We start from the raw sequence: 281,772 nt of genomic DNA, 5'->3' as shown, positions 1-281,772 counted from the left end.
GACAGCTGTGGCCAGTATCCTACAGGCTGCAGTGATATAAGTGCACCTCTGGTTGGGTTGTGTCAAAAGGTGACTGGCTCTGAGGCGTGCTGGAGGAGCATGTACACAGGCCTCGTTCTTGCCGAGACTAGAGGCAGTGAAGATTTGTTGTGTCACTTTGTGACCCCAAGTTCCAATGTGGAATGAGCATGGTTTTAAAGCTCTGGTGTGTCAGTTGAGCACCAGAGATCTGCCCAATTAAGCAGATTCAAGATGATTCACCATCATCTTCACCCTGAGGGTGAAATGTTGGTCTTTCGCAGATTTATCAGCTGGCCCATGTCCGATCTCGGTTGGTGGTTTCAAGCACTTTAGATTTTAAGAAAAATCCAGCCATGCTGCAAACTGGATACTTTGGCTCAAATGTGGTGCACACAGCTTCAGCTCCCAAAAGGCGTTTCTGCTTCGTGAAACCGAGAACTCCCCGGCCTGTTTGATTGTACAAACCTCTTATCCCAGGCACGAAGTGCATGTGATATTGTTTTATTTCCCTTTCTAGGGAGATTCTGAATAATTTGCTGTCATGGACCATAAGAAATGCATTCCCGATGCAAAAATCCATTGTCTGACATTGTAGGCTTCCCCAGTGTCGCTAGGTGCTCGACTGAGCTCTGACACGGAGGGAGACCTCTGCCGTTTCCCCATTTCTGTTCCCTTTTGTCTCCGGCTGTGCTCAGGTCTTCTGGGGCCTGAAGATCAAGAAGAAGCTGAAGGCCGTTCCGTTCTTGGGGAAGGTCCGACCGGCAGTGGGGCTGTGCTGCCACCAGTGCACCCCTGACAGCCTGGTGAGACTGGGAGGAGGGGGAGGGTGGAGGAAGAGGATCCGAGGGGGAAGGGCAGGGAGGGAGGCAGTTGACTTTCGTGGACAGTTCAGGTCTTGCAATGAGCGTCTAGATTCTTGCTTTTATTTTTCAGACCTGATGATGGAGTTACTCTCTTAAACAGGCATCTCATTTGAGGACGGGTTGATCTTGTCTGTTTAACTGAGAGCATTCTGTACAGCACACATCTCTGCTGTGTTACAGGGCTTGAAGCTCCTGCGGTCATCCCCCTTCCTGGGCTTTAGGAACATCCTCTGCGTGAACGAGACTCTCACCAGGTACGAAGAGTCCCAGTACGGCCCAGTGCAACCAGAACCATTTGCTTTTCTGTGGAGCTCATGGACAGGTATTCGCAGTGCGGCGACCTTCTCCCTCACTCATTTTCTGTCTCTTCTTTCTCCGTCTCCTCCCTCGTTCCTCTTTCCGGACTCTCTCCCCCAGGTACCGGGGCTGGCTGGTGCGGAGGGTGTGCTGTGTGCTGTTCGTGGGGCAGTGCAGGGTGTACCCCAGCCCTAGAGGAGACCGGGCACCCAGAGTGATCAGCAGCAGCAGGTGAGAGAGCGAGGAAGTTCCAGAACTCGCAGAGCGGACTGGAATAAAACCGATGCCTAGAGCTGCATTGATGTTAACGTGACAGGAATGAGAGTAAATCCCCTGACAGAAGCATTTGCATATTGGGAAGTTAATGAATGTCCTAAAATGAAAAGGTTTCAATGTTCTTTCCAAAAGTTTTTTTTTTTTCCTTTGCCCTGATTGCTTTGTACTGTTTCAGGGTACAGAGGGCGTTGTCCCTAGGAGGGCCAGGAGAGGGCGCTGTGGCCAGCGATGGCAGCTCCGCTGGTCTGCTGGAGTGTGGAGAGGCCAGGAGGGGGCAGGCTGAGCACATGCTGGCCATGGTCAACACCTCCATCTGCCCGTGGCTGTTACGGTGTGTGTATCGGGGAATTTGAATTTGTGTATGGGTCTGATGAAGCTGATGATATCGGGGAGTTTGAATTTGTGTGTGGGTCTGATCAAGCTGACGGTATCGGGGAGTTTGAATTTGTGTGTGGGTCTGATCAAGCTGACGGTATCGGGGATATCGGGGAGTTTGAATTTGTGTGTGGGTCTGACGAAGCTGACAATATCGGGGATATTGGGGAGTTTGAATTTGTGTATGGGTCTGATGAAGCCGATGATATCAGGGAGTTTGAATTTGTGTGTGGGTCTGACGAAGCTGACAGTATCGGGGAGTTTGAATCTGTGTGTGGTTCTGATGAAGCTGACACTTTGAGATACGGCTGTCGGGGGAGTCCTGAGCGACTCAGCCTGGAAAGGAGCTTACTACAAGCTCGAGCTGAGGTCCAGAATTTGCAAGTACAGGTCTGGGTCATGTCTCCAGGATCCCTTGAGCAGCGGGACAGGAGTGGCTTAGCGCCTCCGGGATTGGCACAGAGATTAGCCTGCTTTCTCGGCTCCTGGTGAAACCGCAGGCTCGAGTTGAGGACAGTGTATAGTGTGCCAAGAGGTGAAGAGCTCAGTGTGTGGGCGTGGTCAGAGGAGCAGGCCCTCACTTCTTCATCTCTGCAGCTACGGCTGCCGAGATATAAAGACACAGCTGGCAGTTCGAAAATTGGATGGGTATATAATACAAATAGAAAGTGATATTTGACATCTGGGCATACTGTAAATGAGCTGATGGCTGAAGGGTTTCCTCTCTTTGTAGACCTTTCTTGTGTTCTTATCAGACGTGGTCTAAGGTGCGTTTCCAAATACCAAGTGAGCCGTTCTGAGATTGTGTCCTCCCCTGTTCACCAGGGTGAGACCTGCTGATCGTGCCCCAAACGTTGCTACTTCTGCGAGATGATCGCGCACAGGTGTGAGCGTACGTGCCCTGCGGGCAGTGCCTGGGGGCAGGTAATTGGCAGGGCTCATCTGGGTGAAAAGGTTATGTCAGGAGTTGCCAGTCCTGATCCTACAGGACCACACGTTCCTGCCAAACTGTTACACAATCGACCCCCTTAATTGACCTGATAATATTTCTTTGAACTGCTAAGATTGTTTTCAGCTCTTAAACACGTAGGAGGCCTCCTGTGTTTAAAAGCTGGAAGCAGTGGGATTTCATAACCTAAAATTTCGAACTTTTGAGAAGGAAAATAACTTGAACATGTTCAATTAAGTTATTAAGGTCAGCTAGAAAGAAAACCAGCAGGCCTGTGTGCTCCTCCAGGACCAGAATTGGAAACCCCTGGGGTAGGTGAATGCTGCCCTTTGGACTTCTTCAGTAACATTAGTAAATGTGTTTGAGCCCCTGTGGGCTGGGTAGTCTTATAGTGTGTGTGCACTACAGTGTGTGTATGCTGCTAAAGCTCTCTACGTTTTCTCTTTGTCTCTCCCTTTGGGAGGGGGGAAAAAGCTATCCAGCCATGATGTTAAAGTTGATACCCTGGCTTCTTTCAAGAAAAGGCAGGATGAGATCCTTCTTTACCCAAAGGGTGGTGGGAGTATGGAACAAGCTACCCAGCCATGTTATTGAAGTCTATGTCCTAGCTTTTATCGGGAAATGGTTGGATGAGATACTCAGATCTATTTGCGTCTAACGGGCCCGATGAGTCAAAGGGACTCCTCTTTCTCCTTGTTCCCCCCTTCTCCCCGTCTCCCACAGTCAGGTATGGACTGCTCTGCTGAACAGGAGAGCCCTGGGTGGTTGTAAACACGAATTTCCCTGCTGTTCTCTACCTCTCTTCCCCTCTTTTCCTCTCACTCGAACTGCTTTTGCTTCAGTTAAAGAGGACTTAATTGGCATGACAGATCAGTCACTTTACCGCAAAACCATAATGGTTAATTGCAGTCGTGAGTAATTAAGTTACAGCTCAAAAGGCAAAACAAAACCATTAATAAGATTTTTTTTTAATTCAGATGAAAAAAACGACTTTAGCTAATGTTTGGCTGCAAAGAGAAAATTAGAATCAATACATATATACAGTTAACAAAATTAAATGAAAGTAATATTTTCATATGGGGAAATGTAAAATCAATAGAAATGGGTTCTGAACTCCACAAATTACTCTTTTTATTCATCTTTCGTATACTTTTTCTCATTACATGCCTTTTCTCTTTCTGTCTCTGCTTTTTATCACCGTGTTCAATAGCATCTCCGTGTTCGGGACTGTAGCTAAAAATAAATAGGATTTATAAAATAAATGATTTAGAAGTGCTAATTGCAGCTCCAAAAGCAGCAACTTCATTGCTAAATAATAAGCCATTAAAAACAGTGTAAGGTTTGGGTTTTGGCACGACACTCCTGGTTATTATCCAACTGGATTGCTCTTTTATTCATGATGGAGCATTCAGAAAGCCACCTGAATTGGTACATGAGTCCCTTTGCAAACCGTGCTTTATTTTCAAGAAAGTGAGGACTGCTTCTCAGGTAATATCATCAACCTCGTGCAATTTCCAAAATACATATTTATTTTTAAATTAATTCGAGGGCATTAAATGCAGAATCAGACTAGACAGGAAACTACTGTTGAATTCCTGAAGGCCCAGATTTTGTTGTTATTTGTTCCTCACCCCTGCAGACCGGAGAAGAGGGGCAGCAGTGAGACAGGGGAGGCCGAAACAGAGGGGCCCGTTGTGACTTTCACTGCCCGCTCTCCATCTCTCTCAGGTTGGTCGCCTGGCTGCTCCTGAAGCTCCTCGGCAGGGTGTTCTGCAGCGTCCAGGTCAATCTCAACCAGCTGGAGGCTCTCGGCAGGGCTTCAGAACGGGTATGGCAAAGCTGCTTCACTGTGCGTTCTTCACCTTAGTCCACGCTGGGACAGGTCTGCAGTTGTCAAACTCGGATCTGGGGAGCCCTCTCCAGAGACGGTGCACAGGATCCCCGATAATGCTTGTCCACGCATCTTCTAGAGCAGGGGGCTCAATTCAGGATGTTGATGTACTCTTGTTTTGGTTCAGAACAGAGAAGAACTCTGTTGCTCTTGTAGTGGTCAAATGATTTAAATAATATTTGCTAACTGTAACAGTAGCTGGGCTCTGAGGTGTGTATTATAGACAGTTGTCATCTGAATGGAGTAAATGTTTTAACCAGTCTTCTGCAAGAATGCTACAGAAAAATCCTGTGTATGTCTAAGAAAATAATTAATTGTTTGATTGAACTAGAGATTAGATGACGGGTCTGTTGTCCCCTCATCTGCACTCAGTTGTCGCCCTATAAAGAGGGTACCAGCTGATTCAGACTCCCTCAGCTAGGACCGTAGGAGTACTGAGCACGACTCAGTGCTCGGATAAAGAAGTCTTTTCGCAGGGCCCACCTCTAGTGCTGGTCTCAGTCCACTGCTCCAGCCTGGACTATATATTCATACCGCTGGTCCTGTTCTGCCATGGCCTGAGAGTCCCGTATACTATCTGTGAGGAGAGCTTGGAAAGCACCTGGCTCAGGTATTGTATCAGTGCTGGCGCGGGTATAGTACTTTACTGTACATCACCTGGCTGAGGTGTTGTGTCGGTGCTGGCGCGGGATAGTGATATAGTGTACATCAATTAGGTCAGGTATTATATCAGTGCTTTCTTGGGTGTAGTACTTTGCTGTACGTCACCTGGCTCAGGTGTTATGTCAGTGCTGCCTTGGGTATAGTACTTCACTTGCTACAGACTGTGTGTTGCCCCTGTCTTAGGTGCTGTACTTGTCTCAAATATTGTACCTCTCTTGTCTTGCTTGTGATGTACTCTACTTCAGCAGGCTCGGAACTATAGTGTACCTGTGTCACCTCTATTGTCCTTCTCAGAAATTGTACCAAAACCTTTATAGCTGTTGCAGTACTCTGTACCCCAGCCCTATATACTGTCACAAGTACTGCACAAGAGTGTCCTTGTCTGTATCATTTGTCTCAGACTTTCTGATCTTTTTCAATACTGTGCCACCCCATTCCACCTGTGTCTGTGCTGTAATTCATCTCTTACACCTGTCTCGGGTACTGGACCGCACTTCACAGCACCCTGCTCTAGTCTCTTGAACTGTTCCTATCTCAGGTAGTGTCACACCTGTCTCGGTTGAACTCCTCTTTGTTAACCGTCTTGACTGCTGTACCCGTACATACTATGTCTTCAGCTGACTCAGGTGCTGTCTCCCCTGGTGTGTCAGGTGCGCTCTCTCCCCGGTCAGCTTTACATTTAATTTGTACGGATGAGAGGTTAATAGATATTCTCTTAATTGTTTTATTCCTATTAATTCAGATTCTCTGATATCAGGTTATCAGATTATCGGATATCATACTACTACAGTTTATAGTACTGCAATAGCTGTCTACAGTAAAGCCAGTGTTAATGGAAGAGCCATTGAAGTCAACCATAATGCGAAGTGTTACCTACAGCTTCCTGTCCCCTCTCCCTGCAGGGCGGTTCTTCAGAAACTGGGTGTGATCCTCCCTCCCCGCCAGCCGGTCGGCGCTGAGGGATCTGTGACTGACAGCCTGTGCAGAGAGATCATGGCCTCCGTAAGTCCTGGGCTCAGAGCCACACGGAGACAGGTTACGTATTCGGAAGCAGAAGGCCGAAGCAAGGCTGGGACGATAGTTCCAGTTTAAGACGGAGAGCCCTATTGTAACAAAACTGCTATGCTATCCTACGGCATTTGCTAAAATACAAATAGTAAAAAGTATCTTTCTAATATGATGGGGGGGGGGGGTGTTGTTGATGTTGAATGTGATTTAAAATGCCTTTTACAATGCAGTAGTTGGCAAGCTCGAGGACTAAAAACCCGTACAGTCAACTTAGCGGGGCAGTCGGAGCCTTGTGATCTGTGCACAGAGCAGAGGGCTCTGTAGAAGCAGAAAAGCTCTATTGCGTCTCCTCTCTCTCTCTCCCCCCCCCCTCCCAGTATGTCAGTGAGCTGCTGCAGGAGGGCGAGAGCGTGCTGATCTTCCTGGAGGACCCGAGCCCCACGTCGCGCCGCCCCTCGCCCTCCAGCGCGCTGCGCGTGGCCCAGGTCCGCCAGGCCGTGCGGTCCGGCGCCGTGCCCGATGTCATGCTGGTGCCCGTGGGCGTTGCCTACGACTGCGTGGGTCAGGAAACTGGCACCTCCGGCGTGCAGGTACTGGGACGACACAGATGACCTGGTCCCCCGCCGAAACACCATGTTTTTATTTGTATTACTACAGGGGACCCTGATTATCTGTGGGTCCTGGGGGCCAAGGGTCTTAGCCTGTGAGGTCTGGGAAAAAACAGGGTATTGCAGAATAGACTAGACTACATTTCATCAGCACATAAGTGAAATACATTGAAGAATGTTTCGAAACTGCACAGGTTGAGGCTGAAAGCACTGAGCGTGTGAGAGACGTGAAATGAGAGAGGGTAGGTGTGAAATCAGTGGGGAATGGATGGTAGCAGTTTAAACGTTACTGCAGTGTACATTAGTGCAGCGTGAAGCCTGTTATGATTATGGAACATGTAATAGGTTTATTCCATGCTGAAAAGAGAAGAAAGAAAACGGCTGTGGAGCCTTCTTCAGGTGTAAGAAACATGGGGGAGGGGAGGGGGTTGAGACGGGTCACTGTGTCTGTCTGTCCCCAGGCTGGCTAGGGTCAGGGTCGTGCGGTGCTGGGCCCTGCCTCTGTGTCAGGGAGCAGGTGGGGCTGTATGTGTGTGACGGTCACTGTGTCTGTCTGTCCCCAGGCTGGCTAGTGTCAGGGTCCTGCTGTGCTGGGCCCTGCCTCTGTGTCAGGGAGCAGGTGGGGCTGTATGTGTGTGACGGTCACTGTGTCTGTCTGTCCCCAGGCTGGCTAGGGTCAGGGTCCTGCTGTGCTGGGCCCTGCCTCTGTGTCAGGGAGCAGGTGGGGCTGTATGTGTGTGACGGTCACTGTGTCTGTCTGTCCCCAGGCTGGCTAGGGTCAGGGTCCTGCTGTGCTGGGCCCTGCCTCTGTGTCAGGGAGCAGGTGGGGCTGTATGTGTGTGACGGTCACTGTGTCTGTCTGTCCCCAGGCTGGCTAGGGTCAGGGTCCTGCTGTGCTGGGCCCTGCCTCTGTGTCAGGGAGCAGGTGGGGCTGTATGTGTGTGACGGTCACTGTGTCTGTCTGTCCCCAGGCTGGCTAGGGTCAGGGTCGTGCGGTGCTGGGCCCTGCCTCTGTGTCAGGGAGCAGGTGGGGCTGTATGTGTGTGACGGTCACTGTTTCTGTCTGTCTCCAGGCTGCCCAGGGTCAGGGTGTGCTGCGCTGGGCCCTGGCCTCCCTGTGGCGGAGCAGGTGGGGCTGTGTGCGTCTCCATTTTGCCCAGCCTTTCTCTTTAAAGGTAACCTCCCCATCTTCTCCTGTGTCTGTTCATCTCCCTCTGTTTCCGTTTCTCCTTTTGTCTTCCCTCTTATTTCTGTGTTGATTTCTCCTCCTGTCTTTATTCATCTCTGCCTCTCTCTCTCTCTCTCTCTGCTTTGTCCTCATGTTCCTCTCTGTCTCTCTCTCTCAGTCTCTTGCTGTTTACTTCTCTCTCCTTGTGGTTGCTGATGGCTGTATACCACTATAGCCCAGTGCTGTGTGAACACCTCCTTCCCCTACAGGAAATGGAGGAGAGTGGGAGACACAGGGTGGGAGGGCGCCCCCTAGAGGACATCCTGCTCCCAGTGGTGCTAAACAGGAGGTGAGAGAACTGGGAGGAGGGCACAGCGTGTGTGTGGTGCCTGCTACGAGCTGCCTGACTTCAGTTCTTTTAAAGAGAGTGTACAGTGTGTGCGCAGGTCACCTTATCTCCTGCGAACAAGGTGGGGGGGTTACATGTCATCGGCTTTTAAAGTGAAAATCTTTTTTATTCAAGAAACCTTTTTAACCTGAACAAATTTTATTCTTGCTCATGCATGTGGTTTTAAAAACCATGCGTACTTCTTCACAAGACGAGCTCTGAAAGAGTTTTCAGCTCCATTACTCCTCCGGTCTGTCCGCATGCCGGCTGCACTGGACAGGTATCAGTCTAAGACCTGAGGCGACAGGCGATGCTCACAGGCTCCAGGACGCTTTTGGAGTTCTCCTTGATGGGGCCAAAAACGAGGCCCCTGAGGAACGATGCAAAGGAGCCCTTGTGTTCCTCCTGCCCCTGCAGGTTTATTTGAAGGGGGTGGTGAATGTCACAGGGGTAACTTTCATATCCTGTGCACCACTGCTAATTCTCTGAGATGCAGACACATGTGTGCTTGAATAGTCAGATTACTGACTGAGAGAGGTACAGTAGACTTCCGAGTAGTGTGTTCCTGGGAAGTTGCGCGATCGAAGGTAAATTTTCCCATAGCAAATAATAGAAAAGTGAGAGGGATGTGTCCCTTAGGGCTAATGGTTAGCTATCTTCTAAGGTACTAATTAGGGTTCTGGGCTCGTATGCTGAGTAAAAGTACTCTTCATCAGCACATAACTCCTGACTGCTGTAAGTGGCAATGGCTCCTACCAGACAGCAACCAGAGCAAAGAGCATCCGGATGCATAGATGGGGTCAACGGGAATGCCTTACACTGATTGGCGGGAGGAACTGAACCTTTTTAGTCTTGGACGTAGAAGACTACAGGGGAGCTGATTCAAGTTTTCAGATTCCTCAGAGACCCTGACAACTTCAACCCAGCAGACTTCTTTAAAGTCAACACTGAAACACCCACTTGCGTGCAGGCCAGTGAACAGTCTAGTGCCAGGTTGTCCTCTCGGGGCGTATTGTGTGAGTACTGTCCAGCTCTGAACCAGGGATCTGCTGATTCACACCTTCTTCCTCCGCACTAAGGGAGACGGCGTGTTACATCACGTTTTCTCTCGCACCGCTTTTTTCAAATAAGGCTTTTAATGTGTATTTTAGTCTGATTCACTTAGTTGACTTACTGCTTTCATGACCTTGTAGCACTCATAAATATTATTACAGGTGAATGCAATATTTGGCAGAATACAATTCAAATGGTAAATTTTGCTTCCCACCTTAAAATAAATACATTGCTCTTCTCTGGACTGATTCCAATGTAGCAATTGCGTGCATTCCTGAGCTCAGAGGAATACCTTGACAAGCTGAAACTGAGTGTCTTTTATCTTTGACTACAAGGGCTCCCACTGCACAAACGTTATTAAAGACTGATTTAAATTTTGGTGGAGCATTGATGAAGGTGGTAGCAACTACACCAGCACCAAAAATGAAACACAGACTAGTGAAAACGACAGGAAAGTGCACTAGAACAAGTTGGGAACAAACTGCTTCATACTGTTGTTTTGAGCTAATAACCTGCCACCTTTCCAGAACCAGGAACTAGATGAATGAGATCCTCAAATCACATTTTGCTACGGTTATAGAAACTTAGCAGTCTCCTCACTTTTGTAACCTGTCTTATGTTATTAATCAAAAATCCAAACTTGATTAATAGTTTGTGAGTGATGCTTGGTGTGTAGGCAGTGTGCATGATGATATACAAGGGATTTACAGTGTCTCCCTAATCCCTCTCTTTCCAGGTTAACCTGTGTGGTTGAGGAGGTGTATCTTTCCTGGGTCCTGCCCCCTGACTGCTGTCCAGACCTGTCAGAGCCTCAGCGCCATCAAGTGATCAGCCTCACCACACACCTGCTGCACTGTGAGCCAACCCTCTCTCAGTTCAATTCAATTGAATTGGCATGACCAATGAGTAAAGTCTATGTTGCCAAAGCAAAACAAGCACAATTAACATGAAACACAAATCTACAGACATTTACAATAAAGACGCATCATAAAATATTTACATATATTGTAGACATATGGGGCATTATTGGGTGACGGGCTCATTGTTCCTCGGGCTGTGACAGGAGATCACATACTGGGCTGCCAGTTCAACTGAGTTTCCTCCCCCCCTCTCCCAGTAGGAGTGGGAGTTGTTGTGATTCTGGCAGGTGTGGGAATTCTTTCTCTTTCTCTCTCAGCACCCCTCTCTCTCCTCCTCTCTGCTTATCTCTCACATTAATAAGAAAGCTCACCAGCAAGAGGCGGCCATCTAACTTGTTTAGTAGCTCAAGGTGTTTTATTGGCAGGACCAATTGATTACAGTCTTGCCAAAGCAGTAACAATTAGTAAACATTTACAGACATTCAGGACTATGACCCATTATTATTGTTGTTTGAGAGGCTCCCTCTGTGTCCCTCCGGCTGTGATACTGATCTGCAGCTCTTTTGAGCTTCCTGCCCTCCCCCAGTAGGATTGATACTGTTCTGATTCTGGCAGGCCTGGGAGTTCTGGGATTAGATTTGTTATTTTAGGGAAGAAAGGTTGTCTAATCCTGGAATTTTTTTCACCGTGCAGCAGAAAGCGCATCTCTGTCCTCTCTGGGTATCCAGGTCTGCCTGTGTCCAGTTTCTATGGCCAGGCTGTGGTCACTGGGCCTGTCCTCTCTGGGTATCCAGGTCTGCCTGTGTCCAGTTTCTATGGCCAGGCTGTGGTCACTGAGCCTGTCCTCTCTGGGTGTCCAGGTCTGCCTGTGTCCAGTTTCTATGGCCAGGCTGTGGTCACTGAGCCTGTCCTCTCTGGGTATCCAGGTCTGCCTGTGTCCAGTTTCTATGGCCAGGCTGTGGTCACTGGGCCTGTCCTCTCTGGGTATCCAGGTCTGTCTGTGTCCATTTTCTATGGTCAGGCTGTGGTCACTGGGCCTGTCCTCTCTGGGAATCCAGGTCTCCCATTTTGTTTGTTTGTGTCTATTCCACCAGTGATGCAGTGTTGTTTAAAGAAAAGTAACAAGTAATCATATATTTCAGGATTGCTTCTTTTAAAAGAAAAACAGCTCAGGTTTTCATTGTTGTACAACATTTACAGGTCACAGAACTTAGTTGGAAGTCCTGACAGGTGTCTCCGTGCCCGTGTTGAATGTTATGATGTTATTAAGTTGTCAGATGATTATTTTCTGCATGGTGTGCCTATATTCTTTTATTAGATACATTAAATTCTCATTTTATATCCTTTTCATGGGTGATGAGGGGGAGAGTCCTAGAATAATAATTTAGTTACTAACAATGACTCAAGTTCAGTGAATAAAAACATTTAATTTATTTGAGGTGTAACACAAAAAAGCAGTTTTTTTTTCAGTCATGCAAAGGAACACATTGCAGAGCCTGCCCCTTGAATGTGCCCGAGACTGAGCTATTTTAGTGGTGGGCAGCTCACGCCTGCCCGGTGTCCAACTCGATTGCGCAATCTCGAGCCACTGCTCCCTTTCTCCCCTTCCAAGCCCAGATTCAGGGCTCAGAGACCTTTTCTACTCACAGAACTTCTAGGTTACTACAGGCTATAAATGGCTAAACAAGTAGCAGCATTTAATACAATACATCCCAGATCAAAAGCATCAAGTGGGCTGTAGGCAGCCTTGTTGTCTTACTGTTGCCACAGGATAATCAGATAAATTCATCGGACGCTCGAAATGACGTATTCGGGCTGTTAATCAGGGTCTATGAAACTATTCCTTAATACTTTATGGCCTGAAATGTGTGCTTTTGTGTAAAAAAGATGAAAGAAGTGCTTATATATTATAGGCCACTATTCACATGTGGCTCTCTAAGAGGCGAGCTCTGCCCAGAGTCCACCTCGATTCTGCACTCTCTTGCGATTGCTCACTGAAAGGGTTCAAAGTCTGGCCTCCCTCCTGTTTGAAGGCCAGATTCATGGTCCATGAACGTTTTCAAGTTCTTCCGAGCTGCGAAAGGTTAAATATTTAATTGGCTGGTCTTGTTGATGCAGAATGATAAACCAGCGTTTGCCTGTCTAGGGCGCAGTGTCTGAGCTGAGAGCAGTCAGTCTGGTTAACACCAGGCACAGCAGCCCAGGAGCCCACAAGTACTGTGAGTCTCATGGATGCCGGTATGTTTGGAAAATGGAAAAGCAATTGACTGGCCGAGTAAGAATTTGACCAATTTTCTGTCCTCAGCGGCGTCTTCCTGCACAGCTGTGATGTCCACCTCCCTCCTCTCCTGTCTCCTGCTTCACAAGCATCGCAAGGTACAGTCAGCCCTGCAGCCTCACACTCCTGCATGCAGTTTCCAGTGGTGTCCTCTGGCTTGAACATAAGAAGTTCCACTGGGTTGACTTTGTCAGTGTGTTGGGGGATTTTGAATACTTGGATCACACTGTTAGCAAGTCCTGTTATAAAGACCATCACACAAAATGTGCAAACCTCCCAGTATTACAGTATGTTATATATATCACACAAAGAGCAGCAGTCACTTAGATCAGAAACGTTTTCACCGACAGAAACAAAGTAGAGCTCTAAGAAAGCTTTCTTGAGTTTATTCAGGTCGAAAGCATTACGGGGGAAGGACTTTCTAAAATGCTACTGGATTGACTTTCAGTACATAACATACATATGGAGCACTGCAGGGGACAATGCATACAATGGCAGGGCTAAGATGAAAGGAGCACACTGTGGGTTTCAAGCAAGGCTATAGAAGATCGATAAATGTGCTCTATACATTCTCTCGGTGTTTCAAGCAAGGCTATAGAAGATCGATAAACGTGCTCTATACATTCTCTCGGTGTTTCAAGCAAGGCTATAGAAGATCGATAAACGTGCTCTATACATTCTCTCGGTGTTTCAAGCAAGGCTATAGAAGATCGATAAACGTGCTCTATACATTCTCTCGGTGTTTCAAGCAAGGCTATAGAAGATCGATAAACGTGCTCTATACATTCTCTCGGTCTTCTCTGTTCAGTACTAAAAAGGTTCAGTTCTTTCAGCCTGTCAGTGTAAGAAAAAATAAGAACAGTATGGCTTAGTATTACATGCAGGTTTATGGGACATAGTCTGTAACTAAATTAGAGTATCATCTGCATATTAAAAGGAATCTAATTTATAGTCAGTGTGGATTTAGAAAAGGTAGCCCTTAACTAACTTGATGAATGTTATGCAAGCAGGCAGCAAATCAATTTCATATGGCAGGGTTAGATTTTTAGAAGACGTATGATAAAGATCCAGATTTGGGGGGGGGTTTAAATTGAAGGGTGTGCAGGCATCTATGGAAATGTGTGTATGTGAGATGAGATCTGGTCAATGGATAGAGTGCAGATAAAGGATTCTCCAAAGCTCGAACAGGGGTTATGTAATTATTGGAGTCCCACAGGGGTCTGTACTGGGACCAATGTTCTTCCTCATTTAGATCAATGATCTACATTCTGGTATAGTTAGTAAAATAGAAACTGCAAAGGAGATTCAAAGGCCTATAGACACTACAGTGTTTCATGCAGGGAGCAAAACTACTGAAGATTAAGATGATAAAAAACAAGAAAACTGTGATGACGACTTGGGCGTTTATGTTGACACATCATTCTTCCAGATTTTGGAGAGCAACAAGAAAGCAAATGCTGTTAGATAGTTGAAAGTGTGGAATTTAATTGAAGGGATATGATGTTAAAATTGTGCAGTTCACTAGAAAGACCTCGATTAGAACATTGTGTGCAGTTTGGTCATCACATTACAGCACTGATCTAGAATCACAGAAAGAGAAGAGCAACCAAAGGGAATGCCCTATGCTTATTGGCTGGAGGAACTGAAACGTTTTAGTCTTAGATATACAGTAGAAGACTACAAATGGAGCCAATACAAGTATTCAGATTCCTCAAAGGTAGTGAGTACATCAACCCAGCTGACTTTTTCAGAGGCAACACTGAAACACCCACGAGTGGAAACTAAGGAGTGCATTTAAAAATACATTTTTGTTTATGCAACAGCAAGCTACTCAGCTGTTTTGTTGAATCTGATACCCTGACTTCTTTCAAGAAGCAGCTGGATGAGATCCTCAAATCAGTTAGATGCTAATTACCAAACAGGTCAGATGAGCTGGCTGGCTTCCTCTCGTTTATATCCGCTCTTGCGTTTTGACGGTATTGTAATAGATTGAGAGTGTGCCAGTCAGGGGATATTACAGAGCTCTTCGCTGTCTTGAGAGTCCATGGGAAGAGCTTTGTTACCAGTCTCTAACATCTCTTCTCCTTTGGCTTAATTGGTGGATCCCTCCCACCTCGTTACTCTCGTCCCCCTCCTCCCGCAGGGCGTGCGCCTCTCCCAGCTGTGCAGGGATTTCTCCTGGCTGCTCGAGGAGGTCCTGTTTCGGAATCGGGACGTTGGATTTGGGGGTTCCCTGGAGGAGGTGCTGTGCCACGCCCTGTCGCTCCTGCGGGACAGCCTGATCGTGGGGTACCCCCCCTCCCAGAGGAAGGACCCCCTCCTCGCTCCCCGTCCCTGCCCCCGGGCCGTAATGACACTTTCCCGCCACAGTGAGGCGCTGTGCAGTGTCTTCCGCCTAGAGGCAGTGGGAGGTAAGGCAAGGCTCACTTTCCGTTTTTTTTATTTGGATCCCCAGTCTTATTAAGTGCACCCCCAGAATTTCCAGCTGTAAACCAGCTCAGCATTACTGCTCACCCAGAAACCCGTATTCATGTTTGAGCTCTCTGGGGTGAGCCCCTACAGCTCTTACAGCAGAACTGGCATCCAGTGGAGCCCTGACATGGCACTACTGGATAACACTGGCACCCTCTATTGTCCAACAAGCTCTCAGGATCACTTGCCCTGTGGCATGACCCTGCTGGAGGATGGCTCATAGCTGGTTAGTGTCGTAGCCCATACCTGAACCTGAGACATGTGGACCTCAGGTCCCAGCCTGAGCTCTGAGCTGGTGTCTCTGTCTGTTCTTTTACCCTCTGTCTCCCTTTCTCTCTGTTAATGTTTTCCTCTCTGTTTTATCTTTCTTTTTTTCTGTCCGTCTCCCCCTACTGTCTGCGATTGTCTGTTCACATGACCTGTTCAGTAATGTCTGTCTATCTAGCTCTTCGGTGATGCCTGCCTGCACAGCCTTTTGGTTATATCTGTCTGTCCGTCTGTCCAGCCTGTGCCGTGAGTTCCATGCTGTCGGAGGCGGTGCTGTGTGCCAATGAGAGTGAGATGGAGTTTGACGTTTCACTGTGCCAGGAAGAGCTGACTGAGAGGGCCCTGCAGCTCTGCCACCTGCTGCCCGACATCGTCCTACCCGTGAGTCACCTTGGATCACACTGACGTGCTGACAGGGACTGACGCAGTGACGCCCTGACGCGGTCTGTCTCGCACACTGCCGCAGTGAAGCAGTAATGCACTGATGCATTGACACGATGGCGCACTGATGTACCAACACCATTGGCCTAGTGTTCTGTTTCACGTTAACACTGACACATTCATTGTTGCACACATTCACTGCTACTGACAGTGAAACACTGATGCTGTCTGTCAAACATCCTGATAAAAATTGAAATGTCACCTCTGCATGGGCGTAACCACATGCATCCTCTGTGTCCGTTATTCCTTGCTAATTAAATATCCCAGGGGCAATTTGCTCCCGTTCCCTGTTCTGTCTTCTGTGATCTCCAGTAATTCAAGGTCCAGAAGAGCTGGTTAATTCTATCTGCTTGCCTATCGTCTCTCTCCTCAGCCCTGCCAATCCGCACACAGTTTCGCTATGGACGCAGTGGACAGCCTGGTGCACTGTGGGATTCTTGTCATGGAAGAGGTGAGGTGGTCTCTGTGACTGATGGACAGACCAATGCACAGATCTCGGGGTGCCCCTTCCTAGAGGCGCCAAGATGGAACCTGATGGGGGGAGCTCATGCTGGCTGTAGTGTAGACCCACAGACAGACAGAAATCCACAGTGTGGAGATAAGGCATATACACTGATGGCCAGCATGACTCACTGACTCTTTCTGCGTGTCCAGTCGTCCAGAGATCGGCCGGTGTGTGACCTGTGGCAGCAGCGTGACGCACTGCGCTGGAAATCGGTGGACGAGATGGAGTACAGCGACTCGGACTGTGAGGACATGTCCAATCCCCGCTGCTACAAGGTACTGACATCGACTCAGGCTGCCATACCTGACCAGCACGCGTTCAGTCAGAGAGAACCGCACCAAAACGCCTGATCAGCACGCGTTCAGTCAGAGAGAACCGCTAACACACCTGACCAGCATGTGTTGAGTCAGAGAGAACCGCACCCATACGCCTGACCAGCACACGCTCAGTCAGGGAGAAGCGCACCGAAACACCTGATCAGCACGCGTTCAGTCAGAGAGAACCACACTGATGCCTTTTTGATACATTAGAAGTAATACTCTGTCTCGGCATAATAGACTTTCAGTAAAAGTAAAAGTAAAAGTGCTCTGATGCCGTGATGATATGTGTGCGCTCAAAGCCAAATGCCTCGATCCCCGACTGTCACGCGTTCTCTCAGAGCGGAACCAGTTGAGGAAGCAAGTAATGGACGGGCTTGTTCGAGTATTTTCTGACATTTCTGTTCTCTTATGAATCTGTATCGATGTCAGTCTGTCTCCCTGTCTCTCCCCCAGCTCAGTCAACCCAGCCAGTGTCCAGAGCTGCTGTTTTTCCTGTGCAGGTTGCTGAGTGCCCAGCTGAGGGCGCTGTGCTGGGCCACTGAGGCCCTGCCCCAGCTGCACCTCCCACTCCCAGGTTAGCCCACACACAGCTGCACACGTGGAAGAGCTCTCCCGTGTCACAGTGAACGTCTTTGGAGCACACAAATACCCGGGCACAAAGAGGAGCATGCACAATCACTGCAGTTTCTGCTACAGTTCAGACATTATGTGAGGAAATGCTATGTAAGTATAGAGCACGCACTGGACATTGGTTACAGAGATGGCTGGAAAAGATTCTAGAGAGCAGCATCCTGCAGGACTTGTTCTATATAAGTGTCACTTAGTCATGAGATTGTAAAAACCTAAAGCAGTTTTTGATCAGTACAAAAATGAATTATTCCAGTCAGTTTAAGTCCAGGCTGCTGTGATCCCTCACCGCTTGTGTTTACAAAATGACCTGCTGTAATGGGTCATATATAATTACCCATTTAAGTGGTAATATTTTAGTAGTGTTTAGACATTGGTCATTGGTCATTTTTGGGTGGTCTGTAAAATCCCTGCTGCACTGGAGTCACCCAGCAGCAGAACATTTGTGTATCAGGAGTATTAGGGAAAAGGTTGAAGCAAACACTCATATTTTGACCTTCCCCTCCTCTAGGATGCTTGGAAGTGCAGTGTGTTGTTGTTGGTTGAGGTGGGGGTGGAGATTTTAGCACATTTAGGGGGATCAGTTGACCCCGCCCCCCTCCTTGGTTTAGTGCAGTGCCACTGTCGGCGAGTTGTGGTTCCCTGTGGCCAGTTCTGTAACTGGGGCTGTGTGCTCTTCCAGAAGCCCAGTGTATCGAGCAGCTGCACGCAGTCCTGTGCGACAGAGCCCAGACGGCGAGGGAGTACTACGGTAACAGCGCCGGCGCCGCTGCCATTGCAGCCTTTTGACCCCATCAATTCGCAGCGCTCCGTGAATGGCCATTGCGTTTTAGCCTCTGGCCTGCCGAGCAAAATTTGCTCCGGCATTGCTGAATAGTCACTGTGAAGGTAAAAAATGGACACCGGCCCATGTGAGACTGGATAGAGTTGCAGGAAATCCGATTTTCACTTTTGATCTGGAAACTGAAAGCGTGAGAAGCTCTGATCACCTTGCAGAAGCACTGTTGTCAATTGCAGAAAAACTCAGCCCAAGTCGTATAGACCCACAGATCAATCCAGATCAGTAAACCCTGTAAAGAACGTCAGTGTAGCTTAGGTGTAACTTTGGCACATTCTCTCGGCACACCTGTAAAGACGCTCATTGGTGACTTCATATTAACACTCCGTGCTGTTCGTGGACTGTGACCCAAGAGCGATGGCGCAAAGCTGGCTGAGTGGTGCCAGGGCTGGGTGGGTGAGAGCCAGCCTTCCTCCACTGATCGTGCCCCCTAAAGGCAGTCCACCGGTGAACCTGTGCCTGTAGTTCCCTCGGTGCTCTCCTGGGGTACTCTAGTGGACGGACCAGAGCTGTCTTTACTGCTGCACCTCTGTGGGTGGGAACAGTAAGTCCAGAAATGGACAAATGGTCATCGAGTGAAGGCCTTTGCGAATTCTAATTGGATTGTTTTTCCTCTCGTGTGCTCAGAAAGTGCCTCTCTGGAGCTGGATGCAGCTGCAATCCATACCTTCACCGACCTGGGCGTGAGTAACACAGTCTCTAGCTCTCTGTGTGTCTCTCTGACCTGGGCGTCAGGAACGCTCTCTCGCTCTGTCTGCGTGTGTGTCTCTGACCTGGGCGTCAGGAACGCTCTCTCGCTCTGTCTGCGTGTGTGTCTCTGACCTGGGCGTCAGGAACGCTCTCTCTCTGTCTGCGTGTGCGTCTCTGACCTGGGCGTCAGGAACGCTCTCTCGCTCTGTCTGCGTGTGTGTCTCTGACCTGGGCGTCAGGAACGCTCTCTCTCTGTCTGCGTGTGCATCTCTGACCTGGGCGTCAGGAACGCTCTCTCTCTGTCTGCGTGTGTGTCTCTGACCTGGGCGTCAGGAACGCTCTCTCTCTGTCTGCGTGTGCGTCTCTGACCTGGGCGTCAGGAACGCTCTCTCGCTCTGTCTGCGTGTGTGTCTCTGACCTGGGCGTCAGGAACGCTCTCTCTCTGTCTGCGTGTGTGTCTCTGACCTGGGCGTCAGGAACGCTCTCTCTCTGTCTGCGTGTGTGTCTCTGACCTGGGCGTCAGGAACGCTCTCTCTCTGTCTGCGTGTGCGTCTCTGACCTGGGCGTCAGGAACGCTCTCTCGCTCTGTCTGCGTGTGTGTCTCTGACCTGGGCGTCAGGAACGCTCTCTCGCTCTGTCTGCGTGTGTGTCTCTGACCTGGGCGTCAGGAACGCTCTCTCTCTGTCTGCGTGTGTGTCTCTGACCTGGGCGTCAGGAACGCTCTCTCTCTGTCTGCGTGTGCGTCTCTGACCTGGGCGTCAGGAACGCTCTCTCGCTCTGTCTGCGTGTGTGTCTCTGACCTGGGCGTCAGGAACGCTCTCTCTCTGTCTGCGTGTGTGTCTCTGACCTGGGCGTCAGGAACGCTCTCTCGCTCTGTCTGCGTGTGCATCTCTGACCTGGGCGTCAGGAACGCTCTCTCGCTCTGTCTGCGTGTGTGTCTCTGACCTGGGCGTCAGGAACACTCTCTCGCTCTGTCTGCGTGTGCGTCTCTGACCTGGGCGTCAGGAACGCTCTCTCTCTGTCTGCGTGTGTGTCTCTGACCTGGGCGTCAGGAACGCTCTCTCGCTCTGTCTGCGTGTGTGTCTCTGACCTGGGCGTCAGGAACGCTCTCTCGCTCTGTCTGCGTGTGTGTCTCTGACCTGGGCGTCAGGAACGCTCTCTCTCTGTCTGCGTGTGTGTCTCTGACCTGGGCGTCAGGAACGCTCTCTCTGTCTGCGTGTGTGTCTCTGACCTGGGCGTCAGGAACGCTCTCTCTCTGTCTGCGTGTGTGTCTCTGACCTGGGCGTCAGGAACGCTCTCTCTCTCTGTCTGCGTGTGTGTCTCTGACTTCTTCTGGTCCCTACTGATTTGGACTTGCAGAAGGAATTAAGGTAAATACTGGCCGGGGCTCTTGTAAAGATTTCAACTTTTAAAACCTTTTAGAGGCTTTATTTTCAATAAATTTCAGCGGATTGAGCCTTAAGTTTTCAGGGTTTTCAGGTCATGTGTCTGGAGGCTAATTGGCACTGGAGAAACTCCACCCTTCCGACCTGCACTCTCACTCTTTCAATTTCCAGATCGAAAGAACCCCACCGCTGCCTTTTAAATTAAAATCGCGTTTTGCTCAATAATCTGAGGTCAAAAGAACTTTACTTTTCACATTTTTTCAAAAAAAGCACTTTTTTCAGATGGGTGAGTTTCTTTTATTAACTGCGCTGCGATTTTAATTAACTCTAGAGACTGCAAATAGCTTTTCTTGTCTCCAGTTTTCTTCAGCACAATTATATTTCATTTTGGCAAGAGCATTGTTTCAATTTATACATGCAGTTCTGTCTTGCAGCAAAATTGAATATCAACACAACTTCTTATTCTCCTTCCCCTCGTCTTTGAGCTGTCATCTTTATTCTGCTGGGATTTGGTTTGGAACGCTGCTGTAGCAGAGTAGTAAAGTTCACAAAGTGTCACAGGTCAGACCGACAATCTGAAAGCTAAAGAGAGGAGGAGCCAGCTCTCCGTGTGTTTAAGTTCCCCTGCTAAGCAAATAGTAGCTGGTAGTTTCTTACAAAAAGTGAAGATGTTCACTATAGAGCAAAGCTATATTTTTTTGGGGGGGGGGGACATGTTTACGATGTGACGGTATTTAGTTGAAATCTTTTTACAGGTCCTGTGTGTAGAGTCTGGGAAGTGTTTGGGACTCCGTACAGAATTCCAGCAGAAGAAGAATAGGGAGATGCTCCACAGCTTCATCAGCCAGTTCCTGTTCAGCTACCCGCAGTGAGGCCTCCGAATCCCTAGGGGGCAGCCTTACCTGTTTCTGAAGCCCGTGAGCGCCTGCTGTTCTTTCCGGTTGCTCAGACTGGGTTGCTGCTCCGCCCAGATCCAGGTTTAAGACCCGTTCAAACACGGGAAGGTCCCTGTATATCACAGCAAACAGCTGTACAGTACTACAGTGTTTCCAGAGTGAGTGAAGATGTGTTTATTTCAGGGAGTGGGTGGGGATGTTCCTATGTGATTATTTTTAATTGGACTATTCTTCCCATTAACATCCCATCCCGTCCTCTCCATGCTGGAAGCAGTTGTCCGAGATGATGTCCGAGAGGCTCTCGGAGCAGTTCCACAGGTGACCAGAGCAGTATCCGCGGCTGGAGATGCTTGAACGTCGTCCTGTTCGGCCTGGGCCTGCAGCAGACAGCCCGCTCAGTAAGGTTTGACTGAGGGACTCTGAAGGAATAACTGACAGTGACAACGGCAGACAGGAAAGCGACTCCCCAGTTCAGGCTCCCACTTTTAGTTTAGATTTAAGATTCTTCGGCTCTTCGGGTTTCTGTCCTCTGGCATCGTTAACGTCCCTGAAAATGTTTACACAAAAGCTTCAAAGAAGCCTCACCCTGGTTGTTGTTTTTTTTTTTTTTGCCATGATTCTTGTTGAGCTTTGAATATTGAGAATGTTTACAATTATAAAATGTAATTGCAAAATCAGTGACTTAGTATGGGACTCTCTCCCAAATCCAAGACTCCTCGTAGCTAAATCCTCAGGGTACGTCGGTCCCATTTTGGCCGGTGATGGTTACTGCTCAGTGATGCACAGACACGCTCGTTAATTCATCTCATTCGAGCCAGCTCGTTAATTCATTAGCTTGCTAGAACACGCGCACATGTGCTCTTTAATTGGAGAATTAACACACACACACAGAAACACTTGATACACTCGTGGTCTGTGAGGAGTACGTATACCTTGTGCTTGATCTTCATTTGGGGAAGTGGATCTGTGTATAAACAGACAGTGTAGGTTTGAAGTGCACGACCTACAGCTAATGTGTATTGTTGATAACTTTTTGAGGGAGTTTTCCTGACCTTTTTATTTTGCATTTTGTTCCTTTGTTCTTGAACCTGCTTGCTGAAGGGAAATGGCATGCCCATTTCTGTATTGAGAAGTACTCTCGTTTTGAGAGGTTGAAAGATAGTTTGTGGACAAGTGTGGATTAGTGGGCCCATATAATGGTTTTGATTTTCAGTTGTGTTCATACGGTTCACTGTTATTTCAATAAAGGACTCTACTTGCATGATAAACTCAAAACTTCCACCCATGTGTGTCCAGAGTGCTAATCCAGAGGTTCACACGCTGACGAACACAGGGCCCGCTCACTCAGGTACGGGTATATATATCTGACAACTAGAGACAGTCGTTTCCAAACATGACATGGGATATTACCATGTGTGAGAACGCGCATGGGGCCGTTGAGATTCTGACATTTTCTTCATAGGATAGCCCCATTTTCTTTAGGGAAAACAGTGCAGCGCACAAAAATAAAGGATCTCTCCTGCTGTGACTCTCCGTGCAGTCAGTCCCATCCAGAGAGAGTGGTGTTCTCCAGGATTATGTGTGGAAACCTGAGAGTGCATACTTGAGCCTGTAGCATTAGGTGATTCATGGGACACTTGTGTTAACAAAGCTCAGCTTTAATGGATTAAATCCGTGGGGGGGTACAACTCCAGTCCTGGAGGTTTTCCTTCCACCCGAGCCCTTAATCACCTAAATCAGTGGTTCTCAAACTGTGGTACGCGTACCTGCAGTGGTACGTGGCGTGCCGCCAGGTGGTACGCCAAAAGACCCTGGAACTGTGTTGTGTGCGCTGAAAAATCGGGACGGGTTTTCATATTTTGTATTTTTATACGTGTCGAATACGCAGCCTACGTACAACGATACAGTGCGCGCTAATACTTCAGTGGACACAAGAGATACTCTGTAATTCTATACCACTCTATAGGAATGCGTGCTACGGACGCAAGTGACCAATTGTATTTAAAAAAAGCTACTGTATCTCCAGCAAATAGGGAGGTAAGAGAATGTGCGTGATTTTGGAACAATGCCAACGTTGTAAACACAGGAATGCATAGAAATGCGTGCTACGAACGCTGGTAATCTTGTGAGCACAGGAAAGCGTGAAAAATAACAGAAAAATATTTAAGAACTGTTCTAAGTTAATTTGAGAAAAATACACCGAGCGTCTCTGTGTTTCTCTCCCATGTGCATGAAATAAAAACTTAAAATAAACACTGAAATAAAAACGGAAACGTGGAAAAATGCAAGCTTGCGGATTGCTAAAGCAGGTAAGCCCCACACTATTATGTGTGGAGAAAAAGCTGCTGAACAGCTCGACCTGCTGCCCCCCCGAAAGACACAGTAATTCATAGAATTATTGAAATGAAGGATTATATCAAAAGTACGCTGACAGAGCGCGTTAAGATGAGCAGATGTTTTTCACTGCAATTAGATGAGTCTAGTCGATTTGGCCAATTTGCTCGTTTACGTTAGATACGGGTTTGAGGGTACGTCCCGTGAGGACTTTCTGTTCTGTAAGCCGCTACCCACAGGAACTACAGGAGAGCACGTATTTCAGCTTCTGAATGAATTTATCGAAGAGAATGGCATCGACTGGATAAAATGTGTTGGAGTTTGTACAGACGGTGCTAGAGCAATGACAAGCCGACACAGCGGTGTTGTTGCACGAATTAGAGAGGTTGCTCCAGAAATGAATGGATGCATTGCAACATCCACCGCGAGACCTTTGCCGTCAAGAAAATGCCTGACGATTTAAAATCTATTAGACTCTGTTGTGAATTGTATCAAGGCTCGGAAAATTAATTCACATCTGCTTTGCTCGACTAAACAGGCTCACCCCCTCACTGAAATGGTGCTTTTTTATTTTTATTTGTTGTTTTTTTTTCTGTAAAACACTTTGAGAAGCCACATTTTTTTATATCAAACAAAGTTTATTATTATAATATTTATTATATGTATGTGTGAGTGTGTGTGCACACGCGCTCATGTTGGTCATTGAGAATTACTGGGGTTCTTATGAGCTGATGACTTGTAGGTGGTACTTGGATGCTTTGGTTGGATTAGGGGTGGTACTTGGTCCAAAAAGTTTGAGAACCACTGACCTAAATGATAGCTCATTACCTGCTTAAATGAACAAGATGAAGCTTTTTCTCGTTCTGTAAAATCTGGAGTTTTATAGAGACTTGTCACTCCTGCTGAAGAGCAACCCTTGAGGATCAAAATTGGGCTCCCCTGGATCAACCATTGATGGCCAACCTGGTGCTGGAGAAGCAGAGTCCATGTCTCATCGTCCACTCTTAAATCATATGGTTGTAAAGACCTGAAACACCTGTGTTGATCACTGGGAGAAGGCAGCTGGAGTGCTTGAGGGGTTAGACGGTGTTGTTTTCATTTCAGATGGTATCTATGTAAGTCCCCTTCTTCAGCGATTGGAATCATTCCAAGCATTTAAAAATGGATGATTGAATAAAGGCTATTTTTAAATTTCCGGCTGGACTGTGGCTCTGCTGTACCACGGCTGACCAAGACTGGATACTGCTGATTGAATGCAAGACTAAACCAGATCACTGTGGTACTGTAGTACAGTCAGCGCCTCAATTATGTTGATCCCGCCAATTGCCTATTCATGAAAGGAGGGGTGGATTGGAAGGGCTGCAGATTTGAGGTTTGGTTGAGTGTTTTTAATGGCAACAACACAGTTTGCATGTGGTCTGTATATGCACACTGCCGTGCTGTGTGTAAGAAGGTGGTGGGAACCAGCTGTTTCCCTGGGTGTGGAGAAAGCTCAGTTAAAGGCAGTGAGAAATGTAACTTGTTTTACTAGGCTGCCACCTAGTGTCCAACAATTAGAACTGCAAGCTCCGTGAAGCACCCTCAAGGCCTTTTTAATATTGTATTCTTCTTGAAGTTTGAAATGTGCACGTACATTGAAGTTTCCTTCAGACACATCAGTACAATGTAATGCTTTACTCCTGTCCTTGACGCGTGAGCCTGTTCCGTCTTCGGAAACGGGAGACGCATGTTGCATTTAAAATCTACAGCTCTCCCAACCCTGTGCTTTTGCTGCTGCTCTGTGAACATTGTCATAAATAAACCACCAGATTCAAGGACGGCAGGAAACTAAGCTATTTCAGATTAGTCCTCAGTGTCGCTGTTCTATTTCTTATCTTGCTGGCCGGCTGTAAAATAGTGCTTTAAAACCAAAAGCTTTCATTTTTCCCTGAACCTAGACCTTAAGCTTGAGGGTCTTCCTGGAAGAGGCTGGAAGTGAGGATGTGTTTCACCTGCTGCCAGTTTAATTTTAACTGGAAAAACAGACAAAACAACATTTTGACCATGTAGCCTTCTTCACAATACCCGATACTGGTTTAATACTTTCTATGCTTAAGCGAGAAAGTTGCCTCAGCTTCTTCCTATGAAAGGGGGCTGTGGGGCTGAGGGGTGCAGTTCTGAAGCTGCAGGTCCAAGGGCATGGGCCTTCTTTGCTGTAGCTTGCTGTTGGAGCTCGTCTTTGGCTGGCTTCGCGTGTGCATCTCCAGGGGTCTTCATTCCAGCCGCCATCCCTGGCTTCATTACACAGGAGCCAGAAGGAGCCTGTGGCCCTCAGTCTCCTGACTGATGCAGCTCTCAGACTCGAGCGATTGATGGGGGGGGGGCTAGTGCTCCCCAGAATGACAGTGCAGGCCTGCTGTTCCACGTTCTTTAGAACTGGGGCAGTCCAGCATGCAATGTAGGGGACCCCCTGCCCCATGCTGTCTGCCAAGAGAAACATGGGGTAATTTCTATCCCAGGCTGTGCTACGGTAGGGTGCCTGTAGAGGTAGCAGGCCTTTTCAGACCACTGCATGTTGAAAACTGGATGAGCACCGCAGAGGAATGAAATTAGGGCCCACACACCAGAGCAGTCCCAGTACCTGCAGGCCACGTCCTTCCACGGCTGTGTCGAAGGTAACAGACAGCGCCCCCATGGGGACAGTGAGGTCCTGATCAGGGGGACCCACGTTAAAACCGGTAAAATCAGTGGGCGAGTCGCACATTCTGCTCCTGCTCCATGTAATTATTTTATCAAACCAGTGCAGCAGGGTCTCCGAGTGCTGTCGTGAGCTGCCAGTACATGCAGAAAGGAGCTGGTCCAAGGGAGCCCCACCACAACGGGTTTTAATTGTGATCAATTAAGCAAGTCATGTGTAAAATGAAACACAGACCACTTGTTACTAAAATGCAAGAGCTCTTCAGTCCTTAAAGACCACAATTTACTTAATTGAACAAATGCCTTGGTTCATTCATCAGTTAATTACAGGTGTACAAACTGCCCATCTTTAATATAAACAGGTGACCCATGGGGACCAGGGGTGGAGACCCCCACAGATTAGCCGATGTGAGATCCCCTGTTGTAGGACCATTTTCCCTGTGGTTGTATCTCTACGTGCTCCACGGGTCACACTTATCACAGCGTGGCCTGAAAAGAACCTGGACTGCAGCCACTTCGCTGCACATGGCTGGGGTGAAGCCGGGTGATGACTCCAGCCCTCCTCCGCGGTGCTCGGCCCTGTGAAACCTGCACTGCTGTTGCTGGGTCCGCATGCCGACAGACAGTCGGGGCGCTGGTCACTGTCCAGAGAAGGAGGCGTGACACCACATGGCTGTAATCCCCAGGTTTATTTTAATTTCCCTGTGTGTTATTAGCAATCATTCCCGCAGTGAAGATCACAGCCAATAGAAAGGGCACAAGGGGGCGCGCTCTCTCTCTCTCTGTCCCAGAGAACCAAGGGCCAAGGCCGAGAAGAAACAGGAAGGATTCGACACCTCTGGGAGAAACTGCCTTAACACCTGTCTTCGAGCCCTGTTCCCAGCCGTCTGGTATTTAATCACACTAATTTGCATAATTTCTATCTGTAATTATAGCAATCTGGCACTTCTTACCAGCTGGAAGCAATTCTAAAGGTTGAGACAAACTGTCAATTAACCAATTAAGAGCTCAGTTGCAGTGAAAACCCGAAGTGGATCTAATGGATGGGAAGCCCTTGTGAAGAGTGGAGACGTCTCCCCCTGGCCCAGTGTGCTCTGATCGCAGTTAAAGGGACAGACCCACGATCTCCACTCGGCTGCCACTCCCACAGCGGAGACCCGCTGACTGACTCGGGCCTCTTTGGACTTCCACACCTGTGCTCCCGCTGCCGGCAGTCAGGTGCTGGGCCCGGCTGTGCGCGTGGTGGACGAGGGGAGATGGTGTCTCTGTCTGGTGCAGCTGGTGAGCGCTGGGTGATCCCACGACTACCACGCCCCCCCCAGGCTCCTCCCGGCGCGGGTCAGACCACTGTGTTCCGAATGAGCCCGATCTCGTCGATCTCGCACTCCACGACGTCTCCCTTCTGAAACAGAGCGTCAGACCCAGGTCAGTATTTCACTGAGCTGGCCCAGGGGACCTCCATACTTCCCCACGCTTGCCTATATAAGCAGCCCCCCACCCCGTACTCATTCTGGGTCCTGATGTTGCCATCAAGTACTGGGTTTATAACGTGCAGATGACTGGTAGACGGGCCCTTTGTGTATAAAAACAAAATTCTCATCAAGCTTCCCTGCAGTGCCAGTATTTCCCTCCCATTTAATGGACCCAGGAACGCTGGACTTGGAGGGCCCATCTAGACAGTGTTCCTACGCGATACAACAACAGGAAGGCTGCAACGCTACACTTCCTGTCCGCACTGGCCTGTGCCCACCCTGCGGAGCAGCTCGGGGTGGGAGGAACAGAGCACATTCAAGGAGTGGAGAGCAACTAAGCCTGAACTGGCAGCCCCACCACATCCCCCGGGGGTCTCGGAGACGTCACCTTGAGGAAAACGGGGGGTTTCCGGAACACCCCCACTCCGGGAGGCGTGCCTGTCAGGAACACATCCCCTGGGAATAAGGTCACGAACCTGCAACACAGGACAACACGTAACCACCCCAGAGCACCACAGCACTCGGTACTCCGGCACAACTGCGTCATCTGTCGGGCGGACACTGTTTCCCTGCAGAGGGCTCCGCGCTAGGCATGTGGGGCAAGCTGCAGTGCTGCCCTCTGCCTGCAGGGGGCGCTGTGAGACTCACTGCGACACCCAGGCCACCAGCGCCTGGGTCTTGAAGATCATCTGATTGGTGTTGCTGTCCTGGACCACACTGCTGTTGACCCGGCACCTGATGCCCAGGTTGTGCGGATCTGGAAAACAACACGGCCGATCAGAACCGCTGCGAATCACCCCCCTTCCCAGGAAAACAATCAGCGTGCTGCGAGCCGTGATGTATGTTGCCACTCTCCGTGTGCATCTGTGACTGTCGCCCTGTGAGTGTCCATGAGCGCTGACCCAGTGTCACCTCAGGCCTGCACTCCGCTGGGCTGATGTGCGTCAGAAACACTCTGCTCCAGCTCTGGGCTCAGCCTCCCTGGAGCCACAAGCCAGGACTCCCAAGATTCGCTGCTGGATTAAACACCTACTCATTCAGGAATGTTTGGAGATATTTCACTGGGTCACTTAGGCCCAGTTTGATTAGAACGTGATGTCAACGCTTTTACTACAGTTATCACTCATGGGTCCTCCGTTGTAGGCTTCGCCCTGCACGTTTCCGTGGCTACATACCCGACAGCGCCGCCGTGGTAACAAGGGCGGGCCCCAAGGGACAGAATGTGTCGAAAGTTTTTCCCAGCAGCCACTGCTTCCCATTGCGCTTCATCTGCCAGTCGCGGGCGCTGATGTCGTTGGCCACTGTGAAGCCGGCCACATGCGCCAGGGCATCATCCTCCTGCAGGGGGCAGGGCAGGGGCAGAGGGAGAACAGCATTACGTAGGCCTCCCACCTCTACTTCCACTGCCCTCATCAAACCCTCCTGCTGAAGCTGATTGCTTGGTGTCCTATTCAGATTCATTTCCCACCCCCCTCTTCCTCTCTCTCCACCATCGCCTTTCCAAACAGCTGTCTCCTGCGCTCGCCATCCCTCTCTCCATCTGCTCAATCCTCTCTCTTGTTTCAGTCTTCCTGCCCATTCCTCTCCCTCTCACCCCTCCTTCACTTCCTAACGCCACCTCTTCCATGCATGTCTTTACACAAAGGGTGGTGGGAGTGTGGGACAAGCTACCCAGCCATGTTGTTGAAGCAGATCTCCGGGTTTCTTTCAAGAAACGGCTGAATTAGATCCCCAGATCGATCGCTACGCTAGATGGCCAAATGGCGTTCGCTCTTTTGTAACCATTGTTCTGACTAACATGATCCTTGTTCAAGTATTCGTGCAGTCACCACACTTCTGGGCAGCTGCACAAGCACAAGGAACAAATTCAATATGACTGTGACATTTCAAGTGGCACGATGATGGCCAATGTCCTTCATCTTGTACTCATCATTGTCACTTTATTTTCTGTGCATTTCACACTGGCTGGAGCCAAGGACACCCTGCTGGCCTCTGATTCCTGGATATCTAATGAAACTACAAAGATTTAGAGTTCGTACGGATTCACATTAATCATAGCACATAGCGTTTGCATGTAGTTTCAATACTAATAATTCCTGTTCAGTCCTAAAAGCAAAAGTCTTATTCCTGGTTCTCATTCCTTCTGAGCTCTTAGTTAATGAACTATTTTTGGATCTTAATAATTAATTAGAACTATGGCACAGTTTTTGGGCTTCTAAACAGCCACTGACTTAAGTCACCTGTTCGTATTCCAGGTAAATGTTTATCTGACAAACAGTTAAAGGGATGATAAATCCAATACTTAGAAGAATTAGAATCCTGTAAAAGACAAAGCATAAATAAGGAACAGTGCAACCCAGATGACTGGGATTTTATTTGCATGTAATCCCCTTGGATTGTAGGCTCCACAGCAGCACAAGCAACAGTTTGTTTCTTCCCTCGAAAAACGCTTGGTTGTGTAAAAAGTATGTTTTAGACTCATTGCTTTGGGTAAAAGCCCTGACGAGCAGCAATTAGTCGTAATCTGACCAGCCAGACACCCACCTTAATGTGCTTCCCTGTCCTGCCAATCACAAAGGCCAGCTCCACCTCCCAGTCCACCTCCTGCGGGCAAGCGAGAGAGCCAGAGTCAGGGTCAGGGTCAGTGCCTCTCAGCTTCACACCGCCTCCCAGACCCCTGCCGCCTACTGGAGCACTGTGGGCCCGCAACAGCCCAGTGTCTTACAAGGACGCGTCTTTGCGGGCAGCTTGCTATGGAAGCGGCAGGGGTCCTGCAATCCGCTTCAATAGACAACAGAAATAAGTCGACCCGACTTCCAGCAGTGAGCAACCTGGACAGATCACTCCCAGAGGGCCAGTGTCTGCAGGTCCACCTCCCGCCTGAGCTCGTCATGGACCTGACTGGACCTGCGCGGCCCCCTTTTCTCCAGTTCGGCCTCCCCTCCTCCTGGGGGGGCAGAGCCTGCATACAGAACCCCCAGCACTGGAGTGGAGCATCTCTTTAGTCTCAATGGGAGAGGGTTACAACACTATATATAAAAATGGAGACACCCCCCCCCCCCCAAACAAAGAGTTGAATGAAGAGCAACTACATTTAAGGACCGAACGTCTTTCCACAGAGGGTTCTGGGAGCCCAGGAACAAGCAATCCAGTCTCGTTACTGAAGCCTCCGATCCTCTGATCGGCCTGCTGTCGTATGCCTGCGAGTGCGCAGGTACCTGGCTCTCGGCTGGGTGCGTGACGTTGTCGTGGGGCCCCACGATGGCGCTGGGGAACTTGCTGAAGATGATGGGCTCGGTGGGCACGGGCGCCCGCTGCTCCAGGCAGTGGTCTCTGTAGTTCATGCCCACGCACACCACCTTGTCTGGGGCCGTGATGGGAGCCAGCAGGGTGAGATCTGCCCAGGGCACCACACACTGACCGCTGGCCACTGCCCTGAGAGGGGGAGAGGAGAGACTCTGCCAGCACTGCCTGTCGGCGGATCTCTGTCCAGTTGGCGTTTTTGCCACAGAGTGCTCATGCCCACCTACGTCTGTGGCGTTATTTCCACAGAGATGGGGCTGCGGATGTCGCTGAGGAACTGGCAGTACGTTCTGCGGATTCGCCACTGGGTCAGGAAACTAAACTTCACCAAAATCCCCAAACTGCTTCTCTTTTTCTTGCAGGAACAATTGCACTGATCTCCACAAGATTTCCGAGAGATGTTTGTTTTGAAACTATGCACTGGTACACGTGACCGGTGACGTTAAACCAGTGTACGTGGTCTGAAAGAATTCTTTCACGCTCAACTCTCATGGTTTTTATTCATATCCTGTAGTTCCTATGAGAGTCCTGGGAAGAACACAGGACCGGAGAGCATGACGATCTAAACCAGGGCTCTGGAGGCTGTGGGCAGTGGAAAAAACTGTACAGTTACATTTGTTCTGTACATTTTTATTTTATTGGACACATGGCATGACTTTGTAAGACACTCAAGAAGGACCAATAATGGTTAGCTGTCTGAATCATGAACTTCTTGAGTAATGTCTTGAGCGATGCAATGGATCATTGGTCTATTCTACTGTTTGAATAAAAGACCTCTGCCTGGGTCTGTGTCAGTGTGTCTGTTGCTGTCTTTTAGTTACCTCCTGGCCGTCTCCATGCCTCTCTCTCCAGTCTCCAGGAAGCCCCTCATTGTAGAGGGCAGGGAGGGGTCAAAGGCATTGAGGTCGACCACGCCCCCTCCCTCTTGCTGCTCCACCCCAACCCGCGTGTCGGCCACTCCCTCTTTACCACGACGATGGAACTGCACCAATCTCATGGCCTCGCTGCACACACCCCGCCTCCCGATATCTGGCAACAGCCAATCGTAGAATCTCCTGGCACGCAGCAGGGAGCGGACAGGCAGTCTCATCTACTGCGGACACAGACATTGTGGAACACAATTTGACTGGTGGAATAGCAGTAATTACATAACAATAAAACAGTGGTGCACAACTCAAGTCCTTGACAGTCACAGCAGCACCTGCAGGTTTTCCATCCACTCCTGCTCTTAATGACCTGACTGAGCTTAACTGTAACTGGACAGGCATTCAGAGCTGAGTGCTAACGGGGATCAGTCCTGTCTGGGGGTACCAACCCCACTGGGGGGTCAGCCGCCCCTGGCGGGGTCTGTGACGTCATGGCTGAAGGCTGCAGATAGGGCACAGCTCGTCCCAGCACCCTGCGACCCCGGTGGCACAAGAGCGTTCAATAGCAAAACAAATCTTCTCCGTTTCGCCCAGACCTTCCCAACACTGTCTCCTGGCAATACACCACCGGGTCACATTTCTCTAGTTTGTTACAGATCAAAGAGCGCGGCGAGGCGAACAGCGCTTAGACTTCGCTCTCAGTCCAGTCACTGTACATGAGACCCAGTCGGCGAGTCTAGCGAGCAGAGATCTTGATACAGACGTTAAGGAGGGTTATCTCCGTTAATTGCAAAGCGACCTACTGTACCTGTTCCTGCCTTAAACACCTGTGATTAGATGCTTATCAGAAATTATGTAACAATCTTTAAAAAAAAACTCGTCTGACGTGCACACTCAGGTTCTTAACGACTCGATGTCCTTCAGTGATCGTGAGTAAATGTATGTAAAAATATTGAAGCAGGTTTCCAAAAACGAATAGCGTTCCTGCTCCCAGACTTTAAACTTTGACAAAGAGCTCACCTTGCACACCTCTCGCTGCAGTTCGTGTCTGGAGGGAGCTTTCTTCCGGGTGACGTCTTTGTAGTTTCAGCCCCTGACATCCACCACAGAATTATTGTCAGAAAACCAGCCCCCTTTTGCATCAGTGGGAGAGACAGCCCTCAATTATCTATTGAAAATTCACGCGCACCAACTCGAAAGCCTTTCAGCGAGATATTTCTGAATCTGAAAATCTAGAAGGAATACTTTGTAAGTTTATGGTCCTGAAGAGCGTGCGGTCACCAGCCGCAAGAAAACTACAACTCCCAGAACCCAGAGGGGCCACGAGTCTTATGATCGAAGACGAAGTAGCCCCATCGGCATTCCGGGTTGGAGGGCTGCTGACCAGTCCCGTGTCAGTTGGAGGGGGAGGGGGCGGGGCTTGTTGCATATGATCGGTCAGCTGACGCGCCGCTGTTTTGAGGTCGCTCATTGAGGACTGCGGTGACAGCAGCGATGGGGTTTATCGGGTAAGAAATGATTTGCGCACCGGTTAGAAGGCCAAGCAGCGAAGCTGTGGGAGTCCCGGTTTCATTCAGTTATTATTTCTTTTGTCACCAAAGTCGTGTACACGTGTACGGATTGTCTTCCACGCCATGTATTTGTTTAACGTGCACTCGTGGTTGATTTCATTTGAACATTAGGGACCGGGGACTTCTAGAAGGGGATTTTAACTTCATCCCGCGCCGCGCTGACAGTCAGGGCTGTTAGGGACCAATATTGATATTTGTGTTGATGATATTTGTGTTATGTTAAGTTTTAGCCCCATCGAAAACAATATTAAAATTTCGTTTGTAATAAATTTAATTATTATAATGGCACGTTATTATATACATAAAATGAAGAAGTGGTCTGGGAAGTCCCCTTTGTTTGAGCGTTTTAAAATGGAAGTAAGGGGCTATTTGCAGACTGTTTCGAAGTGCAAAAATATGAAAGCAGTGCGGACATTAAATAAAAATACTTTGTTTAATCTTTTTTTCATAACTTGAATTTATGTAGTAATATGTCCCCCTGACGATATTTTTGTCTTGAATTGTTATATGTACTCTTGTTTGTATTGTAATTTTTGTTTTTTTGTTAAGCATAAATAAAAAAATAAAAAAAAGACAGTCAGGGCTGGTCTTTCCGGCGCAGTGAATATCCGGAGTTTAGGGCAGCTGATTGCACAACCTGAAATCGTGTCGGAGACGTTTGGGCTTCCTGCCCCCCCACCCCCTGCTGGTTCTGTCACCCCAGTTCACGTCCTTCTCAAAATCCCGCCACTCAAGAGTTCTAGTCCAAAACGAACTGCTTAGCTGAGACGTGTAGTGTCCGCGGTGGCACAGTAACGTGGTGCAGCACTCGGATCACTCTGGGTAGAGACCGGGCTTAGGGCTTGGGCACAGTTACCTTCTCTGCACAATTTCCCAGCACTGCGCGTGTAAATGATTAATAGTTTTACAACCGTTTATCTTCTGTTTTGTTCTAAACTGATTTACCTTTTGCACTTTTCTATACAGTATATTGAGCGTCAGAAGAAACGCAGTGTAGTACTCCGTTTACACACGTGTTTCTAGCTCAGCGCAGTCTGCGAACGGGGCCTGTTGATTGAATGTACCCGGTGTCGTGTTGCTCGGTCATGACTGACTCGAGCACTGAGCCTCAGCACTAGCCCACCCCACGAGCGAGAGACCTGACTGAGGGCGCGGGTGGGCGTGAGCGGATCCAACCCGCTGGATATCAGCCCTGGAGAAAAGCAAGAACACAGGCACAGACCTTTCCTGCCCGTCGTTCCGTACCTGAACACCAGCAGAGATTTCTAACCTGGCAAGGAGCTCTAGCTCCACAGCAGGATGGTCTGACCGGTGGCAGGTCTGCTTGTGCCAGTGCACCTGCCACAGGAATGAGAGGCCTGATAACGTATCGATTTGAGGCTGTTATTAGTGGGGTCTTGTGGCATACAAAAGGGAGAGATAAGGAGTAACTATTCTTACGGTTCTTGTGAAAGACTTTCCCTGAAAGGCACAGTGTGAAGGTGTTTGAGTGATGATGAATTAACTTGTCCCATGTACCCGTGTTGTTTCAAGTGGCCTCTTATGGCAACCACATGTTTGTGATGTTGGTGGTGTAGATGTCAGAGTTATGTTCATGAAGATGATGTGAAGCTGCAGAAGATGGGTGTTCTTCTTAGCCTACATTTCACACCTGTGTATCAAAGTTAATTGGATTGTTTCGACTAACAAATTATGTGCTTTGACTTTGTATTTTTGGCACAGTGTTGGAAACTGTCCAAATTGGACTCGACTTCAAAAAACACATGACGGACTGGACTTATTATGAATTTCTGTATGTAATCCTTCAGGACTGGCACGAATTGCTCATTTTCCAGGAAAACCGGATTTTTGCGGAGTTGGTCGCTGGATATTTTGATGGAGTTGTGCCAGATATCGAGCCTCTGCCTGGTCCCAGCTGTTCGGTTTGGTTCTGTTCCGAGCTGGTCCGGGTTTTACTAGCTGCGGGCTCTGCGGAGTGTTTTGTGACGTGTACCTGGTTCCCATTCTGACTTTTCTAAACGTGCCTAGACAGGCAGCCTGTGCAAACCTCAAAGCCTCTGAGCTCTAACTCGCCTGTTCTCCCTCTCTGTCTCAGGGTCCAGCCTGTTGAGTACACCACAGACTGCCAGGAACAGAGGTGAGCCGGGGGGCGTGTGTGTGGGGGGTCAGCAGCGGATCTCAACACAGATCCTGGGGAAACCCTGTCTCCCCTCGAGTTTCGTTCCCACTTGCCTGTGCCAGTCCCTCTCTCGTAGCTGATGGAGACATTTCTTCAGCTCATGAGAGCTTGAGCAAGGTCTTCAGTCAGAATGGGCTCTGTCTGAAGGAACCTCTGCTCCTGTAGGCGTGTGGGGAAGTGACTGGACGTCCCCAGCTCACAGAGCGGCCCTTTCAGCGAGAGGGTGGAAATGACACTGCGTTCACACCGTGTCAGGACCTCCTTCGCCGCTCACTTGCTGGAGAGCTGCTGAGAGCAGCTCGGAGAGCACTTGATCACACACGGAGCTCTTCTGGCCCATCGGAGCACCTCTCGAACCTGAGACCGAGCGCAGAGACGGCTCTAAAAAGCCTCCTCTGGCAACAGTCTCCCTTAGTCTCGGCTAAAGGATTGATCTGGAGCATCCGGAAGCCGGACTGAGACCAGGCTGGGGGGGTGAGGGAGAGGAAGAGGAACCTGGGGCAGGTTCCGGGGTGACGGCGAGCTCCTGTGTGTGATGCCTTGGCATTTTCGCCCAGGTTCGACGGCATCATCCTGGTGGCGGACAGCGTGGACAAGCTGCCCGAGAAGCTCAGGTGTCTGCAGGAGCCGCTCCAGGACTACAAGAGCGTGAGTGAGGCCTCGCCCCGCCCCGGCGCGTGCGCTCTGCGGCCTGCAGCGTGCGCGGCGGACTGAGCCCCTCTCTCTGCGCAGGTGGACAGGGGGCTGTGCGAGGAGGTGGTGGTGCTGAAGGTGCCGGGCCTGCCGGGGAACCGGCTGGTGAGTACGGGCCCAGTCGGCCGCAGTGAGCCTCCGTGCGTGTCCAGGTGTGCAGCGTCTCCCCTCTCTCCTGTCCCGCGTCCCGCCCGCAGGTGTTCGCGTGCACGGGTCCCGTGAACCGGGACTACGATGACGTCAGGAGGTTCAGCGACGCGGCGGTCTCTGGGGTCAAGAGGTCAGTGTGTGCGGCCAGGTCCCGCGAGAGGAATGAATTGTACGGGCTTCAGTAGGAGTTTCTTAAAATGAAGCATTTGAATTTGAAGTTCCATAAGTCGGTTAAGGACTGACGATTGCAATGAGAGAACAAAGGCAAAGAATTCCTTTCCTAGGCAGCACCCTTTAACTCTTTAATTTCCTTCTTTAGTGAAGCTTTGCAATTGGTCTTTGAGGGTAACAAGTTCATCTTAGTGCAGACGCGGTCCCCCAGCTCGATCCTGCCAGTCTCTGTGCGCAGCCGTGCTGACTCGTCCTTTCTGTGTGCAGGGCTGTGAAAGCTGGTGTGCAGCGCCCTCTCCTGGTGTGTCCTCCTCACAGCAGCTATGCGAAGAGCCCCCTGGTGGCCGTTCTGGGTGCTCTGCATGCTCTCTATGTGGTGAGTCACAGCCAGGCTGTAAAGCAGGGGTCTGCTGCCCAGCTTCTTAGTCAAGTCATTGTCATGGATTTCTCCTCCTCTTCAGGTCTAAATGGCTATATTTGATCATAATAAGTCTTTCAAAGGAATTACAAGTATTTTAAACAGTATTGGAAGTTTTAATTTCGTCTAATTTGATTGGACAGATGGGTCCTGTTGAGATCTGACCCGTTCTGCAGAGTATTCTGGTATAAGATTCTTGCGACTCTCATGTCAGGATGGTAGGGTGTGTTGCAGTTGTGTAAAGAGTGACTTGAACACGTGCCACACATGAGCTGACATACCAGGCTGTGTACCGAGCATTTAACTCCCTATCAACAGCAGTAAGAACCTTTCAAGTCTTCACCCCTCCTGTAAAGCTAGAATTGTCCAATGCTGAGGTGTCCCGAGCGGCTCAATCAGTAAAGGCTCTTGCCAGAGTTCAGCTCTGTGGCTACGGGTTCAAATCTGGGTCATGTCGCCAGCGGACCCCAAGAGGAGGCAGGTGATTGGCCGAGCCTCACCGACAGAAGGCTGGGGTTAATCAGCCTGGGCTCTCTTGGGTCTCTGTGCCCCAGCGCCCCCTGTGGCCTCCTGGGTGCTTGCAGCACCTCTCCTCCAATCGGCACCGATTCTCCGGTACGGGGCTGTGCTGCCTGTGATGTGGATGTGGGGTGTGTAGCAGACCTTTTGTGGGCATAAAATAACTTTTTAACATTTAACAGTGCCAAATATTTTGATACAAACCCATCCTAAAAGTGTTTGGCTTGGGCAGGTAGGAGTGATGCTGCTCCCTAGTCTGAGGAGACCTCTTGAGAACTTGGACTGTCTTCCTGGGGCTCACTGTTTCAGGAATGTGTGACAAAAGAAACCCTTTCTGTCCTCATTCAGCCACTGGAGCTGCGGGAGGCTGCGGTAATGGAGAAGGACCACAAGGTGGAGACACTGGGGGTGTGGGTGCCCGAGGAGACGCAGGGCAAGTGGATTACGCATCTGGCCACTGCGCTGGAGAGTGGCCGGTCAGTCAGTATGCACGCGTGTTTGTGTGCAAATCCTATAGTACATGAATGTCCCGGGTGAAATCTGTAAAGGGTGATGAATAGAGCGTGTGTAAAGGTAGATCTTAAACCCTCTTATTGTTTAAACTGTAGTGGAATCTGGAACATTCAGATGGGATGTGGTCCCTATTGGCCCCCCATGCACGCAAGCCATCATGGACACCTGGTTGGCAAGTTCAGATCTAGCGCCTCCTAGTGTCTATGTGCTGTCTTTGACATGCACCTTTTCTCCCACCCATTTTCCTGATCTCATGAAACCAGAGCCCTTTGGGAAGGAGCTTGTCTTTTAAAAGTGTAAATAATACTGACAGAAAAAAAGAGTCTTAATCACATCAAGCCCAATTGCATCAGAAGTCAGAAACGACCGGGTGAGCTGTGGGGCTGGTCGGGCCTGCTGGACTGCAAGCGTCTTGATCCAGGAACCCCATGGTGCCAGTTCTGAATGCAGCTGTGGAGCTGGATCCTGGCTCCTCCTGTGTCTGGACCGAGAAGGGTCCCCCGTTTTCAGTCCTGCATGGTGCTAAGCTTAATCCCCCTCTCTCTGCCAGGGTGGTGTGCCGTGATATTGGGGGCTCGGACCCGGAGCGCATGGCGGCCCCCCGAGTGGCGCAGTATGTCCAGGACCTCTTCAAGGGCACCGAGGTGAAGGTAGGACCCCGGGCCCCGTCGCGCCCGCCGTGTGCCTGTGTCCCCCTCGCTCTTGTCTGCTCCCCTGGCCTTGCGGTCACGCCAGCAGACGCTGTGCCCAGTGTGTTGGAGATTCCTGGCTGCGCCCGTGCTTTTAGGTGGAATGCACCTGTGCACCATTGAAACCTCTCCTGGGCCTTTCCCCCTTCTGTCTCCTCTGTCGCAGGTCAGCGTCATCAGCCACGTCGGGGAGCTGCAGAAGGAGTACCCCTGCTTGGCGGCGGTGAATCGCTGTGCCAATGGTAAGGGACCCGGAAGGTAGGCAGAATTTCCCACCTGCAGGACTGCACCTCACTTCACCCTGGTGTTCTTCAGCACCGCACCACACTGGACTGGACCAGTTCACAGTGACCCTCTATGTGCTGTACTGCAGGAACAGCAGTGTGTTCCCATAGTAACTGTGCTGTTGCTGTGGTAAATAGCTGTAGTCTTCCCAGGGTGACTGTACTGCTCTGTACTGTAGGAATGGCAGTGTGTTCCCACAGTGACTGTACTGCTCTGTACTGTAGGAATGCCAGTATGTTCCCACGGTGACTGTACTGCTCTGTACTGTAGGAATGGCAGTGTGTTCCCATAGTGACTGGAATGGCAGTGTATTCCTATAGTGACATAGTGACTCTACCGCAGAAACAACTGTGCACGTACAGTATTCTGTTGTACTGTGTGGTGATTGTGGTTTTGTTGTTTCCAAGCTGTTGTGCGCCACCAGGCCAGAGTCATCAAGCTGGAGTACTGTGGAGAGGGGCCTATAGAGAACACCCTGCTGCTGGTGGGAAAGGTCAGACCTCGCACTCACTCCGTCCATCCGCCCCTCTGCCTGGCAGTGCCGTGTCAGTCACTGTGCCCCTCTTTTCAGGGTATCACCTACGACACTGGGGGAGCCGATATCAAGGCTGGGGGTGTGATGGCAGGAATGCACCGTGACAAGTGTGGCTCTGCCGCTGTGGCTGGCTTCTTCCAGGTACTGCCCCCCCTCCCTTCTCCCTCCCTTCTCTCTCTTTTCAGCCTGCTGCACTCAGACACCTCACTCTCTCCCCTCTTTCTCTGATGATGTCATGTTGCTGGATTCTGATTGGCTCAGGTGCTGGCAAAACTGAAGCCCAAGCATCTGAAGGTTCTGGGTGCCATGGCGATGGTTCGGAACAGTGTCGGGGCAGGTCAGTCTGTGTGTGTGTGTCCACCAGTCGGCATGTCTAGCCTGCTTGTCTACCCTCCTGGCTCTCTTGCCTTCTAATTCTCTTCCTGCCCTCGTCCCACACCTCTCTCCCAGACTGCTACGTGTCCGACGAGCTGATCGTGTCCCGCGCGGGCCAGCGCATTCGCGTGGGGAACACAGATGCTGAGGGCAGGATGGTGATGGCTGACCTGCTGTGCGAGATGAAGGAGAAGGTGGGTCGCACTATACATTCGTTCCTGGCATTTATGCTGCACTTTTCGTCTTACAGGATCTTGAAACAGAGCACAGATGTGGAGTAGCTGTGTGTGTGGCAGCCATTCTGCTCCTGCAGAATTTCAGCACAGCAGATCAGGTGCAGAAGGGAGAAGATCCTTCCATTTAACAGACCTTATTAATGCCTGATTGAGCACTCCAGTGGTGGAGTTTAGCTAGAACATGGACATCGGCACTCCTATTCTTCAAAATCTCACTGTGTGACCTTTTAATGATCACAAGCAGTGTGGATCTCGGTATATCCCCTCATCCAAAGAGGTGCACATCCCTCACCCCCTATCAATATGGAAGTTCCTCCATTGAGGAGTCGCATCCCAATACTGAGCAGGCTGGGCTGATCCCAGGGACGTGACACAAAAGATTGGACCACAAGGTGGAATAGTTAAAATCCTGAGCAGTAAAGGGTCCTGGATTTGCCGCGTGCGAAACTTGAGCTGGTTGTCTGTGTGTTTCAGGCCCTATCCGAAGTCGCCCCCCAGATCTTCACCATCGCCACCTTGACTGGACATGCCATCCGAGCCATGGGCTCAAACTACTCTGTGAGCACCCTCCCGCTTTCATTCCTGTCTGTGTGGCAACTCCTCTGCTGTTTGCATTGCACTCCGCTGAAAAGCATCTCTACAGGGAGGTGAAAACACCCTTATATCTAGGATGTGTAACTTCTAGTAAGTAGTGTCAGCTGAGGAATGTTTTCTATGACTGATTCCCATGTTGATGGTGGTTTGACACCATGTACACCTTTTATGCCAGCTGACCCTGCTACACTAGGAGCTGTGGCAGATCCAGGTCACAATCACATTAACGCAAATCCATTAACATTTGCAGGAGGAGTAGTGGATCGCCAAGTTGCTACTTGGTTCCTTCTTGACTTTTTAACTCTGCACGAGTGGTTGTTTGTAACTCTTTTTCCCTTCCACCTCCTGCTGTCCCATTTCTCAGATAATCATGGACAACGGAGAGGCCCGCAAGGCAGGAAACGCCCACCAGTGGCAGCAGGGTGAGAGGCGCCGGTGCTGTGAGCACGTCTGTGCTTGATCTTGTAGCCGTGTTGCGCGTTGCAGACGACTTGTGTTTCCTCTCCCCATGCTCAATCCTTGTCCTTTCTGTGTGCCAGCGGGGGAGGTGCTGGGCGACGTGTTCGAGGTGTCCATGATTCGCCGCGATGATTTTGAGTTCCACCGCGGGAAGTCGGAGTACGAGGATCTCCTGCAGAGCAACAACCTGCCGTCCACCCTCACCCCCCGTGGGCACCAGACCCCCGCGGCCTTCCTCATCATGGCATCAGGGCTGGACAAGGTACACAATACTGCACAGAACACACAACCACAAACACCACACACACACTACACACCAGACCCCCGCGGCCTTCCTCATCATGGCATCAGGGCTGGACAAGGTACACAATACTGCACAGAACACACAACCACAAACACCACACACACACTACACACCAGACCCCCGCGGCCTTCCTCATCATGGCATCAGGGCCGGACAAGGTACGCAGCACTGCACAGAACACACAACCACACACACTACACACCAGAGCCCTGCGGCCTTCCTTATTATGGCATCAGGGCTGGACAAGGTGCACAATACTACACAGAACACACAACCACAAACACCACACACAGTACACACCAGACCCCCGCGGCCTTCCTCATCATGGCATCAGGACTGGACAAGTTACAGAACACACAACCACACACACTACACACCAGAACCCTGCGGCCTTCCTCATCATGGCATCAGGGCTGGACAAGGTACACAACGCACAACCACACACACTACACACCAGAGCCCTGTGGCCTTCCTCATCAGGGCTGGACAAGGTGCACAATACTACACAGAACACACAACCACAAACACCACACACACTACACACCAGAGCCCTGTGGCCTTCCTCATCATGGCATCAGGACTGGACAAGTTACAGAACACACAACCACACACACTACACACCAGAACCCTGCGGCCTTCCTCATCATGGCATCAGGGCTGGACAAGGTACACAACACGCAACCACACACACTACACACCAGAGCCCTGTGGCCTTTCTCATCATGGCATCAGGGCTGGACAAGGTACACAGCACTGCACAGAACACACAACCACACACACTACACACCAGAGCCCTGCAGCCTTCCTAATCATGGCATCAAGGCACTGGGACACTGAGCACACAACACTGTACTATATCCACAGCAGAACCCCTTGTCCTCCACATCGCTGTGTCTGGGCTGGACATCAAGCACACAACAATCCGCACACTATACACCAGACCCCCCCTGTCATCCACATCGCTGTGTCTGGGCTATTGCACTGAGCTGTTGTAGAGGATAAGATTCATAGAGAAAACGCTCTGGATGTAGGATCCTGGGATCTGGACTTGGGGAAACTCTGCTCTGTACTAACATGTTCACTCCTCCCTCCCGCTCTTAGCACGGCGTGGACTCCGAACAGCCGCTGCGTTATTCCCACATCGACATCGCCGGCTCCTCCGGCCCTTTCCCGGGAATCCCGACCGGAGCACCGATCCTGGCCATGGCCACACGCTACGTCCTGCCCTGCCTCTGAGTGTCTGTCGGAGCAGGGTGAATGATGAGACGTTTTGGCTGTTTGTACACGTAAACAGTTCGCCGAGCGCATGTGTGTTTGTGTGTCCGGAGAAAAACTGGAGCCTCAACACGATGCAATAAAAAGGCCTAAATGATGAAAGTGTTTTCTTGATTTATGTTGTGTGTTGCTGGTTTACCATCTAGCATTATTTTTCCAGTGTAAGCACCTGTCTAATGACTTTATTTACTGCAATTTACCCAGTTTACAAAAACAGAACAGAACTACACATACAAGAGTAACACCGTGTAAATGCACCTAAAAAAGGTCCAAATTGCCTTGACTGTGTAAGAACAGTGTACCTTAGTTCCGCAGGAACACAACTCACAGCTGCACTCATGTGAGAGGGGTTGCAGTACTCCTACAGTCCTTTCTTATGCCATCAGTAAAATGTTTGAACTAGCTGCTGTTTTTCCTCTCCTGAACAATGCAACTCGTTGGTGTAGTTTTCACACCAGTCTTCATCACTTTCTTATCCAGTTGCGCCTGCTGTCGCGACGACCTCGTCTTCTCCTTCCACAGGTTTGAATTTCTCCCTTCGGCGGCACAGTAAAAGGTATTAGTAGCTGAAGTTTCTTCTCTTCCAGTTGCTACCCTCACCGGTGAGTCCCAGAAATCGGGGCTTGTTCCTTTAGGCCAGGCTTTTCTTAACCGCAAACTTCAGACCTAGATTTGGAGATCCTTAACAACTGCTGTCCTGTTTCTGATCTGATCCTACCCAAGGGTCCTAAAAGGGAGGTGTTGGCTCAGTTACAATCCTGTGTCGCTGCCAGTGAGATCCTCAAACCTTTTCAGCCAGGTTAAAGTAAATCGGTTGTTAAAGTAGTTAATTGATGATGGCTTGAACTCTGGGTCACTCCATAATCTCCTCCTCCTGGTTTCAAGTACTGCTTTTGATACTGTCAATCACCGCACCCCATGGGACAGCATGGGCAAACTCCATCAGACATTAAACCTCTCTTGTATCCATATTTCACTGGAAGGTATTACAACTATGCTCAACTTAATTGAAAAGACCAAGATGATGCTCAGTGTACCTGTGACATGACTGAAATTTATGTTCAATTTAATTGACAAGACTGAGATTATGCTCAATTTAACTGCGACAGAGGGAGATTTATGCTGTTGAATTGAGAAGACTGAGATTATGCTCATAGGCTCCCAACATGAATTTTACAAACCTGCTGACTTCGGCGTTGATGTGGAAATTAAACCTCAGAGGGATGATGGAAAGCTCCCAGTTCCTTCTGGCCCTGTGGTATCTTTTACTGCTCATCAGCCCAGGTTTGGAGCATCACGAGGGCATCTTCCTCCAGCAGAGCTGGGTGCCTGCAAGGCCCAGCATCTTCTGAACAGTCGCTGTCACACTGCTGGTCTATCTCACGAGCTGCACAGCTGTGATACTTCTAGCCAGGCTCAGAGGGGGGTATAGGTATCTGTACCTTCAGTGTAATCATAAAAGACTTCAAGAAAAATGACGCATATGTCCAGCTCAGAAAATAATTAGGCTAATTGTTTGACTGCTCAGTTTGGAATAAAATCTAGACGCCAGCACCCTCCAGGAACCGGGTTTGAGACTGCAGACCTTGTTGATCCTGGAGTATTAATACATCTTTTATGTCATTACTATTAGACTGCTGTACTGATCCTCTCTCCCTTTCTCATCTGTTTGTGTCTCACTTATTAAAATTCGTTAAAAGTGGGTGTAAGGACAGGAATCCGAATGAAAAGAGCAGTCGCTGTTTTCAGGAAGACAATTTGCTTTGATATTTTTGCCCAGTTGTCAGAGGTTTGATGAAAAGCGCTCATTAAATTGATAAAAAATGTTTTGTTTTACCTGTCACGGAATACTGTACCTTAACTCTGCGTCCCTGATTTTACATGAGAAAAATACTAATCAATCACCTTAAAAATCCTTTAGTTTCAGTTCTTACAAATTTTCTTTTCCAGCACTTTACGCCTATCGTAAATGTGGTCCAATGTGGCGACAGGCCATATTTTTACCGCCTGACTCAAGAAACTCCCTTGCCCGTTTCAGAACAAAAAAACACAAAAACAAATTAGCGCCTTTTTAAACTACACGGCACTTCCTCCAGGCGTCGGGTCGGATGGGAACCCAGTCTGCGAGGAGGCTCACTGAAGTGAAGGTTAAACGCGGAAAAGCCAGAGCCAAAATGGCGGTGGCGGGTGGGTGGGCTGTCCCCGACCGTCTCCCAGCGGTGATTGGCTGATCCCGGTGTCATTCCCAGTGATTCGCCGCGCTCGATTCTGTGTTCTTAGCCTCGTCGGCACAACTGACACGACCGACTGAGGAAAACATCGCACTTCATAATGTGCTTGTTTGACCCCGGGTATATAGCTGACTACCCCCGATGAAAGTGTTTTAATCGCCTCTACGCTGCGCGCAAACCAAGGGACGTGCGTCTCAGCCAATCATCGCCTGGGAGACGGTCAGAGTTTCCCGGATGGGGGCGGAGGGGTTGTAGTGACGTCAGAGGAACAAGAATAAAACTCGGCGATTCCCGCCAGCTCGTCTTTGTATTTCAGTCGCCGGATTAGCAAGCACGGTTGTTGCCGCTGCGGTTATTTAGCCAGGAGTCAATAAGCTTTGAGCCTGACGCTTGAGGAACCTGCGTTTCCACCCGTTTCTCCTTTTGCACGCCCACGCACACACAGGTCGTTCCTGCAACATGTTCGAGGCTCGGCTGGTCCAGGGCTCGATCCTGAAGAAGGTGCTGGAGGCCCTGAAGGACCTGATCACTGAGGCGTGCTGGGACATCAGCTCGTCCGGCATCTCGCTGCAGAGCATGGACTCCTCGCACGTCTCGCTGGTGCAGCTGACGCTGCGCAGCGACGGCTTCGACTCCTACCGCTGCGATCGCAACCTGGCCATGGGGGTGAACCTGAGCAGGTGAGCTGGGCCGAGCCGGAGCCGGGTTCCCGGTCCCGGGAGGAGGTCTCGTCCACGGGCAGCCCTCCCGCGCGCTCCTCGCGCGGCGTGGCGCGCTGCTGTCCGACACCCGGGTTCGGATCTTGAGTATCGGATGAATTATTGTATTTTCCAAAGCGCCTGTTAACACGGGTTATAAAGTACGCTGTCGATCGGCTCTTCTAATTGAGTTTTAGAGCGGTGACGTCGGTTTAAAATAATTACTGCGCGCCGTGGCGCAGAGGGAACTAGTTTTCGCGGGTGCTGGTCAGTGAAGCAGTAGTAGCCCATTCCCCCGTGAGCTGGGTGTCTTGACGTTTACCCGGACGGTGCTCTGTGCTAGGAGTAGTTAGCGCCGCGCCGGGCATGTCTGCACATGAGCGGATCTCCGGACTGGCGCTCCGTCACCTGACTGAACTGAGCTGGGAATATTAAATGACTAAAATAACTTATATAATATACAGCGCTATTGATCTGTTGCATTTGTTTGTTTGTTTGTTTTTTCGAAATAGCAATCCAGGATGCGTTAAAGAATAATAAACGGTGCATCGCCGTTATAAGTTCATAAATGTTATCCTTGAGGTCCGTATTTCAGTTCCGGCTTTTTTGACTTGAGCACTCAGCCTGTAGATCACAGGGCGTGTAGATGCCCTGTTTTGCCCTTTTTAAGTTTGTGTCAAAGTGAACGCGGACGCCTGGATGGGTTTTTTTGTTGCTGCTCTGGCGCCACGAGTTGGGAGAACGGAATAGGAAATCGCAAGGCGCCATGGCTGCCTCTGCCCCGTGACGTCACTTCGGCGCCAAATTCGCAAACGGGGGGTCTTGTTGGCGGGAAAGTACAATGTGCTCTGTGCGCGGGGAGAGACGCAGCCCTGTAGGTCTGAGCATGATCAGCTTCTCACTTGTTCGAGTGAGTGTCAGTTTTAAACATTTAGATTCAGAAGAGCGATGCCATAAAATACTATATGCGATTCTTCAGAGATTTATTTTGCATACAGGCAGCTGGATTTGCCCACAGAAACGTCCAGAAAACCGTTCAAACAAACATTTCAAACGAATAGAACATTTCATAAGCAGACAGAGCCTGTAAATTTACTCCCCCTGCAATGGCGATGGACGCGTTGTAGATGATACATGAATAATGCACCTTCGCAGAACAGAGGCAGGTCTCCGACATGTGCCATACAGTTCGCTGTGCAGGGGCAGGCGTCTCTGAGGGAGACGGCCAGGAGTGTCCGGTCTCGGGATGAGAGGGGTTGTGGGCTCGGGTGGCATGTGGGGTGTTTCTTTGGGGCATCTCTCCGATGACCTGCTGCGTGCACCTGGCTAGTCGCTGTAGGGGAGGATTTCTCGGCTGGCCAGATATTAAAATCCCCCTGATGGGCAATAAGGAGATGAACGGCGTACCCAAACGTTGAAGAAGTTCAGGCGGGGAGCTGTGTCTGCACGCCTGGGCTGCAAAGCCACAAGTCAAGGTTGATTCCTGCGCTGAAAGGAAAGGAGAACAGACAAGGGTCTGGCTGTGGAGCTTCATTCACCCTTCAGAAGGCTCCCGAGCCGAACTGTTGTCTCTTCTCTTCCTTCCAGCGCGGAATAAACCCTTAACTGTTTGGGAGCGAAGGAACGTTCGCGAAGGGGCCCGTCTCTCCATGATGGGGGTTGGGGTGTGGGGGGGTGGCAGCTTTGACCCAGCAGGTCTGGGGGGCACTCAGGGACGCTCTCTCCTCTCACTGCAGCATGTCGAAGATCCTGAAGTGCGCGGGGAACGAGGACATCATCACGCTGCGCGCGGAGGACAACGCCGACACGCTGGCCCTGGTGTTCGAGACGCTCAGTGAGTGCCGCGTGCCGCGGGGAAGGGGTCTCGCTTGAGGTGCCCCCGAAGCTGGTCTGCGCTCACAACCCAGGGCAGGGGCGTGGAACTGCCTTACACAAAGGGGGGGTGGGAGTGTGGAACAGGCGATAGTTATCAGATAGGATCAGCTAGCCGCCACTAAGTAGTCCGAGCGGCCTCTTCCTGTTTTCAGCTTGTATAACCGGGGGGTGTTCTGCGGGTGGGCTGTGCTCGGTGCTGTGCTATTGCTCCAAAGGCCGGTGGAGCTCACCCTGGGGGTGCCAGGAGTTTGACTCTCCCTCTCGTCTCCTCCCCTCCCCAGACCAGGAGAAGGTGTCGGACTACGAGATGAAGCTGATGGACCTCGATGTGGAGCAGCTGGGGATCCCAGTAAGTGCCCCTCTCTTGAAGAGGGTCCCGGGCTTGTCGGCGGTCCTGTAGTCCAAGTCGGTGCTGAGGGAGCAGGTTTTTAACGATCCAGTGATTAGCACGCTAGACTGATCGTTTAAATACGAGCCCGGCCTATTTCCCCTCTGTCTTGCTCTGTAAACGTCTAGAGCATCCAGGTGCTTTCGTGCACAGTACGATGTGAAAGACTGCTTCAAGGAGGGCCCTAGAGAGTCCCGTTGTCTAGCAGTGTGATCCTTTCCGGGTTTTCTGGTGGGATCCAGGAACTTGATTGTTAGTGGTGGCGAGGCAGTCTTTCGGGAGGCCTGATGGCGCATCGGCTGTCCCGCAGGAGCAGGAATACAGCTGCGTGGTGAAGATGCCCTCGGGGGAGTTCGCCCGGATCTGCCGGGACCTGTCCCAGATCGGCGACGCCGTCATGATCTCCTGCGCCAAAGACGGTGTGAAGTTCTCGGCCAGTGGGGAGCTGGGCACCGGCAACATCAAGCTGTCCCAGACCAGCAACGTGGACAAGGAGGAGGAGGCAGTAAGTCGAATTGCTCGGGGTTAGACCTCTGGTTTAGAGCCCACCTGTGATACCCGCTTGACTGGGTTAATTTGATCATTTAATAATAATTGTTTACACTTATATAGCGCTTTTCTGGACACTCCACTCAAAGCGCTTTACAGGTAATGGGGACTCCCCTCCACCAGTGTGCAGCCCCACCTGGATGATGCGACAGCAGCCATAGTGTGCCAGAACACTCTCCACACATCAGCTCTCAGCGGGGAGGAGAGCAGAGTAATGAAGCCAATTCATAGATGGGGATTATTAGGAGGCCATGATTGGTAAGGGCCAGGGGGAAATTTGGCCTGGACACCGGGGTAACACCCCTACTCTTTTCGAGAAACGCCCTGGGATTTTTAATGACCACAGAGAGTCAGGACCTCGATTTTGCGTCTCATCCGAAGGACGGCGCCTGTTTACAGTATAGTGTCCCCGTCACTATACTGGGGCATTAGGACCCACACAGACTGTGGCCCCACTAACACCTCTTCCAGCAGCAGCCTTAGTTTTTCCCAGGAGTCTCCCATCCAGGTACTGACCAGGCTCACACCTGCTGAGCTTCAGTGGGCTGCCAGCTGTGAGTTGCAGAGTGATATGGCTGCTGGCACAATTTAGCCAGGGCACCAGGGCTAATGCCTCTGCTCTTCTGATCAGTGACCTAGCAATCAGGACCTCGTTTACGGTCTCGTCCTGCAGCACCGTGGGCTCAGTCGCCAAACTGAGGTGCTTGGATTGACCATCCTGGTGCGGTCGGTAGGAAAGAGCGCCCCCTGCAGGTCCACCCACCCCACTGGCTGCGGTTTTAAAGTTCTCCCGTCCCTGTGCCATCCCCTGCTGCCCCCCCCCCCCCTCAGCCTGTCTGTGTGTTTCCCCCCTCCAGGTGACCATCGAGATGAACGAGCCCGTCCAGCTCATCTTCGCCCTCAACTACCTGAACTTCTTCACCAAGGCCACCCCCCTGTCCAAGACGGTCACCCTGAGCATGTCCGCGGACATCCCCCTGGGTAAGGGGCTCCTCCGTGATCGCTGCCCTGCGGGGGGCAAGGCTCCGCCCTCTTTCCTTGGGCCCAGATCGCGGGCGGGGAAATAAGAGCCGCCAAAAAATTAAGGAGCTGACTTCTCCGGCTTTCGATGCCGGCCTCCGCGCGGTCTCTGGGCCTTTTCCAGGGTGATCTGCACGCGAGAGACTTGAACGGCGTCTGGCCCCGGAGGCTTGGCGTGGGCTGCGGCTCTGTTCTGCTGGAGTCGGGTGAAGGTCCGGGTTGGCCGTTGCTCAGGCCTCGTGCGCTGTTGTAGTTGGCCTGCAGCCGTGTCCCACAATGCCAAGGGGGCGCTCCAGCGTGTGAGTGAGGTGGATGCTGGAGATTTTCACGCTGGGGGCGCCTGTGGGGGGAAATAGGCTCACGTTCTCTCAGCCTCCTAAGCCTGTCGTGTTTGTTTTGCAGTGGTGGAGTACAAGATCGCCGACATGGGACACGTGAAGTATTACCTGGCCCCGAAGATCGACGAGGAGTCGTCTTAACGGGGCGCTGACTGGCGAGGCAGGGAGGGGGGGTGCGTGCGCGCGTGTGTGTGTGTGTGGGAGGGGTTCTAATCCCACTGTCCTGTGTGCGTGTGTGTGTGTGTGTGTGTGTGTGTGTCGGGGGGGGGGGGTGGGTTCTGCCGAAGGGTCCCTCCCTCCCGTGTTGGGCTCCCGTCTGACCATCTGCGGTTCGATCCCGGGTCCGTTCCTCTCGTTCCCGCCCTTCCTGCAGCTTACCGACCCTCCGGTCCTCAGATCCGACTGCTCCAGGCGCGAGCAGAGTCGTTCAAAGCCAGCGTTCCTGCACGCTGGCGGCCGCTGCCGGGGGAGAGGGTGGGGTGAAGGGAGAATAGGCGCTAACCTGGTGGCGCTGGTCTGTTTTCAATGAAAGCCTATGATACCATCAAGTGACTCCTGTCAAGCGTGCAGCAGTGATCTGCTTCCCCCAGACACTTCCTGTGTGGCTTGGAGAGCTGTTTCAGACGCTCGTTTTGCCGGAGGGGCTAAGCCTGTCGATTCCAGTGGGAGCAGAAGAGGGGTGGTCCTGAATTAATGACTGGCTTCTCAGTATTTTGGCTGTGTGTGGTATCTGTTGACCCTTCTTGTCGTTTTCAGTCCTGGATGGAATGAGAAGTCACTTGTTTCCCAGCACTTAATGCATTTTTATACCTTTGGCTCCAGTAAACAATTTTAATGTATCCGACGTGGGATATGAGTGGCTTGTATCTTTTAATGGGAACATGACTAGTCCAAGGGGGGTCTGGTGTTTTGAGGACTGACACCCTGAGTGTAGCAGGTCGGTTGCCTTTTCATTTGAAAACGGGTGTGTCCGGTCCCGGTCCTGCAGGGCCAGTGCGTCTGTGTAAAGCAGCAGCACTGAAGAGCCTGGAGGAGCTGGTGAACTGGCCTGGTTAAGCCAGTGGCGAGGTCCTCAGTGAAACCCAGCGGAGAAGCTGGCCCTCCAGGCCTGGGATCGGACTCCCCTGACTTTAATTCCGGGTTCTGCGATCCTGATCCCAGAGAGCTCCGTTCCAGCAGGCTCTGTGGGTCACTGTTAAAAAGGGTTGTGGTGACGTGTTAAATGAAGTAACCTAGCGATCACCTACAGTCGGAGCAAGATGTGCGAACCCTTCGGGACCGATGTTCTCCTAATGAAACAGCCGGCTGCATTAGCTCACAGGTGACCCCGGAGACTGTGTGCACTGGGGCTGATCGGCGCCAGGGGAAGAGAGCTCTCTCTCTGGAGTTATTCCAGCACAGTGCGCAAGAGGCGTTTTTCCTCCCTTATCCTTCAAAAGTGGCGACTTGATCCTGCTGCACTCTGTCCTCAGACAGTGGGATCTTCCCCGGATCACAGACCCCAGTGGAACAAACATGAATTTTCCGCCCCAAGCTGCAGGAGGTGGGAATCTCTCGGTTTTCTGTCATTTCTGTTCAGCCCTGTTATGAATCCTCCTGATTTTTTGTAGATATTTTTCTGTAAATAAGTGTTTTGGGGGGGGGGGGTGACACCTGGTCATTTATACAACTTTAAGTTTTACTTTTTTTTCCCCCCAGTCTCCTGTAATAAAAAGATGTAAAAGTGCCGGTTTGTCTTGATTGCTCCTGGGGGAACAGTCTCATTGTTGGCAGTTGCTTTCCTACAGGGGGAGGGCAGAGCTTGGCCCAGTGTTGTATGTCGTGACAGCTTTTGGGAGTGAGGTGCTCATAGTGTTTAAGAGTGGTAAACTTAGGATGTGAATTATTGCTGAAGATGCGAATTTGTCAGTTCAGCTGCCCATGATCTGATTTTCACCTTTTTCTGGCGGTCTGGTCTGACCCAGGGGAAGTATCAAAGTTATTAATAAACTTTTCGTTAAACAGCTGTATCATACTGTGATGTACACAAGTATTGCATGTTTTATAATATCCTTACACTTAGTGCTTTTCGGGACACTCCAGTCAAAGCCCTGTACAGGTACTGGGAACTCCAGTATGATGCTCCAGCCTGCACACCAGCTGTCCTGTGGGGAGGAGAATGGAACTTAGTTGGTTTTTCATGCAGTAGAATTCAAAGCAGTCAAAGATGGCAAAAATAAGCACTTAGAAAATTGATTTTGCTGGGTTTATGGAAAGCTGGCAATACCTTAAGTAATTATCTCTTGACAAGCTGGAGTGATAAAAAAAAATGTATCAAATAGCACGATGGTACATTGGAGATGTAGAACAGGTGGATGATGACACCCAGGACTGGAGCTCTGGCGTGTCTGCGGCCTTTCTTAATCTCTAAAGGCGCAGCAGCAGCACCCGGAGGGGCTGGGAGATTTGTCCTAGTGAGCTGCTAACGAGCTCCTCAGGTCGAGCCGAGCCGAGCCGCGCCGGCAGGGAAACCCTGCAGACTGGAGAGTCCGAGAGGCGGCTGCTGGAGGTGGCCGATACCCGCTGTCGCCACACGGGGGCGGTAGAGCAGAAGACACGAGCGGAAGGGGAGTTTGCTCCCACAGAGGGGTGAGAGAGGCTGTGGGGGCTGAGGCAGCCGGGACTGGTGAGCACGGGCTGACTTTTACGTGTCGGAACCAACAGATGAGCGAGGTGAGCGCATAAGGACGGCTCTGCCAGTGTTAACCGTGGTCGGGTTTTCACCAGGCTGCGTAGATCTGTCCGGTTTCTAGTCATTAGTGACCCGGTAACGCCTTCCTGCCTCGCTCCGGACAGAACCGGACCCGGCGTTTGAAGTGGTAGTTGAATTCGGGTGCAAACGAGCGGGTTTCGTGTTCAACGGCCTCAGCTCGGAGATAAAGTAGAGCCCATCAAAAAAAAAGTAAGTGTACTAGACCCGTGGCTTGCTGATTTTACTGATAGGCTGGGTTTTGCAGTCATTTCAATTTCACTAAAACGACCCCCAGTGCTCTATATGTTTAATTTCTCTTATTTGGGTTCGAGATGAGTGAACGGGCAGGAAACGTCTTGGTTTAACCCGCAACGGGGCAGCTGTGGCCGAAACTGGACAAAATCTCCCTCTCACTAGCCAAACTGAGTCCATATTCATTGATCCATGAGTTATCCAAAAAAATTCTTAAAATATAAACAGCTCCTTTCGAAGGGGTGTAAAATTAGTGTCTGTGTTGTAAATGTCTGCTTTTGAAACCCTGACATTCACGGGTCATGCCAGTACAGCCTCTTGGGTAAGGGGAAGGGGATTATCACCCAGCTCTAATCCCTGCTCTGGACATCTGGCTGGGCTGTGCTGCGGAGGTGACCAGGCCTTGCATAACAGCACGGATTCCTCCTCCTCCCTGGAATGGACCGGCGGCGGCCTTCCTCGACGGCAGAGGTCAAGCCGTCTAGTGGCGGAGCCTCTGCAGGTGGGCGCTGGTGATTGAGGGGGGGCGACACGCACACGCACACGCGGGAGGAAGAGTCGGCGCTCAGAGCCTTCGAGTTCAGGGTCTTCTTTCACTTCAAGGCGCTTCATTGGCATGGCCGATGAGTAAAATCAGTGTTTGCCAAAGCAAAACAAACACAATGAACATAACGCACAAATCTACGGACATTTACAATTAGGACACATCCTAAAATATTTGCATACGTATCGAGCATTCCTGGGAGACAGGCTCACCGCTCCTCGGGGTGTGACGGGAGATCACAGACTGGGCTGCCAGTTCCACTGAGTTCCCTCCCCCCCTCTCCCAGTAGGAGTGGGCGTTGTTGTGATTCTGGCAGCTGTGGGAATTGTGGGATTAGATTTGTCCATCTTCTCTGGCCCGGAGGAGTGACGGGAGGAGAGTGTGGGCTGTGGAGCTGATTCCCGGGTGTGCTGGCGGTCCCCGCTGCGGGAGGGGCGCTGGGCGGTCAGCCGTAGAGGGTGTGAGATACGGAGGAGCAGGCCTGTGGGCAGCTGGGTCGGTCCGCCGGCTCCCGCCCGGCTGTACTGTACTGTGTTCAGTGCAGTGGATTGTATGTTCTGTGCAATATACAGTCTGTACAGGACTGTGTTCAGTGCAGTGTGCTGTGTGTGTACAGTACTGTGTCCAGTGCAGTGTGCTGTGTGTACAGTACTGTGTTCAGTGCAGTGGATTGTATGTTCTGTGCAATATACAGTCTGTACAGGACTGTGTTCAGTGCAGTGTGCTGTGTGTGTACAGTACTGTGTCCAGTGCAGTGTGCTGTGTGTACAGTACTGTGTTCAGTGCAGTGGATTGTATGTTCTGTGCAATATACAGTCTGTACAGTACTGTGTCCAGTGCAGTGTGGTGTGTGTGTACAGTACTGTGTCCAGTGCAGTGGATTGTATGTTCTGTGCAATATACAGTCTGTACAGTACTGTGTCCAGTGCAGTGTGCTGTGTGTGTACAGTACTGTGTTCAGTGCAGTGGATTGTATGTTCTGTGCAATATACAGTCTGTACAGTACTGTGTTCAGTGCAGTGTGCTGTGTGTGTACAGTACTGTGTCCAGTGCAGTGTGCTGTGTGTACAGTACTGTGTTCAGTGCAGTGGATTGTATGTTCTGTGCAATATACAGTCTGTACAGTACTGTGTCCAGTGCAGTGTGCTGTGTGTACAGTACTGTGTTCAGTGCAGTGGATTGTATGTTCTGTGCAATATACAGTCTGTACAGTACTGTGTTCAGTGCAGTGTGCTGTGTGTGTACAGTACTGTGTCCAGTGCAGTGTGCTGTGTGTACAGTACTGTGTTCAGTGCAGTGGATTGTATGTTCTGTGCAATATACAGTCTGTACAGTACTGTGTCCAGTGCAGTGTGGTGTGTGTGTACAGTACTGTGTCCAGTGCAGTGGATTGTATGTTCTGTGCAATATACAGTCTGTACAGTACTGTGTCCAGTGCAGTGTGCTGTGTGTGTACAGTACTGTGTCCAGTGCAGTGTGCTGTGTGTACAGTACTGTGTTCAGTGCAGTGGATTGTATGTTCTGTGCAATATACAGTCTGTACAGTACTGTGTCCAGTGCAGTGTGGTGTGTGTGTACAGTACTGTGTTCAGTGCAGTGTATTGTATGTTCAGTGCCCCGCGTTGCACAGCGCGCTGATCCCGCAGCTCCTCGTCAAGCTCGCGGCGTACGGCTCGTGGGGACAGCTGTGAGCGAGACGGGGACGTGGAACGGCCGCGTGAGGAAATGATATCAACGGTAATAGTACCCACTGTGGACGGCCAGCGCACCTGACCACATTCGAGCCGCCCGTTCCCTTTCTTGTGACAGGAAGCTCCCGTCCGGCAGGTGAAGGAGTTTAACGTTTCTTTCAGTACGCAGAAAACGGCATCGGGCGAAGCAGGCTGGGGCTTTCTTCTCGCGCGCTGTCGAACTCCACGGACTCCCACCCTGCTTCCGACGGCCACATTTATTTTGACCTCGTTTTAAGATTTTGCTGATTCACAAAACCCCCCCCCACCCCTCCCACCCGCATCAGGGATACCAATTTCCACGCGTGCCAGGCGACGAAAAGTGTTCCGTGTTCCGTGTTCCGTGTGTCAAGGCCAGGCTGTGTCCCGGGTCCTGCCGCTGCCAGCCTCTCGTCGTCTCTCCTCTCCCGATAACCAGCGTGACAGGACTGCCTCTGCCCCCGTTAGCTCTTTCAATATTTAATTAGCAAGTGGCAGATTAAGGCAGAATTAATTGGAAGGCAGTAAAAAAGTCTTCCTTAGCTTTCTGGCTCTTCCACGTGCTGGCGGAGGAGAGGGGATGGGCAGGGCAGAGTGTGTGACTTGTATCTGTCTGCTCAGACGGGTGCGTTTGATGTGTTTTACACTACATACTGTACCAGCTGCGCCTTTCATTCGGTAGGGACAGGCCACAGAAGATGCCCAAATGACAGTTCAAACATGCCCAGGCTTCAAAGTTGAAGTGTGTGCAGTGTACAGTACTGTGTTCAGTGCAGTGTACAGTACTGTGTACAGTGTGTGTGCAGTGTATTGTACGTTCAGTACAGTGTGCTGTTTGTGTACAGTACTGTGTTCAGTGCGGTGGATTGTATGTTCTGTGCAGTATACAGTCTGTACAGTACTGTATTCAGTGCAGTGCAGTGTACAGTATGTGTTCAGTGTATTGTATGTTCAGTGCAGTGTACAGTATGCTGTGTGTGTAATGTACTGTGTTCAGTGCAGTGGATTGTATGTTCTATGCAATATACAGTCTGTACAGTACTGTGTTCAGTGCAGTGTGCTGTGTGTGTACAGTACTGTGTTCAGTGCAGTGTACAGTGTGTGTAGTACTGTGTTCAGTGCAGTGTATTGTATGTTCAGTGCAGTGTACAGTGTGTACAGTACTGTGTTCAGTGCAGTGTACAGTGTGTTCAGTGCAGTGTACAGTGTACATTGCCAGCCTGCTATCTTGTTCCACTCTGCTCCAGGACTCCCATTTAAACCTGATGAATAGATCTGCTCCTTGTAATGATCTCATCAGTCAGGGCTGTCTGAGGCTGGGACGCTTTCAGGATGCATCTTTCTCTCCCTCATCCCTCGTTCCCCTTGTGTCATGTCTCCCTCTTCCTTCGTTCCCTGTCATCCCCATTATACTGCACTCCTTCATTCCTTCTTCCTCTCCAGCGCTCTCTCTCATAGCCATCCTTTCACAGTTCCTGTCAGCTTCTTCTCCCCTCCTGTCATCTCTTGTCATTTCATTCCTGTCACCTCTCCCTCATCCCTCTCTCCCCTCTCCCTCATCCCTCTCTCCCCTCCTCTCACCCCTCTCCCTCATCCCTCTCTCTCCCCTCTCTCTCATCCCTCTCCCTCATCACTCTCTCCCCTCCTCTCACCCCTCTCCCTCATCCCTCTCTCATCCCTCTCTCCCCTCCTCTCTCCCCTCTCTCATCCCTCTCTCCCCTCCTCTCTCCCCTCTCCCTCACCCCTCTCTCCCCCCTCCCTCATCCCTCCCTCACCCCTCTCTCCCCTCTCCCTCACCCCTCTCTCCCCCCTCCCTCATCCCTCCCTCACCCCTCTCTCCCCTCTCCCTCATCCCTCTCTCCCCTCCTCTCTCCCCTCTCCCTCATCCCTCTCACCCCTCTCCCTCATCCTTCTCTCCCCTCCTCTCACCCCTCTCCCTCATCCCTCTCACCCCTCATCCCTCTCACCCCTCTCTCTCCTCCTGTCACCTCTTCTCCTACTCATCCCTGGTTTTTCTCCCCCTCTCTGCGCTCTGGTGATTCCCTGTCGTTGCTCTTTCCTCTCGCTCGGATTACTGCTCTTGGAACGCAGGGATTCAGGACAGAGAGATAAACCACTGGCGTAAGCCGTCCTTCCTGAAGGTGATTTCTGACAGAGCCGCTTCTCTCTCTTCCAGTTTAATTCAATTCAAAGGACTTAATTGGCATGACGGATCAATTACAGCAGTGCCGAAGCACACCAGACAGCCATTAACTACAGCAGTCTCTCTTTCGGAACTTCGTTTTCCGGTTAAAGGATTAAATGACTTATCAGAACGAGGGGGGGCGGAGAGACGAGCTGCAGTGATGGCCTGGGCAAGGAATCTGAGTCAATCCTTGCTCAAGGGTCCAACAGCAGCATTTAAACCCAGGATCTGATCTCCTGTGAAAGTCACAGGCTAGCAGCCCGTGTGGCCTCTCTGGGAAGCTGTCCCAGCTGTACATCTGTGCTGTGTGGTTTGCAACAGGCTGTGGGATTCTATCCCACTCCTCTCTGAGCCCAGAGAGGCACGTGCCTGCTCCCTGGTCTCTGAGCCCAGGCTGCCTCACACTGTCCCAGCGCATCCCACACATGCTCAATGGGGCTGTCCCAGCGCATCCCACACATGCTCAATGGGGCTGTCCCAGCGCATCCCACACATGCTCAATGGGGCTGTCCCAGCACATCCCACACATGCTCAATGGGGCTGTCCCAGCACATCCCACACATGCTCAAAGGGGCTGAAACGTGGAGTTGAGTTCATTCACCTGCCGGCTTCCTTGCTTTCAGTAGCCTTTAAAAGGGTGGCTTTGTTGAGTAAGGGTAGATCAATCAGCAAAGTGAGCTGAACCACGTGAATTGGTGACTCAGACGGTTTCACACGGAGAGGGCAAGCGCTTCTGTCTGTGCCAGGTGCTGCTTTCAAAACCCTGCGCTCCGAAGTCCATTCTGGAGGTTAAAAGGTGTCGGCCTCGCAAGCTCAGCTCATTGTGTGAGGCAGTGTCTGCTAGAGAAATAAAGAACTTATCTGTGGCTATTGGCCTTTAGAAAGATTAATGTTGGAAAGATGAAGATATACAGCTGTGGACATAAAAGACTGGTTATCTGAAATACTCATGAAGTGTTGGGGATCCCTCACACAGGATGTGCCCTATTTGTTTTGGGGATGAGAACCGTACATCCGAGTTGCAATGCTGCATTCATTTGCCTTTATACATTTTCATAAAGGTTTTTTATTAGAAAAATGTGTAGATTAATTACAGTGTAAGTGGGATATTGCTGGGGAGATAAGGCCACAGTAGTAGCAGCTGCACCCGCGCTGTGATGAGTGATGTTGCAGGCAGCGTATCTGCAGGAGAGAGCAGAGGTTTGTATCCAGTGAAAAACTAGTCTTCATTTTTAAACTGTTGCTTTACTTTTGTCATGGCCCTGCTTAGCATTTCCACCTGTACTCATTATTTCTGATTCCAAACTAAATCGAGCCGGTGTGTTTTCCTTTTGGATTGAAGATCTCAACTCTTCTGGGATACTGCCGTGTGCCAGGATTGTGATAAATGCGGGCTGTATGTATTTCTTCTGCCTCGGCTCCTCTTTCTTGCGCCCTGACCAGCGCCGTGTGGTGGTGAGAGTAACCCAGCCTGCCGGCCTGTGTGCTGCGGACTGGTACCAGTTTTGAGGATTGGTCTCCCGTTAGCCTCACCGACTCGGACAGGGGAAAACCACGTGGACCGGGAAAGCCCGGAGTTCCCTTGGCTCTGGCATGCCAGTGGAGAAGGGGGAACGGCTGGCAGGGGCTGCACGGGCATGTTGGGTGTCGGGTCCAATCAGACCGTCTCTCAGGCGCTCCCCGGTCCCCCAGACCCACACGACTCGCAGTGACGTGAGCACATCTCCTGAGCCAGAAGCCCGTCTCGTGACCCCAGGGGTTCCCCACACCTTCAGCTGCACTCTAACACACACTGAATAAGAACACAAGACAGACCCGGGTTCCTATAACGGAGGCCCTTCTGTTATAATAATAATCCTTACACTCATAAAGTGCTTTTCTGGACACTCCACTCAAAGCGCTTTGCAGGTAATGGGGACTCCCCTCCACCTCCACCACCAGTGTGCAGCCCCACCTGGATGATGCGACGGCAGCCATAGTGCGCCAGAACACTCACCACACATCAGCTATCAGGGGGGAGGAGAGCAGAGTAATGAAGCCAATTCATAGAGGGGGATTATTAGGAGGCCATGATTGGTAAGGGCCAATGGGAAATTTGGCCAGGACGCTGTGGTTACACCCCTACTCTTTTCGAGATACACCCTGGGATTTTTAATGACCACAGAGAGTCAGGACCTCGGTTTTACGTCTCATCCAAAGGACGGTGCCTGTTTACAGTATAGTGTCCCCATCACTATACTGGGGCATTAGGACCCACATGGACCACAGGGTGAGCGCCCCCTGCTGGCCCCACTAACACCACTTCCAGCAGCAACCTTAGTTTTTCCTAGGAGGTCTCCCATTTTTTCCTGGCCCAAGGCCCAAGGCCCATGTTTCCTGGCCTTTTGCCTCCTTCTGCTCATCTGGCCGTTTGGTAGTTAGAGAATCTTGTCCAGTTGTTTCACGAAGGAGATCAGGGAATCGGCTCCAACAACATGGCTAGGTGACTGTTCCACACTCCCACCACGCTTTGTATAAAGTGTGTTTAGTGCACTTTGATGTAGTTTCCACTTGTGATCTCTGGTTGGTTTCATTGTTGATACTGAAGATGCCTACTGAGTTTCCTCATTGAGGATTTTGGATTCGTGCATCAGTTGTATCAATCTTGTATCAAAAACAAATGTCCCATTGGGGAACTTTGTTTTACGGCACACTCCCAACATAGCAGCATGATGACAGACAGCATTCACCCACCAAGAAGTCAGTGCAGCAGTGTTACCGGAAGATAAGGGAGAAGATAGTTCCGAGATATTGCAGTGGGGATGAAAGATTTCCTGTGTCTATCGGTATTACACCTGGGGACACAGAGGCGTCTCCCTGATGGGAGGAGTGTGCACTCGCAGTGGAGGGGGTGACAGACACAGGCCATAATACACTTCGCTGTCTTTGCCACCCGCTGCTTGTCCGGAATATTCAAGGTGATGTGATTTGCCCAATTAATTTGATGCTTCTTTTGACTAGTCTTTCCAACCTGTTATCGTCAATGGTACTGAATTTACCAACCCAGCCGGTGAGACAGTACGTTAAGACGCTTTCAATAAAGGTGTCATGTCCCCTTCGTAGTCTGCTTCGCTCCAGACGAAAAAGGATCAGTTCCTCAAGCCTGCGAGCGTGCAGTAGGACACCCCCTTAAGCCCTAAGTGATGGTCGGGGGGCTTGGAGGTCCCAGAGAAACAGCACACGCTACCTTTGCTAAACTGTAATTGCTGGTTTCTGATTCCCCTTCCTGGGGTACAGAGTACTCATTCATCCGGGTGTTGATTAGGAGGATCCAGTGAATTAACTAATTGCAGCTCCAGGGGGCCAGTACACAGGCCGGTAACTTTATATACATTACGATACAGCAGAGCATAAAGCAGGACCAAGCCAGAGATTGCAGAACGGTACGGTGCAGGTTGTACAGTGTGCGACAGGCGATCCTCTCTGAGTAACATGTACTGCTTCTGAACGCCTGCCCTGTGCTCCCTGTGTCGAGGGAGCTGTGCAGCTCCAGTTGCGTGGCTGTAAAACCCTGCTTATTTGGCTTATATAACCCCCCCTCTCTCCCAGCCCTGCCAGTGGAAGACGATGCCTCATCAATAATTTATCTGCCTCAAGAATGCTCCCCTAACGCAGCTGCGCGGGGGCACATGTCTGCACACGCGTGTGGCTGGCGTGTCCTGAGCGTGTGCTGGGAGTCCGTGACCTCCTGTGAGGATCACTAGTTGTTGTTGTTTTTTTAACCCTTCTTCACCGTCTGTATTATGTCAAACACAGCTTTGCAGTCCGGTCCAGGTTTTACCTCCTGCCAGGGTTGGGCGCTGAATATCTCAAACCTGAGCCCTTCGTTTGAATGTACTCACTGACGTAGAGCGGAATAATCTGAAAAACACACCCGCTAGCTTCTGTCCGCCAGTGCGCTTTATGTAAGAGCCAGCAGCTAAGAACACCTGGGGTGGATCCATTTATTGTGCAGCGGGAGTCTTGCTCCGGTCCGGGACGTTGATCTCAGCTAGTCCCGCTGCGTGAGCAGAGCGAGGGACAGAACAGGTGTGTTTATTCCGTCTTGCTGGTACCCAGCATGACTCGCAAGGCCTGGGGGGGGGGTGTGTGTGAACTGTGAACCGCCGCTGAAGACGGCTGACCTGCCTCGGTTTGAGGGCGTGCGCTCAGGGCCACACGAGGGGCGGCCGTGCTGGAGCCAGGGGTCCGATGAAGCTCTACCCCCGAGTCAGCGGACCGCCGCAGCTTCAATCTGTCACGGTCGACATTCCACCCCCAGGGGGCGCTCCATTTACTCCTGCCAGTCGTTCCCTGGGATGGTGTGTACGTGCTCCAGGTGTGCCTTGTTGTCTCCCCCTGTTTATTCTCCGCGCCTCCAGGGCTCAGGGCTCGGCAGCAGCATGCGGAGGTCGTTAAGCCCGCCTGACACCACGTCCGTGTCCTGAGGGCATAGGCCTCATCCCCGACATTTCCTGCTTCTGAGCCCGGGGTCTGGAGGACCTCGCCCCGAAATCCCAGGATCTCCATGTCCGTGTGTTCGTGTTTTCCCCTTCCCGGGGATTTTAACCTTGTCTCGTCCCGGGATGGGTCTTACGGTACGGACCCTGTTCTGGACCTGCTCGGATTTGGAAGCCGCTGTTTGTTTCCCTGATCACCGCCTCTGTTGACTTTATTGCACCATGAAGTCCCCGTGTGTCCTCCCCGTACCCCGCCTCCTGTCTCCTTCAGCAACACCCGGCACGGACTGCAGCACCGGCCCGGGACACAGCCAGCCTTCCTGCCGGTCAGTGAAGGAATCCTGTATTCAGCCGGGCCAGGCAGCGGAGAGTCCGGCCGGCCTGTGGATCAGAGGGCAGAGCGAGGTCCGTTGCACCGCGGCGTAGAGGTGGCGGGGGCGTGTCTCTGCCCGAGTCACTAGCTTTCACCAGCCTCTCGCTGTCCACCTCTCGGCGCCCTGGAGTCTTGAAGTGGGTTTGAAGCCCAGGGGTCTGCAGGCGGCTCGACCTGTGTTTCATCCACCGGTCCCCCGATCGAAAGCCCATCTTCCGTAAGCTACACGGTGGGAGTCCTTCTCCGCCTTCCTGCATCAGCACAGCCGTCGCTGTGGCCAGGGAGAGACCGCAGCCGAGCTCTCTGCTTATCTTAATTGGAGCCTAATTATCATCTGATTCTTACGGGATCGGCTCATTTCCTTTTCCCCCGATCTGTCTCCTGATCTTCCCCTCGCCTCCTGGAGACGAGCGCGGTCTGACCGCCGGGGCTCGGACCGCCAGGCTGGCTGCAGCGGACAGGGAGAGAGACGGGGCTGGCGCGGGGCGGGGGAGTGAGAGAGGCCGACGGGGCAAAAGGAGAGAGCAGAAGGGAAAGAGGGTGAGAGAGAGAGAGAGAGAGAGTATTGGAATGAGACAGAGGAAGAGAGCGTGTTAATCCCCGCTGGTGTGAAGCCGCTATCTCATCTCCTGAGAGAGGGAGACAATTAAACCCGGCACAGGCTGCCAGTCCTCCAGAGACCACAGACGCTCGTGCAGGCAGGAGCTGGAGGGTCTAAAAATAACCACGGCGTCCACACTGGCAGGCGAGAGCGATTCGCACGGACGGACGGACAGATTCATCTGCAGTACAGAGCGGAGCTTTCCACATCAGCAGACTCGCACAGCCTCAGGAAGACAGAACCCGAGAGCCGTGCCTGAATCCGCGCAAGCGCAGGAACAGCCTGGAGTTGCTGATGAGCTCGGTGTGCGGGTTCTGCCGACCTGACAAAAGGGGTGTTAATCTCAAGTCTGAGGATGAGCTGCTCGGCCTTCTTCAGGTTTAGTGATAAGCGCTTTAAATTCTCCCTTTCGGCGTTGCTTCAGGCTGGATGGGAGCAGCCGTGTCCTCGGACTCCATCGTGCCGTGTCGATCGCGGGCTCGTCTTGCTCCGCGCGTGCCTGCGTGTGTGTCGCCGGCCATGGGCCTCTCTGTTGTACGCGGGAAGGTCGTGACCTGCCGAAACAATGCAGGGCTGCCTGGCAGCAGCGAGGGCCATCGAGTCACCACCATCAATTATTGAGCGTGCTCACAGAGGCTTGCCAAGCCCCGCGGAGTGGAGCAGCTCCGAGAGAGGAGAGTGGACTGACTGGGCTCAGGCACTCTGCCCTGCTCTCTGCCTGTCGCTTTCAATACCTCTACCTGTCCGTCTCTCTCCCCCCCCCCCGCTCTGTCTCTCCTGACTCTCCTGACTCCTGAATCTCTACCCCTGCTCCCTCTCTCTCTTCCTCGCCTTCTCTGGACCTTACACCTGGCTCCAGTGCAGTGCAGTCCAGAACAACTCCAGCCCAGTGCAGTGCAGCAGTGAGGATAGCCCCAGTGTAGTGCTGGTCAGTGCGGCAGTGAGAACAGCCCCAGTGCAGGGCAGTACGGCAGGGAGAACGCCCCCAGTGCAGTGCAGTGTGGCAGTGAGAACAGTTCCAATGCAGTGCACCATTGAGAACAGCCCCAGTGCAGTGCAGGGCAGTGTGGCAGTGAGGATGCCCCCAGTGCAGTGCAGGGGAGTGGGGCAGTGAGAACAGCCCAAGTGCAGTGCAGTGCGGCAGTGTGACCAGCTCCAGTGCAGTGTGGGGCAGTGAGAGCGGCTCCAGTGCAGTGCAGTGCGGCAGTGAGACCAGCTCCTGTGCAGTGTGGGGCAGTGAGAGCGGCTCCAGTGCAGTGCAGTGCGGCAGTGAGACCAGCTCCTGTGCAGTGCGGGGCAGTGAGAACGGCTCCAGTGCAGTACAGTGCGGCAGTGTGACCAGCTCCTGTGCAGTGTGGGGCAGTGAGAGCGGCTCCAGTGCAGTGCAGTGCGGCAGTGTGACCAGCTCCTGTGCAGTGTGGGGCAGTGAGAGCGGCTCCAGTGCAGTGCAGTGCGGCAGTGAGACCAGCTCCTGTGCAGTGTGGGGCAGTGAGAGCGGCTCCAGTGCAGTGCAGTGCGGCAGTGAGACCAGCTCCTGTGCAGTGCGGGGCAGTGAGAACGGCTCCAGTGCAGTGCAGTGCGGCAGTGTGACCAGCTCCTGTGCAGTGTGGGGCAGTGAGAGCGGCTCCAGTGCAGTGCAGTGCGGCAGTGAGACCAGCTCCTGTGCAGTGTGGGGCAGTGAGAGCGGCTCCAGTGCAGTGCAGTGCGGCAGTGAGACCAGCTCCTGTGCAGTGTGGGGCAGTGAGAGCGGCTCCAGTGCAGTGCAGTGCCGCAGTGAGAACAGCCCCAGTGCAGTGCAGGGGAGTGGGGCAGTGAGAACAGCTCCAGTGCAGTGCAGGGCAGTGAGAACGGCTCCAGTGCAGTGCAGTGTGGCAGTGAGAATGGCTTCAGTGCAGTGCAGTGCAGTGCGGCAGTGAGACCAGCTCCAGTGCAGTGTGGGGCAGTGAGACCGGCTCCACTGCAGTGCAGTGCGGCAGTGAGACCAGCTCCAGTGCAGTGCAGCATTGAGAACAGCCCCTGGTGCAGTGCAGAGCACTGTAGTGCGGCAGTGAGAACAGTTCCAGTGCAGGGCAGTGCAGCAGTGAGAACAGCCCCAATGCAGTGCAGGGGAGTGGGGCAGTGTGGCAGTGAGGATGGCCCCAGTGCAGTGCAGGGCAGTGAGGCAGAGAGAACAGCCCCAGGACAGTGCAGGGGAGTGGGGCACTGAGAACGGCTCCAGTGCAGTGAGAACGGCTCCAGTGCAGAGCAGTGCGGAAGTGAGGATGGCCCCAGTGCAGGGCAGTGCGGAAGTGAGGATGGCCCCTGTGCAGTGCAGTGCAGTGCAGCATTGAGAACAGCCCCTGGTGCAGTGCAGTGCACTGTAGTGCGGCAGTGAGAACAGTTCCAGTGCAGGGCAGTGCAGCAGTGAGAACAGCCCCAATGCAGTGCAGGGGAGTGGGGCAGTGTGGCAGTGAGGATGGCCCCAGTGCAGGGCAGTGCTGTGCAATGCGGCAGTGAGGGCGGCTCCTGTGCAGTGGTGCAGTGGGGCAGTGAGAACATCTCTAGTGCAGTGTAACGCAGTACAGCAGTGACAACAGCTTCAGTGTAGTGCAGCAGTGTAAACAGGTGCTCACAGGTGTTTAAGACTGTTAACCCTGTTCATAGAGTTTGAAATCCCCTCTGCCAATGGGCATAGCGCAAAAGGAGTGTCAATGGCTGTAACTCTCCCTAGCCCTCTTTCTCTATCTCCAGATCATCCCCTTATTTTCTGACTCACACTCACTCTTTCCATCCCACCTTCTCAGTCTTTCGCCCCCTTCATCTCTCCATTCCTCCTCTCACTCTTTCTCTTTTCTTCTTCTTTCTCTTCCTTTCAGTCTCTGTCATGAATGTCCTCCTCTCTCGTGTCTTTGGCTCGGTGCTGTGTGTGCTGTTACTAGACGTTCCGTCTGTTCAGTATTGGCCTGCAGTATTGACTGGTCAGGCACTCCATCCCCCGATCCTTCTAAAAATAGGCTGTGGCGATTCTTTATTGCTTTGGACTTCTGTGATCTTTCTTCTTCGGTCACACCTGATTTCTGTCTGTCTCTTCTTCTCTTCTCTTTTTCTTATTTCTTTCTGTCCCTCTCTCTCTCTCTCTTTCCCTTCATCCTTCCCTCTGTCCATCTCTCTCCCTCTCTCTAAGCATCCCTTGCGCTGATGCCTAGCAACCGTTTCCCCAGCAACAAAACCTTGTGCCTCTCTCCCTCTCTGTGTGCTCGGGATTGGCCGGTGGCAGTCTCCTTCTGCCTCCTTTCCCCAGCACAGAGTTTCTCAGGAAGCTCTGGAGGCACAGGTGTGCAGGTGGCCAAGGGTTAGAACATCCTGCCTTCCTGACTACCCCAGGAGTGCGACCTGGCACAGCCAAAACCATGGCAGTCCTCATTCTGCCAGTAACACTCAGGGATTACGTTAAAAAAAACATCTTCGTGCACACCTAAATATAGAACTGGCTGAAAAGAGCTTTGTAACCAATGCAATAAACGGATCAACAAATTAACTGCTACTAATAATAACACAATTTTAACTGTGATCGCTTCTTGGGAACAGCATTACTGTATATATAATTCTATAAAGCTGAATAACTTGACGAATAATAATTATTCCATTTATAAACGTTTTTTAAGAATCACTTATGAGCTAATTCATATTTTAATAAATGCAATAGATGGAGAAGTTACACAGACACATTTGGACAGTCTCCAAAGTCTCCAAGTTGATGGCGTTAGATTAACCTGAATGAGCACGGGTTTCGGAGAGCAGGCGATCAGATAGCAATTGACTGTTCAACCAATCGCAATGCTACGGGAGGTGGGACTGTTTCACAAATTCTCAATCCCACCTTTCTGAAATCCCTTTGGACAGAGGGTCTTTTAAATATCCATGCCTCTAATTCACTGCTGGTCTTAACTGTCCTAAACCCCCCCCCATCCCTGAAGCTTGTTCAATTTAACGCACAGATAGCTCGCAAACCAGAGGCCCAGTTTGCTTATTTATTTGCTTAGTAGCTAATGGATCCCATAAGCTCCTGCAGGTGTTTCTTCAGGGATCTCGGGAGCTGGGTTCAGTCAGTCTGTAAGATTCAGCTGACTGCTTTACCCAAGGCAACGTCGAAGAGTGGCAAAGCTGAGGGACAGTCCCGTTCTCTGTGTGTGCGCAGTTATGCTATTATGGCAGTAACGAACCGATTGCTGCAGAGCTACAGGACTCGCATCGTGAAGGGGTGCAGTGCGCAGAACGGGGTGCCCACGATGAAATCGTGTCCAGGGCATGGGTCTGAGGGCAGAGCAGTGAAAACGACACAACCTTGTCTACTGCCCTTGCACTGATGCTGCATGGAGAACAGGGTTACAAGATAAAACACAAGCCACCACACTGGCACCAGCGCTGTAGGAATGGAAAGAAGGGACACCGAGGAGTAGCAGGCAGGTGTGGTAATCTCTTCGTAGCCCCTGGTAGTCTAGCCGTTCAGAGTACGCTGAGGAATTATTGCTGCATGGCCATCGTGTGTTGCAATGTATCCAGAAGTACTAATTGTGTAAAACAATGGCACTGGTAATGGCCCTAGTGCAGTATCGTTATTAAAGCATATTTAATATTTTTATGACGGAAACGTTGAGGGTCATAGTTAGGAAATCTACTCAGGTTAACTGAATGGATTTTAGGACAAGGCAGTGGTGTGGTGGTTAGTGCTGGTGTGTCATAGGTCCTGGCTTCAGTCCTGGCCTCTGGCACCCGTCTATATGGAGTTTGCATGTTCTTCTTGCATTTGTGTTGCATGATGCATGGCCATTTCCTCCCTCCTCCCAAAGACATGCTGATCTAAACTGCTTCGTCCCCCAGCTGGTGCCCCACCGGAGTCAGACACTTTCTAATAATCCCTCGATGATGTGCCTATCATTCGTCTTCTAGAAGACTTGTTGAAGCAGCATGTTCCATTGCGAGAACCCAGCGGGCTTGCATGCAGATGTCTCCGTTTTCTTGTGATCTGAACTCTGTCATGTTGGAACCCTGCTTTGCCCTGCCGGTCCTGTGGGATCTGAGCGCTGCGGGTACAGAGCGCCACAGTCTGAACAGCACTACTCTTCCACCTTTGGCAATTGCGTTGGAATGATAAGGTGAAGAGCAAGAATACTGGTTGGACTCTATAGAGATTTTACAGTACATACCCCCTTCATCCACCCCTGCGGTGCTGCCCCCCCCTGCAGTCGTTCTGCGCCGGCAGCCCCACTGCACCGCAGATCAGGGGCAGGAGGAAGGAATCGCTTCCTCGGCTGTGTGAAGGGGGAGATTTAGGGAGGCCAGATGTCCAAAGTGGATTCCAGCCAGGGCACTGGGATTAACGCCCCTGCTCTCGTGATCTCAGCCCTGGGGTCTTTACTGACCAAGCAGCTTAATGTCTCGCCGGCAGGACAGCGCCCCCTGCAGCACAGTGTCCCTGCTCACCATAACTCAAACAGGGGAGCTGGATCGGAGGGGCGCCACCAAGTGGTCACACAAGACCCCCTTACAGCAGCAGCAGCAGCAGCTCGGTGCTCCCTGTCCCAGCTCGGACCAGTCCCAGCCTGGCCCGGCTTCTGAGAGCCGGACGGTCCAGGCTACAGGCAGGTGCTGCCGCGTCACAACGCCGCTCCCGTTCATAAACACCGATTCAGCGGAAGAACCGAAAAAAGGAAGAACCAAACAAAAGTCCTATCGCGTCTGTTACAGAGAGCTATTTCTGCAGCGAGTTCGTTATCTGAAAAGCTAAATTTAGCCCCCTGGCAATTATTCTCAAGAGCAACTTGAGACATTTCTCAACACCTTCTTCCCACACAGCTACTGTTCGTCTGCAGAGAACGCAGCACACCACATGCATGCAGCGAAGTAATTGGATTTTTGTGCACTGGGTGAGTTAATTGCAGTGAGAACGTCTCGATTCTGGGGAGCTTCCCACTGTAGCACCAGGACGCTGCAGAACGACAAAAAAACAAGAGCCGAGTGCAGGGGCAGAAAGGGGCGGGGCAGTGACAAGGGGGGGTGGCTCGCAGCGCCGGGGCCCTGGCCTCATTTCCAGACCTGGGGCGCTGTCTGTGGGGAGTTTGCATGTTCTCCCTGCGTTTGCGTGGGTTAGATGGGCTGGTGGTTAAATAGCTTTTGTGAAAACTGGCCCTGGTGTGAGAGTGTGCGTGTCTGTGCGCTGAAGAAAGATGCAAGATGTGATTTCTTTCTGCACACAGGCTTCTTGTGACACAAGACATTCCATGCTTAAGCCCTTTTGAGTTTTGAGGCAGGGATGGGAGTGAACTGATAAGAGATTCCAAGTGCAAGATAGAGACCCCCCTAACTAAGGAAAGATAAAACCGGCCGTTCCAAGTGGTCAAGGTCTTGGGATTGTCCAAACACAGGTGACCTCCCCCTTTGCCACGGTAACAATTTGCATCAGAAAGGGCTGAAAAGTGCTCTATAAACTGGAAGTTTTGTACCTCTATTCTGAACAATACTTTAGATCTTATTGTTCCCTGCATGCAATAAACCCGGTTGTTTGAACTTCATCTCGGGATCCAGAACTTGTCTGTTACAACAGGGCCCTGCAGTGGACTGGCGTCCCACTGGCGTCCGGTGGGGTGTACCCTGGTGCGTACCCCGCTTTGTGCCCGTTGGTTGCTGGGAAAGGCGTCGGCTCCCCCACAGCGCTGATTTGGATAAAGCTGTTCAAAGATGGGCGGATGGACAGCTGCAAAAAAGGTATTTTCCCCTGTATCTTCTATTTTTCTGCAGCAGCACTCCTCACATCTCGTCTCGTCCAGTCACAGGATCTTCATTCTACCCAGTCGCTCTCAGATTATTGAATTAAATCAGCTCTCGACTTCATTGCTCTCAATTACAACTGTCTGTTTAGTCATTGGGGAACGTGAATTAAATATTCTTTTATTAAGAAGAAAAATTCCCAGAATATATATAGCACTTTATATCCCAAAGGATCCTAAAGTGCTCTGGGATAGAGGAGGAGATCCACTTCAACAACCCCTGAAGGGCAAATTCTGCCTCTTCAGAAGTCCCTACCTTTCAGTGAAGCAAGGATTAAGATTGTCGGGCAGATTTGTGGACCCAAGCGGACACGTACTTTTAGGACTGAAATTGGGAAGCATTTCCGTACACGAAGGGTGGCAGGAGCGTGGAGCAAACCACCCGGCCACCCTGGTGAAGCTGGGATCGTACTCGCGGGGGCTGGAGAAGGCGCCGGGATCAGTGAGCGAGTAGCAGCCACACGGCACGAGATCTGCCACCCCCTCTCTTCTCGTGTTCCTCGCTGTTTCAAAGCCGGTGGAGGAGATAAATGATCGCGGAGCGCTCACCTCAGAAGACCCTGGTTTTTGCGGAAAGCTGCTTACAGGGAAGAGGAACAGCCGATCGCAGTGATATTGTGAAATACCACGTGCCTCGGCAGAGCTTCAAAAACAAAACCCTGCACACAGGCATCTAGAGACGAGCGCTGGAGCTTCACAGCCTTGCAGAGTCCTGGCTGTCGTTGCTGTGGAGCAGAATTACAAGGGGTCTCTTTTTAGCCTGTTTTTCATTCCGCCTGGAGATTCTAATGACTTAATTGAATCAGTTTGTGTTTGCCATTGTCTGGGGGTCTGTGGCGCTGGTGGTGGTAAGTCAGAGATGTCTTGAAACCCCGACAGGGTACAGTTTTACCCTTGTCCGTTCCCCTGCTGGCCCGGGGTGATTTATTTTTCATTAGCCTTTCCAGGCTTTTCTTTTAACTGTGCATTTCCCGCTCTCTTCCCCAGGGCGATCCTCTCGATGTCTCAGTGGGAATGTGAAATATTTAATCGCCCCTTCACACACACACACACATGCCCACACTCCCACTCCCACCTCTGCAGAGCTCACAGGGCTGACTGACGCGTGGTGACACAGCGGTGGCGTGTGAAGTCGGGGGCTGGTAATGGACCCGTCAGTCCGTACACCGCGGATGGCCTGGGGCTCCAGTAGCGGCACAGCTCTACAGAGTAGGGCTCAGGGCTCGTGCCTGGGAGGGTTGTGGGTTCAGATCCCAAGGGCTCGGCACAGCTCTACAGAGTAGGGCTCAGGGCTCGTGCCTGGGAGGGTTGTGAGTTCAGATCCCAAGGGCTCGGCACAGCTCTACAAAGTAGGACTCAGGGCTCGTGCCTGGGAGGGTTGCGGGTTCAGATCCCAGGTGGGGCTCGGCACAGCTCTACAGAGCAGGGCTCAGGGCTCCTGCCTGGGAGGGTTGCTGGTTCAGATCCCAGGTGGGCCTCGGCACAGCTCTACAGAGTAGGGCTCGGGGCTCGTGCCTGGGAGGGTTGCGGGTTCATATCCCAGGTGAGACTCGGCACTGGGTCTGTGTGAGACAGCCAGGGCTCAGAGACCAGGGAGCAGACACATGCCTCTCCGGGCTCAGTGGAGTGGGACACAATCCCACAGCCTGCTGCAAACCACTCAGCACAGATGTACAGCTTGTACAGCTTCCCAGAGAGGCCACACGGGCTGCCAGCCTGTGACTTTCACAGGAGAATCCCTGTTGAGAAACCCAGTTATGGAGAATCTGCATAATGTTAGTCAATTGCAAAAAATACATAATTTCACTGTTAATGACTGTGAGTTTACAGGTGATGTTTCTTGTGATCCTCTGCATCCATACACACACAAATACAGAGACATGCACACACACGTATATACACACAGACACAAATACAGACACACACTGATACTGTATACAGATCTAATGTGGAAATTGAATATGAGCCAGTTGGGTGTAAACTGAGTTGCAGATTGAATTGGGTGGCACGGCGGTACAGTGGTTAGCATGGCTGCCTCACAGTGCTGGGGCCCTGGGTTCGACTCTGTCGGTGTGGAGTTTGTATGTTCTCCCCAGGTTTGTGTAGGTTTCCTCCCTCGGTACAGATACACTGGTGTGTGTGTTTGCGTCTATGTGTGCCCAGTGGTGGACGGGCTCCTGTTGCATGCTGGGATAGGCTCTGGCTCCCCCACAGCCCTGTAAACAGATGGACGGTAGTTTGAGTTTTTCCAAGTGGACAACAGCTGGACCAGCTTGCACAGCTAGAATGCTGTACATCAGCTATAACACTGTAGTATCTCTGTCAGACCCTATTAAAAGCTGGAGAACAATTCTTTATCTGGGATTATTCCGTACACCACGATGTTAAAAAATGCTCAGAAGCGGAGTTCAAGACGTGGCATTAGGCTGACGCGATGGTGATCGAGTTTAATAACAGTACAGCGGCCTTGGTTCTGAGCTGAGCGGGACGCTGAGTTTGCAGTCACGGCGAGAGGCTGGGGGAACGCAGGCCGCCTGTCCCCCCAATCGATCGGTACTGTGAGCCGCGAGGCATCCGCACTCCTCAGCATTCCAGTCCCGCGTGCGCTCGCGCGCCCTGCCGCGAGCCAAGGTCGCGCTCATTGATCCCACAGCTCGCGGGCTTCCCGCCAATTCGCGACCCGGGGCGGCTCTTTCTGTGTTTTTAGAAGAAAAAATAACCAACAGAAGACTACACGAGTGATGGAGTAAATATTTCACAAGGTGTTGGCGGCATATACTGTAAAGTAGATTTACCACAGAAATAATACACGTTTTCTACGCTGGACCGTAGAAGAACTGGATATTTTTTTTCCGTCAAAAAAGACACCAATGGCGTCGTCTACCAAGGTGTATCATCATTTGTCTGGGCATCTGTCTGCCTGAGGGATCGTGGATGAAGACAGGGGAACTCGATCTACCCGCCCAGTCGGGGGTCTGTTTGGATCACCTGTGGAAGCGAGCGCCCGGCCGCGCGGGAAGCAGCGGGGCCCGCGAGAGCGGAAACAGTTAAACTCGTGGAGGGGAATGTCTCTCTCGCTCGCTCGCTCTCTCATCCCCGTCTCAAGAAAAAGCCGGGGTAGTACGGAGCGCTGTCAGTGAGGAGCTGCTCAGCCCAGTTGTCGAAACGACGGAAGGGAGGGAGAGAGAGAGAGAGAAGGGAGGGGGACGGGGAGGGAGAGAGAGAGACGGAGAAATTTGAAGGAGCATCAGACCCGACAGAGCGAGCGAGGAAGCCGACTCGCGACACCCAAGCGGCGAGATCGACGACGCGAAACGACGCCCAGTTAACATGCAGGTAAATAACTTTCCGGCTCGGGTCTTTGCTGCGTCGGAATTCCGCGTGTGGAGCGCAGCGCTCGTGATCCTACCGAGCGCGCAAGAATTCGACTTTGTTTTGCACGCGCATTGACTCCCCGCGGGGACGGGTGCACCGCGCGTGCAGCGCTGTTCCGTTCTCGTGAGCAGAGCGAGCTCCGCTGCCTGAGTTACGTAACCGGCCGAACAGTTTCGGCTTCTGCAGCCGGCACCTGCCCGCAGAGGCGGTGCGGTGCCCTTCACCCCGAACGGCCTGCCCCTGCCCCGCAGCGCTCGGGTCCCGGGTGCGAGTCCGGCGCCTGTGTGTGAGGAGTTTGCATGTTCTCTCCGGGACCGCTTGAGGTGTGTTGTCCGGTGTCTCTCAGGTGTTCCCCTGTGTGCGGACGTGTGCCCTGCGCCGGCTTTTGTCGTCTCTTTTAGGGCGAACTCTAGGCAGCTCTCTGGAAAGGATAACTTTTCCTTCTGTTGCAGAGCTGGGAGAGCAAAGACATGTTCAGCACCCTGTAGCTAAACCTCCCCAGGGAGAGTTCCCGGTTCCAGAGTACCGTACCGAGCTGCCCGTTAGTGTCTGTTAGCGAGCCTGTCTTCAGCCGGTCGCAGGGCGGGGGGCTCGCTCTGTCCCCTGCCCCCCGTGTCCCAGGACTGTGTCCCTCGCGGCGTCGTGACTGTAGTCAGTCCAAACTCCGGGCCGGCGCCCGGCTCGGATCTGTGTTCTTCAGAGAGGACTCGTGTAGTTCTGTCGGCTTTCAAGCCAGCAGAGTTCATGACCGCCAGCGCCAGTATTATTGTTGTTATTATGGGAATGCCCGCAGGTTGTGAAGCGGCGGTCTGAGACTGTGAGTAAAGCCCCAGAGACAGGCGGTCGAGCACCAGTACGGTAACTGGCCTCTCCGCACCGCCGAGGAGGCAGGCGGCTCTCGATCTGTACAGTCGATCCGCGATCCAGCGGGAGGGACCCCAGCCCTTCATCTGGTGCACAACTAGAAAGAGCGACGAGATCTCCGTGGAGTTTCTTCAGCGGGCTGTGGCGGGGGCGGATGGTGTTTTAATTGAGGTCGCCGCGCTTGTGCTGCTGGATCGCATCTCAGGCTGGGTCTCCGTGTCACACACACACACACACACACACACACACACACACTGATGGAGCAGGTCTCCGTGTCACACACACACACACACACACACTGATGGAGCAGGTCTCTGTGTCACACACACACACACACACACACACACACACTGATGGAGCAGGTCTCTGTGTCACTCACACACACTGATGGAGCAGGTCTCTGTGTCACACACACACACACACACACACACACACTGATGGAGCAGGTCTCTGTGTCACTCACACACACTGATGGAGCAGGTCTCTGTGTCACACACACACACACACTGATGGAGCAGGTCTCTGTCACACACACACACACACACACACACACACTGATGGAGCAGGTCTCTGTGTCACTCACACACACTGATGGAGCAGGTCTCTGTGTCACACACACACACACACTGATGGAGCAGGTCTCTGTGTCACACACACACACACACACACACACACACACTGATGGAGCAGGTCTCTGTCACACACACACACTGATGGAGCAGGTCTCTGTGTCACACACACACACACACACACACACACACTGATGGAGCAGGTCTCCGTGTCACACACACACACACACACACACACACACACACACACACACACTGATGGAGCAGGTCTCTGTGTCACTCACACACACTGATGGAGCAGGTCTCTGTGTCACACACACACACACACACTGATGGAGCAGGTCTCTGTGTCACACACACACACACACACACACACACACTGATGGAGCAGGTCTCTGTGTCACACACACACACACACACACACACACACACACACTGATGGAGCAGGTCTCTGTCACACACACACACTGATGGAGCAGGTCTCTGTGTCACACACACACACACACACACACACACACTGATGGAGCAGGTCTCTGTGTCACTCACACACACACACACACACACTGATGGAGCAGGTCTCTGTGTCACTCACACACACTGATGGAGCAGGTCTCTGTGTCACACACACACACACACTGATGGAGCAGGTCTCTGTGTCACACACACACACACACACACACACACACACACTGATGGAGCAGGTCTCTGTGTCACTCACACACACACACACACACACACACACACACACACACACACACACACACACACGCTGATGGGGCAGGTCTCTGTGTCTCACACACACACTGATGGAGCAGGTCTCTGTGTCTCACACACACACACACACACACATGATGGAGCAGGTCTCTGTGTCACACACACACACACACACACACACACACACACACACACACACACAGAAGGAGCAGGTCTCTGTGTCACACACACACCAGGAGATTACCATTCAGAGAGCACAGCACGGATTAGAGAGGACAGTGGCTCTCCAGTCCATCTGCCCAGTAGCGTAAATTCCCCAGGATGTTAACAGACTTTGTTAGAGAGATCAACTACTCTTTACGTCTGGCTAAAGTGCCCCCCATTTTCAGCCCTCTTAACCCCTGCCTGCGACCTGAGGGCTTGAGGGGAGCTGACTCTCTCTGACTGACAGCAAGACCTCTCTGAAGCAGGGTATACAGAGCGGACAGAGATCCTAATCAGAACATCGCAAACGAGAGGCCATTAGTAGCTAACTGATCTGAAGATCTCTCTCACGTGTTGCTTGAAGGAAGTCAGGGTACCGGCTTCAACAGCTTGGCTAGGTAGTTGGTTCCATTCTCCCACCACTGTTTGTGTAAATGAGTGCCTCCTCTTCTCCGTTTTAATTGCAGTTCCAGAGCAGTCAGCCTCACTGCTGTACAATAAAGCTTTTCCAAGGTGATACTGTCCTCTGTGTAGCACAGCGACCAAAATACAATAAAAGGCTCTCAGTTGTCTTAGTTGTGCCTGTGCAAGGCTCTGCGGTCCTCGATCTGAAATCTGCAGAGTTCACTGCGTTCTGGTGGCCCTTCGATGAGGACAGCTAATTTAGTGTGAACAGCTGCTGCAGTACTGAAGGACGGGCCCTCTCTCTCACACACACGCATCAGGTCTCCTGCTGCTGGAGACTAAATAAACACTGGCCATCTCCACACTCTGCGGCTCCACTGTGCTCCTCAACACGGCGTGCTCCTCAACACGGCGTGCTCCTCAACACAGGCAAGGCAGGATTTCAATACACGGTCAGAAACGGGTTCCAGGAAACTCCCTTGTGAGCACTTAGTGGAATCTCTGGCTTTGTGAACAAGGTGTTCGTGGTTGGATGTTGCATGTTGAGAATCTGAGGGAGAGTGGTGATTGTCATGATTACTGTGCGGTTTGTGTCTCTGAGGTGTGCAGATCCCATCAGTTCTGTCTCTGAAGCAGTTTCCTATGCTCTTTGTTCTGATGAGGCATACGTTCTGAATTCCGCATAAAAAATGCAGGTTGACCACTGTATTTGATCCCTTTTGTTCCTCCTTAGTAACTTTTCCACTCTAGTTTTACTACAGTCTCCACTTTAACAGCACTGTCCTACTGCACTTTTACTACAGTCTCCTACTGTAACAGCACTGTCCTACTGCACTTTTACTACAGTCCCCAGTGTAACAGGACTGTCCTACTGCACTTTTACTACAGTCCCCTACTGTAACAGCACTGTCCTACTGTACTTTTACTACAGTCCCCACTGTAACAGCACTGTCCTACTGCACTTTTACTACAGTCCCCTACTGTAACAGCACTGTCCTACTGTACTTTTACTACAGTCCCCACTGTAACAGCACTGTCCTACTGCACTTTTACTACAGTCTCCTACTGTAACAGCACTGTCCTACTGTACTTTTACTACAGTCCCCACTTTAACAGCACTGTCCTACTGCACTTTTACTACAGTCTCCTACTGTAACAGCACTGTCCTACTGTACTTTTACTACAGTCCCCACTGTAACAGGACTGTCCTACTGCACTTTTACTACAGTCTCCTACTGTAACAGCACTGTCCTACTGTACTATTACTACAGTCCCCAGTGTAACAGGACTGTCCTACTGCACTTTTACTACAGTCTCCACTGTAACAGCACTGTCCTACTGCACTTTTACTACAGTCCCCTACTGTAACAGCACTGTCCTACTGTACTTTTACTACAGTCCCCACTGTAACAGCACTGTCCTACTGCACTTTTACTACAGTCTCCTACTGTAACAGCACTGTCCTACTGTACTTTTACTACAGTCCCCACTTTAACAGCACTGTCCTACTGCACTTTTACTACAGTCCCCACTGTAACAGGACTGTCCTACTGCACTTTTACTACAGTCTCCTACTGTAACAGCACTGTCCTACTGTACTTTTACTACAGTCCCCACTTTAACAGCACTGTCCTACTGCACTTTTACTACAGTCCCCACTGTAACAGGACTGTCCTACTGCACTTTTACTACAGTCCCCACTGAAACAGGACTGTCCTACTGCACTTTTACTACAGTCCCCTACTGTAACAGCACTGTCCTACTGTACTTTTACTACAGTCTCCACTGTAACAGCACTGTCCTACTGCACTTTTACTACAGTCCCCACTGTAACAGGACTGTCCTACTGCACTTTTACTACAGTCCCCACTGAAACAGGACTGTCCTACTGCACTTTTACTACAGTCCCTACTGTAACAGGACTGTCTTACTGCACTTTACTACAGTCCCCACTGTAACAGGACTGTCCTACTGTACTTTTACTACAGTCCCACTGTAACAGCACTGTCCTACTGCACTTTTACTACAGTCCCCACTGAAACAGGACTGTCCTACTGCACTTTTACTACAGTCCCTACTGTAACAGGACTGTCTTACTGCACTTTACTACAGTCCCCACTGTAACAGGACTGTCCTACTGTACTTTTACTACAGTCCCACTGTAACAGCACTGTCCTACTGCACTTTTACTACAGTCCCCTACTGTAACAGCACTGTCCTACTGTACTTTTACTACAGTCTCCACTGTAACAGCACTGTCCTACTGCACTTTTACTACAGTCCCCATTGTAACAGGACTGTCCTACTGCACTTTTACTACAGTCCCCACTGAAACAGGACTGTCCTACTGCACTTTTACTACAGTCCCTACTGTAACAGGACTGTCTTACTGCACTTTACTACAGTCCCCACTGTAACAGGACTGTCCTACTGTACTTTTACTACAGTCCCACTGTAACAGCACTGTCCTACTGCACTTTTACTACAGTCCCCACTGTAACAGCACTGTCCTACTGTACTTTTACTACAGTCCCCACTGTAACAGGACTGTCCTACTGCACTTTTACTACAGTCTCCTACTATAACAGCACTGTCCTACTGTACTTTTACTACAGTCCCCACTGTAACAGGACTGTCCTACTGTACTTTTACTACAGTCCCCACTGTAGCAGGGCTGTCCTACTGCACTTTTACTACAGTCCCCTACTGTAACAGGACTGTCCTACTGTAGTTTTACTACAGTCCCCAGTGTAACAGGACCTGTCCTACTATACTTTTACTACAGTCCCCAGTGTAACAGCACTGTCCTACTGCACTTTTACTACAGTCTCCACTGTTACAGCACTGTCCTACTGCACTTTTACTACAGTCTCCACTGTAACAGCACAGTACAAAATGGCTTTCCTGAATTTACTGAATTTTATATGAAGCTCTCTTTAGAGAGTTTCGGTATCACAATACTATGCCTGTGTAGAGGGTAGAATAGGTCATTTTTAAAAATGCATAAGAACTTTCTGCAGATTCAGACTGCACTCCTGCAGGGCTCAGTGTCTGTTTTTTGTTTTGCGTGAGCTCTGGGTTACACAGCTGGTCTAATTGTGTGGCTGCATAACTAATGCTTCTACCCAGGCTCCAGCCTGCTGTATGGGCAGGTGTACTGTAGCGTTAGCGGGGTCCTCCCAGAAAGCAGCATGCTCCACTCCAGCTCTCCCAGCCTGTCACTCGAGCCCGTTCAGAGCTGTCGGTGGGCAACTGGGCGCACGCGACCGCCCCAGCCCGTGGTCCCCGGACTCCTCCAGGGCAGCGGGACGCCGCTGTATTCATTCAGCTTTCACCAGCGTGCTTAGAGCACAATACCCTGGCAGAAATGAAACAATCCCTCCCATTAATTTTTCAGCACGCGGGGCGCCCTGCCTGGGGGGGCTGTCTGGGGAGCGGGCGATTTCAGAGCGCAGGAGGAGGACGGGGGTCGTGTTCCTGGGCCGGGAGTTCTGCACACAGTCGCCGCACACGGTCGAACTTCTGCCTGGGCCGCCGGGGGGCTGTGGGGGGCTGTGGGGGGCCCACGAGCTCGTCGCGGCTCCTCCTGTGTCTGTCGCTCCGGGAGAGGAGCGGGGCCGCTGGGGGGCCGCTGGGGGGCCGCCGGGGGGCTGTGGGGGGCCCACGAGCTCGTCGCGGCTCCTCCTGTGTCTGTCGCTCCGGGAGAGGAGCGGGGCCGCTGGGGGGCCGCCGGGGGGCCGCCGGGGGGCTATGGGGGGCCCACGAGCTCGTCGCGGCTCCTCCTGTGTCTGTCGCTCCGGGAGAGGAGCGGGGCCGCTGGGGGGCTGTGGGGGGGCTCTTCCTTGTCTATATCCAGTGTCTCCACCCCTGGTCCTGGTTAGTCCACCAGTCTTTAGGAATTGGTTTAGTGGTGACCTGCAAAACCTACTGGCCTGGGACTCTCCAGGACCCCCTGATCTGTATCTTCCCAGCAGGACCCTAGCTGGAGACTTCTGCTTCCAACTGTAGCTTAGTTCATAGATGACATGGTTATGCAACACTGCCATGAACCCGGATCTCTCCTTCACAGTAGCGGCGCTGCACCAGGTGCTGGTATTTCCTAGAGGCAGGCCTGTGGCGCTCAGGTGGCAAGAGCAGACGTGCCCGACAGGCTACGTGGCTCATCCCAGTTTTGCTTTGTTGACTCTGTTAAAATGAGCAATTGTTCTGCCAGTCCACCAGACGGCTGCCCGGCAGGAAGAGCAGGCTCGTCATCCTGTTGTGTAATGGCCAGGAGACCCCGGATCCTGTTTGTTTATCTGCCTTGATCTGGTTCATATTAGTCCAGTCCTGCATGGAGGAAAGGAGAGAGGGACAGGATCAGAAGGAGAGAGGGATGGGAGCAGGGGGAGAGAGAGGGACGGGAGCAGGGGGAGAGGGGGACAGGAGCAGGGGGGACAGGATCAGAAGGAGAGAGGGACGGTAGCAGGGGGGACAGGATCAGATGGAGAGAGGGACGGGAGCAGGGGGGGGAGAGGGACAGGAGCAGGGGGAGAGAGGGACAGGAGCAGGGGGAGAGAGGGGGACAGGATCAGAAGGAGAGAGGGATGGAAGCAGGAGGAGAGAGGGACAGGGGCAGGGGGAGGGAGAGGGACGGGAGCAGGAGGAGAGGGGGACAGGAGCAGGGGGGGCAGGAGCAGGGGGAGAGGGGGACAGGAGCAGGGGGAGAGAGGGACAGGAGCAGAGGGAGAGAGGAGGACAGGATCAGAAGGAGAGAGGAACAGGAGCAGGGGGAGGGAGGGACAGGAGCAGGGGGGGCAGAATCAGAAGGAGAGAGGGACGGGAGCAGGGGGAGAGAGGGACAGGAGCAGGGGGGGCAGGATCAGAAGGAGAGGGGGATGGGAGCAGGGGGGGCAGGATCAGAAGGAGAGAGGGACGGGAGCAGGGGGAGAGGGGTAGAGGGGGACGGGAGCAGGGGGAGAGGGGGACAGGAGCGGGGGGGCACGGGAGCAGGAGGAGAGGGGGACAAGAGCAGGGGGGGGAGAGGGACAGGAGCAGGAGGAGAGGGGGACAGGAGCAGGGGAGAGGGGGACAGAAGCAGGGGAGAGGGGGACAGGAGCAGGGGAGAGGGGGACAGGAGCGGGGGGAGAGGGGGACAAGAGTGGGGGGAGAGATGGACAAGAGCGGGAGAGAGGGGGACGGGAGCAGAGGGAGAGGGGACAGGAGCAGGGGGAGAGAGAGAGACAGGAGCAGGAGGAGAGGGGGACAGGAGCAGGGGGGGAGGCTGGAGAGTGAGAGAGCACCAGAAAGCAGTTAATAGCTTCCTGGTGTTTGTCCACAGCGACAAGCACACCCCTGGTAAGAAGCACTACCCCTCCTCCCTGCTTCGCATGTTGCTGGAGAAAAGGCAGTGAAAGAGAAGCAGATCAGCTCCCTCGACGCTGATGTCATCGAGCAAACTTTTCCCTCGCGCTGGAGACGTCTGCGTTTCAGACTTACACTGACGCACCTTTCCCGGAACGGAAAGCAATCATCTCAACAAATGAGATTTTTGTTTGTGCCTGAGCTGAGATGTACAGTACCTTCAGACACTGGCGGACTTACCTGCGGTAGAACTGGAGGTCTTAATCAGTCGTGATTTATTAATTGAACTGTCCTCCAGGCGGTGAAAAAAGCAGAGTTAAAGGGTCACGTCTGCTGCTTCCTTGTGGAAGGAAAAGAGTATTTTATAGAAAAGACTACTTGAAATACCCTGGAGCCTCCCAGCTCCCAGAAACATGCTGGCAGGGTTAATTGTCTCTGTGTGTTTGTGCCTGTGTGTGTGTGATTGCTATGGACTGGCATCCCTGCCTCGTGCTTTCATAGCGGTCCCTGGGCTGCCTGGTACAGTGTGGCTCAGTAGTTCCCGTGTGCGCACGTGTGTTCACGCATGTGTGCCCTGCAGTGGATTGGCTTCCTTACCTTGTGCTTTTATGATTTGGAGTAATTAGTGTCTCTAAATAGCTCCTTTGTGTGCACGTGTGTTCATTCGTGTGTGTGTGTTCGTGTGTGTGTTCATGCGTGTGTGCCCTGTGATGGATTGGCCTCCCCACCGTGTGCCTTGTGCTTCCAGGATAGACTCCAGGCTGCCGTGACTCCTCCTGGGAATAAGTGTCTCTCGGACACTGGAAGGACAGTACCGTGCCACTCAAGCAGAGTCGAGCGAATTTAAGAATTGAACTGAATGGAGTACGTGTTTTAATAATAAATTCAGGGTGTGTAAGGAAAGTGGTGTGATAGCTGTGGGAACAGGGTGACGGCGTGCACGATGGTGGTGTTCAGGGTTCACTGGAGTGCAGGCAGTGTGCTCGTCAGGTGTGCAGCCTGCAGAGTGCTCCAGCTGGAGTGTGCTCCTCAGAACTGCTGAGATGGAGATTCTGTATAATGTGGCTCATGTGTGTGTGTAGATTGGGGTCTCTCTCTCGCTCTGTCCTGTCCCGCTACAGCTGAGGGGTCCCCAGAAGAGGAGATGTGAGGGTGACCGCTTGCTCCTGAGAGATCTGTTGGCTCCGCAGGGGAGCTTGTTCCCCAAGAGCCCTCTCCTGTGGTACTTAATCTGTCTGAAAATTGAAACCCTCGAACCAGGTGCCGTCAGTTCCAGCTCCTCTGTTGTGGCAGTGCTGTGTATATAGAGTACTCGCGCTCGTATATGAAGAGCCCTGCCGTTCTCCGGTGACAGGCCTGGACACAGAGGCCGGTCGCAGACGATTGAGCCAGCCTGCTGGCTGCTGAGACCGGGACGGTTCCGAATGCCAGGCGTGCCAGCGGCGTGTTTGTGTTTCTGCGTGTGTGCCAGGAAAGGTGTCTAATTGATGAAGAGACGGGGACTCGTTTCACTTGACACTCCCGATCTTCCTGCCACCTGTGCCACCCTCAGTGGCAGCGCGTGAATAATGCAGGGGCCGCAAGTCTCAGTTTGCTCGTCTCTCAGACCGCAGCCCTGGCGGAGTCCCTTCTCTCTGTAGCGGAGCTGGTATTGTCATCAGCCTGCCTCCCCCCTCAGCAAACACAGTGGAAGTGTTAGCTTTTCCCCTGCGGCCTCCACACCCCCCTGTTCTCAACATCCACAGTCTGAACGACTGTCTGCATCAGGCCCTGCGGATACTGAGGTGTTTGTCTGCTCTCTTTTGTGCTCGGTGTCTTGTCACATTTATGGCGAGGACAAATCAATCAAAACCTACCAGCAAGCATATAACCCTACGATACCCTTCATATTCAATACTTCAGTACAGCAGAATACTCCCATTACAGATCTGCCAAACAACTACAGTAAATCAGTCCTGTTACAGTAGGGACTGTAGTAAAAGTATAATAGGACAGTCCTGTTACAGTAGGAGACTGTAGTAAAAGTGCAGTAGGACAGTCCTGTTACAGTAGGGACTGTAGTAAAAGTGCAGTAGGACAGTGCTGTTACAGTAGGGGACTGTAGTAAAAGTACAGTAGGACAGTCCTGCTACAGTGGGGACTGTAGTAAAAGTGCAGTAGGACAGTCCTGCTACAGTGGGGACTGTAGTAAAAGTACAGTAGGACAGTGCTGTTACAGTAGGGACTGTAGTAAAAGTGCAGTACAGTCCTTGACTGTGGAGACAAGCCCTGTGTTCCTGTGGAGTGTGTGTAGGAAGGGTGCAGTACAGGTGCACTGGTTGCTCTGTTTGTAATAAATGAAGTAGCAGAGAGCAGATCTGTGTCACAGGTCCAAATCGAACCGCAGCAGTGAAATGAAAAAGAGCTGCAGCCGTCTGGAGCCCTGTACTTCCACTGTATCATTCCCGCCTCCACCAGTCTCAGTCTCTTTTAGCTGAATAAATAAGTATAAAAGATATGCAGATTTCTACTTGGTGAAGTGTCTTTGTTTTTCTGTCTCCGTTGCTCAGACTCGTCCTGTATAAACATGTGTTATGTAGATTTATTCTTTAAAAAGTGGCTTTATGTAATTCAGATCTCTCTCCATACCGCCTCCCCCATTCTGAACGAACAGGCTGAACAAACATAAATGCAGATTTTGAGTTTGCAGCTGTGTGTAGTCGTTTCTCCCTTTTGCTTTGTATAAAAGAAGGCTTTTGATGAAGTTCTGCATAAAAGATTAATTCTCGAATTACATAGCATTTAGGGAAATGTGTGCAATTGCAATGAATGAGAACTGGCTAATGAGATACGGTGAGTACAGATCAGTGGTAAAGGTCCAGATTGGAATAATTAAATTGGTGGGGTACCACAAGGATCTGTACTAGGACCACTTCTCTTTCTCATATTCATGATCTGGTATAGTGAGTCAACTAGTCATGATAATAAATCAAGAGGCTTAGCAGCCACTGTAGAAGTATTACATGAAATTCAAAAATATTAAGATAAAATACAAGACTGGGTGAACACCTGCCAGATGGCTTCTAATGGAGACAGGTGCATGGTTTTGCATGCAGGTAGGAAACATAGAAACTACAAATACACAATAGAAGACGCTGAGCTAGAAGAGGCTACGTTCTTAAAGTATTTAGGTGTTTATGTTAATACATTGGTTACATCTTCCAGATTATGTGGGGAAGCAGTAAAAAAGAAAATGTTAGACTGTATAGTCAAAAGTGTAGCTTTCAAATCAAGGAAAACTGTTACAATTGTACAGCACAATGCACTAGTACATTTAGAATACTGTGTGCAGTTTTGGTCAGCACTTCATAGAGAAGACAGCGCTGTTGTAGAATCGGTCTGGAGAAAAGCAGTCGGACACAGTCCAGGATTTATACCAGTGGTGGCCAGTCCTGGTCCTGGGTGAGCCACAAACCTGCTGGTTTCTGTTCCAGCCAAGCCCTGAGCTACACAATCAAACCCTTCATTAAGATTAATCTGTGCTGTTTGTCCCCAGGTCGTAAACATGTTGGAGCTTTAATTCCTGTATTTTGTGAGTGAAATAAAATCCCCAATTTGTGACTAGAAACAAAATGCAAATATTCAATTGAAGCAACTTCTTAGATTAATTAAGTCTTTGATTATCTATACTCAAGATAGGATGGAGTGAAAACCAGCAGTTGTGTGTCAGCAGGACCAAGACTGGGAACCACTGACTGGCTGAAGGAACTGAATTGATTTAGTCTTGACTGGAAAAGACTACGAGGATACTGTAATCATAACTATAGGCATAGACAAAGCCAATCCAGAGGACGTCTTCGAGATGAACAGTAAAAGATGAAGCAGAGGACACAAGTCCTTCCATATGCAGTATATGGAAGTGCATTTAAAACTGGAAAAAGGAGACACTTTTTTTACACAAAGGGTAGTGGGAGTGTGGAACAATCCATTTAGCCATGCTGTTGAAGACAGTAAACCCAGCAGCATGTCTTTGGACTGTGGGAGGAAACCAGAGCACCTGGAGGGAACACGAACAGAAAGCACCCCAGTTTGTGTGCCAGGCTGTGGTCCCTGAGCCTGTCCTTTGTCAGCGTCTGATTCTTCTTGTTCTCTCTCGCCATGGTCACTCGGCCAGCGTGTGCGGTCTGTTTCGGGCCCCGTAGCCTTCTGGTTCCTCTCCCGCTCACCGCCCTCCCCTTTTCTCCTGCCTCTCCTTCTTCAGTCTCTAACACCCAGCGTTCAGAGTCGGCAACAGCATTTCCGGACACTGCTAATAAGAAACAACACTCATGCTTATCTCTCTTCCTTGTTCTGTGTGTTTCTAGTCTGTCCGTGCTGTCACTATCTATTACTTATAGTTTCCTATGCGTGGTGTTGTCTGTCGGCCTGTGCATGTCGCGGATGAGAATCCCAGTGTACCTGTACGTGTGCATATGGCCGATGAGCTCCCCTATCTCCATGTCTCTACTGATCTGTAAAAGAGGTCTGGCTCTGCGCTCTCGGGAGACTTCCCAGTTCGGTGGGGGTGGCAGCAACTCATTTGCCGTTCCTCCAGAGCGGCGCGGCTGGTGCTCGTCCTGGCGAGACGAGCCCCTCTCTCCGCGGGGGGTGCGGCAGCAGCCAGACGCTCCCCGCTGCGGGCGCCCATTACCTCCCCCCGGGTGCAGTGAAGACGCTTCGTTTTCGGCTGTTGTTTCATTTGACAGAAATCGAGCCCGGTGGTGATTATTGCCGTAATGCGCTTCTTCTTTTCCCTAATTTCTCCTTCGCCGCCGGGAGCTGGCAGCCAGCGGCAGGGGTCGGCGCAGTCCCCAGATAGGCGTTTTGTAAATGGGGAGAGAAATGACAGCAGTTCTGCTGCGGAAGTTCCCCTTGCATTCGTATCCTCCTGGGGGCTGGGGAGGGGGTCCCCCTCTTTGTATTTCTGCAGCCTTTCAGGCAGGCACTGCGACACGAGAAGAAATAGAGGTGTTTTGTGCCCGGCGGTTGAACAATAACTCCTGCACCATGCTCGCCCACAGCTCCTGCCGACTGCTTCTGTGGCCTGGCTGTGGCCGTTTAGGAAAAGTCCTGGGCAGCCTTCATTCTTTCTTGTGTCTGAGGAAGTTATTGTGTTTGTGAAAAATGATATTAGGCGCCTGAACGATGTCAGCAGCAGAGCTCGGCAGCCTAGACGTGGGGCTGGGAGACCCTAATCAGCAGTGGCTCCTTGGCGCTGGGTGTTGGGATTAGTCTCTCTGGGCACTCCCAGCTCTCCTGCAGTCAGCGACCCCTGCCCGATGTCAGCAGGCTTGCAGTGATGTCAGCGGGGGACGTCCTGCCCCCCCAGTCAGAATTGGCTCTCCTGTCAGTCGCAGTGGAGCTGGCAGCCTGGCCAATGATGAGCAGGTGGGCGTGTCAAAGGGGTGTGTCTACACGGCGCTACTTCCCCAATGCCTGCAGGACTTGTGGCCACTGACTAGAATGAAAAAGCAATTGTTGAGTTCGAAAAAAAGGTGACAAATTACTAAATGACTATGCCGAAGGAACAAATGCTTGACTGCATGAAACAGTCAAGCATGAAACAATTGATTTCAGCACTAAAAAATAACCAATTGGTTATGATTCAGATGCAACATTTAAACACTTGGTCCATCCTACTCATTTGGATTCACTGCAGCCAATCAATCCAGTTGTTTCTTAAAAGATCTTGGAGATCCAGCTTCAGGCAGCGTGGATGAGTGGTTTGGTCCAGATAAACTTTGTGTCTCTATGTAAAGTGTTACCTGCTTTCTTACCTCTACTTGTGACCCTGGGTCTGTGTTTCACTGTGCAGGCGGGAGTCTGACCTTGCCGGTACCTTTGAGGAACGCTTTGGTCAGATCCCACTTGTGTAGGACTGTGGAGATTCAGGTCCTCCGGCCTCGATGGCCACGAGGAGCATGTGAGATCATCCTGTTAGTCTTCGTGGACTGGTGGGAACTGTGCACGCTGTGTTGAGTGAGGGCGTGGCAACAGCGGGGCCAGCACGAGACCGGCACACGACGCGACGCTCTGCTCGGGCCCCAGAGCTGACGGAGACCGAATCACTTTTTATTACCAGGGGGCTGGTTGTGCGCGACGTGAATCCGTGCGCTCGTGTCCCCCTCGACACAGTCAGTCTGTGCCATGGGCGTCTCGTGTAGTTCTGTGGGGCACCCACACATGCTGCACGTGCACACTGAACCACAGAGATCACGTGTCCATGCGAAAGACACCAACATCACTGGTGTCCCCCAGTGCTCAGGGAGGGCAGTGCCAGCTCTGGCAGATGCCCTGCCTGCTGTTGTTCCAGGGGTCATGCCCGTGTGAAAACATGCTCCGCTGTCTGCTGTGATCCCTGCCCAGAATTCAGGACCTGGCCACTTTTTTTCAACCATCAGTCCTGCTGGCTTTGCTTTGACAATATATCCTCTAGGGCTTTTGGTCAGGGTGTTTTTGTGGGGGGTGAGGGATGGTGTTAGTCAGTGTGTCCCTCTGCTGTGACCTTTGACCCCTCCCGGTAGAATGATGAGGGCGGCCCTGTTCTCGGAGACATGAGGAGTGGGTACTGCGCTTCCTGGTTCCTGGTTCATTTGTGCGAGTTTCCCCTTGTGTCCGCTGGGCTGATCCTGCACGGAGCGATTAGTCATCTTTAACTGATCTTTTATTAATGATGTTTTTACGTCGTTTTAATTATTCAGTGCCCTTTCCCAGTGAACTGTGGCTGGGCTTTGTAGTGCAGGTGTGCGTGTGTGGGGGGGGGATCCCTGGACACTTCCTTGCTCCCCTGTCCCTGACACACGCACATTGACACACGCTCAGATGCGTGTGCATGCATGGCTACACACATTGCTGCAGACCAGCGAGGACTCACATGTTCTGTTTTCCACTCAGTGTCTGGATGTCTGTGTGCAGTTTGGGTGGTGTGTGTGTGTCTGTGTGTAGTGTGGTTAGTGTCTGTGTGCAGTTTGGGTGGTGTGTGTGTCTGTGTGTAGTGTGGACAGTGTCTGTGTGCAGTTTGGGTGGTGCATGTGTGTCTGTGTGCAGTGTGGACAATGTCAGTGTGTCTGTGTGGACAATGTCTGTGTGTCTGTGCACAGTGTGAACAGTGTCTGTGTGCAGTTTGGGTGGGGTGTGTATGTCTGTGTGCACTGTGGACAGTGTCTGTGCAGTTTGGGTGGTGTGTGTGTATTCTGTGTGCAATGTGGACAGTGTGTGCAGTGTGGACAGTGTCTGTGTATCTGTGCACAGTGTGAACAGTGTATGTGTGCAGTTTGGGTGGTGTGTGTCTGTGCGCAGTGTGAACAGTGTCTGTGTGAAGTTTGGGTGGTGTGTGTGTGTCTTTGTGCAGTGTGGACAGTGTCAGTGTGTCTGTGTACAGTGTGGACGGTGTCAGTCTGGCAGTGCTCACTGTATATCTGGAGGTGATAAGGCCACAGTGTACAGGACAGTGTGTCGCCCGTGTAGAATTTGTCTGCTGGAGAATTCTGGCACGTTGCCATGGCAGCCAGGCACTTGTGTATGCTGATGAGATCTGAGAGGTTCATTCCAGCCCCCTCCTCAATTCTCCCCGTTAGACACACACATGCTTGCAAATGCACAAACGTGTAGACGCACCCACTCGCACAGAGAAGCGTGCGGAGACTCACTCGTCACTCTGTGTGACAGGTCTCGTGTTTAAGAATTAGCCTGATACAGTCCTGTTACTCTCCTGGGCTGAGCAAGGGCCCACAGTGGGGATCTGGATTCAGGGACTGACTGCATGTGTGAAGAATATGCATGCACAGCTGTCCATCCAGGACCTGAACAAACAAACTCACACCTCTATTGAAGAGGTGCCTTCTGTTGCCACTGAAGCCCCCTGTTAACCCCTCTGATTCTCTTGTCGCTGCGAGCAGTGAAGAACTTGCAAAAAGCTGATCTTTGCCCTGGAAAATTAAAAATAAGAAACACATTTCCTTCCCTGCTGATGCAGAAACAAAGTTACTTAATAATTGAGCGAAAAATCAATATCTGTCCTATTTCTTTTCTAATGCTGAATTACAGCATCAGATATTTGAGGAGAGGGAGTCTTGTGGGAAGGAAGTGACTCTTTTTCCCTTTTCCCCCTCTCTCCCCCTCTCTCCTGTCTCTATCACCCCTCTCTCTCCCCCCTCTCTCCTGTCTCTATCACCTCTCTCTCCCCCCCTCTCCTGTCTCTATCACCCCTCTCTCTCCCTTTCCCTCTCCTCTCCTCTATCACCCCTCTCTCTTTCCCTCTCCTGTCTCTATCACCCCCCTCTCTCTCTTTCCCTCTCCTGTCTCTATCACCCCTCTCTCTCCCTTTCCCTCTCCTGTCTCTATCACCCTTCTCTCTCCCTTTCCCTCTCCTGTCTCTATCACCCCTCTCTCTCGCCCCCTCTCTCCTGTCTTTATCACCTCTCTCTCTCCCTTTCCCTCTCCTGTCTCTATCACCCCTCTCTCTCTTTCTCTCTCCTCTCTCCATCACCCCCTCTCTCTTTCCCTCTCCTCTACCACCCCTCTCTCTTTCCCTCTCCTGTCTCTATCACCCCTCTCTTTCTCCCTCTCCTCTATCACCCCTCTCTCTCTCTCTCCCCCTCCTGTCTCTATCACCCCTCTCTCTCTCTTTCCCTCTCCTCTCTCTATCACCCCTCTCTCTCTCTTTCCCTCTCCTCTCTCTATCACCCCTCTCTCTCTCTTTTCCTCTCCTGTCTCTATCACCCCTCTCTCTCTCTTTCCCTCTCCTCTCTCTATCACCCCTCTCTCTCTCTTTCCCTCTCCTGTCTCTATCACCCCTCTCTCTCTCTCCCCCTCCTGTCTCTATCACCCCTCTCTCTCTCTTTCCCTCTCCTCTCTCTATCACCCCTCTCTCTCTCTTTCCCTCTCCTGTCTCTATCACCCACTGTGGAGACCTCTCTCTCTTCCCTCCCTCTCTCCCTGTCTTCGTCGCTCCTCTCCTCCTCTCCACCCCCCTTGTTTCTCCCTGTCTCTGCCCCGCTGTGGGCCAGGAGCAGCGGAAGGCTGTGGACGGGAGCCTGCTGGGCGATGCCAACGGGGTGGAGCCCAGCCCGGGCGGGAAGAAGGACAGCGGGAAGTGGCAGAAGCCCCGCCTCTCCCGGAAGACCCTGATGAAGTGCTGCCTGGTCAAGTGGATCATCGCCAGCACCGCCCCAGAGGGGCCAGGTAGGTGGCGCTGTCTGCCGGGACAGTGAGTTTTCAATCCAACGCTTCCTCATTGAGGTGGTGGGAGCTAGTCCGGCCCCCCGTCCGTATCCTGGTTTTGGAAAACCATATTCTAGTTGCTTTCATACAGGTCTCATGAACTGGATCATCGGCTATATAGTGGAAAAAGGTTTATCTGTTAACACTAAAAGAACCCAAAGGGTTTCCACTAGTTCTGAATCTGTATTCTCTGACAACTGACTGTGAACCCAGGTACTGTCATCTCAAGCTGAGATGCGAGTCCCAGAGGTTGATGGAGGTACAGTACATTCCTCATCTGTGTACAGAGACTGTGTGCGGCTGTGGGCCTGTAGTCAGTGTACAGAGGCTGTGCGGCTGTGGGCCTGTAGTCGGTGTACAGAGACTGTGCTGCTGTGGGCCTGTAGTCGGGGTACAGAGACTGTGTGCAGCTGTGGGCCTGTAGTCGGGGTACAGAGACTGTGTGCGGCTGTGGGCCTGTAGTCGGGGTACAGAGGCTGTGCAGCTGTGGGCCTGTAGTCGGGGTACAGAGACTGTGCAGCTGTGGGCCTGTAGTCGGGGTACAGAGACTGTGTGCGGCTGTGGGCCTGTAGTCAGTGTACAGAGGCTGTGCAGCTGTGGGCCTGTAGTCGGGGTACAAAGACTGTGTGCGGCTGTGGGCCTGTAGTCGGGGTACAGAGGCTGTGCGGCTGTGGGCCTGTAGTCGGGGTACAAAGACTGTGTGCGGCTGTGGGCCTGTAGTCGGGGTACAGAGGCTGTGCAGCTGTGGGCCTGTAGTCGGGGTACAGAGACTGTGTGTGGCTGTGGGCCTGTAGTCGGGGTACAAAGACTGTGTGCGGCTGTGGGCCTGTAGTCAGTGTACAGAGGCTGTGTGCAGCTGTGGGCCTGTAGTCGGGGTACAGAGACTGTGTGCAGCTGTGGGCCTGTAGTCGGTGTACAGAGGCTGTGCGGCTGTGGGCCTGTAGTCGGGGTACAGAGACTGTGTGTGGCTGTGGGCCTGTAGTCGGGGTACAGAGACTGTGTGTGGCTGTGGGCCTGTAGTCGGGGTACAGAGGCTGTGTGGCTGTGGGCCTGTAGTCGGGGTACAGAGGCTGTGCAGCTGTGGGCCTGTAGTCGGGGTACAGAGACTGTGTGCAGCTGTGGGCCTGTAGTCGGGGTACAGAGACTGTGTGCAGCTGTGGGCCTGTAGTCGGGGTACAGAGGCTGTACAGCTGTGGGCCTGTAGTCGGGGTACAGAGGCTGTGCGGCTGTGGGCCTGTAGTCGGGGTACAGAGGCTGTGCAGCTCTGTGTCTCAGTGTTCTCAGTGTTGAGCTCCAGTCAGATGTGCACAACAAGCAGAAAACGAGTCTCAGACAAACAGTGAAAGGAACCCAATGAAGCGCAGCAGATTGACTCGCGTGTGTGCGTGAGGGGAGAGGGCTTGCAGGAAGGCAACAGTTTATATTTAATTGATTATCCACTAAACCCTTCTTTGCCACCTCAGCCGGAACGTCTGATTTACTGCTGCCTGGCCTCCTTCCCTCCCCCAGTTTTAAAGACATGTGCCCGGGCCACGTCAATTATTGATGGCGTGCCTCGTGAGGTGATGTGAGCCCAGCCAGTGCAAGGTGACCAGGCTGAGCTCCCCTCCCTTGACAGGCGCTTCCAGGCCAGAGCTGTGGTGTCAGTGTCGTGGAAGAGCTAGCCACGATGAATCTTTCATAGCGCGTATTTCAAATGAAGGACGGCTCTGGCGGCTGTCCCTGTAAGAGACTGCAAGAGCCCCTCTGATTTCAGGAGGGGTTTGATCCGCTCCTCCGGATCGACTCTCTGTCAGTCCCGACGCGTCACCCGTCACTCCTCAGCTGCTGAACACGCAGCGCTGACACGGCTGCTACTTCACAGTCCAGAGAGACCCGGAATGCAAACACCTGCACCACGTTTCCTCGTGAGTGTAGTGGTGAGTACCCCTGCCTGTCACACCGGAGACCAGGGTTCGATTCCCCGACAGGGAGTTGCTCTTTTAAGCCAGCAGCCATATCACCCTGCAGCTCTCAGCTGGCAGCCCACTGAAGCTCAGCAGGTGTGAGCCTGGTCAGTACCTGGATGGGAGACCTCCTGGGAAAGTTACGGTTGCTGCTGGAGGAGGTGTTAGTGGGCCAAGCAGGGGGGCCACTCTATACACTATACTGTAAAAAGGCTCCGTCCTTCAGATGAGATGTGAAACCGAGGACCTGACTCTCTTGTGATTAAAAATCCCAGGGTGTTTCTCGAAAAGAGTAGGAGTGTTGCCCCGGTGTCCTGGCCAAATTTCCCCCTGGCCTTGACCAATCACGGCCTCCTCATAATCCCCATCTCTGAACTGGCTTCATCACTCTGTTCTCCTCCCCACTGAGAGCTGGTGTGTGGTGAGCGGACTGGAGCATCATGCAGGTGGGGCTGCACACTGGTGGTGGTGGAGGGGAGTCCCCATTACCTGTAAAGCGCTTTGAGTGGAGTGTCCAGAAAAGCGCCATATAAGTGTAAGGATTATTATAATTAGCATGTAGCTGTCAAGGATCATTGTTCACACACTCTCAGGGCTTGATTAAGCCAATGAACTGACTACATTGATGAGCCCTCACATGTGTACCAAGGGACTGCAGAACCACGGACGGCCTCTGTTCTGGATCACTGCGGTCTTCTTTCAAAACTGGCCTGCAGAGGAGAGAGGCTTAGACTCAGGGAATGCCCCATGAAGGCCCAGAGCTGTCCTGAGCCCTGGACAGAGGTCCAGGACAATAGGACCGAGGGATGTCTAAGTACGCTCTTGCAGTCTTGTACAGTAGCCAGGTGTGAGCAGCCTGCAGACAACGGCCTTCGTGAGTACCAGAGAATAAGGTGGAAGGGATCAGGCCGAGCCTCAACTACCTGAGCCCAGGATAAGTAAGCTCTCTTTTAATATTTAATAAAGACATGCGTGCTGATAAGGTTTCAATACCGGGAGAGTGGAATTGTCAAAATGCTGAAAACTGCTTAAATGTTTACACAAGCTTGATCATTCTAGCAGGAGGCTGTGCCGTCCCAGCCGAGCACATGGCCCTGTTTACTCACAGCCACCAGCGCCCTCTGGCGTCCGTACTTATAATTGCAGTATCGGGTTTTTTATATGTGTCCTCTGGCGCCCCCTCGTGCTTCACTGTGGAATTTGTTTTCAGTCCGATCGTGTAAACCAGAGTTGGCCACCTATGGCACTTGTTTGCGTATCAGTTCGGGGCTTTGCACCTTCCAATAAGTTAAGCACTGAATTGATTCTTATTTCTTAATGAACCCAGGGGTCACAGATCACTTCTATAATTAAGGATCAGCTGCAGCAAGGACTTACAAAAGTCATGGAATTCACCTGCTTAAGCGGACTGCCTCTGGTCCAAACCGTGACTTGGGGCACTGCTTGCTTTCTGTAAGAGGTGAGAAGGTTCAGTAATCAATACATCTGCTCAGGCGTCCCAGCTCCCTCTGTGTCATGACACCGTGGGGAGAAAGAATTGCCAATCCTCAGGCCTACATTTAAAAAAGAAATAAAACAGCCTCACTTTTAAGTCCATGCCACAGCGCTGTGCTTCACTACGGCCAATACTGTACAAGTAACGCCTGAGCCCGCAGTGCTGGTGTCACGTGCTGCCCATAGATCTCTGACCCCACAGCGAGTCCAAATACAGAGTGTGCCTGTGGCCCTAGCAGCTGTACTGATGAGAAACGTGGAAAAATGGGCTCTGGCTCCAACAGAACTCTCATAATAATAATAATTATAATTGCTTACACTTATATAGCGCTTTTCTGGACACTCCACTCAAAGCGCTTTACAGGTAATGGGGACTCCCCTCCACCTCCACCATGTGCAGCCCCACCTGGATGATGGGGATTATTAGGAGGCCATGATTGGTAAAGGCCAGGGGGAAATTTGCCTGGACACCGGGGTTACACCCTACTCTTTTCGAGAAACGCCCTGGGATTTTTAGTGCCCACAGAGAGTCAGGGCCTCAGTTTTTCGTCTCATCTGAAGGACGGAGCCTTTTTACAGTATAGTGTCCCCGTCACTATACTGGGGCATCAGGACCCACACAGACTGCAGGGTGAGCGCCCCCTGCTGGCCCCACTAACACCTCTTCCAGCAGCAACCTCAGCTTTCCCAGGAGTCTCCCATCCAGGTACTGACCAGGCTCACACCTGCTGAGCTCCAGTGGGGCTGCCGGCTGGGAGCTGCAGGGAGATATGGCCGCTAGTTTAAGAACTCGCTTGTCAGAGGTATCTGTAGGATAGGCGTGGGCTCTGTGGGGGCTGAGCAGTGAGAAGGCCGGTAGTCTTCAGTGCACTGCAGGCAGCGGCGTAGCCAAGCGGCAAGCGGAGAGGATTGCCGGCGCAGCCCGGTGCAGTGTGTGCACACAGCACTGCAGTCTGCACCGCGCAGGCTCCCCCGGCGCAGTCTGCGCAGGTGAGATCTTGGGGAGGGCCGCAGGGCGTTCCCCATGCTCCCCGGGGAAGAGAGCGAGCCGCCATCGACCGGCAGCTCGCGCCGCATCACACTTCTCCGGCGGCAGGCTCGCGAATCGCTTCTCCTGATGTAAGCAGAAAAGGGGCCATATTTAATGTTAACCTCATGGGACCAGAATAACCTGAGACTCTGCTGCATGTGGGATTGGGGGCTGTGTAATCAAGAGCTTGCAGCTGCCAGTAAAAGCTGGAGCAGAAGGTTGGCTGCAGCTGTATCACCCTGCAGCTCCCAGCTGGCAGCCCCACTGAGGCTCAGCAGGTGTGAGCCTGGTCAGTACCTGGATGGGAGAAACTGGGAAAAGCTAAGGCTGCTGCTGGAAGAGGTGTTAGTGGGGCCAGCAGGGGGCGCTCACCCTGCGGTCTGTGTGGGTCCTAATGCCCCAGTATAGTGATGGGGACACTATACTCTAAAGGAGGTGCCGAAAGTCAAAGTTAAAACTGAGGTCCTGACTCTCTGTGGTCATTAAAAATCCCAGGGTGTTTCTTGGAAAGAGTAGGGGTGTAGCCCTGGTGTCCTGACCAAATTTCCCCCTGGCCTTTACCAGTCATGGCCTCCTCATAATCCCCATCTCTGAACTGGCTTCATCACTCTGCTCTCCTCCCCACTGAGAGCTGGTGTGTGGTGAGCAGACTGGAGCATCATCCAGGTGGGGCTGCACACTGGTGGTGGTGGAGGGGAGTCCCCAGTACTTGTCAAAAAGCGCTTTGAGTGGAGTGTCCAGAAAAGCACTATGTAAGTGTAAGCGATTATTATTACTTTATTCCTTCCTCCGGTGTTCCTGTATGCAGTACTCGTTTCAGCCAGGTGGAGGCCAGGGAGCGGAGAGCACAGAGAGCAGGGGGATGGGGGACTGTGAGGGAGGCTCCGGGGAGCTGAGCTAATGGATGCTAATGTGGAATCAATGGACCTTAAGAAATGTGGAACTAAGAAGGGGGGGGGGTTGTTGTTTGCATGTGTAGAGTGGAATGTGTGTGTTGCATGAATGAAAAATGATTCCAGATGCAGGCAGATAACACTCTTTCAAAAACATCACATGTGGACATTGACAGGCGTCTCCTGGGATCTCCTGCCTTGCTGAAGGTCTTATCACAGGTGTGGTTTTCTTCTCCAAGATTAATGTGGATAGCATCATATTATACTGTTCAGATTAGAATAGACATCAATGTAAGATTCCACATTACATTAGAATATGTTGTGCAGCGCTTCCCAGAAGTTTTTCAGTTTGTGGTACATGAACCCCCTGAACGTTTTCCTGACGCATGAAATGATCAACACTCATTGTACATTTTGTCAACACAATCTTTTCTGCTTTCATGGCACACCTGAGATCTTTCCACTGTACGTCAGCCTGCCAAGGAACAATTTGGGAAGCACTGCACTAAAACTTTACAGATGGTACTGTACCGCAATATTACCCAATGGATTAGAGTGTGCTTCTCTATTGCAAATTAGCTTACATGAAACTTCATCATCTGAATTAAGATCATACATCAGTTTATGCTGCAGTATTACAGATTAGATTAGAGTATACCGTAGTTTTGTATACATTGCTTTAGAGTGTGCTAGAGTAATCCAAAAAGGATTTAGACAACCCTGGTTGGACAGTGGTCTCCATAGTGACCAAGCATCTATTATGATGACTAGTGTTTGCATAGGGAAGTATGTACGTATGTGTGTGGACTTTGTACTTTAATTAAAAAGGTCTGAATCAAAGCAAATCTCTGCTATCTCTACTAAGCCAGGCTTGTGAAATGAAATTGTTCAAAGCATGATTATGTCAGTCTTTAATTAAAACGGCAGACTGGTGCACTAACCCCAGGTTAAAAAGAATCTCTTATTTGCTGTGTAACTGTTCTGATCTAAACTGCATCCCTGAGGCGAATGCAGCTGTGTGCGGTAAGTGCTGGGGTACATAGCACCCCAGGAAAAGGGCAAAGCTGCAATGCAGTGAAGCAATAATAATGCAATACTTTGTTTAAAACCTTCCTTAGAATAACGTAAGAACTTCAGAAAATTTACAAAAAAGAGAGGAGGCCTTTCAGACCACCTCACCCGTTTGGTAGTTGTTCTAAGGTTCTTGAGAGAAAACGGGGTATCGGCTTCAACAACATGACCAGGCACCTTGTTCCACACTCCCACAACCCTCTGTGTAAAGAAATTCCTCCTGTCCTGATTGGAGGTCTGATCCAGCCATTTTTTGAAAGAAGGCAGGGTATCGGCTTCAACAACATGGCTGTGGAGCTTGTTCCACACTCCCACAACTCTTTGTGTAAAGACGTTCATGATTGTAAATGCAAGTCTGCACAGTTTACCCTGAATCTCTTTAGCTCCGAAGAGAGGAGACTGCAAGCATCTTTGATTCAGGTGTCCAGACTCCTAAACGGCCCCACCCCTTGGGTTGACATGGAAAATACTTTGAGCTCAGTCCACGTGGAGACTGAGCACAGGTGTCTGTGGGGCAGGGATCAGAAGACGTGTATTAGCAGGAGGAATCCGCCAGATCTCGGGGATGTTGCTGAATCCGACCCTCTGGAAGGTAGAGCTGGGATTGGAGTCTGCAGTGGATGTGCTGCTGAGCAACCAAACGCACAAGAGGGGCTGCATGACATCATCTCGTCTCTGACCTTTGTGATGCACTGCGTTGTTCCAGCCACAATACAGCCATCAGTCACCGGGGCAACGGGCACACCGAGAGGCATGTGGGCTTCCTGGGGCCAGGCCTTCGGGGAGGGCATTTAGCGTGGGCAGTCCCTCCGAGACCCCCAGGCACCATTAGAGAGGGGGGAGAAGGAAAGAGGGAAGCAGAGAGAGGGGCTGTTTCTCAGGGTGGCCTGTTAGTGTGTGAGTGCCCAGCCCCTCAGGCCTTCCTCCAGTAGTTGTTGTGTCTCTATAAATAGCCTGGAAGAGAGAGAGAGAGAACGGGCAAGAAGAGGGTTATCATTGTATTAGTGGGAAAGGAGGGAGGGAGGAGGGGGCAGAGCAAGACCATGCAATTTGATCTCCCTCATCTTCTACATTAGTGCTGATTGCATAGCAGAGAAGGCGAAAACATCTCTTTGCTTTAACCTCTTCGACAGACGAGTCACACTTGTTGCACATTCTGTAGCGTGTTGTGTGCTATAATGAATGTTGTGAGGCGGCTCGTTTTTCCGTAATTTCAGTATAAACTTCCTTCTCTTGATGGTGGTTTCCTGCTAATTGCACATGCCGGTAATTGCTGTTTTTCCGTCGGCAGCAGTAAAGTGGGATAAACGACTGGGGACGAGCCATTATCTCATTAGTGAGAACAGAGAGGACGGAGAGGCCGAGAGGCGGGGAGTGCCTTGTGAGGGCGAGCAGGCTTGGGAATTATCTGCCAGAGATGCTTCAACAGGTGGGCAAGACGTTTATTTCCCCTCGCTCTCCTGTCGCTGCGCCAGGGCCCTCCCACGCCTCCCGTGGGAAGGCTTTGTCAGGCCCAGAGACGGGACAGCCCGCACCGCAGACAGGATGAGAACCGGGGCTGGGCTGCTCAGTGCTCCGCGCTGTAACCCTCGCTGTGTGAGTGTGGGCGCCGTGGTCCTGGGCCCTCTTCCTCGGGGCAACTGCCCGTGGGCGCAGGGAGCTCTCAGAGGGGTGAACGTCTTCAGTTACTGTGAGATCAGAGGGGTGAGGCAGGCAGAGCTCAGGTCCAGGAGAGCCCCAGTCCAGCAGGGATTGTGGGTCACCCCTCACTCAGCAGTTTCTAGAGATATGGAGGGGTGAGGCAGGCAGAGCTCAGGTCCAGGAGAGCCCCAGTCCAGCAGGGATTGTGGGTCACCCCTCACTCAGCAGGTTCTAGAGATATGGAGGGGTGAGGCAGGCAGAGCTCAGGTCCAGGAGAGCCCCAGTCCAGCAGGGATTGTGGGTCACCCCTCACTCAGCAGTTTCTAGAGATATGGAGGGGTGAGGCAGGCAGAGCTCAGGTCCAGGAGAGCCCCAGTCCAGCAGGGATTGTGGGTCACCCCTCAGTCAGCAGGTTCTAGAGATATGGAGGGGTGAGGCAGGCAGAGCTCAGGTCCAGGAGAGCCCCAGTCCAGCAGGGATTGTGGGTCACCCCTCACTCAGCAGGTTCTAGAGATATGGAGGGGTGAGGCAGGCAGAGCTCAGGTCCAGGAGAGCCCCAGTCCAGCAGGGATTGTGGGTCACCCCTCACTCAGCAGGTTCTAGAGATATGGAGGGGTGAGGCAGGCAGAGCTTAGGTCCAGGAGAGCCCCAGTCCAGCAGGGATTGTGGGTCACCCCTCACTCAGCAGTTTCTAGAGATATGGAGGGGTGAGGCAGGCAGAGCTCAGGTCCAGGAGAGCCCCAGTCCAGCAGGGATTGTGGGTCACCCCTCACTCAGCAGGTTCTAGAGATATGGAGGGGTGAGGCAGGCAGAGCTCAGGTCCAGGAGAGCCCCAGTCCAGCAGGGATTGTGGGTCACCCCTCACTCAGCAGTTTCTAGAGATATGGAGGGGTGAGGCAGGCAGAGCTCAGGTCCAGGAGAGCCCCAGTCCAGCAGGGATTGTGGGTCACCCCTCACTCAGCAGGTTCTAGAGATATGGAGGGGTGAGGCAGGCAGAGCTCAGGTCCAGGAGAGCCCCAGTCCAGCAGGGATTGTGGGTCACCCCTCACTCAGCAGTTTCTAGAGATATGGAGGGGTGAGGCAGGCAGAGCTCAGGTCCAGGAGAGCCCCAGTCCAGCAGGGATTGTGGGTCACCCCTCACTCAGCAGGTTCTAGAGATATGGAGGGGTGAGGCAGGCAGAGCTCAGGTCCAGGAGAGCCCCAGTCCAGCAGGGATTGTGGGTCACCCCTCACTCAGCCGTTTCTAGAGATGTGGAACACTTCCACTATGATCAGTTAAAGAGGTGAGGTGCGTGAATTTAGGGATCATTTAGCACTCTAATCTAAGTATCGTTCAGCTCTGAAGGAGCGGAGTTGTCTTATTTAAACAGATCACTTTTCTTGCTTCTAGCTAATAGGTTTTGCCTATCTTTATAAACGCCGTGACCTGTAAGAATAGCTGGACTGGGTCTGTGCAGGACCAGCTTTGGAAATCCCTGACCTATAGTGTATTATTCTAGTGCATAATCATAAAATTAAGTCAGTTAAACATTCATGATTTCCTGCTGTTTTGAGGGCAGAGCGCTCACTTACAGTAAACAGCCATGTTACCGTGTTCAGGAGCTACCTTCGTTTTCTTTGGTGAATGTTCATGCAGAGGCATTGAGAGTCGCAGCAGAACAGCACAGCTTGATTTGGAGGGGGTCGTATTCAGCAAAACAGTTGTACTAAAGGCCCCAGTTAAAATGTCAGCGTACCGTCGTTCTGCAGATATTCCACAGATGCATTTATCCGTATTCAGCCACAAAGACCATGGAGCAAAGTCCCACCGACGGCAGGTCCGCGGATTTTCATCTCCTCCGGAGAGACGCAGCACCGGGAGGATCTGTGACTTAATCACGCAGTGAGCTGGTGGCAAAGCCTGGATCTGAACTGGATTTAACCTCCCGGCAATAAGCTGACCTGACGGACCGGTTCAAACAGTCTGATGCACACGGACGTTATCCGATTCTGTTTTGAGCTGAAGATTAAAAACCCAGGCTATTGCAAAGTAACAGGTCCTCTAGGTAGACTTCCAGTGCCTGATCTTTTTTGGGGTGGGGGGATTTGAATTAGGTAGAGGGCTACACCCGCCCCCAAAGCAGCCTCACGGGTCACAGTCCATTTCTCTCTTCCACTCAGCCCTGCACCTCTCTGGCAGCCCTCTGACAAAACAAATGAGGAGGAACTGGGAGCCGTAACTCAACCAAGAGCTGCAGAGCAGCGCTCTGATTGCCAAAGGTCAGATGGCCAAAGAGAAGGAGTGCTGTGTAAACGCACCTTGGCCATTTCTCCACTACTGGGGCCAGCCGGAGAAAGCTAAATAGGGAGCACATTATAGTGGGAGAGAGGCAGCCTGTGCAGTCTGTAATGCAGTTAGTGGGGAATTAGTGACTGTTGCTATTGAGCTGGAGTGCAATTGATAGAAGACAGGCAATGGGAGCTATCTGTGGGGCAGACAGAGGAGGCTGGTTACAGACGTGACCACAGGAGAGAGTGATTAAACAAGAACAGCAACCACAGCCCGCTGGAGAGGGGAGAGAGAGGGAGGGCTGGGAGAGAGTGGGAGAGATGGGCAGAGAAGAGGAGAGAGTGGGAGAGATGGGGCAGAGAGAGGAGGAGAGAGTGGGAGAGAGGGGCAGATAGAGGAAGAGAGAGAGGAGCAGAGGGGCAGAGAGAGGAGAGGAGCAGAGAGAGGAGGAGAGAGGGGCAGATAGAGGAAGAGAGAATGGGAGAGAGGAGGAGAGAGTGGGAGAGAGGGGCAGAGAGAGGAGAAGAGAGTGGGAGAGGGGCAGAGAGGAGGAGAGAGTGGGAGAGGGGCAGAGAGAGGAGGAGAGAGTGGGAGAGAGGGGCAGAGAGGAGGAGAGAGGGGCAGATAGAGGAAGAGAGAATGGGAGAGAGGAGGAGAGGGAGAGGGGCAGAGAGAGGAGAAGAGAGTGGTGACATGGGGCAGAGAGAGGAGGAGAGAGTGGGAGAGGGGCAGAGAGCGGAGGAGAGGGGCAGAGAGCGGAGGAGAGAGGGGCAGAGGGAGGAGGAGAGAGTGGGAGAGGGGCAGAGGGAGGAGGAGAGAGTGGGAGAGAGGGGCAGAGATAGGAGGAGAGGGGGGCAGAGAGAGGAGGAGAGAGTGGGAGAGAGGGGCAGAGAGAGGAGGAGAGAGGGGCAGAGAGAGGAGGAGAGAGTGGGAGACATGGGCAGAGAGGAGGAGAGAGTGGGAAAGATGGGGCAGAGAGAGGAGAGAGTGGGAGACATGGGCAGCTGAAGGGAAACGTGCAGAAAGGAGGCAGAAAGTGTTCTGATGGAGAGGTGAGAGAGAGGGGGAGGAACAGAGGAGAGCAGGACTGGGAAAGGGGAGGAGAATAGGGAGGGAGAGGGGAAGGAGGAGGAGATGAAATGAAATTAGAGGACATTTGTATTGTAATTGCGCAGACATGAGCAGTGTGGAGCATCATTCCTGTTAAAAAACAACCTACTACCTGGATCTCATCTTTTAATGTTACTGTTATTAATAACAATAGCAAACTAGAGCTGCGCTGCTGACACTGCTGAGGGTGTCTCTTCATAGCCCAGCACCTCCCGCATGAGAGCAGGTCTGTGGGAGACACTGGGAACCAATCTGCAAGACTGCTTGTGAGCTGGACTGAAAGCAGAAAAGACGTTTGGACACACGGACAGCCGGGGGAGACAGAGCCAGAGAGACACGCACTGGGGACGATCAGGAAGGAAATAAGTCTGAAGCAAGCTGACAGAGAGACCGCCCAGCCAGAACTAAGGAAAAGTTGGGCACTGGAGGCCCCCCGAGGCCACTGCTGCGGGCTCCGGGTCCGAAAGCCCCCTGCCGACCGAGGAGACTGGCCTCTCCTCGCTCTGCCCCCACACACGCACAGCAGCACTGGGGAGAGAGGGGGAGGGGCTGCATCTGTAAGAACACCCGAAAAGAGGACAGAAGTGCGTTTGAGAAGCGGCTGCGGAAGCTGGTAGCCGCGCGGCGGTGTCTCCCAGGGGGCGGAGAGAGAGGGAGGGAGAGAGAGAGAGGGAGGGAGGGAGGAGATCTCTTTGGTGGGAATTCTCATCGGCGGGCAGGTTGTCCCAGACTCGCCCCGGCTCCGGCTCCGGCTCCGGCTCCACGCGGCCGCCAGAGGAGGATTCACCCACCTGCCACCTTCGCAGCGGGGTGGGGCGGAGAGGGCAGGGCTCGCCCTGGGGTCGTTTCCGGCTGCACCTGGGGAGATTCCGACCGCTGGGAGAGGCGCCATGAGCAAGTGCAGCTCTGGGTGCAAGAGGGAGCTGGGCAGGATCATACGCTGCTTCTTCGGCTTCATCACCGGGACGCTGACACAAGGTACCGGAGCTCCCAGCTCGGCTCGGGCTGATGGCTCTGAGCAGCTGCAGGACATCCTGGGAACTTTCTCCTGCTTTTATACCTGCTCTTGCCATGCATGTAGTTCAACCTTATTTTGAAGAAAAACGATGTTAATCTTAATCTCTAATCTGAAAAAGGAGGGTAGGTCAGATTTCCTCACTCCCTGCTGCACGTTATTCAGTTTTTGCTATTTTTATTGTCACAGGTGCAGAGTAGCTTAAGAGGCTCCAACAGAGAAAGACAAATGAAACTTTGGTAGTTGAATAACACTTTTGATTCATTTAAACTTTTACTCCTTCTTAAGATATCTTATATAAATTGTGCTGATGAAGTGGATATTTTAATACGAACTTTGCATGCTTACCTATGCAAATGTTCTTAAAAATATCATACAATATGGTGTTGACTAAGGTGTGCAGGAGCCTGCAGCCAGTAAGACCTGGAGTGGTTTAGTCTGATGCGCACGGGGAATCTGATTTCTGTTTGCTGCTAACTGTTCAGTGTGCTTCTTCACTGATTCTTGATGAATGCTCAGTGTATTTCTGTGATGCAAGCTGTCCTCTGTCTGTGGTGCTTATTCTTCATGATCACACACACTGCTAAGTGTATTTCTGTGATGTGAGCTGTCCTCCCTCTGTCTATAGTGCTGATTCTTCATGAAGTCTCACTGCTCAGTGTATTTCTAAGATGTGAGCTGTCCTCTGTCTATAATGCTGATTCTTCATGATCACACACTGCTGAGTGTATTTCTGTGATGTGAGCTGTCCTCTGTCTGTGGTGCTGATTCTTCATGAAGTCTCACTGCTCAGTGTATTTCTGTGATCTGAGCTGTCCTCTGTCTGTGGTTCTGAATCTTATGAACACTCAGTGCTCAGTGTATTTCTGTGATGTGAGCTGTCCTGTCTGTGGTGCTAATTCTTCATGAATGCTCACTGCTCAGTGTATTTCTATGTTCACTGCTCTGTGCTCATCAGGTCTTGCCTGCTTTTTTTATTTTAACTGGCCCAATTATGTCTTTTATTACAAAGCCAGCTTGTGCCAAATTCCCTAAACCAGGTGGAAGAATATCATGCTGGCTCCCCCAAGGACAGCAGTGACATCTATGTTTTCACCTGTTACTGTTTTTGTGTTTTTATTAATTGATTATGGTCTTTACATGTGTTCATTTAAGACTGTTGCAGACTCAGACTGAAAACTCTGCAGTCTGTTTCAGATCAGCCTTGTGTCTCTCATATCAAATGGAGTGGTGCAATACTTTGCTAAGATCAACCTACTTCCCACATCTGATATTAATTAATTTAAACCCACAACAGTTTTTTTGTGACATTTAAAAATACATCACACATTGCAAGCAGTTAAGCAGTGGTGATACTTGTTTGGAGTGATGGCTGGGGTCTGTAGCCCAGATGTTGCTTGTTCCAGTCTTGGCTACGCTGGTGGATGTCTGTGATTCCGCTAATCAACAGAACATGTGGCTGGTTTTCGAGTTTTCTTTGGGTTGCTGTGCAGCAGCAATGCCATGTGGCACCTCTGACCTCTCAGTATTATCAGTGAGAGCTGCATCTGTCCTCTGTCTGATGCCTCAGCTGCCTGCGAGCAGATAGTCTTGCAGTGGAAAGAGAAACTGGTGGTCTGAGGGTCACCTCTAGGTTGTCATTATCCTTTCTTTGCTGGCAGCAGTGAGCTGAGATGGTGATACCACTTTGATAGAACTGAAGACACATGAATGGTCTTACTGTCTTCCATCTTGTTGTAAAGCATAGGTGAAATACTGTATGCATGAAGATAAATACTGAAGGGTGCGATCTCTGCTTTTCTAGGTGTGCAGTTCAGACACCTTCTGGCATTGTATGTTAAATTGTAGTATACCAATTACAATTATTATAATGCACAGTTAGGTATTACTACTATACTTGTTAATCTAAAGTCATGAGCAATATGGATTGACATACGTCCACTATACAAACAGAAGGGCATAATTATTTTATGAAGAAACTAAAGATTTTGTGTGTGTTTGTGTGCCTTGGAACATTGACTTTGTATTGGTTGTGCAGTGGCAAAACTCTTTGGGGAAAGACTTGTCAAATACTGTACATGGCAGTGATTAGAATACAGTGCAAATGCTATCGTCTCTGGGGCCAGAAGCAAGCCTGGTCAATGGTGGCTGAAGTCACTGTTGTATAATAATAATAATAATAATAATAATAATAATCCTTACACTTATATAGCGCTTTTCTGGACACTCCACTCAAAGCGCTTTACAGGTAATGGGGACTCCCCTCCACCACCACCAGTGTGCAGCCCCACCTCGATGAACGACGGCAGCCATAGTGCGCCAGAACACTCACCACACACCAGCTCTCAGTGGGGAGGAGAGCAGAGTAATGTAGCCAATTCATAGATGGGGATTATTAGGAGGCCATGATTGGTAAGGGCCAATGGGAAATTTGGCCAGGACGCCGGGATTACACCCCTACTCTTTTCGAGAAACGCCCTGGGATTTTTAATGACCACAGAGAGTCAGGACCTCGGTTTTACGTTTCATCCGAAGGACGGCACCTGTTTACAGTATAGTGTCCCCGTCACTGTACTGGGGCATTAGGACCCACATGGACCGCAGGGTGAGCGCCCTCTGCTGGCCCCAACGCACAGTCAGACAGACACAGACAGAGGTCGTAATAGTTGCTGTGAAAAGGTCAAGGTGAAAACATCTCATGCATCTATTAGTTAGAGTTCTAGTGTCAGAGTCCCCTAGCTTGGTCATTACACAAAATGTCACGAATGTGCTAAAACACATCACAGCAACCTGCAAAACCTACAGGCAAAACAATCGAGCATCAGAAAGGTAGCCATGTCTTGCCAAGGTAAGAACATCAACTATCAGAGTTCAAATGCTTAATTATGTCAGTATTTTATATCCTGGTCGAGGCCATTGTTTTCACATTTGCTCGTGCAGTCCAGTTATAAACAACCATTCTCTGGCTCGTGAACTTTGAAAAGCCGATGTTGGAGTGGTTGTCTATAGGCCATCAAGAGAAGTTAGAAGGCCTGGCTGGACACATCCCTCTTCTCATTCCTCTTCTCTGCATTGGGTATGGCCACGGAGTGTACTGTCACCCCCTTGCTGGTCTGTACATGACTCGTGAACCAGCAGCTGTACAGTGATTCGCACGACTACCGACAGGGCCTCAGCTGAACCTTTTAGCTGGAGGGTAGAGTGTGGGTTAAGGGTGTAGTAATACTGCAGTGACTTTTAGGGGCAATCTTTTAGGGGGAATCTGACTGAGTGGCATTCAGTCATAATCCTTTAGGTAGCATCTTCACACCATAGGCTCTCCAGCCTGCGGTTCCCCTTGTACTGGCTGCAAGAACACATCGTCATTAGGGAGAAACCAACCTGACTCCCAACAGTGTTCCACTCCAGATGCCTCAGGTTAGAGGGTGAGAACAGCCTCTGCAGTAACAGAGGGAATACGATGATTCCGCAGTTTTCACCTGAATCCTGGACGTGATGCTGTGACTTTGCAGATTTTATATGAGTCAAAGAGGTGATTGTAACTTTGCAGTTTTTAAAGAAGTCACAGAAGGGGCATGGTGATTTTGTAGTTTTTATACAAGTCCCAGAAGTGACACGGTGATACTGCCTCCAGCTTTTCTGTTGTCGTATGGTCCTGCAGAAGTCCTTCAGTGGCAAGATAGAATTTTATAGATCTAAAGTACCACTGCCTCCATCTCCCAATCTCCCAATCAACTCTCACCATTGACCCTATACTGCTTCCTTCCCTCTGTCTTTCCTACAATCCCTCAGTTCTAACCACTAACCCACACTGCCTCCCTCTCTCTCTCCCAGTGTCTCAGCTCTAACCACTAGCCCAAACTGCCTCCCTCTCTCTCTCTCCCAGTGTCTCAGCTCTAACCACTAGCCCACACTGCCTCCCCCTCTCTCTTCCAGTCTCTAACCATTAGCCTAGACAGCCTCCTCTTTCCTCCTTTCTCACCGCTAACACCAGACTTTCATGTCCTGATCACCGGCCCTAATGAGACTGAATCCATTATGCAAACTTAATTCTCCTAATATAATAACCCTCTTCCCCAGACTCCCACAGCGATGCTGTGATGCTCAGAGAAAGATTGTACAGGGATTTTATTTCCAACCTTCCATGTCTAGAAAGAATCTCATTGTCCCAGAAAGTGAAAGAAAAAATAAGTAAAAAATAAATTGTTTATAAATGTTTATAAATCAAATGTTTTGATTTAACACATCTTAGGAAAAACATATTGGGTGTTTGTAGTGCCTCTGTTGATGAATAATTATCACTCTTAAAAATAAGGGGTGTTGTATTATGAGTATTGAACAAGCAGTGCAGTGAATCCAAATTCGTTTAGGATAATGGAGTTGTCTGCCTTGCTCAGCCTCAGGCTAAGAGATTTGTAAAGTGGGTTATGTGTGACTTAAAGAGAGCTGTTTAGCTGAGAGGTGATTAAAAGCCATATTTAAACAGATGGAGTTTAAGAACAGGTTACTGATTCATCTGACATTTGAATGAGTCAGAAATTGTTTTAAATTGCTACTCATCCCTCAGCACTGATCACGGGCCCACACTGCCTCCCTCCTGCTCCCTGTCCCCGTTCCTATCTCTGCTCTTCTCCTTATCTCTCTCCTCAGCATTAGCCCACACTGCCTCCCTCCTGCTCCCTGTCCCTGTTCCTATCTCTGCTCTTCTCCTTATCTCTCTCCTCAGCATTAGCCCACACTGCCTCTCTCCTGCTCCCTGTCCCTGTTCCTATCTGTGCTCTTCTCCTTATCTCTCTCCTCAGCATTAGCCCACACTGCCTCCCTCCTGCTCCCTGTCCCTATTCCTATCTGTGCTCTTCTCCTTATCTCTCTCCTCAGCATTAGCCCACACTGCCTCCCTCCTGCTCCCTGTCCCTGTTCCTATCTGTGCTCTTCTCCTTATCTCTCTCCTCAGCATTAGCCCACACTGCCTCCCTCCTGCTCCCTGTCCCTGTTCCTATCTGTGCTCTTCTCCTTATCTCTCTCCTCAGCATTAGCCCACACTGCCTCTCTCCTGCTCCCTGTCCCTGTTCCTATCTGTGCTCTTCTCCTTATCTCTCTCCTCAGCATTAGCCCACACTGCCTCCCTCCTGCTCCCTGTCCCTGTTCCTATCTCTGCTCTTCTCCTTATCAATTCAATTCAATTTTTCAATTCAGGGTGCTTTATTAGCATGGCCGATGGGTACAATCAGTGTTGCCAAAGCAAATAAGAATAATGACATTAACATCAAACAAAACAAAAAATTAAAGTAAAATAAAATCTACAGACATATTACAGACACTTATCTCTATCCTCAGCATTAGCCCACACTGCCTCCCTCTCCAGCATTCAGACTCAGGATTGCCTCGTTACTCGTTGTGCACTCCATCAGCAGTTACAGTGACAAGGGGAAGGACAGTCATGTACCAGTCTTCTTCATTTCCTTGCATTCCCCTACTGTCCCATGCCAGGGAGGTGTGAAGTCTTCTCAGGGTTCACCTTGCTGTGTGAGCTGTCCTCGAGGTTCACTCTGCTTTGTGAGGTGTCTCTGGGGTTCACTCTTCTGTGTGCTGTGTGAATTGTCCTCAGTGGTTCACCCTGCTGTGTGAGGTGTGAAGTCTTCTCAGGGTTCACCCTGCTGTGTGGGGTGTCTTCGGGGTTCACTCTGCTGGGTGAGGTGTCCTGGGGGTTCACTCTGCTGTGTGAGGTGTCCTGGGGGTTCACTCTGCTGGGTGAGGTGTCCTGGGGGTTCACTCTGCTTTGTGAGGTGTCCTTGGGGTTTGCGCTGCTGTGTGAGGTATCCTTGGGGTTCGCGCTGCTGTGTGAGGTGTCCTTGGGGTTCGCTCTGCAACATGAGGTGTCTTTGGGGTTCGCGCTGCTGTGTGAAGTGTCCTTGGGGTTCACTCTACAGTGAGGTGTTCTTGCGGTTTACTCGGCTGTGTGAGGTGTTCTTGGGGTTCACTGTGCCATGTGAGGTGTTTACTCTGCAGTGTGAACTCTCCTTGTGGTTCACTCTGCTGTGTGAGGTGTGAAGTCTACCTGTGTTTCGCTCTGCAATGTGAGGTGTTCTTGGGCTTCACTGGGCTGTGTGGGGTGTTCTTGGGGTTCGCTGGGCTGTGTGAGGTCACTCCCCTGACTGGTGATTAAAACGTTGCAGAGGGAGAGAATGGAAGAGTTAGAGAGGAAGAGGAGGAGTGCTTGGAGGAAAAGGCAAGGTAACGTTAGAGAGAGAATGATGGGACTCTTAGTCATCTCTACCCTAACAACTAATAAATACAGGTGAGAAACAAAATGACCTTTTGACAAGCCTTTATTGAAGATCCCTAAACCAACAACGTTTGTCCATAAGATCTTAGAAGATAAGAATAATGGAAAAGGAAAGTGAGTCGCAGAGAGTGATCTATCTACAGCCTCTCTGTGGCACGATTTCCCCACACACACACAGAAGCACTCCAGCCCTGTGTGTCACACACTCCATCAACACACCACGCTATTTAAGGCCGCCAATTGAGACTATGAGACTGTAGACATTAACAAACTAGGGACCCAGAAAAAGAGAGCAAGAGAGAGACAGAGAGAGGAGACTTGTCACTTTATCAGTGGAGCAGAGCAGCGTTTTTGTTGACAGAGACAAAAAAACAGCGTGTTCAGGAGAAAAGAACACGAGAGAGAAATGCAGAATAAAGGAAAAGAAAACCAGAGATGCAGCCTGTTGTTTGTCTAAGAGACACCTTGACTCTGACAGGGAGAGGTACAGAGAGAGGAGTGAGAGAGGGGTACAGAGAGAGGAGTGAGAGAGGGGTACAGAGAGAGGAGTGAGAGAGGAAGGGAGTGAGAGAGGGGGACAGAGAGAGGAAGGGAGTGAGAGAGGGGTTCAGAGAGAGGAGTGAGAGAGGGGTACAGAGAGAGGAGTGAGAGAGGGGGACAGAGAGAGGAGTGAGAGAGGGGTACAGAGAGAGGAAGGGAGTGAGAGAGGGGTACAGAGAGAGGAGTGAGAGAGGGGGACAGAGAGAGGAAGGGAGTGAGAGAGGGGGACAGAGAGAGGAGTGAGAGGGGGACAAAGAGAGGAAGGGAGTGAGAGAGGGGGACAGAGAGAGGAGTGAGAGAGGGGGACAGAGAGAGGAAGGGAGTGAGAGAGGGGGACAGAGACAGGAGTGAGAGGGGGCCAGAGAGGAGTGAGAGAGGGGGACAGAGAGAGGAAGGGAGTAAGAGGGGTACAGAGAGAGGAGTGAGAGGGGTACAGAGAGAGGAAGGGAGTGAGAGAGGGGTTCAGAGAGAGGAGTGAGAGAGGGGGACAGAGAGAGGAAGGGAGTGAGAGAGGGGGACAGAGAGAGGAGTGGGAGAGGGGGACAGAGAGGAAGGGAGTGAGAGAGGGGTACAGAGAGAGGAGTGAGAGGGGGACAGAGAGGAGTGAGAGAGCGGGACAGAGAGAGGAGTGAGAGAGGGATGCAGAGATGAGACTTTATAAAAGCAGATTGATACAAAGATCTTATCTAGTTAATTCATTTTTAAAAACCCAGGGTAACACTTCAACAACATGGCTGAGTATTTTTAACACTGAAAAGGTGAAACGTGTTTACACAAAGGGTTGTGGGAGTAGGGAACAAGCTACCCAGCCATTTTGTTAAGTCTGAAAACCTGACGTATTGCAAGACATGTCCAGATGGGTCATTGAATGGAGAGACAGAGGGAAGAGTAAAGGAGAGGGAGAAGGGAGACAGAAAGAGAAGGGAGTGGAGGAAGGAGAGGAAGATGGGGGGTGAGCATGTGAGAGAGATGGAGAATGGGGTACAGGGAGGTGTGATTTAGTAAGTCCACAGTGTTTGTCCTCCTTTGTCCTCTTGGTTAATCTCTTCTGAGAGTGTGGAATTCCTGTCCCATTATATTCAAGTGGCTGCCATAAAAAATGGGGATTTCAATTTCCTCCCTCGTGCCCTTGGTCTGTCCTCTGTAGAAGGAACTGGCTGCTGTATTTTATTGGTGGCTGTCTGACAGGGCTATGACCTCTGAGACTGCTGTGCAAATTGAAGAAAAAACAAACAGGTCAGCTCTATAGAACTGACAGAGAGGGAGAGGGGTATACAGAGTGACACAGAGAGAGCAGTCCAGAGAGAGATACAGAGTGACAGAGGGAGAACAGAGAGACTGATAGAGGCAGAGTGGACTTGTGATTAGAGCAGAGACTGATAGAGGCAGAGTGGACTTGTGATTAGAGCAGAGAGACTGTGATAGAGGCAGTGTGGGCTTGGGATTGGAGCAGAGAGACTGATAGAGGCAGAGTGGACTTGTGATTAGAGCAGAGAGACTGTGATAGAGGCAGTGTGGGCTTGTGATTAGAGCAGAGAGACTGATAGAGGCAGTGTGGGCTTGTGATTAGAGCAGAGAGACTGATAGAGGCAGTGTGGGCTTGTGATTAGAGCAGAGAGACTGATAGAGGCAGTGTGGGCTTGTGATTAGAGCAGAGAGACTGATAGAGGTAGTGTGGACTTGTGATTAGAGCAGAGAGACTGATAGAGGCAGTGTGGGCTTGTGATTAGAGCAGAGACTGATAGAGGCAGTGTGGGCTTGTGATTAGAGCAGAGAGACTGATAGAGGCAGTGTGGGCTTGTGATTAGAGCAGAGAGACTGATAGAGGCAGAGTGGACTTGTGATTAGAGCAGAGAGACTGATAGAGGCAGTGTGGGCTTGTGATTAGAGCAGAGAGACTGATAGAGGCAGTGTGGGCTTGTGATTAGAGTAAAGAGTCTGTGATAGAGGAATAGGGAAATAGGGAGAAAAATTAGGTTGGGGGTCAGCAGAGACAAATAAAACACAGATTTACAAGTTATTAGTTCAAATTAAAAAAAAACAATAAAACAGTCATGTTTTTGTAAATATGCCTTAGAATAGTCAAAAACAATCAATCCTTTGCGTGAGATGTGGTGGTGCTGTTTCTCTTCTGGAATCTTTTTCTGCCACCCTGCGAATATTGTATTAGGGAACAGCTCCCCCTGCTGGGGAGATCCTGAATCTCCCTGGGATCTGGATGATGTGCATTTTATTCATCCATTATTTTCTAACGGCTTCATCCCATTCAGGGTCGCGGGGGAGCAGGGTCCATCGCAGCAAACGAAAGAAACAAGGCAGGATACACGCTGGACAGGACACCAGACACCAACACACACCAGGGCTAATTTTTCCAGAAGCTACTGTCTTTGGACTGTGAGAGGAAACTGGGGAGAACATACAAACTCCACACAGACAGCACCCCAGGAACTGGACACAGGGTCCCAGGGCTGTGTGGCAGTAATGCTACAGCTGTGCCACAGCATTTCATCTCGCCTCTTAATTACTTAATTAAATAATCAGTCTTTATTTAATGACCATATAATGAATAATGTATATATAATGTAGAAACATATATATATAATTATACATGTATAACTACAATTAAAGATTATTATGTTAAAATATAATATATATTATATTAAAATGATGAATCTAAGTGAAATGTATAAATGCTTTAGCCTCTGACTAAAAGCGCTTACAAACCTGAAGGGTCAAACTGCAGCAGAGCCTGTCGTTTGTCTGGAGATCTCGTGTTAACAAGGAAAACGAAATGTTGTGCAGTTCTTATAGTTACCACAAGAGGGCGATATTTACCGCACTATAGCGTTAAAGACTTGTAGTGCACGGGTGGCGCTGTGGTTAGCATTGCAGCCTCACAGCGCTGGGGCCCTGGCTTCGATTCCTGTGGACCTGTGTGTGTGGAGTTTGTATGTTCTCCCCCGGTAAGTTAATAATTGCTTACACTTCTTTTCTGCTTTTCTGTACAATGCACTCAGAGTGCTTTACAAGTAATGGGGACAGCCCTCCACTGCCACCAGTGTGTAGCACCACCTGGATGATGCAAAAGCAGCCAAAATGCCTTAGTTCAGTCACCACACACCAGCTCTCAGTGGGGAGGAGAACAGTGATGAAGCCAGTTCAGAGATGGGGATTATTAGGAGGCCATGATTGGTAAAGGCCAGGGGGAAATTTGGCCAGGATACCAGGATTACACCCCTACTCTTTACAAGAAACACCCTGGGATTTTTAATGACCACAGAGAGTCAGGACCTCAGTTTTAAGTCTCATCTGAAGGACGGTGCCTTTTTTACAGAATAGTGTCCTCATTGGGTCCAATATAATGTAGCAAACAGACCACAGGGTGAGCACACTCTACTGGTCCCACTAACACCTCCTCCAGCAGCAGCCTTAGCTTTCCCAGGAGTCTCCCATCCAGGTACTGACCAGGCTCACACCTGCTGAGCTTCACTGGTAAATTGCAGGGGGATATAGCTGCTGGCAATTGCTAATTTGGTAACATTGTTAATGGTTTAACTGGCTTCTGAGTATATTGGCCCTGGTGTGAGTGTATATGTGTCTGTCTATCCTGTGATGGACTGGCAGGCCAGGGTGTACCCTGCCTTGCGCCCGTCGCTCACCAAGATAGACTCTGGCTTCCCTGTGACCATTAATTGGATTAAGCGGTTAGGAAATACTCTGCTCCAACAATACAAACCGTTCTTTCCATTTCTATTGCCCCTTTTTATCCCAAAGAATCTCATATTGTTTTATGATGGGGCGGATCTGTGCCTGTGGCTGTAAGGTTGCCAGTTCAAATCCCGCAGATCCCCCAAGCAAGGCCCTAAACCCCAACTGCTCCAGGGGCGCTGTACAAGAGCTGACCCTGCGCTCTGACCCCAAGCTGTCTGTGTGTCTCATGGAGAGCAAGCTGGGGTATGAGAAAAGACAAATTCCTAATGCAAGAAATTGTATAGGGTTAATAAAGTGAGTTATGTTATATGTCTAGTTCTCGCACGGTCAGTGTGACAGGCCAGTTTCAGAAGGGCTGCAGTGACAGCTGACATGCCACTAGAGGTCGCTGTACCGCCTTTAATCTACTGTATGTGAAGGGTCACAAATGAGGTTTATTGTCAAATGTGTTTTTGGTTAAGGGTCGATACTTTCATAGGTGTATTTGGGCTTTTGCTTGGTATTAAAAGGGTGTGCCTGTCTCTGGTGGTGGTTGGGTTTTGTGGTTCCTGTTGCTTTGTGCTGCTTGTGACCTGAAAAGGCTGACCCCAGTTTGTGGCCGTGGGGACAGCCCTGCTAGTGGGAGGGTGTGTCACAGCTCTCTGTGTGTAAGGGTGGGATTACAGTTTGGGTCAGGGCTGTTATACTCTCGTGTTGTCCTCACTGCAGGTAAGAGACGGGGGAAGGATCTTTCCTTTCCTTACCAAAGCCACACAATACCCCATGCGCACTGTGTTTCCGGAGTGAGGTGACAGACTCGGGTAACTGACTGCACTGTGAGAACAGACGGCATAGTTAGAAAGACATGAGACCAAGGTCCTACAGGGAACAACTCCTGTAAGACAATAATTTGTACAAATTTAATTAATAAGTACAAATTTCAGACCAAAGAGCTTCAGGAGATCCATCCCACCCCCCCCTGCAGTGCAGCCCCACCTGGGTGACTCCGGTCGTCCTAGAGCTCCACTGCACAGCAGATCAAGTGCAGCGCTGAGCAATGGCTGCAGCAGGGGAGTTCGGGGGAAATGGACACAGTGGCCCCAGGATTAGCACTGTTACAGTACCGTGCTGTGCTGAGGGTGTCCCGTGTCCCGGCACCTTTTTTATTACATTGAAACGTCAAATGCTTGCACACCTTAATCCCACCTCTGTGCCACGTCACAAAAGTGCGGTCCTGGAGGAAGAGCTCAGGGCTCAATGCGACTTTCTGGACACGGCATGTGTCCCTGGTGTCCTGTCCAGGGTGTGTCATGCCTTGCGTACGCTGCTCGCTGGGATAGGCTCTGGCTCACCAGCGGCCCTGAATTGCAAGAAGTGGTTCGAAAATGGTTGTATTTACGCAGCCCAGAGCAGAACCAGTGTCTCGGTTTATAATTTTATCCAAAGGACACCACTTCCTACAGCACAGTGTCCCTTGTAACCAACATGGGGCATTTGTCCTGAAGGAAACAGTGCCACCTACTGGTCCACCAACACTGTTTTACAGCAGCAACCTTATTTTTCTTGGAGGACTCCCATCTCAGTACTGTTAGGTCATGCCTAGTTTCAAAGATCTATCGAGACAGTGCTTCAAGGTGCTAAGCTTGCTTTTGGCAGTGGTGCATGTTTTGTCACGTCAATGTGACTGTCGTCTTTGTTCATGAAGTGACCATAGTACATGGAACCTGTTACAGTAGGGACTGTAGTAAAAGTGCAGTAGGACAGTGCTGTTACAGTAGGGGACTGTAGTAAAAGTGCAGTAGGACATTCCTGTTACAGTAGGGACTGTAGTAAAAGTACAGTAGGACAGTCCTGTTACAGTAGGGACTGTAGTAAAAGTGCAGTAGGACAGTGCTGTTACAGTGCGGACTGTAGTAAAAGTGCAGTAGGACAGTCCTGTTACAGTGGGGACTGTAGTAAAAGTACAGTAGGACAGTCCTGTTACAGTGGGGACTGTAGTAAAAGTGCAGTAGGACAGTGCTGTTACAGTGGGGACTGTAGTAAAAGTACAGTAGGACAGTCCTGTTACAGTGGGGACTGTAGTAAAAGTGCAGTAGGACAGTGCTGTTACAGTGGGGACTGTAGTAAAAGTACAGTAGGACAGTCCTGTTACAGTGGGAGACTGTAGTAAAAGTGCAGTAGGACAGTGCTGTTACAGTGGGGACTGTAGTAAAAGTACAGTAGGACAGTCCTGTTACAGTGGGGACTGTAGTAAAAGTACAGTAGGACAGTGCTGTTACAGTGGGGACTGTAGTAAAAGTGCAGTAGGACAGTGCTGTTACAGTAGAGACTGTAGTAAAAGTACAGTAGAACAGTGGGGACTGTAGTAAAAGTACAATAGGACAGCACTTTTACAGTAGGGGACTGTAGTAAAAGCACAGTAGAGAGAGACAGGGAAGGTAACTCAGAGAGATATGATGGAAAAGAGGAGTTCAAGTATAGGCAGTGAAGTAGGAGTTTCTTGTGTTAGAGGTTTTGGAAAGGTCACGCTCTTTGCCGCGAAGACTTTGATCTTTCACCCCCTTTCAACCAGCCCTGAGGTGTCCTTTCCGAGCTGTCGGCCTCCCTTTCTCTTGCTATATATATTGTTCTCCCTGTCGCAGCCTCCCCCTGTCTGCTCTGAGTCACCACGACCACATGGGGTCTTCAAACAGCCTGGCCTGCCCTAGAACTACCTCACACACGCACACACACACACACACACACACACACGTCTCAGTGTGTCGCAGGCCGGGGAGCCCCAGCTGTGAAAGGGGCTCTCATATCCCTGCGCTCTACACTGCCCCTCAGTCCAGTGCAGGAGTCGCCTGAGTCGAGCACCACCCCCGGCTCTCAGCCCAGGAAACACACCCGAGACGCAGACTGTCAGCGGGTTTCAGCGCACGCACAGGCCTCTGTCCGTTGTACCTTTTTTTTCCTGCAAGGTTGGAAAGCTGGTCTGCGTCAGACTCCCTCGTTTTTCGGCAAACGAGCGAAGAAAGGATCAGCCTGTTATAAAACCTGGACTTGTTCCGCGAGGGCCGATCGCTCTTCGGTTCTGGTTCTGGGGGCTGTTGTTTTCACCCTCGGGCTGCCGTCGGCCGCGAAGCGGGGCATGGGGGGCGTGGTCGCGGTGTTGTCCCTGGAGACACGGCGCCGTTTCTCCCGCAGGGGGCGCCGCTTCCTCTCTGAGTCGCGGCCAATCAACTCCACCAAATACCACCGCTCAGGTAAGGACACGCCCCTCCCTTCTTCCCCCTTCCTCTTCGCTCCCTCACTCTTCCTCTTCCTCTCTGTCCCCTCTCCAGATCTTTTCCTCCATCTCCTCCTTTCCCCTCCCTCCTTACTCCTCTTCTCTTCCTCTTCCTCCTCTTTTTCACCCTCCTCCCTCACCTTCAGGTCGGGGAAATGTGTTACGATTCTTACCTCACCCCCGTCTAAACAAGCCGTTTGTATCTCATGCCTTACCTCTCAGTTTCTTCAGCTGTTCTGCAGCCTCAGTCTGCACGGGCCCTCAGACAGCATCTTTTCACACACCAGCAGAGCAGGGGCTGCTCGGCCCCAGCACTCTGCAGTCAGCGGGCGAGGGCAGGGGGGATACTGTTAGAAACCCAGGTCTCGTCTCTCGAGAGACGCTCAGAGCCGCGCCGCCGGATCTCCATGCAGCATGAAGACAGCCGCACTGCCCGGGAGTCGATAGGCCCGAGACATGACCAAACTGGGGTTTGGGTACAGAGCGACCGCGCTGGTTCGAGACGGGTTGGCCGTCGGACTGTTCAGAACCGGTGTCACGTGCTCGAGGTCACACCGGCCCTCTGGACCGTCATGGTCGTGAGCTTTGTGAGATGGAAACGTGTGACACCAGTGCTGAGCTCCAGTGAGTTTCTTTACAGTGCTCTGTGTGAAGAGAGCGTGTTATGGGTGAGCTGGGCTGAGGTTCTTCGCGTTATTCTGTTCATCAGATCTCTGGAGGGCGCACTTGGAGTTGCAGACAAGGTTATGAACGATTGTACAGTATGCAGCACTTTTTAATAAAGGTCAAAGTTCAAAGGTCAATACAACAAAGGTTAAGGCCTCTTTTTCGAATCAATGAGAAGTAAAATAGATAGGAAAATCGGAACATTCAAGAGGTTACAAACGAGAGGAAGCCGTTTGACCCATCTTGCCCATTCGGTAATTAGGAGCTAATTAATCTGAGAATCTCATTGATTGATCTCATTGAGAATCTTCTTGAAGGAAGCCAGGATATAGACTTCAGTGACATGGCTGGGCAGCTTATCCCACACTCCCACAGTAATTTGTGTAAGCTGGTCTTTCCATTCGGCACCCTGCAGATCTTCAAGTAATGCATGTAAAATGGTTGTGGCTGAACTAGAGTGAGTTTGTCTCGCCTGCTCCGCAGACCTGCTGGCGAGAGTGTTCATGTGAACTGCTACACCGGGGCAGAGCTAGCCCGGAGAGCTGCGCTGGGTTTCTGTGCGTTACTCTCGCTGGGTCTCTCCAGGGCGATCGCACGCTCTGCAGCAGGTGGACCCGGTGCTGGGAAGCTCGCCCAGCTGTTGACTCTTGTGGTATGGCCAGAGGACAGGTTCCTGTAGGTGGAAGGGCTGTGTTAATCTGAAGTTACAGGTGAGCCAGACTGCATTTCTTTCCAGAGGTGATGACAGGGGCTTTTTTCCAGCAGGATTGACTGGCCTGCAGCCAGTGCCGCCCAGTATCCCCCCGATATAGACAAAGCGCTTCGCTCCATTAATCGTTAAGAGCCCAGCTAATTGTCTGGGCCGAGCCTCCCCGAGGAGTGTCAGCCTGCTTGTGGGTTGATTTATTTCTCAGCTTTCTGCTGACTTTGGGGAAAAGTCTCTGCTTGGGCCGCTGGGAGAGAGGGAGTGGGAGCCGGGCGGTTTTTAAAAGGCTCTGAGCTTTTTATCCCTCGAACATCACAGCCTGGGCCGGCTGCGTTCCTCGCCAGGGGCACGGAGTCTGGAGTGCGGGGCCTGGAGGGGGCTGGAGGGGAGGAGAGAGGAGGGAAGAGTCTGCTCACAGCCCCCGGAGCATGGGAGAGAGTCGGAAACACTGAGAGGGGAGGAGGAGACTCCATAGAGCTGCAGCCCAGCATGTGATCTCTGGTACAGAGATCAGAGAACAGAGAGGAAGCCTCTCAATAATAATATAATAATAATAATAATAATATGTAAGATCAGATCACTTTATTGGCCATACACAATTTCTTGCGTTAGGAATTTGTCTTTTCATATACCCCAGCTTGCTCTCCAGGAGACACACAGACAGGGAGAGAAGCTTGGGGTCAGAGTGCAGCATCAGCCATTTATACGGCGCCCCTGGAGCAGTCGGGGTTCAGGGCCTTGCAACAGTAGGATTCCTCTGCCGGCCGCGGGATACAAACCGGCCGCCTTCCAGCCACAGGCGCAGATCCTTAGCCACAGAGCCACCGCTCTGCCCGATAATGTAATTATCCTGAATGCCTGAATGCCAGTGTTACTGCATTGGCAACACTGTGACGGACTCAAGTTCTTTGAATTTGAAGTAAACTGTTTCTCCGACAGAGGCGGAGAAGGGGAGATCTGGCAAAGATTCGTGAGAGGGCAGGGGGAGCGAGAGTGATCAGCTGAGGGACAGAAAGAGGGCGTAGTTCACACCATGACCACTGGAGGGCACCTCTGCTGGGAAGCGGCAGTTCATGGAATTCATTACTGACAGACCCTCTGGGTGAGAGGGTCTGATGCGTTGGTGTCTGCTAGGTTTTGTGTTTGTTGTGTTGCAGGTGTATTGACGGAATGTTAAGGCTGACTGTGATATCCTGTATTTTGCGGTTTCCCAGTTGGTTATTGTGTCGGCAGTTAAAAGCATGTTAGTGTTTTAATGACGCCGTCCTCCTCTCCTCTTCACCTGAAAGCCATCACTCACTTGCACATCCTGTCATCTGATGAAGGAGTGTGGTTATTAGCTGTCTGTATGCTCCTTTCCTCTGTCTCTACTCTCTGTCTCTGCATCTCTCTCTGCCTCTCTCCATCCTTCTTTCAACCCAAATCACAGGCCTGTATTGCTGTGGCCAAAGCAATTCCCTGCAGCTGCAACAGGTGACTCACAGCTACAGTGCTAAGCAAAAGACAAACTGTGTGCATGTAAAACTCAAAACGCAACAGGACATTGAGAAGAAAGAGGATAACAGCTCTGCCTCTTGATTGGCCTCAAGGAGAAAATAAAAAAAAATTAACCAGCAAATGTTTACATCACCTCTACGAGACTGCCGATGCTACAGTATGTGAAAATGGCCTTTGAGACGTTTCTCAAAATAAAAATTAACAACAAAGTTTTCTCCTTGTCTCTGCCTGTCTTTGGCTGATCTGGAGCAGCTTGAATTTCCGTTCCCTCGATAGAATCTCAACCACTTCCCTTGACCACGGTGCATTGCTCTACAGGCAACAGCGGAATCTGACCTCACAAGAGAGTGATCAGCCTTCAGAGGGCTCTGCACAAGAGAGTGAACTGCCCTCAGAGGGCTCTGCACAAGAGAGTGATCAGCCTTCAGAGGGCTCTGCACAAGAGAGTGGTCAGCCTTCAGAGGGCTCTGCACAAGAGAGTGAACTGCCCTCAGAGGGCTCTCCACAAGAGTGATCAGCCTTCAGAGGGCTCTGCACAAAAGAGTGAACTGCCTTCAGAGGGCTCTGCACAAGCGAGTGGTCAGCCTTCAGAGGGCTCTGCACAAGAGCGTGAACTGCCCTCAGAGGGCTCTGCACAAGAGAGTGATCAGCCTTCAGAGGGCTCTGCACAAGAGAGTGAACTGCCTTCAGAGGGCTCTGCACAAGCGAGTGGTCAGCCTTCAGAGGGCTCTGCACAAGAGCGTGAACTGCCCTCAGAGGGCTCTGCACAAGAGAGTGAACTGCCCTCAGAGGGCTCTGCACAAGAGAGTGAACTGCCTTCAGAGGGCTCTGCACAAGCGAGTGGTCAGCCTTCAGAGGGCTCTGCACAAGAGAGTGAACTGCCCTCAGAGGGCTCTGCACAAGAGAGTGAACTGCCTTCAGAGGGCTCTGCACAAGCGAGTTGTCAGCCTTCAGAGGGCTCTGCACAAGAGAGTGAACTGCCCTCAGAGGGCTCTGCACAAGAGAGTGATCAGCCTTCAGAGGGCTCTGCACAAGAGAGTGGTCAGCCTTCAGAGGGCTCTGCACAAGAGAGTGATCAGCCTTCAGAGGGCTCTGCACAAGAGAGTGAACTGCCCTCAGAGGGCTCTGCACAAGAGAGTGATCAGCCTTCAGAGGGCTCTGCACAAGAGAGTGAACTGCCCTCAGAGGGCTCTGCACAAGAGCGTGAACTGCCCTCAGAGGGCTCTCCACAAGAGTGATCAGCCTTCAGAGGGCTCTGCACAAGCGAGTGGTCAGCCTTCAGAGGGCTCTGCACAAGCGAGTGGTCAGCCTTCAGAGGGCTCTGCACAAGAGAGTGATCAGCCTTCAGAGGGCTCTGCACAAGAGCGTGAACTGCCCTCAGAGGGCTCTCCACAAGAGTGATCAGCCTTCAGAGGACTCTGCACAAGAGAGTGATCAGCCTTCAGAGGGCTCTGCACAAGAGAGTGAACTGCCTTCAGAGGGCTCTGCACAAGAGAGTGATCAGCCTTCAGAGGGCTCTGCACAAGAGAGTGAACTGCCTTCAGAGGGCTCTGCACAAGCGAGTGGTCAGCCTTCAGAGGGCTCTGCACAAGAGCGTGAACTGCCTTCAGAGGGCTCTGCACAAGAGAGTGATCAGCCTTCAGAGGGCTCTGCACAAGAAGAATCTGTTCTCAGAGAGGGTTCTGCACAAGAGAGGGATCTGACCTCACATGACCTTCACCCAGTAAAAACTTTCTGCTCAGTAAAGTCTCTTCTCTGTCCAGTGTGCCCAGTAAAAGCTCCTCTCTCCCCAGTGTGCACAGGTAAGTGCCTCCCTGGCATCTGCCCAACCCAATGCCACCCTCTGGCGCCCATTACTGCCAGCAGCCATTCAGCAAGATAAACAGCACAGCGGAATACATTCCCATCGATCGCTGCCCCCCTGCACCTCTCCCATCTCTTTAACACAGTGCATTAATAACTGCTGGCTCAGCACTTATCACAGCTGCGCCAGCCCTGCGCTCTGTAAGGCCACAGACAGACTCTACACACACTACACACTACTACACACACACACCCCACAGACAGACTCTACACACACTACACACTACACACTACACACTACACACCCCACACACACTACACACTACTACACACACACACCACAGACAGACTCTACACACACTACACACTACACAGTACTACACACACACCACAGACAGACTCTACACACACTACACACTACTACACACACACACCACAGACATACTCTACACACACTACACACTCCCCCCACACACACAGACAGACTCTACACCCCCCCCCCACACACACACCACAGACTACACAAACTACACACCCCACACACACTACACACTACACACTACTACACACACACACACACCACAGACAGACTCTACACACACTACACACTACTACACACACACCACAGACAGACTCTACACACACTACACACTCCCCCCACACACACACACCACAGACTCTACACACACTACACACACACAGCACACACAGCACAGACTCTACACACACTGCACACCCCACACACACTACACACTACTACATACACACAGCACAGACAGACTCTACACACACACTACACACTACACACCACAGACAGATTCTACACACACTACACACCTCACACACACTACACACTACACACCACAGACAGACTCTACACACACTACACACCTCACACACACTACACACTACACACACCACACTGCTACACACACACCACAAACAGACTCTGCACACACTACACACACACCACAGACTCTACACACACTACACACCCCACACACACTACACACTACACACTACTACATACACACACCACAGACAGACTCTACACACCCCACACACACTACACGCTACACACTGCACACACTAGAGACAGGCTCTACATACACTACACCCCACACACTACACACTACTACACACACACCACAGACAGACTCAACACACACTACACACTACGACACACACACCACAGACAGACTCTACACACACTACACACCCCACACACACTACACACTACTACACATACACACCACAGACAGACTCTACACACACTACACACCCCACACACACTACACACTACTACACACACAGCACAGACAGACTCTACACACACTACACACTACACATCACACCCTACTACATACACACACCACAGATAAACTCTACACACACTACACACCCCACACTCTACACACACCCCACGCACTACACACCACACATACACCCTACACATGCCAACAATTCTACACACACTACATACACCACACACACAGCACACACATACCACCCACACCACAAACAGACTGTACACACACTACACACACCAAAAACACCACATACCCCACACACAGAAAACACACCACTTACACTACACACCCCACACACGCAGCACACATGCTACATACACACACCACACACACCATACCCCACACACACAGACACACACCACACACAGCTCACATAGACACCACACACACTACACACCCCACACACACAGACATACTCCATACATACACCCCACACAAACACTCACCTCACACACACACATCACACACTACACACCCCATGCACACAGCACAAAAAAACACCACGATCATGGCGATCATGTCACGCACACTGTCAGCATGGGCACTGAAGAAGTGAGGAGGTGAATGAGCTAATGAGGATGGTCTTTCTGGCTGTTTGAATTTCTCCTGCGTCACCCGATAATGGCCTCTTTTATCCAAGGCAGTTCAGTGGCGACCCATGCGTTGTTCAGTTCCCTAAGGTCAGCCATAAGAGGTTTATTTTTACTATGATTAGATGTTGCATTAAAATACAACAATTTAAAAGTAGTACCTGTTTGCTAGCAAACACGTTTGTTCTTCTGGTTTTTCTGTTTCGCTGCTTCGTGCAAAAGTGTGCAGAGTACCACTAAGAGTGTCATCGTTTAACCATGTTGGCACTACACAAGTGCCGCAGGCCAGGCTGTGGAGGGACTGTAATGACCATTGACCTGCCACTAGAGGCCGCCAAAGGTCTCTTGTAACATTTTCACTGTGTGTCAAATGGCTCATTATTGGATTGTTGATGAGGGGTTAGATAACGCATGGATAATTAGGGATGTGTTTGGGGCTAGTGCCGTTGGGGCTGGAAGCAGCTTAGGGCAGACTGCTGCAGAGTTCAGTAACGGAAGAGAAAAGGGAGCTTCTCTTGCACTTCAAAGTGTTGTCATTGTGAGGTTTCATGTGCTCAGAGATCCAGAGCCACCTAAATGAAAGCAGTGCTGGCTGGCTGACAGCGTGATCTCCAACTTGCTTATCATAGTTAGTGGGGCTGTTGAGTAACAGGGCCTGTGGTCTGGAGGTTCTGCTTCTGTTGATTCTTCCAACAGAGGTGCACAATTGGCCGAGTGCTGCCATTGCCAGCACGTGTGTGTGGTCAGCCAGGACACAACTGCAGTAGCGCCCCCTAGTGGCTGGCAGTGTGAGTGTGCGCTTGCAGTGTTGCTGCTGTGAGTGGCTTGTCCCAGGCACCTGCCACACTTTGCGTAAGTGCTTTCCTGTCCTCTGTTCATAATGCGCTTCCTCTTAATGTCCATTTGTGTTCATTGCTCGTACTCTCCCTGTTTATCCTGAGCTAACAGTGTTGAGAGAAGCGGATGCCCGGAGAGGCGCGTATTTCTCTGCCTGTTTCACTCCCACGCGCATTAAATAAATACTTCTTTTACCTTCCGAGACAGACTCCCGACTGTCTTTCAAGGGGGAGCAGAACCCTTTCTCCAGCAAGGTGTACGAGACTGCGTTTGAGTTGCAGCTGAGGTTTAGACTTCGCTTCAGGTAAGGGTTAAGGTTTCTGGTGAGATAAGGAGAGAGTGGTAGGGTTGCAGAGACTAGACCGTTTAGGGTGGGCCAGTTTCTTTGTTAATGGACGTTCTGGGAAAGCAAGGTGAACAGCTGACTGTTCGAGTGGAGGGGAGGGGGTGGCATGGCTCTCTTGCTTCTGTCTTGCAGATTGACTTTTTGAAAAGCCTCTCCCTGTCATTTTATAAGCGCTGAGCAATAAACAAGCTATCGATCCACCTTGAGCATGTAAAATATTAAAGCGCTCTGAGTGGCAGAGTGCGCTGGGCTCGCCCTCTCTCCCTCCTTCGCTGGCTTTCCTCTGCTCTCGCCAGGGAAAACTAGATTTCCACTAGATTTCTTGTCTCTGTTGTCCTCTAAGCAAAGCCGAGTTGTGTGTGAGACCCTTGCCTGCCCCTTTCCCCTCAAAAGACATCAACAGAAGATCAGCATGCCGACCCTGGAAGCACCCGCGCTTGAACGGGAATGAGTGAACGGACAGATCCTTTTGAATTAGGTTTAGGAATGTGGGCCGGGATTAAAATTAGGGAATGGGATTCGGATCTGGACTGCATAACGAGAAGCACTGGTGCCAACTGACAGAATATTAGGAGCCTTCACTGAATACTGGGACACACTTGATAGTAAGTACACTAAGCACAGCTGGAACAGGACTCGGTGTGCGTCCCACATGATTTTGAAATATCCTATCCCCATCTGATGGAGGGTGGAGACAGAGTCACCTTCATCTGAGTTTGGTGACAGCTGGATATCTGGGGCTCGATCCGGACGGGAAAGGGGTTTGAAGTCTGTAACAAAGCAGGGGATGCAGAAGCACTGGGCCAGCATGGTGGTTAGCTTTGCTGCCTCAGCTCTAGGGGACTCAGTACAGTTCTGTCTGTGGGGAGTGTGCACGTTCTGTCTCTGGCCACATGTCATGCAGGTGCTCCGGTTTCCTCCAACAGTCCAGAGACATGCTGTCAGACTTCATCCGTTTGTCTAAATCACCCTTTCTGTTCCCCGTGATGGACTGGTACCTGGTCTGTGCTGGGTGAGGCTCCATCTCCCTGCTCCTGTATCAGACTGAGTGGTTATTGAAGGGGAATGGATGGAGGGAAAGGGCAGGAGAAGGAGAAGGAGGAGACCTGCTGGGACCTGCGAGTGAAGGTGAAACGGGCTATAGTGTCATCCACTAAACTCTGTGCTTTTATTTCCACCTGCAGGTATTTGTTGTAATGAAGGTCAGCTAAAGGGTTAACAGGAACCTAAGCTGACTGGTGTGTGTGTGTGAGAATGTGTGCACGTTAGAAGAGATGAGTGTGTGCGTGTTTTCTTGCCCCCAGGATGGGTGTAGTTTTCTGCTGTGTGAGCATCACTGCAAAACCAGTGCCATGATTGCTCTCTCCTCTGGCAGTTAGTTAAGCTCTTTGCTCTTCCTAAAAGCCCCCCCCCCTCGCTTCCCGCCCCTCACTCATCAATAATGCAGGGTCTGTCCGGAGAGGAGTGAAGAAGTCAGTCAGTTAAGATGACACTGCGTTTTAATCAGGCACCCTGGAGACTATGTGTTGGTACTCTGTGGTCAGCAGGTGTCAGCGTTGAGTCAAAATGCTGTAAAGATGCTTTGCAAAGAGCTGAAGTCTAGAGGACAGGGGGACCCGTAGTGTCCCTAGGGCTGTGCTGGACAGGAAGGGGGCTGTCTACACTGCAGGTGTGTGAAATCCTGGGCTCACTGCGGTCTCTGACCCTGCTCAGCTCTGTCTTTCCTGTCTTCTGGAAACGTTCACCATGTGTCAGTGACTGTCCTCCCCGCTGTCATTATTACACTGCTGGGCTTTTAGGACTACCAAGCTAAACTCTTGTATTAAGTATTAAACAATACCTTTTTATATATATTTATTTACCTGTATTTATTATAAACATGCATGGTTTATCACCAGAACCATGTTGTAGGCATTTCTATGGCATTTGTAGGAAGAATCAACTTTTTGTGGGCAAATCATCCCATCACACAAAGATGCAGACTCCATATAAATATCTGGAAGGTGTCCCTAGTCAGCGTTCTGCATTGGATGATAATCGGAGTTCGGAGTTTGAGTCTTTTTCACTACAGCAGTCTAGCAATTGAGCATTTTGGATGAACTTGTGGCCCCAGTACAGTCATTACATTTGTCTGATTCCACGCATCTGTAGTAAGCCACATCCGTACAACATCTCTACAATTAACCGACCGTCCGTACATGACATTAAGGTGAGCTGCCTACAGCTCCTGTAGACTGAACTGTGCCACTTGGTCAAGCCTGATCTGCACAGCTTCCTGAAACGAATGAAGATTCCTCTTGCACAGCAGTTTGATCCACTCCAGGTTTTACCAGCCGCAGACTGTGCAAAGTGCAGCCCGATGAAGCCGGAAAGCAAATGCGCCGATCTTAATTCCAAACAGATTCCGGTGTGAGCAAACTAACTCAACAACAGGCTACAGGTGTGAAGTATGTGGAGTTTATACTTTTTCTGAAGCATCTGCAGCTGGTTCAAATCTGGGACAGCTGAAACTGCTGTGCCCCGGCGATCTGATCTGATCTGATCTGAGATCCAGGCTGAGAGGGTGCTGTCTAACTTCTCCTGTGCTTCTCGATCGCGGGGCATTGAGCTCTGGCTTTCCAGCCCTGCTAATGCCATTACCCAAGGAGGGAGGGACAGGCAGAGGGAGGGAGTGTCCCAGGGAGTTTAATCTCCTCTCTGTGGGCCCGGGAAGATGTTTGTCTAAGGGTCAGAGTGACTTGAGGTTAGAGAGAGCGAGAGGGGCCGTGTGGGTGAAACAGGAAACAGAAGAGATGGGATGAGAGTGCGCTGTCAGTGGGAGGGAGGGAGCAAAGGAGGGGGAGGTGGGCAGAGGAGGAGAGAGAGAGAGAGAGAGAGTCCCGGGCAGGGATATCCAGTGCTTTTCTCACAGGACAGAGAGAGAAGGCGAGGCAGAGGGAGGTGGAAACCGAGATGCCGAGAGCTCAGCCTTCCAGGAAATAATCCTCCGGAGTGTCCCGGGACGGCAGGAAACGCGATCCGACCTTTGGGAGACGACCCCAGATATTTTTTTGGAGGGGGGGGCAACAGCTACCCTCGCAGGACGTGTTATTACCGCCCCCCCACCCCGACCCCCTCCTCACCCCTTACCCCCTCTACCCCCGACACCCACCCGCCCTGCGCCACCGAGGACGCGCAGATCCCCGGCCTCCTCCTCTCTCTCCGACCGCGGGGAAGCCGGAGGCAGGCCAGCGGGGACCCCATGGACACGTCGGCCGGCTCACGGGGGCAGGGTGAGCCGTGAGTGGCCCGTCCGGAGCTCGTCCTTCACAGCCGGGTGAATTCAGGGCAAGAGGGGGCTGCTTTTGGGCATGATGGCTCCACAGGGGCTGTGGCTGTTCTGGCTGTTGGGAGAGGAAGTGTGGGTGACTTGAAGTTTGTGCCGGGTGTGTTTATGCTAGGGATAAAAGTCGGGGTCTGACTGTTTGTTTGGAGGCATTTTCTAGATGGTTAGATGTGTTCAGCATGCATGCATATCTTTTTCTGCTGTTTAATTAAGAGTGGGTTAGTTAAAGCAGTCAGTCAGCGAAGGAACATTTCTAGGACGTGACATCAGTACAGTCAGGCAGTGCCTCATCACTGAAACTGTCAGCGTGTCAGAAATACTTCATTCGGGATGTCAGTAAGTCAGTGTGCCAGGCATTACTGCAGTCTTAGTTTCAGTCAGTCAGCATCTCGGGCATTATTGCAGTTGTGGTTGTGTGTCAGTAAGTCAGTGTGTCAGGCATTACTGCAGTCCAGGTGTCGGTCAGTAAGTCAGTGTGTCAGGCATTACTGCAGTCCAGGTGTCAGTCAGTAAGTCAGTGTGTCAGGCATTACTGCAGTCCAGGTGTCGGTCAGTAAGTCAGTGTGTCAGGCATTACTGCAGTCCAGGTGTCGGTCAGTAAGTCAGTGTGTCAGGCATTACTGCAGTCCAGGTGTCGGTCAGTAAGTCAGTGTGTCAGGCATTACTGCAGTCCAGGTGTCGGTCAGTAAGTCAGTGTGTCAGGCATTACTGCAGTCCAGGTGTCGGTCAGTAAGTCAGTGTGTCAGGCATTATTGCAGTCGAGGTGTCAGTCAGCAAATCAAGGATTATTTCAGTCTGGGTTTCAGCCAGTAAAAAAGTGTGTTAGGCATTACTGCAGTTAAGGTTTCAAGTCGCTAAAGGATTCAAGGATTATTTGGGTCAACGTGTTGTCAGTCAGTGTGTCAGGAATTATTTTGGTTGGGTATCACCCAGTCAGTGCATCAGGGTTTATATCAGTCAGGCAGTCAGCCAGTAAATCGGTGTTTCAGGGATTGCTTCAGTTAGAGAGGCAGTCAAGAGATTCAGGGATTATATCACTCACACAGTCAGTACATCAGTGTTTCAGGGATTGCTTCAGTCAGGGAGGCAGTCAAGAGATTCAGGGATTATATCAGTCACAGGTCAGTACATCAGTGTTTCAGGGATTGCTTCAGTCAGAGAGGCAGTCAAGAGATTCAGGGATTACTTCAATTGACGTGTCAGACATTCAGTGTGTTGGGTATTATCCGAGTCCTGGTGTCAGGCATTATATCACTTGAGGTGTTCTTCAGTCAGTGTGGCAGGGACTATTTCAGCCGGATCAGTAGATCACTCGGTGTGTCAGTCAGTCAGCGTGCCTCAGTGCCTCTTTCAGGCGGTGTTGAGGGAGGCTCCACCCCAGAGCTCCTGGTGTATCCCTTCGAGGAGCTGGCAGATCAGAGAGCGCAGAGGACTGAGCTCTCAAGGAGGGCGAAACCTGACACCTCAAAACACAAAGCGCAAACAAACAAGGCTGAGAAGCCCAGCGCATCAGGCTGGTGGGCATCCAACCCCTTATCGATCCTCGTAGACAGAGGAGAAGAGTATCGTTTCCATTCAAAGAGAAAGCCACATTTTGACATTTAAAAAAAAAACAATTGCACAGAAATTGTGTGCTGGTTTCCAGCTGCAGAGACGATCCCTATGGGGTCTGCGACGTGCGCTGGGGGTCTCTGCTCTTGCAAATTCCCTACGTTCTTACTTTAATACCCAAACCACCACGAAGCTCCTGGACCTGCCGGCCTGACTCCAGCCACCTGCCTCCTCCTCTCCCTCTCGCTCCCTCTTCCTCTGTCTCTGGGGGGGTGAGCGGAGCGGTGTGGGCTCGGACATGAGCGGGTGAACCTGAAACGTCCAGAGAGGGTGCCCCCCCAACCCCTCGTCTCACACACACACAAGTGATCGGACTGCCTGACCGCCACCCCTGCCGCCCCCTCTCCCCTCTGCCCTCTCCCCCACCCCACCCCCCCGAGACACCCCAGCGGAGGAGGGGGCTGGCGCTCCGTCCCGGATGCCAGCGGGCACCGCGCGGGGATGGGTATCCACGGCATGGAGCTGTTCGCAGTGGGCGTGGTCATCATCCTCTTCGTGGCCGTGCTCAAGCAGTTTGGCATCCTGGAGCCCATGTCCATGGAAGGTAGGGTGGCGCCCCAGCCAAATGAGACCTGCCCTCTCGAACCCTGGCCCCCTGGGGTTACCGGGCAGACACTGAAGGCCCCGTGCCCAGCCTGTGCCCTGTGTGCGTTTCCAGGGTATTGCGCTCTAAGGAAGCTGTGTTGAAGGATCTGTTTATTTGCGTAGAGGCACTATTGTCAGATTTTCGGTTCCTGCTCCCCTTCTGCTACAGTAATACCCCTGTTATATCCTCATATACAATAGAAATATCATCACATATGAGACTGCATGTGGACAATTTGAATCTTCTGGGAGTAGGTAAACGTTGGAGCTGGACGTTATAAATGCAACTGACAGGTTTTAATGCAGAGCCTTACAGGAGCAGTACTGTAGCTCACGTTGTTTTTTCTCAGCTGGTCTACAACAAGGGATTTACGGATCTGGATGGCGGGTATGTCTGCAGCTGGTTCCTTTAAAGCCCCCGAGTCCAGTGAGAAGTGGGCCAAGTGGGTCCTATGGTCCATTTCGGCCTACAGTGAGCTGATGTCGGTCATTAAGAGCTGTGACAGAACCAGAATGTACTGATAAACTGGCACTCCCTTCTCTGGGCCAGGTGGCAAATTCTCTAATGATCTGGCAGTTTGTGAAATGTTCACGAAAGACACTTGAAAGTCAAGAGATTTTCTTAAAAGCTGTTGGGAGCACTTCACGATGGTCTTTGACAGGTTAGGGTAAACGATGTACATTGTTTGGAGCAGAAGAGTGAGACGCAGATCTCCCTCTGCAGTGTGGATCATGGCTTTCGACATGGCTAATGGACCAGCATCTGTGTATTGTTAATTGCAGCGTTAATTGGTAAGGTTGCCTGTGATTGCATTATTAGTTGGTATTGCTAATTGCAGTGGTAAGGTTACCTGTGATTGTATTGTTAGTTGGTATTGTTAATTGCAGCGTTAATTGGTAAGGTTTCCTGTGATTGCACTGTTAGTTGGTATTGTTAATGGCAGTGTTAATTGGTAAGGTTACCCGTGATTGCACTGTTAGTTTGTATTGTTTATTGCAGTGGGAATGTCTGTAATGCATAAAGGTCTGATGAGCCAGAGAAATTGGTTCAGGCACCCGTTATACCAGTGTAACCCCCCAATATAAGGGATAGGTAGATATAAGATAAAAGGTACGTGTCGTCTGTTCAGAAATACAGAGGAGAGCACAACTGATGTATAAAAATACTGTTGATCTGAAGCTTCAACATACTTCAATTTCAGTTCATTATTTACTGTTTCGGTAGCTGTGATGAGTGCAGTGTTGCCCTCGGTGTTATGAGACTTGGCGTGACAGCTCTTTCTCTCTTCCTCTCCCTCTTATTCTTCCTCACTGGGGCCATCAACCACCAGGACAAACACGAGTGAGACGTTTTGTCCCTTTCTGGTGTGTTAGATTGCTTTGGATCTGTCTTCTACATTCGGAATCGATGTTTGCATTTTTTAGCTTTTTTCTTTATTTTCAGGATTTGCTTTAGTCTAGCTGCTAAGGGCAGGGAGCAGTGAGGAGTATTGCAGCCTGTCTGAGTGCACTGGACAAAGTGTCCTTTGATATTAGACTTGGAACTTTCCATGTGCCCCTTGTAAATGGGGACTGGATTGATCTGATACATTCTGTTCATGCTGCAACGCTGATCGCACATCTTAGGAAGTTGTTGAAAGTAGCTCTTATATGCACCCCACTGGTCAGTTTTCAGAAGCTGTGCATTTACATGAGTAGAGGGCAGATTCCTGTATTTGTTTTAGCTCCTACCTGGGTGACGCACAGCAGATCAGGTGGAGGAGTGAGAAAGGACTTCACTGGTTGAGTTTTTAGGGATATTTAGAGCAGCCAGACTGCGCAGTCCCAGAATGCAATTTGGCCAGGATACAATGGCTAGCGTGTTGTCAGGACTTCAGTTTAATGTCTCATCTGAGGGACTGCCTGTAACTCATGGATAAAAATCACAGTGGGTGGTCTGACCACACTACGTCACACTTGAGGGGAGTCTCAACACAGGTGGCGATGCAATTTTAGGATGTTAGTGATTTCTCCATATATTATGCCGTTATTTTTTCCGTACACTATTGACCTGAACCCTTTAGTGTCACATGATCCTCTGGAGGTCCCATGACCAGTCTTTTGGCTCATCGGAGTTGCTCATCTGGGAGGTGCCTGAGAGATGGCGAGTCGACTCCTGACCTCAGGTGGTTGTTGTGACTTGTGGCTGCACTTACACACGTTTACAAGTTAATGTGCTTTTCCTTATTTCATTTCTTTCCTGACCTCAAGGTTCGTAATAAGAGAATTTCCTTACCGCTGTGGCGCCCAGCCTTCTACCTGGTCTTCTTCTTAACTTACTGTTTCTTACATTATGACATCTCTGTTTTCTTCTCCCTGCTGGCAGTGGGAGCACAGCCTGTCCTCTCTGGGTGTCCAGGTCTGCCTGTGTCCAGTTTCTATGGCCAGGCTGTGGTCACTGAGCCTGTCCTCTCTGGGTATCCAGGTCTGCCTGTGTCCAGTTTCTATGGCCAGGCTGTGGTCACTGAGCCTGTCCTCTCTGGGTGTCCAGGTCTGCCTGTGTCCAGTTTCTATGGCCAGGCTGTGGTCACTGAGCCTGTCCTCTCTGGGTATCCAGGTCTGCCTGTGTCCAGTTTCTATGGCCAGGCTGTGGTCACTGAGCCTGTCCTCTCTGGGTATCCAGGTCTGCCTGTGTCCAGTTTCTATGGCCAGGCTGTGGTCACTGAGCCTGTCCTCTCTGGGTATCCAGGTCTGCCTGTGTCCAGTTTCTATGGCCAGGCTGTGGTCACTGAGCCTGTCCTCTCTGGGTGTCCAGGTCTGCCTGTGTCCAGTTTCTATGGCCAGGCTGTGGTCACTGAGCCTGTCCTCTCTGGGTATCCAGGTCTGCCTGTGTCCAGTTTCTATGGCCAGGCTGTGGTCACTGAGCCTGTCCTCTCTGGGTATCCAGGTCTGCCTGTGTCCAGTTTCTATGGCCAGGCTGTGGTCACTGAGCCTGTCCTCTCTGGGTGTCCAGGTCTGCCTGTGTCCAGTTTCTATGGCCAGGCTGTGGTCACTGAGCCTGTCCTCTCTGGGTATCCAGGTCTGCCTGTGTCGTTCCTATGGCCAGGCTGTGGTCACTGAGCTGTACTTCAGGCTCTTATGAGAAGTCTGTGCCTTCCCAATACCTGGAGGAGGGTTGCTCCAAGGCGGCTGTACTGGATGCACACAGATGATCTACATGGCCATTCTGCAGTCGTATATGAGGTGTGAAAATGTGTAACTTTGGCCTGTATGATATAAGCTAGACTGCAGCTCCAGTGTCCTGGTTCGGGTCTTCTCCCCTGACGGCGGGTGATCCTGCTTCCCCTCCAACGCAGCAGGGCTCACGATAGCGCTTTAGCACGCTCTGCTCTTGCGAATCTCTTTGGCTGCCAGCTCGAAAGGGGTGTTACGTTACCAGCTGGTACTACGCTTGGCACTCTTACACCCGTCACGTGGTGCTTTGACCACTTCCTGTTTGTTTCTGCTGCAAACCGAATGGATGTGTAGCAGAAAAGAGCCACGCCGGGCTGCCCCTCGTTCACCGAAAGGCCCTGCCCTGGTGAAGGTTATGTAGTGCCTTGCATAGGGCCATATTGTAGTGCACTCCTCTGAGCAAGGGGGGCGCTCTTCCTGCCAACCAGCAGGAGAAAACTTGGGTCTGCAGTCTCTAGGACTTGACATCAGCGCCTTCTCTTCTGCTAGACTGAGTTCTCTCTTTCTGCGCCTCTCTCCTTCCTTCCTTCTCGCCCAGTCCCTGTCCCTCTCTGCCCTCTCTCCTGCTCTGCCCTCTCTCTGCTGAACGCTGTCTCTCTCCCCCTCTGCTCTCTCTGTTTCCCGTGGCGTACAGAGACTCGCAGGGACCACAGTGTGGTCTAGCATTACTGTGCATTAATAATAGATGCTGCATTGATCAGGCTTCCTCTATTCAGGGGCTAAAAATGGAATCTGCTGTCTTTCTTAAGGAGTCCTGAAGGACACTCTCCCTCCATCCACCCTCCCTGAGGGCCTTCTCATTTATAAAATCATTTTGTTCTCTACTCTCATTTTTCTTGTCTTTTTATGCATTGTTAGGGGGGGGTGGAGGATTTTCACTTTTCATCCCCTCCACAGTCCTCACTAACCTTCTCCCACTTCTCACTGTCAGTCTCCCTCTGGTTCCACACTGCTTCCCTCTCTCCCAGTGTCTCAGCTCTAACCACTAGCCCACACTGCCTCCCTCTCTCTCTCTCCCAGTGTCTCAGCTCTAACCACTAGCCCACACTGCCTCCCTCTCTCTCTCCCAGTGTCTCAGCTCTAACCACTAGCCCACACTGCCTCCCTCTCTCTCTCCCAGTGTCTCAGCTCTAACCACTAGCCCACACTGCCTCTCTCTCTCTCTCCCAGTGTCTCAGCTCTAACCACTAGCCCACACTGCCTCCCTCTCTCTCTCCCAGTGTCTCAGCTCTAACCACTAGCCCACACTGCCTCCCTCTCTCTCCTAGCCTCTCAGCTCTAACCACTAGCCCACACTGCCTCTCTCTCTCTCTCCCAGTGTCTCAGCTTTAACCACTAGCCCACACTGCCTCTCTCTCTCTCTCTCCCAGTGTCTCAGCTCTAACCACTAGCCCACACTGCCTCCCTCTCTCTCTCCCAGTGTCTCAGCTCTAACCACTAGCCCACACTGCCTCCCTCTCAATTCAATTCAATTCAATTCAAGGTGCTTTATTAGCATGACCGATGGGTACAATCAGTGTTGCCAAAGCAAATAAAAGTAATGATATTTACATTAAACAAAACAAAAAATAGAAGTAAAATAAAATCTACAGACATATTACAGACATTTACAACAAAGACATATTATAAAATATTGACATATACTGTAGGCGGCTGGAGCATTATTGGGAGACAGACTCACTGTTCCTCAGGCTGTGACAGGAGATCACATACTGGGCTGCCAGTTCAACTGAGTTCCCTCCTCCCTCTCCCAGTAGGATTGGGACCCGTTGTGATTCTGGCAGGTGTGGGAACTCTGGGATTAGATTTCTGAATTTCGGGAAGAATGTTTCTCTAATCCCAGAGTATCTGTCACAGTGCAGTAGGAAGTGCACCTCTGTCTCTATTTCTCCCCGCTGGCAGTGGGAGCACAGCCTGTCCTCTCTGGGCAGCCAGGTCTGCCTGTGTCGCCCAGTTTCTATGGCTAGGCTGCGGTCACTGAGCCTGTACTTCGTCAGGGTCTGTTTCTGTTTGTTGTTTCTTATCTTGGTCAAATATTCAGCTAGTGTATATTGTCTGTTTAGGGTTCTGTAGCATTCCAGTTTACGTTGTGTTTGTGTGTGTGTGAGATATTGCTGTTTGATCTGTGCTGTGATGTGGTTGAGTCTGGGTTGTGGTGCTCTAGCAGTGCTGTCCTGAGGCTGGCTGGTGTCGGTGTGGCTCAGGTCAGTGAGCCTCAGGACCAGCTGGCTCAGGGGGCTCTGTTTTGGGCTCAGCTCTTGACTCAGCAGGGCTTTGTGGTGGTAGGAATTTTGGTTGCTGTTTTTTAGGTGTAGCCAATACTTTAATATTCTTTTCTGTATGTTTATCAATAGTGGGTACTGGCCTAATTCGGCCCTGCACCCGTTGTTAGGTGTTTTTCTCTGCACACGGAGGATGTTTCTGCAGATCTCCATGTGCAGAGTTTCTGTGGGGTGTTTGTCCCATTGAGTGTACTCCTGGTCTGTGAGGGGACCCCACACTTCACTGCCGTATAGGGCAATGGGTTGGATTACACTTTCAAATATTTGGAGCCAGATTCTTGTTGGTGGGTTGATGTTGAAGAGCCTCCTTCTTATTGCGTAGAAAGCCCTGAGTGCCTTCTCCCTCAGTGCCTTCACTGCCAGGTCAAAACTCCCAGAAGAGCTGATGGTGAGACCGAGATATGTGTAGCTGGATGTGTGCTCCAATGTGTTGTTGTTGAGTGTTAATTTGTACCTGTTTCCCTGAGGTCTGGCTTTCTTCTGGAAAACCATAACTCTGGTCTTGTCCAGATTGACTGTCAGTGCCCAGGTCTGACAGTCCTGCTCCAGCAGTGCCAGGTTCTGCTGCAGCCCCTGTTCTGTGGGCGACAGCAGGACCAGGTCATCTGCGTAGAGCAGGAACTTGATTTCTGTGTCGTGTAGTGTGAGACCAGGAGCTGCAGACTGCTCCAACATTCCTGCTAATTCGTTGATATAGATATTGAACAGTGTTGGGCTCAGGCTGCAGCCCTGTCTCACCCCGCGGCCTTGGGTGAAGAATTTAGTCCTTTTGTTTCCAATTTTCACTGCACATTTGCTCTCTGAATACATTGATTTAATTATGTCGTACACTTTGCCCCCTATGCCACTTTGGAGTAGTTTGTAAAACAATCTTTCATGCCAAATCGAGTCAAATGCTATTTTGAAATCAACAAAGCAGGCAAAAATTTTTCCTTTGTATTTCTGGTGGACGTGTTTGTCTATCAGTGTGTGTAGGGTGTAAATGTGATCAGATGTGCGGTGATCTGGCAAGAAGCCAATCTGACTTTTACTCAGGACATTGTGTTCGGTAAGGAAGGCCAGTATTCGTGTATTTAGGATACTGCAGAATACCTTCCCCAGGTTACTGTTCACACAGATGCCCCGGTAGTTGTTGGGATGGAGTCTATCTCCACTCTTATAGATGGGCGTGATCAGTCCTTGGTTCCAGGCCTCGGGGAAACATCCGGCTGTCATGATGAGATTGAGGAGTTTGAGCAGGGCTTGTTGCAACTTTGGGCTGCTGTGTCTCAGCATCTCATTTATGACTCCATCATGGCCACAGGCTTTGCGTGGTCTGAGGGCCTGGAGTTTGTCCAGTAGCTCCTGCTCAGTGATTGGGGAGTCTAAGGGGTTTTGGTTGTCTTTGATAGCCAATTCCAAAATTTTGAATTTTTCATAAATGGTGTTTTGGTCTGATTGATTTGTATTTGGGAGCTTTTCATAGAGATTTTCAAAGTATGTTTGCCAGATTGTTCCAGTTTGGATGGCCAATTCTTCTGGTTTTGATTTGTTTAAATTGTTCCACTTCTCCCAGAAACTATTCTGATTTAGTGACTCCTCAATTTCTGCAAGATGTTTGTTTATGTATGTGTTTCTTTTCTTTTTCAGCGTGTGTTTGTAAAGTTTTACCATGTCACAGTACCTGAGGCGCAGATCTGTGTTGTGTGGTTGTCTGTGTTTTTCATTTGAAACTTTTCGTAGTGCATTTCTGATGTTTTTGCACTCCGTATCAAACCACTTTTCTTTTGCTTTTGTTTTTTGGTAGTTTTTTTTATTTAGTTGTTTTTAGCTTAGATTTTGATGCTAGTTTGTGGAATAGGTGATTTAGTTTTTGTGTGGCCAAGTTTATGCCTAATTTGTTGGTTTGATACGGACTGTTTAGGAATGTGTCCATCAGTGTCTGAATTTCGTCATCGCCCAGTGCAGTTTGGTATCTGTCTAGGCTGTCTGTGTCCCATCTGTACGCCTGGTTGAGGTCATACAGCTGGCTGGGCTGTGTCAGTGTGTCTCTGTGCTGGTGTGATCTCTTCATGTAGAGTGTGATATGGCTGTGATCGGAGAGGGGAGTTTGTGACCTGACAGTGAAGGCACTGATACAGGAGGGGTCCAGGTTGGTGATGGCGTAGTCCACCACACTGCTGCCCAGAGCTGAGCTGTAGGTGAACCTGCCTAGAGAGTCCCCTCTAGTCCTGCTGTTGACGATGTACAGGCCCAGCCCTTGACAGAGCTGGAGCAGCTTGCGCCCGGTGCTGTTGACCGTGGTGTCGTGGCTGCACCTGTGTGAGGTGACCGGTGTGTGGTACAGAGGGGATTGTCTGAATACGTGAGTAATATGGACAATCCGAATACTCTCTCTCCTAGTCTCTCAGCTCTAACCACTAGCCCACACTGCCTCCCTCTCTCTCTCTCCCAGTGACTCAGCTCTAACCACTAGCCCACACTGCCTCCCTGTCTCTCTTCTAGTCTCTCAGCTCTAACCAGTAGCCCACACTGCCTCCCTCTCTCTCTCCCAGTGACTCAGCTCTAACCACTAGCCCACACTGCCTCCCTGTCTCTCTCCCAGTGTCTCAGCTCTAACCACTAGCCCACACTGCCTCCCTCTCTCTCTCCCAGTGTCTCAGCTCTAACCACTAACCCACACTGCCTCCCTCTCTCTCTCTCCCAGTGTCTCAGCTCTAACCACTAGCCCACACTGCCTCCCTCTCTCTCTCCCAGTGTCTCAGCTCTAACCACTAGCCCACACTGCCTCCCTCTCTCTCTCCCAGTGTCTCAGCTCTAACCACTAGCCCACACTGCCTCCCTCTCTCTCTCTCCCAGTGACTCAGCTCTAACCACTAGCCCACACTGCCTCCCTCTCTCTCTCCCAGTGTCTCAGCTCTAACCACTAGCCCACACTGCCTCTCTCTCTATCCCAGTGTCTCAGCTCTAACCACTAGCCCACACTGCCTCCCTCTCTCTCTCCCAGTGTCTCAGCTCTAACCACTAGCCCACACTGCCTCCCTCTCTCTCTCCCAGTCCCTCAGCTCTAACCACTAGCCCACACTGCCTCCCTCTCTCTCTCCCAGTCCCTCAGCTCTAACCACTAGCCCACACTGCCTCCCTCTCTCTCCCAGTCTCTTAGCTCTAACCACTAGCCCACACTGCCTCCCTCTCTCTCTCCCAGTGTCTCAGCTCTAACCACTAGCCCACACTGCCTCCCTCTCTCTCTCCCAGTGTCTCAGCTCTAACCACTAGCCCACAGTGCCTCCCTCTCTCTCTCCCAGTGTCTCAGCTCTAACCACTAGCCCACACTGCCTCCCCCTCTCTCTCCCTGTGTCTCAGCTCTAACCACTAGCCCACACTGCCTCCCTCTCTCTCCCAGTCTCTCAGCTCTAACCACTAGCCCACACTGCCTCCCTCTCTCTCTCTCCCAGTGTCTCAGCTCTAACCACTAGCCCACACTGCCTCCCTCTCTCTCTCCCAGTCTCTCAGCTCTAACCACTAGCCCACACTGCCTCCCTCTCTCTCTCCCAGTCTCTCAGCTCTAACCACTAGCCCACACTGCCTCCCCCTCTCTCTCCCTGTGTCTCAGCTCTAACCACTAGCCCACACTGCCTCCCTCTCTCTCTCCCAGTCTCTCAGCTCTAACCACTAGCCCACACTGCCTCCCTCTCTCTCTCCCAGTGTCTCAGCTCTAACCACTAGCCCACACTGCCTCTCCCTCTCTCTCCCAGTGTCTCAGCTCTAACCACTAGCCCACACTGCCTCCCTCTCTCTCTCTCCCAGTGTCTCAGCTCTAACCACTAGCCCACACTGCCTCCCTCTCTCTCTCCCAGTGTCTCAGCTCTAACCATCTCTTTCTCCTGAAGCCCCTAATCTCACTGCCTCCCAGTCACACGTATTTCTCTGTCTCTCTGCGGAGTGACGGAGTTCCCTGCTCTCTCTCTCCTCGTCTCGCATCATCTTCTTTCAGAGCCCAGGGACAGAGTATCGCCTCTCTCGCTCTGTTTCCTGGCAGCGGTGTGCACATCAAGCCTCTCCTGCTCTTGCTCTCTGTGACTCTGCATCTCCCTTATTAATGGACGTTGTTCAGCTCCAGCGAGCAAGAGGGATCAGCTTGCCTGTTCCCCGAGTTCAGTATTTCCCACAGAGAAGCAATAGGTGGGGGCATGATGGTTAGTGGTTGGAGGTTTTCTAATGTAGGGCTCTTGTGAGTTTATCTGGCCTGTTCAAGCATCTGTGTTAAAAATGCTAGGCGTGTTCGAGCCAATACATTTAGAAAATGTCTGTTTTCAAACAGGCTAGATGGGCAGGGAGGCCTCTTCTTTCTGTTGGAAACTGTTCCCATGTATGTTCTTAAAATTGGTCATTCCCTCATCACACTCTAGGGGGTGCTGTCTCAGCTCAGTGTGGCCACTGCAGAGTAACTAGTACTCTGTGCACACCCTTGTGCAGATGCTTGCCCCACAATGTATGTTTTGTGAATAGCTTGTGTTGCTTTTGGATCTAGGCTTCCTGTATTAGCTCACCTGTTAGAACAGGCCAGGATGTCTGTCACCTCCATCAGAGAGAGAGGAGGCCCATTCAGCAGACTCGGCATGCGGTTGTTTCTGATGTTCGTTGAAGTGGAAATATCTGTAGTCTTCTCTGTCATCGGTGTTGCCCAGAATATCTTCCTATTACTGTGGAGGTTGTATTTGTGGTTCTGAAGTACACACACCATTTCCTATTCATTAAAACTGATGGCCCAGCAGAGCCTGGAGTAATCTAGAGGCAAATCTGCATCCTGTTCTGGAAACTCTGAAAGTTTTAGACGGAGGTCTGACACCACTTCATCACTGCCGAATCCATTTTTGACTCTCAATTCCAGGAGGGAGAAAGACTGAGAGAAGGAAGTGCAAAATATTTTCTGGTTGCACACAGCTGCACACGTAAAGCAGGTCCCGGGGGTCATGGTTGTATAGCAAACTGATCAAACCCCCATCCTACCTCCAGGGGGCGCACATCAGCTAAGGACACGTCCCAGCCTGCGCTTCACGGTGTCACAGCAGGGCCACTGGGATACTGGACTTTTTTTGGACAGCGACAGGGGAATGAATATGCACCTTTGTGTCATGTGTTACTTCCATGACACTGTCTCACAGCAAGCACCTTGCGCTGACTTCTCTGTAAGTGACTTTTACCAGCAGCTGGTAAAACCTGGCATGGATCAGGCGGCGGTGCAACAGGAGTCGTGATGGCCATCTCTGCTCCCCTGGTGTTCCTTCCTGAAATGCGGCACAATAAGTATTGTTGTGGTTGTAGACCGGCTGTCACCCTGCAAATATCTTGTGCTTGCGTCTTGTAAAAGCACAGGAGGTCCCGTGTGAACCCCTGTTCATTGATGGTAAATGCTTCTGCAAGTTGTTTTTTCTCAGACTGTGTCTTTTGTTCTCCCAACCCCCCCCCCGCGCGCGCACGCCATCACATCGTCAGCCTTTTGTTATTTACAGTATAGCTTTGGCGAGGGCTATTTTTAGCCCCAGAGACGCTGTAAAAATAAAATCCCTGCAGCGCCAGTGAAACCGGAGCCACCAGCCCTGGAGTGGGGGGTGCGGTGGCACTGAGATCGATACCTGACCCATTTAGACTCGTCCCCGCGATCCATCACTCTGATCGCTGACGTGAGGGGCGCTTGACGCAGGGCTCTGCGCGCACGAGCCAGGGACGCACGCCCGCCACCACCCCCCTCTCTCCCCTTCCTCTTGACCTCTTCCTTTTGCCCCCTCCTGGGGCTTGCGAGGGGAGAGCGAGGTTTGGGGGTACCCTGAGCCCCAGAGCTTGTCCTTTCTCTTCTCGCTGATCAAGGGGTCACACCGACCTGATGCAAAGGAACAAGTAAAGGTTGATTCCGTGCTGAAAAGAGAAGAAAAGAAACACAATGTTTCGCCTGTGGAGCCTTTTTGGGGTGTGCAGATGTTCACATCTGCCCGAAGAAGGCTCCACAGCCGAAACGTTGTGTTTCTTTTCTTCTCTTTTCAGCCTGGAATAAACTTTTACTTGTTCCTTTGCAGCCTACGCATGCTGACGCTGCTGCCTACTTGAACGCCACTGACATGATGTCAAGAAAGAGGAGCCCCAGCTCTCTCCTTGAGAGCCACGGGCTCGGAGGGTTCTTCCTCTCTTGCCCAGCCATCAGTCTCACACTCCTTGACTGAAGACCCCTGGGAGACAGGAAAGCTGTCAGTTCTCAGCTCCGCAGGTTAGACATCTGATCAGGCAGGTCTGCCCCTGCCTGCTGCTGAGACTGTTTGTCTGGGTTTGTGGATGAGATTCTGGGATTGAGGGAGCTGCTGCTAATCTTTCCACGCATCCACTGTCCATATCCACTTCATCCTGCAGAGGGCAGTGTTGAACCGGAGCCCAGCCCGGCAGCCACAAGGCACCAGTGATGATGCACTCTGGGAAGGACGCCAGTCCGTCACGGGCCATACACACACGCATGGTGCACACAAGAAACACATAAATGGGGCCAGCATGTGTGTTTCAAGATTGTGAGAATACCAGAGCACCTGCATGAAAAAACCCCACACGAACCTGAGCAGGACATGCAGGCTCTGCACGACAGGTGTCCGAGCCCAGAAAAACAAACTCAGGACCCTCGAGCTGTGAGACAACAACACAAGCGCAGCTGTGCTACCTGCTGCAATTAATTCATTGCTATTGAATTACTCATTCAGCAGTTTTATCCAAAGCGTCTTACAGACATGGGTGTTGGGGTTGTTCAGGAGGTTAAATTGGCCTTTTCAGCCGGTGCTAGCCTACAGAAGCCAAGATGAGCCAAATGCACTACTCTAATGTTTCTGAGTGCAGATTCCACAGTCTCATCTTAGATATTGTATTGGCACCTCAGTACCTGTCTGAACTATTATCGCCCTGCTCCCCATCTCGCAGCCTTCGTTCTTCTAATTCTGCCCTCCTTGCTGTCCCCCAAGCCCGTCTACATTGTATGGGTGACAGGGCCTTCTCCTGTTATGCCCCCAAGCTCTGGAACTCTCTGCCCAAGGATATCAGAGAGTCACCTTCTCTAAACTCCTTCAAATCCAGACTCAAAACCCTCTTCTTCAGAAGAGCCTTTACTGAACTGGTTCCACTCTTCACCCCTCTGCTCTTCTTAGTACCACCATCCACGGTCTCCTCTATATATTGTAATTGTGTCTTATCTTGTGTATTCTTTTTATTTATTGTTGTTGTCGCTCTGTAAAGCGCTTTGATAAGCCACCTTTAAAGGCGCTATATAAAATAAAGTTTATTATTATTATTATTATTATTATTGTATTAGTGGATTGTTCATGAATGTGTTATTATTAGTGAATCATCCAGGTGGGTCCTGCACACTGGTGGTGGTGGTAGGGGAAGTCCCTATTATCTGTAAAGTGCTTTGAGTGTAGTGTGCAGAAAAGCGCTATATACGTGTAGGCATTTATTTAATTATTATTAGTATTAGACATGAGCAATCGGCCTTGTGCAAATACTTGGGAAAAGAATGGAGCTTCATAATGAATCAGGCCACTAGGGGGTGCTCTAGACCACTGCTCATGGCGCTGTTGTTGTGAACAGACTCTTTACCCAGAGAGGAGTGCCGTGGACTGAATAGCCTGTGTAGGCTGCAGGTGTTGCATTACAGGAGCAAAACTGGAGAAAGTAGAAATCCAGTTTCACAATAGCACAGTACAGGGAATCCTAGATGTCACTTGGCATATCTGCTCTGTTAGCTTCTTTCAGGCACGTGCAAAGCTAAGGTGCCTGTCTCTGTGGCTCTTCAGAGATGTACAGGCTGCACAGGCATTGCACCCCTCTCTCTGTCCTCTCTGGACCCTCACCCTCTCTGTGTAGCAACGTCAAAGCCTTTTCCAAACCTCTGCTGGGAAAACACTCATTCCTGAAACTCTGACTGCCCATGAATCCCTAATACTCCTTAGAAACCCTGCCAAGACAGCAGTACCACACAGCCCTCCCCCTTTCTTTCTGCGCCTGTCTCGTTCGCGCCTGCTGTCTCTCCTCTCCCTGCCTCCCTCTTTCCCTGCTCCTTTCCCTCCCTCTCTGGCCTCCAGCTGTCGGGAGTGACTGCTCTTGCTCCTGCGCCTCAGCTCTCGGGGAACATTCGGCTTAATTTATTGTTTCTTTTACATTAGCTTTCAACATTTCTTTCTTTCCCACGTCCCCAAAGCAGCAAAAACAGGCCTGACTCCATTTGTTCCTTCATTCTTCAAATCAGTAATACCTATTTAAATACCCCCCACCTCCTAACCCTCTTGTGCTCGTCTCTGTACTGAGTGACTGCTCTGTGCTGTACTGAGTGACTGCTCTGTGCTGTACTGAATGACTGTTCTGTGCTGTACTGAGTGACTGCTCTGTACTGAGTGATTGTTCTGTGCTGTACTGAATGACTGTTCTGTACTGAGTGATTGTTCTGTGCTGTACTGAGTGACTGTTCTGTGCTGTACTGAGTGACTGTTCTGTACTGAGTGACTGTTCTGTGCTGTACTGAGTGACTGCTCTGTGCTGTACTGAGTGGCTCTTCTTTGCTGTACTGAATGACTGTTCTGTGCTGTACTGAGTTACTGCCCTGTGCTGTACTGAGTGACTGCTCTGTGATGTACTGAATGACTGTTCTGTACTGAGTGACTGCTCTGTGCTGTACTGAATGACTGTTCTGTACTGAGTGACTGCCCTGTGCTGTATTGAGTGACTGTTCTGTGCTGTACTGAGTGACTGCTCTGTGCTGTACTGAATGACTGTTCTGTACTGAGTGACTGCCCTGTGCTGTATTGAGTGACTTGTCTGTGCTGTACTGAGTGACTGCTCTGTGCTGTACTGAGTGACTGTGCTGTACTGAGTGACTGTTCTGTACTGAGTGACTGCCCTGTGCTGTATTGAGTGACTGTTCTGTGCTGTACTGAGTGACTGTTCTGTGCTGAGTGACTGTTCTGTACTGTACTGAGTGACTGCCCTGTGCTGTACTGAGTGACTGTTCTGTGCTGAGCAACTGTTCTGTGCTGTATTGAGTGACTGTTCTGTGCTGTACTGAGTGACTGTGCTGTGCTGTACTGAGTGACTGTTCTGTGCTGTACTGAGTGACTGTTCTGTACTGAGTGACTGCCCTGTGCTGTACTGAGTGACTGTTCTGTGCTGAGCAACTGTTCTGTGCTGTATTGAGTGACTGTTCTGTGCTGTACTGAGTGACTGTGCTGTGCTGTATTGAGTGACTGTTCTGTGCTGTACTGAGTGACTGTTCTGTACTGAGTGACTGCTCTGTGCTGTACTGAGTGACTGTTCTGTGCTGAGCAACTGTTCTGTGCTGTATTGAGTGACTGTTCTGTGCTGTATTGAGTGACTGCTCTGTGCTGTACTGAGTGGCTGTGCTGTATTGAGTGACTGTTCTGTGCTTTACTGAGTGGCTCTTCTTTGCTGTACTGAATGACTGTTCTGTGCTGTACTGAGTGACTGCTCTGTGCTGTACTGAATGACTGTTCTGTACTGAGTGATTGTTCTGTGCTGTACTGAGTGACTGTTCTGTGCTGTACTGAGTGACTGCTCTGTGCTGTACTGAGTGGCTCTTCTTTGCTGTACTGAATGACTGTTCTGTGCTGTACTGAGTTACTGTTCTGTGCTGTACTGAGTGACTGCTCTGTGATGTACTGAATGACTGTTCTGTACTGAGTGACTGTTCTGTGCTGTACTGAGTGACTGCTCTGTGCTGTACTGAATGACTGTTCTGTACTGAGTGACTGCCCTGTGCTGTATTGAGTGACTGTTCTGTGCTGTACTGAGTGACTGCTCTGTGCTGTACTGAATGACTGTTCTGTACTGAGTGACTGTTCTGTACTGTACTGAGTGACTGTTCTGTGCTGTACTGAGTGACTGTGCTGTACTGAGTGACTGTTCTGTACTGAGTGACTGCCCTGTGCTGTATTGAGTGACTGTTCTGTGCTGTACTGAGTGACTGTTCTGTGCTGAGCGACTGTTCTGTACTGTACTGAGTGACTGTTCTGTGCTGAGCAACTGTTCTGTGCTGTATTGAGTGACTGTTCTGTGCTGTACTGAGTGACTGTGCTGTGCTGTATTGAGTGACTGTTCTGTACTGAGTGACTGCTCTGTGCTGTACTGAGTGACTGTGTTGTGCTGTATTGAGTGACTGTTCTGTGCTGTACTGAGTGACTGTGTTGTGCTGTATTGAGTGACTGTTCTGTGCTGTACTGAGTGACTGCCCTGTGCTGTATTGAGTGACTGTTCTGTGCTGTACTGAGTGACTGTGCTGTGCTGTATTGAGTGACTGTTCTGTGCTGTACTGAGTGACTGTGTTGTGCTGTATTGAGTGACTGTTCTGTGCTGTACTGAGTGACTGCCCTGTGCTGTATTGAGTGACTGTTCTGTGCTGTGTTTAGTGACTGTTCTGTACTCTACTGAGTAAGTGTCTGTGCTGTACCTATAGATGTAGTATCGATATATATTTTCTTCGTGGTCAACTAGATTAAGACATCACTGTAGTGTCATTTTATGAGGACAGAAATGTGTTATTTAGAGCCTTACTCTCTTCAAGCCAGTAAGACATATCTTAATTTGAATATGAATTTGAGGGAGAAAGAGAAGCAGGCAGAAATAAATCATGTATCTCTTGAGAACTCGCCGAGTAACTGAGAGACCAAGAGGAAAGATACAGTATGCTCTCAAAAATAATCATAATAATGAACTGAAGTAGGGCAGGAGTGATGGATTGAAATTAAAATCTATTCAGTTGGGCTAATTAGCTAGGGGCAGCAGGGAGTAACAAAGAAGGTCAGAGAAGCTTTTTTATCTTGTCAGATGTATGGTTGACATCGTGGCCTGTGTCTCTCTAGGAGACTGGTGCAACATACTGACACAGGACTGTCACTGTCTGTGGCTCTCTGGGAGACTGGTACACTGACACAGAACTGGCACTGCCTGTGGTCTGTGGCTCTCTGAGAGACTGGTACACTGACACAAGACTGGTACTGTGGTCTGTGGCTCTCTGGGAGACTGGTACACTGACACAGGACTGGCACTGCCTGTGGTCTGTTGCTCTCTGGTAGACTGGTACACTAACACAGGACTGGCACTGTGGTCTGTGGCTCTCTGGGAGACTGGTACACAGACACAGGACTGGCACTGCCTGTGGTCTGTGGCTCTCTGGAAGACTGGTACACTGACACAGGACTGGCACTGCCTGTGGTCTGTGGCTCTCTGGTAGACTGGTACACTGACACAGGACTGGCACTGTGGTCTGTGGCTCTCTGGGAGACTGGTACACTGACACAGGACTGGCACTGTGGTCTGTGGCTCTCTGGGAGACTGGTACACAGACACAGGACTGGCACTGTGGTCTGTGGCTCTCTGGGAGACTGGTACACTGACACAGGACTGGCACTGTGGTCTGTGGCTCTCTGGGAGACTGGTACACTGACACAGAACTGGCACTGCCTGTGGTCTGTGGCTCTCTGGGTGACTGGTACACTAACACAGGACTGGCACTGTGGTCTGTGGCTCTCTGGGAGACTGGTACACTGACACAGGACTGGCACTGTGGTCTGTGGCTCTCTGAGAGACTGGTACACTGACACAGGACTGGCACTGTGGTCTGTGGCTCTCTGGGAGACTGGTACACTGACACAGAACTGGCACTGCCTGTGGTCTGTGGCTCTCTGGGTGACTGGTACACTAACACAGGACTGGCACTGTGGTCTGTGGCTCTCTGGGAGACTGGTACACTGACACAGGACTGGCACTGTGGTCTGTGGCTCTCTGGGAGACTGGTACACTGACACAGGACTGGCACTGCCTGTGGTCTGTGGCTCTCTGGGAGACTGGTACACTGACACAGGACTGGCACTGTGGTCTGTGGCTCTCTGGGTGACTGGTACACTGACACAGGACTGTCACTGTCTGTGGTCTGTGGCTCTCTGGGAGACTGGTACACTGACACAGGACTGTCACTGTCTGTGGTCTGTGGCTCTCTGGGAGACTGGTACACTGACACAGGACTGGCACTGTGTTCTGTGGCTCTTTGGGTGACTGGTACACTGACACAGAACTGGCACTGCCTGTGGTCTGTGGCTCTCTGGGTGACTGGAACACTAACACAGGACTGGTACTGTGGTCTGTGGCTCTCTGGGTGACTGGTACACTGACACAGGACTGGCACTGTGGTCTGTGGCTCTCTGGGAGACTGGTACACTAACACAGGACTGGCACTGTGGTCTGTGGCTCTCTGAGAGACTGGTACACTGACACAGGACTGTCACTGTGGTCTGTGGCTCTCTGGGAGACTGGTACACTGACACAGGACTGGCACTGCCTGTGGTCTGTGGCTCTCTGGGAGACTGGTACACTGACATAGGACTGGTACTGTGGTCTGTGGCTCTCTGGGAGACTGGTACACAGACACAGGACTGTCACTGTCTGTGGTCTGTGGCTCTCTGGGAGACTGGTACACTGACACAGGACTGGCAATGAAACCTTTATGTTTCATTCTTCCTCCTGAAGGTGCTGATTACCCCTCTTCTAGACTGGTCTGTGGTTGTTATTGTCAGGCAAAACTAGAAAGCTTTCTATCCCTCTTAAGGGACACACACAAATGAGTAAACTGAGAAACATTTAAAAGGTTTCCTGTAAGACACACTGGCACACATGTACACAAACAATGTACAGTATTTCAATGTAAAAAATGTAATGCAGATGTACTCAGGCTGTACAATTCAGACTGAGCTCAATGATCATGGGTTTGAGCCTGGGTCATGTCACTAGCCACCTGTGACTGGGAATCCCCAGGCAGAGGCACACAGCTAGCTGAGTGCCTAAGGCTAGGGTGGGATCTCTCAGCTCCCAGCAACAGCGCCTCCTGTGGTCTCCCAGGTGCTTGCAGGCTCACAGCGCTGTCGGTGAGGGATGCGCCTCTCCTCCAATCAGCACCAATCCTCCAGCACAGGCCTGTGACTTGTAATAAGATGATTGGCTCGAGCATCAGCTGATGGGAGGGGTTTGCCACATCCTCGCTCTCCCCGTGTGCAGTCACGGGGTTCGCAGCCCAAAAACGAAAGACGCGTAACTGTCTTCTCCAAACTGGGTAGAAAAAGTACCTTCTTTTCTGGATTTCTGGGAAAAAAAAGAAGGGAACTCAATTTGGTGAATGGCAGGCCTCCTCACATCTGCACTGACGCCCAGAGCCTCAGAGGACCATACTGGTACCCCTGCCACCCTCTCCCTCACCCCAGTGCCCATTAGCAATTAGAAACTGGCAAAGAGCTTTGTCCTGAAAGCGAAATAAGTGTGACAGAGAGGGAGGGAGACCAGGAGACCTGCACACAGAGAGCAGGGAAGAGAGACAGAGAGCGAGGGCTTGCTGTGGCTGTTGTTGTATTCTTTATTTTTCCCCCAGCAGTGAAATACTGGGAGAGAGAGCGTGGTGGGAGAGGGGAATGTAGACAAAGTCAGAAGTGTGGAGGGAGGGAGACTGAGTTATGATGGCTCCCTTGTCGCTTGTTCGCTGCAACATGTTGCTGTTACCTAAGCCTCTGAGAGCGAGAGAGAGTGGAGGAGAAAAAGAGAGAGAGATATGAGAAGAAGGACCGAGGCAAGCTGTCGGACTTTGTTGGAGGGTGCGATCCGAGGCACGCTGTCTGGCGTTCCGATCTGCGATCTATCCTTCCCGTTAATTTGGGGGGAGAGGAGAAGGGAGACCTCCAGTGCGTCAGAGGAGGGGGGATCCTGTCCTGATCGCCAAAAGTCTGGGCTCCCAACGGAGGGGGCAGGGGGTGTGGGGGGGTGGGCTGGCTGGAGGAACTCCGGGGAGCAGGAGAAAATGGTGAGGGGCAACTCGGAGTCGGAGGGGCTGCAGACAGTCGGGATTGTCTGTCTGGTTTTCATGTTCCTGAAACTGCTGCATCTGCTGGGGCTGATAGACATCACTGACCCAGGTAGGGGGAGAGAGTGAGTGAGGAAAGGAGAAAAGAATGAGTGGGGGAAGAGGGGCAGGGGGGAGAGAGATGAGGGTGGAGGGAGGGGAAAGTGAGGGTGGAGGGAGGGGAGGGTGAGGGTGAAGAGAGTGAGGGTGGAGAGTGAGGGTGGAGGGAGGAGATATTGAGGGTGGAGAGAAGTGAGAGTGAGGGTGAAGGGAGGGGAGAGTGAGGGTGGAGAGAGGGGAGGGTGAGGGTGGAGAGAGGGAGGGGAGAGAGTGAGGGTGGAGAGAGAGAGGGGAGAGAGTGAAGGTGGAGGGAGGGGAGAAAGTGAAGGGGGACAGGGAGGAGAGGGTGAGGGTGGAGGGAGGGAAGAGAGTGAGGGTGGAGAGAGTGTGGGTGGAGGGAGGGGAGAGAGTGAGGGTGGAGAGAGGGGAGAGTGAGGGTGGAGAGAGAGGAGAGTGAGGGTGGAGAGAGAGGAGAGTGAGGGTGGAGGGAGGGGAGAGAGTGAGGGTGGACAGGGAGGAGAGGGTGAGGGTGGAGGGAGGGGAGAGAGTGAGGGTGGAGATAGTGAGGGCGGAGGGAGGGGAGAGAGTGAGGGTGGAGAGAGGGGAGAGAGTGAAGGTGGAGAGAGGAGAGTGAGGGTGGAGGGAGGGAAGAGAGTGAGGGTGGACAGGGAGGAGAGGGTGAGGGTGGAGGGAGGGGAGAGAGTGAGGGTGGAGAGAGTGAGGGTGGAGAGAGGGGAGAGAGTGAGGGCGGAGGGAGGGGAGAGAGTAAGGGCGGAGAGAGGGGAGAGAGTGAGGGTGGAGAGAGGAGAGTGAGGGTAGAGAGAGTGAGGGCGGAGAAGGGAGAGAGTGAGGGTGGAGAGAGTGAGGGTGGAGGGAGGGGAGAGAGTGAGGGTGGAGAGAGGGAAGAGAGTGTGGGTGGAGAGAGGGGAGAATGTGGGTGGAGAGAGGGGAGAGTGAGGGTGGAGGGAGGGGAGAGAGGGTGGAGAGAGAGGAGAGTGAGGGTGGAGAGAGGGGAGAAAGTGAGGGTGGAGAGAGGAGAGAGAGTGAGGGTGGAGAGAGGGGAGAGAGTGAGGGTGGAGAGAGGGGAGAGAGTGAGGGTGGAGGGAGGAGAGAGTGAGGGCGGAGAGAGGGGAGAGAGTGAGGGTGGAGAGAGGAGAGAGTGAGGGTGGAGAGAGGGAAGAGAGTGAGGGTGGAGAGAGAGGAGAGTGAGGGTGGAGAGAGGAGAGAGAGTGAAGGTGGAGGGAGGGGAGAGAGTGAGGGTGGACAGGGGAGAGTGAGGGGATAGAGTGAGGGTGGTGGGAGGAGAGTGAGGGTGGAGAGAGGAGAGAGAGTGAGGGTGGAGAGAGGGAGAGAGTGAGGGTGGAGGGAGGGGAGAGTGAGGGTGGAGAGAGGGGAGAGAGTGAGGGTGGAACAGGCCTGGAAAAGGGTAGATGGTGAGGAGAGCAAAGAAAGGAGTAAGAGAGAGGAGAGAAAAATGTGGGTGAGAATGATGATGTGGGTGAGAGAGTCTCAGTTACAGATACTGTAAATATCTGTAAATGGGGTGCTACAGATGTTATATTGTCAAGATGGATGAATTAGTGTTGCCAAATCAAAAACTAACAGAGCATTTACAATAAAACATTATTATTTTTTATCACATGAAACATCTGTTCTCCCTATCTGTTCCTCCTCCTCTCCCCCTGTAGGATTGATAGCTGTTCTGATTCTGGAAGATATAGGAATCTAGGAATGTAGGAAGATTAGATTTGCTATTTTATTGAAGAATGTCTGATCCAGGCATGCAGAAAAAAGTGCATCAATCCAGGTCTGTGTGTGTCCAGTTTCTATGGCCAGGCTGTGGTCACTGAGCCTGTCCTCTCTGGGTATCCAGGTCAGCCTGTGTCCAGTTTCTATGGCCAGGCTGTGGTCATTGAGCCTGTCCTCTCTGGGTATCCAGGTCTGCCTGTGTCCAGTTTCTATGGCCAGGCTGTGGTCACTGAGCCTGTCCTCTCTGGGTATCCAGGTCTGCCTTTGTCCAGTTTCTATGGCCAGGCTGTGGTCACTAAGCCTGTCCTCTCTGGGTATCCAGGTCTGCCTGTGTCCAGTTTCTATGGCCAGGCTGTGGTCACTGAGCCTGTCCTCTCTGGGTGTCCAGGTCTGCCTGTGTCCAGTTTCTATGGCCAGGCTGTGGTCACTGAGCCTGTCCTCTCTGGGTGTCCAGGTCTGCCTTTGTCCAGTTTCTATGGCCAGGCTGTGGTCACTGAGCCTGTCCTCTCTGGGTATCCAGGTCTGCCTGTGTCCAGTTTCTATGGCCAGGCTGTGGTCACTGAGCCTGTCCTCTCTGGGTATCCAGGTCTGCCTGTGTCCAGTTTCTATGGCCAGGCTGTGGTCACTGAGCCTGTACTTCATCAGGGTCTGTTTCTATTTGTTTTCTTTCACACTGGTCACATACTCCACCATTGTGTTCTGTCTTTCTAGAGCTGGTAACATTTCAGTTTGTGTTCTATGGGTCCCAGTGGGTGAGGTAGTGTTGTTTGTATAGTGATTTGGTTGACTGTGATTTGTGTGGATACAGCAATGCTATCCTGAGCAAGCAGGAGTCACTGTGGCCCAGGGCAGTGAGCTTCAGAAATTCTGATTGCTGATTTCTAGGTGTAACTGATATTTTATTGCTCTCTCTTATACATGAATTAGCAATGGGTATTAACCTAATTCAGATCTGCATGCGTTGTGTGGAGGTTTGCTTTGCACATGGAGGATGATTTTACAAGACTCTGTTTGCAGGGCTCCTATGGGGTGTATCCTCATCTGTGATTGGACCACACACTCTACTACCACATAGGGCAGTGGGGTGGATTACGGTTTTAAATATTCAGAGCCAGATTACTACAATGGAGTTAATATTGTACAGCCTCGTGGTGTAGGAAGCTCTGCACACCTTCTCCTTCTTTGTAACATCTCCCTCACTCTGTGTCCCAACAGACAGCAGTGACAGTGACCTGGAGCTGTCCACGGTGAGGCACCAGCCCGAAGGTCTGGAGCAGCTGCAGGCCCAGACCAAATTCACCAAGAAGGAGCTGCAGTCGCTCTACAGGGGCTTTAAAAATGTGAGTCACCCTCTTCTGTCCCCTTCCCTCTCCTGGCCCCTCCCATCCTCACTACTGCTCTCTCCCCGACACTGCCTCTTCCAGAAACCCCCTCATCTCCCCCACACGTCCAGGCGAAGCGGCCTGGCATGGCCAGAGTGTCCACGGCTCCTCGTGAGCAGAGGCCCCTCGGCCTTGAAGACCGTCAGTCACGTGCTTTCGAACCGCTGCCAAAACGTATATCAGGACCCTGTGCAGTGATCTCGGAGCAATCCGTAGTCGATAAGCAGGCACAAATCCAAAAAAGCCAAGGGTTAAGAACAGGAAGTCAGAGAGAAGTACAGGCGAGGTAGGAGCTCCAAGGGAGACGCCGATACAGAGCGCTGACTGATACTGAATGAGGGTTTATAAGGAGTGGAGGCTGGGGTGAGTGTAGTGAGACTGATTGATCAACACGTGCGGCGGTGCTTTGTGGAATCAGCCGGCGCTGGGGACTGGTTCGAGCGTTTCCTGGTAACCGGTTTCTGATCGCTGGTCGTAACCACTGCCTTACAGCAGAGGCGGGGGTTCTGTCTGTACGCCCTGCGTGATCCCCTCACCAGCTAATTCAGCCATTCCAGAGGTGATCCCCTCTCACCCGGCACCCTGCAGAGCGCCTCGCAATGGGGGCCAGAGAAAATGACAAGACGAGCAACTCGAGAACAAGCAAGAGGACAGGTCCAGGAATACGCCGACACCAAAGGAAGAGTGGGAGTATAAAAGCAGGTTTCGGACAGGCTGGGAATGTCACCAGCCCTGACAGAATCCCGAGAATTCCAGAGCCTTGGTGCAGAAGACTGGGATTGGAAATGGGAAAGGTCAGGACCTGAAATCCTGGAACAGGGATTGCACACAGTATAGCAGATCACTGATGTTGGGCACAGTGGAATTCTGTTCTCTATTTCTCAACCATCAGCCATCTGGGCTTCCCAGCACAACTCAGCGGCGCGGCGTTCAGGAGCTATTGTAAGTCACCATCCAGAGTCAGTACAGAGTTAGGTACTGACAGAGTTAGGTACTGACAGAGTCAGTACAGAGAGTTAGATACTGACAGAGTCAGTACAGAGAGTTAGATACTGACAGAGTCAGTACAGAGAGTTAGGTGTTGATAGAATTAGGTACTGACAGAGTCAGTACAGAGGTAGGTACTGACAGAGTTAGTACAGAGAGGTAGGTACTGACAGAGTTAGTACAGAGGTAGGTACTGACAGAGTTAGTACAGAGAGGTAGGTACTGACAGAGTTAGTACAGAGGTAGGTACTGACAGAGTTAGTACAGAGGGGTAGGTACTGACAGAGTTAGTACAGAGAGGTAGGTACTGACAGAGTACAGAGGTAGGTACTGACAGAGTTAGTACAGAGAGTTAGGTACTGACAGAGTTAGTACAGAGGTAGGTACTGACAGAGTTAGTACAGAGTTAGGTACTGACAGAGTTAGTACAGAGAGTTAGGTACTGACAGAGTTAGTACAGAGAGTTAGGTACTGACAGAGTCAGTACAGAGTTAGGTACTGACAGAGTCAGTACAGAGGTAGGTACTGACAGAGTTAGTACAGAGAGTTAGGTACTGACAGAGTTAGTACAGAGAGTTACTGTAGGTACTGACAGAGTCAGTACAGAGTTAGGTACTGACAGAGTCAGTACAGAGGTAGGTACTGACAGAGTTAGTACAGAGAGGTAGGTACTGACAGAGTCAATACAGAGGTATGTACTGACAGAGTTAGTACAGAGAGTTAGGTACTGACAGAGTTAGTAAAGAGAGGTAGGTACTGACAGAGTCAGTACAGAGAGTTAGGTACTGACAGAGTCAGTACAGCGTTTTGTACTGACAGAGTTAGTACAGAGAGGTAGGTACTGACAGAGTTAGTACAGAGGTAGGTACTGACAGAGTTAGTACAGAGAGGTAGGTACTGAAAGAGTTAGTACAGAGGTAGGTACTGACAGAGTTAGTACAGAGAGTTAGGTACTGACAGAGTCAGTACAGAGTTTGGTACTGACAGAGTTAGTACAGAGAGGTAGGTACTGACAGAGTTAGTACAGAGGTAGGTACTGACAGAGTTAGTACAGAGAGTTAGGTACTGACAGAGTTAGTACAGAGAGGTAGGTACTGACAGAGTTAGTACAGAGTTAGGTACTGACAGAGTTAGTACAGAGAGGTAGGTACTGAAAGAGTTAGTACAGAGGTAGGTACTGACAGAGTTAGTACAGAGAGTTAGGTACTGACAGAGTCAGTACAGAGTTTGGTACTGACAGAGTTAGTACAGAGAGGTAGGTACTGACAGAGTTAGTACAGAGGTAGGTACTGACAGAGTTAGTACAGAGAGTTAGGTACTGACAGAGTTAGTACAGAGAGGTAGGTACTGACAGAGTTAGTACAGAGAGTTAGGTACTGACAGAGTTAGTACAGAGAGGTAGGTACTGACAGAGTTAGTACAGAGAGTTAGGTACTGACAGAGTTAGTACAGAGAGGTAGGTACTGACAGAGTTAGTACAGAGAGTTAGGTACTGACAGAGTTAGTACAGAGAGGTAGGTACTGACAGAGTTTGTACAGAGAGTTAGGTACTGACAGAGTTAGGTACTGTAGAAGCTGTAAAGATGCAAGAAATCACAGTGCAGTTCAGTGCAGGTTTGAAATAGGTTTATTGCAGACGGCCAACCAGACAGCAAAGCAGATGCATCTTTGCCTGCTCTGCTCTGAAACACAAGTTCCCCGGGTGTTTCACAAACCAGGCACAGCCCCGGTCAACCTCTTGAGCAACCATAAGATAGATAGGATAGATAGATAAGACTTTATTGATCCCCCAGGGAAATTGATGAAAATGTGCTTGAGGACATCAGGGCAGCGTTAAGGAACAGGACGCACATGTCCTCAAGTACAGAATATAGAAGGGCACACAAGGTGTTGGAATATTTTTTAAAACAGCACAGAATGCGTATTCCGATGCCCATCTGTTTGAGAATGTCACAAACATTCTGCCTGTGATCTGCCTGGTTTCTCAGCACAAAGGAACCGTATCACACTGAATTCCACACTGGCTGAAACACTGGAAACATTAGGAGTGAAGCTATGACTTGGATTTCTCACTTTGAGGCCTGACTTGGTCTCAGGGCCATAAACAAGCTGAAAGCTGAAGCAAAGATGGTGAGATCTGAGCTCCTGCTGACACGCAGCAAACACAAGCGCTGCCTGTGATGGTCAGGCAGTATGTGCAGTGAGGCCCTGTTCACATTGTCTGGGTGAGCACTGTTCTCTGCCCAAGGCAGGGCCCTGTCCCCCCGACATTCCCGGACAGAGGAGGTTTTCACCCCAGACTGTGCCACAGAAGTCGCCCCGTGAACTGTGACTTGCACCCCCCTTCCTGCCAGAATTCCATCCTCGGAGGAATCCCACCTGGCAAAAGCTCCACTCTGGCCTTCGGAGAAACAGCTGGATTGTAAACAGCCGCAAAACGGGGAGGTTGTATGTGAAACTCCTGCTTTCGGTTTCCATTCTCTGCTCGCTCATGGGCTTTTAACCCATCAGCCAGCAGCCGGCTGACATCACCCACTCCCTGCAGCACTCCCTCCGGAGCCCATCCAAACCACGGAAGAGAGGAGCGGCTTCTCGATTCCCTGCCCCTTGACCCCGACTCTGCTCCTCGCTCCACTGCTTGATTAAAAGCTCTCCTGCTCCATCTGTCCCGCCCGGGGGTGTCGGTGACCAGGGGGCGAGGATAGCGCTCCTCTCTGAACTTTGCACACGTCACGTCCAGTCTGGCTCCAGCCTGCCTGCCTCCATCTGCTGTTCGGAGTCGCCGCTATATCAAGAGCAGACTTGCAGTCGTGACGGGAGAGCGTGACCCATCATCCCTGCGTCACTGCCACTGCTCGCAGCCCGCCTGCCGGTGCTCTGAGAACTGTTTGTCATGCTGGTTCCTTCCTGCTCTGGTCTCCTTCTAAACTCCCACTCATCCTCGACATAGTTTTGGACAACCAGTGCATAAGAAGCAGCGCTTCTCAAAGGTCATTCTCCCAGTCCCTTGACTTGAACTGGTTCAATCGGGTTATTATCATCATCGCACGGGCGGGCTCGGAAACTAACTGGACCGTAGGATGAGAGGGGCACCTGGAATTCCAGGGATTTGAAGGGTTTGGGGAGAAGGAATCGCGACGGATTCCCTTAGCTAATAAAGTCACGTTTGCGCTTGCACGTCTCCCAGGTCTCCCAGCTGCTCCGTCGGTGATGGGGGAGGGTTGGCGAGACCCCGTGCAGGTGTGTGGCGGCGGAGCGCGAGTGTGCGGCAGCCGCAACAGACAGGAGGCGGCTGTGTTCACGAAGGATGGAGGGACATTCGGAAGGGGGGTGGGGGGGGAGCAGGATGATTTGCCACCTGTGTTGGCGCCTGCAGCTGGTTTGAAGCAGTAATTGAATCAAATGGCCGCTGTCTCACTCTCTCTCCCTGTCTCCGCTACAGGAGTGCCCCAGTGGCCTGGTGGACGAGGAGACTTTCAAGATGATTTACTCCCAGTTCTTCCCTCAAGGAGGTGAGAGAGGGGAAGAGGAAGGGGGGAGAGAAAAAGAGAGACGGGTGGAGGGAGGGATCGCGGGAGGGAGAGGGGTACAGGCAGGAGAGACAGAGCAGGAGAGAGGGAGAGGGAGAGAGAAAGAGAGGTGGAGAGAGAGACTGGGGGATGGAGAGGGGTACAGGCAGGAGAGACGGACCAGGAGAGAGGGAAAGAGAGAGGGAGAGGGAGAGAGAAAGAGAGGTGGAGAGAGGGACTGGGGGATGGAGAGGGGTACAGGCAGGAGAGATGGATAAGAAGAGAGGGAAATAAAGCAAAAGAGAGAAAGAGAGGGGTGGAGAGAGGGATTGAATGATGGAGAGGGATGCAGGCAGGAGAGACGGACCAAGAGAGAGGGAAATAAAGAGAGGGAGAGAGAGAGAGGGGTGGAGAGAGGGATTGGGGGATGGAGAGGGATGCAGGCAAGGGAGATGGATGAGAAGAGAGGGAAATTAAGAGTGGAAGAGGGAGAGAAAGAGAGGAGTCGAGAGAGAGATTGAGAAAGGAGAATAGGGAGTAAGAGGCAGGCAGAGCAGAGTGAATAGTAAGAAGGAGCAGGGGGAGGCATGAAAGACTGCAGGGCAGTGCTGAAACTCTTATTTCATTACGAGACCGAAACAATATGGCTCTCTGGTCACACATTCACCTCCTCAAGTCATTCTGAGTCAGAGTCTCAGACACACTGAGAGCTACACAGTCACACTGATTTATATACACCATGATTCACTCACACATGCATACTCTCACTTATACACACACCGATTCACTCACACATGCATACTCTCACTTATACACACACCGATTCACTCACACATTCATACTCTCACTTATACACACACCGATTCACTCACACATGCATACTCTCACTTATACACACACCGATTCACTCACCCATTCATACTCTCACTCATACACACACCGATTCACTCACCCATGCATACTCTCACTTATACACACACCGATTCCCTCACACATTCATACTTTGAGACGTGAGATGTTAGATATGACATAAAAATAAATATCCAAAAACAGACAGTGCCTGAAGTATCTGTAGTGTCAGACGTACTTCCAGCGGTGTAGTCCAATCCTGGACTGTCACAGGTAGAGGGACAGAGAGGTTTGGGTGGACAGGAAGAAAAGTAAACAGAGCTGATCTGTCTCCCTGCAGACGCCACGACATATGCCCACTTCCTGTTCAACGCCTTCGACATCGACAGGAACGGCTCCATCCGCTTTGAGGTGAGACCAGAGTCGCTCACAGGGTCTGTTTTCCCATCAGCCTCCAGCCCCTGCCGGTTTCACGAGGGGCATGGGCGTCATCGCGTCCCCCCTACCCCCTTTCCTCGGTGTCGTCCCTGAGCTCTCATCCCGCCCCACCTCGCGGTCCGGGATCCCGGCGGTGGGTTTTAATAATAATAATAATAATTAATAATTGCTTACACTTATATAGTGCTTTTCTGGACACTCCACTCAAAGCGCTTTACAGGTAATGGGGACTCTCCTCCGCCACCACCAGTGTGCAGCCCCACCTATATGATGCGACGGCAGCCATAGTGCGCCAGAGCGCTCACCACACACCAGCTCTCAGTGGGGAGGAGAGCAGAGTAATGAAGCCAATTTATAGATGGGGATTATTAGGAGGCCATGATTGGTAAGGGCCAATGGGAAATTTGGCCAGGACACCGGGGTTATACCCCTACTCTTTTCGAGAAACGCCCTGAGATTTTTAATGACCACAGAGAGTCAGGACCTCAGTTTTACATCTCATCTGAAGGACAGCGCCTGTTTACAGTATAGTGTCCCCATCACTATAGTAGGGCATTAGGACCCACACAGACCCCAGGGTGAGCGCCCCCTGCTGGCCCCACTAACACCTCTTCCAGCAGCAACCTCAGCTTTCCCAGGAGTCTCCCATCCAGGTACTGACCAGGCTCACACCTGCTGAGCTTCAGTGGGGCTGCCAGCTGTGAGTTGCAGAGTGATATGGCTGCTGGCTTCCTCTCTCCGGGCCAGACGATGAAGCCATTTCCGAGATGCTGACGAGACCAGAGTGGCGGCGCAGAAACACCCCGGTGGCGGGTTGACACCGCTTTCTCACGTGGGCGTGCGACCGCCTTGTGCAGCGATACGGCCGGGGTGTGGGTAGGAGCGAGGGAACCGTGCTGAAAGATAGGGCAGACTTGCCCACCTGTTGAAGTTGAAGGGTACCTGGTGGACATTTCACAACTCCAGTTTTAGATATCAACTCGTGCTGTCTTCACGAGCACAAACTCCGGGTCACTTTTTTTGGAGAGTTCGCTCGATTGCTAATAAAGCACAGTGACTCTCCCGCTGTCGTCTTCCAAGTGGACACAAGGTCACAGCTGAGACCCTTCGGCCCAGCTCGCCCGTCTGGTTTGCTCAGAAACCCATGGATCCCAGAATCTCATCCAGCACTTTATGGAAGGATCCCCTGAAATCTACTTCAACAGCTCAGATGGGCGGCTCGCTGGAGACCCCCACACCCCTGTGAAAATGAGCGAATCCTTTTTGTCAGACCTTAATGCATCCGATTTCTTAATTTCTTAATGAGTGTCAGAGTCTCTCTGCAGACACACAGCTCATCAAGTGTCATCCTTGGACAGAATGTTTTGAAATGAACATGCAGTGAGTCTGTCAGAAAAACAGACCTCGTTCTTAAGGTTTGATGAGATTATGAAGATTATCAGTGGTCACACCCACTCAGCTTTTCCCCTGTTTGAGCTCCTTCGCTCAGGAACAAGGCTGAGACCTGTCAAACTAGAGCAGAGCCGATCCGAAAGAGCACCCACCCTGAGGCTATTTGCTCTCTCAACTCAACACTTATAAACATATTTATTAAAGCATCTATTGGTAGATTTGTGGATTCTATCTTCACTGTCATGTAGGATTGTGCTGTATTTTGTATAAAACAATAGCTAACTTAGACTTTGACTTCAGAGGCCATGGATGTTGCCTGTACTGGTTGTTGCTATTTTATTTTTGTCATTGAGTTTGCCATTAATAATTACTAAATTTTGTATAGCACCTTTGGAGGCAATCATCTCCAATATCATTGTTATTCTTGTGCTTATTTAGTGAAGACATTAGGGACCTCGTCTATGTTCTTGGGGACGGGGTCATGGAGCTATCTGTTGTAAATACTGGTGACGTCCATGTTGCTCTTGTGTTTAACTGCTGATACTGTGGCCAGTGCCAATGATGGTACTGATGCGGTCTGTGCTCCTCCTGTCCCAGGACTTTGTGATCGGGCTGTCAGTGCTGCTGCGTGGTTCCGTCACAGAGAAGCTCAACTGGGCCTTCAACCTGTATGACATCAACAAGGACGGCTACATCACCAAGGAGGTCAGCCAGGGCCCAGGGAGGGTGGAGCGTGTGCATGTTAGGTCTCTCTGCAGACCCATAGCTCACACAAGTGTCAGACTCTCTGCAGACCCACAGCTCAGTCAAGTGTCACACTCTCTGCAGACCCACAGCTCAGCCAAGTGTCAAACTATCTGCAGACCCACAGCTCAGACAAGTGTCAGACTCTGTAGACCCACAACTCAGACAAGTGTCAGACTCTGCAGACCCACAGCTCAGACAAGTGTCAGACTCTGCAGACCCACAGCTCAGTCAAGTGTCAGACTCTGTAGACCCACAGCTCAGACAAGTGTCAGACTCTGCAGACCCACAGCTCAGACAAGTGTCAGACTCTGTGCAGACCCACAGCTCAGTCAAGTGTCAGACTCTGCAGACCCACAGCTCAGACAAGTGTCAGACTCTGCAGACCCACAGCTCAGACAAGTGTCAGACTCTGCAGACCCACAGCTCAGTCAAGTGTCAGACTCTGCAGACCCACAGCTCAGCCAAGTGTCAGACTCTGCAGACCCACAGCTCAGACAAGTGCCAGACTCTCTGCAGACCCACAGCCCTGGTCCAGGAGGCTTACCTGTTTTTATATCAGCCAGCAGAGGGACGTCACTCTGACCAGCTTGCTGTTCGCACAGCAGGGAGTGATGTCCCTGGTGTCTGGCAGCTAGCAGTGGAGCTACAGTATGTGTGTTAAGCCTGTGTTGTCACTCCAGGAAATGCTGGCGATAATGAAATCCATCTACGACATGATGGGACGATACACCTACCCCTGCGTCCGAGACGACGCTCCTTTTGAGCACGTGGAGAAGTTCTTCCAGGTACTAAGTCTATTACTGTTCAACACCCAGGAAGTAGCTTGCTGTCTTTTTGTGGAGGTGTGACTGCTGACTCAACCAATGGATGGGTTAGATTGAAGGCACTAGCACTCCCAGCGTAGGAGCAGGCCTCTTCATTTAAAGCATTTATTTTTAATTAAGAAATAAGTTAATAAAGTAAAACACGGAGGCTTTACAGCCTGTTACATGCTTTAATGAGCAATACAAACATACATTAGCGTGAGGTTACCAAAGAGACGCCGGGACTCAGCTGTAAGACTTGAACCTTAGTGCCCTTGACGTTTCACATGGAGCCTGTGCCCTGTGTCCAGACAGAATAAAGAACTGAAGCCCAAGAAGGGGTGCTACTCCCTTCCTCGCGGATCCCCCATGCATTTCCCATTCCCCATGTCCTCTGCCCGCTACCTGGGGCAGAGGAGGGGGCGGCGCCCCTCGGGGCCACACCCAGCACCGCCACAACTTGCCCGCATTTCCCATCCGGAACAGACAGCATCCTCCAGGGCCGGCCACTGTGGCCCCAGGGCGTCTCACTGATAAACAGCGCCCTCTGCTGTGCCTTTCCACAATAATTAACACCACATTGAAGGGAGCTACACTCGTTTGCTTGAAGCTGTGTTGCATAAAGAAAGCACTAAGGAGCAGGTGTAATTTTCATCAGAAAGCATCCACTTTAACAACAATGGATTCCTATCAGGGCTGCCATTTGCCCTGCTGTTCTCTCCCCTCGGACATTAGTTCTGTGAGCGTTATTAAGTTTTGGAAACATCCAAGAGACACTTATTTCAGATGATCTCAATTGGTAGATTGCTGTTCGGTCATTAAGACAGTAAGCAATCTCCCTTCATAAGGCATAGATAGAACACAATTTCAGTTCTAACCGTTAGTAGAGGAAATGTAATGTTCAGTGTGGAAAAATTAAAGGGAGGAACCTGGAGTCACAGTCTGCTCTCTCAGGCATTGTTTTTCTCAAGTCAGTAAAACTGAGGGGTGAACAGAGCACAGCTGACCATTAGCTCAAGATGGTGAGGCTGGTGATTGCTCAGTTGTTGGCAGTCATTTTGTAAAGTCTACTTACTTCCATCTGCATTGCAGTGTTAATGTTATTTTCAACACTAGCTGTGACAAAAGTAGTAATAAGTAGTAGCAGTAGTGTTAGCAGTATTATGAGTATCAGCAGTAGTAACATTAGGTGTTGCAGCAGTAACAGTAGTAATACTATTGGCAGTAGTTGCAATCATAACAGAAGCAGTAGTAGTGTCAGTATCAGCAGCACTTGTAATAGTATCAGCAGTGTTAGCAGTAGTAATATTAACTGTTGCAGTAGTGACAGTAGTAATACTATTAGCAGTACTTGCAGTAGTAACAGAAGCAGTAGAAGTGTCAGTATCAGTAGCAGCACTTGTACTTGCAGTGTTAGCGGTAGTAATATTAACTGTTGCAGCGGTACGAGTAGTAATACTATTAGCAGTACTTGCAGTAGTAACAGAAGCAGTAGAAGTGTCAGTATCAGTAGCAGCACTTGTACTTGCAGTGTTAGCGGTAGTAATATTAACTGTTGCAGCGGTACGAGTAGTAATACTATTAGCAGTACTTGCAGTAGTAACAGAAGCAGTAGAAGTGTCAGTATCAGTAGCAGCACTTGTACTTGCGGTGTTAGCAGTAGTAATATTAACTGTTGCAGCGTATGTATGAGTAGTAATACTATTAGCAGTACTTGCAGCAGTAACAGAAGCAGTAGAAGTGTCAGTATCTGTAGTGTCACTTGTAATAGTAGCAGCAGTGTTACGAGTAGTAACATTGTTGCAGGGGTAACAGTGGTAATAGTATTAGCAGTAGTTGCAATAGTAGCAGAAGCAGCAGGTAGTGTCAGTATTAGTGGTAGTAGCAGCAGTACATGAGAGACATGAGCACACACTAAAATATATTGTGTAGCAATGTTGTCATATTTCTTCCTTTCAGAAAATGGACAGAAACAGAGATGGAGTGGTGACCATTGATGAGTTCATGGAGACCTGTCAAAAGGTACTGATGCCTGCATGAATGCACATTGCACCCAGACACACAGGTTTATATTCCTGTAGAATATTACATGAAAAGGGTTACAAGCAAGGATTGGCCATTTGGCCCGCGTAGCCCTTTGGTCGTTAGTAGTTAATTGATCTAACAATCTCTTTCAGTTGCTTCATGAAAGAAACCAGGGTATTGGCTTTACCAACATAGCTGTGCAGCTTGTTCCACACTCCCACCACCCTTTGTGTAAAGAAGTGCCACCTCAGTTCTTAGTTTTGAATGCACTTCCTCATAGTTTCCACTTGTGCCCTCTGGTTGGTGTTTTATGGTTTATTCTGAGGATTCCCCACTGCCACTCACTCTGTCCTTATATAACGTTCAAAAACCCACTCAAATGAAACTCCACGGAGGTGAAAACAGAACTAAGACATAAATATTTTGGCACAGATTAAAAAGCCAATGCAATTTGGTTTATAAAAATGTCATTTCAGCCTGTTTGTCAGGAGTTACTGTCCTTGTAGGCACTTTATGTCTGGATTTGGCCCTAAATGGGCAGTAACACACACACTGGTTCACTAACACAGACTTCTACAAGATGTAGTAGCACAGTGAAACAGTAGCCACATGCACTCACAGGTTCACGAATACTAATACACACTAGTTTGTGCACTCACACAGACCTTTAAACTTCAACACACGAGTGAAACGCAGTTGATGCTGCAATGTGTACTCACTGTGAAGCTCCAACGCATTTTCACACAGACACAATAACGCACACTCTTACAATATCATCCACTAACACTCTCACAGACACACACTAACGTGTAGACCCTTAAAGACACACAGCCCCTGTTACTCTCTCCGGCACACATTATACATCTCGCTCACACTCAGTATAGCACCGGGGATTGAGAAGGATTTTAACAAATAGTATTTTTTAATTTCTGTGTGCTCAATACCTTGAAATATTGCAAAATAGAATCTATGATGACGATGACGATGATGATTTTTTTTTTAATAATAACAAGTTTGTGGTGTGCTGATGTCCTGATATATTTTATTTGCAACCTCTCTTCCCCTCTTTCAGGATGAGAACATCATGAATTCGATGCAGCTCTTCGAGAATGTGATCTAGAACGTGTTCTAAAAAAACTAGTGCGGAACAGACTCACCCACTGTCCACTGTAAACTCGCACGCACGCTCCACCTGTCCTGTCTCACACCTCACACCTCCCTGGCTAGGGATTATTAAACAGGCCCCCAACTTTTTATATACAGAAGAGATCCCTGGAGGGGAGACCTTCTGTGCCCCAGAGACACCGGATGGCACCCCGACTCCCTGCACCGCTCCTGCTTCAGAAAGACAGATGACACCTACAAACCCTGGAGACTGACTTTACAGCATCCCTGTGCTTCACGAGGAGAGGGGGAGCGGTTCCCACGGACGGACAGACAGGCCACACGACTGGGACGTACAACCCCTGAGGATCTCAGAGCGAGGAAGAAGGAGGTGGAAGACTCCAAACAGGTTGTCTGATTCCTCTGACTTGGTAAGACTCAAGGGAACGCAGAGGCCTGCAGCTCCAAGCCAAGCCAGCAGCTTTCCTGAATTCAGAAACCCAACACAACCTCACCCCTGCCGGCTGGGGAGGAGGCAGTTTTGTGGGGGTCGGGCAGTGATGGGGGGGTGGGCAGTGAGGAGAAGTTGTTAAGGAGGTACAGGGAAGGATGAAACAGGAGGAGGAAGAAGCCTTTTCTTTGTAAAACCGAAGAACTGACCCCTAAGCCCTCCAAGACGAAAAAGAGGAGAGAGGACAAGAAGAAAAAAAGTGCGGACTGTTGATGCAACTGGGACAGACTGCAATGTCCGTGACATTGTCAAAGCTGGCCTGAAGATGATCTAGAGGTGAGGCAGACGATGCTGTTGACTGGGAGCCCGCTGTAAATACTGTAGATCTCAGCACAGCCAACGTAGCCAACGAGGAGCAGAGCGCAGTATCCCATCGTCCTCTCCCAGTGCCTCGCCGCCGGCCTCCTGCCGCCTTTCGCCGAGACCCATGAGCAGGCTCGCGTTTTTATTTCTGGCAGCACGCGCGACCACAGCGGAAAGCCACGTAGAGGCGGTCCCTGAAGACGTTCGAGCGCCACGGGCCTCAGAGTCCCATGGATATATTGGGGAAGTGTGAATCCATCTTTCGTAACACCCCCACCCCACCCTCTTCTGTGTTCGACAGGGCCTGTCACATGTCCCAGGAGGGCCACACCGGGCACGTGCTTTTCTCCCAGGCAGTACGAGACTGCCACCACTGAGCTCACAGGTGACGAAATCATTTCACTTGCCAAAGAAAAGCTTCAGATGCTGTATCGCATAATCGACAGTGCTTGTAAAAACCCCAACAAGGATCATAACGAGGAAAGCAGCTTTGAAATAGTTCTTAAATGATGCGACTCTCTCCTGATTTGAAGGAACGGGAATATGAAGCCTGCGGATTGTAAAAGAAGGACAATGAGCTCATTGTCAACAAGCTTTCGGACTTGACAGATGAGTCCCCCCCCACCTCAGGCCTGTCTGCCGTTGTGCAGTTCACGGTTCACGGGTGTCAGAGTGGGGATGACGAGCAGCTGTGATCTGTATGGGGAGGGGGGGTGGTCCACGTCACTCTCGTACCAGGTGAAGAAGGCCCGGGCCTGCTCGCCAACACCTTCACGCCGGAAACCGGCAGCGGACGTGCATGTTCAGCCACTGCCTGGGGCTTTCAAATCGAATCTGTGCCTCCCTGAACCAAAACAGACAAGCATTGCACCACCTCTTGCTCGGCCTGCTACCTGACATCTGCTAGTGCATGCACCGTAGAGGAGGTGAGCCACTAACCTCAGGACAATTCCAGTTTTTGCTCTGACTTTGATCTGCTTGTGGCTTGTTTTATTTTATTTTTTTACAGACGGCACTCCGGTGTTTTCTAAGGAAACAGACAAGGCTTCCGCTTGTAGCATCCCTTTGTTAATCCCTGTGCTCCTGCCCGGTTATGTGTTTCTGCAAGCAGAAATGCACCTGCTTTTCTGTGTGTCTCTCAACAGTGCTGATTGGCCAGTTCTTGGTGTCAGTCATTCAGTGAGATATTTTCATTAATTGTTGGTATAGAGCCACACCCACTTATAATGACCCCCCCCCAACACATTGTTCATTCCCCATGTACCTCAGCCTTCTTTCAGCTTGAGCTTCTGTGTCAGGCCCTACACCATGGACTTTAGGCCAAGAACCATGCACCAGGAGCAGGGCCAAATGTTATGAGGTGTTTATTTCAGGAGTGTTTGTTTTATTTCTTTCATGAACCCCAGTAACTAGATTTCCCATCACAGGGTTACTCTGTCTTAAAGAAGGCTGTTGCTCCAGTTACATCAGCTGGAGCTCTGCTGGAATGAAACCAGGACACCCTGTGGCTCTCTAGTCCAGAGTTACAGTCCCCTGCTATAAGGTGTCAGTCTGGCCCCAGAGCGCAGTGTACAGTATCTGTCTTTTGGCTCTTTTGCAGTTGTGAAATGCCGTTTGGCCAATACACTTAAAATACGCAGTTGTCATCAGAAGCCAGGCCAACTTCACCGGTGCCCTTAATGACAGTCTAACCCAAAACAAGACGTCCTCATACTTTCCTTTAAGATAGGAATTTCTTTTCACTCATTGCAATACAGTACATCATGGCAATCTTGAATCGGCAGCTCATCATGGGTCACCACTCTACCCTGTGTCCACATTCACGTGTCCCCACCCACTTGAGTCAGCGGGTCCATCCCCCCCTTCTCGCACTGGGGCTCCCCCAGCGCACGCGGCAGGACTGAGGTGTTGGACGGAAGGCTGGCGCAGCTCTCGCCGACAACCCTGCGGGCTCACTGGCGCCTGACCAGCTGCTGGAGAAAACCCCCCGGCTGGTTTCTTTATGGTATGCCCCTTCAATTCGGAATCTCCATCTGATCAGACTCTCTGGCAGCTCTTAGGGGAGTAGAAGACACAGAGCCACTCTGATAGGCTCCGCACAGCCTGGCAGGAGCGCTGGGGCTGTCAGTGACGTCACTGCACGCCTGCGGGCAGCTGGGAAGTCACAGGAGACGCCCTCCTGGGGCAGGAAAGGCTGGAGAGTCACGGTCGCCTCATCCCAGCGGTGCCCTGATGGCGCGCTGGATTGGACAGTCCTGGTCACAGCCAGTGACAGGACCCAGGCTTGAGCTGGCAGAGTCTGGGCTGTAGAGCTCACTCTGCGTGCCAGCTGGATGGCGCCAGTGCTGAGCCGCCCAGGAGTGGAATGATTTTGTGCCCACCCGCGTACGGGCAGCTCTTCGGGGGACCCTGCTCGCCCTCGGCAGTTTTTTGTGCCCCGTTTGCTCGTTCAAGCCGCCGGGGCCCCAGGAGCATCATGGGACTATGGCGATGCTGCCCCTCTGAGGCTGCAGCCGCAGATGATGTCAAGGCAGGGCGGCGAAGCGTGAAGACAGTGCTGCACGGGGACGTTTCCTCTCGCCCGCAGAGGCCTCTGGGAGCGAGTGCTTCGTGTCTGAGCCGGGAAGAATTCTGGGGAGCGGGTTTGTTTCTCTCTGAATCGAGGTGTGGCTCGCGCGACCCGCTCTGTTTCGCAGACGGGCGTGCCCGCTTGACTTTACTGAGACTCTGGACGCCTGCCTGTCCGCTCCAGTCTAATCCACCCTGGGGTCTCCCGCTGGCTGCACCCACCGGAGGCGTGCGCTGCTGCTGAGCCTGGGGCCGGCGGCGGCGATCGCCCCGGGTCTTCCCACGGGAGACTCCGCGCTCCTCGCTTCCGAGGGACAGAATCCGCCTGCACCAACGGGCAAAGGGCACACGGCAGAGGAGGGCTGGCTGCTGCAGAGCTGAAGGGGAGAGTTAAAGGGGTGACGCTGGGAGATCTTTTTATCCAGCTGATGATGCCTCATATTGTCTGTCTCTGTCCCTCTGTCTGTGTGTCGCACTGGCCATGCATCTTCCAAGAATATGACGCCCTCCCCTCCTGCACCCTCCTTCGGGACAGAGTGGGATCTCAGCGGGCCTCAGGGGTTCCCATTGCTGATCCCCACCCCTGCACCCCTGCAGGCTGGAGGCCCCCACTCCTCCCCCTCTCTCTTCCTTGACACCAGCCAAGGGAGCAGAGAGGAATCTGGGAAACACCAGGACTCCCCACCCAGGACCACCTGGGCAGGGTTCAAACTCCACTCCACTGCAGGAGCCTGTTTTACCCCTGGGAGAGCACAGGCTCCAGGGGAGCACCGGGTCATCTACCAGCTGGTCTGTTCGGCAGACTGACGCTGATGGGCAAAGCAATGGGAGGGGGCGGGGCGGTAATCGGGTGGGGGCGGGGCCTGTGGGTGTGGTTTGCCATATGTGGGCGTGGTTTGGTGGGGTGAGGGGCGGGGAGAGAATAAGTGTTCGGGGTCCAGCAGCATGGGACAGAAAAAGGAACCCCAGATTCCCTTTCTTAAAGTTTTCCATATGAATCCAGCTGATATGGAGGCTGGGCAGCACCCTCTTATTTCCCTGCCTGTATGCAATGATGGTGGTGAGGTTCGGGAGCACAGACTGGGACTGGGGGTGGGAGATTTCAGTATATGTGTCCTTGTCACCAAGCATGCGTGGAGCTGTTCACCCTGAGATTGACTTAGAGCACAATACTGCTGTAGTGCATGGTAGGACTAGATGGACACTAGGGGGCGTCAGTTTTTCATCCCGCTCCCTCTTACAAAACACTGTAAAAAATACTTGGTAAATATTCTTGCAACCTGTTAATAGAATAAATATCCTAACTATGGCTTTGAATTTTACTCAGAGACACTCTACTCAGCCACACATGGCTCTGAACTCAATTCAGTCTTACCTGGAGTCTTTTGCCCTGTTCTGTACTGGCCTTTTTGGTGTCTGGTGATTGCATCAGGGAAAAAAAAAACACCACAGAGGAGATCAATAAGAAGAAAGCACAAACGAGAGGCCATTCAACCCATGTGGCCCATATGGTAATTACTAGTTAATTGATCCCAGGATCTCCCCCAGCTGTTTCCTGAAAGAAGCCGGGCTGTCGGCTTCAATAGCACAGCCGGGCAGCTTGTTCCACACTCCCCCCACTCTGTGTGTGGAGACGTGCCTCCGGGTCGCAGTTTTAAATGCCCTTCCCTGTAGTGCCCACCTGTGTCCTCTTGCAGCTGGTTGAGCCGATCTGGTGAGATTGGCCAGAAACCCGCCTGTACTCTGTGCTCAAGGTGCCGGTGCTCTCGCCACAGAGAAAGGAGGCAGTGACAGAAGAAACGGGTCCCCAAAGCAACATTAGAGGGGCGCAGTTCTGTGCACCAAAACACTCCAAGGAGACTACAAAAATCCTGAACATTTCTGATGCTATTAGTTTGTAATTATTATTATTCTAAAAGGCGGTTCAAGCTTTATAGAAATGTTGTAGTCGAATGAGGTGTGGTGTTGCTACGATGACGTTAGGAACAGTGCAGGTGTGCAGGGAGACCTCGTGCTTTGTGAATTACTGAGACGCTGGTGTGCCTGAGGCTTTCATTGTGCAGGTCCTGTTCTGCAGGACTGAGAGAGTAAGACCCCGAGACAGACAGAGACATTTCTCCAGGAGCTCTGAAATGCCTGAATTTCTACAGTGAATTGCATCTACGCCTTTCTTTCGTTTAGGCTATTGGTTTTGCAGAATTTACTTATAATGGACTTGTTAAATAACCTTTCTCTTACTTGTTCCTTAGAGATTCTTTCCTGCTATGAATGGTACTGGCTTCTAATAAATTATTTTACTTGTGGCCGTCTGTGTGCGTCTGTTTCACACAAATACTTCACACACAATAGCAAGTGCTGGGCGTTTACTTTCAAGCTGGTTTAATGTTTCTCTAATGAATTAACTCGGGTGGGTTTTGTAACGGCTGAGGGACCCTCGTGACGCGGGGAGTCACGTGAACACGAGAGACGACTTCGACTATTAACTGGTTTTATAACAGGGCATCACGCGAGTTACAAAAGTGGTGACGTTTAATGAGACACTTTCTTACGTCACTTTTATTGTGTAATCCAATAAAAAAGAGCTTTCGTTAGCAAAAATTTGGAGCTGCTCGGCAACTTTTATCGCCATGTTAACAAAGGTCTTTGAAGTATATAGATACATAGACAAAAACGAGTGTCTCAGTGCCGCGCACGAAATTAAAAAAGTTTGAACGAACCACAATTGCGACACTTGTTTTCGTCACAGTTTGGGGATTTCTGTCCAAAAAGTACTGCGGCGAGCATCTTTGATTGTTCAACTTTGTGTGCCACATAAAAAAAAAAATCTCAGTATTGTACCATGCATTTCAACCTCTTCTGAAACCGGGACAGACACGTTAGAAGATGTACAAACAGGGCTGGTTTTTCATTCCATGGATTCAAAAGCAGAATTACAGACTCTGTTGCAGCGGCGCAAACACACAGCGCGACCTGAGCCCTGGACATTTCTGCAGTTCCGCCTAAGGGTCGCCAGGCGTCGCTATGCGCAGCGTGTGCCCAGGGCGACAGTACTCGACCGCAGAGGGACAGCGCGCCCATAAGCCTGTTAAATAAAACACATTTTATAGGCATAGCATACCTAAAACAACACACGAGCAAGCTTGAGACAAAATCCCCAAGAAGAAATACAAACAGTATTAAAAGCCCTTGATTTTCGTTTGCTTGTAGAGAACATTGGCTAATCCCTCCTGTCTATTGTACCTCTGAAAGCAGTGCAGGGCGCGCCGTGTCCTGCATTTCTGTGCGCAGTATACTCGGCGGCCTGCTGACCCCGTGTTAAAGTATTGTGGTTTATATACGTACGGGCTGAGGACGGGAAGGCGAAGTCAGTCACTCTGCCAGATCTGTGTCTGACAACGCCTCAGCAAAAATGGAACATTTGCTCAATTAGTCTTTGTGAAAGTCACGCCGGCTCCGCGGTTCCCGGAGTGTGAGACATGACAGGGCAGCGAAGTGGCGCGTCCCGTCTTGGGAACGCCGGGAGGCACACATTCCGCTCCTCGTCATCTTAGGTAGGTATTGTAACGCTTACGGCCGACAGGCACTGTGTAAGAGCTGGTTTACCAGAGCAGGTGACGTCACCGCCCTTCCCAGTAATAGCAGGACCACAGAGATCTCTCTTTGGCTCACCGGGCTGGGTCCCTGCTGAGTGACGCGGGAGTCCCGGGTTCGAGCCCCCGACGGTGGGGGGCCCACCTAATACGGCAAGGGCGCCCGCCTGAGCCCCCGTTGCGTTACAGTATTCTACCTATAAACTATAATGCCCAGCCTCGGCCCACACCGTCTCTGCCGAATGACGTCAGAGGCCCTGCATTCTCACACCACGGCGTGTTCGCGAGCGCTCCGCGCGCTGCATGGTGTTGTGTCTCGGGGCCGCGCATTTGAGGTGTCGCGCTGCCCCGCGTGTCCGTGGGTTTTTCGAAATGACGCCGGACAACACCAAGCACACAAACAAGCCTCCCTCTCTCTGGTGACTGGAAAAAAAAAAGAAGTCCTGTATTTGCATTGTCATCCTGTTGCGGCTGTTAGATCAGCACCTGACCTGGGCGGCGTTAACCCCCGCGCAGCTCCACCGGTCCGAGCGCTGAGCTGCGGGGACAAACCGTTTCTGCTTCGTGTGAGCGAGGGACATATATAAAGGAACAAGTAATAGGTTTATTCCATGCTGAAAAAAAGAAGAAAGAGAACACAACGTTTCGGCCGTGGAGCCTTCTTCAGGTGTCAGATATATAACATATATATCCCGGCCTGTGATATAGGGCGACCTGTATATTTTACACTGCTTACTGGTGTTTATATATTTATTCCAGCATCTTTCAGTAGAGCATCTTTGAACGTGAGTTTGAGACAGAAGTCATATCTTGACATTGCGAATGTGGGACAGTTAGGTAATGTCTCTGTTCTGCAGATCTGCCGCTAGAGGCCGCGGTGCGGGCCAGCGAAGGGAGGCGCCATTTTCAGGCACGAGCCTGAGCCGGAGAGCGTGGAGAGGGGCGATAGAAAACCAGCGTGCTCAAAGACAAAGCTGTTGACGTTCCCGATGACGATGACGACAGAGCAAGGGAGAGGTTTGATTGGCCCGAGTACGTCGGAGGGGCGGGGAGATGCCTTTTACGTCGCTTTCCTTTATGACCTGCGCATTTAGCGAGGTTTGCAAAATGTGTGACTGGAGCGGTGAGTCTTGAGCTCGCAGGCAACATACACACGCTTCTCAGACACGGACGCCAGGGGACTGACCAGCGGGGAGAATCCACCGGCCGGAAATTCGCCTCAGGACCCCCACCTGCCGCCGACCCCGACCCGCCGAAAATTAACGCACCCGTCTCCGATTGAAGATCATCGTTGCATGACTGGGGAGACGGGGTGGGAAAGAGGGGACTGGCCGGAGCTCGGCGCGCGTGTGTGCGAGAAGGGACCGGGGCAGAGAGAGGCTGAGACGCGCTGACAGGCAGGTAAGAGCCCGGGGGCCGGCGGGTCCGGCCGCGCTGTGGGACGCTGTCGGCGGTGCCGTGACTGCGCGGTCCGGAGGCGACGGGGCTTTGATGTGACAGGAAGAGGAGCCGGGTGACGCTCGCCGGCGGACGCGCGGGGCAGCAGATGTTGTGGGGTCTGGGAGTCAGGCTTGCGGGTCGCGCTGTGGATCGGCTCGGCTCGGCTCGGATGCGGCGTGTGCGCCGAGCCCCGCACGAACCGGCGCGCTGTGAAGCGCTGTTACAGACGGGCCGCTACACGTACTGTGTGGGAAACTGCAATTAGCTACACAACAGGCGGCGTTATTGGTGGAGCAACGCAGGGGGAGGATTAGATATGCGTGCTTATGTGTTATTATGTGTAAATATAATATATTATATTCAGTTTGATGTACATCTAACCAGTTCTGTATCAGCATTCGTGAGCAGTGCGCAGAGTTTTTTACTAGCCATCTAGGTGGACAGGGGGGGCAGATAATTATGCATTTACCGCCCCCCAGACAGAAGCATATGATGGAGAGTGTGTTGTGTTGGCGTGTCCAGGTGTGGAGTCCGGAGTGCGTTACGAAATGAGGCCGCTCGGGTCCCCACTCGCGTGGGTGTTGATAGGCGTATCGCTCGCTGTGTTGTAACAAGAAGACCGAACTGCACGCGTGGACCAGCTGTGTTATAACACACCAGCCCCCACTCCTCCTCCTCCTCCTCCCCCCTCCCACTCGTGACTCGGGGCCGCAAATGCTGCAGTGTGGATCGGTCTTCTGCCATCTGTGCTACATACTGTATCCGAACTGCGCTGTGCTATGGCGTAGTGTCCAGGGCGCGACTGCCGCGTACCGGGCGTCTGTCCGTCCTCTCCAGCCGAGTCATAATTATGTTATAGCTCTTACATCCGCGCCGGCGGGATGGGTTTACGTCATTCTCAAATTGCATAATGTTGAAATTCACCCCTGGGTCCGTGTTTCTCCCCCGCCGCGAATATTACCAGTGTGACTCGGCGACAGGGAGATAGACCCCCCCTCCAACGATGATTTCTGTAGCCGGGTGCCCTAGATCCTACCCACTGCCCTACATCCGCCGCGCGGGAGAAGGGGGGCGGAATGCAGCGCCGAGCTCGATATCGATATCGATAAGCCAAGGAAGCAAGCATCGGCTGCGTTATTGATCGGCTGGCGCATGTACCGTGCTCGCCCGGAGGATAAAGAGATGGGGCCGCGCTCTGTTGTGATGTGCGGAGAGCATCGCTGACCGATCCCGCAGAGCCCGTGTGCGCGCTTCTTTAACACTTACATAACTGGTTATGTCGGGAGTAGTTCACGCCGCAGCCGGATGCTCGCCGAAGACTGTGTGCCTGCTCTGCGCCCTCGACGATGCCCCACTCTCTCCTCTGTCCCTGTCTCATCGAGACAAAGCTGTGCCGTCTTGCAGCGGCGCAGCCTCAGCGGAGAGATTCGAGACCTGTGGCACAACACCGGGCACAAAACGGAGCCAGCCCAGGATGAGCCTGTCCCGGGGTGTTTCTGACCCCTCTCCTGGAAGAGAGGGGGGGGTGCTCTGGGCCAGAGGTGGCAGTGGGGTGACCCCTCCCCTCTCGTGTGCACTGACGGGTTGTCTCCACCCCCCTGCGGGGCAGCCACAGGATCAGGCTGGCTTTCATTCTGACTCCAGTCTCTCAGTTAACCTAATAAGGCCCCCCTGACGGGTCTTTTTAAAGCTCCCTGTTCTGCGGTCTGTGCTGCAGCGGCCAGAATACAGCACCTTCAGGCCTGGTCAGCGGCGTCGGGCTGCTCCGTCTGTTTCCGATTCACTGATCGCAGGAACGCAGGCACCAGCAGGGACAGAGGCTGGCGGCCTTCTGGGCGCTGATGGGAGTGGGACACGGAGAATCCAGGTCAGAGGAACTCTGCCCGGTGGCTGAGTATCGGGGCGCTGGTATTAATTGAGGATGGCCAGCGAGAGGGCCGTGCTGGCAGGCTGTGGATGGGACCAGGCCCTCCTGCCTGTGGGGCTGTGGCAGCAGCGAGGCCTGTTTGATGGCCTGGCAGAGACAGGGCGCAGATTTGGGCACTTCAGGCACGGCTGCTGTGATTTGTGAGGTATGATGGGATAATATAAACCTTGGAGATGTTAACCGGAAGTAGTGGACCGGTGTTAAAATTCAACACACTGCCTCCCTCTGGCTAAGAGCGATCTGGGCAGAGGGAGACAGGCCTGCCTCAGCACACTGCCTCCCTCTGGCTAAGAGCGATCTGAGCTGATGGAGACTGGCCTGCCTCAGCACACTGCCTCCCTCTGGCTAAGAGCGATCTGAGCTGATGGAGACAGGCCTGCCTCAGCACACTGCCTCCCTCTGGCTAAGAGCGATCTGGGCAGAGGGAGACTGGCCTGCCTCAGCACACTGCCTCCCTCTGGCTAAGAGCGATCTGAGCTGATGGAGACTGGCCTGCCTCAGCACACTGCCTCCCTCTGGCTAAGAGCGATCTGAGCTGATGGAGACTGGCCTGCCTCAGCACACTGCCTCCCTCTGGCTAAGAGCGATCTGAGCTGATGGAGACAGGCCTGCCTCAGCACACTGCCTCCCTCTGGCTAAGAGCGATCTGAGCTGATGGAGACTGGCCTGCCTCAGCACACTGCCTCCCTCTGGCTAAGAGCGATCTGAGCTGATGGAGACTGGCCTGCCTCAGCACACTGCCTCCCTCTGGCTAAGAGCGATCTGAGCTGATGGAGACAGGCCTGCCTCAGCACACTGCCTCCCTCTGGCTAAGAGCGATCTGAGCTGATGGAGACTGGCCTGCCTCAGCACACTGCCTCCCTCTGGCTAAGAGCGATCTGAGCTGATGGAGACTGGCCTGCCTCAGCACACTGCCTCCCTCTGGCTAAGAGCGATCTGGGCAGAGGGAGACTGGCCTGTCTCGGCACACTGCCTCCCTCTAGGTAAGAGCGATCTGAGCTGATGGAGACAGGCCTGCCTCAGCACACTGCCTCCCTCTGGCTAAGAGCGATCTGAGCTGAGGGAGACTGGCCTGTCTCGGCACACTGCCTCCCTCTAGGTAAGAGCGATCTGAGCTGATGGAGACAGGCCTGCCTCAGCACACTGCCTCCCTCTGGCTAAGAGCGATCTGGGCAGAGGGAGACTGGCCTGTCTCGGCACACTAAGCACGTGGATGTGAGGCCAGCCTGCGCTGAGGTCAGTGGTGACCAGAGTAAGCTGTTAGCGCAGTCAAAGTGATGTGAAATGATTCTATTAAAAGCGTCACCGACCAGTAAGGGACCCTTAATTAACAAGGCCCAGCCTTTCCTGTTAGTGAGGGGACTGGGGGCTGACCGATCTCTCCGCCTGTCTCCTCGAGTCAGCCAGTCTGGGGCTGACCTGTTTCCAGTCCTGTTTTGGGGACCCCCCCCCCCCCCCCCCCGGCTCACACCGGTGTCCGTCGCCGACCTCTGCCCTGTTCGGTGTTGCTGTGCCCGGGCACAGAGACAGCTGGCTGGCTCGGGCAGAGCTGCGCCTGGAGCGCTGTGTACCTTCAGACCTTCGGAGCCGTAATGCTGGGAGGAATTCGGAACATGCTGATCAGCAATTAAGCGCCCGGGCCCCGTAACTCAAAGCCCCGACTTTCCCTCCTGCCTCTTTCTCTTCCCTCCAGGCATCCGAGTTAATTATTACTGCTATTAATAGGAAGTCATTGAGCTGATGCTTAAAGAAAACAACTTGCGGAGCCTGGGGTGCTTGTTGGCTCGAGCACCTGTTTCACAATGACCTCTTCCAGGACAGGATAGTCCTCCTAACGGCAGTAATGATGGCGATGATGATGATGACGATGGACTGTGCTTGTGTAGCACTTTTCATCCCACTGGATCCCAGAGTTTTCACCCTCAGGAGGGGGAGCCCAGCTTTCCCAGCCCCAGCTGTCCCACGGCTGTATTCCTACAGTAAGGAGCGGTGTGCCTGATTTTCAGTCACGGGGGTGTGATCGCGCCCAGCCAGCTCCCAGCCCGAGTCTGAACGGGGTGATGGGGGGGGGAATAGTGTCACCCTCAAAAATCAAGGGGGATCTTTAGGTGGGGGTCAGATGTTTTCATCCCAGAGTGGAATTTAGCCAGTACTCTGGGATTAACACCTGGAATCTTTACTGACCAGGTAGCCAAGCTGTCGAAAAGAAGGCACCTCCACACAGCACACAGCCCACAGGCCTGTCACCGCGTAGTGGCATCGGCGTAGGAAATCTGCTGAGCAGGGAAGAGCGCCCCCTGCAGGTCCTTCAGCACCTTGAGAGGTGCGAGCCAGACCCGGCCTCGCTGAGCTCCTGCAGTGCGACAGGATCAGTTTTCTTCATGCTGTAAGAAATTCACAAGCCCCCCCCCCCCCAACGCCTGGACGGACCAGTTTCTCAGTTCTGGGGGCACAGGGCGGGTAAGCAGCTCGACCAGGGTGATGGGCACTGAGGCGGCGTCTTAAACGAACCAGTTAATTGGATTGGAAGCCGAATCGTGCGGAGGAGCCGTCCAGTAGAAATGAGAACGAATGGCCAGGGCAGATAGCGATCTGCTTACACCCTGCAGGAGACCGGGGCTTGATCGCACCTCATGGCTAAGGGGTGTCAATCTGAGTAATCAGCCACCTTGGCTGCAGTAAATAACTGCATTCGGCCTTCAAGTGAAGAATGGATCAGGCAGCCGTGTTTTAAAAGGAGGAGAAGAAACTGGAAGGCAGGGAGCTTGCAGGATTGAGGTTCCATCGCGTTGTTTCAGTGCAGACGTGACGGCTTTATTGGAACACCTTTGTGGGCTGGGATCTTGATAGTACCTTGGGAGGCTGCCGACTGCGGGTATAAATACTTTGGGTCCTGTAGTCTCTAAACACAGCTCATTAGTCGGTGTATACGAAAGACTCTTCGTAAGTGCAGTGGGTATAGTGCTGTCATAGACGGGCTTTATTAACACGGCTTCTCAAGTGGGATCTGTGCCGAAGCTTGTGGAGTACAAGCGTGCAGCTGGCCCATCGGCGCTGGGGCTGTGCTGGTAAAATAATAATTCTAATAATTGCTTACACTTATATAGTGCTTTTCTGGACACTCCACTCAAAGCGCTTTACAGGTAATGGGGACTCCCCTCCGCCACCACCAGTGTGCAGCCCCACCTGGATGATGCGACGGCAGCCATAGTGCGCCAGAGCGCTCACCACACACCAGCTCTCAGTGGGGAGGAGAGCAGAGTAATGAAGCCAATTCAGAGATGGGGATTATTAGGAGGCCATGATTGGTAAGGGCCAATGGGAAATTTGGCCAGGACGCCGGGGTTACACCCCTACTCCTTTTGAGAAGCGCCCTGGGATTTTTAATGACCACAGAGAGTCAGGACCTCGGTTTTACGTCTCATCCGAAGGACAGGATGGTATGAGTCGGCTGGGGTACCCCAACCTCGCCCGTGATCCGAGAGACACCAGCGCTCCTCCACTCGTGTGCTGGGGAGCGTGCAGTGCACGGAGACTGGGCACGTCAGAGGGGACGCGTGAATCGGCTCCTTGTGAACAGATTCAGAGGAATGAGGGGGGCTGATGCAGGGCAGGGCTAGCCGACCTGCAGCCTCTCATTGAGTTAAAGTCAAAGAACATAAGTAGGGTCTTGGACAAGAGGAGGCTGGTCAACCCATTTAGCTCCTTGGGTAGTGAATGGATCCAGCGACCTCATCCAGCTGTTTCTTCTACAGTGTGGCTGGGTGCCTTGTTCCACACTCCCACCAGCCTGTGTGTAAAGAAGTGCCTCCCGTTCTCGCTTTCTAATACACTTCCATGTGCCATGTGGTTGGCGTTTCATTGTTGGTTCTAAAGAAATCGGCTGGGCTGGCTTCGATGTCTTTGAGGATTTCCAGATCTCCTAGGCCTTTCTGTAAAAGGCTAAAGAGGTTCAGTTCCTTTGGCTTGTTAGTGAAGCACAGCCCCTTAAGCTCCAGAGTGTATAGTTGCTCTTCTCTAGATTAGAACAGCAATATCTGTTTTTGTAATGTGGTGACCAAAATTGTACACAATATTCTGAATGAGGACTTACTAGTTATAGAATTTTAATACAACATCTTGATTTCAGTTCTGAGGTTTTAAGTATATATCCTCTGTGCTTCTTATTTGCTTGCCCACATCGCCTAGATTAGATGTAAATGATTTCAATGTAAACATCCAAGTTATTTTCATACGTAGTCTCGTCTAGCTTGGCATTTCCTAATTTGTATTTGCTTCCTGTATGCAAAACCTTGTGCTTGTCTGCATTAAATGTCATCTGTCTGGCGTTTCTGCAGTCTTGAATTTTATCTAAATCTTTTTTCAATTGTGTTTGCTGCTTTGACAGTGTTAGCTAATCCTTCTAATTTGATATCATCTGCAAACATGATGCATTTACTATCATATACAGAAGGTTTTTTTCTGTAACAAGTTCAAGTTCAAGTTTATTGTCATTATACTCATATACAGGTATATGGTATAACGAAATGCTATTTAGCTAGCTCTTGGACATAAGTAGTACAAAGAAAAAAACAACAACAACAATACAATTGTATAACAAAAGAAAGACAGAGACAACAGGCAGTGTGCAAAAAACAACAACAGGCAATGTGCAAAACAGCAAAAAGGTAACAGGTTATGTGCAAAAACATGCATCAGCAGAATGAAATAAAGGGATAGAAATTATGGGGAGTGAGCTTTTGACATGTATGGTAGAGGTAGATTTCAATGTGTGAGTTTTTGGTAAGAAAGAAGGCACTGTGAGGTTCAGATCATAGGTGAGAGGTGAGGTGAGAGTGAGAGAGGCTGGGAGTTTAACAGTTTGATAGTGCGGGGGTAAAAACTGTCTCTGAGTCTGGTAGTCCGGGCCCGAATGCTCCGGTACCGTTTTCCAGATGGTAGCAGATCATAAAGTCTGTAGCTGGGGTGTGTGGGGTCTTTGATGATGCTTAGAGCTTTCCTCAAGCACCGTCTGTCATAAATGTCCTGGATGGATGGGAGGGCAACCCCAGTGATGGACTGGGCAGTTTTCACCACCCGCTGTAGGGCTTTGCGGTCAGCAGCACTGCAGTTGCCATACCACACTGTGATGCAGCCTGTCAGTGTGCTTTCTGTAGTGCATCTGTAAAAGTTAGTGAGGATCTGGGGACATATCTTAGCCTTCTTCAACCATCTGAGGAAGTACAGGCGCTGTTGCGCTTTCTTGATCAGACAGGTGTCAACAAAACAAAGTTAGGATGATAAGGAAAATAATTCATTGTGACTGCTGCTCTTCACTCCCTCCCTAAACTTGAAACTTCCACTGATCTGTCTGTTCAGGAAATGTTGGTAACCAGTGTTGATGAGCAGCGTCACGCTGAAGCCGGTCCTCAGGATGCACGTGCCGTTTGGTTTTGGTTCCCGCTGTCCCTCTCAGGTTTGCCTGAAGGCTGCTGTGCCATTCGGCATCTGTTCTCTTCTTGCCTGCTAATTTTGTTGTCTTTCCGAGACTTGGCAGACATGGAGGAAAGGCTGCAGTTATTTCCTTAATTTGACCTTCCGTTCAGCTTTTTAACAGCTGGATATTTTGTGTCTTGGAAACTTTTTCAGTGGCGAAGGAGCGAATTACAAGCTGCTTTTCCATGAGCTACGGGAAGCTCTCGCTCCGAGTTTCAGCTCCTGACACTGCAAGTCTGAACCCGGATCTGGGATCGTGGCGGGGATCTCCCAGGAGGCCCCGAGCTTGGGAGGGCAGGGCTGGGGTCTCCCCCTCCCTCCTGGGCAGTGCAGGCGTGGGGGGACGCACTGCTCCCCCCAGTCGGCGGCAGCCATCCCGTCAGGCCTAGTGGGGCTGGTGCTTCCCTGGGGCCAGGAAGATGCCAGGCTGTCTGCACTGGCGCGTGGGCATCCTGTGGGTCTGGGTTCTTTTTTCTCCCTTACTTCAGATCTGCTCGGGGGTTGCCGACGGCGTGTGTCAGTGAGTTAGGTCCTGGCTCCTGGCTTCAGATCTGAAGCCCCCCGGCTGAAGGACCTTTGGAGAAGGTGATGGAAGAAAACAATTGAGGGCAGGTTTCTGTGGGTGGGGGGTGCGTTTCAGCACAGCGGACTGCACTCTTCTGGCATGGTGTCGGACCCCTCTCAGAGCTCCCTCCCGGGCTGCTAGCGCGGGCTGGCGTGGGCAGGGCCAGGAGTGGGGCAGGCCAGCCTAGGGCCCAGGGCCAGATCCGCACACGGGACAAGCTCGCCTGTCCACAGGGGCCCTGCAGCTCAGCTCTCGAAGGTCTCGCCACGTCCTCTTCACCAGCAAGGGTAATTAGGGATTAAGGAATGTTCAGATTCGCAGTACTGTGCGTGATAATTATTACACAATTTTATAACCAGAGTGACTTATGTACTTTCTACTGCACCTTCTAAAAAGCAGAATTAATTTCAAACTAACTTTCACTTACGGGTGGGGTGATCAGCAGCTGCCTGTATTGCAGTAAGAACCTGTTTCCTGTTGTAGTGGACAGTGTGTTTTTTCCCTGTGAAATGATCAGGTGGCGGGGTGTCACTGTGGTCACTGTGCAGGCGCAGGGGGTCCGGAGCAGTCCGCTGCTTCACAGAGACGTGCCTGGGACCGGAGCTGTTGACCGGTCGGCAGTAAAACCAGGACAGCGGCCTCTTGTTGTCCCCGGAATGGCGCTCGCAGTGCTCGTGGCTCCTGTCGGTAGCGAACTGGAAGTCGACACTGCAAGTTTAAAATCAAAACTGTCTGCTGATCGGGTCTTGCAGGGAAGAATGTTTTATCTCCCTACCTTTAAAAGCCTCTGTACAGTAACACTCGTAGAAACCCTCTGACGCACGTGGATGGTAGACCTGTGCGATAATGCGATTTGGATTTGTTTTCCATGGAGGGATGAAATGTGAAAATTAGCATTGTGATTTGCCAAAGTTAATATGCATTGCCCTTATTTTCCACACTAAACCTGAAGAGTGTTTCTTCTAAGATATGTTACAGTGTACGTAGATCCTTTTGTTAATATGTAGATCATAACTCCTGGTCTTGGAGGGCCTAGTGTGTGAGCCGGGTTTCTCCTGGTCTTTAGGTGCTTTAAAGAGACCTGAAAAAAGCTACAAAGACACTGGCTCTCTGGGTCCGGAACGTGTGAAGAGCTTCTGAGTGGTGCGTGTCTGTTTGTATATAATCCAGAGATATGCGGAGGTGATGGTAGTGAGGAACCACACTGAGCCCTCAAGGAGGCAAGGATGAATGAATGAAGACCTGCCCGATCTGGAATGGGCAGCAGGAGCTGTTTGCTCTTCCCGTTATCTCTGTCACATTTTTGTGTTCCTGATAAGCGGGTTTACTTCCGGCTTTTCAGTCAGGTGTGTGAATGCACTGGGGCACTGTACACTTGTACGCCTCAAGCCTCAAATGATGGCAGTCTAGATTGCGTTTGTGAATGTGGGGTCTTCCTCCCCCCAATATCCTACCTGGCTTGTTACCAGGAGGTTTCCCAGTTTGAAGCCTGGCTGTGCCACATGGTTCGCCGTTCATCTTTCTGAGCACCTGGTGGTCCCCCTGCCTCCCTGCTCCGCTTGTTAGCCGAAACGGAGAACCTTGGTTCTGTAATTAAGTAACTGCGCCAGCGATCAGAAGATCACAAGAGCAGTGATGGATGAGAGGAGCCCATTTAGCCCAAATAGCTTGCTACTTGGTAGCTAACTGATCCAAGGACCTCATCCAGGTGTATCATGAAGTCGGGGCTATTGGTTTCAACAATATGGCTGGGAAGCTTGTTCCATACTCCCACAACCCTTTGTGTAAAGAGCTGCCTCCTGGTCTTGGTTTTAAATGTACATCCGCTTTATTTCTGTTTAGGCCAGTGATGCACGGTTCTCCTAGTGCTCGGTTTCCTTGGTTGAAGAGTTCTGCTAAATGGCTCGAGGCCTGTTAGTCAGTAGAAGCAGTGGGCTGGAGGAAGTGCTGACAGCTGGCAGTATCGCACAGCTTGCCTTGTTAATATGTAAACTGTATCCAGTGGCCCAGAAAGTGCTCTGTGGGTCTCTGCAACATCGGAACAGGAGGGCAGGGCGGGTGGTCAGGGCTGCTGTGAGGCAGTTTGTGTCGCGCACAAAGAATGTACTGTCTCTCTTTTATCTTTGTGACCTCTGTGCACAAGCCCTTTCAAGGTTAATTCCCTGGAGGGGAGTTTGGCTTCAGGGATATTTGTTCTTGAAAATATCCCAACTTTAGTCCACATCTTTGCGTTAGAAAGAGAGTGATGCATTAGCCACGTCTCCTTTGAAAACTTGTAAATTTTGATATGACTATTGTACTTGAACACTCAGAATTATTCCATTGTAATTTTACTGTAGGCCCTGTAATGTCACTTGATTAAACTAACAGGACTGTCCTACTGCACTTTTACTACAGTCTCCCACTGTAACAGCACTGTCCTACTGCACTTTTACTACAGTCCCCACTGTAACAGCACTGTCCTACTGTACTTTTACTACAGTCCCCTACTGTAACAGCACTGTCCTACTGTACTTTTACTACAGTCCCCACTGTAACAGCACTGTCCTACTGCACTTTTACTACAGTCCCCTACTGCAACAGCACTGTCCTACTGCACTTTTACTACAGTCCCTACTGTAACAGCACTGTCGTACTGCACTTTTACTACAGTCCCCACTGTAACAGCACTGTCCTACTGCACTTTTCCTACAGTCTCCTACTGTAACAGCACTGTCCTACTGCACTTTTACTACAGTCCTCTACTGTAACAGGACTGTCCTACTGTACTTTTACTACAGTCTCCACTGTAACAGGACTGTCCTACTGCACTTTTACTACAGTCTCCTACTGTAAAAGCACTGTCCTACTGCACTTTTACTACAGTCCCCAGTGTAACAGCACTGTCCTACTGCACTTTTACTACACTCCCCTACTGTAACAGCACTGTCCTACTGTACTTTTACTACAGTCCCCACTGTAACAGGACTCTCCTACAGTATTCTGTTGTAACAGAACTGGTTTCCTTATTCCTGACTCATTGTTCTATCTCTTTTGCCCTCAGTCATAATTTGAAGGGCTTTGAGAGGAAACCTCATCCATTATTTTTAATAAAATAAGAAGTTCCAGCACATGGCTAACCTGGTGCCGCTGGGAGCCAACCCTGACGCAGTCTAATCATTATCGCTGCTCGCAGAGGATGTAGCTGCCCTCTATCTTGCATCTGAAAGGCAAGACTCCGTCGAAAGACTCAAGTGATTTAAAAAGAAATGGAAAAAGAGTGAGACTGATTGTATGACATACCTGGGAACTTTCTCTAAAGGTGGGGGGACGAGGATTTCAGTACTTCTTCTGCCTGCGGTGCTGGGTAGGACGGAGGAGGCAGGTTACTGAAGTTTTGTGCTTTTGGGTTTTTATTTTTATTTTTTTTTCTCCAGGATTCTTGAATTTGTTATTTTGCAACCTTGGCTTCTTTTTTTGTCAAAGAACTGGTTTGCACTGTACTGCTCTGCACAAAACCACGCTGTTCTAAACTGGTCTGTGTTGTGCAATACTGTATTTTACTGTACTGTACCTGTAGCACATTGCACAATCCGGAAAATTGTACTGCCATGTCAATACTGTTACATACTTATATACTCTAAAGTACTGCACTGTTGCATACATTATTCCACGATACCACACTGTACTGCACAGACCTAATCTGCATTACACAGTGCTGTATTTCCTAAACTAATCTATGCTCTGCACTGACTTGCACTGTATTGCACAGTATTTTACTCTTCTGCAGTACAGTAATGTATACTGTATTGTACATTACCATACTCTGCCACATTCCTCTGATCTAGAGTTTATTGCCATGCTGTACTGTCCATCATAGATCTATACTGTCTTATACAATACTGTATACATTCCACTGCTCTGTGCTGACCTATACTGTGTTGCTTACTGCACAATGCTATGCTCACCTACACTGCTACAATCTATAATGCATTCCACCATACTGCACTGATCCTTTTGGTGGTTAAATTACCGTGTTGCTGTACTGTACCGCACTGATGTATGCTCTGCTGCACTGCACTGGTCTGTACTGTACTGATTTAAACTCTACTACAGTGACGTATTTTACTGTGCGTGCTCTCTAACACATTGTAGTAGTGCCTTGTGTTCACTTCCAGCAGAGAAAAGTAATTGAATAAATATTTGTCAGCATTAAAAATGAATGTTTTTAATACTTTTACATTGTCCGTGCCCTCCCTGTGAGCCAGCTCGTGGAGCCAGAAGATTAATATGTAATTTCTGCTGACTCCAGTGAAGTCTCAGGGAGCTTATGCTCTCTCCCTGCTCCCCTCTCTCCAGACAGCCAGGACTGGGCAATGGGTGTGTGCTTCAGCAGCTTTGTAGCTTGTTCCCTACTCCCACACCCCTTTGTGTAAAGTAGATTGGAAGATCTCATCCAGCTGTTTCTTGACAGAACATGCTTCAACAACATGGCTGGGTAGCTTTTCCATCCTCCTGCAACCCTTTGCTGTTAGGAAGCATGGCTATGTAATTCTCTGCCTGGGTTGGTTTTAAAAATCCCATCCGGCTTTATTCAGTCACGACGACGGCAAGGGGACCCAGGGGTACTCACGCCTGTGCTGCCCTTACCGCTGTTTCCTTCGCCTGTCCCAGTCCACGCCTGCGTTGTGCCGCTAGTGCCGCTTATCGCGATGAAGCACTGACAGCTTGTGTGCCTCCACTGCGCGGCGATAAGAGTGTCCCTGGCTCAGGAAGGCCTGTGTCGCAAGTGATCTTGTCTGTGCAAGATAAGCACCCACGAAATAAAATAAGTGCGCATGAGGTCTCAGAGCCTCTAACCCTGTAAGTTAATTACAACAGCACGATGGAATTTCTGATCCTGTTACTGTTGTATGATTATTTTGGGGTTATTTTTGCAGCTGGACCTCAGGTAGTGTGGTGTCGGGGGGGTGTGTCTGCGGGCGGTCCCGGGGCAGTGGGGCGTCGGGGAGGGGGGGCGCGTCTGCGGGCGGTCCCGGGGCAGTGGGGCGTCGGGGAGGGGGGGCGCGTCTGCGGGCGGTCCCGGGGCAGTGCGGCGTCGGGGAGGGGGGGCGCGTCTGCGGGCGGTCCCGGGGCAGTGCGGCGTCGGGGAGGGGGCGCGTCTGCGGGCGGTCCCGGGGCAGTGGGGCGTCGGGGAGGGGGGCGCGTCTGCGGGCGGTCCCGGGGCAGTGCGGCGTCGGGGAGGGGGGGGGCGCGTCTGCGGGCGGTCCCGGGGCAGTGGGGCGTCGGGGGGGGGGGGGCGCGTCTGCTGGCGGTCCCGGGGCAGTGTGGTGTCGGGGGGGCGCATCTGTGGGCGGTCCTGGGGCAGTGGGGCGTCGGGGGGGGGGGGCGCGTCTGCTGGCGGTCCCGGGGCAGTGTGGTGTCGGGGGGGCGTGTTTGTGGGCGGTCCTGGGGCGGTGCGGTGTCGGGGAGGGGGGGCGTGTCTGCGGGCGGTCCTCGGGTAGTGCGGTATTGCCCCTGTGTGGGGGGGGGGGTCATGGTCTATGGGTTCTTCCGAGATGCTAGAGTTGTAACCCTGACCCCACTGTCTTGGAAAGTGGGATTCCTGTCTGGCTTGGAGCTAGGAAACTTGAAACAGTTGGAACTTTTTCAAATGAAGAAGAGCTGGGTCCAGATTTAGCCTGGGAGGAGGTTCTGATCTGGGAGCAGTCTGCACGCAGAATGCGTTATCCCAGTTTGGGTTACAGTCCTTGGAATAGCAGTGGTTACGAGGAGCCCGGATGTGTGCCAGAGGCGAAACTTCGGTTGGTCGCTGGTGTGGTGGGGGTGTGTATGGTCTGCGTGAATGTGGGTGTGATTGGGCAGAAATGTCATCTTGTTTGCGTCTCAAGATTTCTGCGTAAACGGACTCGTCTGGTGCAGACATTGCTGTAGTTCAGAGGAGAGTTTGGTCGGAAAGTCGTTTTCCTAAGGAATCCCTGTGGCTGCTTTTCCAGCCTGGAACCTGGGTCTGGTTGGAGCATCCCTGTGGCCTCAGAAACACCGTCGAAACAAACCATCGTGCCCTTTGAATACTTGTGTAAAATTCTTCCAACTATTAAGAAAATAATTCTCCCGTCTCTGCAGTCCTGTCCAGTGGACTGTCCCTGAAGAATGCAAGACTAGCACTGCAGTGTCCCAGTGATTTTCAAAGGAGAACAGCTTTATTCCTGCCTCTGGGGAGAAATGCCCATATTCTGTTGTAGGTTTAAAAGATTGCTATTTTGTTTTGTCATTTACAGCAGATTTGCAAGCCCTAGTGTGTGCATATTTCGAGACAAAGGCTTCACAGGCTGACATGCAGGCGGTCTGCTCCAGAAAAAGACTCTGCTGTGAAATCCCTGACAGTATGCAGTGACCCATTGCAAGGTGTCGTTTCTTACTAAGTATTCAGAATTATCCAGAATGCATTGAGCTTTCTTCACGCTCAGCTATGGTCTTCAGGTCATATTTACCCAAGGTTCTGGTCATGACAACTATTTTGTTTAAAAAAAACATTTGGGTGGATTTGGTTATTTTGTCTTGACATGCAAGTCCAGTCTTAGGACAGAAAGCAAAAGATTTGCTTAAAAGCAAACACCTTAATGACACGCAAACTCCTCCAGCTCTGCTGCAGGGCTGTGTAAGGGAAAGACTGTAGTAGCAGCCGGAGAGACAAGCCCACTCCAGACACCAGCCACTGGCGCTACAAAGGATGCATTGCTGGGCCATGCATTGCATAGATCAGAGGCCACCGCATAGCGGGAAGATCCGCTTCAGGTTTCACTGCAGGAAGTGCCGGTCCAGGCTGCACTGGTGAAGCCTGAAAGCAGCTGCGCTATGAATGTTGGCGAAGGGTGCGTGCCTGTCTGGGCAGGCCTGCGCAGAAAGGGTTCATCTGAAATGAGCCAGGGCCTGGGATTGGCTTGCATGAAGAGCCTGGAGCTGGGAAATCCCGGTGTGGCTCGGTTCACCATCCAGTGGGGATCCGGTTTGTTCTGGGGGGGAGGGTGTGCCCCCCGGTGCCTGCAGGGCAGGAGGGGGAAGGCGTGGCGGTGGTTGTGGGCTACAGTGCTGCCGGAGAAGGTGACTCCGTGTTCCTGATCCAGGCACACGGGCAGTAAGCCAGGAGAGCACAGTGATTTGCACGATCGTTTTTCACCAGGTGGTTTACAAAGTGCCGAATGATGTACTAACTGGGAAGAGACTTTCGGTGTGTATTGATATATATTTTATCCTGTGTATCTGTCATCAGGGTAATGGTGGGGTTTCCAGTTGTGCAGAAGATTGGTAGTAAATGACATAATAGAAATATAAAAGTGTGTAGCATTTAAGACACCTGAAAACCAGGTATTTGGTTTGCTCTGGGGGTATCATTCCAGTCCCCTCCCAGAAGCACTTAAACAATCCTCTCCTGTCTCCATAAGCCTGTCGCATCCTCTAGGTGACCTGGCCTCTGGTCCTAGTTAGTTTGTGTGAGCGAAACAAGATTTTTTAGCATCAAGACAGAACCTAAACATATTCCGGTCACTTCCTTTATGTGCGTATTTAGGAAAAAGACACGGGTGTTTATATACTGTAGACGCATTGTTTACCTCTTCCAGGCAATGTGGGAATGCAGTGAAAAAGGCAAACAAAATGTTGTTTGCAATACTGTTGACAAGTGTCTAACGCATCATTCCGAATCTTGTGTCCAATTGTGATCATCTTGCTGGCCTATAGAAAAGATGTTGCTGCTCTGGAGTGGGTCCGGAGATATATTCCAGGTCCCTGACAGGCTGAAGGAAAAAAACCTTTTTGGTCTTGTACAGAGAAGGCAATGAGAGGATTTTGCACAAGTATTCAAGCATTCCAGATCTTCAGAGATGCTGAGGAATTCAACCTGCTTTTTTCAGTATGCGCTGAAACGCCAAGCAGAGGACAGAAGTGGAAACTTGTTTGAAAGTGTATGTAAAACTCAGCACAGGGGATGTTTCTTTACACAAAGGGTGGTAGGAGTGGAACACGCCACCCAGGAGTGCTGCTGATGCTGATGCTTTGGCTTCTTTTAAGAAACGGACAGATAAAATCTTTGGAGCCGTTGGCTAGTAACTACCAGATATGCCATCTCGTATTCCTTGGCATTCTGCTTGCAGATTCCCAGTGTGGACTGCAGCAGGGAGAGTTTCAAGCGGTTCTGAAAGTAGCTGGCCTGTTCCAGGCACCTCTGCTTTGGGGAAAACTGAGCAATTGGAATTCAGCGTCTATAAATGTGTGGGGAACTCGAAGCACATCCTCAGGGGGCAGTGACAGTGGGCACCAAGCCTTCTCGGGCACAAATGGTGGTCAGTGTTGAACCCCACCACACAGAGGACGTTCCACATTCCGGAGGCCACCTGTCCACACAGCAGAAGGATATAGATGTCCCCAAGCAGAGCTGGAATATCTAGTTTGAATACCGTCTGCATCAGGTTTAAACGGCACCAGCATCTTGCCCCTGGCACTGAACATCTTCCCCTACTATATAGGGTTACAGGGCTGGGTCTGAGTCCCTCTTCCTTTATTGTCTTCCCTCTGGTCTGGCTGGCTCAGCAGGGTTGACTAGGTGGGGAAAAAAATGCCATCCGTTTACTCGAACGCTTCGCAGTTCGCCTTGAGCCCGGGGTATTGCCATCTGCCCCAGGTGCCACACTCCTCGGCGGCAGAAACGCACTCGCACGGACGCCCAGTGGTGTAGTATGGGTAACTCGCGTGCCATGTTCCCCGTGTGCTCTCGGGTTCGGGTTCAACCGGTGCGACTCCGGGCCGGAGTGCCGAAGGGTTTTGAAAAGAGCCGGAACGCGTGGGTCGCTGCCGAGGCCGGGCTGGCGGGGGAACGGGGGAGAATCGGAGTGTTTTCCCGAGAGAGCAGAGTCCGTCTTGATAGTCTTTCGTGTAGAAGCATTAGAAATATTTCGCAACCCTCCAAGGCTGGAACTGCAGCATTAACAGCGGTACTGTTCCCCTCGCTCAAAGTGCCCTTTGACACGGAGAGTTGGCAGTGCGTCAGAATCCCTCTTCAAGCTGCCATCTTGAGGCCGATACGCTGGGATCATCCGGGACATCATCCCGTCACTGTGAGACGGCTGGGCAGTGCACAGAGGAAGAGCAGCTGGCTCTGATGGACTGAATGGTGTGGTCCCATCATTCCTGTCTGGCAGAAGAAATCTACTTTTGTAGGATCCCCTGTAACTCGTAGAGCCTTTGAGTTGACAATGTAGGTGTCCTGTAGGATCAAATTAATATGGAATAATCAGTCTGTTTGGGATGGGTGGGTGCAGTTAACGAGTTTCCCTCTCTGGTCACAGAGGGGGAGGCGGTTTGCGTCTGGTTTTCTCACTGAGCCGAAGGGGTTGGCACCCTGAGGGAGAGTTCCGCCGGGCATGGAGCACTGTCGGGTCTCGGGTGGAGGATCCTGGGCTGATCTCTTGCGGGCGAGCGCTGTCGGGTGTCGGGTGGAGGATCCTGGGCTGATCTCTTGCGAGTGGCGCTGTCGGGTCTCGGGTGGAGGATCCTGGGCTGATCTCTTGCGGGCAAGCGCTGTCGGGTCTCGGGTGGAGGATCCTGGGCTGATCTCTTGCGGGCGAGCGCTGTCAGGTGTCGGGTGGAGGATCCTGGGCTGATCTCTTGCGGGCGAGCGCTGTCGGGTCTCGGGTGTCAGGTGGAGGATCCTGGGCTGATCTCTTGCGGGCGAGCGCTGTCGGGTCTCGGGTGGAGGATCCTGGGCTGATCTCTTGCGGGCGAGCGCTGTCGGGTCTCGGGTGGAGGATCCTGGGCTGATCTCTTGCGGGCGAGCGCTGTCGGGTGTCAGGTGGAGGATCCTGGGCTGATCTCTTGCGAGTGGGGCTGTCGGGTGTCGGGTGGAGGATCCTGGGCTGATCTCTTGCAGGCGAGCGCTGTTGGGTCTCGGGTGGAGGATCCTGGGCTGATCTCTTGCGGGCGAGCGCTGTCGGGTGTCGGGTGTCAGGTGGAGGATCCTGGGCTGATCTCTTGCGGGCGAGCGCTGTCGGGTCTCGGGTGGAGGATCCTGGGCTGATCTCTTGCGGGCGAGCGCTGTCGGGTCTCGGGTGGAGGATCCTGGGCTGATCTCTTGCGGGCGAGCGCTGTCGGGTGTCAGGTGGAGGATCCTGGGCTGATCTCTTGCGAGCGGGGGCTGTCGGGTGTCGGGTGGAGGATCCTGGGCTGATCTCTTGCAGGCGAGCGCTGTCGGGTCTCGGGTGGAGGATCCTGGGCTGATCTCTTGCGAGTGGCGCTGTCGGGTGTCGGGTGTCAGGTGGAGGATCCTGGGCTGATCTCTTGCGAGTGGCGCTGTCGGGTGTCAGGTGGAGGATCCTGGGCTGATCTCTTGCGGGCGAGCGCTGTCGGGTCTCGGGTGGGGGATCCTGGGCTGATCTCTTGTGGGCGAGCGCTGTCGGGTGTCAGGTGGAGGATCCTGGGCTGATCTCTTGCAAGTGGGGCTGTCGGGTGTCGGGTGGAGGATCCTGGGCTGATCTCTTGCGAGTGGCGCTGTCGGGTCTCGGGTGGAGGATCCTGGGCTGATCTCTGTGGGCGAGCGCTGTCGGGTCTCGGGTGGAGGATCCTGGGCTGATCTCTTGCGGGCGAGCGCTGTCGGGTCTCGGGTGGAGGATCCTGGGCTGATCTCTTGCGTGCTTCCACTTCACTTCGGTTGTGTCTGCACATCGTTTCTTTCATCCTGAAGGAGTCTGGGATTTTGAAGACTTCAGTCACGTCTCCTGTGTTCAAGACTGCAGAGGTTGGTCGTCCTTCGTAGTGTTGACTTGGGGACTTGTCAGGCTGCCCAGAGTGCCTGCTTTGCATTGTAATGTGGCGGACCTATTTCTAGGTTCAGCATTGTTGGGGTGTGTCAGGTTCCTCTCCTCTCCTCTCCTCTCCTGTTGACTTTCACTGGTCACACAGAGAGCTGTGACTGCTATTGGAATTCACCTTCAAAACTAAGAGTTGAAGAAGAATAAAACTTTGTTCAAGGTTGTTACAGTAGGGACTGTAGTAAAAGTACAGTAGGACAGTGCTGTTATAGTAGGGGACTGTAGTAAAAGTACAGTAGGACAGTGCTGTTACAGTGGAGACTGTAGTAAAAGTGGAGTAGGACAGTGCTGTTACAGTAGGAGACTGTAGTAAAAGTGCAGTAGGACAGTGCTGTTACAGTGGGGACTGTAGTAAAAGTGCAGTAGGACAGTCCTGTTACAGTAGGGGACTGTAGTAAAAGTGCAGTAGGACAGTCCTGTTACAGTAGGGACTGTAGTAGAAGTGCAGTAGGACAGTGCTGTTACAGTAGGAGACTGTAGTAAAAGTACAGTAGGACAGTGCTGTTACAGCAGGGACTGTAGTAAAAGTGCAGTAGGACAGTGCTGTTACAGTAGGAGACTGTAGTAAAAGTACAGTAGGACAGTGCTGTTACAGTGGGGACTGTTGTAGAAGTACAGTAGGACAGTCTTGTTACAGTGGAGACTGTAGTTAAAGTACAGTAGGACAGTGCTGTTACAGTAGGGGACTGTAGTAAAAGTGCAGTAGGACAGTGCTGTTACAGTAGGGACTGTAGTAAAAGTACAGTAGGACAGTCCTGCTACAGTGGGGACTGTAGTAAAAGTACAATAGGACAGTCCTGTTACAGTGGGGACTGTAGTAAAAGTACAGTAGGACAGTGCTGTTACAGTGGGAGACTGTTGTCAGTCCTGTGGTCTTCAGGAAGATGTGGACAATGGCTGTTACCTACGATTATGGCCGTGTCTCTGCAGCAGAGAGAGTACTGATTCTCCTGATGCTCTGGGGTTTATCGTCTGTATCTGGTGCTTCAGCGCAGTGTGATGCCTGAAGGTGTGTCCTGCACTTGCCACGCAGCCTGACTGGTTTCTTGTTTCTCTTTCAGTCTGTTGGTTTCTGTGGAGCAGCCGCTGAGCAGACAAGACGGGACTCCAGTTGCGTAGCAGCGCGATCCGGTCCAGATTGCAGTGGGAGCCACGGGCTCTCTTGTGAGTAGTCATGGTACTTTTTAAAAGTTCGTCTTTTTGCTGAGGGCACAACACTATGAAGAAGTACCTGCGCTTTCAAGCTAATGGTCTTGCTTAAGCCAGTTTTAACACCTGTTAATCGCTTTCTTGCTCTCTCCAGAGGCAGGGGAGTTTCTGCGGCGCAGGTAGTGCATGTCGATTTAATTAGCTGTTCATTGTGTGTGCATACGTGTGGATTAACACCGCCTTTCATCCCTTAATTCAGTCGCAGTGGGAGAGAAGCGTCTTTCTGGCCTTAAGAAAATAAGGCAGGGTGGTTAATGAACACTCGCATTTCCTGCATATTTCATCAGTAAATCTTAACGCTGTTTGGAAATAGCTCAGCACCGATGTTTTGTATAATTTAAGCAGGTTAAAGTAAGAGGCTTAGCATAGCCGGAGGAGGTGGTGGTTAGGGCTGTGAGAGTCTTGAGTCCAGACTTTAAGCAAGAGGAGACCTTTCAGAACATCTGGCCTGTTAGGTAGCTGGTAGTTAATGGATCTGATGATCTTGTCCAGTCTTTTCTCGCAGGGAGTCGGGGTATCGGCTTCGGAGCTGGTTGGGTTTCTTATCCCAAACTTTGCATAAAGAAGAGCTTCCTGTTCCCATTGTTTTCTGCTCTGCGTGTTTTTCTGGCTTTGTTGTGGGGGAAAAAGTCCGATGCCCTTTCCAGACGCCACCGAAGACGGGGTGGTCACATGGTTTGGTGGCATTGTGGGTATTTTGGCCGGAGTGGCTGCTCTGTGGAAAAGGGAACCGCGGGCTGATCTCTCGCTCTGCTTGCGCTCCCGCGCCCCAGACGCCCAGCGCGCTCCCGTGACCCCTGCGGGCCGTCTCCGGATCATGTGACGGAGCTGCTCTCGTCGGCGACCGGACGCAGAGCGCGACAGAGGGAGGGGCGCCCAGCGAGAGGGACAGCCGCCGCCACCGCCGCCCCGTGGAGAGCCAGCAGCACGCGCGCGGGGGCACGCTGCGGGGAGGACAGCCGGCGGCCCGCTCCGGCCTCGGGATGGGCGTGGGGAAGAACACCACCTCCAAATCCATGGATTCGGGAGGCGGGGCGGACGCCAAATACGAGGAGGAGCCCTCCAAACACGCAACCGCCTTCTACCCCATCCAGGTGAGCCGGGGGGGTGCGGCTCGAACCCCTGACCCCTGCCAGAGCAGGTCAGATAACTCTTTCAGTGGAGTACCCTCCTGGGACCCTAAACTTCTGTTATTCACACTGCGGAAGCACAGGTACAGTGACCTAGAAACTGAAAGGAGAACGATTTGTCCCAAGTAGCAAAACACGGTCTCATGATGATGAGTAAACACAGCGATGATGATGATGATGATGATGATGACGCTGCAGTGATGCAGATCGCAGCTGGCTGATTCCAGTGTGGTTGAGCAGACTGTGATTTGAGCAGCAGCAGCAGTGAAGCTGCAGTCTCCTGGAGCCAGTGGTGCAGTGCTCAGAAGTGCTCAGATTTCCCATAACCCTCGAGTCCAGACCCCGGATCCGAGGTCCTGCCACTGAGCCGTCCCGCGCAGCCCAAGCAAGGGACGAGCCTCCTGGTGGCATCGCGCCAGCATGTGCCGTCACGTCCTCACTGGCCCCAGGCGGGGGGGACGCCCCTGTGAAGGAGCTGCTTCGGGAAGAGAATAAAAGAGTCACAGCGACAATCGCTATAGCTACGGCCGCGGCAGGCTTAGACACAACACGGGCAGCACTCGCAGGTCTGCACGCACTTGACGGGGAAGTGCATTCTGGGAGGCACGTTCTGGCCTTCAGACAGAGGCGGCGCTGAGATTGTGAGAGAGGGCGCTTTCATCTAACCCAGTTAACTCTGTCGGGGTTTCCTCAGCAGTAAGGTTCGGGTCTTGGGGCACAGGCGGATATTAAGGCGTGTTCTTACACAAAGAGTTGGGGGTACCGATAACAAGCTACCCAGCCATCCTGTTGAAACGGGTTTCGTTACGAACCGTTGGGGAAAAAGGCAGGATGAGATCCTCGGATCAGTGCGCCTCTAGCAACCAAATATTCCGTATTGTCTCGTTTGTGAAACATCCCGACGTTGCAGGAATTCCTGCAGCGTGGTTGATGAGCAGCTCTTATCGGGTACCGCCCAGCACCTCAGTTACTGCGGGCGCCAACAGGGCCACGGGTGACGGGGAACAGGTCAGGCAGCTTTCTGGAATCGCGCAGGGCAGCAGGAAGTGTGAGGGCAGGGCAGGGAGTTACCGGGGGTGGCAGCGGGGTTGTGCGAGTGCATTTCGCCCTTGCCATCCCATACCGGCGGGAAGTCAGGTGTGTGCGCGGGCGATCGGGCGCGCGAGGTCGGAGAGCAAGAGCAGGGCCTGTTGCGGCGCCGGGCAGTTGCGTCTCGGCATCACGTTGTCGTCTCCATCGGTGCTGTCATAGCGTGTGGGCCTGGGATTTGTCTGGTAGCTCCTGCTCTGAGATTTTGGGAACATCAGGGGTCTTAAATAGCCAATTCCGGAGTTTTGAGTCTTTCCCGTACGTGGTGTTCTGGTCTAATCCTTCTGCATTTGGGGACGTCAGGTAAAGATTTTCCAAAGGCTTTTCTCCAGTCTGTTCTATTCTTGGATTTTGATTTATTGATTTAATTTAAATGGACTTAAATTTAACTCAATTTAAATGATTCCACTATCCCCGGGAGCAGTTGTGGATTATTGATTCCTTGATTTCTGTGAGTTGTCCGTTTGCTGCGTTTCTTCTTCAGGTTGTGTTTGTAGTGTTACCGTCTCGCAGTATCTGAGGGGCAGATCTGTGTTGTGTGGTCATCTGTGTTTTTGGTTTCATAGTTCTGGCAGTCTGTATCAAAACTTCCTTCTTCTGTTTTTGTTTTTTTTATTTCATCCTGTGTGATTTTGGTTTCTAGGCTGATTCCCCAGATGTGCGTTTTGAGTCGTCCTGGTCCGGTAGCGTGCGCGGGAAGGGGTTTCAGGAACGTCTGAATTTCCTGACTGGCCCTTGCTCTGGTACTGGTCTAGGCTGTTTGTAGCCTGTCTGCAGGACTGCTCCCCCCCTCGGCCTCTGTCCTGCGCTGTGTGTGTGTGTGCTGCCGCCTGCTCTCTCGATGCCAGGCTGGCAGGGCTGTTTCTGCTGTAATCTTTCTCGGTGAGCCACGAAGGCCTGCGTGACTCCTTCCTGTTCCACTCTGTTACTGCTGCTTATTTTTAAACCTGCTCTGTTTTTCACATTTTTGTGCAGACCTGGGATCTGTACCACTCAGCCTGTATCATACCCACCCCCTCCAGGGCTCTCCCCCTCTTTTCCCCATCCCCGTTTCCACTCTCCCTCTATCCATCTCCCATCCCTGTCCTTTCTCTCTTCTTCTATTCATCTTCTGTCTTCTCTTTCTGTCCATCTCCTCTCTCTCCCTCTATCCTTCTTCTCTCTCCTGTCTCTGTCCTTTCTCCCTCCCTCCCTTCTCTCTGTCCTTCCCTCCTCTCTCCCTCTATCCATCTCCTCTTCCCTCTCTCTTTCTCCTCTGGCTCTGTGGCTAAGGATCTGCGCCTGTGGCTGGAAGGTTGCCGGTTCAAATCCCGCAGCCGGCAGAGGAATCCTACTCCGTCGGGCCCCTGAGCAAGGCCCTGAACCCCAACTGCACCAGGGGCGCTGTACAATACCCTGGGCTCTGACCCCCAGCTTCTCTCCCTGTCTGTGTGTCTCATGGAGAGCAAGCTGGGGTATGCGAAAAGACAAATTCCTAATGCAAGAAATTGTATAGGGCTAATAAGGTGATGTTATGCTATCCTCCTCTCTGCTCTCTGGCCTCCTCTCTCCCTCTGTCCCTGTCTCCTCTCTCGTATCCGTGCCTCCTTCAGCTCTCAGTGTGTGACTCACACACACCTGCTCGGAGGGGATGAAGGCTCAGTGATTGTGGATGTCAGTGTGGCTGCCCCACTTTGTAATTATCACTATTGTTACCATCTGCGTCATTACTTGCGAGCCAGCGAGCGAGATGGAGAGTGTGGCACACTGGTCGGGGGAGGGGGAGAGGCGGGGACCTGTCTTGAGTTTTTTTTTCCACACTCCTCTTTGCCACGTCCCGCAGTCTGACTCACCAGCCGCCGGACAGAACGGAGTTGGATAACGGCCCAAATCCCTCCTCACTTTTGGCGGCGGTGCAGAGCAACGCTTATCGCGGCATGGTGTCACAAAGTAGTAAAAACATGGCTAGGCCCCATCATCCCTGGGACACACTCAGACTCCGTTTCAGGGTTGACTGCCGGCTGATCATCCAGCTTGCGGCTCTCCCTGTCTAGCAGGATGCTCTTCGATAATGTAGACGATGGGATGCTGGGCGTGGACAGGAGCCCGGAGAGGGGAGAGGGAGGCTGAAGATGAGGGAGAGGTGGCACAGCAGAGAGGGAGACTGGAAGGAAAGGAGAGAGTAAGAGGAGGAACTGGGTGGATTAGGAACTGTTGTTTGTCTCTCTCTCGCTCGGCACTAGGGCCACAGAGGGCAGACTACAGGCCACCCATGTCTGGGATGAAGAGCCTCGCCCCCCCCCCCCCCCATGCTCGCCCCCCACCTCGCTGCACGGCTGACCAAGCTGTTGAGGCGAAGGAGTGGTCAGCGTCCCGCTTGGGCACAGGGAGTTCGCCAGAGAGCAGACGCTGGGCAGCAGGCGGACTGACCACAGATCACGGGCCGCGGCCGCGCTGCTTCAGAGAATTCTCCAGCCCCGCTGTTTCCCTGTTCCACGAAACATGAAAAGAGGACCTCCCACCCCTTCCTGCTGCGCGCTCATCTCTTTCCCTTCCCCTTTCCACCCCGTGCTTTTTCTGGGTTCCCCTTCCTGTTACACCAGCTGTGAGGCAGAAAATAAACCTTGATTGTTGTCAACTGAGCTGGAGAGCCGACCGTGTGCTTCCTGAGGTGCAGACAGCAGCCCCCCCCCCCCAGCACTTGTGCGCCCCCTGGTGGACACGAGCAGATTACAGCCAGTCGCTTGTCCAGCCTCCTGACCCAAGACGATAGTGGCATCAGGGGTTACACTGAGTGAATGAATGCTCAGACCCATGGGGATACATTCTAGACCCCTGCTGTAGGTAGACTGGGCAGTACCCACTGCGCTGCGCTGTGTCAGTCTGACCTCGGCCTGTGCCCACTTCTCTTGTGCATCTGTGCACGCTCACACGCTTGTGCCTTCACACACGCGCACACACGCACACGAGACAGGGAGCAAGAGCTCCTTTGCAGTGATCCAGGTGTCGTTGGGAAGAAAGTGCGAGGTTGTTAGGCTGCACCGGTGGAGTCCTCCTTCATCTCCGCCTCAGACCTGCGCTGAGCCGAGCGCTTGTGATGCGTGTGCGTGCGAAAGAGAGAGCGGAACAGAGACGGTGTGTTTCCACGCACCGGCGCCCCGCTCCACCGCAGTGGTGCGGGGGAATTCATGCCGCCGCTGGGGGAATCCCCGTGACCGTCAGCTGGTGATCTGTGGAGCCCTGGGCGAGCGTCGCAGCCGGGGGTCTCCCAGGGGTGCCCTGGGAAGCGCCCTGCCCGCCCAGCCGGCTGTCCGAGTGGCTGACGGGCGCTGTGTCTCGCCGCAGGTGGTGGTGAATGGCGTGGCCCAGTCTGCGGGGGACCAGGACACCGAGGACACCGAGCTCATGGCCATCTACACCAGGGAGGGGGGCACGGCCGAGAAGGTAACTCACGCCCGCCGCCCAGCTGGGTGTGCCCGTCTTACCTCCATCTCTCTCTGTCTTCCTGTCTCATTCAGCTTGGCATCATGGGCATGCCCAGGTTCCTTAAGTGTTGGCAGAGGAAGTAAAACTCCTAAGCACTGGCAGCCTGCATCTGTATTAACAGTCCCCCTGCCTGTCTACCTGTAGCCCCCCCCAGTATAGCAGTATAGCACACCTTGCACCTGCTGAGGACCCTAAGGAGGAAATACAGAGCAAGGGAAAGTTGCAGCTGATCGACAGAGGACTCTTTCCTTCTGTCCTCTATTGGCAAAATGCCAGCAATGATATGGCAGTTCAGTAAAACACATACAAATGTGTTACTTACAGTATGAGGACTGATTATTTTCAGCACCCTCAATCAGCATTTCCTGTGTAGTTGCGTGCTGTATTGTGTTGATAAACTGGAGTGTTTAAGGAAGGGGAGCAAGAAGGTTTCTGGTTTTATTTCCACCCGGGCTCTCGGTTACCTGACTGAGCTCATTTGTTTAACTGGCCAATCTGAAGCCTTCCTACTGGATTAGTGTTGGATAGGAGGGAGAGGGGCAGCTCTGGGAACTCTGCTCAGGCTGTTGGCTGACTACCAGTATCAGGGAAACATAGTGCTGTGTGGAGCCTTGAAATTGGATATAGACATCACCCGAGGCTCCGGAGCACTCTGGTCAGCCGATGTCTGTGTCCGGGTGTACACCCCTGGATCTACAGCCCACGTTCGGGATCTCCAGCCCTGGTCTGATTAAAACACAGACGATGGCCTGAATTCCCTGACTCTCAAGTCACACGTGTCATCAGTCCATCAACACAACGCCCAAACCATTCAATCAATATTCAGAATCCATATAACTTATATTTCTAAAAACATACATGCATAAACAGAATGGCAAGTGTTTTATTTACGGATTTATTTTTGTGTGTGTGTGTGATTCTTGACAGGTGTGTAATTCGAGCTGTTGGCCCACAGAACTGAGGAGGAATGACAGGAGAGAGAGAGAGAGAATACACGTCCTAGTTCCCTCCCTCTCGCCACAGTCTTCCCACTTCCCTCTTCCTCTTCCGTTTCTTTCATTCACTTTTCTGTCTCCGTTCCCCTTCAGGCCAGCCTCTGTTCTGGCTCTCTTTCACATGGGTGGGGTGACTCAGCAGAGATGGCGTCAACAACAGGAGCACGAGGGCCTGAACTGGGGAAAACCGCTGACTCACGCTTACTCGTGACTCTCCAGCGGTTATTCCGCGCATGTGACGAGGCCCGGTCTTTGGCACAGGAAGAGGGAATGACGTTTTAGTCTCGTTTCACTGTCGGTTAATTGCCGCAGGTGCGCAGATTAACAATGACCACCTTTAGCTCCCGATAGTTCAGTTGAATGAGCTGGATTCACGCCAGAGCCAGTTAATTATATGGGAGTTATTCTGTAAAAGTTTGTGCAGTCATCCTGACGGCACACAAATTTACAGATTTAAAGCTATATCTGCAAAAATAAATCCGTAAATAAAACACTTGCCATTCTGTTTATGCATGTATGTTTTTAGAAATATAAATTATATGGATTCTGAATATTGATTGAATGGTTTGGGCATTGTGTTGATGAACTGATGACACGTGTGACTTGAGAGTCGGGGAATTCAGGCCATCGTCTGTGTTTTAATCAGAAATACAGATTACAAGCAGAGCGCTATGTGTATAAATGTATGAACGGCCTTGTGGTGTTTGAACTTGTGTAGTGCCAAAATGATGTAATCCACTCCTTCAAAGAGTATGCACTTAAGAACATAAAAGTTAAAAACAAAGGGTCACCAATCAGATCATCTTATCAATTGTGTTTTTTAATAGCTAATAAGCAAATTCTGTTTCGTGAAATAATCTAGGGTAATGGTTTCAACAGCAAACTAGGTAACTTGTTCCACACTCTTAATTCCCTTTGCATGAAGAAATGCCTCCTGTTCTCGGTTTATATATAGTCCTCTGGTTGGTGTTTCAGTGTAGATTCAAAAGAAGTCTACTTGATTGACCTTGTTAGTGCCTTTGAGGATTTTGAATGTTTGGATCGGGGCACCTCCTAGTCTTCTCTGTTCCAGACCAAAGAGTACATTCTTTGGTCTTGTGGAGCTTGTGTAGTGTAGAGCCATTTATGATTCACTCTCCATGGAGGTAGTGCTGGCTAGTTCCCCCATCTGGCAGTGCGCAAACTCCAGTGCTTTGAAGATTGAATTTGTGCCAGATGTTGCTCAGGACGTTTTGTTGTTGATGTGTTTTGTCCGTGTGCTGAATTCCTAAATTGCCTGTTCTTTTTAAAGATGGCTGATGAAATCCTGCCCGTACACAGCTTCATACGCAGGTCACACACCTGGTGCAATTTGTAGCTAATATTCAAGTTATTCCTGCCAGTAATGGGATAATTGCTATGCTGACGTGTAGGCAAAGCACCGATAACAGTCTAACTGAAACTAGTCCGAAAGTAAAAAAGACCCTGACAGTATCTGACTACTGTGCTGAAAGCACAAGCTGTCTAATACTAAATACTGAATGCTAATTTCTAAATAACAGTAAGTAACAGAGGAACTGTTAATTATTGTTAAGTTAAAAAAAAGCCTCTCTCTCCCTCCTTCTCTCTCAGATCCTGTCTTCCTCTCTGGTTTCTCTGTCAAATTCAGATCCAGAAGTTACTTTATCAGCAGGACTATGTAATTGCTTGGGTAGACATGCTAATTGTAATGTAAGCACACCGAACAGATACAGATGTTTTAAATTTAAACTTTAGTGGGTGCAGGGTGACAAGGGTGTTTTGTAGGCCCCACAATTTCTTTCCACACTGACAGTCTCTGCACTGCGACCTTGACACAGCTCAAGAACGAGCACTCCAACAGCCTTGTGTTGACAAAGTGTTGTTTTAGCTCGTGATGATCTAGCAAGGTCTCTGTGTGTTTCTTCTCTCTGTCCAAGCTCTGCATCCCTCGGTCTCTGAGACGCTGGACAGCAGGGACAGTGTGTGGGCAGTATCGACAGTGTCTCTGCTCTCTCTTGTAGAGCTCCCTCTCGGAGACGCTGGACAGCAGGGACAGTGTGGACAGTGTGTGGGCAGTATCGACAGTGTCTCTGCTCTCTCTTGTAGAGCTCCCTCTCGGAGACGCTGGACAGCAGGGACAGTGTGGACAGCGTGTGGGCAGTATTGACAGTGTCTTTGCTCTCTCTTCTAGAGCTCACTCTCAGAGACGCTGGACAGCAGGGACAGCATGGAGGCCCAGCGGATGGACATGATTTACACCATTGAGGACACACCTCCTTGGTACCTCTGTCTCTTCCTGGGACTGCAGGTGTGACCTCTTGCTGACCCCTCGTTCACCTTTCACTCTGTGTCCTGCTGTCTTAACAAAGCTCAGATAACTAGAACAAAAACTCCTATTGACATGCCAGGTGCAGATACAGTCCCAGTAGACAGCAGACTGGTCCTACACAGTATATAGTCATTTTCCTAAGCCAATTAATTACCACTCGCTAAATGAAAGTACCATGAGCTGGACATGCCCCTCCTCTCTCCCCAGCACTACCTGACCTGTTTCAGTGGGACCATCGCTGTGCCCTTCCTGCTGGCCGACGCCATGTGTGTGGGGTTTGACCAGTGGGCCACCAGCCAGCTGATTGGCACCATCTTCTTCTGCGTGGGCATCACTACCCTGCTGCAGACCACGCTGGGCTGCCGGTAAGAGCCCTGCTCATGAACAGCGCCGTGCCCGCCCTGCTTCCCTCTCTCTGGATAACACGAGAGAGGTTTCACACGAGAGGAGCTCATGCAGCTCCTCTAGCTCGTTTAGTAGTTGGCAGCTCATCAGAGGTTTTCAACCAGCTGCTTCTTGAGAGAAGACAACATATGGCTGGATAGCATGTTCCACCCTTCCGCAACTCTTTGCATAAAGATGTGCCTCCTGTTCTCGGTTTTAAGTGTTCTTCCACGTAGTTTCCACATGTGGTTTCTGGTTTGTGTTTCTCTTTTGGTTTTGAAGGAATGTGTGGGGTTGACAGGGTCTGAATGCTCAGGGAGATATTTTTAAAGACTTGTTCAGGCGTCGCTCCCTTCCTCTGCAGTGTCAGTGGGAGTTTGATTTCTCGGGTGAATAGCTGCCTGCTATTTAGCAGTGGGAGTGTGTTTTTGTCAAGTTAATAGCTATTCAGGCTTACAGTGGCTTAACCTGTTCTTCAGAGGGAATCAAAATCGGTGCCCTGCAGCTCAAAACATCAGTCAGCCAGAGTGGCAGACAATCAAGCTGTGTCAGCCAGGGTGTCAGTCACGCCAAGCTGTTCCTCAGGCCGTGTCAGTCACGCCAAGCTGTTCCTCAGGCCGTGTCAGCCGGGGTGTCGGTCACGCCAAGCTGTTCCTCAGGCCGTGTCAGTCACGCCAAGCTGTTCCTCAGGCCGTGTCAGCCGGGGTGTCAGTCAAGCCAAGCTGTTCCTCAGGCCGTGTAGGCCGGGGTGTCAGTCACGCCAAGCTGTACCTCAGGCCGTGTCAGCCGGGGTGTCAGTCACGCCAAGCTGTACCTCAGGCCGTGTCAGCCGGGGTGTCAGTCACGTCAAGCTGTTCCTCAAGCCGTGTCAGTCAGTAGGTGACTCAAGCTGCCACACTGTCGGTCAGGTCAGCCAGCGCATCAACTGTTAACTGTCTTGTGCCCGTTTCTACAGTGTATCTGGTACACAGACGAGACCCTGGGACAAAGAATCCCATGGATAGTGGCAGCACACACAGGGGGGCTGCTATCACTGTTATGCACAGTGGTGTGCATGCAGTAAGGGTGACTGCCGAACAGGTAGAAGCAGAGACATAAGAAGGTTCCCAGCTGAGAAGAGGTCCTGCAGACTGTCTGTTTGCCTTTAGCTGCTTCATCTAAGACACTCGGCCAATTCTTCCCTACCTGCAGCATTTAGGAGCTTCAACAGCATGTCTGGGCAGCTTGTTCCACACTCCCACAACTCTTTGTGTAACATACTGCCTCAGTGAAGAGAGGGCATAACTACTCCTGTTGGCAAACCACCCCCTGTAAAAGCTGAATGGGACAAACCCCACAACTACAAACGTCTTAGCGGGTGGAGTTTGTTCCATCGCAGACATTTACACCTGGGAACAGACACAAAAGAGAAGTCCAACGTCCGCTCCAAGAGGTAGAAAGCTCATTTAGGATTAAGAGCCTCGTTGGTCAGCCACACCACAACAGCCTTCCCTCGTCAAAGTTTTGCTGAACTTTCCCTCCATTTTTGGCCGACGTCTGTTTACAAAGAGTGTGTACATAAGGCTGCAGTGAGTCACTTTTTGTAGGTTTTTCCCTTCTGCTTCTTTTTCTAAAGCCGCTCAAGTGCACTCCTTAGATCCTGACTGCCACCCGTAAAGAATGTGCAAAATCATCGCAGGGAAAGGTCAAACCACGTTTTGTAAAAGCTATTGCAAAACAGCCCTGGTTTTAGACCTGTGAAGGGTGTTGGTCTTCATAATAAAGATGGAGCCGAACTTGATTGGGTGCCACTGTGAGCGAGCGCTGCGGGGTTTGTGTCCGAGGTTCGGCTGCACAGGGTGCTTTTAAAGCACGGGGCCTGTCGAGGACAATGAGTGGTAATAGCAGCGCCCCCTGGTGGTTTGATTTTCAGTTTCGTTTTATGCCAGACCGGCCGGGGAGATGCCAGGTGTTTCTGCGCATCGTGGCTGAGGGGAGCGACGTCTTCACTGCATGGGGAGACACGAGGACCTGTAGACAGAAACGCACCCCCCCGCCCATCAGAGCCGTTTGTCTTTTGGCTCACTGCAGGTCCCACAGCGCCGTGCTGGAGGACTAGAGCAGCGCTTCTGTCGTGCACTGTACTACAACCCTGTGGGCTCCTGGAAAGATCCTGGAGATGCTGTTTCCTTGAGACTCCCCCTCTCAGGATGGGGAGTTTAGACGACATGGCGGTCCCTGTCTGGCCTGTCCTGGTGAGAGCGACACTCTCGCAGCAGGATGAGCCGCTGTTGGCCCTGTCTATTTGAACAGCTGAGAGTCAGGCCACTGAACCCAGGAACCCCTGTCGTGTCCTGACGTACCACATGTCAGCAGATCCCTTGCTCAACACGGGAGGGCTTGGCAATATTACCCCAAAGGCAGGAGTAACGGCAAGCGCACAGCAGAAAGAATTTCGTTCCTGGGGGAAGGCAAATGTGATCAAACAGGATTGGGAACTGTGGAGAATTCAGAGACTGTTGCACCCAGTTTCAGATCAGGGGAGATGATCAGCCATTCTGTTCAAGAGCCACCTGAACTTGTTTCAGAATCGGGGGGGACGCTCCCCCGACAGTTTAATTAACGAGCTGGGTTCAATTAACGAGCTGAGATTTCAGGAGTGTTACGTGGTCATTCACGAGAGCTGAGAACCAGACGTCCTAATTCTGGGGGGACTGATTCACCGGAGACTGGGGCTGCTTCGTGTGCGAGTCTGGAACGTCCCGCACTGGCAGGCTAAGAGAACTGAATCTCTCAAGTCTTGAACAGAGAACACTACGAGAGGTTCTGATCCAAGTATTCTAAATCCTCAAATGCACTGAAAGCCTGATCAACCAGGTGACACATGTCGAAACTACTTAGAACTCCGTTTCAAAATGAGAATGGGGGGGGCACTTCTTTACGCAAAGCGTTGTGGAAGTGTGGAACAGGCTACCCAGCCGTGTTGTGGAATGTGATACCCTGACTTTTTTTCTAGAGGCGTCTCCTCTCGTTTGGAACCTCCTGCGTTTCGGACAGAAACTGCCCGTGTCTCGCCCCAGGTGAACAGGGCTTCAGGAGATGGTCTTTGTGAAATGAGCTTCTGTAGCGTCGTCTTTTGCTCCCTGCGTCTTGTTCATCCCGTCTCCCGCTCTCTCCCCAGGCTGCCCCTCTTCCAGGCCAGCGCGTTTGCGTTCCTGGCTCCCGCTCGAGCTATCCTGTCTCTGGAGAAATGGAAATGCAACACCACAGGTAAAGGCCTCTGAGCCGGTGATGAAATCCGGGCTCGGCGTGGGCTCCCGTCTAGACTGGGGGATTATTTCTATGTGAATGACTGTCGAAATCCCGTCCAGCTGTTTTTGGGGAAAATCCCATAATGCTTCTGGGAGCCGCAGCAAGCGGGCAACTGGATCCAGACCCAGGGGTCCTTCCCGTGCCCCCGGTTCGGGGTTTAATAGCTGGGGTTTTGGGAGATGGAGGGAGCGGTTTCCTGGGAGCCCACACATGCGCCCGGGCTGCTGGTAAAGTAGTCTCCCGATACTTTTACAGAGTGTGTTTTCTGACCGGTTTCTCTCTGCCCCCCTGTCTTTACAGAGGTCCCTGTGCTGAACAGCACAGAGCTGCTCCACACAGAGCACATCTGGCACCCCAGGATCAGGGAGGTAAGACACCCAGACAGGGAGGGGACTGACAGGGCGCCGGAGCGAGGTATGGAGAGGAGCGAGGGAGGAGAGATTTAAAGAGAGTGGCACAAGAGCTCTTGGTGAGATGGATGGCACAATGAGGAGAGGTCTGATGGAGAGAGAGAGGAGAGGAGAGATGGATGGAGGAACGAGGAGAGGGCTGATGAAGAGAGAAGAGAGGTGGATGGATGGAGGAACGAGGAGAGGGCTGGTGGAGAGAGAGGAGAGGTGGATGGATGGAGGAACGAGGAGAGGGCTGATGGAGAGAGAGAGGAGAGGTGGATGGATGGAGGAACGAGGAGAGGGCTGATGGAGAGAGAGAGGAGAGGTGGATGGATGGAGGAACGAGGAGAGGGCTGATGGAGAGAGAGAGGAGAGGTGGATGGATGGAGGAACGAGGAGAGGGCTGATGGAGAGAGAGAGAGGAGAGGTGGATGGATGGAGGAACGAGGAGAGGGCTGATGGAGAGAGAACTACCCCATCTGTCCTTTTATTGGCCATGCAAAGGCTCAACCTGCCCAGCGGGGGCAGGGGAGCGAGATCGCAACCAGAAGAACATCATTGGGCGGCCCAGAATGCTCTCCTCTTTATAGCGTCTCTCTACATCGGCGCCAGCCTTTCACAACAGTGGAGCTTGTTCCACACTCCCACAAGCCTCTCGGCTGTACAGTCAGTGCACGTCCTTGTAGTTTCCATGGCTGGGTGCTTCACTGTTGATGTGGAAGAAGTCCTCTAGGTTGACGTTGAATACTTGCATCAGGTCCCCCCTGATCTCCCACAGCTGTCGCAAGTCCTCCCTCTCTCCCGGCAGGATTGATAATTGTTCCGTTTCTGGCAAGTATGGGGAATTCTGGGATTTGAAATGTCTCTGGCCTCTTCCCCTGTTACATCCTTCAGCTCTCTGTGTCGGGTTTAAATTCCTGTTACTCGAGGTTAGAGCATTATGTAGCGCGGTTGTCCCCAAGTGCAAGAGTGGTGTGCTTGTGTCCAGTCAGGTGAGAGTCAGTCTCTTGCTCTGTCAGATCCAGGGCGCCATCATCGTGTCCTCTCTGGTGGAGGTGTGTATCGGGCTGCTGGGCCTGCCCGGGGTGCTGCTGCAGTTCATTGGACCCTTGACCATCACGCCCACGGTGGCGCTCATCGGGCTGTCCGGCTTCCAGGCGGCAGGGGAGAGGGCAGGCAAGCACTGGGGCATCGCCATGCTGTGAGTGTCTGCCTCCCCGTCTCTCTCTTTCTGTCCGTTTCCAGTTGAGTGTCTCACAACCTCTCCTTTTCCCCCCTCCTGGGTTCTGTCATCTCTCTGATCTGGATTCTTCTCTCTCTCTCTGCACCTGTCTCAGCTCTCTTTTTTTTCCCCCAGTTTGTCCATTCTTCTCTTGTATCTGTCCCTCTCAATATCTCTCTCTCTCTCTCTCTCTCTCTCTCTCTCTCTCTCTCTCTCTCTCTGCAGGACGATATTCCTGGTCCTGCTGTTCTCCCAGTATGCCCGCAATGTCCAGCTGCCCTTCCCTGTGTACAAGTCCAAGAAGGGCTGGACTGCCTACCGCCTGCAGCTCTTCAAAATGTTCCCAGTGAGTCCAGCTGTCCACCTGTGTACCTGTCTGAGTGTGTGTGCCTGTTGACCTGTCTGACTGTGTGTGCCCTGTGTCTACTGCTCATTCTGTCTGTCTGTCTCTCTCTCCCTGCCCTGCCTGTGTCTGCTGCTCGTTTTGTCGGCCTGTGTCTCTTTACCTGCCCTGTCGGTCTGTGTCTGCTGCTTGTTCTGTCTGTCTCTCTCCCTGCCCTGTCTGACTGTGCGCTGCTCGTTTGGTCTGCCCTGTCTGACTGTGCGCTGCTCGTTTGGTCTGCCCTGTCTGACTGTGCGCTGCTCGTTTGGTCTGCCCTGTCTGACTGTGCCCTGCTTGTTTGGTCTGCCCTGTCTGACTGTGTCTGTCTGTGTGTTCCAGATAATCATGGCCATCCTGGTGTCCTGGCTGCTGTGTTTCATCTTCACGGTGACGGACGTCTTCCCGCCGGAGAAGGACCAGTACGGATTCTATGCCAGGACCGATGCAAGACAGGGCATCCTGTCTGTGGCTCCCTGGTTCAAGATCCCATATCCCTGTGAGTTACACCGGATTGCCAGTCTCACCCACGCGCTGCCTGGCATGATGAACACAGGGCACCACGTAGGCTCAGACACTGCTAAAAACATTATTGCATCATGTGTGCTTTTAAAAAAAGCCTTGTCCTGAGGCTTCTTGTGAAGGGTTTGTAGATATTCCCATGTGTCTCTCTGGAGAAACAGGATCAATCCTTTTGGGCCTGGGGGGGGTGGATCACTTCTGCTCTGTTCTGCTCGACACCACAGCTGACGTCTGCTCTGCCCTGTTAGTGGGACCTTCTGTCCTGGCCTGGGCTGCCCGAGTGAGGGACAGGGAAGACGTGATTTAGAGATCATTTAGAAATTGTGTGATACAAAACTGAACTGAGCTCCCAAGGACACCAGTTGGACATTCCTGGTGTAATTCAACCAATTAACTGACTGAAATGGTCAGAGCTCACCTATAGACATATACTGCATATACCAAGATCCTGGCTTATTCTTCACTTGACTGTTCTTGAAGCACAGACACTTCACAACAATAAAAACAAAAATCACAGAGGCTTTCTAGGCTGCCTGCTAAGCACCACTGTTTACTCTGCTTGTCTGCCAGCTGGCGCGCACACACTTTTCTGCGTGACCCTTATCACAGCCAGTGAAGAATAAACAGTCCTTGAATGAACCAGCCTGAGTGACCTGCCAGCAGTAACTTCTTACAGTAGAGCCAGCTGCAGCTGTTGGCGGCCTCTAGTGGTGACCCAATGGTCATTGCAGCCTCAGTCTGCCAGGGCACGCTGTGCTAGTAAGAACTGCAGCCCCCCAGGGCGTCTCTGGACTCCCCAGTATCGGAGAGGTGGAAACGACAAAGCGAAAAAGAAAAACGTTGAGTGCTGGCTTCTGTTCGTGTGATCACGAACGAAGAGGCCGACAGTGCATTTCTCGAGCCCACGTCATCTATCGTCCGGGCACTGAAAAGGCTGCACCACTGCCCCACACCCAGTCTCGGCCCACCCTGTTCACCGTCACTGTCGCCCCCAGATGTAACCAAAGTCCTTTTCATGAATTTGGTTTAACCATCATTTAAAACATACACTGACTTGTTCTCTGAAGCCTTGTTAAAGCAGTTTGAAAGGCTGAAGCCCACCCCTCTATTAAAAAGTGCCTCAGAAAGTGCTGTGAAGAAGTTTGAGCTGTAAGATTCAAACCATTTAAAGCAGAAACCACAAACAGCAGTTTAACGGACAGAGGGAATAGTCCACACCCTCCACTCAGATTCAGCAAGCAGCTGTCCTTTAAGCAGGTACTTAAAAAGACTCGCACCCTATTTCTGTGTTTTATGTGTGACCCTCAATCAGGCAATGAAAGGAAGCAGGCCTGCGTATTATTGAAGTCAGTTGGACTCCCACTCCACAGTTGTTTGATCCATTCCAGGTTTTCACATTCTAATGACTAAATTACTAATCATGTCGTTATAGTCATTTTTACACTGTGATGAATTTTGAGTAGATAAGCAGAGAACTACAGTCTGATCAGCAACAGCTGGTAGCTGGTAAAGCCCGGGATGGATCGCACTGCTGTGCAACGGGAGTCTGCCTGGTGATGGGGGAGGTGATATCTGGCCAGGAGCCGGCTGTTTGGCCCCGAATCCCCCGCCCTGTGTTTGGTGGGCTGGGAGGCCGCTAACCTGCGCTCCGTGTGCGTCTCGCCCCCCCAGTCCAGTGGGGCTACCCCACGGTGTCGGCGGCCGGAGTGATCGGGATGTTCAGCGCGGTGGTCGCCAGCATCATCGAGTCCATCGGGGATTACTACGCCTGCGCCCGGCTCTCCTGCGCCCCCCCGCCCCCCATCCACGCCATCAACCGGTGAGCCCCCCACGCCGTGGCCGCCCCCGAGACTCTCCTCTTTAACACATCACGGGATCGGAGCTGGCTGGAGGGGAGGCTCGAACCCGGGGCCGCTGAGCTCGGCGACACTCGGGCGAGTGCCTATACGGGTTCCGCCGCTCCGTCTGAAATCCTGATTTTAATTAAGAAGAGCTCGGTGCTGGGGGAGAGCCAAACGAGCCAAAGTATGCGATCCGTGCCCGAGGACGGAGGCCGTTCTTCCCAGATCTGCACCTGCGAGCCCTGACGTTCAGGGGGCAGCTGGTGCAGGAATAAGGGTGGTCGTGAAATGAAGGGTTACACGCAGGTCTAAGCGTGGAGGCTGTTGATCGAGCTGGTCCTCTAAAGAACTGGACTCGTTTCTTTCAAAATCTGCTCAAAAGATAATGCCTGGGCAGAAATACCAAAGGTGGAAATAACCAGGGCGCTGTGGAGGTTACAAATGGCTACTGCGCTGAGCCTGCATTCTTGTGGAGCTGCAGCCTGAGTCTCTCCTGCGGTTGAGACTCAGGCTGTGGGTTGAATGTTCTGGCTTAACATTCGACCCACATGTGCAGCATACTGTCAAAACGTCTTTTTTTCACCTTAGAAATATCGCAAGACTACGCCCTATGCTATCATTAACTGTGGCTGAAAAGCTGATTAACACATTTGTATTCTCTCGAATTGACTACCGTAATGCTCTACTCGCTGGGGTATCTAAATCTACTCTGAACAAACTGCAGTATGTCCAAAATTCAGCAGCCAGAATCCTGACCAGGTCTAGTGCAAGTGTTCACATTACTCCTGTCCTGGAGTCCTTGCACTGGCTTCCAGTCAAATTCCGTGTAGACTTTAAAATCCTCATGCTCACCTATAAGGCTCTGCATGGCTTGGCACCTCAGTACCTGTCTGAACTGTTATCGCCCTGCTCCCCACCTCGCAACCTCCTCTCTTCTATTTCTGCTCTCCTTACTGTCCCCCAAGCCCGTCTACATTGTATGGGTGACAGGGCCTTCTCCTGTTATGCCCCCAAGCTCTGGAACTCTTTGCCCAAGGATATCAGAGAGTCACCTTCTCTAAACTCCTTCAAATCCAGACTCAAAACCCTCTTCTTCAGAAGAGCCTTTACTTAACTGGTTCCATTCTTCACCCCTCTGCTCTTCTTAGTACCACCATCCACGGTCTCCTCTGTATATTGTAATTGTGTCTTACCTTGTGTATTCTTCTTATTTATTGTTGTATGCTTTTTATTTATTGTTGTTGTCATTCTGTAAAGCGCTTTGAGAAGCCACCTTTAAAGGCGCTATATAAAATAAAGTTTATTATTATTATTATTGAAGTGGGCACCCATGGGCACAGGGCTCTCCTCCCTCTGTCCCAGCACCGGGACCCCACAGCTGTTCCTGCTCAGACCACAGTCCTGACTGCCCTCTGGGGCGATCGTGGGCTGGGGATCCAGCGGCGGGTGACATACTGAGCCCTCTCTCCCTGTCCCGTCTCTAAGGGGGATATTTATCGAGGGGGTGTCCTGCGTGCTGGACGGCCTGTTTGGGACCGGGAACGGCTCGACCTCCTCCAGCCCCAACATCGGAGTCCTGGGGATCACCAAGGTACTGCCCCCCGCCCTCCGTCCCCCCCCCTCCCTGCCAGCCTCTCGGCCAGTCCCCTGTGCTGACGGTGTCTGCCCCCTCGCAGGTGGGCAGCCGGAGAGTCATCCAGTACGGCGCTGCCCTCATGCTGCTGCTGGGGCTGGTGGGCAAGTTCAGCGCGCTGTTCGCCTCCCTGCCTGACCCCGTGCTGGGGGCGCTCTTCTGCACACTCTTCGGTGAGGAACATCTGCCCCCCGTCTGCCTCCTCTCCAGCCTGCTGGCATGAGACCCGTTTCCTTATTATGTCTTTTTGTATTTTAGAGATCAGATAAAACCATTTTAACTTCCAATGATGTTACACAACCATCCTTTTATAATGCAAATGTCCCAATATACATCACACATGAAAATGTGTCTATTCTTATCTATTCCTTTAATATTTTACAATTGTTTCACTTCTAACTTTTGAAATAAGAGCGATATACATTTTTTATGATTGATGAAGAGGGGAAAGAATATGTAGATATACTTCATTCTTAATTCCAGTTTGTTATTCTGTATCTCAACAAATTCAGGCTTAATGTACTTAATCCACCTAGACCCATATTTGACAAATTTGTTCATCTGTAATTTAAGTGAAATTTAATTTTTCCATAATGTAAATTTCATTTACATTTACCATAATGTTGGTAAATCCAGGAGAAGCCACTTTCTTGTTACAGTCTTTTTACCTGCAGATAAAAATCACACAAAGATGTTTGTCAGTACTACTCAAGTGAAAATCCAGCCTGCCAAAATCCAGAACCTCAAATGTAAAGGGTAAATTCCTTTCAGATATGTCCTCTAGGGCCCCATGTAAATAATCCCAGAAAAGCCTTGTTTTAGGGCACTCCCAGATAGATGCAGTGGTACAATGCAGGGAGTGTTGGGTGTGGGGGGCGGAGCCCTGGATTAAGGGAGACACGTTGCCATGGAAACCACTTATTCACGCCAGGTGTGGTTTCCATGGCGATGCGTCTCCCTTAATCCAGGGCTCCGCCCCCCACACCAGACACTCCCTGCATTGTACCACAGTGCCAGTGATTACCAACATTGGTTTCCACACTGTCTCCAGCACTTGGAATGTTCCCCAGTTTGATGTTCCTCCTGCCTCGGAGTAATAAGGACTCTAACAGTGTTTTTCCAGCAAAACTCTCGTTTGCTTATTTTCCCAAAGCTGCGGCTCCGGCTGTAGAATTTCTTCAAGGCTGCAGTGAAGGAGGTTTTGAGGTGCATGTCCTTGTGTCTCTGCGTGACTGCCCGTGTGTGACCCCTCCTTTTCCGCGTGCAGGAATGATCACGGCTGTGGGCCTCTCGAACCTCCAGTTCATTGATCTGAACTCCTCCCGGAACCTCTTCGTGCTCGGCTTCTCCATCTTCTTTGGCCTGGTGCTGCCCAGCTACCTGAAACAGAACCCGCTGGTCACAGGTGTGTGTGTGTGTGTGTGAACGGCCGTGGTGGAAGTACGGGGGCGACTCCCGGCGCTCTGCTGTTCTGATCCGTTTCAGGTCTTGAAAGACCCAGGCAGATGCGCGCACAGGTTGCGCTGCAGTAGAGGAGCCAGGTCTGTTTTAGTCTTGAGCGGTTTTGAGTAAAGCCTGGAACGGATCAAGCTGCCGCTGTGCAGTAGGAGTCCAACCGCCATTCCCTGAGCAAATGCGATTCCCTGTCACGGAGATGAACACACATTAGCACTCACGCTCAGTCTTTAACCTCACTCTGTTTCTCCCCTTCCCAGGTATAGTGGAGATAGACCAGGTGCTCAATGTGCTGCTGACGACGGCCATGTTTGTAGGGGGCTCGGTGGCGTTTATTCTGGACAACACTATACCCGGTAACGGAGCCCAGCTCTCTGTCGCCCGCCTGTGCTTGTATGTCCTGTCCTGTCCTCTCAGCCTGTCGGGCCTGTCCCTCTCTGTTCAGTTCAGTTTTCTCAACTTATTGGCATGACCAATGAATAAAATCAGTGTTGCCAAAGCAAATAACAAGTACAGTTAACGTAAAACACAAGTCTACGGACATTTACAATAAAGACACACTCATAAGATGTTTACATATGAACATCTGGAGCATCACTGGGAGACAGGCTCACCGCTCCTCAGGCTCTCTCTGTCCTGTCTCAGTCTCTGACTCCGCGTGTCCCTCTCTCCCAGGCTCCCCGGAGGAGCGGGGCATCCGCCGCCTGAAGCGCGGCGCGGGCAAGAGCGCGGCCGAGCTGGAGGGCATGCGGTCCTACGACCTGCCGTTCGGGATGGACTTCCTCCGCCGACACCGCTTCTTCCAGTACCTGCCCATCAGCCCCACCTTCGCGGGGTACGGCGGGCGGCCGTGCGCCTCGGTTGGGCGCTGCGGGGCCCGGGCAGGCGAGGGGGGGGGCGCGGGGGAGAGCGGTGTATAGCCAGGGGCGATGGGGGAGTTCTCTGACCGACAGCCAACGACACAGACACAGGCTGCTTACTTTCAGCAAAGGTTTTAAAAAGCATGACCCTTCAGCCAGCGCGCGTTGTTGTGGACGAACCCAGCAGCCCCCTGCCGCCTTAAAATAGCAGCCGCAGCAAGTGCAAGTGCGATGCAACACCAAGCACAAAGTGGAGCAGGCACATACACATCAGTGCCTGTTAAAGCTTGTCCGCGTGCATCGTGCAGAGCCTGAAGGAGAGCATCAGCCATTAATAATGTTATTTAAAAAGCTGATGTGTGTCCCTCAGAGTGCAGAGGCTTGTGTCTTGAAGTGGGAGGGTGCTCATTTTAATGTGGCTGGGCTTTTTAAATGTGCATTTGACAAGGGGGTGCCCAAAGTGACTAAATACCAGCATTTGAAATGCATGCAAATTGAACAATCATAATATGCAAAAGATATGGCACATTGTATCAGAAATGCAAAACGATGCTTCTTTAACTTGGCTTGGCTATATTGCAAGGAACTCTCTGCCTAAAACCCTCTCGCCATGAATGGCCGTTCAAATTCTCAGATACTATGCATATCGCAAAAATGTCCGCAGTGTTTATAGATTAGAAATTGCCTTTCTGACTGAGCAGGAAGTGCTATTTATGATCCAGTTAATTTGGGGACCAGATTGTTCATAATTAATATATTAGTTATAGATAATAATGACAACATGATTAAAAGAGAGGCTGAGAGGGAAAAGCTGATACAAATGCTTTGTAAAACCTTTGCACTCAGTCTGAGAGACAGAGAAAGAAGGAGAGAGAGCATCTGTTTATATACCTGTCTACTTTCCTTAATCTCTGAGCTGTTGTTGTTTGTGGATAATGGTGTCTGTTTACTAATGTTGTTCAGTTAAATTGAACACATGGTTTTATTACAGTGACATCCTGCACCTTAGTAAGGGGAGGGCAGGGCTGCGTATTTTGTGGGATTCTGGGTAGGGGGGGGGTCTTCTGCTGTTCTAGACAATTTTTATTTTTGATGCTTCGATGAAGAATTCCATCTCCAGTGTTGTATGATTTTTTTTTAAATTTGAGTTATGAATGGCTGTGTCTCAGTTTGAGCCCTTCTGCATTCCCTTGTTCCCTTATCCTTGTGCCCTTTGACCTAATCCCAGTGCTGTAGTCCCTGATTCCTGTTTCGTAGTCCTTAAACTGTGTTCCCTATACCCTGAAGGCGTCTGCCCCTTGAGGGGATGGCAGTGTACCTCCCGCTGCCCAGCAGTTTGATCCATGCCAGGTTTGAACAGCTGTGGACAGTTGTACAGACTAACACCCGGCAGGGGCTTTTTCGAGGATGTGCCCCTGAATAGAGGGCATTTCCACTCGCATGCATGAAGCTGCAATTGTATGAAGTAGATTGCTTTTCTGTTTCATCAGAGCCTGTGGCTGGTAAGACCTGGCATGGATTACAGTGCTGTGCAACGGGAGTCTGATCCGTCTTCTTGACTGGCACCTGCAACTCTTCCGCGCCCCTGTGAAGGGCAGCGTGGGCTTGAGGCTTTGGCGGCGTCCCGTGGGGACGGGGGTACGCCCCTGCGGCCGACGGCTGGGATTGGGTGCTGTCTGGGGGCAGGATAGAGAGCGAAAAGGGGGGGAGTCAAGCTGAGACCCACGCCGCAGTGACAGCGCGGGTGCGGATCCGACCTCTGCGGTATCTCGGAGTTCTGCCCGGGGTTCCGGGACCTCCTGCCTGCGGGTCTGTGCGGGAGAGCGAGGGCAGGGGCGAGACCCTCGGCTGCCGGTCGTATTCCGTGCGTAGCTTTATTTTTCATTCGGCGTGCAAATATCCTCCCACAGCCTCTTCCTGTTTCCCACTCCGGGTATACCGGCCTCTCGAGTGCCGCAGGCCGAAGGAGACGCTCTGAGCTGGAACGGTAGGGAGGGGGTGACCGTGCATGACGAGACAGGCCTCCTGTTAAGATGAGGACTAGGACGTTGTTCCTGGTGTAAAGTGAGCTGTCCCTAACAGTGGTGTGTATAAATGTGGTCACCTGCAATCAGGCCAGAGAAGAACAACCAGGTACATTCCAGGACTTCAGGGGCCATCCCAGCCTGACAGCTGCACCAAGAGAAAACTGGGAGGGGACCCGATTCCGAATCCTCAAAGGCAACCCAGCAGGCGAGTTCAGATTGGCAGTAAACACACCCGAGGACACAGGTGGAAATTAGGAGGAAGTGCTTTTAAAACTGCACTTCTTTACACAAAAGGTGGTGGGAGTATGGATTAAGCCACGCAGCTATGTGGTTGAAGCCGATACCCTGGCTTCATTCGAGAAACGGCTGGATTAAATTCTTGAATCAGTTACGAACTACCCAACAAGCTAGATGGGTCGTATGGCCTCCTGATCTGCTTAACACAGAAACAGGGGGATGAGGAAAGCCAATTGCCAGGTCACGTATAGTAAGTGTAGCACCTGCCAGTCTGCACCATAAATGAGGCCGTGATGTGTGTACGCTGCTAGCTGTGAATTACAAATGCATAGAGGACAAGTGCAAACAGCTCTACACTACTAGTTTCAAGTAATGTCACACGTAATGTCAGCATTTGACTGCTGCCTTCAGGTACATTTAGGAAGGACTGGCAGGCTCAGAGTCACACTACAGACTGACTGTCGTGGGCACTGGAACGTCAGTAACGCGGCCTGGAGGGCAACGTGGACCAAAGTGTCTCCTTGTCCTCCTAGGAGCTCCATTCCATCTTGAAGCGCTGTGTGGCAATCAACGGGCCCTGATAGTCAGGTGATTGACTTTGTGCACAGGAGAGCTTGGGGAGACCTGGTCTTGCAGGTTTGATCAGCCATCTGTAGTCCCCAGTTTCTGACTGGACCTAGTGGCATTTTTAGCTCAGTTCAGAAGGTTGGGCTCTTCAGTGAAGCACAGTGTGTCCAGCTGTCATCTTGCAGCACAGGCAAGACAATACAAGCCTTCCAGTCCAGCATGCTGTTGTATAGTACAGTCAGCACGTGATCGCTCAGCTGGGGGGGCCTTGCTTATTGCCAAGTCACTAATCAAGAAGCGGTTTGGAGTAAAATTCTGCAGCAGAGCGAATTCGAGGGGATCAGAGCTTAGTTCTGATTGTTTCCCCAGTGCCTGAAGGATCAGTGCGGAATTTAGTCCGGCTCCTTAGAAGCTGATGATTTTAAAGGTGACTCTTACATCCTCTTGGCTTGGCAGCTGTGAATAAAGAGGGAAGAGGTCACTTTTGTAGAACGCCCAGTGCAAAAGAGTTAGGATTGGCAAAAAAAGGACCACTGTGGTTATTTCAGAGTTGGGGTCCCCTGAGTCTTGTTCATTCATTTTGGCAAACGTATGTGTCGGCCTTCTTTAATTGAGATTGTGTGATACGGGTTGGGGGGTTCAGGTGTCAGGGATGCCCTCCTCAAAGTTTATTGAACACTTATCCATCCCAGCAAGGTGAAGTTAATAACTGACGTGAGATCAGGAGTGCCAGGTCTGTCTTCTCCATCGCCCACAAGTCTGTGTGCTGCCCGGTAGTAATCCGGGCATCTGAAGCTGTCATCTGGGAAAAACTAAACACATAAAGACATGGGAGAGGCTCTTTTCTGTGTGGTGTTCAAGTTCCAGTCACGTAGCCAAGTGTATTGTTGTATAGCTTAGGGTAGAACATCAGGAAATGTAACAAAGCCGCGGTCTACCTGACATGCTGGAGACACTAGCTGGGCTGGGAGGATTATGGGTGTTCTCAGACTTCCCTGGCTCTCCTCTGCTCCTACCTGTGGGAGGTTGTAGCTGTGACACGCACCAAAGAAACATTTCAGACAAAGGGTTTCAGTCAGGGTGTACTTCAATAGGATTGTCACTATGGCTGTTGTAAGTCATAGAAGGTAGGAATGGACCAAAGGTGTCAGGAACGAGCCCAGATATGGGGAAATGGCATTGTTTTGGGAGTTGATGCTGGTGTAGATGTGATTGTGTATTTATTGGTTCAGGCGCCTGTCACTCAAACCAAGTAGTAGTGACAGGGAAGGACCTGTCTCTGATTAGGTCCTGTATGGGCAATAGCCACTTGCCTGTACACATGATCATCTGTGTCCTGTCATGCTGAAAGGTAGGAGGCTAGGGGGTCCAGTGGTTCAGATGAGGGGCTTTCAGTCTTTCAGTCTCCACAAGAGGTTCCTAGTTCAAGTCCCAGCTCTCCCACTTGCCAGATATGTGAACCTCCTTGTGCTTCAGCTTTGGAATGAACCAGACCCTATCCCTGAGTCTCTGAGTTCCTTTTGAGTTGAAGTGTCTGTGGGAAGTTGAATTACTGTTACATTCATTTTAACAAAGTGTTTTTTTATGCTATTTGTCAGCTCTCCCTCGTTTACTGTTAGTTGGTCTTATTTGAGACACTCCTGAACATAATTCTTTGAAGGCCTTTTTAATCATGAAGCATGCTTTTGACCTTTGACCTTTGACCTTTGGGACTCCCAAGGATGCTGGTCTTGTGAAAGCCTGTTCAGCTGCAGAGCTTGTTTCATATGAGAAGCTCCGGAGAGTCGGGTGCAGCTAAGATACAGTTCTGATCTAGGAGGGCATGTCCCACAAACTGATCAGTGCTTGATGGGTTAAAGCTGTAGGACTGTAGGACAGTCCTGTTACAGTAGGGGACTGTAGTAAAAGTGCAGTAGGACAGTGCTGTTACAGTAGGGACTGTAGTAAAAGTGCAGTAGGACAGTGCTGTTACAGTAGGGACTGTAGTAAAAGTACAGTAGGACAGTGCTGTTACAGTAGAGGCTGTAGTACAAGCACAGTAATCCTGTTATAGCAGGTATTGTTACATTAGGCACAGACAGTTTTGACCCAGCTGAGAATTCTGTCCCAGTTTCCATCTCCATAGCTACATTTTGTTAGCAGGACAGAGATCTGCCTGTTTTTCAAATCAAGTTATTTTTAACATGCTTTCCAGTCCCGGAGCCCTGCGGAAGAGAGCCAGATCTCCAGCCGGGCAGTGGGAGGCAATGGCTCCAGAGCCGTGTCAGAAGAGCAGACCCTCCAGCGGTAGGGCACTGCCCGGGCATGACGCTTGGCACCCGACCTCCCTCCCTGCACTGGAAAAACACTGCTGTGTTTGTGGCGTTTCCGTTGTGCGCCCGATGTTTTGTTGCACAGGCATCAAAGGCAGCTCATTTTATTGTGGCAGTGCTGTGTAATTGCAGAGTCTAGAGTAATGGCTGGAGGGGTTGGCTGGCTGCTCCTTATAAAAGGGTTTTCCTTTTCTCATGAGGCTTAGCTCTTTCTGCCAAAAAACAAGGCTGTACAATCCAAGACATTGTGTGTCTGTTTTTACACTCTTATGTAGTCTAGCAAAAGACGTCTGTTGGGGCCAAATGTAACAGTTACAGACAGATCTCTTCCCCAGTCTGAAAACTAAAATAAAATGGCAGTTTGCACACAGAATTGAGCGTGCTGTTGCAGGTTAATACCACCAGGTGGCAGTAGTGTCAAGCACAGGACCTGAGAACCCCAGTCCTGTACATTTTAGAGGCGATATTAACTCGCCTGTTTCTCAAGATTAAGAACACTTTCACCATATAGATCAATTTAAGAAAATACTTTGCTCAGTATTATGAAATCTTGTCATTAAAGCTTTAACTGGACTCTTTACCCCTTAACCTTTCAGCACTGAGCCATCAGCCTCCTCCTGTCCTCAGATGTCTTGAATCTAGGAGGGTCCATTTCACCCGCAGTAAATCCAAACCAGGTCTGGATGTCCCGGTCCAGAACCCAGCAGGTTCCCTTCTCGGCATGCCTCTCGAAGCTTGTCCACCGGGGTTCCGGTCCTGTTGGAATTATACTGGGAGAGCAGTTGTATCATCCACACAGGAGAGATCATCCTATTGGGATAGCGGTGGTATTGGGCGTATACTGGGACAGCAGTTTTATTTGGATTACACTGGGAGCGCAGAAGTGTTGGTATTATTCTGGGAGAACAGCTGTATAATCCACACAGGAGAGACATCAGCCAAATGCGAGAGGCAGTTGTGTTCACATTGGATTAGATTATTTTGTGGTATATTCCTCCTGGTAGAGCAGTTTTATTAGGATTATACCTGGACGGAGTTTAGCATCCACGTGGGAGAGCAGTTACTTTGATCCGGCCCAGATTGAATCGGGTGGATACATCGCTTCTGCTTAAATCTTAATCCTCTGGTGCTTTTAATTGAGCCAGGAAATCTGCAAGGCTGCCGCCCTGCTTGTAGGTTAAGAGTTCATTGATCGGGAACCCTGGGTGTCGCTGGCACCTTGAACTGTGACATCCTGAGTGTGATACTCATTTGTCCAGACTGTACGCACAAGCCCTGTGCCACACACACAGGTTCCTGTCCTGTCCCAGAGAGAGGTGGTCCCGCAGGGATCTGGGGTCCCTGTCCTGTCCCGGAGAGACGGTCCCGCAGGGATCTGTGGCTCCTGTCCTGTCCCAGAGAGAGAGACAGTCCCACAGGGATCTGGGGTTCCTGTCCCTGTCCTGGAGAGAGAGACAGTCCCCCAGGGATCTGGGGTTCCTGTCCCTGTCCAAGAGAGAGACAGTCCCCCAGGGATCTGGGGTTCCTGTCCCTGCCCTGGAGAGAGAGACAGTCCCCCAGGGATCTGGGGTTCCTGTCCCTGCCCTGGAGAGAGAGACAGTCCCCCAGGGATCTGGGGTTCCTGTCCCTGTCCTGGAGAGAGAGACAGTCCCCCAGGGATCTGGGGTTCCTGTCCCTGTCCTGGAGAGAGAGACAGTCCCCCAGGGATCTGGGGTTCCTGTCCCTGTCCTGGAGAGAGAGACAGTCCCCCAGGGATCTGGGGCTCCTGCCCTGTCCCAGAGAGAGACAGTCCCCCAGGGATCTGGGGCTCCTGTCCTGTCCCAGAGAGAGACAGTCCCCCAGGGATCTGGGGCTCCTGTCCCTGTCCTGGAGAGAGAGACAGTCCCCCAGGGATCTGGGGCTCCTGTCCCTGTCCAAGAGAGAGACAGTCCCCCAGGGATCTGGGGTTCCTGTCCCTGCCCTGGAGAGAGAGACAGTCCCCCAGGGATCTGGGGTTCCTGTCCCTGTCCTGGAGAGAGAGACAGTCCCCCAGGGATCAGGGTTCCTGTCCCTGTCCTGGAGAGAGAGACTGTCCCCCAGGGATCTGGGGCTCCTGTCCCTGTCCTGGAGAGAGAGACAGTCCCCCAGGGATCTGGGGCTCCTGTCCTGTCCCGGAGAGAGAGACGGTCCCCCAGGGACCTGGGGTTCCTGTCCTGTTCCAGGGAGGGGTTGCAGACGTCGGGGGACGGAGATGTGGGTGACGATGAGAGCCCCAGTCTCTCCAGGGCCAGGCAGACACAGATCCCCTGCCTTGTGGGAGACGAGCAGTGATGCCCACCAGCTAAATCCAGCCATTGAAAAGCAAAGTCCTCTCTCATGTTCTCTTGATTGATTCTATTTATATGTATTTATTTGATTTTGTAGCTGTTGTAATTTATGCAGGGACGTTAATTGTACAGTTCATCGGAGCCCTGACTGGCCTGAGAGCAGTGGTGAGAAGGGCCGTCGTGCGCGGACGCCTCTCGGGGCGATGCAGTGGCACGTGCGCACGTGGACAGTCCTCTGTGCCTTCCAGTCCCCCGTGCCCCCGCGCCCCCCAGGAGGAGGATCAGAGCAGTGCCAGTGTGCTTGCGGGCACGCCTTTGTCCTTTCACACAATCCAGACATCTTTTGTGCTGTATGCAAATGAGCGAACTATTTAACACTCCCTTTCAGTTCTTTTGAAGGGGATATCTGAATAGAAGATACCATGTGGTTCATATCTTAAACTTTAAGTTTTTGGGGGGGTTTTTGTAAACTTTTTTTTTAAGGCTAAGAAGTAACATTTGTATGAAAGAAATGCATTTCATCTTGAATCCTCATGCTGCACAGTGCACTGTTTCATTACATTTCATTACGATTTGATGTCTACACATCAGCCCTTTTCTGGGCTTTGTGGGGGGGGGGTTGCTCAAGGGGTCTTCATTTCACTGTCATTCAATGGGAAAGAAGAACATGTTTGTTTTTGTTTGTCTGCTAGACCTTTTTCATAATGTATTTTTCTAACATTGCTTCCTGTTTCATGTTAATAATAGTGAAAAGAGATCTTCTAAAAAACAAAAGTATATAAATATATATTAAAATGCAAAAGTGTGCTATAATTATCTGGACCAGATATCGTGTATAGTTATGGTAGCATTGAATATGTTCTATCCCTTGTTCCTAAAGGTGTCTATTTAATAAAATATGATGTTACAGAATGAATCAAGACTCTTTTTCTTCCCTAACTTGCTGAAAAAGCATGTGTTAGTCTAAGAAAGTCAGACTGTAGGGCTGTGAGCACAATCATGCTGCACGCTCGCCTGTATCGGAGCTGCGGTCTTCACTGTATGGGGTGGATGAGGAGCTGTGAGCACAATCGTGCTGCACGCTCGCCTGTATCAGAGCTGCGGTCTTCACTGTATGGGGTGGATGAGGAGCTGTGAGCACAATCATGCTGCACACTTGCCTGTATCAGAGCTGCGGTCTGCACTGTATGGGGTGGATGAGGAGCTGTGAGCACAATCATGCTGCACGCTCGCCTGTATCAGAGCTGCGGTCTTCACTGTATGGGGTGGATGAGGAGCTGTGAGCACAATCATGCTGCACGCTCGCCTGTATCGGAGCTGCGGTCTTCACTGTATGGGGTGGATGAGGAGCTGTGAGCACAATCGTGCTGCACGCTCGCCTGTATCAGAGCTGCGGTCTGTACTGTATGGGGTGGATGAGGAGCTGTGAGCACAATCGTGCTGCACGCTCGCCTGTATCGGAGCTGCGGTCTTCACTGTATGGGGTGGATGAGGAGCTGTGAGCACAATCGTGCTGCACGCTCGCCTGTATCGGAGCTGCGGTCTGTACTGTATGGGGTGGATGAGGAGCTGTGAGCACAATCGTGCTGCACGCTCGCCTGTATCGGAGCTGCGGTCTTCACTGTATGGGGTGGATGAGGAGCTGTGAGCACAATCATGCTGTATGCTCAGTGCATGATGACCGAGTACCGATTGAAAGAGAGGTGCTGTTCGCACTGACAATGCTTCAGTGTCACAGGCAGCCGGTATGTCTCCAGGGCTGTTGTGGTGCTGGGAACCCATACCTTGCTGCTTGGGGAATCTCGGTCACGAGCGGGGCCATGGCAGAACCTGTGCACCGGCAGTGATGCCTGAGCCTGCACTCTGAGCTGAGTGCCTTTCCTGGCGGAGCCACACGAGCAGGCCCTTGGACTCCCTAGTATCTCACAGAAATGCTGCCATCGGAGACACGAGTGGACATTTGGATTCCTATTGGGCTGTGACCTCTAAATTCCTTGTTTCTGAACCAATATTTTGCTTCACCCAGACCTCATATCCCCTGTCATCTCCTCAGAGGGACTCCTGGTTCACTAATAGAAATGTCCGGGGCGGGTAGAGGACTGCCCGTGTGTCTCCTGCGCTGGGCTGGAGTGAGGAGGGGGGGCTGCCCGTTTCCTCCGCGGGCCGGAGCCTGGCCGTGTACGTTCTGCGCTCTTCCGCTTGCTGCGTCGCACTGGGGACGCGTCTCCGGCCTGCGTGCTCACAGAGAGCTGACGGCCCGTGTGCTGGAAGTCATGTCCAGGGGCCGAGAGCGCCCCTAGCGGGATGTTCAGGGGCCGAGAGCATACAGAGGGATGTCCAGGGGCCGAGAGCACACAGAGGGATGTTCAGGGGCCGAGAGCACACAGAACAGGATGTTCAGGGTCCAAGAGCACACAGAGAGATGTTCAGGGACCGAGAGCGCCCCCAGCAGGATGTTCAGGGGCCGAGAGCACACAGAGTGATGTTCAGGGGCCAAGAGCACACAGAACAGGATGTTCAGGGTCCAAGAGCACGCAGAGAGATGTTCAGGCGCTGAGAGCACACAGCGGGATGTTCAGGGGCCAAGAGCACACAGCGGGATGTTCAGGGGCTGAGAGCGCCCCCAGCGGGATTTCCAGGGGCCAAGAGCACACAGAGGGATGTTCAGGGGCCAAGAGCACACAGCGGGATGTTCAGGGGCCGAGAGCACACAGAGGGATGTCCAGGGGCCGAGAGCACCCCCAGCGGGATGTTCAGGGGCCGAGAGCACACAGAGGGATGTCCAGGGGCCGAGAGCGCACAGGGGGATGTTCAGGGGCCAAGAGCACACAGAGGGATGTTCAGGGGCCGAGAGCACACAGAGGGATGTCCAGGGGCCGAGAGCGCACAGGGGGATGTTCAGGGGCCGAGAGCGCACAGGGGGATGTTCAGGGACCAAGAGCACACAGAGGGATGTCCAGGGGCCGAGAGCGCACAGGGGGATGTTCAGGGGCCGAGAGCGCCCCCAGCGGGATGTTCAGGGGCCGAGAGCACACAGAGGGATGTCCAGGGGCTGAGAGCGCACAGAGGGATGTCCAGGGGCCAAGAGCACACAGAGGGATGTTCAGGGGCCGAGAGCACACAGAGGGATGTCCAGGGGCTGAGAGCGCACAGAGGGATGTCCAGGGGCCAAGAGCACACAGAGGGATGTTCAGGGGCCGAGAGCACACAGAGGGATGTCCAGGGGCCGAGAGCACCCCCAGCGGGATGTTCAGGGGCCGAGAGCACACAGAGGGATGTCCAGGGGCCGAGAGCGCGCAGGGGGATGTTCAGGGGCCAAGAGCACACAGAGGGATGTTCAGGGGCCGAGAGCACACAGAGGGATGTCCAGGGGCCGAGAGCGCACAGGGGGATGTTCAGGGGCCAAGAGCACACAGAGGGATGTCCAGGGGCCGAGAGCGCACAGGGGGATGTTCAGGGGCCGAGAGCGCCCCCAGCGGGATGTTCAGGGGCCGAGAGCACACAGAGGGATGTCCAGGGGCCGAGAGCGCACAGAGGGATGTCCAGGGGCCGAGAGCGCACAGGGGGATGTTCAGGGGCCGAGAGCCCCCAGCGGGATGTCCAGGGGCTGAGAGCCCCCAGCGGGATGCAGGGGCCGAGAGCGCCCCCAGCAGGATGTTCAGGGGCCGAGAGCGCACAGGGGGATGTTCAGGGGCCGAGAGCACACAGCGGGATGTTCAGGGGCTGAGAGCGCCCCCAGCGGGATGTCCAGGGGCCAAGAGCACACAGAGGGATGTTCAGGGGCCGAGAGCACACAGAGGGATGTCCAGGGGCCGAGAGCACCCCCAGCGGGATGTTCAGGGGCCGAGAGCACACAGAGGGATGTTCAGGGGCCGAGAGCACACAGAGGGATGTTCAGGGGCCAAGAGCACACAGAGGGATGTCCAGGGGCCGAGAGCGCACAGGGGGATGTTCAGGGGCCGAGAGCGCCCCCAGCGGGATGTTCAGGGGCCGTGAGCGCACAGAGGGATGTCCAGGGGCCGAGAGCGCACAGGGGGATGTTCAGGGGCCGAGAGCCCCCAGCGGGATGTTCAGGGGCCGAGAGCACACAGCGGGATGTTCAGGGGCTGAGAGCGCCCCCAGCGGGATGTCCAGGGGCCAAGAGCACACAGAGGGATGTTCAGGGGCCGAGAGCACACAGAGGGATGTCCAGGGGCCGAGAGCACCCCCAGCGGGATGTTCAGGGGCCGAGAGCACACAGAGGGATGTTCAGGGGCCGAGAGCACACAGAGGGATGTCCAGGGGCCGAGAGCGCACAGGGGGATGTTCAGGGGCCAAGAGCACACAGAGGGATGTCCAGGGGCCGAGAGCGCACAGGGGGATGTTCAGGGGCCGAGAGCGCCCCCAGCGGGATGTCCAGGGGCCGAGAGCGCACAGAGGGATGTCCAGGGGCCGAGAGCGCACAGGGGGATGTTCAGGGGCCGAGAGCCCCCAGCGGGATGTCCAGGGGCTGAGAGCCCCCAGCGGGATGTTCAGGGGCCGAGAGCGCCCCCAGCAGGATGTTCAGGGGCCGAGAGCGCACAGGGGGATGTTCAGGGGCCGAGAGCACACAGCGGGATGTTCAGGGGCTGAGAGCGCCCCCAGCGGGATGTTCAGGGGCCGAGAGCACACAGAGGGATGTCCAGGGGCCGAGAGCACCCCCAGCGGGATGTTCAGGGGCCGAGAGCACACAGAGGGATGTTCAGGGGCCGAGAGCAACCGGAGTTCAACCCCCCAGCCGAGGTCTGAGAAGATGGGGCGAGCGGATGGCTGCTGGGTGATTGGATTAGGGTTTGCAGTGTTGGTACAGAGACGCAGGCGAGCACAGGGTTTCCTCGGCCATACAGACCTCATGCTTGATCCTCCGGCACTCCTCGGAATCGCCGGCGCCCTGCAGAGTCGGGCTGTGCCTGTGCTGTAAAACTAATTCAAACAAGGCAGGATGTACTATTCAAGGGTTCAGCTCCAGCCACGCAGTCCTTCCACTCCCATAGTGCTTTAATACAGTCACTATCCGGACTGGGCTACTGATCCTATTGGGCATCAGTGAAGTACTAATGAGCAGGCTGGTGGCCAGCGCCCAGCTGATCTGGCCGAGTAACCTGACAGGGCTATAGCACTGGACTGCGGCCGACTGCCCGCGCCAGGAGCCGGACTGCTCTGACCCACGCGTGTTCGGGTTTACAGGTGGACAGGAGCTGCTAGCTACGGTCCTTCCTCAGTGGATGAAACACGGGAGGCGCTGAAGTAAACGGCCAGACCGAGGAGCGGTGACTGTATCGGCATCGCGCGAAAGGAGGCGCATGACAGACACGCACAGACAGTCATGAATAATAGGCTTTGCGCCAGAAGGACGCACTCGAGCACGCAAAACGGGCACATGCCAGCCTCTAACACCGACAGCCCAAAGGATTTGCACAGCAGATCTCGCGGAACGTATTCGGGAAAAATCGTTCAGGTTATTTGTTGATATCCGCAAGGACTTTAGCTCCCCAGCCCAAAAAACAAAAACTGCAGGAAGAAATCCTTCCTTTTTGAAACAGTCCCGTGGGGACTGGCTGTATGTGTGCCAGACAGCAAGGTAGCACACAACACAATAGATGTAAGGGAGGAACGGACGAGCGCCGAGCGCGGCAGAGACTACCCGGGTTAGAGACCCTCTGAGACACGTGTGTGGGGCTCCGAGCTCTTCGGCATTGTTTGACGGGGAGCCCGCCCCCTCGGCCGCGCCGCCATTGGTCGGCGACACCAACAAAGGGGCGTGAGGCGGCCGCTGATTGGCTGGTCCCGGGGATGTATTCCGAGCAGCTGGGATTCCCCTGGGGTCCGACCGCCCCCCATTCCACAGCCCCCCCCCTTCCCCTTGCCCGAGCGATTGTACGCGGGCGAACCCGAACCGGACGCACCGACACGGTACAGAGCGCGTCGAGAACAGATCGGGTCGGTCCTGCAGGGAGAGCGCTGGGCGCGGAGGAGCGGCACAGCGGCCGGCGGAACACAGTGAGTGTTGCCTTATTTATGCGAGGAAAAAGTACAGCACGCAGAAAAGAGATGCCTGGGAGTCTTGCTGGCTCTCACCCCGGTCTCTTCATTTGCCTTCGGTCGGGCAAGAGCGTCTCAGCCGCCGAGGACGGAGCTACCCCCTCGCCTCCTGCACACAGCACAGAAGATCGCGTCGAGACCCGAACAGGCAGCAACAAAGCCATATAATATACATCACGGGTGTGAGGGGGGCTGGGGGGAGGCAGTTTCATCAATCTGCGATTTGCACGGCTGGCTCAGATAGCCGTGTCAGTTTCTCTCTGAGCGCTGAGGCCAGAGACCTCCCCGTCGAGTGACTTTTGGCGTCTTGTCTGCCCCTGACGGTTTCTCCAGCGCCCAGACCGCAGACCCAGAGAGCCGCTCCCCTCTCCGCGCACTGCCTGGGTCTCTGATCTTACATAACGTGTCAGCGGCCGATCGCCTTGTACAGTATGCCTTCAGTATCAACTTGATAGTGATGAGCCACAGTCTGCTTCTGTTTTAATTACAGGGTGCCGTATATGGCTCTGGTTTAGTTAGCCAGTATAACTGCAGAGGCAGTCTATAGAATATGAACTCTCGCTACAGACAGGTGGACAGTAGGTGTTCTGTAATATACATTATTCAAGTGTATGTTATACATCTACACCCACATACTGCAGTCAATATATAGATATATCACAGTGCTTATAAAAAACAGAGCTGTATGCCCAGTCTTTACATAAACGCAGAGATCTTACTTATCAGACCGGTCACTGATAAGAATCTAGAATTAGTTACGCAATGGCCACGTTGAAATAACATCACCGAGTGCAATACACCTATTTATGTGTCAGCCATAGAAATTAAAGGGCTTTAAAAACGCTGCGTCTGCACGCTCGCTCGAGGCGCTCGGCGCGTGTTTTCCAGGTGAAAAAGGTGCGTGGACGCCGCCGGGCGCGAGTCCAGCGTGGCCAGGCGGGCGCGGGTTCTGCGATGTCTCGGAACCGGAACCATCAACAACGGGGAACTGGATACGGTTTCACAAACTCGGACAAGGGTGGGTTTTGCCATCGGAGCCACATACATGAGGAAGCTGCTCTTCTAGGACGAACTACTTAATTTTGATTTTTCTAAGACGTTTTTTTCCCCTTTCTCTGAAGTAGCTTTAGAAGGAGGATGAGTGCGACGCATCTGCTCGCAAGCAGTTGATTAAAACGTAGTACACGGAGCGGCAGGTCTGTGTGAGATCGTCAGTCACTCCGCCGAAGCTACTTCGTATGCAGCGGTTTTGTTACACGTACTCGCACGGTCTTCCGTCTGCACACGAGTTCACGACACTGTGAGGCAGCGAGTGTTTTTGGGGTCGCCATGGCGACGCCGACAATGGGGAGAGCCGGCCAAGCTCTGAATGGAGCTGCGTCCCGGTCAGGGGAGGGAGGAGGGGGCGTCTCTTTAAATGGAGCGGAAAAGAAAGGGAAAGATTTGAGAGACGAAGACGCTAACGGACGCCGCAGTAACTGAAAAGAGCACAAACAAACGTCGTGTGTGTGTTTCTATCGATGTGGGTATATGGAAAGCGCCCGCGCAGCCGAGGGGAGTGCGAGGCGTGACCGGGACACGGGGCGTGGGAACGGGTCCGAGTCACAGGGGCGGGGCAGGCCAGGGCAGGGCTGATCCCGGGGAGACCCTGTCTGAGAGACCCCCATTGACAGACTCTGCCACAGTACCCTGGAGACGAGCAGTCCAGCGGGTTACACCAGCGGGTATCAGCACAGCCGGGAGGTGACCCAGGCCGGCCGATCCCGCCCACCGGGACCGGCTCGCTCTCCGAGTCTCAGAGGGGAAGTCTGGGTCAGGTCTGAAGTGGGCACGTACTGTAGATCTTGTCTGGAAAGCTCTTGTAGATGCAGGAGCTGCGGTTTTCCAAAATGGGCTCTAATTACAGACATCCGACCCAGGGGCCTGTTTATGTGCAGTGTTGTGTGTGTTATTTCTGCTCTACAGCTGGAATGCACATTGACATTAAAAGTCTGGTTTGTTTCACTTGCCTGATGCCCAAAGTAAAAAAAAAAGTGATGCCCAGGTTTGAAGGAGGTTTGTTAGGTTTTTTGTCCATGTCTTACAGTACAGGCAGAACACGGGGTTACAATACATCCAGGAGCTCGGTACTGGAGAGTTTAGGTGTGATGTGTTTAGGGGCCGCGGTGTGTTTAGGTGTTCAGGGAGAGTTGGGCTGTGGTGTGCTCAGGTGTTCTGGAAGAGCTAGGCTGTGGTGTGTTCAGGGAGAGCTGGGCTGTGGTGTGCTCAGGTGTTCTGTAAGAGCAAGGCTGTGGTGTGTTCAGGTGTTCTGGAAGAGATGGGCTGTGGTATGTTCAGGGAGACCTGGCCTGTGGTGTGTTCAGGTGTTCAGGGACAGCCGGGCTGCAGACAGAATCATGTGATGCTGTAGCTCTGAAGGACCCTGGCTGCAGTGGGTGCCCAGGGCTGTGGTATGTTCAGGGAGAGCTGGCCTGTGGTGTGTTCAGGTGTTCAGGGACAGCCGGGCTGCAGACAGAATCATGTGATGCTGTAGCTCTGAAGGACCCTGGCTGCAGTGGGTGCCCAGGGCTGTGGTGTGTTCAGGTGTTTGGAGGGAGCTGGGCTGTGGTGTGTTCAGGTGTTCAGTTGTTTAGGTTTTCAGGGACAGCCAGGCTGCAGACAGCAGAGGGAGGAGGTGAGATCTGTCTGTAGGCCGTCTCCCAGCCCTCACTGCTGTTGCTGAAATATTAATTGTGCAATTTTGTCTGCTGTTAATATTTCAGCTTGCTTGTACTCTGTGCCACAGCTGAGCCTGTCTGGAGCCGGAGGTCAGGCCTGGCGCCGCTTCTCAAAGAGTTTTTTCAGCCTGGCCGAATGGAGATTCAATATTTCTACTATTAGTCTGGAACATCCTTAGAGTACATGGATTTCTGAATTCATATGTAAATTTAGTGAGTCTTAAATTAATACATGAACAGGATTATTTTTATACATGAACAGTTTTTGGAAGTAAAATCTCTGTGTATTGTGCAGTCTTTAATAGAACATAACGTGAAATGTCCATTTCATTCCGTACAAACAAGCTATCGATACGCATTGGGAAAAGATGAACTTGAAACATCTGCTTAGGACTCATTTACATCATTTCCTGACATTCTCACAAAGATGTAAAAAATAAAAAAGGGGAAGGAAATGTCAGGATACAGAGTTTAAACTAAAATGTAGTATTTAAAACAGGGAATGTTATAATACAATTGTAAAACACGCTGGTGAGACCTGAGTAAAATACTGTGTACAATTCTGATCCCCACCTTATAGAAAAGAAGAGAGGAGCAATAAAGTACAATCAGGAGTTGAAGGGACTGTTATAGGGATGTCCTGCACTGACTTGCTCACTGACCCTCATACAAGTACTCAGATTCCTCAGAGGTATTGACGGAGTCACTTCGCTGGACAAGTGGAAACATGGAGGTGTTTTCAAAACTGTACATTAGGAAGCACGTCCTTACGCCAAGGGTGGCAGGAGAGTGGAACAAGTCTCCCAGCCATGTTGTTTTAGTTGACCTTGGCTTCTCTCACAAAATGAAGGAGATCCTTGGATCAGCTGACTTCTAACTACTAAGGGGCCTCTTTTCCTCCGTAACCTTTCTGTCCTTTACGTTCACCCAAAGCCTGTTGCTTTTCAGGATGGTGCTTGGGATTAAGAACTTTGACTCCTGGAAATATCTCAGCTTAACACCTCTTGCAGCTATGAACACCTGTAAAGTGAAAAGTTTCATTGATTGTCTCCTGGAATATTCATCAATGAACAGAGAAGATTTTCCTCATATCTGCGTGGAGTTTGCATGTTCTCCCTGTGTTCATGTGGGTTTCCACCCACAGTCCAGAGACATACTGGTGGGTGAATTGGCTTCTGGGAGAATTATCCCTGGTCTGAGTGTGTGCGTGTCTGTGTCTGCCCTGTTATGGACCGGTGTCCCGTCCAGGATGTTGCACCTGTAGCTTGCTGGGATAGGCTCGGCCTCCCACTGCGACCCTGAATTGAGTGATGCTGTTAGAAAATGAGTGGATGGATTTTTCACACTGGACCTAGAGACATGTTCTAAATCAGATCACATGTACTGGTATCTTTTAGTCTGTTTGTAAGGTGGGTGTGTAATCCACTGAAAACTGCTCTCCGTGGAGCGATGCAGGTCGGTACACATACAGATGGGACCGTGGGGGGCACACGTTTGCGTGGGCATGTCAGTGTCCACAAGGGGGCACTCTATGGGCGCGATGTGTAAGCGTGGACAGTGCGTGGCGCAGGGTTAGAAGCCTGAAAAGTTAGGAAGCTGCAAAATTCGAAGTTCGGGACCCATCCATGGAAACCCATCCATGGACTTGTTTGGAAGCACCGTGACTTTCCTCTCCCTGCAGTTTCCATGAGACAGCTGTGTCCCTGGACCAGCTCGCTGGGTGGGAGTGTCCGTGCGTCTGCGAGCTGGGGGAGAGGGTATCAGAAATGTGTCAGAGCGCGAGTTTCCTGTGCCTCCGTGGCAGAGGGGGCTGCGGGCGTCGACAGCAAGGAGGAAGTCTGCACGAGTGCGAGAGCAGTTCGCTGACTCTGGGCTTCCTGTGAAGCCTCTCGGAAAGAGGAAGTTGAAGCCGTGGCCTACAGCTCGCTGGGAGAGCTCTGTCGGTCTGTGGCACAGGTCCCGTCGGCGCATCCCTCCAGGAAAGGCACTTCTTCCGAAGGAATTCTCCACTCCCGAGGCTTTTACAGCCCGCTGGGAAGCAGGGGGAGAGGGTGGCTGACTGCGGTTCGGGAGTTGGAGGACGAGAAATCCCTCCTTCACCAGTAGGTGTGTGAGTCTCACTCTGTTTCCTGTCTGATTCCTCTTTCCTTTTTCAAAGAAATCGAAGAAGGGTCACGAATTAGGGTAAAATTGTCCTGTGTGAGTTTTTCTTTTTAATACATGTATTGTTCTGTTTCATTTTATGAAAATAAAAGTTGACACTGCCTTAAAAGTGCAATAGGACACTTATGTTACAGTGAGGACTGTAGTAAAAGTGCAGTAGGACAGTGCTGCTACAGTGGGGACTGTAGTAAAAGTACAGTAGGACAGTCCTGTTACAGTGGGGACTGTAGTAAAAGTGCAGTAGGACAGGCCTGTTACAGTAGGAGACTGTAGTAAAAGTACAGTAGGACAGTGCTGTTGCAGTAGGGGACTGTAGTAAAAGTGCAGTAGGACAGTGCTGTTACAGTGGGGACTGTAGTAAAAGTGCAGTAGGACAGTGCTGTTACAGTAGGGGACTGTAGTAAAAGTGCAGTAGGACAGTGCTGTTACAGTGGGGACTGTAGTAAAAGTGCAGTAGGACAGTGCTGTTGCAGTAGGGGGACTGTAGTAAAAGTGCAGTAGGACAGTGCTGTTACAGTGGGGACTGTAGTAAAAGTGCAGTAGGACAGTGCTGTTACAGTAGGGGACTGTAGTAAAAGTGCAGTAGGGCAGTGCTGTTGCAGTAGGGGACTGTAGTAAAAGTGCAGTAGGACAGTGCTGTTGCAGTAGGGGACTGTAGTAAAAGTGCAGTAGGACAGTGCTGTTACAGTGGGGACTGTAGTAAAAGTGCAGTAGGACAGTGCTGTTACAGTAGGGGACTGTAGTAAAAGTGCAGTAGGGCAGTGCTGTTGCAGTAGGGGACTGTAGTAAAAGTGCAGTAGGACAGTGCTGTTGCAGTAGGGGACTGTAGTAAAAGTGCAGTAGGACAGTGCTGTTACAGTGGGGACTGTAGTAAAAGTGCAGTAGAACAGTGCTGTTGCAGTAGGGGACTGTAGTAAAAGTGCAGTAGGACAGTGCTGTTACAGTGGGGACTGTAGTAAAAGTGCAGTAGAACAGTGGGGACTGCAGTAAAAGTACAGTAGGACAGTCCTGTTACAGTGGGGACTGTAGTAAAAGTGCAGTAGGACAGTGCTGTTACAGTAGAGGACTGTAGTAAAAGTGCAGTAGGACAGTGCTGTTACAGTAGGGGACTGTAGTAAAAGTGCAGTAGGACAGTCCTGTTACAGTGGAGACTGTAGTAAAAGTGCAGTAGGACAGTGCTGTTACAGTAGAGGACTGTAGTAAAAGTGCAGTAGGACAGTGCTGTTACAGTGGAGACTGTAGTAAAAGTGCAGTAGGACAGTGCTGTTACAGTGGGGACTGTAGTAAAAGTGCAGTAGGACAGTGCTGTTACAGTAGAGGACTGTAGTAAAAGTGCAGTAGGACAGTCCTGTTACAGTGGAGACTGTAGTAAAAGTGCAGTAGGACAGTGCTGTTACAGTGGGGACTGTAGTAAAAGTGCAGTAGGACAGTGCTGTTACAGTAGGGACTGTAGTAAGAGTTCAGTAGGACAGTGCTGTTACAGTGGGGACTGTAGTAAAAGTACAGTAGGACAGTGCTGTTACAGTGGGGACTGTAGTAAAAGTACAGTAGGACAGTCCTGTACAGTAGGGACTGTAGTAAAAGTACAGTAGGACAGTGCTGTTACAGTGGGGACTGTAGTAAAAGTACAGTAGGACAGTCCTGTTACAGTGGGGACTGTAGTAAAAGTGCAGTAGGACAGGCCTGTTACAGTAGGAGACTGTAGTAAAAGTGCAGTAGGACAGTGCTGTTACAGTAGGGGACTGTAGTAAAAGTGCAGTAGGACAGTGCTGTTACAGTGGGGACTGTAGTAAAAGTGCAGTAGGACAGTGCTGTTGCAGTAGGGGGACTGTAGTAAAAGTGCAGTAGGACAGTGCTGTTACAGTGGGGACTGTAGTAAAAGTGCAGTAGGACAGTGCTGTTACAGTAGGGGACTGTAGTAAAAGTGCAGTAGGGCAGTGCTGTTGCAGTAGGGGACTGTAGTAAAAGTGCAGTAGGACAGTGCTGTTGCAGTAGGGGACTGTAGTAAAAGTGCAGTAGGACAGTGCTGTTACAGTAGGGGACTGTAGTAAAAGTGCAGTAGGGCAGTGCTGTTGCAGTAGGGGACTGTAGTAAAAGTGCAGTAGGACAGTGCTGTTGCAGTAGGGGACTGTAGTAAAAGTGCAGTAGGACAGTGCTGTTACAGTGGGGACTGTAGTAAAAGTGCAGTAGGAAAGTGCTGTTACAGTAGGGGACTGTAGTAAAAGTGCAGTAGGGCAGTGCTGTTGCAGTAGGGGACTGTAGTAAAAGTGCAGTAGGACAGTGCTGTTGCAGTAGGGGACTGTAGTAAAAGTGCAGTAGGACAGTGCTGTTACAGTGGGGACTGTAGTAAAAGTGCAGTAGAACAGTGCTGTTGCAGTAGGGGACTGTAGTAAAAGTGCAGTAGGACAGTGCTGTTACAGTGGGGACTGTAGTAAAAGTGCAGTAGAACAGTGGGGACTGCAGTAAAAGTACAGTAGGACAGTCCTGTTACAGTGGGGACTGTAGTAAAAGTGCAGTAGGACAGTGCTGTTACAGTAGAGGACTGTAGTAAAAGTGCAGTAGGACAGTGCTGTTACAGTAGGGGACTGTAGTAAAAGTGCAGTAGGACAGTCCTGTTACAGTGGAGACTGTAGTAAAAGTGCAGTAGGACAGTGCTGTTACAGTAGAGGACTGTAGTAAAAGTGCAGTATGACAGTGCTGTTACAGTGGAGACTGTAGTAAAAGTGCAGTAGGACAGTGCTGTTACAGTGGGGACTGTAGTAAAAGTGCAGTAGGACAGTGCTGTTACAGTAGAGGACTGTAGTAAAAGTGCAGTAGGACAGTCCTGTTACAGTGGAGACTGTAGTAAAAGTGCAGTAGGACAGTGCTGTTACAGTGGGGACTGTAGTAAAAGTGCAGTAGGACAGTGCTGTTACAGTAGGGACTGTAGTAAGAGTTCAGTAGGACAGTGCTGTTACAGTGGGGACTGTAGTAAAAGTACAGTAGGACAGTCCTGTACAGTAGGGACTGTAGTAAAAGTACAGTAGGACAGTGCTGTTACAGTGGGGACTGTAGTAAAAGTACAGTAGGACAGTCCTGTACAGTAGGGACTGTAGTAAAAGTACAGTAGGACAGTGCTGTTACAGTGGGGACTGTAGTAAAAGTGCAGTAGGACAGTGCTGTTACAGTAGGGACTGTAGTAAAAGTACAGTAGGACAGTGCTGTTACAGTGGGGACTGTAGTAAAAGTGCAGTAGGACAGTGCTGTTACAGTAGGGACTGTAGTAAAAGTACAGTAGGACAGTGCTGTTACAGTAGGGGACTGTAGTAAAAGTACAGTAGGACAGTCCTGTACAGTAGGGACTGTAGTAAAAGTACAGTAGGACAGTGCTGTTACAGTGGGGACTGTAGTAAAAGTACAGTAGGACAGTCCTGTACAGTAGGGACTGTAGTAAAAGTGCAGTAGGACAGTGCTGTTACAGTAGGGACTGTAGTAAAAGTACAGTAGGACAGTGCTGTTACAGTAGGGACTGTAGTAAAAGTACAGTAGGACAGTGCTGTTACAGTGGGGACTGTAGTAAAAGTACAGTAGGACAGTCCTGTACAGTAGGGACTGTAGTAAAAGTACAGTAGGACAGTGCTGTTACAGTAGGGACTGTAGTAAAAGTACAGTAGGACAGTGCTGTTACAGTGGGGACTGTAGTAAAAGTACAGTAGGACAGTCCTGTACAGTAGGGACTGTAGTAAAAGTACAGTAGGACAGTGCTGTTACAGTGGGGACTGTAGTAAAAGTACAGTAGGACAGTCCTGTACAGTAGGGACTGTAGTAAAAGTACAGTAGGACAGTGCTGTTACAGTGGGGACTGTAGTAAAAGTACAGTAGGACAGTCCTGTACAGTAGGGACTGTAGTAAAAGTACAGTAGGACAGTGCTGTTACAGTGGGGACTGTAGTAAAAGTACAGTAGGACAGTGCTGTTACAGTGGGGACTGTAGTAAAAGTGCAGTAGGACAGTGCTGTTACAGTAGGGACTGTAGTAAAAGTACAGTAGGACAGTGCTGTTACAGTAGGGGACTGTAGTAAAAGTACAGTAGGACAGTCCTGTACAGTAGGGACTGTAGTAAAAGTACAGTAGGACAGTGCTGTTACAGTGGGGACTGTAGTAAAAGTACAGTAGGACAGTCCTGTACAGTAGGGACTGTAGTAAAAGTACAGTAGGACAGTGCTGTTACAGTGGGGACTGTAGTAAAAGTGCAGTAGGACAGTGCTGTTACAGTAGGGACTGTAGTAAAAGTACAGTAGGACAGTGCTGTTACAGTAGGGGACTGTAGTAAAAGTACAGTAGGACAGTGCTGTTACAGTAGGGACTGTAGTAAAAGTACAGTAGGACAGTCCTGTACAGTAGGGACTGTAGTAAAAGTGCAGTAGGACAGTGCTGTTACAGTGGGGACTGTAGTAAAAGTGCAGTAGGACAGTGCTGTTACAGTAGAGGACTGTAGTAAAAGTGCAGTAGGACAGTGCTGTTACAGTAGGGACTGTAGTAAAAGTACAGTAGGACAGTGCTGTTACAGTAGGGGACTGTAGTAAAAGTACAGTAGGACAGTGCTGTTGCAGTGGGGACTGTAGTAAAAGTACAGTAGGACAGTGCTGTTACAGTAGAGGACTGTAGTAAAAGTGCAGTAGGACAGTGCTGTTACAGTAGGGACTGTAGTAAAAGTACAGTAGGACAGTGCTGTTACAGTAGGGGACTGTAGTAAAAGTACAGTAGGACAGTGCTGTTACAGTAGGAGACTGTAGTAAAAGTGCAGTAAGACAGTCCTGTTACAGTGGAGACTGTAGTAAAAGTGCAGTAGGACAGTGCTGTTACAGTAGGGGACTGTAGTAAAAGTGCAGTAGGACACTGTTACAGTAGGGGACTGTAGTAAAAGTGCAGTAGGACAGTGCTGTTACAGGCCTGGTGGAGGGAGCTCAGTGAGCAGAGGTGTTCAGGTAAAGAGTGCCATATCACCTGTTCATGGGCTAGGTGTACTGTCCTGGTCTGAATTGTGCATGAGCACCTGTTTCTTCTAAAAGAACAGTCGTTTATTAATAGAACGTGTATCCGTATTGAAGCGGAACCACAGTAGTCAAATTAAGAGATTTATTATTTCCTCCAGTCAGAGGGCCGTGGTTTGTACTTTCCTAATATATCCTCGAACGGCCTGCAGATGACCAGACTCCGGATACATGCAGTCAGGATTTACAGGCATGGAGGTGCTCCGTTCACAGAGGCCCTGCCGTCTGGAGCCCGGAAAATTTTCCCATTTTATTTTCAAACAGTCCTCAGGAGCAAGGGAGGCTCACACCAGACTGAACGTTAGGTAGCCCAAAACGTGCTGTACTCTGAAAAGTTCAAATTCCTAATTGAAATAAGGGGATGTCGGTCAGACAATGAGCAGCGCAAAAGCTCAGCGTTTCAGCAGCAACAGCCGCTGTATTGACTCATTGTACCATTGCTAACACATGCACTGTATCTGGATAGATCCCTTATGTGCATTTATACAAGCCAGATGTATCGTCACCGAAAGAACACTTCTGCTTCTGTAAGAAAAAGTTCTGCAAATGCAATTTGACATTTCCCCAGTGTGGTGTCTGGGTATCTCAGGGTATCTCAGTCTTTGCCCAGTCTCATAAGACACATTATGAGGTCCCCCTGCACTCCTCCTGCGCCTGCAGATGAAAAGGAATGTGGGAGTCCTCGTGGCCAAGGAGAACTCAGTTCCTGCTGATGCAAGTCGGGGTTGGTGGACCAGTAGGTGGCGCTCTTCCCTCTGGATCAGAATTTCCAAACCAATGCCCCAGTATGGGGACACTGTCCTGTGAATGAGACATTAAACTGGGGCCCTGATGTGCTGTACAAGCAAATGTACAAATGCAATGTCTTTGACTGCACAACATTTCATAACATAATATTTGTGATGAACTACTCTGTGAGCATTCTCTGCTCATCAACGTATGGGACCAAACCAGAATTTGGTGGGAAAAGAGATCTGTTGCAGAAACGTACTTCTGCAACCCTAATCTTTACCCACTGGTGACAGGATTGTGTCTTGGCAAACATCAGTGAAATTTCTTTCAGTTCCTTGGTAAGGAATAGAATTGCTAGAGGCAACGAACGCAGTGCTGATCCCAGCCTCAGCAAACATTGGATTGAAATTGAATTGTGGGAACTGAAAAAGAGACGTTCTTTTATTTTTCTGTCTCTGCGAGTTCCTTCATTTCTCACATGGACTGCGGTGTCCAGCTAACAGGAAATAAAGGGAATCGTCAGCTTTCACAACACAGCTTGTTCCACGCTCCCACAGCCTTTTGTGTAAAGAAGTGCTTTCTGTTTTCTGGTTTAAGTAAATTTCCACGTAGTTTCCGCTTATGTCTTCTGGCTTGTGTTTCACTGCTTCAGGTCCAGTAAAGGTAACGGTAAAGTAAAGCAACAGTTTACCTTCTACTGGTAGGAGCTGGTGAGTAGTTCAAGCCAGTTCTTACTCATAAACCCCAGTTCGGACAGTCACAAACCAGTTGCTGGGCTGGGTGTGTCTGTGGATCTCATGGGCGTGGTTAAAGAGGTGAATGGCTCAGATGAGTGGGAGTGTCAAGGCAGAGCAACTAGGGGGGTGTGGCCATCGGCTGAGTCTTCGGAACTGCTGGGGTTTACGAGCTGGGGCACCATTCAATAAAAAAATCATTGCAGATTCCAGTTTTCGAAAAGAACGAAACAGTGGTGGGCCGTCCTGATCCTGCAGGGCCAGTGTGTCTGCAGGGTTTCAGTAACGAGCTCAATCCTCTCGTTACTGGCTTAGCGGGACAGGTCGCCACCTTCTCCCAGCAACCCAGCAGAAACACCAGCCCTCCGGGACACGGAATTGGACGCTCCTGGAATCTGCAATGAAATCTGCAAGAAAATAAGGAATCTGCAATGATCAGTTCTTTCTCGGTCTTGTCTGCACCGAAAGGGGCAAACTGCTTAACTGGAGTGGTCTGAACTGCGTGTTGGGGCTGAGTTTGAATGATGGGGAACCGTTCTGTAAACCGAAACCAGAAGTGATGTCCAGGACTAACCACTGGCTAACTGTTGACTGTTCATTAGAATTTATGCATTATCCTTGTCATAGCAGCAGGGCCTCTGAACCTGACTCTGGTCATGAGAGCAGCATGAGACTGAAGTTAGTGATGTGTGAGCGTCTGTCTGTCTGCAGCCGGTGACTCCAGTCCTCTCCCGGTCTTACCAGCAGCCTTTCTGTGCTTTGAAACAATGTGGCTGTGTGTCTGCGTGTTGGTGAAAGTTCATTTTGAACAGGAGGACAGAACTGCACAAAAAGTCTCCACAAATAGAAGCTCCCGACAGACATGTCAAACATGTGAATTCATGGTTTTTATAAGCTGAGTGGCACCTTCTTTTAACTCTGGAAATGCCACGGTTTTGGTCCTTTTCTTCCCCCAGTGTGGAGTTTCATTTCAGAGTGGAAAGGAAACCAAGTAGTGGGGGGTCAATGGGAAGGAAGATAGTCTGGTGATTTTTTTTCAGTGGTGTTCTCTTGGTTGAATGGTTGTGTTTTATGTGTTTTAATCTTTCTCTCTTTTTCCTCTCCCACCTTTCTCACTCCCCCCATTTCTCCAGATTCACTGTCCTCAGCTCCCTCCGTCTCTCTCCGCACAGCTCTGCCGATGTGTCTCCCTGGCTGACGGACGATGGATAACAGGCAGGACGTGGTTCAGGTCGGAGAAAATAAGTTCATCAGCAAGTAAGAGTCCCGCTCTACCCCTCTCTCACACACACACACACACACACACACAGAGCCCTCCCGCTGTACCTCTCACACACACACACACACAATGCCCTCCTGCTGAACCACACACACACACACACACACACAGAGCCCTCCCGCTGTACCTCTCACACACACACACACACACAGAGCCCTCCCGCTGTACCTCTCACACACACACACACACAGAGCCCTCCCGCTGTACCTCTCACACACACACACACACACAGAGCCCTCCCGCTGTACCTCTCACACACACACACACACACAGAGCCCTCCCGCTGTACCTCTCACACACACACACACAGAGCCCTCCTGCTGTACCTCTCACACACACACACACACAGAGCCCTCCCGCTGTACCTCTCACACACACACACACACACACACAGAGCCCTCCCGCTGTACCTCTCACACACACACACACACACACAGAGCCCTCCCGCTGTACCTCTCACACACACACAGAGCCCTCCCGCTGTACCACACACACACACACAGAGCCCTCCCGCTGTACCACACACACACACACAGAGCCCTCCCGCTGTACCACACACACACACACAGAGCCCTCCCGCTGAACCACACACACACACAGAGCCCTCCCGCTGTACCACACACACACACACAGTGCCCTCCCGCTGTACCACACACACACACACAGAGCCCTCCGGCTGTACCACACACACACACACACAGAGCCCTCCCGCTGAACCACACACACACACACAGAGCCCTCCCGCTGAACCACACACACACACAGAGCCCTCCCGCTGAACCACACACACACACAGAGCCCTCCCGCTGTACCACACACACACACACAGTGCCCTCCGGCTGTACCACACACACACACACACAGAGCCCTCCCGCTGTACCACACACACACACACAGTGCCCTCCCGCTGTACCTCTCACACACACACACACACAGAGGCCTACCACTGTACCACACACACACACAGAGCCCTCCCGCTGAACCACACACACACACACAGAGCCCTCCAGCTGTACCACACACACACACACAGAGCCCTCCCGCTGTACCTCTCACACACACACACACACACAGAGCCCTCCCGCTGTACCTCTCACACACACACACACACACACAGAGCCCTCCCGCTGTACCTCTCACACACACACACACAGAGCCCTCCTGCTGTACCTCTCACACACACACACACACAGAGCCCTCCCGCTGTACCTCTCACACACACACACACACACACACACACACACAGAGCCCCCCCGCTGTACCTCTCACACACACACACACACACGAGCCCTCCCGCTGTACCTCTCACACACACACAATGCCCTCCTGCTGTACCACACACACACACACAGAGCCCTCCCGCTGTACCACACACACACACACAGAGCCCTCCCGCTGTACCACACACACACACACAGAGCCCTCCCGCTGAACCACACACACACACAGAGCCCTCCCGCTGTACCACACACACACACACAGTGCCCTCCCGCTGTACCACACACACACACACAGAGCCCTCCGGCTGTACCACACACACACACACACAGAGCCCTCCCGCTGAACCACACACACACACACAGAGCCCTCCCGCTGAACCACACACACACACAGAGCCCTCCCGCTGAACCACACACACACACAGAGCCCTCCCGCTGTACCACACACACACACACAGTGCCCTCCGGCTGTACCACACACACACACACACAGAGCCCTCCCGCTGTACCACACACACACACACAGTGCCCTCCCGCTGTACCTCTCACACACACACACACACAGAGGCCTACCACTGTACCACACACACACACAGAGCCCTCCCGCTGAACCACACACACACACACAGAGCCCTCCAGCTGTACCACACACACACACACAGAGCCCTCCCACTGTACCACACACACACACAGAGCCCTCCCGCTGTCACACACACACACACACAGAGCCCTCCAGCTGAACCACACACACACACACAGAGCCCTCCCGCTGAACCACACACACACACAGAGTCCTCCCGCTGTACCACACACACACACACAGAGCCCTCCAGCTGTACCACACACACACACACAGAGCCCTCTGGCTGTACCACACACACACACACACAGAGCCCTCCCGCTGTACCACACACACACACACAGTGCCCTCCCGCTGTACCTCTCACACACACACACACACAGAGGCCTACCACTGTACCACACACACACACAGAGCCCTCCCGCTGAACCACACACACACACACAGAGCCCTCCCGCTGTACCACACACACACACACAGAGCCCTCCAGCTGAACCACACACACACACACAGAGCCCTCCCGCTGAACCACACACACACACACAGAGCCCTCCCGCTGAACCACACACACACACAGAGCCCTCCCGCTGTACCACACACACACACACAGAGCCCTCCCGCTGTACCACACACACACACACAGAGCCCTCCAGCTGAACCACACACACACACAGAGCCCTCCCGCTGTACCACACACACACACACAGAGCCCTCCCGCTGAACCACACACACACACAGAGCCCTCCCGCTGAACCACACACACACACACAGAGCCCTCCAGCTGTACCACACACACACACACAGAGCCCTCCCGCTGTACCACACACACACACACACACACACACACAGAGCCCTCCAGCTGTACCACACACACACACACAGAGCCCTCCCGCTGTACCACACACACACACACACACACACACAGAGCCCTCCAGCTGAACCACACACACACACAGAGCCCTCCCGCTGAACACACACACACACACACACACACACACACACACAGAGCCCTCCCGCTGTACCACACACACACACACAGTGCCCTCCGGCTGTACCACACACACACACACAGAGCCCTCCCGCTGTACCACACACACACACACACACACAGAGCCCTCCCGCTGTACCACACACACACACACACAGAGCCCTCCAGCTGAACCACACACACACACAGAGCCCTCCAGCTGAACACACACACACACACACACAGAGCCCTCCGGCTGAACACACACACACACACACACACACACACACAGACACAGAGCCCTCCCGCTGTACCACACACACACACACACACACACAGAGCCCTCCCGCTGAACCACACACACACACACAGAGCCCTCCCGCTGAACCACACACACACACACAGAGCCCTCCAGCTGAACCACACACATACACAGAGCCCTCCCGCTGTACCACACACACACACACACACAGAGCCCTCCAGCTGAACCACACACACACACACAGAGCCCTCCCGCTGTACCACACACAGACACAGAGCCCTCCCGCTGAACACACACACACACACACACACACAGAGCCCTCCCGCTGAACCACACACACACACACAGTGCCCTCCAGCTGAACCACACACACACACACAGTGCCCTCCCGCTGTACCACACACACACACACAGAGCCCTCCCGCTGTACCACACACGCACACACAGAGCCCTCCCGCTGTACCACACACACACACAGAGCCCTCCAGCTGAACCACACACACACACAGAGCCATCCTGCTGAACCACACACACACACACAGAGCCATCCCGCTGTACCACACACACACACACACAGAGCCCTCCCGCTGAACCACACACACACACACAGAGCCCTCCCGCTGTACCACACACACACACAGAGCCCTCCCGCTGTACCACACACACACACACAGAGCCCTCCCGCTGTACACACACACACACACACACAGAGCCCTCCCGCTGTACCACACACACACACACAGAGCCCTCCAGCTGAACCACACACACACACAGAGCCCTCCCGCTGTACCACACACACACACACAGAGCCCTCCCGCTGTACCACACACACACACACACAGAGCCCTCCCGCTGAACCACACACACACACACAGAGCCCTCCCGCTGTACCACACACACACACAGAGCCCTCCCGCTGTACCACACACACACACACAGAGCCCTCCCGCTGTACCACACACACACACAGAGCCCTCCCGCTGTACCACACACACACACACACACACAGAGCCCTCCCGCTGTACCACACACACACAGAGCCCTCCCGCTGTACCACACACACACACAGAGCCCTCCAGCTGAACCACACACACACACACACACAGAGCCCTCCCGCTGTACCACACACACACACACAGAGCCCTCCCGCTGTACCACACACACACACACAGAGCCCTCCCGCTGTACCACACACACACACACAGAGCCCTCCAGCTGAACCACACACACACACAGAGCCCTCCCGCTGTACCACACACACACACACACACAGAGCCCTCCCGCTGAACCACACACACACACACAGAGCCCCTCCCGCTGAACCACACACACACACACAGAGCCCTCCAGCTGTACCACACACACACACACAGAGCCCTCCCGCTGTACCACACACACACACACACACAGAGCCCTCCCGCTGTACCACACACACACACACACACACAGAGCCCTCCCGCTGAACCACACACACACACACAGAGCCCTCCCGCTGTACCACACACACACACACACAGAGCCCTCCAGCTGAACCACACACACACACAGAGCCCTCCAGCTGAACCACACACACACACACACAGAGCCCTCCGGCTGAACACACACACACACACACACACACACAGACACAGAGCCCTCCCGCTGTACCACACACACACACACACACACACAGAGCCCTCCCGCTGAACCACACACACACACACAGAGCCCTCCCGCTGAACCACACACACACACACAGAGCCCTCCAGCTGAACCACACACATACACAGAGCCCTCCCGCTGTACCACACACACACACACACACAGAGCCCTCCAGCTGAACCACACACACACACACAGAGCCCTCCCGCTGTACCACACACACACACAGAGCCCTCCCGCTGAACCACACACACACACACACACACACAGAGCCCTCCCGCTGAACCACACACACACACAGAGCCCTCCCGCTGAACCACACACACACACACACACACACAGAGCCCTCCCGCTGAACCACACACACACACAGAGCCCTCCAGCTGAACCACACACACACACAGAGCCCTCCCGCTGAACCACACACACACACACAGAGCCCTCCCGCTGAACCACACACACACACACAGAGCCCTCCCGCTGTACCACACACACACACACACAGAGCCCTCCCGCTGTACCACACACACACACACAGAGCCCTCCCGCTGAACCACACACACACACACAGTGCCCTCCAGCTGAACCACACACACACACACAGTGCCCTCCCGCTGTACCACACACACACACACAGAGCCCTCCCGCTGTACCACACACACACACACAGTGCCCTCCCGCTGTACCACACACACACACACACAGAGCCCTCCCGCTGAACCACACACACACACAGAGCCCTCCAGCTGAACCACACACACAGAGCCCTCCCGCTGAACCACACACACACACACACAGAGCCCTCCCGCTGAACCACACACACACACACAGAGCCCTCCCGCTGAACCACACACACACACACAGAGCCCTCCCGCTGTACCACACACACACACACAGAGCCCTCCCGCTGTACCACACACACACACACAGAGCCCTCCCGCTGAACCACACACACACACACAGTGCCCTCCAGCTGAACCACACACACACACACAGTGCCCTCCCGCTGTACCACACACACACACACAGAGCCCTCCCGCTGTACCACACACGCACACACAGAGCCCTCCCGCTGTACCACACACACACACAGAGCCATCCTGCTGAACCACACACACACACAGAGCCATCCCGCTGTACCACACACACACACACAGAGCCCTCCCGCTGAACCACACACACACACACAGAGCCCTCCCGCTGTACCACACACACACACAGAGCCCTCCCGCTGTACCACACACACACACACAGAGCCCTCCCGCTGTACCACACACACACACACACAGAGCCCTCCCGCTGTACCACACACACACACACAGAGCCCTCCAGCTGAACCACACACACACACACACAGAGCCCTCCCGCTGTACCACACACACACACACAGAGCCCTCCCGCTGTACCACACACACACACACACAGAGCCCTCCCGCTGAACCACACACACACACACAGAGCCCTCCCGCTGTACCACACACACACACAGAGCCCTCCCGCTGTACCACACACACACACACACACAGAGCCCTCCCGCTGTACCACACACACACAGAGCCCTCCCGCTGTACCACACACACACACAGAGCCCTCCAGCTGAACCACACACACACACACACACAGAGCCCTCCCGCTGAACCACACACACACACACAGAGCCCTCCCGCTGAACCACACACACACACACAGAGCCCTCCCGCTGAACCACACACACACACAGAGCCCTCCCGCTGAACCACACACACACACACAGAGCCCTCCCGCTGAACCACACACACACACAGAGCCCTCCAGCTGAACCACACACACACACAGAGCCCTCCCGCTGAACCACACACACACACACACACAGAGCCCTCCCGCTGTACCACACACACACACACACAGAGCCCTCCAGCTGAACCACACACACACACAGAGCCCTCCCGCTGTACCACACACACACACACACACAGAGCCCTCCCGCTGAACCACACACACACACAGAGCCCTCCCGCTGAACCACACACACACACACAGAGCCCTCCAGCTGTACCACACACACACACACAGAGCCCTCCCGCTGTACCACACACACACACACACACACACACACACACACACACAGAGCCCTCCAGCTGAACCACACACACACAGAGCCCTCCCGCTGAACCACACACACACACACACACACACAGTGCCCTCCGGCTGTACCACACACACACACACAGTGCCCTCCGGCTGTACCACACACACACACACAGAGCCCTCCCGCTGTACCACACACACACACACACACACACACACACAGAGCCCTCCCGCTGAACCACACACACACACACAGTGCCCTCCCGCTGTACCACACACACACACACAGAGCCCTCCCGCTGTACCACACACACACACAGAGCCCTCCCGCTGTACCACACACACACACACAGAGCCCTCCCGCTGTACCACACACACACACACAGAGCCCTCCAGCTGAACCACACACACACACAGAGCCCTCCAGCTGAACACACACACACACACACACACACAGAGCCCTCCGGCTGAACACACACACACACACACACACACACACAGACACAGAGCCCTCCCGCTGTACCACACACACACACACACACACACACACAGAGCCCTCCCGCTGAACCACACACACACACACAGAGCCCTCCCGCTGAACCACACACACACACAGAGCCCTCCCGCTGTACCACACACACACACACAGAGCCCTCACGCTGTACCACACACACACACACAGAGCCCTCCCGCTGTACCACACACACACACACACAGTGCCCTCCCGCTGTACACACACACACACACACAGAGCCCTCCCGCTGAACCACACACACACACAGAGCCCTCCCGCTGAACCACACACACACACAGAGCCCTCCCGCTGAACCACACACACACACACAGAGCCCTCCCGCTGAACCACACACACACACAGAGCCCTCCCGCTGTACCACACACACACACACAGAGCCCTCCAGCTGAACCACACACACACACACTGTGCCCTCCAGCTGAACCACACACACACACACTGTGCCCTCCCGCTGTACCACACACGCACACACAGAGCCCTCCCGCTGTACCACACACACACACAGAGCCCTCCCGCTGTACCACACACACACACAGAGCCCTCCAGCTGAACCACACACACACACAGAGCCCTCCTGCTGAACCACACACACACACACACAGAGCCCTCCCGCTGAACCACACACACACACACAGAGCCCTCCCGCTGTACCACACACACACACAGAGCCCTCCCGCTGTACCACACACACACACACAGAGCCCTCCCGCTGTACCACACACACACACACACACAGAGCCCTCCCGCTGTACCACACACACACACACATAGAGCCCTCCAGCTGAACCACACACACACACACACACAGAGCCCTCCCGCTGTACCACACACACACACACAGAGCCCTCCCGCTGTACCACACACACACACACAGAGCCCTCCCGCTGAACCACACACACACACACAGAGCCCTCCCGCTGAACCACACACACACACACACAGAGCCCTCCCGCTGTACCACACACACACACAGAGCCCTCCAGCTGAACCACACACACACACACAGAGCCCTCCCGCTGTACCACACACACACACAGAGCCCTCCCGCTGTACCACACACACACACACAGAGCCCTCCCGCTGTACCACACACACACACACAGAGCCCTCCCGCTGTACCACACACACACACACAGAGCCCTCCCGCTGTACCACACACACACACACAGAGCCCTCCAGCTGAACCACACACACACACACACACACACAGAGCCCTCCTGCTGAACCACACACACACACACAGAGCCCTCCCGCTGTACCACACACACACACACAGTGCCCTCCGGCTGTACAGAGACCAGATCACACATGTGACACATCTCAATGCAAGAGGTCACAGCACAGTTCAGTGTAGTTTTGACACAGGTTTGTGGTGATGACCCTCCACTCAGCGGAGCATGAGCTGGCAGCAGTGTGCTCTCAATCCCTCATTACTCAGGCGCCCGTTATTGTGACTGCTGGATCTCCTTGAGGTCAGCCTTTGGCTGAAGTTGGCATGTTGCCCATTGTGGTGCTGGGGCTGATGGTCTGTCCTGTGTCTGTAGGAGTGCTCTGCTGTCACACCTCAAAACCTACAATCTCTACTATGAGGGACAGAATCTACAGCTGCGACACAGAGAGGTAAGAGCTGTGCCATCTGTTCAGTTGCTAATTAGCGTAATTAGTTCTAATGGCAGAGCTCCAGTTTTCCCTTTGTCTCCACCTCTCAACACTTGGTCACACTACCCCCTTTCCCCTCTTTCTCAGTTATTACCTGCCTCTCCTTCTCTCCCAGCCCACACTGCCTCTCTCCCAGTGTCTCAGCTCTAACCACCAGCCCACACTGCCCCTCTCTCTCTCCCAATGACTCAGCTCTAACCACTAGCCCACACTGCCTCTCTCCCAGTGTCTCAGCTCTAACCACTAGCCCACACTGCCTCCCTCTCTCTCTCCCAGTCTCTCAGCTCTAACCACTAGCCCACACTGCCTCCCTCTCTCTCTCTCCCAGTGTCTCAGCTCTAACCACTAGCCCACACTGCCTCCCTCTCTCTCTCCCAGTCTCTCAGCTCTAACCACTAGCCCACACTGCCTCCCTCTCTCTCTCCCAGTCTCTCAGCTCTAACCACTAGCCCACACTGCCTCCCTCTCTCTCTCCCAGTGTCTCAGCTCTAACCACTAGCCCACACTGCCTCCCTCTCTCTCTCCCAGTGTCTCAGCTCTAACCACTAGCCCACACTGCCTCTCCCTCTCTCTCTCCCAGTGTCTCAGCTCTAACCACTAGCCCACACTGCCTCCCTCTCTCTCTCTCCCAGTCCCTCAGCTCTAACCACTAGCCCACACTGCCTCTCCCTCTCACTCTCCCAGTGTCTCAGCTCTAACCACTAGCCCACACTGCCTCTCCCTCTCTCTCTCCCAGTGTCTCAGCTCTAACCACTAGCCCACACTGCCTCTCTCTCTCTCTCTCCCAGTGTCTCAGCTCTAACCACTAGCCCACACTGCCTCTCTCTCTCTCTCTCCCAGTGTCTCAGCTCTAACCACTAGCCCACACTGCCTCTCCCTCTCTCTCCCAGTGTCTCAGCTCTAACCACTAGCCCACACTGCCTCCCTCTCTCTCTCCCAGTGTCTCAGCTCTAACCACTAGCCCACACTGCCTCTCTCTCTCTCCCAGTGTCTCAGCTCTAACCACTAGCCCACACTGCCTCCCTCTCTCTCTCCCAGTGTCTCAGCTCTAACCACTAGCCCACACTGCCTCTCCCTCTCTCTCCCAGTGTCTCAGCTCTAACCACTAGCCCACACTACCTCCCTTTCTCTCTCTCCCAGTCCCTCAGCTCTAACCACTAGCCCACACTGCCTCTCCCTCTCTCTCCCAGTGTCTCAGCTCTAACCACTAGCCCACACTGCCTCTCCCTCTCTCTCCCAGTGTCTCAGCTCTAACCACTAGCCCACACTGCCTCCCTCTCTCTCTCTCCCAGTCCCTCAGCTCTAACCACTAGCCCACACTGCCTCCCTCTCTCTCTCCCAGTGTCTCAGCTCTAACCACTAGCCCACACTGCCTCCCTCTCTCTCTCCCAGTGTCTCAGCTCTAACCACTAGCCCACACTGCCTCCCTCTCTCTCTCTCCCAGTGTCTCAGCTCTAACCACTAGCCCACACTGCCTCCCTCTCTCTCTCCCAGTGTCTCAGCTCTAACCACTAGCCCACACTGCCTCTCCCTCTCTCTCTCCCAGTCTCTCAGCTCTAACCACTAGCGCACACTGCCTCCCTCTCTCTCTCTCCCAGTGTCTCAGCTCTAACCACTAGCCCACACTGCCTCCCTCTCTCTCTCCCTGTGTCTCAGCTCTAACCACTAGCCCACACTGCCTCCCTCTCTCTCTCCCAGTGTCTCAGCTCTAACCACTAGCCCACACAGCCTCTCTCCCTCTCAGATATAACCAGTTGCCTAGACACCCTTCATCACTCTGTCTCAGGCTAAACATGTCATCTGTAACATCTGCTGCTGGCATCAGGTGTGGCTCGGTTTTTCCTTCACTGGGCCTCTTCTATAATTAATCATGCCCTGTGGTTTGGCAGGGGGCAATTACTCCGCGTGTGTCTGTGTGCACTTCTGCATGAGTACCCCCCACACACAGGCACCCTGCTCCCTCCCAGTGTGCACTGCAGGCCCGTACCCATTGAGAGAGAGCAGTACTGGTGAAATGCACACCAGATCGAGTGCTCCCACTCCCTACAGGTACTGTAATATCTTTCTAATACACAAGAGAGCCTTACGATGACTTGGGATCCTCTCCTGTTTGGGAGAGAAGCAAAACCTGCGGACAGAAGCACAACAAATCATTTTTGTTGTAGCTTCCTTGTGCGTTGTGAGTTGTCGCTGTGCGTTGTTATTTAACCCTTTCTGGTAGCGCGGCTCAGAGAACTTTCACCCACAAAACACAGTCTAGGATGTTTCCTAGCTTTCATTTGAAAGAAGAAAAAAACTGATTGTTTAGAAGAAAGAGAACGTTCCTCTCTTCATCCAAATAATAACCAAAAAACGGTTCTGGAGAGAGTGGCTACCGTCATCCCTCAGTTTCACTACAAAAAAAATACTCCAGGCATCCAGATTCTTTCCCTGAAGCTCTACAACACTCCCCACCGCTCTCTGAAACACCCTTAAACACACAGACTCCACTACCTCAGCCGATGATCTCCCACATTAAGCCCATGTGAGAATGTGTGCTGGACCTTATTCAATAATACAGTGACCTGACACCCAGGTGACCTCGTTCCTCGTCCGTGAGGCCCTGTTTGGTGCCCTCTAGTGGCGGGCGCTGGGAATGACAGTCCCTCCAGGAGTAACGCCCCTCACCGTGTTGTGTGTCCGTGGGCAGGAGGAAGGCGAGCTCATAGTGGAGGGGCTGCTCAACATCTCCTGGGGTCTCCGCCGGCCAATCAGGCTGCAGATGCAGGACGACAACGAGCGAATCAGACCGCCCCCCTCCTCCACCTCCTGGCACTCAGGCTGCACTCTGGATGCTCAGAGGTGAGGCTCGAACCCGGGACTCCTCCTCCTCCTCCTTGGTCCTTTGACTTTGGGAGTATGTACACTGCCGATCAGGATAAAATGCAAAAGTGGGAAGCTGGCCGAATGCGCCGGGTGAGGATTCAGTTTACTTCTCATCTGGATCCTGTCTGTTCCTACGCACTCACAGGACTAAGTGATAATCACATGTGTTTTTATATTAAAAAAATGGCTAGATCTCAGCTATCCTGACCAACACGTATCTAAAAATACAGTCTGTCTCACTTGCTGCAAGCCTGTCAGCACAGGGGTATCCTCAGGCTGGGGACGTCAGTGTGCAGCATGGTCAGTGAGAGGCATGCCCTCTTGTAAGGCCCTATGTGTGCAGCTTGGAGTGAGACGCAGGCTGAGTGACTCTGACAGGGGTCTGGGGGCTGTAGCTGTAGGCTGAGTTGATTGAACAATTCTCTTCCAAAATTAGGAGGGTTTACACAAGTAAAATAATGGGTCCCCAGTTGAGCTCTGGGATCTCGGGTTTGAGCCCGAGTCATGTCTCTGTGTGGAGGCTGTGATTCGAATTGCCCAGGAGGGGGCGCAGCTGGCTGGGCGGGGCTGTTCGGCCAGGGCTCCCCTCTGTGGCACGGTGACATAGCGCCCTCCTGTGGTCTCCTGGAGCCTCTGCTCCGAGAGGAACTGAGTGCCTCCGATCGTGGGGTTTGTACTGTAGCTCCAAGCTTCAAATCTGTTGATTGTATCAAAAGGTGATGACTGTAAAATTGAAAACAATAAGGATGCGTTTTGCGAATCTCTCGCAGACCATGTTACTTCCTTCCGTTTAACTGTCCTACCAGTTTCCTGTTTAGAATACAGCGAGGAAGTGTCCCATCGCCCGTTCCAGTACAGATGAATGCAGTTTTCTCCTTCTCTCTCTCCTCGCTCCCCCCTCCTCTCTGTGTTCAGCAAAGAGGGCTCCCAGCTGGCCCCGCCGGCCATCCAGGTGACCGAAGCCGATGACCAATCAGACGGCAGCGCCGTGATGAAGGAGGAGGGCGAGGCAGGTAGGACTGTGGTGGAGGATGAGGGGGGCGAGTGGAGTGGGGTCCAGGGGGTGGAGGAAGAAAGCCGAAAGAGAGGGCGGCGCGGACGGACAGAGGGGGTCTTGGGGGAGAGGGAGGCAGAGGGGGCAGGGGGGAAGAAGAGGGGAGGGAGGCTGGGGCTGGGCCGGAGGATGGGGAAGTCCGCTCCCTGTCGTTCTAATCAGACATCATGAGAAGAGGGACGTCGAGCTCCGGTAGCGCTGAAACACACAATCCTTCTCTTTCTGGGAGGCTGTTCTCGGGGGGGGATTGGCACACGAAACGGAAGAGCAGCCCCGTGGCTCTGTATCGAACGGGCAGCACCGTGGAGTGACATGAGAGGGCACTGCGTGGAGAGGAGTCTGTCGCAAGTGTACATCCTGTGGTTGTGTCACCTCAGATTGTATACAGAGCAGATTTAAGTTTTCCCTTGGTCACATAGTGGGTTTAAACTAACAGTTAATACAGCTCCCAATCCTACTGGGAGAGGGAGGAGGGAACTCAGTTGAACTGGCAGCCCAGTATGTGATCTCCTGTCACAGCCTGCGAAACAGTGAGCCTGTCTCCCAGGAATGTTTTATGTTAATTGTGCTTGTTTTGCTTTGGCAACACTGATTTTACTCATTGGTGATGCCAGTTAAGCACCTTGAATTGAACTGACTTGAATTAATAAAATCAAGGCCCTAGTTCTTCCCCACAGTATCGTTCTTAAGTCCAAGTGGTGGTGGGAGTTTCAATACCCAGCCATGTTATTGAAGTAGCTACCCCAAGAAGAAGCTGAATTAGTCCTCCAATCCACACAGGAGGCATTTATTTACACAAAGAGTGGTGGGGGTGTGGAACAAGCTGCCCACCCCTGTTTGTTGAGGTCAGTTTGCCGAGAAACAGCTGGATGAGATTGTTGCATCAGTGGCTACTACTAATTTATTCTGCTAACTAATAATTCCGGTTAACGTTTCAAGCTGCCCTCGCCTCCACCATTCCTGCTCTCCCAACCCCCTCCTGTCCGTTGTCGCCCAGGTGACGAAGACCAGGAGGACTCCCCCCAGCTGCTCCGGACGAAGAGCGACGCAGGGGTGTGGCGCAGAGGGAAGAGACGGACGCCCAGCGACCAGCGGCGACTCAGATGCCACCGGTTCTCCATCAACGGCCACTACTACAACCACAAGGCAGGGCTGGTCTCCACAGCAACGGGCTCGTCACACACACGTGTGCACAAGCAGGGGGTGCTGGGCTGGAGTGGGCTGTGGTTAGATAGGGGCCTTTTTGGCTTTCATTGAAAGAGCAAAGCCGGCTTGCCCTGCCAAGAGATGCCAGCAGGCGTTACAGCTGGGTGGTACTGGGGAGCTGGCTAGGGGCCAAAACCTGATTGGCTGGACTGGGGATAGACAGGCTCCTCACCCTCCACCTGGACAACCAATCACCTTTCAGCTCCTTGCAATGTCCAGAGGCTGCCCCTCCCCCTCACACATGAGCGCAGACCCAGAGTCACTGCCATCCCCACGTTTACTGGGAGCACCACAGAAAGTATTTGTTCATTCCACAGGCGGGGAAAACGGGAACGGGGAATTTGGCTTCAAAGCAGTAGCAGTAGTTATGGTTCTAAAGAGATTGCAAGACAAAGGAATTGAATATAATATGAGTTTTGTCACACAAGTGAGGACCTTGTCGAACCCAAGTTCACCCCAGGCTGCTCTCTCCCACAGACGTCTGTCTTCACACCCGCGTTTGGCTCCGTGACCAACGTGCGGATCAACAGCACCATGACGACGCCGCAGATCCTAAGGCTGCTCCTCAACAAGTTCAAGGTAAGATCAATCCACTGAGCTCTGCGCTGCCTACCAGGAGTCTCCTCACAGACTGCTCCCTGCGTAGGATATTCACCACTGTCGGCAGTCCTGTGGTTATTCCTTTTCCTGATTAGCATGATTCCACAACATCGTTAGGAAACGCGCTGAATGCCACTGACTTCACTGATTGCTCATTACCAGAGAATTCAGTGGACGTGCTCTTCCCTGGAGCTCAGTCCTGAGCTCTGAGCCGCTCCCTGCAAACTATTTCATTTGCAAGCTCCAAGCTGACGGGAATAAGAGCCTGCTGCTAACGGAGAGGAGAGAATCCGGCCTACAGTACTTTTCCATCTTGGATCATGTCTGTGTGGAGCCTGCATGTTCCTTACTCTGACAAGTGGGCGCATGGCTGGTCTGATCCAGTGCAGATTATATGAAACTGTGGGAGACCCCCCCTGCCCTTAAAAAAGATAGCCCCAGGGATCTTAGCAAATGAAATTGCACATGTTCTACACTGTGTGGTGTCACAGACCTTACCATATAATTAATATCAGGTCCTGCCCTCAAGAGGAGAAGCCCTCTCTCTATTACTAGGTCTTAGCACTTTATACTGACTGCTTCCCAAATCCCAAACACTCCTAAAACACATCCCTGATTAACACCCATGTGCAAGTATGTAACCTACCGTCACCATTCATATGATGAATGACCTGACAAGTGGTGAAATATACAAGTGTTCGAAGTTTTTGTGGCCTCTAGTGGCGAGTCTGCTGCTATCAACGGCCCCTTCAGAGACCAGCCTGCCACAAGCCCCTCTCTGTGTCTCCCTCCTGCAGATCGAGAATTCCCCTGACGAGTTCTCACTGTACCTGGTGCACACCAGCGGGGGTAAGAGCACAGTCACCGCCCTCAGTCATCACCTTGGTGTGCCTTGGGGTGTGTGTGTCAGCGTGTGTGTGTCAGCGTGTGTGTCTGGGTTTTTGATAGGGTTTTTTAAGGGTCAGGGTCCCGGGGGTGTTTGGGGTTCAGTGTCTGAGGAGCAGTAGGGGTCAGTGTCTCGGGGGGTGTGTGGGCTTCGGGGTCTCGGGGGGTGTGTGGGCTTCGGGGTCTCGGGGGGTGTGTGGGGTTCAGTGTCTCGGGGGGTGTGTGGGGTTCAGTGTCTCGGGAGGTGTGTGGGGTTCGGGGTCTCGGGAGGTGTGTGGGGTTCGGGGTCTCGGGGGGTGTGTGGGGTTCGGGGTCTCGGGAGGTGTGTGGGGTTCAGGGTCTGGGCTGGCGAGTCTCAGTGTCTTGCCCCCTCTGCTTGCTCCAGAGCGGCAGGAGCTGAAGTCTACAGACCACCCTCTGGCTGTGCGCGTCCTGCAGGGCCCCTGCGAGCAGGTCAGCAAGATCTTCCTGATGGAGAAGGACCTGGGCGAGGAGGTCACCTACGACGTGAGTCCACACGCTGCGGGGTCACAGAGCGCCCTCCAGATGGGACAGTCTCTCACCCCTCTCCTCTCCCTCTCCCAGGTGGCTCAGTACATTAAGTTCGAGATGCCAGTGCTGCGCAGTTTCATCGCCAAGCTGCAGGAGGAGGAGGATCGGGAGGTGCAGAAACTGAAGACTAAGTAAGTAGATTACAGTCTGGGTGGCATCGAACGCCACAGGAGCGTAGCGTTGCAGTGTAGTAAAAAGAGCAGAATACTGCACTGTTCCACCAGGACTGAGTGACCAGGTGTGGTACCACAGCTGTCCACCAGATGGAGCTCTTGTTGCAAAAACTGCATGTCCTGCTTCCTGAAGCCCTAACTGAGCCTCATTCAGAAGCGTTAAAGCAAATCTTCGATCCACTAGCCAGTCACTCATACGCCTCACAGCAGGCTCACATGGCGTGGAAGGAAGAGGCCCTAACCAACAACATGCAGTACCTGCTCCGACAATTGCAAATGGTCGGCAGGTTAGAGTTTGGGTTTACTCTGGAGAAAGTAATTAAGCAGAATGACAAGCCAGAGAAACAAACTGCAAGAAAAATCGTCTTCTTTCTCTCTTCCATCTTCTCAATTCACAACTAAGCAAAGCAAGAGGCAATAAAGACCCACAACTGCACCTGGACATTAATAGCAACAGTGTGATAAATGACACACACTGAACAATCAGCTGGACAGTCCACTGCTCGTCCACGAGGAGAAATTCAGTGTGTCACCGCACATTCACGTGACTACCAGTGCACAGCAGAAACGATAAAGCGCTGTTAAGCGCCCACTCTCTGTGTCTGTCTCTCTCCAGGTACACGGCCCTGCGCTCTTTGATTCAGAGGCAGCTCCAGTGCGCGTCAGAGGGGCCCACCTCCATGTGACCACCCCTCGGAGCCCCTCCCCTCCTCGCACAGCCCTCCCCCTCCCCAGCATCGTTCCACTCCTCCCTCTCTCTCTCCTCTGCCTTCACTCCCTTTTCTGCCTCACACTGCTCCACTCCGCTCCACTCTGCCCACCCCTGTGGCTCTGCAGCCGCAGGCACTCTGCTTTTCTGTGGGAAGAGTTTTGCTCCCAATATCCCTGCATACTCTGGTACCCTCTGATATCGTCATGGCAACCCCCAGCCAATGCCATGGCAACCAGTATCCTCTGTGATGCAAGTGAACTGTAGTAACTTGTGAAGAACAGCAATAATAAGTATGAATACCTTTTGTAGCACTTTTTATTCCTGTGGACTGTGTTCCTCTAATGAACAGAATGGCAGGTCAGAGAAATAAAAACCAAGCTTAAAGAAATGAAGCCCATGCTCCATAAGGGAGCTGGTCAGAGTCTCCACCCCCAGAAGGAAGTGTCAGTCAGAAAGAAGTGGGTTCTAGCTCTCCTCTCCTCTGGGGACAGGAGGCGTAATCCTCTTGCAGGACGTCCAGTCTCAGGCTGACCTCCCTGGCAGCAGTGGACTCTGTTTGCGCTTTGCCAGGTCTGGGTGTTTCTGGTGTTGGGGGTACTGGCATGGCCACAGTGCCCAGCCCCTTGACCTTCGCCTCTGTGTGATTCTGAAACTGTGACGACGCGACGGTTCACAATTCAGTTCATTTTATGTACACCCCCCTTTGTGGACCGCGCCGGTGACGTCGCCCTTCCCAGCACTGCTTTGCCTGATCAGTTTGGAAATAGAAGAGCCAAAAGGAGGGACTTCTGGTCCCGTGGGCTAACGTTTCGGCCCCAGTCTTCCTTCTCCCCCATTTTTTGGTCTTCTTGGGGAAACATGGAGCTTCGCTGTGTGTGTGTGTAAAAAGATTTTGATGTGTAGAATGTTCCTTGGGTGTCTGCTGAGTGTGCTCTCTGCTTCTGCGTTTGGACAGCTTTTTCCAGCCGACTGCGTTGTCCACCTTTGCTTAAAGATAAGACATGAGTGAGGAAAAGAAGTGCACATCATTTTTTTTTTCTGTAAGCGGATGCAATAATAAACTTTTTTTATTATTTAATTGAGATGTGTTGCACGATGCTGGGTGCTCTTTCAGGAAGATTGCACAGGACTATGCCTGGAGTATTGTGCTGTCCACTTTTAGGCCAGGTTTTGAACTGTCCGGAGGTGGGCTGAATTCTGCTAGCTTGTGCTGGCCTAGACTTGAGGTGGGCTGTACTGGTCAAGTATGTATGAGAGCTGGAATGGACTCACTTTCTTGGGTAGCACTAGACAACAACTGGCTGAATTGCACTAGACAACGTGCCTTGGGCTGGACTGAAGCGGAGTGATTTGATTCATGCTGAAACCTGAAATCCTGACCTTCCCTCCCAGGTGACACTGCTGCCCATTGTCCCTTGTTTTTCTTCATATTTGCAGTCTATGTCTGCAGTCCACTGAATTTAGAATTGTCAATAATTGAAGACTCGGATCATGGCAGCAGCTCCTGTACTGCACGGGCAGAATGAGGACCCACACATTTAGAATGAAGCCCTTACATGAGGTTGGCCAACCCTAGTCCTGGAGAGCCACAGATCAGCAGTTCCAACAGGTCACCCTCATCGCAATTATTTCCACACATTTGGAACAATCGAATTTGCCCAGCACAGCAGGTGATTTGCCCAGTTAAGAAGTTTAGAGATCATCTGGCCGATCCATTATGAGATGTCTGCTGACAGCTGGTAAGGGACGGGGCAGGAGGGCACAGGTGGGGATCACACTCCAGTGGGGATGCTAGTCCGCTCCAGGGACTTCTGTATCTGGCTTGTCTTTGTGAGGAACTCGGCACATCCTGAGAAAGACCCAGTGGGGAGCAGGTTTAAACATGCAAGCACCACACAAAAGGCACCCCAGTCTGGAATCGAACACAGTGAGGCAGCAGGCGTCACCGACTCACCATTCTTTCATCTATTAAAAGTGAAAGTACCAGCACCCCGTGTACAACCGGGGCCACAGCTATCCCTTCCTGATACAAGCAGGATAGATTCACTTGGATTAGTGCTTAAAAGGCTTTAGAAATGAAGGATTTTGGGGCGACCCATAAGAAGTGCTACATGGTAGCTGTGCTTATCCTGAGCTGGGATTGGGGACCCCTGCTGAAGTCCTGGAAGCCTGCCGGGTCATATGACAGGTGCTGCCACTCACCAGCTCTACGTGACTTCAGGACACTAGGGTCCTGAGGCCCACCAGATGAAATCCTGGGTACAGGTGACCCACAGGTGTACCACAGACCGACTTGCCCCTCCACCTGCGTGCGCATTCATCGTGTGGCACGCTGGACGCTCCACAGTGCCTCACAGGAGGAGCTCGTCTCTTGCATCACGGCCAAAAAAAAGACCCGGGCACCCCCCCCCCGGCCTGAAAGTGTTGTGCCAGCTGTATGCCAGTACTGGCAGAGTCCTAGCCACAGGTCTCCGGCTCGTTCCAGCAGAGCTGTGTGGAAGTGCATTTAAAACCCAGAACAAGCTGCCCAGCCATGTTGTTGAACATGCCTTCCTTCGCACAGACAGCTGGATGAGGGCCTGGGCCCTGAGCCCTGAGCCCTGAGCAGGCACCCCTCACTGGCACTGACTGAGTTACTAGAGAGCCCAGCCCAGCCACACCAGCCTGGAAACTCCTCCAGTGGCCCCCGCACCACAGCGCACACTGCCACACGGGCCTGGCTGGCCGTCTGGGTGTGGGGTTAGGAGACAGAGGGGTCAGAGAAGAGATGGGGCACAGCCAGGCAGAGAGAGAGAGAGAGGGGGGGGGGGGAAGACAGATACGTAGAGGAAGCGAGAAAGAGGAGACCGCAGACGAGAACCCTGCTAGCTGTGAAACACAACGGGGAGGCTTGGCATTGATCCCGTTGCTCTGGAGCTGGGGGGCGGGGTGGGGTCACCCACTCCTATTGTTCCTGGTCCAATCCGCCAGGAGGGGGAGGAAACAGAGTGGGTCCACCCAGGGTGGCGGCGGAGGGACAGCTCCCGCGGTGCTGAACGGGGGCGGGGTGGAGAGAGAGAGAGAGAGAGAGCCTCCAGGATCCGCTGCTTGACAGACGCTGGACGTTGAGCTCCTGCCCCTGCTGCACAGCCCCTGTCCTGCGGGCTCCGCGCCCTTCCCAGGTAGGCAGTGCAGTGTCCCGTTTGGGAAATGAGCACATTGCCGAGTAAGCAGTGGCCCAGCGCCATGTCTGCAGTTCTAATGACCAACCTGAGTCAATTTAATTTAATTTTGTATCTGTGATGACAATTTTGTATCTGTGCATCTATTTTCTTTCTGTTTCTCAAATGACTGTTTACTGGCTATTGTCTAGTTTTATGTGTTTTTTTTTAAATTCCTTCTTTCATGAGTACCTTCTTGTCTCTCTTGCCGTCACTGAAGCATTTTGACACATACAGGGCCGGATTTTGGTGTTCGTAGGCTCCGGGCACTTTCACTCTGAAATGTGCAAAAAGAGGGCTAAACACTAATTGAATTACTTCGATTGACATGATGCACTTTGAAATATTCTAATGCTAAACCACACGATTGATGGAGCGAGTCGAGCGACCATCACTTCGATACTTCAAGTTTCTAGAACAGCCGCTAGAAAGCGTCTGATTATTGATTTGGAGCACCTAGAGTCGAACGCAAGCATGTTGTTTCAGCTCGTTTTTCGTTAGTCACTAGTGTTTCCCTCCTTCGTAGGCCCTAAGAATTTCGTAGGCCCTAGGCACTGTGCCTACAGTGCATAATGGGAAATCCGGCACTGAACACATATTCATGTGTATGTAAATATATCACTGGGGCCTCTTAATATGGCTCCAACAGCAAAGGCGCTCGGTTGAGTGCAGATTGAGCTCCTTGATCGCGGGTTCGAACCTTGGTTATGTCACTAGCCAGCTGTGAGCAGGACTCCTCAAGAAGAGGAGCACAATTGTCTGAGCACTGCTGAGGGTAGGGTGGGGTTACTCAGTCGGGGTTCTTGGTGGTACCCTGTGGCCTCCTGGGGGCTTGCACACTCTTAGGCAGTGAGGGACATGCCTCTCTTCCAATCAGCACTGCTTGTGTTAAAAGGTGATTGGCTTGTGGGCGATCAGGTGGGAGGAGTCTGTCTACACTTCCTCATTCTCCCCTTGTGCAGTCGCAGTGTTTGTAGATGCCAGCCCAGATGTGAGAAACACACAACTGGCTGTTCCAAATTAGGCTACTCTAAAAAAGTTAAGTTATATATTTTTCTATATTGAAAGTCTTCCAGTGTTTTCTCCAGCTGAGTAATTAATCAAAGGCTAATTGTTTTCAGCTTCCAATTGGATGCAAGTTTGTAAATTTGCTCTCAGCTCTAAGAAGGTAGGGTGGGATTTGTAATTGGTATCAGCCCTGTACCACTTTCTGAGGTTCAGAGCCACCCTCGATGAAGTGTGCTGTCTAAAACTGACTGGACATCTTTTTAATTTTTAAGATGGCTGTCAAAAATACATCCTGAATAGTTTAACTGGAATTGCAAGTTTAGCAATTACTAAATAGAGCTGTAAGTTATGAGAACTGTAGATCACAGGATATCAGCGCTATTCTTTCTCTCCCCTCTTTCGTATAGGTCTCAGCAATCATGTGTCACAGAGGGCTGGTTCCACTGTGGGTCGTCCTGTTGCTTCTGATATCACTGATCCCCACAGCCCAATCGCGGAGGGGCGGGTCAAGAGGTGGATCGAGGGGCGGGACTAGAGGCGGGGCAAGAGGCAGGGCAGGGGGCAAGGGCAAGGGCGGGACTTGGCGAGGAATCAAAGGTGGGTCGCTGGGAGGTGTCCGGGGTGTGGCTTTGGGCGGGGCCAAGGGAGTGGCCACAGGAGGATGGTTGGGGTCTCAACTCAAGGGCCTGCCTTCCCACATCTTGCCCAAGATGGGCTCAACCAATCAGGGGCTGAGGGTGGGGGGAGCGGTGGCAGCCGGGGCCATGGGGACGGCAGCACTGGGCTACGGGCTGGAAGCTCTGGGGGAATCGCGGTTGCACAGAGGCTTCGACATGGACTCCTCCAAGAAAGACCCCGCGCTTCTCTACGGACATGGAATCGGAGTCCGGAACCAGTCTATTCTTCCAGTCTTCTTCCATCACGGAGCCTCGGACCCTGGGCCCACCTCCACGACAGCTGTCATCGTCACTGGGCTGGTCTTTTCCGTTCTGCTGGGCACCTGGATAAGAACCTAGGAAGACGGGGAATCCTGGCTAGGACTTGCAGTGCTGCCTGTGTACAGCAGTGGCCAAACCCTTTAACATTGCTCTGGCACCACGTCTAGCAGGACTCTCATGTCAGTGTCTGTATCTGATTACGTTAAATAACCGGACTCTTCAGCCTTGAATAGGCTACTGTACCTTGAATCCAGTGCATAATTTAAATATAAAGTCTTTTAAAAGACCCTGAAAAAAAACAACCTTTTTTGAGCTGACTGAGAAATTTAAGCTGAATTGAACACCAGACAACCTGGTCACACCTTCATAAACTGTGACTCCACACCTTGGTGTGCTGGGAAAGTTCTGAAGTCTATATTGATTTACAGATACGTATGTGCATGTTGCTGTTTTTTCTGTACGGAACTGCACAAAACAAGTATAGTAAAACATGGTAAAAGAACCTGGGTGCCCAGAAAGAGCCCGAACCAGCTAATCCAAGCCATGCCACTACAAACTCCAGCGCAATTGATAACGGCACTCGAGTCCCTGCGTGCATGGCGACCTCCTTGATCGCAGTTTGAGCCTGGATCAAAAAGCGGTAAAGCAGCGTGAGTCGGCCAGTAGTCTCTTGGGGATAGGTGAAGTTGTCAGTTAGGCAACCTCTCCCCCAATCAGCTCTGATCTTCCGCTTGGGGGGCTGTGCTGTCTGTGACGTGTTAAAAGGCGATTGGCTCAAGGGTAGATAGGTGGGAGGAGTCTATCTGCACTTCCTCGATCTCTCCCGTGTATGCTCGCAGGCTTGGTAGCCGTGACGTGGGAAGTACACAGCCATTACAAATCAGGTGGGGGAAAAAACCCCCAAAATTGCCGATTCTGATTATTGACAATTTTTCAGAAAAAATGTGGACTGAGTCTCCAGCTCGACTCTCCCTCGAAACGTTTAAAACGGTTTGCTTATCGTGGTCCAACTGCTCCCCGAGAGCGCCTCGATCACTGAGGATACAGGGCGGAGCAGAAACCCTTCAAGACCTACTGTCGAAGTCAGTGAGGAATCACTCGGCTGTGGTTTCGTGGGACGTTCGCAAGTTTACAAATCCTTTCAGACTGGAATTGAAAACGCTGCTCTGTTAAACTGTCCACTGCGTATAAAGCAACAGGCGTAGGAAAATGGTGGGTAGCTGCGTCAGCATGCGTAGGCTGCAAAGGAACACGTAAAAGGTTTATTCCACGCTGAAAAGAGAAGAAAGAAAACAACGTTTCGGCTGTGAAGCTTTCTTCGGGTGCGAAGAAGGCTCCACACCCGAAGAAGGCTCCACAGCCGAAACGTTGTGTTTTCTTTCGTCTCTTTTCAGCCTGGAATAAACTTTTACCTGTTCCTTTGCAGACATGGAAAATGACGCCTAATTGCAGCCTCACTATTTGAGCTTCCATTCTTTTGTAAGAGGTGAGCAGATATATTAGGCTTGAGTGTTTTGCAGTAAATCTTTTAATTCGTTTTAAAACTCGGTCCCGCTTACTCATACTGCACATGTTTATCCCGAGCTTTTATCTGTAACGCGAAACCTGTGACCAGCGTTGCTGCGGGCAGATTAATTTCTCGTCGCAGAAGCCCCGCTGTCAGGCCGGATGCCCGATACTCGCCGCTGTATCCGGAGACCTTGCTCGCGTACTTCGTGGGCATCGTCATAGTGGGCAGGGCAGGACGCACTCTGGAAACACTCTGCTCCGTGGAAGAAATCCCAATAAACCCAGCATGGTGTTTAATACTCTGATGTGGAGTTTTTTATTTGGTCAAGGGTGCTGCTGTCTGTGCACGTCGGATGCTGGAGACTTCAAACAGACTCTGGCTGGTTTCCAGCGGGCTCCGAGCAGGAGATCTCGCCGCCAGCTGAGCTGCCTAATTGAGACACTGGAGCGGAGGAACAGCTGCGCTCTACCGGGAACACGCCTGTCCCCCTGCTGGAGTTCGGGCATACAATTTCAAATATTGATGTGGCCAAGGTACATCATAATGAGATTACGAGGCAGTTCAGGTATCCGAGGGCTGTTTTCCTGAACACGCAAGCGCACCGAACTGATCTTTTGCCTCTCTCTCTCTTCTTGTCAGATGCGCCCAGCGCTCCGGGCTGTTGGATAACGTTACTCGGCGCTCTCGGCTGGCAGAAAACGTTTTGTAGTATTGTTCATGCTGCGCGTACTGGACGCAGGCCAGGTCCGTGCCTACAGCCCGTTTCAAGCTCAGTATATCCCAGCCCTGCTGGTTTGGGGAAAACGGACCGGCCCCGTGAGGTGAGATGGAAGGTGTTTCCCGACATTGCTGATGCCCCCGGCGGATAGGAGCGCCAACTCCCCGCCCTTTCGGGCAAAGCTGCAGTGCGCTCGGACTTCCTGCCCGTTTCGGCGGGTTCCGGTCGTCGGATCAATTAGCTATTGACCCCCCGGGGGGTCAGATCACGGACTGTATAGTCTGCAGGCGTGCACGGAGACGTGCTTACAAAGTCGTTTTTATTTTCCCCAACTGTCGCAGCTCTGCTTTCGCGCCCATGGCCAGCGCGGCGAAGCTCCGTGAAGCTGCTCCCCCTCCTCTTTGATAGAGAGAGCGCACCCATAGAGACCCACTGCATCTGTTCGTGCTCCGAGAGGCGGTCCCGGCCAGGCGACCCGGCCGCCGCACAAGTCGAGAGCCCCGGCGGAAGGCTGTGCGCGTGCCGTTGCGCAGATTCCGCCTTCCGTTCCCACGGCAACGCCTCTCTGCCGTTCACGCCGTGGCGCCCGGCTGAGGCTGTTGAAGTCTGTTTGGGAAAACTTTTTAAAAAATCAGTGCAAAGTGAGGATATTTACAAATGTTCCGCTGAATTTATAATGGGTTAGTTTATATAAAAAAACGACCACTTTTTCAGTAAAGACTTATGTAGGGACATATAGATACATATGTAAGAGTACAGGAGCTTCTGCGAAATAAAGTAATAATTATAATTATTATAACTGTTCTGTTACAGTAGGGGACTGTAGTAAAAGTACAGTAGGACAGTGCTGTTACAGTAGGGACTGTAGTAAAAGTGCAGTAGGACAGTGCTGTTACAGTGGAGACTGTAGTAAAAGTACAGTAGGACAGTCCTGTTACAGTAGGGACTGTAGTAAAAGTACAGTAGGACAGTGCTGTTACAGTAGGGGACTGTAGTAAAAGTGCAGTAGGACAGTGCTGTTACAGTGGAGACTGTAGTAAAAGTACAGTAGGACAGTCCTGTTACAGTAGGGACTGTAGTAAAAGTACAGTAGGACAGTGCTGTTACAGTAGGGACTGTAGTAAAAGTGCAGTAGGACAGTCGTTACAGTGGAGACTGTAGTTAAAGTACAGTAGGACAGTGCTGTTACAGTAGGGGACTGTAGTAAAAGTACAGTAGGACAGTCGTGTTACAGTAGGGGACTGTAGTAAAAGTGCAGTAGGACAGTGCTGTTACAGTGGGGACTGTAGTAAAAGTGCAGTAGGACAGTCCTGTTACAGTGGGGACTGTAGTAAAAGTACAATAGGACAGTAATGTTTCAGTGGAGACTGTAGTAAAAGTGCAGTAGGACAGTCCTGTTACAGTAGGAGACTGTAGTAAAAGTGCAGTAGGACAGTGCTGTTACAGTGGGGACTGTAGTAAAAGTGCAGTAGGACAGTGCTGTTACAGTGGGGACTGTAGTAAAAGTGCAGTAGGACAGTCCTGTTACAGTGGGGACTGTAGTAAAAGTGCAGTAGGACAGTGCTGTTACAGTGGGGACTGTAGTAAAAGTGCAGTAGGACAGTCCTGTTACAGTAGGAGACTGTAGTAAAAGTGCAGTAGGACAGTGCTGTTACAGTGGGGACTGTAGTAAAAGTGCAGTAGGACAGTCCTGTTACAGTGGGGACTGTAGTAAAAGTACAGTAGGACAGTAATGTTTCAGTGGAGACTGTAGTAAAAGTGCAGTAGGACAGTGCTGTTACAGTGGGGACTGTAGTAAAAGTGCAGTAGGACAGTCCTGTTACAGTAGGAGACTGTAGTAAAAGTACAGTAGGACAGTAATGTTTCAGTGGAGACTGTAGTAAAAGTGCAGTAGGACAGTCCTGTTACAGTAGGAGACTGTAGTAAAAGTGCAGTAGGACAGTGCTGTTACAGTGGGGACTGTAGTAAAAGTGCAGTAGGACAGTCCTGTTACAGTGGAGACTGTAGTAAAAGTGCAGTAGGACAGTGCTGTTACAGTGGGGACTGTAGTAAAAGTGCAGTAGGACAGTGCTGTTACAGTGGGGACTGTAGTAAAAGTGCAGTAGGACAGTGCTGTTTCAGTGGAGACTGTAGTAAAAGTGCAGTAGGACAGTCCTGTTACAGTAGGAGACTGTAGTAAAAGTGCAGTAGGACAGTCCTGTTACAGTAGGAGACTGTAGTAAAAGTGCAGTAGGACAGTGCTGTTACAGTGGGGACTGTAGTAAAAGTGCAGTAGGACAGTCCTGTTACAGTGGGGACTGTAGTAAAAGTACAGTAGGACAGTAATGTTTCAGTGGAGACTGTAGTAAAAGTGCAGTAGGACAGTCCTGTTACAGTAGGAGACTGTAGTAAAAGTGCAGTAGGACAGTGCTGTTACAGTGGGGACTGTAGTAAAAGTGCAGTAGGACAGTCCTGTTACAGTGGAGACTGTAGTAAAAGTACAGTAGGACAGTGCTGTTACAGTAGGAGACTGTAGTAAAAGTACAGTAGGACAGTGCTGTTACAGTGGGGACTGTAGTAAAAGTGCAGTAGGACAGTGCTGTTACAGTGGGGACTGTAGTAAAAGTGCAGTAGGACAGTCTTGTTACAGTGGAGACTGTAGTAAAAGTACAGTAGGAGAGTGCTGTTACAGTAGGAGACTGTAGTAAAAGTACAGTAGGACAGTGCTGTTACAGTGGGGACTGTAGTAAAAGTACAGTAGGACAGTGCTGTTACAGTGGGGACTGTAGTAAAAGTGCAGTAGGACAGTGCTGTTACAGTGGGGACTGTAGTAAAAGTACAAAATTACCCACCTGCTTGCTATGTGCCAAGAGCTTTGAGTCACACTCTCTTTAGGTAAGTTAAATAAAGAGCAGCGTATTAGAAAAGATTAGAGCACTAAGCCCATGCCCTGTGATTGTGCCAAAAAAGAAGATGAAAACATTTTAGTTCATGCATCACAAATATTTATGACAGTGAAAAAAAGCCAGATCAATTTTGATAGCCTCCAGCCCCCATGAAAATGATATTGAAAGCGCATTGTGGTATTGGATATGTCACTTCGCTCTTTCTCGATGGTCCCAGTGTGCTGTACCCACTGGGAGAGGTCTCTCAGTCCCTGGCGTCCCCAGTGGGACCTGTAGCCTAGCAACATCAGAATCTCTTCCAGCTGAGAGCGTCGCCATGGAAACAGCTCCCATCGCTACAAGGCTTCTGAGGGTAGCTGGCACAGGACAGGTATTTTTAAGATGATTAAAAAAATGGAAAAAAACACTTAAAAAGGTATTTTCAATTTATAAATCATTTTTATTTTCCCAGATTATTATTCGTGTTAATAGTATCAATATTAATTATTGTAATAATTATATAGACGAGTGATATTATTATTATTGCTATTGTTTTTATTATTAGTCCATCTGTGCACTGGTTTTCCATATCTGAATGACATGAATGAAAACTTCCAGTTTAATTGATGTTTTTGTTTCCATTGTGACCACTCAGATGGTCAAAATGGAAAGGAAAATTACTTTTGTAATCAAAACGCTCATTACAGCGGTCATGTCACAGAAGGTGACGTCATGTAAAGACTGTAGCCTCCTGTCTGATCGGGTCCTCGTGATCCACACTGCTGCGCGTGGATCTTGCTTTTAGAGTCTCGGCGTTAGCGCGATGTTATTGTGTCTCTGCTGCACCTGTCCCTCGCCACCCCCAAGATTGCCATTCCAGCAGTCCACGCCGCACGGCATTTATTATTCATCCTTCTGATTGAATTGACATCTCTTAATTATTAATGTCAGCGCTGCGAAACAAAGGAGAGATCGCGCTGGCCCAGTGCACACGCGTGTTACCTGTGCGTGTGTCACATGGGCACGCTGTCCTGAATGAGGACTGATCCCGAGGGGGCTGGGGGGGGGTGATAGAGACATTATCACAGGATTCCAGTGGGACTCCAGTTACGGGAAGAAAGCGTAGTGTCGGGATTTTCGGGACAGGCAAGACCGCGAGCGTCAAGGTGTCAGTCATGGAATGGAAGGTTCGGAGCACGCGTGTGCTGGTTTCCCTCCCAGCCAATCAGAGGCCGGTGTCGTCACTCCAAACCAATGAGAGCGAGAGACGAGTCACCGCTGAAACTCAGTCAGGTGTCTGGCGCTAATTGAAAGGGCCTTTCGGGAGGACGATGGCGGAGGTGATCGGAGATTATTTAGAACCGCTTATCTTAATAACAAGTGAGACGGTCACGACTGAGGTGAGGCGGGGTGAAAGCGATTCCGTGGAGGCGTTTTGGTGAGTTTTTGCTTTGCAGAGCAAACGACGAGGAGTATGCGGCGTGCAGCACACGCCAAAGTCTTTCATTTTAAAATCGATTCCTCACTATCGGAACAAGATCGGAAAAATGGTTGGAAATGCGCAAAGGCGGGTGATAGCGGACCCGTTCTTGTGAATGAGGGTTCTCTGTGTGTGTGTGTGGCTGTGGCTGAGCGCAGTTCATGATTTATCCTCTACACGTCTCCCGGGTGCACACGGAGGAGACGGCGCTGGAGTGACGTCATGGAGAGCGGTCGAGATGAGATGGTATAATTACGGACGACCCCCAAGAGACGTGTTGGCATGTTGCTGATTTCTATCGAAACTGTATTCAGCAGGGCAGGAGAATTCAAACGCGGAAACATTTTTTATAGTTCATAAGGAAAGGTGGCAGTTATACAGTGTAGATGAGGCATTTCATTTGCAATGTGACCAACAAATGTTGTTTGTGCGCTGCACTCTCACTGGACATTCCTCAACTTACTAGTGATGATGTCATAACTGTATGTGGACACATAAACCCCAATATATCAGAAAACATCTTCTTGTGAAGTCCCAAACCCAAGGTCTTAGAGTCATACGTCATATGTGACCTTCAAAATCAACACGATATGGAACCCTATTCCGAATTTGGTCTTTCAGAATATAGGTGGTCTTGACTTTTTGTTAAAGTGTAATTTTGATCAATTAATCATGATTTTTCTTATATCCAACTTTAATATACATGAATAATATCTAGGAATTATAATTTCTCACCTCATACATACTATTTATGGGATAACAAAGACATTAAGTACAAATTAAAAAAAATTCTTGCAGACATGGTATAATAATAAGAATGTTGTATATAGAGAGTAGTTTACTTACAGGACGCTGAATTTTTAAAAAGGTTTCAGATTCTAGTTAACCCTGGGAATATGCCATGGTCTTTGATGCTATTCCTGAGAGTGGTGAGTTTTCATAACTCTGTTAGTGTTGACCTACCTTCAGAACTCCTGAGCTCCTGACCAGAGGGCTGTGGGTTCAAATCCCAGCTGGTGCCACTGATGCTGTATCCTTGAGCAGTGCACTTTATTCAGAATGTACCAGCACATGTGACTCTGTGAATGAGCACCAAACTGGCATGTGAAAACATGATTGCTTTTGGCTTAAACTAACCACTCTGATATTTAACTGTGTTCTATTGGTGGAACAGTTACAACTGGAAATCACCCCATTTCCCCTGTGTAGTTCCCTGCTCCCTCTTGTGGGCACAAGATGACAGTGCACTGGGGTCGCCCAGTGCTATAGAGTCTGATGCAGTGAACATGGAAGGAGATAGCCCAGTATAGCAGGACAAGAGGGATATAAAGGCCTCATTGTTGTCCATCGTTGTCCAAGACAAGGTTCAAGGTGGGCATGGTGTTTCACAGCTGACCGATCCAGAGAACCGATCCGATCTGATCCGGGCCACTCGCTCCTGTACGAGTGGCCCGGAGAACATCAGGCAGAAAATAAAGCTTTGTGTTGGAAAGAGGCGTATCCATTTGGGCTTTTAGCCTAAGAACAACTTTTAATCATCCGTTTTTCGGCAGAGAGGGGGGAAAGGGAGAAAGGGCAGGAACTGTTGGGCAAAATGTTAAAAATTCTGGAAAGAGCCAATGCTCGAGACCCAGCAGACAGCTCGGGTTCGAGATCCACCTCTTCGAGATTGCAAGCTCATGTGAGGGATTCAGCTGTTAAAGGAACAGAAGCTTTCTAGACGCTGTGGGGAACCCAAGGTAAGCAGAACATTAGAACGTATAGGTAAGCATAGAATTGATGTTAAGTTAAAATTGTATAGCACGCTAGTGAGGCCTCATTTAGAATATCGTGTAGAGTTTTGCTCCACATTATCAAACGGATGTTGCTGTTCTGTAATCAGTTCTGAGAAGGTAAATCAGAAGCATTCTGGGGATTGAAAGAATGTCCTGCACTAACAGGTTGAAGTATATTAATACATTAATATATTAAAAACTTGGGGGTCCATGTAAAGATAGTTGGCCCATTCAAATACAGCCATGGTATTCAAAATCCTCAGGGGAATTGACAACGTCCTCCCAGCAGGGTTCTTCAGAATCAATACTGCAACATGAACCAGGTGGAAACGGTGTGCAAGTGCATTTAAAACCGAGAACAGGAGGCACGTACACTAAGGGTGGCAGGAGTGTGGATCTGGCTACCCCGCCATGTTGTTAATGCCAACGCCCTGGCTTCTTTCCAGAGACAGCTGGTTGGGATTCTCGAATCCATTCGTTTCTACCTGCCACAGGAGCTAGAAGGCCAGCTGGCCTCTCATGTGTACTCTACCTGCTGTTGTGCTCTAGAGCTCCCTCCACCTTGCCTTCCCAGGCGCCCTCACTCTGACCTTTGACACGGGTGCTCTAGTGCAAGCAGTCCTGCTGCGAACGCATGGAGTCTTTGTTGACTGCAGGTCGGCCCCTGTACCTGCTGAGCCCGACCTCTTCCGGACCGGGGTTCCGGATTCCTCTGGGAGAGTCTTAAAGAAACCAGCAGGAAAGGCATTTCCCGAAAACCCACAGCGTCCTTTATTGTGTTTGACTGCGATTATTTACAGAGATATGCAGTAAGCTAGCAGGTGCACTCAGAGGGCAGAGGGAAGTGGAAACACATCAGAAAAGACTCTTACAAGCTCATATGCAGTGTGTAAATTCAGCCCAGTATGCAGGGTTTATCTGTGTGGGGGCGTATTCACAAAGAATCAGCATTCCTGGTATTGCAAAGGACCCGCTGTGCGTTTGCCAACAGGTCCAGGTCTTTTCCTTTTTGTTCCAGTCCCTCTGCGTCTCCACAGCCGGTTAGTTTCACCGGGACTTGGCGTCCTGTGCCCAGGCTGCGCTGGGTTCTGAATCCCGTCCAGCCACTGCACCTGGTGTAGACCGCACTGCAGGCTGCGTCCTTGCCTCAGTCATCTCCAATTTGCCCAAAGGGAAGCAGGATGACTCCGCTGGCCTGCGGTCTGCGCACCCCGAAGAGAGCGGGCAGCAGAGAGCGTAGCACAGACCTGGTCGGCTCGTCATCCTCTCGCAAGCCCACTTGGCTTGTGCTCGAAGAAAATCCGATCCCGCGGCTTTCCTTTGGTTACGTCAATGAGTTAGCCGACAACTTGCCTCCTACAACTGCATCGCTGCAAGAGAGGATGGCTCGTCTCTTCCTGATCCGTCGGGTTCTGCCTGTGGTCCTACAGGAGAGTGCTGGGTCCAGAGTTCTACAGAACCACAGCAGGAGAGCCATGGTCCTGGGGGCTTATGGGGAACTGTAAACTGCTAACTAGCATGTAACCTTAGATTAATTAGCCAAAACCCTGATCCACTTCAGCCACTCCTAGCCCAGGTGGACCACACACCAAAAGACCATATGGTTCCGTACAGCACCTGTGGGTGCCGGCACAAGGCAGGTGGTGATTTGCACCTCATTCATGATTATTACCAATGCCTTAAGCTGTTAAGTAATAGAATTGAGATCAAGAATTTGTCTCTAGCTAAGTGACTTATTGTTGCACATGCAGACCTCTGGGACAGGTCTCTCCTGAAGGACAGGGCGCAAGTAGGCTCAGGGGCTCAGTAACTCACACAGGGAGTCCGCTGCAGAGCTGGGGTCTCATGGTGGAACCTCCACAGAACCAAGACCACCTACTAGCCCTTGCAACTACAAATAAAGAGCCCCACAGTCACTGTCACTCTCCTCTGCCCCCTACAGACCAGCCACAGCTGTGCAGGCCATATTAAACCATCTTACCAACAGCACTGTTCAGCAGGTTCTCTTGTTCATGCAATATTTATAGACACATAGTTAACAAGTATTTGTATACATATGACAGGGAAACAGAGAAGGAAACCTGCTACACCACAGCTGTATGAACATGTTTTACTTGCCACACGGTGTTGCACAAAACAGTTCCTGTGAAACCAGGCCAAGTGTACAGAACATTAATATTTTGATTCACTTCCATGCAAAAGGATTCAGTATAAGGGAGCCAACTACTAACATCCATCTTCCCGCTGTTGACTTTAATTAAGTAAGATGTAGCTCGCTATTGTTATAAGGTGAGTTAGCTGCATCTCGGCACAAGCTAGAATTGATCCAGTCTTTCCATACCAATATGGATCTGAGGCAACGATTAATGGATGTCCAGTTGTTAGGGGTCAAGTGATGGGATCTGAAAACTACTGTAGAAAGCTGTGTGCACAGGTTTCTAGCTATCTGTATAAATACAATATAAATATTCCTGCTAGTCTCGGAGGAGAGAAGCCAGATAATGTTTTTTTTTCAGCTCTAAATCACTCCAGGTGAAGAGCAGAGTCTCGCTGTTTTCCAGTCACAGGCTCTGGCCCAAGCTCGTGTGGGTTTCACTTACGTCCCCGTGGAGAAACCCAGGAAACGGGGACGTGTGCAGATAAACCCCCGGGCTCTCGGGCCTGCCACCTGTTCCTTTTTTTTTTAAATACGCCTTTTCTTAAAAAGTGCAACGAAACTGGCAGTGCATTGCATTTCTCTAGGGCAGTTCTCTAGGGCAGTTCTCTAGGGGACTGCATTTCTCTAGGGTGGCCGCCAGCCACTACAGGGGCTGTGTGTGGGCGGGGAAGTGAAATTGGATAGAAGCCTAAAACTGTCGGCACCCCAACCTGACGTCCTGTCTTTGAAGTCGGCGAAGCTGTAGCAGCCACGTCAATCAGTTACTCCACACACACACACACACACACGTTCTCACGTCTGTGTGCACATTGTCCACGCACGCACACATGCACACACTTTCTCACGTGTGTGTGCACACATTGTCCACGCATGCACGCACGCACACACTTTCTCACGTGTGTGTGCACATTGTCCACGCACGCACGCACACACTTTCTCACGTGTGTGTGTGTGCACACATTCTCCACACACACACAGCATTCCCGTGCCTCGCCGATAAACTGGCCAGGGTAACGCATTGCGGGCAGGTACATTACTGAGTGCACATTACCAGCTGATCCGTAAGGTTTCCACATGTAATGGAGTAATAAAACAATCAGTAGCGTGCGGGGGCCCCAGAAATGTGTGGGGATCGAAGAGGGGTCCAAAACACTGGAAGGGGCTCCAGTGCTTCTTCTGCTATCCAACGGCGATGGGCACTTCCTGCAGGGATTCGCGGCATGTGGGCAGCAGGGGCTCGGGGCACATCGACGGGCAGGACCCGGCCCAGAGGGAGCTGGGTTTCAGAACCCGCCGAATGCGGCCCCTGACCCACGAGGGCTCGGAAGGAGAGCCTGAGGTGGCTCTGCTTCGCTCCCCGGAGGCTGCTGGGTCTGGGGCACACAGTGACCGGCCCTGTAGTTATCCACCGCTACACCGCCATGCTGCAGCCCTGCTGACCCCAGAGCCCACCCCTCCCCCTCCTTATACAGGCCCTGGGCACCTCTTCAAAAGCAGTGAATTCAATTACAACGCATAACAGTACAAACCGTTTCTAAAAGACCAGGTTAACATCAATTTTGTACTTTTTCTACAGCCAGTATGCTGCTTTGCAGAAGTCTTAGACAACAATGCACATTCAGGATTCTCTACAGTAGGTTTACAAATGAGCAAAATATGAGCATCTGCGATTTACTCACTCTCCATTGAGGCTTCTACTGCACTACACGGCAACAATATTTCCTTGTGTTTAGCCTGCTTAGCGAGGGCGATCACTAATTAACATTGATCTGAATCTTTAAAAAGCCACGCAAGGTACACGATACATGAGCAGCCAATATGAAGGACTCTAGCAGCTCATCCATCAAGTTCATCAAGCAATCTAATCGGCCCGCTGTCAAGTGTCCCTCGTTGACACGGTCCATTCCTCTCCACACCTCCAGAGAGCTGACAGGCTAAGAGGCAGCTCTCTCAGGACTCACTGTGAGCTTGAAACGAAATGGCTGGGATGTCTCTTGAGTGAGCACGCAGAAGGTCTAAGACTTTGCAGGGCAGTGTGTATGCTGTAGCTGTTTTAGGATTCATGCACAGACACGTACAGTGCAGGCTTCATAAACAAGGTGCTTTGTTGGTAGTTTCAGGGGCAGGGGCTGCCCTTGTCCTCTCAGGGTGAAGACGAGGAGCCCGTGCACGAACGCACCAGTTCCGTTACAGAACAATAAGAATGCAGGGAGGCTAAAAGGGCTTGAAAAGCCTGGAGCTGTGAGAACCACATCCCAACTATAGGGGTTGGTTTTTTATACGCTAGGTAGGGCAACTTCTCTACATCGCTGCTGCTCTCCCTGCTCCACACCCTCTGAGAAGTCTGTATGGTCCCCTAGTCGGGGGGGGTTGATTTTACTCTTCTTTCCGTTTCGGGATCACTGCAGCAGTAGGGTGCTGGTCAGTAGCGTGAGAGAGGTTGTGACTAGCAGTACCAGCCCCTGACAGAGGGGGAGCTGTTGAGTCCCTGCCCCCTTGGGGGGCGCGCCGCGGGTGTCTGTCTGCTTCTGCAGGTAGCTGTCAGAGTAGGTGATGTAGCTCTCCACGCAGCGGCGGACCTTCAGCTGCTCGATCAGCTCCGGGTAGCCTATCTCCATGATGCTCACGGTGTCGTTGTCGTCCTGCTCTTGCTCTCCCAGGCTGGGGCTCGGGATGCCTGGCCCTTCTCCGGCAGGCCCTGTGCCCTGTGGTGAGGGCATCGCCAAACCGGCGTCGGACACAGCCTGGGTGCCGTTGGCGGTGCTGTTATTCACCTGGCTGGTCAGCGTGCCGTTGGGCTCGGCCCCGGGGTTGCCGGGGACGTTGCCAGGGGTGTGTCCGGGGGCAGGGCCGTCACTCGCCGGCGGGGGTGTGGCCTCGGGCTGTGGCAGGAGGTCGATCCTCTTCATGCAGTCGTCCATGTAGCTGTCGTAGCCCTGTGGTGGTGGGTTGTACTGGTAGTCGCGGCCATAGTCGTTTTCGTCGGTGGAGCGCGAGCCGTACCGCCGCCACATGTAGTGGTTGTAGTAGTGCGCCTCCTCCGGGCTGTGGAAGTTGAAGTTGGGCCGGGGGAAGCGGCCCAGGCCGTAGCCTACCGCCATGCCCGCCACCGCGCCCACACCTGCCGCCATCGCCGCCTTCTTCCCGAAGCCCTTGGACTTGTGCGACGGGCCGTAGCCCATCTCCTGCGCGGTCCTGGAGAAGGGGGAGCCGCCAGCCCCGTAGCCTCCTGCCCCGTGCCCGTATCCCCCAAACCTCGGGCTCGGGAATTTATTATTCGGGTTCCAGTTAGGGTACCCTGCTGGCTGCCCCCATCCCTGACCACCCCCCGGATACCCTGCTCCCCCTGGATAGGCGTGGGGATATCCCCCGGCCGCTGGGTACTGATTCGGATAGCCTCCCGGATTTACCCCTCCTCTGGCCGGATACTGATTGGGGTATCCCCCGGGGTACTGATTCGGATACCCCCCAGCGGGGTACTGGTTTGGATAGCCGCCAGGATTTGCCCCAGCTCTCCCTGGGTTCTGGTTGGGATACTGCTGAGGATAGCCCCCAGCGGGGTATTGGTTTGGATAGCCGCCAGGATTTGCCCCAGCTCTCCCTGGGTTCTGGTTGGGATACTGCTGAGGATAGCCCCCAGCGGGGTATTGGTTTGGATAGCCGCCAGGATTTGCCCCAGCTCTCCCAGGGTTCTGGTTGGGATACTGCTGAGGATAGCCCCCCGCCGGGTACTGCTGCTTGGGATAGCTCCCAGGATTGGGCTTCCCGGCGGCGCTCCCCGTGTTGCGCGTCTGCCCCGTGCTGCCCGTCTGGCCCGTCTTGCTCTTGCCGAAGTTCCAGCTCGAGCCCTTGCTGCTGCTGGATTTCGACCCCCCTCCCCGGGAGCCCCCCCCACGACCTTTGCCCCAGGCGGGGTCGCAGTGCAGGCCCAGGAGCAGAAGGAGAGCCAACAGGGAGAGGCGAAAGGCAGGGCGAAGCATGGCTGCAGCGTCCCACGACCTGCGGGAGAGAGAGGTCAAAGGTCACGGAGAGGACTCCTGACCTCCACTTGCCGCTGGCCCAGGGGGCTTCTGGGAGAGGACCAGCGGACCAGTGGAAACATGACTACCCTCATGCTAACCGTAATGGTCAACCAGGCAGGTCTCATTTCAGGTTTCACGTGGCTCCAGAAAAGCCAGCACAAGCTGATGAATATTTCAGACCTTCGGTCTTTGAGCCAGTTTACACAGGCAGGTGAGCGCAGACAAAATAAGACGAACTACCCAGACTTCCACTGCTTCATCGACACTCTTGCTACGAATGCGTTCAGCGGCATTCAGTCACTCTGCTTTCCAAACTTTGTAAATTCTGTCAGCTGAATGTGCCTGCTGGGTGTGATCAGCCAGAAAGTTAATAATTCAAGGCTCCTTAACATCCGCAAATATGCCACACACGTGGTTTCACCTGAACGACTGAATCAAAGCCTCAGAGGCAGAGCGTTTCAACAAGTAGAAATGACTGATTTGTGGAATTTGCATTTAAACGGCTCCGCTTCTTCGGAAATGTTCTGCAGGGCATGGGACAGGTATAGCCCGGCCCAGTTCTGTGTCATGTCACGTTCCTGCATCTCACAGCCCTCTACCACAGCAGCTGAACACGTCCTCTGCTTGCATTTTCCTTTGTTTTTATCTGACTGTTGCTTCTTCACAAGAGGTGCTACATCCAATATTTGTGGTACCGCTTTTTTGCTAACCACAATCATGTTTTCTCTGGTTATGTGTAAGTTGTGCTATTCTTGACACCTTTGTGTGTTTTGGTAAAAAGGAAGTAATTGCACATTTTCTAACCCTTCATCTAATTCAGAGTCGAAGTGTAGCCGGAGCCTATCCCAGCAAGCACTGGGCACAACGCAGGACGCCAGTGCATCACAGGGAACAGGGAACACACAGACACAAACACACACTCTCGCACCAGGGCCAGTATTCCCAGAAGCCAGTTAACCCAGCAGCATGTCTTTGGACTGTGGGAGGAAACCTGAGCACCTGGAGGAAATCTACGCATACTGTACATGGGGACAACGCACACTAACAGGGCACCACCCACAGTGTCGCTACACAATGCACACTAACAGGGCACCACCCACAGTGTCTCTACACAATGCAAAATAACAGGGCACCACACACAGTGTCTCTACACAACGCACACTAACAGGGCACCACACACAGTGTCTCTACACAACGCACACTAACAGGGCACCACACACAGTGTCTCTACACAATGCAAAATAACAGGGCACCGCCCACAGTGTTGCTACACAACGCACAGGATGGTTTTTCCTCTTGCGTTCACAAGGTATTTTTGCCCTGAAGAAAAACAAAAGGTTGCACAATCCCCTTAAGATGTCTTGGGATTACCACAGGGCTTTGTGACGCAGAGTGTTACCTTCATCAGGCACAGGCAGGGAAACACCTGACACGACCTACTGTAGGAGGCAGGTCAGGAACGGAGGTGGGCAGAAATATTAACTGGACAGGCTGCAGCCTTTACAAACTGGGCTGAACAGATGAGATTATCAGATCCTGAATAACGAGTGGACAACGTGGACTAATGTACAACCCTCTGCAGATTAATAGTCATGGATAAATACACATACTGTAAATGAATGTCAGGTTTAAGGACTGATTTCTCTTTCACTTTTTGTCGTGCACAAGATCAGCAACCCCTGAGCTTGGGGGCCCTGAAGACTCACCTAGGAGACAGAGGGCACAAGCCAGGATACCCAGCAGACCAGACACACACACACGCAGAGACGCGCACACAGACACGCCCACACAGAGACACACACAAACATACACACACAGACATGCATCAGACACACCCATCAGCCTAAACCGCATGTCTAAGAAAGGAAGCTGGAGCACATGGCAGACCCACACAGCCTTCCAGCAGAACATGCAAACTCCACACAGACAGGCGCCCAGGACTAGACCTGAGCCCAGGATCCATGAGGCAGCAGCACTATCCATCGTGCCACCCAAACTCCATGCCTTTCAGTGGCACTACCTGTAACCATGAATTACAGATCTACAGTACGGATGTGAACTATTTCTTTGCGTTTCTACACTAATACTCAATGCTTGCTCGTTTTCCAGTGCCCAGTGACGACACGCTGTCTACTCTACTCCAACCTAAAGGTCTGCTGCCCGACAAAGTATCGGGTTCAGGTCGGTTTTTCACGTACAGCTTCCTACACGTACAACTTGTTTTCTACTAAGTGAAAATGAATTCTTATTACTTTATGTTTTAAATGTATTTTTATTGGAAGAAATTCGTAACGCGCTCGCTCGTTCTCTCTCTCTCTCTCTCGTATGTGTGTAACAGAGCCTACAGCACCTAGCTAACGGATATCAGCCGCTCCCCACTTTCACAAGTATTACAGATTGATAAAATACCATTTTTTCTCGGCGCACGGCATTTTCTATCAACTCAAGCGCAAAGCAGCCGACATTGTCTGTGAGAATCCGTCTGTGTGTGCGCACCTGTGTCTACTCGCTCTGAGAGGAACAGTGTGACCGATTTAAGGTTCGGCTTTCGGATTGGGCAGTACCATTCGGGCTCGGTCGGGTCGGGCTTCAATTTCATGCCCGTGCAGACCCTCTACTCCAACCCCCGATCCCGGGGTGGAGAAATTCGCCCCCCTTACTTACCCCCCCTCCTCGTCTCTCCATCTACGCTGATCTACCGCACATGTGTGAGAACGCACGAGCGCGCCCGTGTCCCCCCCGCCCGGGTCCGCGCGCCGGCGGCGGCACCTGCGCCTGTCTGTGTAGATGACGTGCGCGCGCGCTCCAGAACAGCTCCGGCTCGTGGTGCCCCGAGCGGCCAGTAATCCTCGCTCGAGCGCGACCGTTACTTCCTCGCTCTGAGCTCCGCTCTACCGCGCGTCGCATCCTACATCCCTGACGCTGGAGTTTAAAATGGCGCTGCGCACTTCGAAAACAGTCGGTTTCTGCCCGGTACTACATTGAGGGGGAGAAAAAATGTTCCCATCCTTTCTGTGCGGAGTATATGATTTTCGTATTATCGGATAATGCGGGACATGGACGTTTCTGCTGCCGTAAATACATTTCCCTGGGTATTCGCCAACCCACTCCGATCTCTTGAATACCGCTTCTCCACCATTGGGAGCTAATGAGATCACCTCTCTGCATTTTTAAACCCGAGATTTTATGATACTGGTCTACAGTAATTATCAGTGCTGTCAACACATCGTGCCGCAAATTTACCAACATATACCAATCACAGTAACTTTTTTTTAAAACAACATCAGTTTATCCTGAGATTGAAGTAGCCGAGAAAAGACCGAAAAGGGTTGATTTGCCTTCTATCTGAAGCTGTCGTTGACCTAACACGCATATATAACTAAATACCGAACACACTCAAGCCTACCTTATCTCCAGTATAGTTATGTCGTGCTCTGGCACCGCCCTGGCTGTGTCTGTGTCTCCGCAGCGCTTGCCTGATGCCGCTGCTGTCTCAGTGCGATCGCAATGACGGCTGGCCGGAGCGCAGGCTGGTTTTGAGCAGCGACAGGCGAGGGGGCGGAGTCTCGCCCGCTTCCCGGCTCTGACACTTGCGGTGGGATTAATCCCGTCTAGAGGGAGAACCGATTCCCGGGTCGCCACACTTACAAGTGTACGGGAAAAAAAACAGTAGGACCCGGGGTTCACGACGTGTTAACGCGCCTCTGGGGCTCCCACTTTTCACTCTTTCATTTTCTTTCTTTCAAGGCGAAATTTCACGGTCCCCCGGTATGAATCGACATTATTTGTTTTCAATGTTTTTTTTACGCTTAACTCCTCCCAAAATACAAACACACACACACACGCACACACAGACTGGGATGCGCAAGCGTCGGAGATCAGTCGCTTAAACTACATCCCGCAGGAACACAAACCCGCATGGGTGTGATGTTTCCAGTCAGTGGCTAAAATCTGCTGTTAGGAGCAAAACGCCTCCTTCATTTTAGGAAGAGGCGCCAATCGAACTACACGGCTTGGCCCATCATGGAAATTCAAGGAAACTTCACCTTATCTGGGTCGCTCCGCAGTGTTGGACACAAGCTGCTATTGGCAACGAGCGAGCGGCACACATGCCGAGCGACTGACCCACCGAAGCAGCTTGGCCACAGTTTGCTGTGACTGCAAACTGGAAGCACTAAACGGAGCGTGAATTAGTTTATTGTGTAGCAGAGTTCAGCATTAAAACGTCTATAAGGGCCTCTTATACAGCTCTAAGCATCGTTTATCATAGGACATACAGTAGGCCACGGACTATCCTGATAAGGCATCCAGTATAGGATTCTCTAGATCGGGGCCGGTTCAGTCAGTAAATGAAGCGAACTTTCCTAGACAACAGAACATCTTTCTGTTAAGACAAAGAAGCGAGAATTACTCGATAAATATTAATTGTGGTTTGTACGGAAATACGCACGGTCTCCCAGATTAATTTCTTTCACTTTATGAAACTAATATTTACATACTGTAACTGATCTCCCAGTGATGGATCCGTGTCTTGAAATTGGCCAAGGCATCAGCTTTCAATGTCAGATAATGTGACGGGGCAGGCCGTTCCATACTCCCACAACCCTTTGTGTAAAGAGGTACCTCCTGTTCTCGGTTTTTGAAAGCCTTTTCCCCCTGGCAAAGTGAAATCGGTCCTAGGATCATTCCTAAAATTCATTTTCTGTTCACCGTTTGCATCCAAAATCTGGAATTCAAGCCGCAGTTTAAAATGTGGCAGCAATTCTTGAGTCACACAGGCGCGTTTACAGTTGTTCCTTGGATTTCCTTCCTTTTCCTGTACCAGACAGGTACAGACTCCATCCGGGATGGCCACCCTGCCAGAGGGAGTTCATACCCATTTTTGCAGGTGCTCAGCTAAAGGATGAATAGTGCAAATATTTAAATAATTCATTATTATGCACAGTAAATATTGTAGCTAGTGAATAATAATAATAATAAAAATAATAATAAGCCTAATAATTAACTTTATTTATAGAGCGCCTTTCAAACAAATGGCAGCTCAAAGTGCTTTACAAACCAAGCTTACAACTAAAATTTTAAAATTAAGAAAGAGACTTTCAAGTTGTAAAGGAGAACACAGCAATACAGTAAAGCAACATAAATGTCAATTTATGCTTGAAAAAGAAGGAAAAACGAGGGAAATCATAATAAAATAAGAATAATCAAAGATCAATAAAAAAAGAAAGATCAATCGAAAGAATAAAGGACCATTTGAACTAAAAGCTACATTAAAAAGATGTTTTCGCATGTCTTTTAAAGTAGTGTACCGAGCCTGAC

General features: G+C 51.6%; 8 protein-coding genes across 18 annotated transcripts in view; 6 read left to right on the top strand and 2 right to left on the bottom strand.

Moving 5' to 3' along the window:
• Positions 1-22,606, top strand: part of gpat2 (glycerol-3-phosphate acyltransferase 2, mitochondrial) — a 25,457-nt gene extending 2,851 nt beyond the window's left edge. The window contains exons 2-35 of the mRNA XM_088935621.1: positions 717-824; positions 1,065-1,138; positions 1,302-1,412; positions 1,633-1,788; positions 4,510-4,609; positions 5,149-5,282; positions 6,238-6,337; positions 6,721-6,933; positions 7,462-7,468; positions 7,515-7,524; positions 7,617-7,672; positions 7,719-7,728; positions 7,821-7,876; positions 7,923-7,978; positions 8,025-8,126; positions 8,389-8,468; positions 10,297-10,415; positions 12,726-12,796; positions 14,842-15,109; positions 15,676-15,818; positions 16,252-16,329; positions 16,533-16,658; positions 17,157-17,277; positions 18,013-18,081; positions 18,796-18,855; positions 18,953-19,092; positions 19,192-19,261; positions 19,429-19,500; positions 19,621-19,760; positions 20,009-20,095; positions 20,999-21,111; positions 21,450-21,537; positions 22,436-22,487; positions 22,602-22,606. Coding sequence (XP_088791747.1) covers positions 717-824; positions 1,065-1,138; positions 1,302-1,412; positions 1,633-1,788; positions 4,510-4,609; positions 5,149-5,282; positions 6,238-6,337; positions 6,721-6,933; positions 7,462-7,468; positions 7,515-7,524; positions 7,617-7,672; positions 7,719-7,728; positions 7,821-7,876; positions 7,923-7,978; positions 8,025-8,126; positions 8,389-8,468; positions 10,297-10,415; positions 12,726-12,796; positions 14,842-15,109; positions 15,676-15,818; positions 16,252-16,329; positions 16,533-16,658; positions 17,157-17,277; positions 18,013-18,081; positions 18,796-18,855; positions 18,953-19,092; positions 19,192-19,261; positions 19,429-19,500; positions 19,621-19,760; positions 20,009-20,095; positions 20,999-21,111; positions 21,450-21,537; positions 22,436-22,487; positions 22,602-22,606 — 3,195 coding nt within the window. The remainder of the gene's footprint in view (positions 1-716; positions 825-1,064; positions 1,139-1,301; positions 1,413-1,632; positions 1,789-4,509; positions 4,610-5,148; positions 5,283-6,237; positions 6,338-6,720; positions 6,934-7,461; positions 7,469-7,514; positions 7,525-7,616; positions 7,673-7,718; positions 7,729-7,820; positions 7,877-7,922; positions 7,979-8,024; positions 8,127-8,388; positions 8,469-10,296; positions 10,416-12,725; positions 12,797-14,841; positions 15,110-15,675; positions 15,819-16,251; positions 16,330-16,532; positions 16,659-17,156; positions 17,278-18,012; positions 18,082-18,795; positions 18,856-18,952; positions 19,093-19,191; positions 19,262-19,428; positions 19,501-19,620; positions 19,761-20,008; positions 20,096-20,998; positions 21,112-21,449; positions 21,538-22,435; positions 22,488-22,601) is intronic.
• A 4,213-nt stretch (positions 22,607-26,819) lies between these two features.
• fahd2a (fumarylacetoacetate hydrolase domain containing 2A) lies at positions 26,820-33,097 on the bottom strand. 4 transcript variants are annotated; one of them, XM_088939950.1, is made up of 8 exons: positions 32,811-33,097; positions 31,746-32,014; positions 30,840-31,056; positions 30,166-30,225; positions 28,797-28,959; positions 28,270-28,378; positions 28,010-28,097; positions 26,820-27,551 (listed from the first exon to the last, which is right to left on the bottom strand). In XM_088939950.1, the coding sequence occupies exons 2-8, from the start codon at positions 32,012-32,014 to the stop codon at positions 27,489-27,491; spliced, it is 969 nt and encodes a 322-aa protein (XP_088796076.1). In that variant the 5' UTR covers positions 32,811-33,097; the 3' UTR covers positions 26,820-27,488. The 4 variants fall into 4 exon arrangements, with proteins under 4 accessions (XP_088796076.1, XP_088796085.1, XP_088796093.1 ...); XM_088939959.1 differs by having other exon boundaries at positions 31,746-32,017; positions 32,811-32,870; XM_088939967.1 differs by lacking the exon at positions 32,811-33,097 and adding an exon at positions 32,599-32,802 and having other exon boundaries at positions 31,746-32,017.
• A 132-nt stretch (positions 33,098-33,229) lies between these two features.
• On the top strand, positions 33,230-42,858 carry LOC148839299 (putative aminopeptidase W07G4.4). Its single transcript, XM_088927962.1, has 17 exons — positions 33,230-33,298; positions 35,457-35,498; positions 36,098-36,188; positions 36,273-36,338; positions 36,431-36,513; positions 36,822-36,930; positions 37,840-37,967; positions 38,555-38,654; positions 38,860-38,935; positions 39,386-39,471; positions 39,550-39,654; positions 39,775-39,850; positions 39,964-40,082; positions 40,599-40,682; positions 41,083-41,140; positions 41,258-41,439; positions 42,583-42,858. Exons 1-17 carry the CDS (start codon positions 33,285-33,287, stop codon positions 42,715-42,717), a joined length of 1,554 nt encoding a protein of 517 aa, XP_088784088.1. The 5' UTR covers positions 33,230-33,284; the 3' UTR covers positions 42,718-42,858.
• Positions 42,859-45,250: 2,392 nt separating this feature from the next.
• On the top strand, positions 45,251-51,578 carry pcna (proliferating cell nuclear antigen). Its single transcript, XM_088931878.1, has 6 exons — positions 45,251-45,667; positions 47,422-47,519; positions 47,842-47,909; positions 48,259-48,453; positions 49,355-49,478; positions 49,920-51,578. The coding sequence occupies exons 1-6, from the start codon at positions 45,447-45,449 to the stop codon at positions 49,994-49,996; spliced, it is 783 nt and encodes a 260-aa protein (XP_088788004.1). The 5' UTR covers positions 45,251-45,446; the 3' UTR covers positions 49,997-51,578.
• Positions 51,579-72,653: 21,075 nt separating this feature from the next.
• Positions 72,654-169,903, top strand: kcnip3a (Kv channel interacting protein 3a, calsenilin). Its single transcript, XM_088907836.1, has 9 exons — positions 72,654-72,870; positions 90,035-90,209; positions 152,200-152,324; positions 156,796-156,865; positions 158,052-158,122; positions 160,139-160,246; positions 160,969-161,073; positions 163,051-163,113; positions 164,189-169,903. Exons 1-9 carry the CDS (start codon positions 72,865-72,867, stop codon positions 164,234-164,236), a joined length of 771 nt encoding a protein of 256 aa, XP_088763962.1. The 5' UTR covers positions 72,654-72,864; the 3' UTR covers positions 164,237-169,903.
• A 2,404-nt stretch (positions 169,904-172,307) lies between these two features.
• slc23a2 (solute carrier family 23 member 2) lies at positions 172,308-222,001 on the top strand. 4 transcript variants are annotated; one of them, XM_088907798.1, is made up of 19 exons: positions 172,308-172,593; positions 192,502-192,604; positions 193,423-193,743; positions 198,193-198,291; positions 201,520-201,636; positions 201,865-202,022; positions 205,202-205,290; positions 205,633-205,700; positions 206,744-206,925; positions 207,172-207,292; positions 207,668-207,824; positions 209,519-209,666; positions 211,174-211,279; positions 211,365-211,494; positions 212,589-212,726; positions 213,037-213,132; positions 213,452-213,611; positions 218,662-218,753; positions 219,376-222,001. In XM_088907798.1, exons 3-19 carry the CDS (start codon positions 193,633-193,635, stop codon positions 219,795-219,797), a joined length of 2,394 nt encoding a protein of 797 aa, XP_088763924.1. In that variant the 5' UTR covers positions 172,308-172,593; positions 192,502-192,604; positions 193,423-193,632; the 3' UTR covers positions 219,798-222,001. The 4 variants fall into 4 exon arrangements, with proteins under 4 accessions (XP_088763924.1, XP_088763941.1, XP_088763932.1 ...); XM_088907806.1 differs by lacking the exon at positions 172,308-172,593 and adding an exon at positions 191,156-191,367; XM_088907815.1 differs by having other exon boundaries at positions 218,662-222,001.
• Positions 222,002-226,956: 4,955 nt separating this feature from the next.
• Positions 226,957-257,858, top strand: rassf2a (Ras association domain family member 2a). Of its 5 annotated transcripts, none has more exons than XM_088906863.1 (11): positions 226,957-227,103; positions 239,657-239,780; positions 248,619-248,694; positions 251,423-251,574; positions 252,514-252,611; positions 253,650-253,798; positions 254,336-254,437; positions 255,256-255,307; positions 255,729-255,850; positions 255,929-256,026; positions 256,685-257,858. In XM_088906863.1, the coding sequence occupies exons 2-11, from the start codon at positions 239,728-239,730 to the stop codon at positions 256,752-256,754; spliced, it is 972 nt and encodes a 323-aa protein (XP_088762989.1). In that variant the 5' UTR covers positions 226,957-227,103; positions 239,657-239,727; the 3' UTR covers positions 256,755-257,858. The 5 variants fall into 5 exon arrangements, with proteins under 5 accessions (XP_088762989.1, XP_088763006.1, XP_088762997.1 ...); XM_088906880.1 differs by lacking the exon at positions 226,957-227,103 and adding an exon at positions 231,759-231,968 and having other exon boundaries at positions 239,696-239,780; XM_088906871.1 differs by lacking the exon at positions 226,957-227,103 and adding an exon at positions 231,759-231,968.
• Positions 257,859-271,020: 13,162 nt separating this feature from the next.
• LOC148839294 (uncharacterized) lies at positions 271,021-279,959 on the bottom strand. The gene is made up of 2 exons (XM_088907787.1): positions 279,860-279,959; positions 271,021-276,430 (listed from the first exon to the last, which is right to left on the bottom strand). Exon 2 carries the CDS (start codon positions 276,409-276,411, stop codon positions 274,831-274,833), a length of 1,581 nt encoding a protein of 526 aa, XP_088763913.1. The 5' UTR covers positions 276,412-276,430; positions 279,860-279,959; the 3' UTR covers positions 271,021-274,830.
• Positions 279,960-281,772: the final 1,813 nt, after the last annotated feature.

The sequence above is a fragment of the Atractosteus spatula genome, chromosome 2 (assembly GCF_055471065.1).
Source record: "Atractosteus spatula isolate fAtrSpa1 chromosome 2, fAtrSpa1.hap1, whole genome shotgun sequence".
Lineage (NCBI taxonomy): Eukaryota > Metazoa > Chordata > Actinopteri > Semionotiformes > Lepisosteidae > Atractosteus > Atractosteus spatula.
The sequence above is the reverse complement of the archived record's forward strand: the minus strand, read 5'-3'. Positions and strand labels throughout refer to the sequence as shown.

Coding starts and splice junctions, on each gene's coding strand:
- fahd2a (XM_088939950.1), bottom strand. CDS start 32,014: ATGAGACTGCCTGTCCGCTCCCTGCTGCGTGCCAGGAGATTCTACGAT. Junction 28,379..28,796: donor TACCACGGCGGCGCTGTCGG/GTATGTAGCCAC, acceptor GTTGTTTTCCAG/ATCCGCACAACCTGGGCATC. Junction 27,552..28,009: donor AACCCCCCGTTTTCCTCAAG/GTGACGTCTCCG, acceptor GCTCTGTTTCAG/AAGGGAGACGTCGTGGAGTG.
- LOC148839299 (XM_088927962.1), top strand. Junction 36,189..36,272: donor CGCTCCAGGACTACAAGAGC/GTGAGTGAGGCC, acceptor CTCTCTGCGCAG/GTGGACAGGGGGCTGTGCGA. Junction 36,931..37,839: donor CTCTGCATGCTCTCTATGTG/GTGAGTCACAGC, acceptor GTCCTCATTCAG/CCACTGGAGCTGCGGGAGGC.
- pcna (XM_088931878.1), top strand. CDS start 45,447: ATGTTCGAGGCTCGGCTGGTCCAGGGCTCGATCCTGAAGAAGGTGCTG. Junction 47,520..47,841: donor CCTGGTGTTCGAGACGCTCA/GTGAGTGCCGCG, acceptor TCCCCTCCCCAG/ACCAGGAGAAGGTGTCGGAC. Junction 48,454..49,354: donor TGGACAAGGAGGAGGAGGCA/GTAAGTCGAATT, acceptor TCCCCCCTCCAG/GTGACCATCGAGATGAACGA.
- kcnip3a (XM_088907836.1), top strand. Junction 90,210..152,199: donor CACCGCCCCAGAGGGGCCAG/GTAGGTGGCGCT, acceptor GTGTCCCAACAG/ACAGCAGTGACAGTGACCTG. Junction 156,866..158,051: donor CCAGTTCTTCCCTCAAGGAG/GTGAGAGAGGGG, acceptor GTCTCCCTGCAG/ACGCCACGACATATGCCCAC.
- slc23a2 (XM_088907798.1), top strand. CDS start 193,633: ATGGGCGTGGGGAAGAACACCACCTCCAAATCCATGGATTCGGGAGGC. Junction 193,744..198,192: donor CCGCCTTCTACCCCATCCAG/GTGAGCCGGGGG, acceptor GTCTCGCCGCAG/GTGGTGGTGAATGGCGTGGC. Junction 205,291..205,632: donor ATGGAAATGCAACACCACAG/GTAAAGGCCTCT, acceptor CTGTCTTTACAG/AGGTCCCTGTGCTGAACAGC.
- rassf2a (XM_088906863.1), top strand. CDS start 239,728: ATGGATAACAGGCAGGACGTGGTTCAGGTCGGAGAAAATAAGTTCATC. Junction 254,438..255,255: donor TGCTCCTCAACAAGTTCAAG/GTAAGATCAATC, acceptor TCCCTCCTGCAG/ATCGAGAATTCCCCTGACGA. Junction 255,308..255,728: donor CCTGGTGCACACCAGCGGGG/GTAAGAGCACAG, acceptor TGCTTGCTCCAG/AGCGGCAGGAGCTGAAGTCT.
- LOC148839294 (XM_088907787.1), bottom strand. CDS start 276,411: ATGCTTCGCCCTGCCTTTCGCCTCTCCCTGTTGGCTCTCCTTCTGCTC.